This window comes from Schistocerca nitens, chromosome 4 (assembly GCF_023898315.1).
Source record: "Schistocerca nitens isolate TAMUIC-IGC-003100 chromosome 4, iqSchNite1.1, whole genome shotgun sequence".
In the NCBI taxonomy this organism is placed as follows: Eukaryota; Metazoa; Arthropoda; class Insecta; order Orthoptera; family Acrididae; genus Schistocerca; species Schistocerca nitens.
The window spans coordinates 440,404,038-440,689,227 of NC_064617.1; the positions used below are offsets into that span (position 1 = coordinate 440,404,038).

The 285,190-nt window shown below is 39.2% G+C and overlaps 2 protein-coding genes across 6 annotated transcripts; one reads left to right on the plus strand and one right to left on the minus strand.

The window, feature by feature from the left end:
• The first annotated feature begins 13,637 nt into the window (after positions 1-13,637).
• Positions 13,638-204,960, plus strand: LOC126251434 (uncharacterized). Of its 5 annotated transcripts, none has more exons than XM_049951858.1 (10): positions 13,638-14,241; positions 29,120-29,180; positions 30,013-30,284; positions 41,759-41,960; positions 87,565-87,727; positions 93,564-93,730; positions 105,965-106,081; positions 163,417-163,576; positions 190,673-190,912; positions 204,841-204,960. In XM_049951858.1, exons 1-10 carry the CDS (start codon positions 14,138-14,140, stop codon positions 204,879-204,881), a joined length of 1,527 nt encoding a protein of 508 aa, XP_049807815.1. In that variant the 5' UTR covers positions 13,638-14,137; the 3' UTR covers positions 204,882-204,960. The 5 variants fall into 5 exon arrangements, 3 of the variants coding, with proteins under 3 accessions (XP_049807815.1, XP_049807813.1, XP_049807814.1); XM_049951856.1 differs by lacking the exon at positions 204,841-204,960 and having other exon boundaries at positions 13,638-13,790; positions 14,084-14,241; positions 190,673-193,642; XR_007545734.1 differs by lacking the exon at positions 204,841-204,960 and having other exon boundaries at positions 105,965-106,124; positions 163,417-163,567; positions 190,673-190,806.
• Positions 204,961-270,684: 65,724 nt separating this feature from the next.
• On the minus strand, positions 270,685-272,030 carry LOC126253016 (uncharacterized). The gene is made up of 2 exons (XM_049954074.1): positions 271,928-272,030; positions 270,685-271,522 (listed from the first exon to the last, which is right to left on the minus strand). Exons 1-2 carry the CDS (start codon positions 271,951-271,953, stop codon positions 271,159-271,161), a joined length of 390 nt encoding a protein of 129 aa, XP_049810031.1. The 5' UTR covers positions 271,954-272,030; the 3' UTR covers positions 270,685-271,158.
• Between the last annotated feature and the right edge of the window lie 13,160 nt (positions 272,031-285,190).

Here is a 285,190-nt window from a genome sequence, read left to right on the forward strand (position 1 = left end):
AAATAAAGCTGTCTAAAATACATGTAGGATCTTTGTCATTTTTGAAACTTATTAGTTTTAGGCTGTCAAATTCTTAACAAAAGTAGAAGAAAGACTTCTGACTATATTACTTCTAAATAAAATATCCATTATAGCTTAGCCACAAAATATGCAAGCATCTTGGCATATTAATTTGCAAAGGGATGAAAAATCTGTATCAATGACCTGGGAAAGACAACATGGCAGGGGTGGAATTGCTCACATAAATCATGAAACTTCCATTATACTTCTATCAAGGACCACTAATTTCACAACAGCCAGTGTGAAAGGGTTCTTTGACATCTGGATAGTTATCATATGTAAAAAATTGTAATTTTGCTTACTCTGCCACCTCATACAAGCCATAAGCTGCAACGTCTTGTCTTTTAACTTCTTGCTTCTCTGAAGTTATTGTGTGACACAGGAAATTATGATCTAATGGCAAGTAGAGCAAAATCAGTTTGGTGCAGAATTCCTCCTTGCCTTCACTAACAGAAATAATACAGTGCCTTTACAGCTTATTTGACTGAGACTTCAACCTTAAAAATAATTTGCCATCTATTTCTACTATTGATGTTCCAGAAAAGATTGTGGCTTCAGATCTCAACATTTCTCTGGAAACTTAAGACATCAACACTAGCGGCAGAAGAACTGAGGTAATATCTCTGGAAGACATTTGACCCCATCCCAAGTCCTACTTTGTAAGAAGAAAAACAAATCAATGATTTAATTACACAGTCCCATCAACAATATCTCAAGTAAAAGCTTGATTAATAGAAGAAGTGAAAATAAAATCTACCAGGGCAATCAATAAGAAAAAAGTATAGGTGTGAAAGAAGTAACCTCAAAGAGAAGTTTAGCTTTGAGGACTCGAAAGAGTCTTAAGGCTCTGTTCCCTATGAGGACTGTTCTTCAGAAGTGAGCATTTCTAAAGATGAAGAAAGCTTACACAATCATCAAAATTTCAGTTTGGTACTGAGAAATTTTTAATGCCTGCTGGACAATGTGATGGAATTTGTCAACCAACATGATCCAGTAATCACAATACAGTTTCAGCATTATCCACACATACTTTAGAGCCTCCTAAACAATCACAATAATTAGAGCACCATAACATGTATTAATAAACCTGATGCTTAGTTATCACTAAGCAATGGTATCCTGAACAAAAAGTTCTCACTAAGCATCTATTAAGAATACATCTTTGCTCAGATTTCAGTAGGGAATCCAAACCTGATGGCCATATTGTGACATTTGCAAAAAGTGGCATTAATTACAGTGCTATAGCTGTAAGTTCTTTCATAGTTGAGGATATCGTTGAACTTACTGAAATTATAGATGAGAAACTCAGGATCATAAAGTCATTTGAATTTCGGAGCAGCAGATGCACTTATCTAGCTGATTTCTACATTCAGTACCTCAGTGAGACTCAGCTCAGTGACAGCACAAAGACAACATCAGTAATGGATTTGTGCAATTGTGAACTGAAACTGATATTGCAATTAAAAAGCACAATGTACAATTCCTGGGAAAATACAGGATACATTTATGTGGAATATGGATGCCCACACTCTCGTAATCCAATTGGGTACAAATTTGTTTGCTTTTTATTTTCTTTTGAACGACGCTTTAAGGGACATGAATCCCATTTTCATGGATGTTTCTTGTAAATTATGCAATTTACTCGAGATGATGTTTGTGTGTGAACCTCTGCAATGTTTAGTTGTTTTTGCTTTGTTTAAATTTCGAATTTTGACAAATTTGTCATTGACGTCCTACAAAGCGATCATTAATTACATTATTCCATGTGTATATCTCACAGTAAAGGTAACTTAACAATGGAACTATGCAACACCGCACAACGAAAACGTGAGGACTAAGTTTCACAATACACAAAAAAAGCCCTTAAAACTTGGAATCAGATCCCAGAAAGTGCCGTATAAAAGACATATGAAAATGAAATCGTAACTGGCAGCAGAAAAAGTTGTTTTCTGAACTACCTATTTTTCGAAAATCGCATGTTTTTGCCAGCATATTCTAACACATGAACTGAAACATAAAATTGATAATACATCCTCTGACGAATTACAATAGCCTAAAATCTGGCCATCTTCTGAAACTCTAAGATCTTCCAGTGCTTCCCAAAAGATGGTTTTATACACTTCACACATTTCTGATCGCTCGCTGACATAGTACAAGCACAATAAAAGGACAATATCGAGTTGAACTGTGAAGAAAATAGCAGACCTTATTCCCTCTAACTCTATTCGACCACAGAACTCAATCGCTGTTGATAAGTGCGCAGCGCGTTTATGTATACGTCATTTTGACGTCATTTCCGAATGGTTCTGGACCACAACGTTCCCCTTTCAATATGGCGTCCACTGAAATCATGTGGGCGGGTATGAATGTCACAGCACAGGTTATGGCATCAGGGCTGTGACAAGAGTTAAATACAAGGAAGACGAAACCGCGAAACCTAAATGTTGGATCCGAAAATAGATTTCGGTGGCCACAAACATATTTTAACAACCAGCTGGCATATAAATACCATGTTCAGACACGCCCCACCCCGAATATTTTACAATCTTACTGTATTCGTTCATATAGGCATTTCGAATAACTAATTTTTGGTTTACGGCCGCCACGTTTCAGTCAGGAGCTATTTCCTACATATAATCCACAATTTATACAATTCTTGTGCTCAGAAATCATGAAGTTTATTCGACTCACTTTTTTGGTTATATATATTAAGTTTACTTATTGAATTGTACATCGCACATACACACACAAACACACACTGCTACAGAAAATTGAACATACCAAGGTAAGTAGATCATACATAAGTTGCTGTTCTTGTAGTTCCAGAAGCAGCGCAACTGCACCTGCCGACCACTCTTTTCAGTTTTTTGAATAATAAAATGAAAACACAATGAAATTTAATGGTGAACAGCGACAATTGCTTCATGATAACTGCATCAGAATGCTTGTATTTGGAAATACTACCACTAGGTAGCAGTGGTGGAAGGAAAGTGGCGCAACAAAGTATAACCTAGTTGAACTTTTTGTGGCAGGACTGAAGTTGCGTCTCTGAAGTTGCGCCACTGAAAACTGGGAGTTCCAAAATGCACTTGCATTACAACTGCAATTGCCACCAGCTGTGGCGACGCTTTATTTGCATGTGTGAACCCAGCTTAACAGACAAGTAAGTTAGGATCTAACAGTATTGGAACATAAAACTGCATACATCTTGTGAGAATCTCCAGAAATAATTCCAACGAGCCATCTTTCATTGTAGTGGCATAGGCAACATCCACCACAATGCCCTTTAGAACAATCAAGGAATTAGTTGGGTCTGACTTGGGAATGATCATGTGCCTGTTGCAACGTGGCTGATAAAAACTGTTGTTATTCCTGTGCACAATGTATTCCAATAAGGTATAGAGACCAGTATTGGTAAACAAAAGGGTAACTAGTTATAGTGTGATAATTGTGGTACAAGTACTTAACTGTGGTAGTATAGCTCCATGTAGTCTTTCTTATCAGTAGATATTATTTTGGTGAAGGCAAGTAGTATTACTACTTATATTTTTATCAGCAAAGAAAACAATATTAATGATTGACAGTAGTAGTTTGTGTAAGAATGAATACAGCCTTTGCTGAAATTACAGGTAACACACTACAGTGCAGTAAATAAACCATCTTCCAGATCTAAAACTATGAATGGCTTGCAGTCCTTTAAGTGTCTCTCACAAAGAGATCACACAGAAAAAACTAGGCAAATGACAGCACACTTAATGGCATAAAAGTAGTCAAGGGCATATTCAGCGAAGGCCAGCGAAAGGCATCTGTCTTCCTACCCCTGCCAAGAAAAAGAAAATTATGAACTAGGCAAAATCTAAGGTAGAAGGTATGGCTGTAGAGTGTGGCAATGCTGAAAGCTAAATAATAAAAAATACCATAATAGTTACCTATTACAGAATGGTAATATAAGGTATGACTGTAGAGTGCGGCAATGCTGAAAGCTAAATATTAAAAAATACCACAATAGTTACCTATTACAGAATGGTAATATCAATAGGTTTGGTGATCAAAAAACTTAGTTTTGAGCTGAATAATGTAGGAAATTTTGCTTGCTTTCCTTCACTCCTGCTCTTTCCAGGAACCAAATATAAGTTTGTCTCCACTGATCTCCCCACCATCTATCCAGTGCAGAGCCTGAAGTATATATTGCAAATAGTTAAATAAGGCATTTTTCCAGAGAGACTGAAATATACTGTTGTTGAACACCTCTTTAATGAAGATGATAAAGAGTGATCTCAATAACTACCGACCAGTTTCACTGCTGACATCGTCTTCCAAAATTTTTGAGGTGGTGGTGTGCTCTAGAATAGTATCTCACCTTGGCAGCAATAATAGCTTCAGCAAATCACAGTCTGGATTTCAGAAGAGTTGCTCTTCTAAGAATGCCATTTACATGTTCACTCACCAAATTTTGCAAGCATTAAATAACAAAATCATGAAAAGTGATATTTTCTGTGCTCTAAGACATTTGACTGTATGAATCACAATATTGTCCTAGATAAACTGAAGTTTTGTGTGATTGATGGGACAGCCAACCAATGGATAATGTCGTATCCAGCAAAAGAATGCAGAAAGTTGTACTTAGTAATTCAACTCATGTAGGCCAGGGACATAATTCTGAATTTGGAGAAGGCACATATGGGATTCCCCTAGACTCAATCTCAGGTCCGCTATTGTTCCTTCTGTCTGATACACAACATAAAGAACTAGTTCTTTTTAGAGATGACACTAGATTTGTAATCAGTCCAACTAGTTTTCTGTGAATGTAATATTAAAAAGACACAACAAATATAGTTCTATACATCTAGGGGTACTAAACTAATGATTAGTGCAATGTATGGTGAAGAAATAATAAACAGGGTGGAAACTTCAAAATTCTTAGGGTTCCATATTTATGAGAATTTAAATTGGAAAAACAAATTTAGAACTCTGAAATCAATTTAGTTCTACCACATTTGCGCTTAGAACTGTTGCAAGTCTTTCGAATAGACAAATCATTAACTTGATGTATTTTGCATAATTTCATACAGTAATGTTCTGTGGTAACCCATCCTTAATAAAGAAAGTCTTCATTGCACAGAATGTACTGTGAAAATAATGTGACATGTTTGCCCACAATCAATTTGTAGAGATCTGTTTAAGAAGTTAGGCATTCTTACTATCGCTCCACAGTATGTTTGTTCCCATGAAGTTTGTTATAGATAATCTGCTACAGTTCAAAAGGAACAAGGATATACATAATTACAATACCAGAAGAAAAAATGATATTCATTACCTCATGTTAACGTTGTCTTTAGCACAATGCTACAACAAAAATTTCTGATCTCTTACCCAGCGATATAAGAAGTCTGACAGACAGAACAGTAAAATTAGAAAACAAACTGAGAAAATTTCTCCTTGGCAGTTCATTCTGTTCCATAGAAGAATTTCTGTTACAATAATGTGTAAAATGTGGTGGATAGAAATTATGAACTCACATCTGTATATCTTTTTTTTTTGTAAAAGAAGAAAAAAGAAAAAATTTAGCAATGTTCAAAATGTAACTATATGTACAAAATAATTTGCATTGTGAATGTAAAATGGCTTATTCCACGTCATTACAAACGATCATGCAAAATGACACATGGATCACTGAATTTCTCAAGTTCCTTCTTGAATGGACCAGAATGAAAAAAATGAATATAAAGTTCCTTCTTCCTTTCACTTCTCAGTGATTGACAGTGAACTGATATAGATCCAAAAGACTTTATTTATTTATTTATCCAGGTATCATCTTACAATGATACAGAATTTGTCATCATAACACAATGAAAATAAATAGCTCAAAATATACATACACAAAGAACACATTAGAATCCTCTTATTAGGATGGACAGGTAGTCGGTGGCTGTGATGAAGGAACAAACCCAGCATCTGCCTGAAATTATTCTGGAAAACCATAGAAACCTTAATCAGGCTGACCACACAGGGCAAACTCCATCCTCCCAGAGATGGGATCAGTGTTCTCAGAACTGCACTCCCTTATTCGGTTGGTCACTATTATACATTGTTGTTTGATCTAGGCATTTAGCTTTGATACCTTATAACATAAAATGCAGTTTTTCTTTTTGTCACTGCACAGACTGAGGATACCTACTGGTGACTCCTAAACCAAGAACATGCTGTTCTGTCCTTTCTCTGACTCCAGACTACTTGGAAAACTAATTCCAGGCATGTAAACAATCAATTATATATTCCATGCATGGCCTCATGTCCTCCTCTCAGTTCAACTGAAAAAAATGTCAGCATCTCCCTGCGATGAGTCAGATGCTGAACCCAGGAGAATGACAAAACACTGCTATCATGCACTGTGGATCTTGGCATATGACTATTGTAAAAGCATTTCAAAGTTATCATGTACTGTAAATTGATAGGCTGTTATAGTTATCCCTTTCATTTTTAACCACCACTCTGTCCCCTCTAAGAAATATTGAATTTGTGAAGAAATCAGTTGAAATTATTAATAATTCCACAATGAAAATAGAATAGTTTAGAAGAGATGACTTGGGATGAAATTTATAATGAACCAAAAGCTGACATGAAATTTAATCTATTCCATGACAAATTTATCATTATTTGAAAAAAACTTTCTGCATAAGGTAATCGGAAAGGACATTAAAGAGCCATGTAAAACTACTGTGGATCATTAGGGGTATCTGTTGACAACAACAAGTTAAGATACTGCAACTGCTGAACATATCAAAAACTGCTCAAAATTACTAAGAAAATATATTTTAAAAATAAAGGAACGTGTGTATTGTGACAGAAATCAGTTATTCCAATAATAGGATGAAAACTATTCGGAATGTAATAAAATGGGGGATGAAACACCCAAACCAATTTAGTTCACCCATATTTTCACTTCGAATCACTGTAATTGCTTATTTCAATTCAGTAATGTCACATGGAATAATGTTCTTGGGTAAACCACCTTTAAGAAAGAAAGTTTTCATTGCTAAAAAACGAGATGTAAGAGTAGTATGTGGTGTTCACCATGATAATCTTGCAGATATGTGTTTAAAGGGATCTTTACATACTCAATATTAACATGTCAAACCGGGAGAAAGAGTGTGGCACAATTACATTAGCATTAGCTGGCGAAAACAAACAGCCAAAAACAATGAAAAGAACGAAATTGGTTTGCCAGTGGTTAAAGAAAAGGGATAATTTTTTATATATGAGTCTGTTGATGGAAATCCAAACCACTGACCCAAAAGATTCCTTAAACTATAACAAATTACTTTTGATGGAATGGGAAAAATCGTAAACCAAGCTTGCTTGCAGTCCAGCACTTCGGTGTATAAATGTCTAAGCACTTTCTATCTTCTGCTTTTTCAGCTCCCTGTGGAACTTTGTTCACAGTGTATTAATTTTCTTTTTCATATCTGCTATTTTCACATCTGGATATTGCAAGCAATAAATGTCTAATAACTGCTGATACCCCAAAAGGTTTATGTTCCTATCCAATTAAACTGATAACCTTTGATTCCAAAGACACAGATTACTCCTGTAACATTCAATAACCTGCAATGTTAATTGTGTGCTCATTTCCCTACCTAAAGCCTAGTTTCCACGACGACACTAGGTTGGAGGCACCTGCGCTGCCGGCCACTGCACATGCGCGCCGCGCGTTTCATTAACTCGTCAGTGAAACTAAACAGTTTCGGTGTGTTCCATGAGTTTTGAAGTTATGTGAGTTCGTCGAGTGTAGTCAAACTGAAATATGAAGCGGGGAAGGAGAATAACGTTCGCTTTTGCATATCTATGCCTTCCATAGGTGTTTGTGAGATTTCAGTGATGCAGATTACAAAAATAAGCACCATATTGCTGCTCCTGAGACCGTCACATGCGATCAGAACATAGATAGTTTGATAATATCTGAGGTGTAGGACAAAATTTATTGAATTAGGAACACATATACAACTGAATTAAGAAGAATACACGTAAACGTAATTCTAGCTATAGAAATGCTCTTGTGTACAAAACTAAAATCCCATCGTTCGAGTTGACCGACTCTTTTTTTTTTTAAGGAATATTGTTGACAGGAGGGAAGGCTACACAAGTCAAGAAGCTACATTCCTTATTCATTATACATCTATTTAAAACGTCGCAGCAGTGCTCCCCATTCACATATGTTTGAATTTTAAAATATTGCCACTACAATTCTATCTTCAAGGGAGTAGTTTCCAAACCATTCTCTTCTTAATGTGGTCTGCTTCGAATAATTACTGCAGTTAATGTTAATAATTATCACGCTTAATAATTATTGGTGTTAATGAAAAAGCATCATCACCAATTAAAACCGCATCTTATAGCATGCCAAGTGTTCTCGATTATAATGCATGCAATGTGATATGTAATTCCAGTTATTTTGACAGTGTTTCATGCATTACAATATATTTATTCCTTACCGCATAATTAACTCTATTTAGAAGAAACGTTAACAGTTCTGGTGACGTTCTAAGATTATTAAAAGAACTTCTTAGGTCTTCCATTACAAATTATTTCAGCAAGGATGCTGAGCAACCGAGCTGACATCTTTTCTTCACCCAGTCGCGAATCAAAAAACGTTTCTTTTTTTCTTATGCAGCGATTCCACGCAACAAGCTTTAACTTCATCACAACTCGTGTGACGTGCAGCTGCCAAAACTTTCATTTCAGACACGACTCCGGAACCACAATAAGACGAAACTGAAGTGTATACTGGTTTTGCCATGTCCACAGTCAAATATGAAACCATTTACGTGCAACTCATTCTACACAACGAGTGGCGCAACCCAATGTCATCGTGTAAACTAGGCTTAACTTTCTATTTGAATTCGAGACTACAAGAAGTGTGAATGTAAACAGTAGTTCTGTGATACATGCTAGCTCCATGTGGCTGTTTTGCAAAAAATTGTAAACAAATGAACAGTAAATAATGTCAAAGCAGACAATATATTTGGGCCCATCAATACTGCTGTGTCAATAATTTTAATATTGATAATATGTCAATACTCACCCTCAGATGGTCAATATTCTGGCACCATCTCAATATATTGACAATAGTATTGAACATATGAGGGCCCCTTAAGGAGTTAGACATTTTGACAACTGCCTCACAGTATATTAGATCCCCATGAAGAGTATTGTAAATAATCCAGTGCACTTCAGAAAGGGCAATGATTTACATAATTATAATATCAGAAAAAAAGATGATGTTTACTGCCCAACATTAAGGTTGTTTTAACACAAAAACGGCGCACAATGCTACCACCAAAATTTTTGATCACTTATCCAGTGGCACAAAATCTCTTACTGTCAATAAAGTTATATCTTAAAACATATTGAAAAAACTACTCCTTGACAACTCCTTCTATACCATTGAAGAATTTCCACATTTTGAATGTGAAAAGGGTGGTGGGCAGAAAAAAAGAAATCACTACTGCATTTAAAAAAATTGTAAATTGTCAGCATATAGCGACAGTTACGTATCAGTGGGTAAAGAACATGAAACCAACTGATTAACTTAAACAGATGTATTTTAATAGTGGTGTATCATGATTCTGTCAGGTATTGTGGACTTTTACTGGGACATGAAGCAAGAGCCAGCCTGATGTCCAGACATCATTTCACAAGAGGTATTTAAAATGAAAGAGTACTTATTCAGGAAGCTGATGAAGTGAAAGAAGGTAGCCAGCTCCTCTGAATAATGGAGTTGGGCAATATTACATCTTTGGCTAGACTCCTGCAGTAGCTGACTAAACAAGAAAATCAGAACAAATATCGTAATTGCCACCCAATGGCAACACCAGGCTGCTCCAGTCTGTTGTTCCTCCTGGGGTAGGGCGTTAGTGCTTGAGAAGCGCTGGATACAGGCTCTCAAAAATACCCCTCTCCCCCCCCCCCCTTAAAAAGAGAGCCTCCCTCACCTGACTACAGCAGGCCAGATGAAGCATCCAGAGATCTTACAAGGACTTTGTCTCCAGTAGCTGCAAACAACCACCTGAGCTGTAGATCGTATGCAGACTACTTAGTGCCTTCACACTGCTGTGTCATATGGCTGGGGACAGTCTTCTATTGGTGACCATCTCCCTGGTGGGTCGCACATTCAAGTCTGAACTCGTGGCTGCCAGGTCTCTCTGATGCTGCTCTTCAGTTCCTGAAGGTCTTCATGATTGCTGATCACGCCCAGTGCAGGTATAGGCCTCTGAGTTCAGCAATGCTGGATACTACATTTTAAATACTGTATTTCCTGGTGTGGTATTCAGTGACCATGAGATAGACAGGCTGCCAAGAGCTACACCTGACACTCATTGGCAACAGCTTTGCTCATGTCAACCTCTATCATTGCTAATATGTGTCACCTTCCAGGCCAGCAGTTGCTGACATTGGTGCATGGTATGCCCACAGCCCCCAAAGTTATCAAGGGGCAATAGCTTCTCACCTGCTGCATTTCTGTTTCCTTATCAAAATGAATCAAGCACTATTTTAAACAGCAATGTTTCATTAATGGCTTGCTGTGTGGTCCCACTCACCCAACCTTTACAGCACACATCCAGGCGAGGAACTGGAACCTTATCATGATTTACAAAAGGCCAAATCCACCACCATGGTTTGGGTCAACTACCACCACCAAGTTTCCGATATCAGAATGTTTCCATCCGCTTGAGCATTTCATTGTGTTTTTTGTTTGTTTTTCGTTGGTAAATGTAAGAGTAAATGGTCTGGTTGCATGATTATGTGTAGAACTATTAATGAAATCTGTTTTTTTAAACAGTTCTTTATAATTAGTCAGGCTATTTGTAGTTATTATTCTTAGGGCCCTTTTCTGCAAATGTTACAAACCGATAATAGAATCCTACGAGCATATCACACTCAAGACACTCTTTTGCTGGGTTTTTTATGAGTTCATTCCATGTTAACTGACAATCAATAATCATCCCTAAAAACTTCATGTTTATTACATACTCTATAGGTTTATCATCCATACTTAATGAGACAGAGTTTTGTTTCCCTTTTTATACCAAAGTTTGTATTGTTTGTTTTCTTTATGTAAAATGTAAATTTATCACATGTAGCCCAATACTGAACATCCTCGAAGGTTTCGTTTGAATTCTCTAATTGAAATTCAGGTGTTCTATGAGTGATTATGATGTGCTTTCATTAGCAAAGGAAACTTGTCTTATTCTGTCTGGAATGTCATTGATATTTATTGTAAACGTAACTGGACCAAATACACTGCCATGAGAAACATCTATGTTTATGTTCTTGTCTGAGAATTGGTTTTCTAAAAATTTGTTATCAACAGACGTGTGAACTATCTCTATCTTTTGCACTCTGCTCTGCAAGTAAAACTGGAAACACATGTTTGCTATTCGTCTTACATCTAATGCTTCTAGCTTCTTCAGTGCTATTTTATGGTCAATGGTGTCAAAAGCCTTGGACAAGCCCAAGATCATGCTCGTAACAAGGTCATCCTTCTCAAGAGCTTCAAGTATTAATTTTGTGAATTCTGTAGGCCTAATGGTTGCTATTGTACTTCCCCACTTCAGATATTCTACTGTTTTTCATTAAAAAGGTTATGTGTATTCATGTAACTGATTAGCTTATATTTCATGACAGATTCAGTTACTTTTGAGAATGTAAGCATCAATAAAACTAGCCTCTATTTTTCAGTTCTCTCTATATTAATTTTATTTAATAAGTGCATGAGCTAAGCATGCTTTAGGTACTCTGGAAAAAACTGTGCAAAAGGACTCATTCATTATGGTATGTTTGTTAATGGAGCTTGTATGATGACCATGAATGCCTTCAGAATAGAGGCTGGAACCTTATCTATGCCTTCTGACTTCTTCTTTTTTAAATCCTGTATCATCTGTCTGACTTCAAGTTCTGTTGTGGGAAACAACTTGCTGTGTAAGTCACTGCAGGTGCTTCATGTGTTTTAGGAAGATTTTGTAACAAGGAGACGGCCCCCTCGGAAGCAGTCGTCACTCCTGTCTCTGCGGAAACGCAGACGACACAGGAAGTGCCGATGGAGACCGAGGGAGAAGAAGAAGACGAGCCGTTCGAATGCCTCCCCCTCCCCAACAAGAACTGTGTGAGGGAGGTGCTCACCAAGATCGCCGATTCCCTGCGAGACGGTAGCTACCCCCATCATGATCATTCTTACCATTTCACGGTAGATAACATCCCTCCCCTTCCTCACAAACCTTATGATTTCCACTGGGGGTACGAACCCTTAAACCAGAAGCTGCGCGGGAGGGAAATCGTCAGGCGTGGAGATCTGGAGCTCATAAACAAGCACCCGATCTTCACGGACGAGGACTGGAAATACATGACTGAGGAAGCAGTCAAGTATATCCGAACACAGACGCCGCCAGTGGACTACTCCCGCCTGAAGAAAATAGAATTCGGGCAGCCAGGAAGCAGTAAGAAGAAGAAGAACAAGAAGCCGCCGGAATCAGCCGGCAGATAAGCTGCTGCATCCACAGAAACCAGAGGACAGACCAACACGCGAAGAAAAACCATTCCAAACCGAGAGGACTTCAGGAGGAACAGCTCAAAACAGCTTAAACTCCGCTACCTCGGTCCAAGGCAGGCCCATCATTATAGTGAGTGAGTGAGTGAGTGAGGAAGATTTTGTTGTAACTTCCCCCCAACAACAGAGAAACTATCTTTTAAATATGTGTCAGTCCATGAGGAGTTTCTGTTGTTCTACCCTATCTTTGATTTGTATATTATTATACTGGGGTCTGCCTTTTCCAGTTTCATTTTTGTGATTAACCATACCACTTTGCTTTTATTTTCTGCTTTGATGATGATTATGAGGTCCCATACTCCGAGGATCATAGGGGATGATGAGGGAGACCCGCACTGCTGTACTAGTCAAGGTCCTAGTGGAGGTGGTTTGCTGTTGCCTTCCTCACCTATATATATTATTTTGTCACTGAATGATATTTTGCCGCTTCCTGTATAGTAACTTAAGAACTGCGGTTCTCTAAGAAACTGAGTGTCGGGGAGAACTTTCTGATACCCACAGTTTTCCATCCATTTTTCTTAGTGGCTGCTGTTGAAGTGGCTACTTTTGGAAATTATTCCCCGAAAACTAACTTACATTACGTACAAAATTCAGAGAACTTAACATCTACACTGTTTTCTGATACACATGCAACACATATTTTATTTTCCGATGCCCTAAAAAAAGTATGTATGTTATGTTCTGAGAAGATCGTTTTGTAGGTCCGCAGTTTTGTAGTTGCCTACAAATGCCCTTTATCCACACCGCGGATACGAAAGTTTATATGTCTTATTTTATTTTTTACAGTTTAATTCTGGAATAGACAACAGACAAAGACGAAAATATGTGAAAACTGTTTTAAAAGGTGGTATACAGAATATTTACGAAAGAAAGCAAATCTTCATGACCACTATCGATATATGGGAAATATCGACCTGTATTGTATTTGCGGAAACGGAAGCCATTTTGACTTTCGTTTTTTAAAACAAAAAAACCGAGCATTATGTGAAAGGAGAGAGGTGTGGTTTGTTGTTATCGACAGAGAAATGGTGTGTAGTGTAGTGGTGTCGCCCATTCATTCAGTGGCACTCCGTCCCAAAAATATGGACAGCAACAGTTAAAACGGGGAATATAATGGCAAAGGGGGGTATGTTTCAGAAAGAATCGCTACTCTGTTGTTGACAATGTATACCAGCTTTTGACACTTTTCTCCAGTAGTGAAACAAATGGCATGAGTGACAAGAGTGGAATGCCAGTTGTATGGCGATGCTCAATTGTGGATAGTAACGCTAATTTAAATACTTCACAATAAAGTTGTCCTTTGTTTACGAATGTGTCAGTTTGCTTATTGACAATTTCCGAATAGCTTCAGAGAGAGTTACTGAATGTTTTCGGGCTGTGATTACTGTATTAATAGGTTATGTTTTGTGGGCGTTGCAGGCGTGTAACTTGAGGAAGTGGGGGGGTCGGGTTGAGTGCTGTGGAGTGCAGAGGATGACCAGTTGGGCCGAGAGGATGCACCGGAGAGCCACCACCCTTGGGAGTGTGGTTACTTCTTGCGGCCATGGATCTGGTCCATATCCTCACAGGCTTGAAAAGTGAGTTTCATGTTGTTGAACACGAAAATAAAACAAACACTTTATAGATGATATATTGCCAACAGCTTTTATTTTACGGAAATAAGTAGTAAAATAAACTCCTTAAATAGCTCTTGTAAACAGCAGTTTGATGATAAGACCCATATCGTTGTAGTGGACTGACACATTTTCAGTTGTGCATCTTTTCCTTTTACCATTCTGTTGTGAAATTTGCATTTATTCTCGTAAATAGTTACACTACGTAGCCTTCGTCCAAAGACAGGCGACCTTATATCTTTTTTGCTGGTGTGTGTGTGTTTTTCCCCTGCTGGAAAGAAACAATTTTATAACATCATTAAGCACAGAGAATCTGGAAATATACAGCTTAGACGTTTTACGTGAAAAAAAAAAGAAAAACATAAAAACTGACCAGGACATATGATTATATACTGTTTGTGCAGATAAGCGAAAGAGAGCATATGGGGCTTTTGGGTGGCTGTTGTATCTTTAGAAGAGTGACACTTTATAGTGAGTCTTAGAGAAACACTCATATTTTGTGAATCAGTTGTTTACTTTGATGCAGATGCTATTATAAACATACGGAGAACAATGTTGCATAAAGGAGTTTTAATGAAATGTTCAGTGTTTTATAAATAATTGACATTATAAGCTTAATTTTAATGAAAGATTCAGAGAATACAGAACGCTACATTATCAGAGGTTGTCTTCTCCGTGTACAAAAGTGTTATGCATACCATATCAAATTTATCTACAAGTACTGTATAATTTAAACGAATGCAAGCATTTTTCCAGAGTATACAGACTGTGTAGTAAAGTAGGGCTAAGAGTTTCTATGCTTATTTGCAGATGTTTAGGCCTGTATCGGCTTTTAATTTATCTGTTTCAAACTTACAATGTCTGTTGTGCAGTACACATTATTTCATACTCTGTAGCTACTTGTATTACTTCTTATGCTGCTCACACAAATCTGTATTCTGTAACAGCTTGAAGTTTTTGCTGTCAGATACTGTTTTGTTTCGTACGAGTAGAGACTTTAAGGAGCAGAAAATTCTGTCAGTGAATGCAAACATTTATTTAGGCTACAAGAAAGCAATTAATTTTGTTGTAAATGCATCTCTTGTTTAATCTCTTATGGGTTGTGGGGTCGACAGAAGCGTCCGATCCCACGCGTCGGCTTTGACCCGTGACGTAAGGGAGTTGTCGTGTGTGACGTCATGATGGCGTGGAGTTTGGTTTGAGTGTGGCTGTCTCCAGTTCTGTTTTATCTTATTTTATTTACTTTTCTGATCTGTTCGTTCTATCTCGTGAGATTTTTTTTTAAATTTAAAAACACTTATTACTTATTTTAATTATCTGTTTCCTCCAATTTCTGTTTTAGTTTATTATATTTATTGTTCTGATCTGTTCATTCTATCCCGTGAGATTTTTTTTTTTTTTTTTTAAAAAGACAAAAAACACTAATCAGCTACTGAAGCATCTTTATCTTCTGTGGGTTGCAGGGGTTACGACCCCTGTGGAGGTGGGTGAGTATTCATGCATGGCTGTCTTCACTTACACGTTGTAGCTACGCAAGGCATCTAAATTTGTTTATATTTAGTTTGCCCCCACCCAAAACACCCCATTTCCCGTGCTTGTCCCATTAGTGTCATTAGGCTTCTTGTGGAAAGTGTGTGTGTTTGTTTTTGTTTCCGCCATATTTGTGACGTCATGAGTCAAAGCAGATGGGCGGAATCGGAAGCTTCCATATTTCCGGGTTGTGGAAGTTTGTTGTACAACAATGACTCACTGATATACAGACTGTGGCTTGTTATTTTTAATTTAGTTCTTTGTAATAAATGTGCTCATTTCTTGTGTTGTAGTTATGTATGTCACAGAATTTGGATGTGTGATCCTGATTGATAGTTTATAAAAACAAAAAGTGATTTCTATATAGGCCTACTTATTTTAAATTCAGTGCATTAGTGCTTGTAAAATGATTCTTCCATATAGTGTTCATTAAGAAAAATGATGATCATTCCACTTGGGACCTGTGAAAGGTACATTAGGTTATTTGTTTCAGTTGTAAATATTTGTCATGTATTATTGTTTTTCTGACATGTTCTACATCCTGGAGGACCTCCTCACTATGGATCATTTGGAATGAAAGTAAATCTAATATGATCTAATCAATGTACAGGTTGGGGCAAATAAAAGTGGCCGAGAGAACAGAGTTCCAGGGTACAAAGAAACACAGCAGAAGAAAGGAAATACAGTACTAACTGACTGTAGCAGATGTTGAAAGTGACCACTATTCATCTCTTGGCCTTTTTGGGTCCTGGTCAGCAAGTTTCTGAATGCAGATCTAAGCTGGAATTACTGTAGCCTCATCCGAAACGTTTTGCTCCAGTTCTTAAATACTGAGGGATGTTGTGATACACCTTATAGACTTAATGGGTCCCCACACAAACTAATCGCACACTGACAGATCAGGTGACCTGGTTGGTGACCTACCAGACTGACCTCTGGTAACAACTGTCAGGCGTGAAGATTGTGTAAGTGTGCTCTGAGGTTCGGCCAGGTGTGTGGGCAGTTGCTCCATCATGTTGGATATTAGTGGTGTTGTTACATATGTCCAATCGTATACACTCATCCAGGCCACTTTTACTTGCCCCACCCTGTCCATTAAGAATTTACAAGGAGATATTTGTTTCAGTGGTATCATCACATTAAGTCTCCCTGTACCCCAGACTATCCATCAGCATAACAGCTCTCTTTTGTAGTACAAGTATTCTGTTCAAGTGCACATCAGCAGCACAAGCCCACAGCTCTATCCCATAAATTATAAATTGAAAAATTATCCTATTGTATAATGTTTTCAGCATTTTATTACTTACCATTTTGGACAGCTGGCTAAGTACAATTAATACTTATTTTCCTGCATTCCAAGTTGTAATGGTTCTCCCATCAGATATTGCCATCCAATTGCAAACCATGGAATTTACAGACTCCAGTGTCTGTAGATGAAGGTTCGTAAATATTTGCTATGCAGCTTGTCAGCTTCTGATTGTTGTTATTGTGATTTTGTGATATTTGCCATTAGACCCTGGTTACTAAAATATTTAGTCACTTCTGATATCCCAAGAGTTGAAACTTTTGTTAGCTCTTTCTAATCATCACCATCAAACAGCAAAGAGGTATGTCAGCATAAGTAATTGTATGAGAATTAGAAGATTGTACAATATTTACATATATGATGAAAACAAATGGTCCCAGTAGTGAGTCCTGAATTACAATTTCAGTTGTAGACTAAATGTTGATTTTTTATTACTGTGCTTTGGGGATTAGAGAAGCATCCAATTCCACCTGTCTGCTTTGACCCATGACGTCACCAACATGGCGGAAACGACCATTCTCAACATCTCCAATATAATGCCTATGGCATCATTACATAAACAAGACAACAAACACGAAAATACATATAAAACCAACAAACACATCTCCTTCCAAAAGTATGATCAAACTAACGGGACCAGTGCGGGAAATTGGGTTTTTTTGGATGAGGACAAACTAAATATAAACACATACAGACACACCACGATCCCGAACCACACGAAATGATGCCATAAAAACACCACAAAATTCCACTAAACTCACAATATCGACTGGAATCGGCCGCTTCCCTTCACCTACAGAGCTCAACCGCAATTGTCGATATCACAAAAATTATAATCGCACCGCAGCTATTGATACCACAAAACCAACACCTAAAAAAACAAAAATCACTTCCCTTGACCTATAGAGGTCAACTACAGCTGACAATACCAAAACACACACAGCTATGAAGACACATTCGAATCAAACACTTCCTTTGACCTAAATAGATCAACGGCAGCTTACGATACCAGAACACACATAGCTATGATGGCGCATTGGAATCGGACACTTCCCATGACCTATATAGCTCAAATACAACTTACGATACCTAAAAAATTGAAATCAAGTACTTCCCCAAAGGGTCATTCCATGTCAGTTCAACCAGGGGCTCCAGCTCATAGTCTCAGATTTGACTGAAATTCAGTACACTAATTCTACCATGTGTGGAACACTCGTGTACAAAGTATTAGTTTCCTCTGCCAATTAGTTCCAGAATTATGTCTTGTGGAAGGTGGTGTGACCCGGAAATTGCAACCCGCATCTGGCAATCTATCTTCAGACCCAACTTCAGACCCAACTTCAGGTATTAATAACTTTGGAACTATTCCACAGTCCATTGAGAGAACACACTCCATGAATCAAAACACCAACAACATATTTCTGAGGGAAAATAAAAGATTCCAAAATGTGATTAAAAAAATGTAATACGTTAAAAGGTACATATTGTTGGTTCCCTCTATGCCAAATAAAATTCACTCAAAAAGGGTATAATTTTTTTGTGGTAAGCTTAATGTGGCCTAAACACGCACAGAACTCGTCATTCCCATATCAGTCACAAAACTGAGATACATGCACACGAAAATACAAAAATTTGAAAAATTACCTGAAAAACATGGGTTTTCGAAGTGTGGTAGCACAAAAGGGACAAGTGGTATCCAAGCCAAATTTCACACACTGCATAAGTACACCATAATGATATACATCTCAAAATTTCAGCATGTTATTGCAAGATATTTGTGTACTATGGAAGTTGACAGATGTATTTGGTGAAGTGGCCATTTTCCACAACACAATTTTTTAAAAGCATATCATAAACTGTTCTGCCTCTTCTTATCCTCTCCCACAACTGTTTAATCACCAGGCAACAACATATTGACAGATTAACACAACCTATCATTAATGTTTACTGCACCTTAACTGATAAAAATCAGTCGATTGTGCTTCGAACAGAAGTTCTCCCACACTTTAGCTACTGTACATTGAGTAGCAAATTGTACTGACTTCCTGACACTGTGGTAGGAACTGGAACTGTCATAAGAATATGTTCAAAAGGAATCCAACACCTGTCTGCCAAAGTGACCAATGAAATGATCTCACTGGTCCTGCTGGTGCCATGAAGTCCACAAATACATCACCTTCTGCTTCACAGCACTCTGCAACACATCCTAAGTACCATTTGTCATCATAAACAGCAATAACATAGCAACCTGGTTGTATGTTGCTGCTTTTGCTTCTGAATCCTGAGTCAGACACACTGTGAAGACACGTGTTGTGCATGAACCTCTATAGTTATAACTGGACAGTCTGCTCATCTGCATATTGTCAGAGTCCGCTGGAGAGAAGTGATGAAGGCTCCTTGTGCCTGCAACAGTTTTAACGTATTCTAGTCTGCTTTTTAGCAACTCTTCGACTGATTTCACCTCATCTTTCAAAACATAGAATGATTGTATGCCAGAGATATTTTTCCATTCCCAGGTAAATAATTGAAGAGGTGTTAGAATGTGATCTTCTGTAGGGTGCTGCAGACTAGCTCGTGATGCCATGCACTTAATGGTAGCACCAATACCATCACATACATTTTTACTGTGACTTGTTGCGAAAAAATTCCATTCTGCGTGAATCTGAAAATCACAGTAATGCATACATAAATTTTGAGATTTTTACAGTTTTTGTACTGACTAGTTGCCCCATCACTGAAGTATTTTGCAAAATGTATGTGAGGCAGCTTGTTTTTCACATATGCCATGACAGTGCGAATGTGGGCATGAACTGCAATGGTAGAATGAATTAAACAGTCACTAAAAACACACAAGTTCATGACACACATCACCTGATTCATCTTTATAGTAAATCGCAGATGGCTGGAGAGTTGCGTGACTGTTGTCCCAATGATATCCTTGTATGACATCTTGAACTATAAATGCATAATTTTCAGAAAAGTCTAGTATTACTATAATTTCATCTTGTTTCAAATTATCCTTACAAAAATGGAGATAAGCCGATTGTGCTGTTGCTGTGAAGCTGTGTGTGGTCAGTTTGTCCATTTTTTGACAACACATTTCAACGAAATCTTCCACTGTACTTTGCTTTGTTTCAAGACTTGTGTGATCCATGTGTGTCCATTGTTTATAAGAAACAAGTTCATCGTCATCCATAAGGAGTTCACCATACAGTTTGTTATTCATGTGTTCTGCAAGATTTGCCTTTTCACACCTGTGTATCATGCACTGGTAGGAACTGATGTGATACATTAGCATAATCATTGCACCTTTGTAATCCAGACCACCATTAGTGTGTCAGCTATTTTGTGTTTTCATTCCATTTGAGCTTCTTGTAGTTTTCTTCTACCATAGCTGGGCCTATCTCTTTTCCCAACTTTGTTTGTCTTCATGGGAGACAAACCAAGAGCAGTCACTGAAGTATTTAATTGCTCATTCGCTGTGGTTGTAGGTGGCTGACACTCTTCGTCACTGTCATGTAAATTATCAGAACATTCTTCATTTTTTAGCAGTGTAACACACCTGGAACATAACTTTTGTCCTGATTTCATGTTAAGTCCCATGCACTGATTCACTTTCAAAACTGATTTTATATCAATTTCTCTGAGGCTACACTTCACTGTCTTCGTATGAATCCAAAATGGATCAAAACAACTTCTTTGTCGGAGAGAATACTTATCCAGAAACACTTTCATATGATGATAACAAACACTAAAGTTTCCTGGAACTGTACTTCTTGTGCCCTAAGGGTGTATCCCAGGTCTCCATAGCAACAAATCTTGGTCCGATTCATCCAGATCATACGGTACAAAGCGAATGCCACATTTTGTTCCATATGTTGTTTTATGACATTCGGATGCTTGTGCTCTACCAATACTGCAACTTGTTTGAACAAAAGCACCACTAGTACACTCTTCTGCCTCCATACTGACTTTCCACAACAGTATTGACCAGTCTGAACTAGAATCTTAAAAACATGAGTAACCTGTAATTGTTGCTTGTTTCCTTTGTTGTTCCTGCCTAGCAATGAGTCATTCTGTCCCTGAAAACTACCATTGTTTAACTTTTGTTGCCTGATGGTTCCCAGCAATTGCTGCAGCTTCATCTGAAACAAGCTGTCTGCATCCTCATATTACTTGCTAAATCGTGTTAAAAGAAACGTAACCAAATACACCTCTGATAACTTTTATTGTACACAAATGCCTTGCAATAACAATTTGAAATTGTGCCACGTATTATATTATGGTCTACTTACGCAGTGTCTGAAATTTGGCTTCGATATCACTTGTCCCTTTTATGGTACCACACTTAGAAAAGCCATGTTTTTCAGGTAATTTTTCAAATTTTTGTATTTTCATGTGCATGTAACTCTGTTTGTGTGACTGATATGGGCAAGATGAGTTCTGTGTGTGTTTGGGTCACATTAAGCTTACCACAAAAAAAAAAGTTTCTACCCTTTTTGAGTGAATTATATTTGGCATAGAGGGCACCTACAATATGTACCTTTTAACATATTACATTTTTTTAATCACATTTTGGAATTTTTTATTTTCCCTCAGAAATATGTTGTTGGTATTTTGATTCATAGTGTGTTCTCTAAGTGGATGTTACTGGGCTGTAAAAATTTCACTGGACTGTGCGCAATAGTTTCAAAGTTATTAAGACCTGAAGTTGGGTCTGAAGATAGATTGCCAGATGCGGGTTGCAATTTCTGGGTCACGCCACTTTCTTTCACAAGCCATAATTCTGGAACTAAGTGGCAGGGGAACTTAAAATTTTGTGTACATGAGTGTTCCACACTAGGTAGCATTGGTGTGTTAAATCTCAGCCAAATCTGAGACTATCAGCTGGAACATTTTCTCAAATTGGTTGAATTGACATGGAATGACCCCTAAGATACATAAATCAACCACAAGTGCCAATACCAAAACACAACACATAACACGCGGACCTTAAATGCACTACCAGAGGACACCACCAACCGCAACAAGACGACATCTACAAACACAACACACTCATTAACTAAACTCTGCACCGTCATGATGTCAATTTAGCTATGTAGACAGGAGTTCAAGAAACATATGTCTGAACACCATGTGACTACAGGGAGAAAGAAGTTAAAAATCAGTATCTAGAGATTAACATAATATTTGCATAGTGTCAGCATGGAAAAAGGAAGAGTTGCAGCTTACGTAAAATTTGGACATGGAGTCAGAAATATCAAAACAAAAAATTTTTGTGTAGATTAGAACCTAGAAGCATGTGCTTGTGAGTTATTACTGCAGAATACTTTTCTTGTAATTGTAACAACCTACAGATCTCCTCTAGCAAACTTCCAACTATTCATAAGAACTTAATTTCATTCATCATAGATGATTCAGGAAAGCCTACAACTGTGTCATTCATGATTTAAATAATGAAAACTTCACCAGTTACTTATTTTTTGATGCTTGAAGCTTTTTGAAGTTAGACTACAATCAGATTGCAGCCTAACTTCAAAAAGTCAAGAGCGAGGCAGAAAATCACACATGTAAGCACCACCAAACATATTCCTGTAAACAAATCCACAGTGGATTTGAAAGTGAAAAGAAATTCTTGAAACATGTTGTGCTAAGCACAAAAAAATAAGTAACTGGTGCAGTTTTCATGATTCAAATCAAATTTATGAGAAATCTAAATTCATTATTGCGTTCTCTTACAGACGAGAAGAAACAGATAAAGTATTTAGTGGGTAGTTCATTATAGATTTCTTAAGAAACTGTAACAGGAGAAATAAACTGGAATCATGATTTGGGTGTTTCGATCTGATTTTAGTAGTTAATTTTCCAACTCATATTCTACAAGATAGGTAGTTTGATGTAGGCCAAAACTATTAATGTGTAATAAATTGTTAATGGACTATCCAACCACAAGGCACAATTAATAGAAATAAACTGTGTAGCAACTTACAGCATTGAGAAATGTTTATATGAAACAGTGTAACTTATTTATGATACCAGGCTGCATTATTTTGAGAGTAAGTTTAAAAAGGTAGTATGAGTTAAAGTAGGCTGTATATGGAGAGAGATGCTAATGTGAACCTTGGGTCATTGGAAGCATCTTATACCACATGTATGCTTTGATCTGTGCATATTGGCATTAATGGTGTGTGGCATCACTGTGATGTGGTGTTTTGAGTTGGTTTGTGTTTGCAGGTGTCATGTTGTTGTTGTTGTTGTTGTATTTGGTGGCGAGCTTTGGTGATGGATGTTGACTAGTGAAGTTGTTTGTGTAATGTGTGTGGTATTGGGTTCATTTGAGTTTTGGTAATCAATGTGATAATGTGGATATGAAAAGTGCCTGCCTTGTCTCCAGGGAGCTGTTATGATTTATTGGTTTCTGTGCTGTATGTCTATCAGTTTTGTTAGATTTGATTAGTTTGGTATAGAATGAAATTTAATGTATATATGAATATAATAAGAGGGAAACATTCCATGTGGGAAAAATATATCTAAAACCAAAGATGATGTAACTTACCAAACGAAAGCATTGGTATGTTGATAGACACATTAACAAACACAAACACACACACAAAATACAATCTTTCACAACCCACGGTTGCTTCATCAGGAAAGAGGGAAGGAGAGGGAAAGACGAAAGGACATGGGTTTTAAGGGAGAGGGTAAGGAGTCATTCCAATCCCAGGAGCAGAAAGACTTACCTTAGGGGGGGAAAAGGGACAGGTATACACACGCGCACACACCACATATCCATCTGCATATATACAGACACAAGCAGACACATATATTTTAATTTTTAAGGGCGGATATGACTGATAAGTTTACAAGCTATTCTTTACATATGGCTTTGGGCAAATACATGTTGTTGACTATTAAGATTTTTCAGCTTTTTGGGTTGATAGCGGAGTACGTTTGGTGTCATACTTGTGGGCAGTGTTTGAAGTTGACAAATGTCTCAGACCAAGGACCTGTACCTGTGGAGATGTCATCAAGATAACATGTGGCAATTGAGTCGTTGTGGTACTTGGTTCGAGACATCTTGGTTGGCCATGAGGGAGATTGTGTTGATTACTTATTATTTTTGTTACTGCCCCTCCTTAAGTTTCTGTGCACTTGAGACTGGAGTGAGTGTGTGAACTGTGTTAGACTGGTTTTCTTTTTATTGGGAGATGTTTTCAAAGTACATTAAATGTAGGGGGATGTTTGGTGGGCAAGGGGTTGTATTTGCAGTTGATGAGTCACAGATTGGTAAGAAGTAGTATGGGAGCAGTGGTTCACATGTTGGTTCATGGGAGGGTTGGGTATACTGTTTGTTTTTTCAAGGTTTTGCGCTGTGGTTGTAAGGGGGAACTTGGGGATCGTGTTGAGGAATACATTGAGGAGGGCTGTACTGTGATGTCAGATGCATTTTCATCTTGGTTTGTGGAAGGGGGTTCTGAGCACTTAGTGGTTAACCATAGCATTCAGTTTATGGATGATGACACAGGGGCTTGCACCAATACATTGGGGGGTGGGGGGCAGTTAAGTCTGTTGTAGGGAGGGGAAAGAGGCACTCTTCCAAACTGCAATCCAATTTAGATGAGTATTGCTGGTGGAAGAATTTTTGCATTTTTCTCCCTTTTTGATGGCAGTGGGGAGGATGTATAGGCCAAAGGTAGTGAGTTTAGGGGTTTGGGGGGTGGGGGGTGATGTGGGTGGGATGTGTGGGGTTAATAGGGCAGGGTGGGGTATATTTATTTTGTTTGGAGAAGACCAGTTTGGTTGGAGTTTTTTGTGAGGTTTGAATGATTTCGGTTTTTGATTATTCTTTTTTTCTTGGTTTTGTGTGTGGGAATGGTATTGGATAGATTGGGGTTTATGGACGGGAGGTTGTGGGGGCTGGGGTGTTTCGGTTTGTGTGTGTGTGTGTGTGTGAGAGAGAGAGAGAGAGAGAGAGAGAGAGAGAGAGATATTGGGGAGGAGCGTAACCTAGACGTTTTTGTTGGGAGGCTTCTGTTTGTTTTATTTTAATTTAAGTTTGATGCTTTGTATGTTTTGGATTTATGGTATTTTGGTCATATTTCAGTTGATCTAATGAATAGGGGCTTTATGGGTTTTTGAGTTGTTGTTGGGGTTTTGGTAATGTTGGTTGCTTGTGAGGGATATAGGTTATGTGAAGTTGGTGATACTGGTATTTTTTATCTGTGTTTGGGCAGTAGGCACTGAGGATTTGATTTGACCTGTATTGGTGAAGGGAATTTTGTAAAGTGCTGTGCATATGTTGTTTTTTTTTTATTTTTTTTTTTTATTTTTTATTTTTGAGGGGTTCATTTAAGCTGACCTATATGGGTCAAGTGAAATGTAAGATTCCTATGGGTTTCGTGTTTGTAGCATTATTTGTATGTTGAAAAATGATTTTATGGATAATATTTGTTTAGGGACGGTGCTGATTTTCATTCTGTCATATATTTAGCTTGTCCCCATCTTAAATCATAAAAAATATACTTACCAAGTAAAGTCACCCTCCACATAGAACTCTGTATGTTATCCTGCCAGCAACGCCATGCATACTGATCTCTTGTCCCAAATGCAGCAACATTGATCAATCCCTTACCTTCTCCATAAATGTAACATGTAACATGCTCGGCAGTTAAACCAAATAAGTGTGTGAATTTAATCATAATCACATGTTGCCTCCCCACTGCTGCATGTGGGGATCTGTTCATTAACTTCATTGTCATTTCACTTACTAGCAAAACAGGTAACATAAAATTAAATCTCCAGCCATAAACAAAACACTACACTGATAATACCAAACCTGATTATGGATCTGTTGCCCATAACTACCAATCCAGCAGAAAGACACCTCCTTCCGCAGCCAATGTAAGTGGAGAAGGTCATATTGTGGCACCATGGAGAGGGACAGGTGGCCTTCAGGCCCAACAATTAATGAGGCCTAGAACTGCCCATTCTCCATGTGGGAACTGGGTTTAGCACTGTCTGAGCCCTGTGGTACTTTACCCAGTCACCACAAAATCTGATACAGTGTGCTGCAGAAAGTGAAAACGGCATCAAAAGAAGTCATCTTACAATGTATTAATTTGATATGACAGATAGGCAAATTTCTCAACTGTGGAGGTAGACAATTTTGATCTCTCTTCTCAAGCTAGGAACAGACGAAACGTGTGCCAGTAGTTACCAGAGCATCGCCTTGATGCACTGGAGTGAATGGTTAACTGTTTTCTGGTCTGGATGTTAGAGATCAGGCAGGTCTGTAGCTGCTCTCAGTGTGGTTTGAGATGATGTCGATCCACTGTCGACAGCCTAACCCTGCTTGAGGTGGCTATCTAGCAGGCTATCCTATGTAAACAGCATTGTGTGGATGTATTCTTTGACATCAGTAAGGTGTATGACACTACTTGGAGACAGCATTTTTGGCCAGTTGCATCAGCAGGGCTTCTGTGGCCACCTACTCATCTTCATTTGATTGTTCTTGGATTTTTCAGCACCAACTTGGTATGTGTTGTTGAATAGTTTCAAGCAGGAGAATGACGTTCCCCAGGGAAATATTTTAAATGTTATCTTCTGTTGTCATGGTAATCAGCAGCATTACATCTATGGTAAGGAGTCCTGTACATTGATCCTTATTTGTGGATGGTTTTGCAGTTTTCTGTCCTTCCTCCATCATTGGCAGCAACTTACGAGTGAAGAATTTGGAAAGTGGGTAGCAAATACAGGTTTGCAGTTTCCTGCAGGTGTGTGTGTGTGTGTGTGTGTGTGTGTGTGTGTGTGTGTGTGTGTTTTGTCATTTCATTCTCATTATATTTTTAATTTCTCTGAGTTGCATATGAAGGACCCTGTTCTACATTTTAAAAACTCGTTAAGGTTTCTGGGCCTAATTTTTCAATCCAGGCTGCAGTGTTTACCACAGTGAAAGGGCCTGAATGTGAGAGCACAAAAAACACCGAATATCTGAAAAAAGTGCTGAATATAGCCTTTACCACAGGTCTTAGGGAGCAGACAGGGTGTGCTTGCTGCAGTTCTATTGAGCTTTCCTGAGGTCATGACTAGACTGTGGCTGTGTGGTATATGGATCAGCAAGGCCTTCTTATCCGAAGTTCATTGACACTATTCACCATGAGGGGATCATGTTAGCTGTGGCTGCTTACCAGACCAGCCCCATACCAAGTATGTGTGTGGAGGATGGGGATTCGCCACTCACCATCCAGTGGCAACTTCTCACGGTGCATCAAGCGTTTAAGATCCTTGCTGCTCTGAATTCACTGGCATTCCATACTGTAGCTCACCCAGCTATGGAATGGCTCTTCTCCAGTCATCCAGGAGCAACAAGTCAATTTGGAACCAACATGAAATGTGGGCTGGAGTCACTTGGTGTGGGGAAAGTAGATGCCCAAATTCAGAGTTTTAACTGATTACCACCTTTGTCACTGCAGTGGCCCAGAGCAATTTTAGATTTAGTGCCGTACAGGAGAGGCTGCACTCCTGCACATGTTTCTAATACAATATTTTCTGACATTTTAAATGAGCATCACAACTATGTAGTTGTCTTCATGGGTTGGTCTAAATTGACGGTTCTGTTTGTTGCTCTTCTGTTGTCCTTGATGACCATGTCCTCAAGATTTGGTGGCGTCAAGAGTTTAGTAACTTTGGCGCCACATTATACGCTGTCTTGAGGTTGCTGGAAGCAGATAAGATATGTGATGCCTGCTAAATCCCTTATCTATTCCAACACTCTGTGTGCCCTCCAGTCTCTATAACACTTGTACCAGCAGATATTGTAGTCCAGCATATCCTCCTTAAAATTTATTCCTGAAATTCAGCTTAACTGTATTAGGTGTAGAAGTATCACCTAAACCAGTGTATGAAACTTTGCACTGGACTGGAGCTCAACCTAGATTTCCCGCCTATTGCAAGCCTTGCCACTTAGGCTGTCTGAGCATGCTCCCTGGACCGAATCAAACTTGGGTGTGTCACACATCTATATATTTCTTCTCATAGATTTTTAATTCATTTACCCATACTCTCACATATAGTGATTCCAATGCAGATTTTAGAGACAAGATGAGAAGTCATAGTGAAGTATTGTATTTTTCATCCAGCCATTCTTGCTTTGCTATTTTGTTCTTTCTATCACTCTCATTTTTTGCAAGTCTGTATTTCCTGTTGTGTACTGCACGGACTGTGTTTTTAAGTATTCTCTATTTATTAGTTAAATTCAGTGTTTTGTGTGATATCCAATGTTTTCTATTGGGCTGTATCTTTGTTTTTGTTCCTCAGTTGCTTTTACTGTCTGTCCAAGATACCCAGTTGTCTTCTATTGTGTTCCTTTCCCCTTTTTGGTCAGTAGAAGGGGAAAGTATCACAATCTTTGTTTTTGTTCCTCAGTTGCTTTTACTGTCTGTCCAAGATACCCAGTTCTCTTCTATTGTGTTCCTTTCCCCTTTTTGGTCAGTAGAAGGGGAAAGTATCACAATAGAAGATGATTGCGTAGCTGTTAGAGATGATATAGTTAAATACAGCAGAGTAACAACTTGGCAAGAAGACCTGGTCATTAGTTGTACTGTAATTATTTTTTGTTTTAACATACTAAAAGTTAAAAGATGCTGGTAATAAAGGATACTGTAAACTTGCAAATATGAAATTACAAGTGACCCAGTGGAATAAGCAGAAAATTTGATAGGTAATGGACAAAAGGGTAAATAGATTCAGTTTTTTGCTGGTGTCCCATTCTAATAGCTACATTAATTTCTTTTTGTATTATGTGTGGATCTTTGATGACTACACCATAAGCACAAATTTATCATTATACCCATCCTAAATGATTTTTTAGAAGTTCAGTAAGGTAAAATGTGACACATTCTACCACTCAGTATACTTTCTTTATCTACTTTTATCCTCATTCTTTCTCTTTCACCATTTTACCATGAAAATTACTTGAAAATATGTTTTCACCTTGGTATTTTTCAGGGTCAAATTCGGAGTTCCTCTAGACGAAGTCTGCAAGAATGACATTCCTGGCCCCCTTCTCGTGAGTGGTTTGATTATTTCATATTTAAAGATAATTTTAAATTGACCTTGATAATTACTTTTATATTGGACTTGATAATTACTTTACTAACACACACACACACACACACACACACACACACACACACACACACACAGAGAGAGAGAGAGAGAGAGAGAGAGAGAGAGAGAGAGAGAGTCTGTAATGAGTTAAAAAAATGAGTAATTGAAAATAAGAAGAACTCAGTTGAACTAGCCTGTTTAGTTTGAATGTTGTTTGTTCACTGTTAAAAGTAAGCGAATTAAGACTCCTCTTTCCTCCAGTGCCTTTTTTGAGCGTATGAATGTTGTGATTCCACTTTGTGTATTAAATGAAAAGTACTTGCCTTGTATAAAGATATTGTCAGTGGCAGTAACTTACCAGATACTGGCTGGTGTGGCAGAGTGGTTCTAGACCCTTCAGTCTGGAATCGCGCGACTGCTACGGTCACAGGTTCGAATCCTGCCTCAGGCATGGATGTGTGTGATGTGCTTAGGTTTAAGTAGTTCTAAGTTCTAGGGGACTGATGACCTCATATGTTAAGTCCCATAGTGCTCAGAGCCATTTTACCAGATACTGCCCTAATAAAAGCAATACAACTTGTCTTGTGCTTCATAGCTGATATGAGAATCTTCGCTTGTGTAGAACTCTCCATTAAAAAGCAATTAAATTAAAGCATTTAATCTTGAAGAGCTGGACAGTCTGTTAATTAATGAAGCAGTTTGCTTGTAGTGTCATTGCATATTACTATATTAATTAGCTATTTTGCCACCTCACTTTTTATATGAAAATCACACAAGTATTATTGTTGCAGGTATTAATACTTAAATTGAACAAGGAAGCACCGTATAAGAAAGATGTTTTCCGAGCACCAGGCCACCAAGGCAATATGAAAAAACTGATACATTTTCTCCAAACTGGCCGGTTAGTCAACATGGACAACTTCTCAGTGTATACAATTGCGTCCGTTCTCAAAAAGTTCCTGCGAAAGCTACCTGGAGGAATATTTGGGCGTGAGGGTGAACAGCGTTTATTTACTGTCATTGACATGGGAAACAAGGAAGAGCAACGAGATGAGATACACAGGTAATTTTAACTAAGTTGATTTCTCTGCTGTCCTTCAGTTTGTTTTACTTTGCATTCCTTTTGGTTATGTTACACTGTAGGTGTGACATAATTTTACTACAATAGACATTGTTGCTTTATGCTTTAAGAGAAGAGGCTGGAGTCAGTGGGGAAATGAATGACTGAAGAAACAAAACAACAAGCTATGCCAGATGAAATCTTCCAAGGTCAATGTGTATGTTGTTCTTGTCACATTAATCAGAGGGAGAAGAAGGAGAGAGAGAGAGAGAGAGAGAGAGAGAGAGAGAGAGAGAGAGAGAGCGAAGCATGTCCGTCTTCTCTTTGGTGGAGCCTACCATTTTCTAATGGTTATGGCATGCCAATTTGTGTATTACATGTTATTAAAAACTGGCAGAAGTAAAGCTGTGAGGACGGGGTGTGAGTCGTGCTTGGGTAGCTCAGTTGGTAGAGCACTTGCCCGCAAAAGGCAAAGGTCCCGAGTTCGTGTCTCGGCCCGGCACACAGTTTTAATCTGCCAGGAAGTTTCATATCAGCGCACACTCCGCTGCAGAGTGAAAATCTCATTCTGTCTACATGTTATTGATTGAATTCTGTATTCAGAAAAGAGGGCAACAGTTTACTTAAGAAATAATCTGCCTTTTATTTCAGAAGACAGAGTTGGAGTAAAAAGTTAGACATTGTTACATTGTGTGGATTCATGCTCAAACTGTTAGGTGTGGCATTTTAATGTGTCTCTCAGTAGTTGGCTGACATTCATCAATAATCCTCCAGCCATGTTTATTGTAATAATTGTTGCAGACTTTTGGTTATTTGCGTACCTTTTATAGAAATGTGATAAAGACTGAGGTTTTAAAATACTTTATGGAGAAGTGCATATGTTTATATCATTTAACAATACTCATACCACCAGCACCACCACCCACTCCCCCCTCCCTACCACTACACCCTCCCCTCCCCTCCCCTCTGCCATTGTCCTCTCTCACTGCTGTCTGCTTAAATTTTGTTAATTAAAATTCTGTAGATATAATTCGTTAGCTGGAAGTAGAACATAAGTATTTAGTTTTTGTAGGTTTTTCATGATTAATGCAGCCCTCAAATTGTTCATGCCCTCTCCGTAACTTTCAATGTGCTTCTGTGTACTAACTGCATCTGATGTTACCAAGCGATGTGGCGCAGTGGTTAGCACACTGGACTCACATTCGGGAGGACAATGGTTCAAACCCACGTCCGGCCATCCAGATGGAGGCTTTTCGTGATTTCCCTAAATCTCTTCAGGCAAGTGTCAGGATGGTTCCTTTGAAAGGGCAAGGCTGATTTCCTTCCCCATCCTTCCCCAATCGGATGAGGCAGATGATCTCATTGCTTGGTCCCCTCTCCCAAACCAACCAGCCAGTCATCTGATGTTCTAAGTATTGTACAGAGTGGTGCACAAAATGTGTTACTAATTGTTTCTTTCACAATTTACGACACACATTAGACATCCCGCTGGGATCTCTACAGCAGTACCAGCAGAGCTTGGAAAAACTAATGAGTTGTGAAATGATGTGTAATTCACGATACTGTCACTAGGAGACTAGTAAGCAGCAATGGAAGACTGACGACTCAGCAACGATCGGCAGTTGTGTTACTTTTTCATGAAACGAAAAGCCTTGTTGTGACTCAGAGGCATTTTCGACAACAGTTTAACACACAATGGGTCCCTTACAAGAAGACCATCCACAGGTTGTACGATAAATTTGTACAGGAAGGAACAGTATTGGAAGCAAAGCAACCTTGGCTTAAGCCTGTTTGTTCGCCAGAGAATATTGAAGCGGTACGAGTTGCTGTACAGAGAAGTCCTGGGAAATCGTGTAGAAAGGCAGCAGTGCAACTAGGAATACCCAGACGCTCCGTTCAATGCATTCTTAAAAGTGACCTCCATATGTACCCATACAAGATGACCTGTGCACAGAAGCTCACTGAAGAACACAAGTAGCAGAGACTGCTGTTTGCTCAGTGGGCGGAGGTTAGGGAAGAAACTCTCAACAACGTTTGGTTTTCAGATGAAGCGCATTTTCATTTAGACAGTGTGGTTAACAAACAAAATGTACGCTTTTGGGCCACAAAAAACCCACAAGTGCTTCATGAACGTCAACATTATGCTCCGAGGATTACAGCATGGGCAGCAATTTCCAGTCACGGACTTATCAGACCCTTTTTTCTTTGAAGAAACGGTGAACAGTGAGCGTTATTTGAGCATGCTTTGCAAAAGCTTCATTCCACAGCTTCTTGCTACTGCCTTGCCCTTCAACATGCGGTGGTTCATGCAAGATGGGGCAAGGCCACATACTGCAAACACTGTATTGGAGTTTTTACACGAGCATTTCGACATACGGATCATTTCATTCAGGTTTCCAGGTCGCTTCAATGATGAACAAAATTGGCCCCCCAATAGTCCAGACCTCAATCCATGTGACTTTTTTTATTTGCGGGTACCTAAAGGAAAAAATTTTCCCGAAACATCCACATGATTTAACGGAGCTCAGAAGACTTATTCTTCAAGCTTGCAGTGAAATTACGGAAGACATGTGCCGTAGGGTAATCACTAACTTCAGTGTTTGTTTAAAGGAAGTTAGGAAATGAAATGGGGGACATATTGAGCATGTGCTGAGTTAGAACGAATCTCAATGGACAGCTCTTCATTGTAGTATATGTTCCTTTCAGATTGTATTGACAATAAAGTTTATATTCAAAAACAAAATGGTAACACATTTCGTGCGCCACCTTGTATTAGAACATTAGAATAGTTTCCATCTTTCTTTCTTGCCACATTTTGCTGCTGTATAACATAATATATTGCATCAGGAAGGCCCTCTGAATTTCGCCAGTTTGCATTTCATAATTTCACAGTTTTCATTTTTCAACCATTTTGCATTTAACTTAAAGTTATATAATTGTAACAATTCATGATATTCCTGTTCCAGATTTTGCTGTTTGTAGCCCCAATTTTGCCTGTGTTGGATCAAAATAAGTTGTGTTTTGTTCCTGTCATTACAGCACTGTATTCTGAGATTGTTTGTTATTATCGTCTCCCTTCCCCCTCCCCCCTTCCCCCCCCCCCCAATAATTTTTATCTCACTACTCCTCTCATATTAATCAGTATTTCATTAATCAGTAACTGTAACAGTAAAGACGAGGTTCTACGACTCTATCCCACTTCCTGCTTAAAGCACATTGCCATTTTGATGTTCCCCTTTTGTACATAATGCCGGAGGCGGCCTGCAAATACAGTGAAACACCACTTATACACTTTCCAAGGGACTTTAAAAAAATGGTTTAAAAGGCAGGAAATGTAAAATGTGTGTAATAATGTTTTTAGTGATGAAAGTTACATATATTATCCCCCTTTGCAATTTTGCACGTTATGTATGCTATATGTATATAATGGGCATCAAAATACTTGTCAGGGATGTGTTTATCACCTAATAAAGGTTTATTATCTAATGAAAACTTCTGGGTAACTGGAACTGGTAACTGTCTGGGAAGTAGAAACTTGTGACTTAATTTCATACATCATAATCAATGATTTTGGAAAGTCTGCTGCTGTTATTCAGTATTTAAATAATAAAATACTGCACCAATTACATATTTTTTTGTGCTTAGCATGATACGTTTCGAGCATTTTTTCTCATTGTCAGCTGAAAATATTAACGTAAGTATTTTGTATGGTGTTTGCATATGTGTTGTTCTGTGCCTCTTACACTGTAGTCATCTTTTTGAGGTTATCAGGTACTGTGTCTCCTCAGTTATGTGGAAAACCACACATATTCACTCTGTCACTCACATTGTTAGTTTGCGAAACAAAAAATACATATCTAAGTATTACTCTTGGCAATGAGAATAAATTCTCGATACATGTCTTGCTAAGAGCGAAAAAATACGTAACTGGTGCTGTGTTTAAACCAAAACCATTTGAGCAACGTAAAGTTAGTGAAGGTTTCAACTAGTGCTACTGGTGGCCAAACAAGAAATGGGCTGAATGTGGTTTAACAAAGGTGCACAGTAGAGGCAGTTTGGAAATGATTGTGACTGGTCATGATATCTTTATTCAAACAAACCCAGTTACTCCCATCAGCGACCATGCCAAGTAGAGCGTGGCAAAGTCAGGAAATACGGCATGAATTGTTCCAACTTTTACATATTTACTGGTTCAGATCCACTGAGTAAGCAACCTAGTGTCAAGAAATTTAACCACATAATGTTTGTAAACACTAATTGAGGACCAACACTATACCAGCGTCATTTTGCATCCATTACATCAGTTTTTTCTCCATGAAAAATTTTTCATAAACTGTAAATTGCAGGAAAACTATAAATATGTTAATGCAAAATCAGTTGCAAATTAACATTGTGGGCATAGACAATTTGATGGAAGCAATAAAAAATGTCATAAATAGCGGGAAAATGTCAATTCCGGGGACATAAAAACAGGGTTATACTGTGTTACATTTTGCTTGCCTCTGTGTTATTCCTCACGTGCCCCAGTATTTCACACATCTTATTTTTCTTTCTATTGCAAAATTTTCTATAGATCCTTACATATGCAAGATCATTCCTATGTTCTTTCAGTTCTCTGCTACTACACACAAAGGCAGAGTTAGTCTCAAGTATATGCGTGCAACTTTTTCCTTCTTTTTTCTCGATTCTTAAGACAGCAGTAATTTTGAATTAAGATAACTTTCAATATATGCATTTTTCAGAAAAGACAAAAGTATTCTTTACAAATACTAGCATGAGTGCTGCAGTATGGCAGGGTTGTCATTTGTACTCAGGTGATTCATGTGAAAATGTGTCCAATGTCATTATGACCATACAATGGGAATTAACATACTTTGACTACAGAATGGTAGTTGGAGCCAGACACATGGAAGACCATTTCAGAAATCAGGCATTACTTCTCACCACGGACAGTGCTGTGGCCAACTGCCTTCACTTAACGACAGAGAGCAGTAGCATTTGCTAACAGACAAGAAGCACTGCGTGACATAACAACAGAAATCAATGTGAGATATATGACGAATGAATCCATTAGGACAATGCGGTGATTTGGCAATAGTGCACTAAAGCAACAGGTGACTGACACTACTGCCTTTGCTAACTGCACAACATTGCCTGCAACACATCTCTAGGGCTTGTGACAGTGTCGTTTGGACCCTAGTAACTGGAAAACAGTGGCCTTGTTGGTTGAGTCATTTCAGTTGGTTGGAGCTGATGGTAGGGTTGGTGTGTTGTGCAAACTCCACAAAGCCAACAAGGCACTGTGCAAGCTAGTGGTGGCTCCATAATGGTGTGGGCTGTGCTTTGCATGGAATGGATTAGCTCCTCTGGTGCAGCTGAACCAACTGAGACCAGTTGCATTCATTGATGGACTTCATATTCCCAAACAACAATGGAATGTTTATGGATGACAATGAGTCATGTCACCAGGCCACAATTGTTCACGATTGGTTTCAAAAACATTTTGGACAATTTGAGTAAATGATTTGGTCACCCAAATTGCCCAACATGAATCCCATTGAATATTTATGGGACACAATCGAGAGATCAGTTCATGCACAAAATCATGCTCTGGCAACGCTTTCGCAATTACGGATGGCTATAGAAGCAATATGGCTCCATACTACTGCAGGGGCCTTCCAAAGAGTTACAGAGTCAATGCTAAATTGAAGTGTTGCACTATGCCGGGCAAAAGGAGGTCCAACACTATAATAAGAGGTATCCCATGTCTTTGTCATGTCAGTGTGTGCAGAGCTGTGTCCCTGCATATTCAGCCACACCACTCATGGCTGTGCTTTTGGGCCAGGTATAGCTGCTTTACTTCAGGAGGTTGTTCGCCAACAAAAGATATGCAGAACTGTTTACTGACAACACTCCTGCAGCTACCACACTGTCTGGGGGTGCAAGCTGCACCAATACATGGTGTGCAGGTCATGGTAAATAGTGCTGCAGTCGCAGGTAGCTAATTGCGTCTCCACACATACATGTCCACATGACACTGCACCTATATTCCCATGGGGTAGGTAGTTAGGTCACCTCTCAGCCCTTTGATAAGTTCCCCCTCTGGGCTCCAGACAGACTATCAGTGGCCTGGGGTCAATGCTTCGGACCACAACGCCAGTTGCTGCTACCCATCAGACAGCACTGTCTCATGCCTTCATCAGGATCATCAGATGCTGTACATCTTGTCAGTCGCTCCCGAAAACCAGACCTGTGTCTCAACGGCCTATGAGCTAACAGCCATGTGATATAGCGCCGTTGATCATAATCAGTACCCAAAGAGCTATCGCCACTTTCAGTGATAGTGGACTACGACACAGTGGGCACCCACTACATGTCATCAAGATGGATTTTCAGTTATTCTCAACTGTGGACTTTGTGCTCTAAATCTGTACTGAGTTTAGTCGATGGTTAATAAGCAGATACATGTATCATGTGTATGCAGTCACTACCATTCTTAATACTTGATTGAGGATATAGCAGCAGTAACAAGGATAATGGTTTAGTGTTACAGTGCTCTTCCCTCATCCTCCATATATCACAGTGGCAACAAGTCTGATTCTCATATGTATGACTCATTGATGGTGTGGATTCTCAGTACAAAGGCTGCTCACGATTTACCCACTCCAACGACTGCTCAAGGTTTGCTGGCTGCAGCACCAGCTCCTGGCCTCACTCATCACTGAGCCACTGTCCTCTTTGATGCCGAGCCTCATGCTACCATGTTGTATTGTGATTCATCCAGACAATGCAGCCATAGCCGGTCCTCTTTCCCAGGGTGACACTGCACGGACAGAACGTGGATGATGATGCTGTGTCTTCATGTGTCTTTCAGTGTTTCCTGATGTCTTCATTCATTTTTGCTGGAGCTGGACTTCATTATTCTTAGTGTTCATATGTTTATCAAACAAATACGTTTTCTCTTGTGTGTTCATTCATCTTGATAGAGCAGCATATTCGTGCTATTGTGTTGTGACAGGCTGTACCGAGATCTTCTGGATTCTGAGTCTGTGTTCACTTGTGTGGTTGGCTTTATTTTGGTTAACGGACATCTGAATTAGTGTTCCAATTTTCTTAGTAGTTGCAAGTTCTTGGCAATGTTCTCTTTTCAGCATAGTTCAGAAACTCCATTCATGTGTTGTTCCAATGTGTATTCTCTTCCTTGACATTGATGGTCTGCATAATTTTCAGTGGTTCCTTGGTGTATTTCTCAGATTTCTGTGTATGTTCAAGTTCCATTTCATTGCAAGATATTGTCATGCAAGACTGAATGTTTTCTGCTTACCATTCTGTTCAATCACCAGAGCCGTTGGTGCATCATACCCTTCCATTCTTGAGCCAGGCAAATCCGAATCTGCTGCAGAGTAATGCTTTGCTCACGCAGGTTCTACAATCCTTCCCACTGAGTTCCAGTGGGCGTTACCAGGACCAGCGTTCAGATGGTGCATCCAGGAGTTCAGTGTGTGTCAAGCTAGGCCACATTCCACCAAGTTTGTTTGCAATGTTGTCACATTGTGAGGCACTCCGTTTAGATTTCAGAGTTCTGTGACAGAAGTCCCTCTGGTATCAGCCTAACCCTTGCACACAACAGCATCAGATGCTTATTCTCATTTTGGTAACCGAGTGGTAGCTGGTCTCCTGTCCCCACCAGCCCTGTTGATGCCGACACCTTTTCTCCTGTCGGCCCTGCCGCACCCGGCCATCCAGTCACTGCCAGCCCTACCACGCATCTCCCTCCAGTCACTGCCGGCCCAGCCGCGGCATGGCCCTCCAGTCACTGCCGGCCCAGCCGCGGCATGGCCCTCCAGTCACTGCCGGCCCAGCCGCGGCATGGCCCTCCAGTCACTGCCGGCCCAGCCGCGGCATGGCCCTCCAGTCACTGCCGGCCCAGCCGCGGCATGGCCCTCCAGTCACTGCCGGCCCAGCCGCGGCATGGCCCTCCAGTCACTGCCGGCCCAGCCGCGGCATGGCCCTCCAGTCACTGCCGGCCCAGCCGCGGCTAACCCTCACAAAATCATTCCCAGCCCTCGCTGCCGCCTTCGCATCACCTCTCACCTCTTACATACTCATCGCCAGCCTTGTCATGGCCAGCCCTCTTGATGCCATTGCCACCATTACCACCTTTGCAGCTGTCCTGGTGTTGGCCGGCCATTTTCACTGGCACCATTGATCCCATTATGTGTTCTTCCAGGCCTTGGGTTGGGATTCCTTGGATACTCTGCCACCATCTCTACTTACACCTGACCTTCCTGTTGCTGCTTGCAGCGGCCAGTTGACATTCCCCTATGTGGACCCAGTGTGCTTCTTTTGTCTGGATAACTTCCCCCGGATTGTCCTGTTGTTTTGTTCCAGTCTGCTCTTGTGGCTGCTTGGTGTGTAGTGTAATGTGATGTGTTAGTGTTAATCCTGGTATTGAGAGAACTTATTTGAGGTTCACACATATAAAATATGAAGTGAAAGACTGTTTCTTTTGTTTAATGTACTTTAGGAAATGTATTACGAAAAGTTTTTTCTAACTGTGAGGACATGCTAGATATTCTGTGACCATAGTGCTTCTTCTTGGAGGGAAAATCTTTTCATAATCTTATGCAACGATTATGACTTATTCTAGTTTGGAGACTTAATAAGTAGGGATATGTATATTGTTTAGCAGCAATTTGTACTGATGGTGGCCACCGTTACAGCCTGCTTCATTTACAGTCAGTTTTTCAGTACATAGTTTCAGATTAATGTTATCTCAATTTAAAGAAGTGTAACATTTCATGAAAATATAATAGGAAAAGCATTTTTACCTTCCAGAAGTTACTGATTTGAGTGTGTATATTGAATATTGCCATAGGATTTTCAGACATTAATTTCTTGATGTTTCCTGACAAGTCTGCAAGCACGTCACTTTATCAGGAGGGTTTATGACCTGTTTTTATTTTGTGAAAATCTATGTTGCTGGTTGGGGCATCCGTGAGTCAGTTGAGTACTGTACTTGCACTACAACAGGCTCTAAAGAGTCTGTGTGTGAGAGTAAATACAGTATCCAGTTACAGGTGGCTAACCAGTGAGATCTTCACAGACCAGTGCAGTGACTTCTGGAAATTCTCTGAAATTTTATGAGCTGAGCTCTTGGCATTACTGCTTACTTACATAAATAAGAACTAAATAATGGAAGAACTAAGAGAGATTCTTCGATGAATTTTGCACAGCGTACAAACCATACTTACGGGTGTATAAAACTCTAGAATTTTCCAAATCTATTAAAAACTAAGGTAAAAATTGAGATAATTAACTAAAAAATTTGAATTTTTCTAAACATGAAGTTTAAAATGTAACAGCTCATTCAGTTTTTCTTAAATTAAATAAATTCCAGAGTTTCATACACCTGTAAATATGGTTTGTAAGTTGTGCAAAATTCATTGAAGAATCTCTCTTACTTATGAAGAAAAGTGTACCTATAACAACAAATGCAGCCAATAGTAAGTGAAAAAATGATGAAATTTCACATGTAAAAAATTTTATTTTGTTATGTGTTTGAGCTTCCACTGCTGTGAGTGGGAATCCTGAATCCTTCCTGGTCATGCTGAGTAAGTTTTATGAATTTATTTGTAAAAGTATAGACAGTGGAAATTAAAATGTCCTGTGGTGCCTCTCCTTCTCCAAGTCGGCCTATTTGATGTTCTACCCCCCTTGAGGGGGCAAGACTGTAGTATATGCAGGGGTGGCATCCTGCGTATTTGGCCACCATAGTCACGGATGTTCTTTGTAGGTCAGGTATGGCCCCTGCCTTACCTTAGGAGGTTGTTTGTCAACAAAAGATTCGGTGAGCTGTTTACCGCCAAGCTTGCTGTAGCCGCCACTGCATCTGGAGATGCAAGCCGCACTGACAGCCCCCTCTCACACCTGCACCGGGATTGTCAGTCGCAGGACATCCATAAGTCACTCCCAAAGATGGGACCTGCATCTTGACAGCCCAAGAGCTCATTGGCTTTATCTAGTAGGGAGAGGAATTTGTGACACTATGCAAGGATATGAAGAACAGGGCCAGCTATCACTATCTAGAAAAAATGGTGTCACCTAAACCCAACTACAAATAACAGCAAGTGTTCCATAGTATTTGTGATTTGTTATAAACATGTGTAACAAGCACACTAAGGAGATCTGCTCAGGACTTGCAGATGACAAGTGATGAACAATTTATGCCATGTAACATGTAAAATATGCCTCTGTCTTAAAAGGTTACTGAAACTTCGTGTTGAAAATCAGTTATTTGGAAATAAAAAAGCATGAAAACATCAATGAAATCTTTATTATACATTTAAAAAGGAATAAAAATGTATATTTTAAATAATAGTCTTATGTAATGTGTTTTAGCTTTGGTTCAGATAGACCTGATGTGAATGTTTGCTTATCAAAATATCTTGTGCCTACTTCAGGTTTGAAATACATATACAATTTTGTGCTTGATTGCTGACTATAGAGGTCCAGTTTCTCAATTTATCTCATCAAGAGGACAATTTCAAATTAAATTATCAGACAGAAGGATTTATACGGGTCATTTATAAAACTGAGTGCATGCTAGAAAGTGAAGTAATACTACCAAATTTTTTTTATGTGAGAACTCATAAGGCTTTTTTAAATAAAACAAACATTATTAACATTCTACATCTTTATTCTACATGTCGAGATACTTTATTTCTCAACGTTATCACTCTAGCGTCAAAACACATTTCTGTTAATGAGAGACCAATTGGTTGATACTGTCACTGTACAATGTTTGATTTTGTTGACAGAGTCACAGCTTCTCTTCTACTTGTGCTGCTTCATCACTATCAAACTAAAGTCTTCAAAGGTGTTCTTTAAGTTTTGGAAACAGGTAAAATCAGATGGGACTGTATGGAGGATGATCGATAATAGTGAACCCAAGGTGTCAGATTGTTACAGATGTCGCAGCACTTGTATGAGGTCTGGCATTGTCATGCTGAAGAAGAGGGTGATCCATATATGGACAAACTCTATGAATTCAAAGCTCAATTACAGCACACTGTTCCTCGTGTACCAACGTAATTATGTTATACACTGCCTTGTCACATGCTACAATGTGGACCTGTCTAGTGGCTGGCTGTAAGTATGTAGACATGAAGAATAAAGATGTAAGATGTTAATAATGTTTGATTTATTTAAAAAGCTTTAAGAGTTTTCTAATAAAAAATTTTGAGGCATTACTTTTTAGCATGCCCTCATATTTGTGTATAACTCATGTGACCACTAGCTTTGCTATCAGTAATATAGTTCTTTTGCCATCCATTGCTTGTGCTGTGTTAAAAAGTTCTGTTATTGAAAACTTTGTTTGTATGTAAATGTTCACACATGTCTATAAGAACTATATGTGCTCAGGTAGTAGAGATGGTAAGAAGTACTAAAAACGTGAACTACTTTGATTGTTACAGGCTTATTACATCACTTCCTGAACATACACAGCGACTGCTTGTTCTTCTTTTTGGAACATTTCGTGTCATTGCAACTAATGCAGAGCGTGCTCGCACTGGTATGACGTCAGAAGCACTTGGCGTTTCTGTTGCCCCTAGCTTCTTTCAAAGTTGTGTTAGTGATGGAAAAACAGCAAAAATGGAAGATGTTATGAGGTTCAAGGTGTGTAACTATTAACGTGTAACTTCCTTCAATTCTTTGTAGGGTTTGTTAAAAAAAAATCCAAGTCAGCCATCAGCAGCTTTATTGGTAGCACAGCACCTATATGACATGCTTAATTTTCAACAGTCATGTAACATTATTGCCATTGCATATTTAAATATGGCATGTTGTGTGGATATGTTGTTCGTTTATTCCCCTTACATAGGTCACATTCTGCCATGATTTACAGCCCATACAAAAGTTGGTAAAAGTGTATAATAAACGTTGTCAGTCATAGGGAAAAAGTAAGTTAAACAATAGCTGGAATAATTTTGTGGTTTCTGAAATAGAGCGGAATACAAAGTTTCAGATAGGAAACAAAATATGAAATAAACAGGAAAGAAACAGATCACCTCTCATGTAAAGAATAATTATAAAACCATTTCAAAAACAAAATGTATCCCTTATTGTTAACAAAGCCAAACCCGAGCCTTATAATAACTCAGTTCCAGCATAATTTTTGACTTCGCCGATGATAGCTCATGAATGAGACAGATTTGTGTCAGGAGTATTGAGTAACATGATGCTGATAGCTTCCAAAAGAAACAAAAAGACTGCTGATAGATTCAATATAGTACAGAGAAAATCAGTGGAAGGCATTTCTGGAGATTAAAGATTACGGTAGATAAAGGTTACATTACAGTGTGTACAAATATGTACTCAAAAAGTGGCTGGTGAATATTGGTTTTTGGACTTGAACAAATGTGTTCCTGTTTATAGTTTTCCCATGATTGACGTGTTCATATTTCTACAAAGCATGTAGTCTTGTATTATAGTGACAGCTCATGCAATTCTTAGTTTCCTGTTATTAGACAACTGTCTCCGTACATATATGCTAAATGATGACCATAGTGGTATTCTTCCCATGGTATTGTGCCCTCCTGTAATTGTTTCCAGCATACAAAGAAAGAAAAGGTAGGTTGTGCTCTTCCTTTTTATTTTGAAGTCCCTTCAATACAAATTGTTTTTACTAGATGAACTACTTTCAGACTTATTCATTGTTTTGTTGTTTGAGAAATACAGTTCTTTGTTTTCTATTCTGTCACAGTAGCAATTCCTTCTTAGTCTGTCCTTACAACTGTCAATGTGACTCGTATTCTCTGTTTTCTTTTTCCACTTTCACAATGCAAGGAACAGTTCCTACAGGGGAATATTGCAATTTATAATCCTAACATTATGTTTTGTTCAATAGCACAACTTTTATAGGTCATATATTAATTTAAGGACAGTAAATTTGAGATTACATTTAATAACAATTTTTAAGTGAACAGCATTGAGGAAATATAACAACAAAAACGATCAATTTTTGACAAAATAAATTAATTGGGGGTACCTCCCTTCCGAATCTGCCACCCTCATAGGAACTAACTCTCTCTCTCTCTCTCTCTCTCTCTCTCTCTCTCTCTTCCTACCACCAGGCTCCCTCCCTTTCTACTTCCCTGCCTATGAACTTATTCCTAACTCCCTGTCTATGTGCCTTCCTCCTACCTCCATCTCTATGCACTTTCTTCCTGTCTCTTTCAGGTAATGGCACTCTTCAACTTTTGAACAAGTTCTTCCTCTGTCTTTTACTCTTTCCATCCTTTCCTTTCCCCATTCCCCTCTCTTCCTCCTGATGTCTGATCGGTGAATTGTTTCCCTCGTTGGACACTGAAGTGACAGCACGCAGTGGGACTATTCAGTCAATTAACATGCGAGGAGAAAACAAAGAATCACAGATAATATCATGTCAAGCTACTCCAAATACAAAGTTTCCGTGCCACTAACTGCTTGCCTCACCAATCATCTCCCTTCCACTATCCCAGTTCTCTCTCTCTCTCTCTCTCTCTCTCTCTCTCTCTCTCTATCCTCTCACACACACACACACACACACACACACACACACACACACAGAGTTACTTTTATGTATGTGCCACCCACCAAACAGCTGTAGGCAGTTGGTTCCTTTTCCTCATGTATGTTTATTGTTTCTATACTGGAATTGCTGTTATTTCAAAACTGTTAAACAATTTTCTACCACTTGATTAATTGACATTGCAGTAGCTTAATTTCAAGAAAATAATAAGGTAAAGTAACATAATTAGATGTCTAAAATGAAGTTAGTATAAAAGATTATAAATAATTCCTTGCAGTACTGATGATGATTAACTGCTTCTGAAGTATTCACTAGATATTCTTCTTGAGAGGGGTTTAATGCTAAATGCAACTTGGAATATTAAAGTATCTTTCATATTTATTTTACAGTTATTAAGAATGTAATGTGTAAGAAGTGGCAAAAATATATTTTGTTACTTTTATATTGGCTATTAAAATTTTAACTTTAAGTTTTGAGAGTGGAGACTAGTAAATAAATATTATTTACATTGCAATGTATCTTACTGTTGGGATAAGTGAAGCGAGCTAGTAACAAAGTTTTGGCTTTTAGTCTTTAGCTATATATACTTTTGAATTAATCTTTTCCATTTGCTACATATTACTATTGGTTCTTGAAGAAACATGCACTGTGTTCCCTGCTGATTGCAGGAACATATCAAGTATTATTTCTTTATATTGCGACTCCGTGAATGGGAAAAGTAGAGAAATCTTTGATATTTCACCTTAGGGTGTAAAACAGCAAGTGATATGTATTGTGCATAAAACTTAATCTCATAAGCCGTGAGAGTGGACAAAGGTAGGCTTTAGATACTGTATACTGTATTTAAAATAGAAACTTGTTACACATTTAGTAAACCTCTTTTCTTTATTTCTGATGTATACTTGTGGCATTGTGTTGGTCCAGTGTGAGTGAGCAAAAGAAATATTTTTATTTAAACTACTCTTATTTTCTCCCCCCAAGTATCCCTCATGTTATTTAGCAATGTTCAGTTAATCTTTGACTTCAAAACTGTCCAATGTTTCTGCAGTTGGTTATGTATACAGTGCACTTCTCCCAAAATATTTCCATTTCTTCCTGTGAAGAAAGAAACTCTTGAGAAATTTTGCACAATACTGCTTGTGTTACACATATTTCACTGCTCCCTCTTTCATCCGTGGTGAAACTCATAAGTTCCAACTAGTTACCATATGAAAATTGTCAGTAGGTGCACTGTTAAATATAGAAAGGTTAGAGGTTCCAAAACTATGGTGACCAGCAGCTATTTTATAGTAAACAAGGAAAGAGTATTGAAAAATATATGCTAATCGCATAAAGACTGGACAGGAACTATCAGTGGAACACTATGGACAAAATTAAGATATTGAGGAAGTTAGGATAAAGCTCTTGAGTTTTAATAGCATATCCAGAAATTTTCATGGAAATAAACTTACGAAGACTAGGAATGAAACTAAGCATATTCAGTGGACTACAGTTACTATCCAAAGTTTGAAACATTTAAGAGCACCTAAAACACAGCCAAAAACAAATTCAGGGAAAATGAATAAGAAGACCTAAAGTGTAAATGAAACACAACAGTTGTAATGTGTGTTTAAAGGTAAGTGAAGGAGATAATTGTGAGCCCAGTGGTTTAATGCGGAGGATATCAACTAACTATTGCCACAAACTTTGTTGCAAATGGGTTTAGCTGGCGTACTGTGTGTCGCCAATTTAAACCAGACCACCTGTAATTATTTGTTATTTAGAATCTATAATTTCTGATAGGTGATTGAAATATCTTATGTTTGTAATGTTTGTGTAGTCTGGAAAATGCAATGTTTGTATAAATAGCAACATCCTGGTATATTCAGTGTTTGTCTAAATAGCTGCACTATCCATCCAGGAGATCAGTTTTGATCTGACCGTACATTGATGTTGGTAATAAATGTGTTTCCAGTACTAAGTGCTGAAATTCAGTGACAATCCTGCATGCGCACATGAGGGTGCCCCCCCCCCCCCCCCCACACACACACACACACACACACTGCAGAGAAAATACCAATACCAAAACACCATCATTATCAGGTGGACTGAGATATTTTTAAATCTAGGAATTTACATGTGATACACACGTGCCATCTAATCAGCAGACAGTGATAATGCTAAGACGTTTTCACGATGTTTTTCACTGGTGAAGAAATACCATTATTTACAGCACTGAAAGTTGTTATGTACATTTCTACAGGTATATGAAAGTGGAAATCACTGCGTATCTGCATTAATACACTTTCTATATGCTGCTGTAGCACACCACGTGTGTTTGGCACAGTCGTCGTACTCTTCAGTCTGAAGATGGTTATGCAGCTCTGCACATCAGTCTGTCATGTGCCAGCCTCCTCAACTCTGAATAACTACAGCAACCTACATCCATTTCAACCTGTGCACTTTATTCATACCTTGGTCCTGCCTCTACAATTTACCCCCCCCCCCCCTCCAAAACTTCCCTCCTATACCAAATTTGAAATTCCTGAATCCCTCAGGATGTGTACTATCACCCAATCCCTTCTTTTAGTCAAGGCTATAAATTTCTTTTCTCACCAGTTCGACTCATTACCTCCTCATTAGTTATCCAATCTAGTGAGCAAATCTTCAGCATTCTTCTGAAGTCCATTTCAAAACCTTCTCTCCGCTTGTTGACTGAACTGCTTATTGTCCACAGTTCGCTTCCACACAAGGCTACACTCCAGACTGGTGGGTTCTGAAAATACTTCCAAACAGTTAAATTTATATTAGACATTAACAAATTTTTCTTTTTCAGAACTGTTTTCCTTTCTATGTCCTCTCTGATTGAGCCAGCCTCGGGTATCTTGCTGCTCAAATACCAGAACTGATTTACTGCTTCATGTCTCTTTTCCTAATCTAATTCCCTCAGCATCACTTGATTTAATCCAACTGTATTCCACTACCCTTGTTGTACTTTCGTTGATGCTCATCTCATAATATCTTTTTCAAGATACTATCCATCCCATTCAACTTCTCTTTAAAGTCATTAGCTGTCTCTGATAGAATTACAATGTCATAGGCAAACCTCAAAGGTTTTATTTCTTCTCATTGAACTTTAATTCCTTCTTCAGATTTTTCTTTGCCCTGGTGAGGCAAACTGCTGAGCTACTTGAATGAGAAGTAGTGGCACTGGTCTCGTAAACTGACATACAGCCGGGAGAGTGGTGTGCTGAACACATACTCCTCCATATCTGCATCCAGTGACACCTGTGGCTGGGGAAGACACGGCAGCCGGTTGGTACCATTGAGCCTTCCTGTCCAGACAGTTTAGTTTATACTTTATTGCTACCGTGATGTACCACTTGAATAACATTGGAGATGGACTGCAACCACTGCTCACCCTTCACATCCTTCAACTTTTATAACTGCAGTCTGATATCTGTGCAAACTGTATGTAAATTTTCACTTCCTGAATTTTATCCCTGCTGTGTTCAGAATTTCAAAGACTCTATTCTAGTCAACATTGTTAAGAGCTTTATATTCCTTCCTCCTATCCCTTCTTTGCTCAGTACTGCTTTATCATCAGAGCTCTTGATATAAATACAGTTGCTTCCCTTTCCTCCAAATCTCTGTTTAATCTTTGTGTAGGTGTTTCTGCTAGTTATATCTACTTCTGCTGCCTATCCCAACCACATTCTTCCCTTTGCTTCAGAGATATGAACTTCATCAGTATGGGTATAAAATTCCCACAAGAGGAGGACACCTCTAAACCAGTTCTTGGAATTTCCCTTAAACACATTGTCACTCCTGGAGGACCAGTCACCAAGGGCAAGAGGGCAACATGAGTAGCGGACAAGGACACTGGCATATATAATGCTTCCTAGGCACATTAGCATCCGCTGAGAGGATGCTCTCTCCACCAGCTACCATTTGGAATTAGAATGGGTAGAGGCAGTATACCCTCAGCACAAATGTAAGAAAGAGTTGGTGCCTGGGATTGCTACGGACAGCTGGAGAGCCCATTGTAGGTCCACTGGCCAGTCACCACCTGCTCCAAGCTGGGCATCCACCAGACAATTGGGTACTGGCCCAGCTTGGTGCTGATCATTCTGTCTGGGTGTAAAGAACACTAACTTTACTAGAGGCCTTTGATATAATGTTGGCACCTGTTCAAACAAAAAAAGTAGTATACACCTACCTCTCAATGTTTTGGAGTGTGGTATAGCCAGATTATGAAGAAGGCTTCCCAGACACCTTTGGGAACTTGGAAGATCTGTGCAAACCAGCTATCATTGACCTGGAATTAGCTGGGCTTAATATTACTATTACAGCCTTGTAGGAAATCAAGCTAACAGATGAGGGTTCAACTCATGAGGATAATTACAACATTTTTATGAAATGAAAAAGATGTTGTCTGTCCTAAAAAAGACGGAATTGGCTTTGCCGTTTGCTACAATCTATTGCGCACCACTGAAAGCTCCACTGGGATCTCGGAAAGCTTTATGACTTTGCTTTTGTCAGTTAGCAGCAGACCAATGACACTGATAGCTTTATACACATCAAGACTGACTTCGACTGTGGACTTAAAGGATCAGTTTTACAAATATCTCAGTGAATTGGTGCAGGGAGTGCATGCTGGGAATAGTCTATTTATTCTAGATGACTCCAGTGCCCATATCGGACATGATTCTGTGTTTGATCAGACTGCCTAGGCATACATGAAGTGGGCAAGATGAATGAGATTGATTTACAGCTGCATGAATTTTATGCCAAGTGCCAACTGTACATCTCTAACATGCTTCAAGGCTGGATGCACCACTCCAAACACATGCATCAATTAGCTCTTATTTTAACTAAGAGGAAAGACCTCACCCATTTTTGCCATTTGTGCTCTTTCCACAGCATCAGTTTTGACACAGTTCATATGCTAGTAGTGACAAAAGTGTGCTTTGTCCCTCAAAAGATTGCCCTACTAAAACATCTAGCAGAACCAAGATCAGTCTTTACAACAACTGAAGAATCTGTGACCTGGCAAATATTTTGGGATAATCCAGAAGGAAGTTGATTCATGGAGCGTAAATGCACCCATTGCTGAAGACTGGCAGAAGATCAAGGCACTTCTTACTGTTATGGTCACCACTACATTTTTTTCCATGGAGGCCTAATCCTAGGATTTTTTCCTCAAGAATAATGCTATCTTGAAACCCCTCTGTGATTCTAAGCCTCAGGCAACCGTCAGCTTGTACTCAAATTACTGCAGTGCTTGCCATCGGAATCTAAGCAAAGCCATCAGAGCATCATCTGTAACTACGCTGGCATGTACTGGGATAAACTTTACACATGTTTAAGGGAATGTGCCAGTACTAGGAACATCAGTGGAGTGTATTTAGGTATTAAAAAGGTTATTGGGCCCCACCCCTAAGGAGACTGCCCCACTTGAGGAGACTGATACAACAGTCATCACAGATTGTAATCAACAATTGCAACAGTGATTGGAACATTACTGCAGCCTCTACTCATTGCTAGTCAACAATAGAGGAATTTTCTCCGTTGCTATCTCTCTACACTGGACACTGTGATTTCTAAGGAATAGCTTCAGGGAGCTGTTGAGTTAAATGGGAGAAATTTCCTGCTAAAGACATTATCCTCACAAACGTGCCAAATTGGCACCACCCCTCCCAGTGCTCTACAATCTTCTATTACTGCAGGTAAATACATGTGTGGTGATTGCAATTGCTACTGCCAAATTTCATTACTGAGTATTATCAGAAAAGTGTTTGCCTGTGTGATGCTGGACAGACTGGGGAAGTTTGCTGAGAATGTGTACCCTGAGTCTTAAGGTGGGTTTTGACTTATGTGATCTTTTATTCATCTGATCTTCACACTCAGACAGATTCAGGAAAAATGAACAGAAGACATCATTGTTCGTTGCTTTCATCCATCTAAATAAGGCATTTGAGACATATGGTATGGAGAGACTGTATACTTTACTAGTGAAGGTAGGGTAGCGTCTAAAAGTCCTGAAGGCGATAACTTTCCACAGTGATACAGAGGGCACTGTGATATTTGGAGGAAGCACATTATATACTTCTGTTGTGCAAAGAGGATTTCATCAAGGCTGTGTACTAGTCACTGTTTTGTGTGGGATATTCCTCTCATTACTTCTCAGAGTTGCTTCAGGAAAACAAACCTGGGCATCTATCTACTTACCAGGGCTGAAGTTTACATCTCACTACTCAGATCCAAGGCATATTGTGAGGACATACTTGTGAGAAACATTGTATTTGTTGACCATGCAGAATCCATAACACATACTCAAGACAATCTACAATGGCTTAATGGACAAATTTGCTGCTGTATGCAAGCTTTTTCTCTCTATCCATGAATGAAAAGAAGACTGTGGCCTTGGCACAAGTACATCTGGATAAGCCTGCGATAAGAATTAATGGCTCCTTGATGAATGTAGTCAATAAATTCTGCTACCTTAACCCACTAGTGTCAGAAGATCTCTCTCTGGACAACAAAATATAAACATGAGTACAGGTAAAGTAGTGAATACTTTTGGGAAGCTCCACACAAGAGTATGGGACAACAAACACCTTAAGGTAACTACAAAAATACTCGTCTGTCAAGTATCTGTTCTGAGCACCCTTTTCTATGGTGCTGAGACCTGTTCATCATGTTTAAACAGGAATGTAAGCTCAACACCTTTGATCTGCAGAGAGGCATAACAAGGAGGGACCATGTGACAAATGAGATGGCCCTGAACACTGTGGAGCTACTGAGTATCACCACCACTCTCAAAGAAGGTTACTGTGGTGTCTAGGACACTTGCCTCATATGGATCACTCCCATCTCACCTGTCACACACTGCTATGTGAGGTAGTATGTGTCAAGAGACTGCCTGGAAGATCTGCATTGTGCTGTAAGTGTTGCATCAGGGATGATAGGAACATATTTAATATTAACTGTGTCTGATGGGAGGAGCTCACTGAAGACTGTAGCAGATGGAAGAAACTTGTTAAGGATGACAACAAGTTCCACAAAGTCACTTGGCTCAGCAAATTAGCTGTGAGGCTCAGCAAATTAGCTGTGAAATGAGCATTTAGACAAGGGCCTGTGACAGACCCCTCCTCTGGGGTGGTATGCACTTGCCCCACCTGTGGGTGCCAAGTGGGCCTCTCAGATTGATCCCTTGAGTCACCAATAAAAGTGTATGCATGATTCTACCTGAATCTTAATTTAGGAAGTATAGGCCATTGATTGACAGCCTTTCATTTGTCCTCTACCATTGGAATGCAAAGATGTATCGCAAAACTTTCTAAATATTTGTGAGTATTCAAAGGTACATTAATGCTATGTGTACATACATAATAGTATATCTTTTGAGAGTAATTATTTTAATTTTAAAGCAGAATGCAACTATGATGAAAATTAGTAATATAGTTCTACAGATTTTGGTAGGTTTATGTTATTAATCATATCTTAAGATAATTACAAATATTAATTCTCTAAGAATTACAAATAGACTTGTGCTACATGTACACAAATGTTGACACTGTTTACTGATAGCATATTAGTCTGAGTAATTTTTGAAGTAGTTGACTGAATTAGATTAACTTTTTTGTCCAAATTGCTAGTTGTGTATGAATTAGACAAAAATTACTGAGTGATTCACCTGATAATGATGACATGACCAATGAAATGCATAGTCATGTTTAAAATAAGAATGAATACAGCAGTAAATCTATATTTATATTATTAAAAATGTAAATAGCAGATGGTATGGTGCAAATGAGGTAGACTTTGTAGCTAAAAGCCTCTGAACTCCCACTGCAATTAATTCCAGTGATGCAAGCCATAGAACTAATAACAAATAAGACACCTCTTTGCTGTTATGAAGAGTTTAATGTTTTGGAAAGGGTTTTCGCTATTTTATGATGTGTCAAAGATGGAATTATTTTGATTCATGATGATTACAGCCACAAAAGACTTCGCAGCCATGACAGTTAATTGACTGTTGAACAGATTAGCCTGACATGCAACAGACACCACACAACAGACACTCTAGTACTGATAGCTAAAAAATGCCCAGCAGTGTACTTCTAACTGTGCTTGCACACTTCTCTACACTTCCCCTATGTGCTGAGTAGTAGACTGTCAAAATTCGTATTGTTACCCTAGTTTACTCTAGTTCTTCTGAAATATATGTAATAGGATGTAGGTCTCTTTTTGATATTGCGTTCTTCAATCAGTTATTGCTTTGGCAGTGAAGGAAAATAGACAAGACATGATTAATTCATATTGATAAGCGTATGATGATCATTCCAGTGTGATTGTTGGTAGCTTATGAGGTAAGTTACATTAACTTGTGACTGCCTGTAGACGTGATGTTCCTGTGACAGAAATAAATGATGATCAGATGTATGTGTCAGGTTTTACACTCTGCAGCCAAATCAGTGTTAATGAACAAAATACACTACAGAGATAAGATTTCTTTTGTGGTGTGACATCAGAAAAATTGGTCGGTTAATATTTGTAGATACCCTTTTTTATTTGTGTTTTCTTTATACCATTTTGATTCTTATCGATGTTATCCATACTTCATAAGATCTTGATTCATCTATGGTATCTTCTGCTGCACTTGGCTTTGCTGATCTGTATTGGTTCACAGCGCTTTGTCACCCCATTGTTAAATACTTGACTACAGTTGTTTTTCATGTGCGTATTTCCTTATATAATTGCATTATTCATTTCTCCAAATATATTTTAATGTGTTCATTGTTGCAGAATATTATTTTAAATAAGTAAAGTAAAATCACATCTCATGCTTGAAGTTGTATTGTCAGACATTATGTGTTGACATTAAAAAATAAAGTAGTTCGTATAAGTGCAGTGTTTTGTTTTATTTTGCCCTTCATGCTTCAGTTAGGAACAGGAAGATTCTCTGTTGCAAGACCTAAAAAGGAACTTTTAAATTTAACCATAATTTCTTCTTATTCTTGGCTTGTCCTCAGCCCTGTCTTAACTTTTTTTGAGTCCTTGTTGTACACATAAAGGGCACTGATTTTACAATACAAAGCCCCTACAAGAATCAAAATATTTCTGAACCTCAGCCAACATTTGATCAAATCATGTTGTCACAGTTGTGAGACATCTTTACCTTGCAGTTTAATGGATATGAATTGTGGGGATTGTCCCTTGAGATGTATGTTAAGTTTTATGAAACATTTTATATGATATAGATGACTCCCACTTAAGTTGCAATCCGCTTTTGCCTGTATCAGGAATGTACCAAGAAAATGCTATGTTTTAACAAATTGTTTAAATGTCTTCAGTCCATATGCAAAACCACAAACCTTAGTCGACACTTGATATAGCTGTAGCAGTCAATAAGTTGTTCAGTGTGTGTGTGTGTGTGTGTGTGTGTGTGTGTGTAATCACATAAATGTACATTTAATCAGTCAGTCAGTTGCAGGTAATTTTTTTTTTATATTCGCCATTATTGTATGTTGTTTTCACTGTCAGATTTCATTGTGGCAAAAGAGTACAAAAGAGGATCACAGAAATATGGTTCAGTGACATAAAGCAATGGATGGGTGTGTTTATAATGATCCTATGTAACTAGTATAGAAATTATAACACAGTATCCTTCACAGCTACTGGATAAGCATGTATTGAAAATTCCCATTCTTATCTTCATGAATACAAAAACATTGTTAAACATGTTCTTTCTCACCTTTCCAAAATTTCAGCTTTTGTAATGAAAGTTATAAGTGGCATATTTTATTAGAATGGCAAACAATTTGCTCTAGGGAGGGTTCAGACAAAATGTGAATTTGGTGCTTTTTGTTCTCTCGTTCCATTTGCGTCCATGTGGAATTTTTCAATTGTAACAAACCCAAACTCCTAGAAAATTTGAGAACAAATAGTTGGCAAAGTGAAAAAAGTTGTATTCTTTGCTTCAAACTTTTGCTGTAGAATTAAGATATTTTCCAGTTATCTATCCTCATTTATGTCAGAGCCCCATGGAAAAATAATGCAATGGTGTGTACATGATGTACAGTAAGGTTAAGTGGTCTCTTTTTATTTTATGCATTGGAACACAGAAAAATATGTAATAGCTTAATGAAGTTACTTTACATTTTGTGTGTGTATGTGGAGGGCAGGGGGCATGTATAGTTGTAGTCTGTGTTGTTAAACGACTAGCCCAGCAAGTTTCCATTCTTCTTTGTCTGTCTGCTTCTATAACTCGGTGAGTGATCTTTACTCATTAAGTATTTACAGTCTGCCAGAACTTTCCTTACCATGTCATCATGGGATATTGTTTTAAGTTTGTAATGTGTACTAATAAACAGGACTTTCTGTTTGGTTTCTCTTTTACATTATTATCAGCATAATATTGGAGATATATGTAATAGAACAGTCTCCTTGAAGCCTCATCTTGCTGCAGTTTAGATACTTGTAAGCCCAAGAACCCAAACTGGGCTAAAAGCAGGTGATAAAAATCACTATCTTGTGAAGATGGTTGATTCGCCTACTCATTTTTTTCTAGACAAGATTTTTCAGTTTCTCTGTTACCCACATGTAATACATTGCATTCATTGGACTGTTTCTTTGTAAGGAATAAGTAGATTGCTTCTTTTCTGGTCCAGAATGTCCATAGTTCACAACTTTTGATGTATTGGCAGCACTTTTAATAAGTAAACAGATTTGTTTATAAATTATCCATATATAGCAGATGTTCTTGGAAGTTTCTTATACAGTACAACGGATGTTTAGATTTCAAAAGTGATAAATATATTGAGAGAGAGAAAGAGGGGGGGGGGGGGGTAGTATAGACAGTGCCAGTTCAACAATATAAGAACCATTTGTCAGAACAGTAATTTACTTTGCTTTGCTTGCTGTTAAGCTTGGCATGCTGTTTCATACCCCCTAATGTTGTGACTTAATTTCCTTCAGGTGCAATAATTACATTGTGTCTTGCCTTTTCGACCACTAAAATTTCAAATGACTGTATTTTTGCATTCATGTTGAAAAAATTTGAGAAGGGAATTGAAGTCCAGGGGGAAAAAACCAAAAATGTTGAGCTTTGCTGCTGCTGATGTAATTCTGTCAGAGAAAGTAAAACGAGTAATTATTAGGTAATTAAATCATGTGATGCTGATAGAATGAGATTAGGATATGAGACACTAAAAGTTGTTGAATTTTATTATTTGGGCAGTGGAGTAACTTAAGAATGGCATAAGTAGAAGGAGTATAAGATACAAATAAAAAGAAAAACATTTTTGAAAAAGAGTAATTTGTTAACATCAAATATAAATTTAAGTGCTAGTCATTTTTGAAGTATTTGTGTGGAGTGTAGCCTCGTTCGGGATTGAAACTGGAATGATCAGCAGTTCAGACAAAAAGAGAATAGAAACTTTTGAGCTGTGATGCCACAGAATAATGTTGAGAATTAAATGGCCAGGTTGAATACTAATCAGGAGGTACTAAACTGTATTATAGAGGGATATCAAGGTTAACTATAGTAAGCAAGTTCAGACAGATGAAGACGACGACGACAATTAAGTTCATAAAGAGAAACTCAGAGTGCATGTTCTCTGGAATCCAGCAACTTTTTCAGTAAGAATGATTTAACTTAAAGAGTAATGTTATAGACTAATTTCACTGTTTATTTCACTCTCTGTGTCAGGATTCTGAAGGTCAGTAAAAGAGTTAGATGCACTAGTAATCTGATAATATCACTGTCCAATATTGTGTACAACCCTTGATAAAGAGAATGCCTCACCATGAAGGAATATTAAATGCAGATCAAATTGAAGTGTTTCGTAGTAAATGCCACGCGATTGATTGTTTACACCTATGGGATACAGAACACTTATCCAATGGATTGTTATAATGTCTGTTCTGGGAAGTTAAACAAATGCTTCAATAATGCCATGGTATATCATGGTCCATATGATACCAGTTGTGTGAAGCTTTTCGCATATACTTTTGGTCCAGCCTTAGATTTTCAGCTAACAAGGTTTCAACAGTTAAGGAAGACTCCACACACATCTTTTGTGTTCATGCAGAATTCCATTAAAAATAAGCACTTCAGGCTTGTGTGTCAGGGTGGAAAAACTGGAAAACACATCTCCACACTCACACTATGCCTACAATGTGTACTAGTCATTATGTGCTGTTCAAGATTTTAGCACCACACTACCTGACTTTTGTGATCAAAAATTAAATTACATTGTGTCTCTGGACTTTCACATAAATATCATCAGCAGAATAAGAATAAAAGGATAAGGCTCATTATTGAACCTTATGTTCTTCATTTCGGAGCACTGAAGTCATGGCATATATGGTGATTCAGATGTGTTTTCATAGGTCAGAATATCTTTGATAGTGGACTCTGGCTGCATTGTAGTGTGGTATAGAAGTGATTTTCAAGTCTCATTTCTGTTAGACTATTCACTATTTCCATCCTGAAATAACTTTCTAAATCCAGCCAAATTGTATATTCAGATCAGCATTAAACGGGAAGCTGCTAATCCATATTCTGTTTGCTTGTTTCACCGTTTTGATGCAGTACTGCTGAGGCACAGCACTTGATCACTCATTTGTCAACGTCTCCAGTGAAAATAGACATATTATTGTCCCCACGTAGCTGCTCACTGCCTACATAGAAAAATTAAAAATATGTTCTTGTATAGAGTGGGGGGGGGGGGGGGGCGGGGCGGCACACGCGCATGCACACTTGTGTGTGGAGGAGGGCGTATGCATGCGAGAGAGAGAGAGAGAGAGAGAGAGAGAGAGAGAGAGAGAGAGAGAGAAAGGGGGGGATTAAGGATCAGGTCCCACCAGTGCACTCCTCCGCTCTCACCACCTCAACAGGCCACACCCAGGTGTGATGGGCCTATGATTGGCAGCAGGAGGGAGGGAAGGAATTGCAGAAGACCATGCCCTGCAAAAGACAGTCAGTCATGAGGACTGCCTGAAGATAGAAACCAGTCATTTTGCTGAAATATCACATAGTTTGCACAGTGCCACCCTGCTGAATACAGGAGAACATTTCAAAATGCTTTACTGACCGTACCATCAAAGCAAGATGCTTGATTACTCCTCATAACTGCACCTCCTTCAGCACCTCTATTCTACTTCCCAAGCTTTACAAATGTCCTTCAACATAAATTACAAGACTAGCAGTCCTGTAAGAAAGGATACTGTGCAGGTATGGGTAGCTGCAGCATAGGGCTTGTGTTCAGAATGAATTTTTACTATGCACTGGAGTGTGCACTGATTTGAAACTTCCTGGCATGGCCATGCAAGGTGCACAGAAGACACCCTGTGAAGTTTGGAAAGTAAGAGAGAGAGGTATTGGTGGAAGCAGAACTGTGAGGATGGGTTATGAGGCATGCCTGGATAGCTCAGTCAGTAGAGCATTTGTCTGTGAAAAGCCAAGGTTCCAATTTTGAGTCCTACTCCAACACACAGCTGTAATCTGCTAGGAAGTTCATTCTCACTATAACAAAATTTTTCACGAACTGTTTGATGTTATACAATACACTTATAAAAAAGTATTAATTTTTAAGAAGTCTGTTTTAACTGTGTTAAGTTTATCAAATTGTTCTTCAATAGAAGTCTGCGCATACTGTGCACAAACTGCAACTGCATAACATTATTCCATTATATTGTCCGATATAAGTTCCAGGCACTTAAGACATGCTATGTCCATATTAATAAAGTTTACTCAAGAGATGTGAATGAAGATAGATTATTGTTGATGATTACTGCTGGACAAGTTAACAGCCGGCCAGTGTGGCCGAGCGGTTCTAGGCGCTTCAGTCTGGAACCGCGTGACCGCTATGGTCGCAGGTTCGAATCCTGCCTCGGGCATGGATGTGTGTGATGTCCTTAGGTTAGTTAGGTTTAAGTAGTTCTAAGTTCTAGGGGACTGATGACCTCAGATGTTAAGTCCCTTAGTGCTCAGAGCCATTTGAACCAAGTTAACAAACAATTTCTGTTACCATACCTATTTCCTTATGCATTCATAATTGCTGCACACTTCAGCATAATCACTCCACACTGGTGGAGTATGAAATTGAATTGAAATGGTTTATGGCCCAAAAAATTTTCTCTGATAAAAACTGTCGCAGATAGGCACAGCAGAAAAACTGTCACAGATAGAGCTTTTGGCCATTAAGGCCTTCATCAACAATAGGCGCACACACACAGACACACACACACACACACACACACACACAACTGCAGTCTTACATCCCAAAAGTCCCACCGTCAGCCACAAAGGAGCATTCCCCTCATAACTCTGTACCACCCAGGACTACTACTTCTTGGTTGGCTCTACAGTCCTTGAAGAACCTTGACCTCCTATGTCACCTGCCTCCATTTTTCTCTGTCCATCGCCTTCCTTCTCCAGTTTCTTATTCCCATTGCCTTTAGATCTTCTTCCATATCGTCCAGCCACCTTTTCCTGGGTCTACCTCTTCTCCTTCTCCCGTCAGGTTTTCCCATGAAAACTTTCTTGAGACTCCAAGTTTCTGGCATTCTCTGTGCATGTCCTGCCCATCTTATTCTTCCCTGCTTAATTTTAACGACAGTATCCATCTGTCCAAAAAGTGTTTGTGGTTCTACATTTGTCCTTGCTCTCCAGCCGTCTTCCTCTCTCACTGCCCCAAAAATCCTTCTCAGTATCTTTCTTTCTCATCTCAGTAATCGGTTCTCCTCCTTTAATGTCAATACCCAGCCTTCTGATCCATATATTACTATAGGTCTTAATACGGTCACGTATATTTTGATTTTTGTATTCCTGCTAACATTCCTGGAATAAAATACATTCTGCAAGGCAAAATAGCAACGATTTCCACTTGCTATTCTTTCTTGAATTTCTGCTGCTACTTTATTGTCCTCTGTTAGTACAGAACCTAAATATTTAAATATTTTCACTCTTTCACATTCTTTCCTATTCTTTACTATTATTCTTTTGTCCGTTTATATTGGGCTCCCCCATCACCATATACTTTGTTTTGTCTATGTTTACTTCTATACCTACTTCTCTTGCTGCTTCCTCTACTGCATCATAGTTCCCCTTCAGTGCCCTTACATTCCTTGCCATTAATGCTATGTCATCTGCATATGCTACCACTTGAACTTGCTGATTAAGTGTTGTTCCTCCTGGTTTTATCGTCATTTGCCACATCACCTTTTCTAAAACTAATTTAAATAGCATTGTAGAGGTCACGTCTCCCTGTCGTAGCCCCCTCCGTACTTGGAATTCACCACATAGCTCTTGCTCTATTCTTACTTTACACACTGTTGCTTTCATTGTCAGTTCTGTTAACTTGACCAGTTTTAGTGGGATTCTAAATTCTTTCATGATCTGTATAATTTTCTTCCTGTGTAGGCTGTTGTACGCTTGCCTAAAATCAATGTACAACTGATGTAGTTGCTTGTCATACTCGTAAAACTTCTCTAGCACTTGTCTTGATAAAAATATCTGATCCATCGTGGATCTGTTCCTCCTAAATCGAGCCTTATAGTCCCCCAATATCCCTTCTATCATCCCTTGAAGTCTGGAGGTTAAAATTTTACTAAATATCTTACGTGTTACATCCAAGAGAGTGATTCCATGATACTTGCTACATTCTGACTTGTTGCGATTTTTTATGTAATGGGCAGATCATTCCCATGTTCCAATCCTTAGGCATTACCTACTTTATCCATATTTCCTTTATCAATTCATGGACTGCCTCCTCCATTTTCTTTCCCCCATATTTTAATAATTCTGCTTTTAAGCCCTCTTCTCCTGCAGCATTATTATTTTTTTAGTCTCTTGATAACATTATTCACTTCCTCTAGCTCTGGTACTACTTCCTCTCCCCAATCCTCTACATCTAAGTCTGATTCTAATCCTGAGTCCTGTTTCCTTTCATTCTCAGTCGCGGTTCCTTCTTCTTTATCCCCTTCTTTCCCATCAATCAGTTTGGTAAAATACTTTTGCCACCTTTCTAGGACTTAACATTTATCTCCAATTATATTTCAATCCTTATCCTTATGGAAAACTGCTCATGGTTGGAAACCTTTCTACAGATCTCTTGTTCTTTCATAGAACCTTCTGATCTCTTTATTGTCAAGAGAGAAATGAAGCGAGACGGAGAATGTTGCAAAGGAACACGAGGTTAGCAGCAGAAGAAAAGAGGAAAAGAGTGGATAAGCTTTGTAGGGTAAAGAAAAGGCAGCATGAAAGGAGAAAGATAGAGCAGCTGGATAAAATGAGAGATCACCCGGGACTGGAGCAACTGAATTACATCCTCTGCCAGGGTCTCAACTACCTCTTGTTATGCCCTGAAATGAGCAATCTCCTGCTCATTATCCTTCCCACCCCTCCCACAGTGATATTCTGCCAACCACCAAACCTACACATCATACTCGTCCATCCGTACACAAACCCTGGTCCCAACCCTTTACCTCATGGCCATTACCCCTGTAACAGACCTAGATGGAAGACGTATCCCATACATCATATCACCACCACCTACTCCATTCCGGTCACAAACACCACTTGTCCCATTGAAAGTGGGGCTACCTGTGAAACCAGTCATGTGATCTACTAGGTAAGGTGCAATCACTGTGCTGCATTCTATGTGGAAATGACACCCAATAAGCTGTCTGTCCCCATGAATGGCCACCGACAAACTGTGGCCAAGAAACAAGTGGACCACCCTGTTGCTGAGTATGATGCCAAATATGACATCCTTCATTTCAATGACTGCTTCACAGCCTGTGCCATATGGATCCTTCCCACCAACACCAGCTTTTCTGAATTGCGCAGGTGGGAACTTGCCATTTAATACATCTTACATTCCTGTAACCCTCTTGGCCTCAACCTTCATTAGTCTCTGTTCTCACCCATCCAGTCCCTTCCTCGTTCCCACTCCAGCACTACGCAGCTGTTATTCCACCACGATACCCCGGCTTTTCGCTTCTCTACCCCTCTCCCCACCTCTTCCCTGCCCTCTGTATAACCTGCAGCACCTCACTGTCCATCACCCCTATCCTACAATCCCTCTTCCTCGGCAGCCGCCCCCTCGCCTCCTCCTTACCCCCACCCAGTCGCCATTCCCATCATCCACTTTGCTGCTGCTCGCAGTGTGGCTACAGTTCCTTGAGACTGTGTGTGTGTGTGTGTGTGTGTGTGTGTGTGTGTGTGTGTGTGTGTGTGTCGCAGTGTGGCTACAGTTCCTTGAGACTGTGTGTGTGTGTGTGTGTGTGTGTGTGTGTGTGTGTGTGTGTGTGTGTGTGTGTGTGTTTACTGGCCGAAAGCTTTATTTGTGACGGTCTCTTTGTTGTGCCTATTTGCGACTCAGCATCTCCGCTATATAGTGAGCAGTGACTTTCCTTTTCATAATATTTTTGCAAAAAATATTATCTGTATTTGAACCAATGACTTCTCAGTATTCCATCCATGAAAACACATCAGAAAAGTATGTATGTGAGTCTTTAAGTGTCAAGAAATCTGTCATGTTTCTCTGAACAAATGTCACAGTTACCTGTCTTCTGAATTGTACTGCGAAGTTTTCATGAATCAGGTACCACTTGAATATCTCCAGCTTATACCCTTTCAACCTCTGACACATTTCATAAGTAGGTTGCGTTTGTTACTTAGTCACTGATTGTGCAGCAAAAGTAAAGTTGGTTTAAGTAGAATGAAAAGTCTTTCACTTACTAAGTAGAATCCAAACCTGGATTAGTGATCATCTTATTCTTGTTTCACATACAAAATTTACATTCCATCAACTAACTCGTACAGTATTTTATGCAAGAGTTTGGGTATTACTTTTTTTGTGTTCATTATGCTCCAAATAACAGAGCAGACCTGTTCACTTAAATACCAAGAGGGTGCAGAAGTTGGAGATTCCTTTTATTTACTGTGCTACTGTAATTTGATCTGGAAGAATCTGTCGGCATAAAAATTTTGTTATTATTCTTTTCAATACATGTCAATGTATACAATCAGTGAACCAGGTTCTTTATCACTGTAGGCCACATAGTTTTTTTTTAATGCCGTGGATTTATTCTCCTTTGAAATAGTGGATGATTGGATCAAGTTTATTGTTTCTTGTTTACTGTTTGTTGTATTCACTATATTAAAACTTCTTTTCTAGTGATAGTGCAAAACAAGCTGCAGGTATAGTAGTTCATTTGTATCCTCGAAGAAGAAACTAAGAAACTACGTGAACCTAACAGACTGAGGTTATATGAAATTCTGTTAAAGGCAGTTCTACAAGTCCTGGGTACTACTTTGCTTCAAAAACAATATTTTATATGAAATGACATGCAGGCAGTTTTGCAGTACTAGAATAAAGATTTATTTTAAAAAATCAAAGATTCAAGTTTTTCTTTGTGTGGTGAATGAGAACCAAAATTTCTTTAAAAGTTTGATTTGTTGAGATTTCTGTACTTTTGATGTGGCTGTATATTTTTCCCTGGAAAACAACTTCATACCATGGCACTAACAGTCTGTGGATGGTTTTTAGGTGGTTACCTTACAAACAATGTACAGTTGACAAGATCCTAAGATATTGTAGGCAAATCTGCGTTTCTCTTCTCTTAGGCTTAACCAAAATATTATCCGTTGACTAATGAGACACTCTTCTTGCGCGTCTCATCGTCTCTCTCTTTCCTATGTTTGTGAAATCTTTAGACTGAAACAGGATATTTATTTCAGATAAGTTGATACCTCTAGAACCCATGGCAAGAAGGAAGAGAGGGACGCATAGCAAGCGATTACAGTGTGTCATCTGATAATGAAGATCGTACAATGAAACGCATTGTGATTAATGGAAACATCAGCAGGACTTACTGATTACAGAGTTACATTTTCTATATGAAACACTCATTTTTTCCCCCTTTGCTTCAATTGCTCATGACTAAAACAAAATACCGGCCGGTGTGGCCGTGCGGTTCTAGGCGCTTCAGTCTGGAAGCGCGTGACCGCTACAGTCGCAGGTTCGAATCCTGCCTCGGGCATGGATGTGTGTGATGTCATTAGGTTAGTTACGTTTAAGTAGTTCTAAGTTCTAGGGGACTGATGACCACAGATGTTAAGTCCCATAGTGCTCAGAGCCATTTGAACCATTTGACTAAAACAAAATACCTTTACCATTATGCCGACACACGCACTGAGAAATTTAAGCGAACAAACTTCTACAAAAATGTTCTATTTCAGATTTTTCTTTATTCTGAAGATCAAGAAAAAGAATCAGCGGACTGAAATTGGGCATTTTTGTATAATTAATGGTGCCGCACACTCCCTAATAATGAACATGTCTACTATTCAGGAAGACGGAGTCCAGATTTTGATTTTTCGTCGTTTCCTTAAATCGTTCAAGGCAAATGCCGGGGTGGTCCCCTGGAAAGGACACATCCGATTTCCTCCCATCCTTCCCTGATCAGACTTGTATTCCTAACCTAATGGTCCTGACACCAGCGGTTCTTTAAACTCTAGCCTCCATTCCTTTTCCTTAATACGTCACATTTCCCCTACCGAGCGAGGTGGTTAGCACATGGGATTCGTATTCGGGAGGGTGACGGTTCAAATTGGCGTCCGGCCATCCTGATTTAGGTTTTCCGTGATTTCGCTAAATCACTTCAGGCAAATACCGGGACAATTCGTTGGAAAGGTCACGGCCGACTTCCTTCCCTAATCCGCTGTTTGATCCCCTCCTCCAGCTCAACCAACTATTTTCCCCAACATAGGGGTGACACTCGTCTGGTGTGAGACGGTCCCTGGGGGGTCCACCAGGGGCCGAACCCTGGGTTTGGTGTGGGGCGGTGGAGGAGTGAAATGGACTGCGGTAGTCATCGTGGGGTTGTGGACTACTGTGGCTGTGGCGGGGACGGACCCTCTCCATCATTTCTACGTCCCCGCTTGACATACAATACAATACAATACAAGAGATAATTTAGAAGAAAACATGATTGATAACTCCTGAAATATTAGAGTTGGGAAATGGGAAAACAGTGTTTCAAAGCGATTTAAGAATAACCATTACTGTAGTTTATTCAAAGTAAAATCAACAATAGTGGCAAAAATTGGGGGAGAGGGCTAAATTAAATTTCTTGGAAGTAAAAGGACAAGATAAAAATCTTCAGTGGTCAGATGCAAACTTATATTATGTGTGTGGGTGATAGCAAGTAGACATGAAGAATATAATTCTTAGCTGTGATCCATATACAAAAATGGGCTGATGACTGTTGTCAAACTTACGAACTAGCTACAATTATTTGTCTGAATCTGTGCATCGGCAAGTGTACATATGACCCCTCTGCCCGAAATACACACTTCTACCACTAATATCTTGAACATCATACAATGTAAACTTTCACGGCCGGTATTGACTTCACTTAAAACTTCCGGGCTGATAGGCCGTGGTCGAAGTATAAAACTGTCTCCTAACGTTTCGTCTCCGACTGCGGGAGACATCATCGGAGGTAAAGCGGCGAACTGCGAAGAGGACTCGAGGAGGCGTTGATTATATAGGCAGTACAGAGGGCGCCACTGTCGATCACGTGGCGTCGGCTATGAGATTGTCTCTGGTAATGCCAACATTCTCGATAGAAAGTAATCGATCGTCACGCTTGCGGTGCAACGCTGACATCCAAATTTTATCCAGTTTAACACCTTCGTCTTTCCTGTTAAAATTATTACGATGTTTATCAATCTCGATAGCCTCTCTATACAAGCGTGCATAATAATGCGAGGTTTTTGATATGACGCTCGTCTCGCTGAATTTTATTTCATGATCACCTTCCTGGTAAACATGTTCCACTACGGCCGATTTATCCGTGTGACCTAGGCGGCAATTCCTCTTATGTTCGACAAGACGGGTGTTCACACTTCTCTTTGTGGTACCGATGTAAACCTGTCCACAGCTACAAGGAATTTTATATACCCCCGGTGTAGCCAAAGGGTGCCGTGCATCTTTTGCCGACCTTAAGAATTCTTTTATTTTCCTAGTAGGTCTGAAAATAGTTTCCACCCCATACTTGCCTAAAACTTTCCCAATGCGATCTGTGACCTTGCTAATGAACGGAAGAAAAACTTTGCCCATGGACGACTGTTGTTCGTCGTTACTCCTGATTCTCTGCCTAGAGCGAAGTGCTCGATCTATATCCTTGCTAGAAAAGCCATTCTTCACAAAAGCTGACCGTAGATGTTCAATCTCATCTTTTAAATAAACAGGTTCACAAAGTTTGTGCGCCCTGTCTACCAAAGTTTTCTAGGGTGGTGGTTTGAATCTTTGTGTAGATAACGATCAGTATGTGTGGGCTTTCTATACACCTTATGGCCCAACGTTCCATCCGGTCGTTTAATCACAGACACATCCAGGAAGTTTAATTGCCCATTCCTTTCTGTCTCCATAGTGAACTGGATTTTCGGATTAATGCTGTTTAAATGTGTCAGGAAGGCATCCAAATCCTCTGCTCTGTGTGTCCATACTACGAACGTGTCATCGACGTAGCGATACCATCTGGCTGGTCCCTTACTGGCCGTCTGCAACGCCCGTTGTTCAAAAGTCTCCATAAATAAGTTAGCCACAGCAGGACTGAGAGGACTGCCCATAGCCACCCCGTCAATCTGTTCATAAAAGTCACTATTGTATTGAAAGTAGGTTGTGGTGAGGCAGTGTCGGAATAATGCCACAATATCGGTGGGAAAAATATCCGCTATGCATAAGATAGCTTCATTTACCGGAATCATGGTAAATAACGACACAACGTCAAAACTGACGAGGATATCATCCGGGCCCACGCTCGTTTCCTTTAACTTGTCAATGAAGTGAACTGAATTTTTAATATGACTGTCCGTCCTACCAACATAAGGCTGCAGCATTGAGGCAAGGTGTCTAGCTAACTCGTGTGTTGGTCCGCCTATAGCACTGACAATTGGCCTCAACGGAATCCCAGGTTTATTATGCACGCTTGTATAGAGAGGCTATCGAGATTGATAAACATCGTAACAATTTTAACAGGAAAGATGAAGGTGTTAAACTGGATAAAATTTGGATGTCAGCGTTGCACCGCAAGCGTGACGATCGATTACTTTCTATTGAGAATGTTGGCATTACCAGAGACAATCTCATAGCCGACGCCACGTGATCGACAGTGGCGCCCTCTGTACTGCCTATATAATCAACGCCTCCTCGAGTCCTCTTCGCAGTTCGCCGCTTTACCTCCGATGATGTCTCCCGCAGTCGGAGACGAAACGTTAGGAGACAGTTTTATACTTCGACCACGGCCTATCAGCCCGGAAGTTTTAAGTGAAATATCTTGAACAATTTTTAAATTATCTCACTTACTGCTCTGAGATAGTATTTTTGGTTTTGTAGAGTCCAGGAGCATTTTTCCTCCATATTGGGCTCTTTCAGAACTTCCAGCACACACTATTGACAGATCCCTCCCTCTGTAGAGACTTTGTGTTCATTCTGTCCGACAGATAATGAGTTACTGCTTTCAGTTGTTATGTGAACAGCTTTACTCTACTTTTCTAAAATGTCATGTTAATGTTCCTGTGTGCTCTGTTATTTCAGCGTACAGTTATTTCTGGTTTTTATTTCTGTTGTTGCTGTAATCTCCAGACAGAAGCAACAGATTCTTTCACAACTTGAATTTTTCTGTTTTTATAAATAAATTTCGAAAGGGATTCACTTGTTGCCCAACTGATGTGTTTTAAAGCACAGCTTCTGGGGATTGGGAGGTGTGCTGGCCTTGGATTGAATCCGCCCAGCAGATTAAAGTCAAGGACCAGTGTGCCAGCCAGCCTGAATGTGATTTTTAGACAGTCTCCCACATCCCACTAAGTGAACACTGGGCTGTTTCCAAGTCCCACTTCAGTTCCACAATTCACAATCATTTGGAAAATTTTTGCATACTTGCACATGATAACACTATTTGCAGGCAGTTGGGGGTTCATATACTCTACCCTTGGGGGTAATGGGGTGGCGACAGGAAGAGCATCAGGCCACCCCTTAAATCATCATGCTAAATCTGTTACTAACTATTGCGAGACAAAGGCACAAAAAAAAAGAAGAAAAGTGTTCACTTGTGCATTGCAGTTTAATCACTCAATTTATCAGTTCCTCTGCAACACCAATTATTTCCCTTTTTGGTGTATATTTCATTTCTCTGTACTGTCCACATGACTGACACTGTACAAATCGTTGTGAAGTTCATGGCAGTGGGTATTTGCCATTGTAATATATTTTGTTGTTACAAACTGTCCCATTCTACAAAGGATGGAAAAAGACTGCTTAAATGTGTCTGTGCGCATTATAGTTAGTCTCATTTTGTCCATTCTCTCCCTGTGGGAACAATACATAAGGGTTAAGTTTCTAGATACTGCACTGATTCTTGAATTTTTTGTTATAAGTTTTCATGGTGTAATTGTCATCTATCTTAAAGTGTATGCCATTTAAGGTTTTTAAATTAAACCATTGACTATTTTTGTTGCCCTTCATAGTACATGTTAAACATCTCATATTTCATTTGGTATGGGTACCATACATTTTGACAGTATTCTAGAATGAGTCACATGAGTGCAGACTGTATTTTTTTTGTTATTATTATTATTATTATTATTATTATTATTATTACATTGGAGCTCTTCATCTGGTGCTTCATGTAGACTCTTCATGCCATCAGGAAATGTCAGTGAGTGCACTCGCTCACAATGTGGCCCATTGTCTGAATAACACCACAGGTCCCTGTACTGTCAGTCCAAAAGCCCCACTTGTGCATGTTGTATTTGTACAGTCCTTATCCAATCCAGTATATGTAAGCTGTAGCCACATGCCCCTAGAATGATGAAAGCCTGGTTGTCAGTAAGTTTGTGGTTCCAAATTTTCTTGGTTTGCCACCCATGTTACCATTAAATGAACAGGTGGAACCTAATGGGAAGCCTTTGGACTCCTTCATTATCTGGTCTTGAGGATTTGATGTATTTCCTAGGCAGTGAGAGAACATCATGGAGAGGGATTGATTCAGTTTTGCAAGCTTGCTTGTAAAGCTTGTTGAGACCCACCTTTTGGCAAAGGTGAGCTAGACAGATCTTCAATAGTACTGGCTGCCACCATGTAGGTGTAATGTGACTGTGCCACTAATGGTTCTCATAGGTGCATTCAAGTGAATGTCAACTTTCTCTTAGCATAAGTGTAGAGTATACCAGTGCAACGGATGGTCCACAGAGAACTGATTTATTTGCTCCCCCTGTACTACCTGCCAACTTCCTCACCAGGTTCATTCATTATGGCACCAAAGCTAGTATCTATCTTGGATGACAGAAACTGTAATCGAGGGCAGCAGAGCAAAAGCAAAAATGTTGAACTCTGTTTCAATTGTGATTCACTGAAATTTTAGTCATTGGCTAGTGCTTTTCTGCATTTTGTTAACTGTGCAGGTTTTCATTCCTGAATATTTAAAGCAAGTTGACAATATTTTCACCACTCAAATATCTCTTCAAGATCTGACTGGGCATTTGGGCAGATTGTTTCAGATAGTACTTCATTATAGGTAACTCCACACCTATAAAAAAAGCTAAGTTTACTATTAACACAGGTCATTAACATACTTCATCAACAGCAAGGGTCCCGACACACTTCCCTTGGGCATGCATGAAATTACTCCTACAAATGTTGATCATTCTTCGTCCCACATAACGTGCTGCATCTTGTGTACCAAGAAATCTCTAGCCTCGTCACGTATCTTGTTTGATACAGCATAAGATTGTACTATCATTAATACATGTTGGTGTGGCACAGAGTCGAGTATTTTTCAGAAATTGAGAAATACTGCATTGACCCAAATGCTTTGAATCATGACTTTCAGGATGTCACAAGAGGAAAACAAGCTAGATTTGATCAGCATTTTCAAACTATACACTGGTTGACATATTCTAGGATTCAACATCAAATGGAGGTGAACAATATTGACTAGAAAAGTTTCATGGATCACTTTTGCTAAGTTAATCTAGATTTGTGTTATGTGCTTCTTCCAACCACCGGGTACTTTTAGACTGAAGATCTACAATCTACTATGAGTAAAGCAGGGGCTGCAAATTCCACATAGAATTTGATAATTCTGGGGCTTTGTTCCATTTTAGTGATTTCAGTTTGTTTCTCAACACCACTGGCAGTAACACCATCATTACTCGCCTTAACAGTTGTGGAAGAGTTCAGCTGGGCCCATACTTCTGGATTTAGTTTTGTGAAGGAACACTTACAGAGTTAAGTATTTTTGTGTTTGCTCTTTTGATTTTGGTTCCCATGTCATTCATGAGTGTCAGGATGCTAACTATAGCCAGCCGGAGTGGCTGAGCAGTTCTAGGCGCTGTAGTCTGGAGCCACGCGACCGCTACGGTCACAGGTTCGAATCCTGCCTCGGGCATGGCTGTGTGCGATGTCCTTAGGTTAGTTAGGTTTAAGTAGTTCTAGGTTCTAGGGGACTGATGACCTCAGAAGTTAAGTCCCATACTGCTCAGAGCCATTTGAACCCCCCCTCCCCCCCTTTTTTTAACTAAGTCTTCACTGACAAGCTTAACATACGACTAAAATTTAAGTTTTTGTGAGAGGTCTTTTGATAAAATTCTGCAATGGTAATCTTTGAAAATTTCACACATTGCCCTTTTGATGCCCTTTTGATGCCCTTTTGACATTCAAAGGTGTTTCTATCAGCATCTCCCCATCTATAGTCACCAAGCGAGGTGGCGCAGTGGTCAGCACACTGGACTCGCATTCGGGAGGATGACGGTTCAATCCCGCGTCCAGCCATCCTGATTTAGGTTTTCCGTGATTTCCCTAAATCACTCCAGGCAAATGCCGGTATGGTTCCTTTGAAAGGGCACAGCTGACTTCCTTCCCCATCCTCCCTAATCCGATGAGACCGATGACCTCGCTGTTTGGTCTCTTCCCTCAAACAATCCAATCCAATCCCATCTATAGTCCTATGTTTTGTTTTACAACTATTTTGATGTAGTCCCTGTCTCCTTAGCAGTTTCTTTACAGAGTGTGCAGACCATTGAGGATCCTTCTCACCATGAACTGTTCTTCTAAGGAGATGTGATTTCCTTCACCATCCTTGTCCATTTCAAACTTTCACTGTGTTTCTGATTCCATGTTGTTAACATGACATTAAGTCTTAATTTTTCTATCTTTAAAAAGATGTCCTTCAATAAATTTTCTTTCTTTCTTCAGACGGACAGAAGAGAAAATAGTGAATCATATCCTAAGCAAGGAACCCAATATTACCAATTGTATTAATTTCGTGCAAGTTTTGTCAAGGCTTGACTACTAGAAGATTGGCTGGGGCCCCAGTGTCGTGGCACCTCTTTCAGCCCTCCAAGTTCAAATGGATCAGTTTTGTTACTTGAACAATAACATTTGATGTTCTGTGGCTATATTCTTTTTTTATGCAAATCTAATCAGATCACATCATTGATGAAATTCATTATGGCCAGTGAGACTTATATAAAAAGAAAAGCATATCCTGTGCAGAAAATGATGGAAAAGAATATCTGTTACTCACACTTCCATGTTTAATTCATTATGAATTGGATCTGCAGCTTCTCTAAGACCTTATGTGGAAAGCTTTGTCAGGAAGGTTTTGCAGTAGGTAAATACAATATACTGTAACCAGAAACAGATTGCTTATGCAACTAGAGCTTGTCCAGTGCTGTTTACTCAAAAAAGTAAAGAAAACTCAGTGTGAGGAAGTTAATTTTGAGGAAGCATGTATGGCTTTCACTACTTTGCTCTCCAATATTTACGAGGCAGTTTCTGAATTTGATTATGAGAGCAAGTGCTGCCTCAAGCTGTCTGTGCACAGTGCAGTAGCATAATATCACATTCATTGTGGAATCATTTACTGCTGATAGTGATGACTATTATAATAACTTTTCTATAATTAAATTGTGCTAAATGGAAAGAAAAAGTGTTTGGCAAAGTTTCAAGACAGTGAAGTAAGGGTTTTCGGAGATATTAAGATTGGTGTGTGTGTGTGTGTGTGTTCAAATTCTTCTTTATTTACATTTGAGAAGAGTAATTTCAGAAAAAAAACTAGTGGTATGCAAATTATAGCAAGATCTGTGTAGGTTAACTACAGTCTTGTTTGGCGTTATGATTTTGAGATTAAATTCTTGACATTAAAACATTACAACGTGTTGTGCCTTTTGACTATTGTAACATAAATAATTTAGCCACAATCCATATAGGGAAGATTCTCTAAGAGTACACAGGCATGTGCCTTGCATCTTTAAAAATTTCGTTTAGGTTTCTCTTGGAAGACAGGTGCCCTCAGAGGCTCAGTATTCGTTTGCAGAGTTTGGGCTTGGTGATCCTGGGGTTCCTGAGCTGGGGAGTGGTAAGTGCCACCAATCCCCTGATGCCATAAGGTCTGGGCATACTTCAGCAACCACTGTACAGTGCAGCAGTGGAACTTTGTGTCTCACAGGGAATGGAGTTCTTGGCTTGACTGCCCAGATTGACAGGACGGAATAAACCTCTATAAGAAAGACCTCAAGGTTTGCTTCACACTGATGAGATGCATGACTGTTGAGGTGGAAGAGTCGTTAGCAGGAAACCTCTGGGGAACCTGCCACACCTCAGTTGTGTAAGGCTTACCTAGACACATGGGGCTCTGTCCAGATGGACTTTTATTTCCCTAGATGCTTGTGGGACCAAGATGGATCCTTTGAAGTTTTCTCTTCCACCTCCCAGCGGAATGGGTTGGCCAGTGGTAGGTACCAACACAATGCCATTTGGTATCTGCATGCAGCATGTGCTGGAGTCACTTGGTGTGAAGCAAGTACAACCCCATCTGCTACCCGGGTTACTGCAGAGGCCCCAGTGTAATTTTAGATTTGGTGGCAGTACAAGAGAGATTGCACTCCTCCTCCTGTTTATAATGTGATGTTTTCTGACATTTCATTTGAGCATCACAACTATGTAGTTGTCTTTATGGATGGGCCTAAGCAGGGGGCTCTGTTGGTTGTTCTGTCCTTTTGCTGAATCGTATCCTCAAAGTCCTACTGCCTCAAGAATTTACTATCTTTGACGCAGAATTATATGTGATCATGCGGGTACTGGAGCAGATGCGTCATTCTTCCAGTGCTAAATTTCTTGTCTGTTCTGATTCTCCTGAGTGTCCTTTACTCTCTCCGACATTTGCACCCAGCAGATAAAGTAATCTAGAATGGGGAAGGAGCTGTCTTTCTGCTGGGTAACAGGGTACATGAGTATTGCGGGAAATGAAAGGACAGATGCAGCAGCCAAGGAGGCATGTCGTGATCCTCAGTTCTTTCACTGTGCCATCCCCCAGAATGTTATCACCTCTCTGTTGAGGTAAAAGTCATGTGTCAATGAGAAGACAAGTGGCTCGAAGTGACCGACAGTAAGGTCCATGAAGTAAAGCCCACAACTTGGCCGTGGCGCACCTCCTTCCAGCCACTCCGAATGAACGAGGCCCATCTTACTCATCTTCGCATAGAACACAGCCCTATGATGCATAGCCTGCTAGAGGACCCTCCAATATGTGGTACTTGTGGCATACAAATCACTATGTTCCACATTTTATTGAACTGTGTTTTATTTTCTGACCAGCAGGCCATGGTGGATTTGCTGCTGGATGTGCCCTCTATTTTATGTAACATCCAAACGAATGTGGTTTAAGTTTTAAAGTTTTGTGAATTGTTGCACATATTTCCCAAGATTTTAAGGAGATGGGTTTAATGTGTTAAAACTGGATCACCCATGTCTTTTGTAAGTGATCAGCCAGTCATTTACCTGTGCATTTCTTTTAGCTCCTGTGTCGTTTTATTTGTGTTTTAATCTACTGTATTTCACATTTTAATATTTCTTCGTTGTTGTAGCGTGTAAGTTAACATTTTGCTATTTTATCCACATTCATTTTTTTTTTAATGTGTGTAAGGGTGCTGATAATCTCGCCATTGAGTGTCCATAAGCTCCAAAAAACGCGCGTGTGCACACACACACACACACACACACACACACACACACACACACACACACACACACACACTTGGAGGATAGTGCTTTTTACTGGGCTTCACTCTAGAAAAGGTTCCCTATTAGTAGAAAACTAATCTGATAGTGCAATATTGCAAATGGAAAGGCAATGCCAGTTTTAATTAACAGGAGTAGTATGATTACCAGAGGCAGCTACAGACACTAGCTATTCAGTGCAATGTGTTACCTATGCCTTTTTACCATAGCAAAATCTGCCTATGTGCATCACCAATGAAGGACTCAGGCTTATCAGTTGATACTGTCTCTATATACTAAATTGTCGGGACCAATGACCGTCGCAGTCTGGTCCCTTTAATCCCCCAAACCAACCAACCAACTAAATTGTCTGCTTCATATATGACAGAACTTCAAATTCAGGATTATTTGTATAGAACTCCAAAGTTAGTACAATTAATAGGTCATGTTTGCTATCTGACAACGTCTCCACATCTCTCTACACTCTGGAGTTAATGTAATAGAACTTTGCTAAATTTTCAGAGTGATTCGCCTGAGGCTTAGGGTCTAGGAACTGTGTTGTAACAGTCAAGTGAGTCAGTATGAAGTTCTTAATGACTGTCTTCCACAATGTCATCCATGTTAAATACTGTGACAAGTGAAGATTTTGGGTGTGATGAACTGATTTACTCTATTATTACTGGATCTATGTCTACATCCACATGATTACCCTGCTATTCACAATAAAGTGCCTGGCAGAGGGTTCAGTGAACAACCTTAAAGCTGTCTCTCTACCATTCCACTCTCAAATGACGTGCGAGAAAAATGAGCACTTAAATTTTTCTGTGCGAGCACTGATTTCTCTTGTTTTATTCATGATGTTCATTTCTCCCTATGTAAGTGGATGCCAACAGAATCTTTTCACAATCAGAGGAGAAAACTGGTGACTGAAATTTTGTGAGAAGATCCTGTCACAGCAAAAAGTGCCTTTGTTTTAACGATTGCCACTCCAATTCATGTATCATGTCTGTGGCACCATCTCTCCTATTTCGTGATAATACAAAACGAGCTGCCCTTTTTTGGACGTTTTCAATGCCATCCATCAATCCCACCTGATGTGGATCTCACACCGCACAGCGATACTCCAGAATAGGGCTGACAAACATGGTGTAAACAGTCTCTTTAGTAGGCTTGTTGCACCTTCTAAGTGTTCTGCCATTGAATCACAGTCTTTGGTTTGCTCTACCCACAACATTATGTATGTGATCGTTCCAATTTATGTTATTTGTAATCGTAATCCCTAAGTATTTAGTTGAATTTACAGCCTTCAGATTTGTGTGACTTATCACATAATCAAAATTTAGCGAATTTCTTTTATTACTCATGTGAATAACTTCACACATATCTTTATTCAGGGTGAATTGCCACTTTTCACACCATGCAGGTATCTTATCTAAATAATTTTGCAATTCATTTTGGTCATCTGATGACTTTACAAGATGGTAAATAACAACTTCATTTTCAAACAATGTGAGAGAGCTACTCCGATTGTCTCCCATGTCGTTAATATAGATCAGGAACAATAGAGAGCCTATAACACTTCCTTGGGGAATGCCGGATATTACTTCTGTTTTACTCTATTACTTTCTGTCTATTCTTGTGAACTTGACCCTTCTGACAGGGAATCACAAATCCAGTCGCGCAACTGAGGCAATATTCCATAGGCACGCGGTTTGGTTAGAAGGTGCTTGTGAGTAACAGTGTCGAAAGCTTTCTGGAAATCTAAAAATATGAAATCCCTTTGACATCCCCTGTCAATGACACACATTACATCATGAGGGTAAAGTACTAGGTGTTTCACAAGAACGATGTTTTCTGAATCCATGCTGACTATGTGTCAATAAATCGTTTTATTCAAGGTAATTCATAATCTTTGAACACGGTATTTGTTCCTAAACCCTACTGCAAATCGACGTTAGTGATATGGGCCTGTTATCCAGCAGATTACTCCTATTTCCCGTTTCGGGTATTGGTGTGACTTGAGCAATTTTCCAGTGTTTAGGTACAGATCTTTCTATGAGCGGGCGGTTGCATATAATTGCTAAATATGGAGCTATTGTATCAGCATTCTCTGAAAGGAGTCTGACTGGTATACAATCTGGGCCAGAGGCCTTGCCTTTATTAAGTGATTTAAGCTGCTTTGCTACATTGAGAGTATTTACTGCTATGTTGCTCTTCTTGGCAGTTGTTCTTGATTGGAATTTAGGAATATTTACTTCATCTTCTTTGGTGAAGGAGTTTTGGAAAATCGTGTTTAATAACTCTGCTTTAGTGGCTTTGTCATTTGTGACTTAACCATTGTAATCACACAGTGAAGGTATTGATTGCATCTTGCCACTGTTGTGCTTTATATAAGACAAGAATGTCCTTGAGTTTTCTGACAGATTTCGAGACAGAGTTTTGTTGTGGACATTATTAAATTTGAAGTATGCGCTATATTTCTGATTTCTGCAAAACTTTGCCAATCTTGAGGATTTTGCATTCTTTTAAATTTGGCATGCTTTTTTCGTTGCTTCTGCAACAGTGATCTGACTCATTTTGGATACCATGAGGGGTCAGTACCATCACTTATTAATTTATAAATCAATTACCGTAGATACTCTCCCTTTGAAATCATTCCACAACTTTTCTATGCTTATATGATCAGATTGGAAGGAGTGGAGACTGTCTCTTAAAAAGATGTTAAGAGCTTTTTTTTTTAAATAGACATACTTCGAGTACTGGGTTTTTGATGGTTGTGGGTGCTACGCTATTTAGCCTAGATGATACACTGTACTTTAGGGCAGACAGCTTTGATGACTGAACTTTACCAATGGATACTTACCAGGTAACTCTTCCCTTTTACCTAAACAATGATGTTTGCAAACACTGAAAGGCAGCAGTTAACCTTTAGATTCCAAGGTCATTTCTTTGTCACTTTCTGTCCCAGCTGCAGTCTGACAGACTGCTACATTTAAATAGCCATAAAATTGCATTCAGCTATTTCACTGTAACAATTCAGTCTTTTATGTAAAACATTACATTAACACCACACAAAAAATATATTCAAATACATTTTATGTTAATTTTTTATGAAAAAAATGCATTTAAACAAAAAATGCACAAAATGAACATTATATGATAATGTTAATGCTTTGAAAACTCAAATATGCTGGACCCTAAATTTTACTTTTAGCTTTATTTTTATTGTTTATTATATATGTAATAATAAAAACATAAAAAGTTGCCATAAAACATTCAAAAGTATCAAAATTACACTAGTATTTTTCAGGATTTTAGTTTCCTTCTCAGACATTTTCTTCACACTAACTGTAAACTTTTGTAGAGAAATAAAGTTAGATTGGCTTCTTGAAACTATGACAAATATAAGATGTTTTCCTCTCCTTTTTTTTGTCACAGATGGAGCATGTTATGCATTTTTCTAATTGTTCTACGACAACTTCTGGTCTTGGTTCTGCCTCATTCAAAATATGATGAATGGATCACAAAGTTCATAGGGTATGTGATAGTTGTTGATTCGCTTTTTATCTGTGGTGTCACCAACATGTTTGCAAGCTTCTTTGAAAAATTAAAGTATTGTTTTTTTAGGAACTGTGAAGGACAAATGCTTTCATCCCACTTATGTCCAACATGTGGAAAACTAATGACATTGGTCACTGTTGCGAGAGGTTTTGACTAAATGTATTTCCAGCAGAATCTTTAGCTAAAGATAGAGATTCTTCTACATGTCTGTCATCATCACTTTGATCACTGGTTTCATTCAAGGAATTCTCAGGTGCCAAAACAAATTCATTTTCACTTTCACACTGTTCCTATTATGAATTATGTCAACTTTCAATTTCATTGTCACCATGTAATCCAACGTCACTTCCTAAACTTTCCTCAAACCATTTCAAAACAGTATCCTCAAAGTCAGGGTCTGTAACAAAAACAGCAGATGAAGACATGGCTACTGAATCTAGAATGCAAAGTCCCAGGTGTGGTTCGCAGTCTACGAGCATCAATAAAGCAGTAATAATATAGGTAAACATCACATTCAAGTGGCTGCTGGCAAGGGAAACCACGGCAGCTTCAAGAAAGTACAACTGGACAATGCTGTAATCTCCTATCCTACCACTATGTATTAGCAACAGAATAACAGTAAATGTTAGCGGTCTGAGAGACCGTACCTGAGACATTAAGGAGTAATGTGTCTGTCTTACTCTCACTCAATTTGAAAGTGTAGAGGACTTGGTCATCGTAATTGTGAAAAAATTTCTTTAAGAGTATAATACCAGTCTATAAAATTAGTGTTACAGTTATTTAGTAGAAAGTATTACTTGTCTTCCTAGTGTGAACCTGTGTTACAGAGCTGCTGCAATGTGAAGGTTGCAGTTTTCCGGCAGACACCTGAGTGGGAATCAATGGTAATGCCATAGCTGGACAGTAACCTAGCTGTGAACATCACTACAGTGGAGACTGAGCAAGAAACATTTCTTTCAGTACCAGTATCTCCAAATTCAATTTATACAACATTACTCCTGTTTTTATCCCATTCCCACATTGCATCCCTGCGTAAGAAATCTGCTAACTGTTGATTTTAGGTCTAATATTCTTCATTCAGCTGCCTGCAGCTTGCAGAAATTTCAAATTAAATAATTCTTCTTGAGATTGTGAACACAATATTCATTAGATATATACTGTGAATTTATTGTTAAAGTTCATCTCCAAAGTGAGCCACATACAGGGGTTGAACAAAAATACGGAAACATCGCAAATGCTTGCTTCAACACAAATGTAGATGTTGTTGTTGTTGTGGTCTTCAGTCCTGAGACTGGTTTGATGCAGCTCTCCATGCTACTCTATCCTGTGCAAGCTTCTTCTTCTCCTAGTACCTACTGCAACCTACATCCTTCTGAATCTGCTTAGTGTATTCATCTCTTGGTCTCCCTCTACGATTTTTACCCTCCACGCTGCCCTCCAATGCTAAATTTGTGATCCCTTGATGCCTCAAAACATGTCCTACCAACCGATCCCTTCTTCTAGTCAAGTTGTGCCACAAACTTCTCTCCAATCCTATTCAATACCTCCTCATTAGTTACGTGATCTACCCACCTTATCTTCAGCATTCTTCTGTAGCACCACATTTCGAAAGCTTCTATTCTCTTCTTGTCCAAACTGGTTATCGTCCATGTTTCACTTCCACACATGGCTACACTCCATACAAATACTTTCAGAAACGACTTCCTGACACTTAAATCTATACTCGATGTTAACAAATTTCTCTTCTTCAGAAACGATTTCCTTGCCATTGCCAGTCTACATTTTATATCCTCTCTACTTCGACCATCATCAGTTATTTTACTCCCTAAGTAGCAAAACTCCTTTACTACTTTAAGTGTCTCATTTCCTAATCTAATCCCCTCAGCATCACCCGATTTAATTTGACTACATTCCATTATCCTTGTTTTGCTTTTGTTGATGTTCATCTTATATCCTCCTTTGAAGACACTGTCCATTCCGTTCAGCTGCTCTTACAGGTCCTTTGATCCCTCTGACAGAATTACAATGTCATCGGCGAACCTCAAAGTTTTTACTTCTTCTCCATGAATTTTAATACCTACTCCGAATTTTTCTTTTGTTTCCTTTACTGCTTGCTCAATATACAGATTGAATAACATCGGGGAGAGGCTACAACCCTGTCTCACTCCTTTCCCAACCACTGCTTCCCTTTCATGCCCCTCGACTCTTTTAACTGCCATCTGGTTTCTGTACAAATTGTAAATAGCCTTTCACTCCTTGTATTTTACCCCTGCCACCTTCAGAATTTGAAAGAGAGTATTCCAGTTAACGTTGTCAAAAGCTTTCTCTAAGTCTACAAATGCTAGAAACGTAGATTTGCCTTTTCTTAATCTTTCTTCTAAGATAAGTCGTAAGGTTATTATTGCCTCACGTGTTCCAACATTTCTACGGAATCCAAACTGATCTTCCCCGAGGTCCGCTTATACCAGTTTTTCCATTCGTCTGTAATGAATTCGCGTTAGTATTTTGCAGCTGTGACTTATTAAACTGATAGTTCGGTAATTTTCACATCTGTCAACACCTGCTTTCTTTGGGATTGGAATTATTATATTCTTCTTGAAGTCTGTGGGTATTTTGCCTGTCTCATACATCTTGCTCACCAGATGGTACAGTTTTGTCATGACTGGCTCTCCCAAGGCCATCAGTAGTTCTAATGGAATGTTGTCTACTCCCGGGGCCTTGTTTCGACTCAGGTCTTTCAGTGCTCTGTCAAACTCTTCACGCAGTATCTTATCTGCCATTTCATCTTCATCTACATCCTCTTCCATTTCCATAATATTGTCCTCAAGTACATCGCCCTTGTATAAACCCTCTATATACTCCTTCCACCTTTCTGCCTTCCCTTCTTTGCTTAGAACTGGGTTGCCATCTGAGCTCTTGATATTCATACAAGTGGTTCTCTTCTCTCCAAAGGTCTCTCTAATTTTCCTGTAGGCAGTATCTATCTTACCCCTAGTGAGACAAGCCTCTACATCCTTACATTTGTCCTCTAGCCATCCCTGCTTAGCCATTTTGCACTTCCTGTCGATCTCATTTTTGAGACGTTGGTATTCCTTTTTGCCTGCTTCATTTACTGCATTTTTATATTTTCTCCTTTCATCAATTAAATTCAATATTTCTTCGGTTACCCAAGGATTTCTATTAGCCCTCGTCTTTTTACCTACTTGATCCTCTGCTGCCTTCACTACTTCATCCCTCAGAGCTACCCATTCTTCTTCTACTGTATTTCTTTCCCCCATTCCTGTCAATTGTTCTCTTATGCTCTCCCTGAAACTCTCTACAACCTCTGGTTCTTTCAGTTTATCCAGGTCCCATCTCCTTAAATTCCCACCTTTTTGCAGTTTCTACAGTTTCAATCTGCAGTTCATAACCAATAGATTGTGGTCAGAATCCACATCTGCCCCTGGAAATGTCTTACAATTTAAAACCTGGTTCCTAAATCTCTGTCTTACCATTATATAATCTATCTGATACCTTTTAGTATCTCCAGGATTCTTCCAGGTATACAACCTTCTTTTATGATTCTTGAACCAAGTGTTAGCTATGATTAAGTTAGCTCTGTGCAAAATTCTACAAGGCGACTTCCTCTTTCATTTCTTCCCCCCAGTCCATATTCACCTACTATGTTTCCTTCTCTCCCTTTTCCTACTGACGAATTCCAGTCACCCATGACTATTAAATTTTCGTCTCCCTTCGTAGATACTAGTGGAAAAACATCATCCACTAAGTCAAATTGCAGACAAAAGTTTTTGTTGAGTGATCATGACAGATGCTCATAGGTGACAATTGTGATGAAAAATAAGAGGATGACAGCTGCAGAACTGAAAGCTGCAATTGCTAGCCCGCTCAGCACCAAAATGGAACTGCATAATGAGTTAGAATTCCAAACCATTCGTCAGTGATGCAATTGCTTGTAACAGAAAAACTTAGTGCTGAAGCCATAAAACCTGGACTGTAAAACAATTGAAGAAAGTCATGTGGTCAGATGAGTCCTTTTTCAGATTGTTTCCAAGTTCTGGTCACTTTAGGTCCCAAGAGTGAAAACTGGTGGGGCTTCAGTCATGATTTGGCCAGCCATATTGTGGTATTCTATGGATCCTCTGGTTATTCTGCAAAGTTACATTACTAACAATGATTATGTGGCGATTTTGGTTGATTAGCTTCATCCCATGGTACTATGTAGCTGACATTGCCCAGGATTAGTTTTGTGATCAAGAGGATGAATTGTTGCTATTCCTCTCGCTACAGCAGTCACCAGATTTCAAAATTATTTAGTGTGTCCGGTCTACTTCAGAGATCTATGTTAGACAGTATTATTATCTGAAAGACCAAAGCATCCATTCGATTTGCTACCCATTACTTACTTAGCGTCCAAAAATTAAGCAGGACAAAAAAAATGAGAACATACTTCTAGAGAAGGGTGTCAAAGTGTGTAGGGGGCCAAGTTAAAGCTAAATAACAAAAAAAATGCTGCTTGGAACTGTCCAAAAGATGAAATTACGGAAGTTCTGGCACAGATAAATCTTATTTAAGGAAAAACTCATCCACAGCAACAGAACAGTTAATTGGAATTATGGTTACTCCTAGTTACCAAATATTTCTATCAGCAATTTGACATTTTCTGTGTGAGGTAATCACCTTTATTGCATTCAATGCCATTCTTGGTATAGAGCTTTCAAGAGATGTTGATGAGCCATGGTAGGTGCTGAAGGGCCATAGTTTGTCCCTCCCATGCATTTCTGAGGTGCTGTACAGGATTCAAATATGGAAAACTTACTGGCAATTCATATACATAGAGTTATCAAGAGTTTCTCAAGAGCAGACGGTGAATTTTTTACTAGTTGTGCCTCAGGAACATACCATTTGGAGTCTGAGATTAAACATCTGAAGTACATGTTCCATAGAACAGTTACTGGGCTTACGGTGCTCTCCAAGAAACACTTAGATGCCCAACAGTCATGAAATAATCTGCATATTGCACTCCACTGTATGAGGCATCATGTAGTAAAATGGGTAGAGACTTGAGCAAACAAGGCTTGAGTAAGAACAGTCGTGGCCTCAGGATCATTGGACTTTTATAACATTACTTGTCAGAGTGCAAGCAGCTCCTCCATTCAGCCCAGCCTTTATAGGTCTTGAATGTTGTGGAGGGCATCAAAAATGTATTAAAAATGAAGATTTGGAAAATTAGTGGTTGCAAAGCACATCCCCACTAATAATGTATTATTATGTTTGATGAAAGGAAAAATCTTTAATGTATCAACTTACTGGGTCTTTTTATCACCAAAAGAGTCATAGATGTTAGAACATGCAAGAGTAACTTTAATTAGGACAGCATCTGTAACTTTAATGATGCCATAGAAGGTGATATTTAAAGATGAGGCAACAGAGAAATTTGACCAGTTGTTTACATTCCAGTTGGAGTGGTGGTATCACTGGCACCCTTCCATTGCAGACGTTGACACAATGTCTGCCAGTATGACATCAGGTTAACAAACTTGAAGTGTATTTGCAGTTGCGAATATGGACAACCATCAGCTATATAATGGAAGGACGACAATGAAAATTTATGCCAGACCAGGACTCAAACCCAGATTTCCGCTTATCGCAAGTAGACACCTTACCATTTGGCTATCTAAGCATGACTCATGCCAGCCCCAAACTTCCATATGTCATCAACCGTGTGTGTCTACAACCTATACTTGTACATCCATTACATATATTCTCATACAGAGGAGACATTTTACTTCAGAGTCGCTTGCTTGGTGTTGGCGATGTTGCGGTGCCTATGTTATTCCGAATTATGATGCAATTTTCATTCAGATCTGCATGCATGTTCGAAGGAACATTGCATTGTAATTCAGAATAACAAAGTTTCTGCAATATTGTATCACATCAGGTTAACAGTGTCAAAGGTATTATTTATAATGAAAAGGCCATCATGGCAGCAGTTGCTCCCATATCTACATCACTACTCTGCAGTTCACAGTTAATTGCTTGGCAGAGGGTTCACAGAACCACTTTCAGACTGTTTCTTGACCATTCCAATCTCAAATAGGACATCGGAAAATTGAACACCTGAATCTTTCCATGCGAGCATAGATTTCCGGTGTTTTATTACAATGGTCATTGCTCCTTATTTAGGTGGACGTCAAGAAAATATTTTTGTATTCAGAGGAAAAAATTGGTGATTCAGATTTTGTGAAAAGATCTCACTGCAATGAAAAATGCCTATGTTATTGAAAGCAAGGGAAAAAGAATTTGGGGTCAGGTGAAAGACATGGTGTTAGAGAAGAAATCAGGATTTTCATGTGACTAATATTTGAGTATGATTCTGGAATTCGTATCTCAGCTGTTAGTCAATTGTCAATTTTGAATCCTGTCGTACAACTCATGCTGAACTAGCAGTTAATCTGCATTTTTATATAAGTATCTTTTTGGCTTTCCTATAGTCTTTGTTTTGTCAGCTGGTTAATAGGTACTCCTTTTCTATCTCAAATATTTTAAATATTAGTTTATTAGTTTCAGTTTCAACATTATTTCTTTGTTTCTATAGGAAACAGTTGATAACATATTCTGAATTGCAGGCACAATCATGCACCGATAAAGAAATTTAGAAAAATCTGTTTCTAAATGTGAAGGACAGTGGTTTTACAAAAACATAAAAGTTCAGTTAGGTTTGGTGGTCCAGGTGAACAAATCTCGTGTGAAGAAAGATAAATGTGTAATTGTAGAACGATGTATTCTGAGCATTTGATTTCTGTAACAATTCTGTGTTGGCTGTGTGCATAATCATTTAATCTCTGTTATTGGTAACCCACTACAACATTTGTTTGTGTGATGTAAGCTGTATAAAGCATATAACAATTTGTTATCCTGTCTGCATGTGCTAATAATAATGTTAATCACTAATGCGACTGACGTTGTCAAGTTTACTTCCAGTTTAATGCACACTTTACTCTGTTATGAGACAAAGGAATGGACACACTGTAGTTTTTTGTAAATTCACATTTCTATTCATTACAGTTCTTGTCTTGCGAACTTTGCATACAAGTAAAACATAAGTAGCCCAATCTTTAGTAGTCTACAAATAATCTAATTGTCAAACATCTCTCTAAGAACACTTGGTATTAAATATTTTAGCCTTTCCTGTATATCTGATCTTTTTCACAAAAACACTGTGTTATATATTTTCACAAATCCCTTGTGTAGAGCATGCAGATCAAATTACTGTTTGTATATAAGTAGTTCTATTGAAATGACAGTATTTTTATTACATGGTCATTTGTCTTTTGTAATTTTCTTTTTCTCGTCAAAACTGCAAATTTCAGGCTGAAGTTTCCGTAAGTATCATTCTAGCCTACTGGCAATTCTTGTTTAATTTTTGTTGCTGAAGGTAGTTGGCTTTACTACTGAGACTACAGTAAGCTGTTTTCCTCCTTATTTTATACCCTGGACCTTTTTTTGTAATTTGTAGACAGGGTTGCTTTTTAAAAAATAATCTGTTACATAAAAATACTGACTTATGGCTGACTTGAAATTGAAAGTGGTCTCATTAAAGAAAAAAAAATTGTTTATGTGAAGGATGTGTTATTGTTAATTTGTGTAGCAACCTAAATATAGAGCTTAGCATATAGATCTTTATTGCTGACGTTTTACAGACTAATGTTTGACATTTCCAACTAAACTACTTTATTTCAGTAAAGGCTTTTTCTTGGGAAGAAAAGCATGATGATACTATAAGCTAATGTCTTAATAAGTAATTGCATTATTTCTGTTTAGAAATGTATGAGAATGGTGTTTTTTTTTTTCCTTTAGATCGTCAACAGGAAGCATGATTACCGAACCTTCTTAGCATTGTTTTTCATTTTCTTTATTTTTGTACTGCTGAATTGATGACAGTGTACACAGTGCCTCCTTAATTATTAATATATTAGTATATAACATTTCATTTCATGAAACTAATAGTGGCAGCAGATGTATCAAATACATGTAACCACACTTTATTTCCTTTTAATAATAAGTTTTGTGTCATCCTCACTTTGTGCATCAGCTAATGAAGATGTTAAATGAAATGTGTTTTGTTTCCATTAGTCGGTATCTTGCTTATTAAGTTTCTACTGATGGGACTGGTATTTTGAAATAAAACAAGGACTAAAACTATGGAGTCTCTGCAAATAAATTGTCATTACAAGAAACCAGAGATAAGGCAATAATTTTGGCGCATCTGTGCATTTATTTTCCAAACATATCTCTCATTTCATTTTGTGTTATTGGATGCGTATAATGGGATGATATAAACTGGCACATTTAATGCTTGAGAAATAGTGTTACTAGATATTTGTCTTGTGGTGTTGCAGTTTTTCTTATGTCTTTGCTTGCTATGAAAAACCCAGTGAGTATTCTCAATTTTTCAGCTTTCGTCTTGCTCAATAATGGTTGAGCATGTCACTGATGAACCCAGACATTATGATCACCACCCAGCATGAGACTGAGTGATGCTTGATGGCATTATAGGCTTGTGAGGAATGTATGTAAGCAGAGATGAATGGGGATTAACTGTAGCTAAAAGGGGAAATGCACTGACATATGTGACTTCGATAAATGGCAGTGTGTTAAGGCCCAGCGCCTAACAATTCTGTCTTGGTTGTTTGTGTGATAATATTATGAGCTTCTGTGGAAAATGATTGTGTGGTGAAACCACAAGTAGGTGACAAGGTGTTGAACAGTCATCCCTCATCATAGAATGCGAAGGTCAGGGGCTTGCTTGCTCTGCAAAGCAGGATAGGCTGTGATGTGTAGTAGATCTAATGACTGAGTACAACAATGGTGCAGACGCAAGTGTTTTGGAGCACACATTGTTGAACATGTGATTCCTAACTAGACAGCCCACTATGTTTCATTGTTGACTCAACAAGTTTTCATTTCTATTACAGTGAACACTGAATTATTGAGATTAGACCACAGATCAATGGAAGTGTGTCACCTGGTCAGATGACTCATGTTTCTTGTTATGCCCGATCGATGGTTATATCTGGATACACCGTCATCCATATGAATGGTTTCTCAAAATGTGCACCACGTCAAGGACACAACTCATTAGAGAGCCACATTATGCTATGGAGGACATTAAACTAAGCTTCCGTTGAACTTGTGATAATAATCAAAGGCACTGTGATGACCAGTGGACCAAATGAACATTATTGTGGACCACCTGTGTCCCTTCTTGTTTGATTTCTTTTAACAGTAATGATATCGTCTAGCTGCATAACTTTCCATGTCAACAGACAGTCTTCATTTACATTTAGGCTACAGTATTCTGCAGTACACAATTAAGTGCTTGGCAGAGGGTTCACTGAACCACTTTGACTATTTCTCAACTTGTCCACTCTCGAATAACACATGGGAAAAATAAATGTTCTAATTTCTCTTATTTATTATGATGGTCATTTCACCGTATATAGGTGGAAGTGAGCAAAATATGTTCACCAGAATCACCTGCAGTTTGAGGAGAATGATAGTGAACTCATTTTAATATCTTAGTCACCAAGCAGTCAAACACATCTGGTATGTTACCAGGCACCAGCTCCGCTGACTTTTAGTCTGTGGGAAATGCCTGATTTGTGCTTAGACATATATTGCTATATGCTTCTGGAAACATATCAAGCACTTGTTGAATCCATAGCGCTCAAAATCTGCCCCCTGTTGCATTCTAAAAATGGACCAACACACTATTAAGCAGATGATCATAATGTTTTGTCCCATCAAAATACTGACATTTGCTTCTGTTGATTCCAAAATATATGTGATTGGTGGTTCCTTGTGCATAACCAATCATTTGTGATGTACTTATATTGTGGAATACATGCACAACAGGTGTCAAATACACTTGTACATGTCTTTCAGTAGATGCACACAACTTGATTAGGCTCATATACAATGACTTTCATGTATTATTTACAAGAACGCTGAAAACTCCTGTTTTCCATGGCCAGTGTATTGATTAATTCTGGAATTATGATAATATCCTTGTGTGTCCCACAGTGACTTCTACTTCGTACAGCAGCTTTAGAAAACAGCAATGTGTGTCCTTTGCCACTAAACAGTTATAAGGATAATTCCAAAAGAGACTGAACAACAGCCTGCAAACCATGTTCTTAAAGAATTGTAGCAGAAAATGCATCCTTTTTTTTTTTACTGCATGAAGCCCTATTTACTAAAACACATTTATTTTCTGTGTTTGTTTTTGTTGCCAGTGTACCCATGGGAAAATGTTGGTGTCAGTAACAACTATAATAAACATTTGCATGTGTAGTGTAGCAGTGTGTGAGAAAGTAGTGCTCAAGAAATTGTATGTCTATTGGAATTTCATGTCTTAAGTATAATACTGGACAGGTATTTAGTAGGAGATCAAATAATAATTTCTAAAATAAAATCTGATGTATAATAATATGCGCATTGTATGGGACATGTGAGCTATTGATATTCTATGCCCATGTCCAACAAATAAGAGACATAACTCAAAGGTTTATTAACATACAAAATTGCTGAGTAGCCTTCTAATGTACTAACTTACATAACAGACGTTGTTTCACAATATTTATAATATTTATCTCTCCTTAATATGGGACATTTGTAGTGTTTTTTTTTTTTTTTTAACAGTTTCCTCAAGTGTATTCTCATTTTGTTGCCATATGTCAAGAATTGTCTTACACGTTTGAGCATAATACTGTTTTCATTTTTTCTGTTTTATATTAATAATAGAATATTGATTGATCTCCACAGAAGTAAGAGGATAATAAAAGAAGTTCCTCTCTTGTTTTGTTTTTACATTTTTGTACATTTTGCAAAAACGTGTGTCTCATCTCTCTAGTAAAACTGTTTCAATGTGATCGTCATGCATTTTGTGTGGATTTTTCCTTTGGAAACTGCTATATGTTTCCTTGAATCTAGTTAGTTCTATCTTTTATTCACATTACTGTCAGAAATAAATGATTAAAATAAAATTAAAAGACACTGTAATTATTAATCTTCAATTCACCTCTAGGTTGCAACAAGAATAATGAAATTTTTAATCGACAATTTTGGAGTTAGCAATTTGTTTGGACGTGAAAACTATGAATTTTATGCACGTATCACAGGAAGGATTTTGAAGGTTGAAGATGACTGGATATTTAGTTTCCGTTACCCTCCAGATACACTAGCATCACGTAAGTATTAGAACACATACTATCTCAGTGGTTACTTTGAATTTCTTTGTAACTGTTAATGAGTAGTATACATAAAAGGACAGTCTGTTAAAAGTGTATTATATGTCTTACAATTTACTCTGCCCGTCACAGTAAGTTGAAACGTAATATATTTTCCACTTGTGATTTATATACCGCAAAGTGGAGTGACTTTAAACATTTTAAATTCAATTTTGTTAATTAAATAGGAACTTTTCAAGATATTGACATGAAACTTTTTGGGAAGTTGGAAGAGGTGTTGCTGAATATGATGAAGCACGGTACACATTTTTATCCACCATGCTTAGTTTATTTATTTATTTATTTATTTTTAATTTTTCACTGTTCAATTTTACCCCAAGGGTCGAGGTCACTTTGAACATGAAAACATTTGCCTATTCTGTGAGCGTCATGCCAATTACTATTAAATGTCACCCCTATCATATGAAACTGATGATATTTTGTATATAAATATAGTTTTGAAAGTAACTTATTTGAAAAATTTGAGTATTTTTTATGAGTTTTCTTGAATCACCTGAAACTGTTCGTATGATTACGGCTTAATTTTGCCAATAATGGGAATGGATGCTGAGCTACTTATGAAATAAGGAAATTATTTAAAAATAGATCTTTTCAAAACAGTCTGTATGACTTTAACAAAAGTAATGAAAAAAAAGTTATCACATTTTAAAGAAATACATCTGTAAACACTCTTCAAGAAAGGAAGTTGCCAGGAAAGAGTGTCCACTCTAGCAGATGTCATACACATCGAATTCAAACTCAAAAGGAAGCCTTCCCCTTCTACCTACTTTAGAATCAGGCATAATCCTACAAATGTCATCTTAGGCCACACAAGGAAAAGAAAACTTCATCTGATTCCACCTTGGAATGCCATTTCCTCAAAGGTGTAATTTCATCATCAGTGATAACATGTCCAACATAATATTTTACACTTTTCTTTGAAGGAAACTTTTCACTAAAACGTATTTTCCATCGAGCTGATGTGTCAAAGAATAGGGAAGGCACTGCTCAAAGCCACCCTTTTAAAGACAGTCCTTCACATTTTATATTTTTAGGTCACCAAAGAATAAATATAACATTTTATGCTTTCTGTAAATGTTCATTCAAGTGTTAACATTGCCCATAAAAACTCGTTTCAAATTCTAAACTCAAAAATGCTTCTAATAATAGGCAAATGTTTTTGCGATTGTGAATGAACTTACATTTCCAGAAAATTATTTTATTTTCTGGTGTTGGTATACAGCATTATTTCATATCAATTGTCATATCATCTGAAAGTATTGATTATTGGTGATATTTAACAACTCTGACCTTAGTTCCATATTTACACAGTAGAGTGCAGCATTTACATCAAAAAGATGCTAGATTTCTGATCAGAGTTACCTTGCCATTCAGTCACCCCGCTTTACAATAACTTAATGGCTGATTGCTATCTTCAGATGGTAATTAGAATAACCTAGTCTTGATAAATCTCAGAGTTACATATCATATTGTACTACAATTGTCATTCAGTACAGTGGAAATGTTTGTAATCAATATGTTTGGGAACAGTTGTGCAACATCTGATCCAGAACATCATTATGAAATATTATCAGTTGACCATTGAAATTAATTGCCAGATGTGATTAAAGTTACAGCATGAAGTATGTAGTATCCCATAACAAACTGGCCATTGTTATGTGGACTACTACTTGACGCCTTTATTCTAGATGTCTTTCTTTACAGTATACGGGAACTTAATGAATAGTAAGTTGTTTATATCATATTTAACTAGTAGTTTGCAGATTGCCATATAAGGTACCTGGAGTAATTCATTCAAGTGATTAGCTTTACCTCGTAAGAAACAAATCACCTCTAATGTGCCAGGTTTGTTTTATTGAAGTCACCACCACCACCACCACCACCACCACCACCACCACCACCACCTGCCTTTATAAGTTTAGGCTGTTGTCTGTTTTGAACTCACAATCACAATCATTCCCATGTTTTACAAGGTCTTCTAATCTCTCTCTCTTCCCATTTGGCTTGTAATTGAGGATCTTTTGGGAAATTCAGGGACTAGCAATTCCACGAAGTGGTGTCTCCAATTTTCAAGAAACTTCTGTATTTTTTCATTCTTGTTGAAAAGATTGAATTCTGTTCAAATATCTTCATTTCTAAACATTTCTCTTATTGTGCAGCCCTCTGTCTACCTTTCTTATTTAAGTATGACCTTCATTTTATGTTAATAGAACAAAACTAATGTTTTGCTGGTGATGCCAAGTATTGTAAACAACACTGCCAGAAGTTTCATCAGAAGAGCTGGTTAATGAAATTTTATTCTGGATTTGGTGAACAGCTCTCTACAGATGGACTCCCACTAAGTGTGAATGAATCATCATATTTTCATCTTAGGTGTTCATCACGAACCATAAAGCAAGACAAACTGAGAATGTGTAATTAAGTTGTCATACTGTTTGGGCGTGTATATTGCTAATGATTTAGAAATCGTAACTCTGCATCAAGTAGAGTTCACCAAAGAATAAATATAACATTTTATGCTTTCTGTAAATGTTCATTCAAGTGTTAACATTGCAGTACATCAGAGCATGGACCCTTAAGAGAAACTGAAAGCATAGGAAAATCAGCCTGCCCCAAGGCTGTGTAACTGCTGCCTACAACACACAGTTAGGCCCAAGATGTGCATGTCTCACTTGATGACAATTTAAATCCCCATACAACCATCCACATTTAGTTTTTCTGTAATTTCCTGAAATCACTTACGGCAGATGCCGGGATGGCCCCTTTGAAAGGGGCAAGGCTGATTTCCTTCACCACCCAATCCTTATTCAATTATGTGCTCCATCTCTAATGACGTGGTTGTTGACAGGATGTTAAACTGTAATCTTTCCTTTTTTTTCTCTTTATCAGATGGTGTGGTGCATTGTGGGATACTGTACACAAATAAATTGATGTATATGGTCAGACACTAAGTTTGTGTACTGTTTGGCAGTGAGAGATGATGGTACACACTTCAGGGCTTTATTGGATTTGCTGTAAGCATTTCTCATGTGACAATAGTGCCACAGCTTGTCTTTATGTTGACATGGGGGATTAATTACTTCATGTAACTTTCAGTGTATATTGCCAACATGTACATGATGTACCAGTCCTAGCAAACTCATTCCAAGTTTTGAAAACATGGAAGTGACTTTCCTGTACCCATACTAATCTGTATGTCCTGCAATGTGTGATTGACGTAGGAGAGTGTGTTGAGCAGTAGCTTCTGTACCTTATAGCAAGGAGAGTGTTTTGGTTGTGTAGGGTTGCTCACCAGATGTTGTCTAACATTGAAATGACAAGAGTCTGCTGCTGGATGCCTTACATTTTCCCACTATGGGAGTTTATACGATGAGCCTGTGATTGTTGCAGTTTCCTGTTTCTGGTGCCCTCACCAGATGTGAATGATGTTGCACATATTGATACGTCCTTGTCTTCCGTTTTTACGTTCTGCAAGGTTACTTAAAATAAACTCTGATAAAATGTTTTGTAAAATCTTACCCTGTCTTACATTTGATACTTTTTAATACAGGACTACTATAAATTACTCATCTGTTTTCCAAGTTATGTATATTCCAAAGTATTGCATGTACAAGTATGATTGATGCGTGAATAGAACCGTAAACTCACCAAGTTTGCATTGTAACCACCAGCTGGTGTTACAAGTGCAGTACCTTGACAAATTGGTGACCAAGCAGAAAAAGAGTTTTTAAGTGTTGGAATATGTGAGATGTTTAATGGTCGCAATAGAAGGAGTTATTGGAAAAAAAAAAACTGGCAACAGAGCATTGTGGATTGGTATCACCTATTTAAGGAGACTGGTTGTCTCTGTAAACAGAATATTACTGGTCAGTCAAGTATGCCAGATGCAACTGTGGAGAGAGTGAGAGAGAGTTTCATACACAGTTCTTACTGTGATATGTTCCAGTTGGAGCATCGGTGTTCAGTCGTAGTGGTGAAGATGATGCGGCTCTGTTCCTCGCCCTCCCCCTCCCCCTCACTCACCCTTTCTTCCTCGTCCTCCCCCTCCCTCACCCTTTCTTCCTCGTCCTCCCCCTCCCCCTCGCTCTCCCTTTCTTCCTCGTCCTCCCCCTCCCCCTCGCTCTCCCTTTCTTCCTCGTCCTCCCCCTCCCCCTCGCTCTCCCTTTCTTCCTCCTCCTCGTCCTCGTCCTCCTCCTCCTCCTCCTCCTCCTCCTCCTCCTCCTCCTCGTCCTCGTCCTCGTCCTCTCCCCCTCCCCTCCCCCTCCCCCACCCCCACCCCCACCCCCACCCAATCACAGGCCACCTAACCTAATGCCTGTGACTTTTTCCTTTGGCAGTACATGCAGGACTGTGTGCACATAACCCCCTTGCCAAGAGCATTGGAACAGCTCAGATAATGGATCAGTGCTGCAGTGATGACCATTCATGGGAAGTGGACATATAAGTTTCAAAGCAGACTTGACTACCACTTGAATACATGTGTGGCCAGAGGGACACTCAGAACATTTGTAGAGTGGAATATGCAAACTTGGTGATTTTACAGTTCTGTTCGCACATCAGTCATATTTGTTTATGTAATACAGTGGGGAAAACAGAGCTTTGAAATTGAATGAATACTTTAATTTGGTGATTCGTGTGCATGTTCCTTTGTCAACATTTACTTACTTTCTCTAGTCATCCCTGTCCCATTCTTATGATTGTCTTTTCTTTTCTTTTTTTTCAGCCACACAATCAAATACTTTGAATAGTATCAATTTCTTGCCTTCCATTAACATTTTCTTTAATTTAATAAAACATTTACACTGTCAATAATTGGCACTGTCTAGTAGACTACTTCTTGCCTTTGTAAGTGGGATGATGGTATAGGGCTATGAGATGCTGCTCAAGTGAATTACATGTACATTTCCTTGTTAATGCTCTTACGTGTTCCAAGTTCTTTACCAGACTGAAGTGAACTGATATATCGTACCCATTTATGCAGTGATTAATTTTCAGTCTTTATTCTTTCTCCACAATTAGAAAAGCAATTGATCACCTTTTTTGTGCATCTTATAACCAGAAAAAGCAGTTCAATTTCATTTGTGTCAGTTTTTATTTGATTTTTGTTTAAGAACATTTTGTATTAATTTTGCATTATTCTTTGTTCATTTCTTTTTAAGGTCGTGTATAGTTTCTGCCTGTTTGATGACAATGAAATATGTTGAATATTATGTTCAATACAGCTTTATTAAAACCTACATAAAATTCAGTGTTCTTCTCAAAAATCTTTCAGATTGTAAGAAGTTCTGATTGAAATTCAGCAAAGGAAAAAAAGTATGTCTTACTTCATAGTGTGATGGCATTTAATTGTAATAATTTGAGGTAGTTACACACATTGGTCAGGGTGAATAGTGTATACTCTCCCACATTCCATTTCACTGCATTTATTGATGTCTTAATATAATGTAATTTACATTCCCACAAAACAGTTTTGTTTTACAGATCAACCTGTTTCAATTAAGTTCAAAATTTACAAGAAAAAAATCAAATTGCCATCAATGATTTCAGAAACTCCGACTCTGCTGCATTTACATTAAATGTGATGTATGTTATTCATTATTTCTTTGTATATTGTAGGATGCATGATCTGACTAAAAATAACACCGTAGGAAGTTTCCCTTGAGTAAAATGGAAAACCGCTACACATTATAGTTGTATTTAAATGCTTATACAGTATTAGGAACAATTTGCCGAAAATATTTTCATATGAAATATATACATTTACATCACATTTCAGCTATATCGCATCAAGAAGAAAGCCAATCTACTCCTGCCTTGATACATGTGCCAGAGGGGTTTGACTCCACAGCACCATCCACCTCCCTTGGCATTATTCCAGAAAATAATCTTCTCGAGAGCTATACAAGACTCTCTATAAGCCTTGAAGAAAATGGTCTCTTTAAGGTGAGACTATTAACTCTAGTCTTTTCAGATGAAATACACTTAGTCTCATACGGGATATAGTCTATAGTAGAGTTGTGTATCCATCAGCTTAAGGTGCAGCTGCAAATGTAATGTGTAAGGTAAACTGAACTTTTAGAGTCATTCCCGCGTACAGTACACATGTGACAGCTACACAGCTGAAGACAGAAAAATACAAAAGTAAACAAATATATATTTGACTTGACTACTGTACAGGATCTCTTCTACAAACTCTTCCAATGCGCCCATATGGTGTTGATGAATGGATTCATTTACAGTTGTATAAATTCTTTTCAAGTGCAGGCAGAAAGAAAATGTCTTTGAACATCAACACAATGTTGGATGTACTGTACCCTGTAAAAACATGTTATACTCTTCAATAGAAGTCCAATTATTGAAAGCAAACAAATATTTTATAAAAATAATACTTTGTCATATTTGGAGGAGCACTTTTTATCAGTTTCTTGTGTTTGTGTTCCTTTTTTGTTCTTATTTTTGGATATTATCTATGTTCTGCACCCTTCCCCCCACCCAAACCCCTCATGTATACACAACTTCAATTTGTTGTATTATGTGCAACTTAAGTAAACTCAAAGTGAAAATGTTTAGAAGACTACCAAAGGATGCTAGATAACCATGACTGAACAGATCAGCTCAAAACTACAGATTTTAATGTCTAGACTCTAAGCAGAGTGCCTTGCACTCACAACACAAGTTAAATTGTAATAATCACATTGTAGGTGACACAACCCTATATTGATAAAATTATTTACTAACATAATACATAGTCATATTTCATATGTTTTGTTTTCATGTGTATTGCTGAAAAAGAAGACTGTTTGCTGGCAACAGGCTTTTTCTTGTATGTGCTGTTATTTAGTTCACATTTGCTTATGGTTTTTTGATATATCTTATATTTTCCCGTATACAAAATATGAAATGAGTGAGAGTGACCAAAAACAGTGTGTGGTAGCAGATGCAGGCACAAATGAAAAGTGCCAGAAGTGCTACCTTTCAGAACCAGGTTGTCACCTACACTGCATAAATGAGAGAACAGTTGGAGGTAGTCAGACAATTCAGGAATTGTGAAGGAAGTACCTGAAAATCCAGGGAGATACAACAAGAACATGAGGAGCCAGAAAGCAAAAATGAAGTGCCAACAAACAGCATGTTGTTCATAGCTGATTTAATTTCATTGTAGATTTCACTCACATTTTGTCTCTTTTAGACAGGAATGTAGGCTACTTTCCTACTTGTATTCTGAATAACCTTCTTTCCTCCAACCCCTCCATCTGTTTCCCTCTTCTCCCCCCCCCCCCCCCCCCCCTTCTCCTTGGGGAATCCCAAGTATTCAAATCTGGTTTTGGTTTTATCATTTATTCGTCATCTGCTGCCATCTTGCAAGTAACATCACTTTTTCTGTTCTTATTTTAATGTGAAGATTTTTTTTCTTTCTTCATTTTTTGCTACAGTAGTTATTTCTTTTAACATGAGATGTTGGATATCTTGCAAATTCTGAAGAGCAATGTGAAAGAAAGTTGCTGTAATAATCTGAAAATTGTGAAAGATGAAACATAACACAGAAATTTAAAAAAAGGAGGGACAATTAAGTGAAAAAATCCCAAGTGCACTCACATCTGTAATCACACATGCGTATGTGTGTGTGTGTGTGTGTGTGTGTGTGTGTGTGTGTGTGTGTGTGTGTGTGAGTGAGTGAGTGAGTGAGTGAGAGAGAGAGAGAGAGAGAGCACATCATCAAAACAGACCACCTCCTCCTCCTCCTCCTCCTCCTCCTCCTTCTTCTTGTTGCTCCTCCTCCTCCTCCTCCTCCTCCTCCTCCTCCTCTCCAGTAGTAGGTGTAGTGGCCTTTTACAATCTCAGTCCATATCCTTACTGCTCTTTCACATCTCTTCTGCTTCCAGGTTGGTATTTGAGGATTGTTTGGAGGATCTGGCTAATCTTCATCATAGTACACTGCCTTTCCAACATGATCTGTAATTCAGTACGAATTTGATCATTGGTTTACTTTGAAAGCCTTGAAGATGTCATCAGATCTTTTCCTGTCCCATAGTTTACAGCCAGCTCTTCTTCTCATGAACTGCATCTCGGCACTCATTTGTCTTTGTTTGTCACCTCTACAAAGTGTACAGCAACTGTATTTACAGAGTGAGTGGTTGACTGGTTTACTTGAAACAGCAGTTAGTAACTGTAGTAACTGTTAAGTAATCCCCGTCAATGGTAATGCATTTCTGGGAATTGCTGTTAAAGTTCTGGGAACTCCTGATTTAGTAGTCTTTAGGGATAGCCCTCAATTGAGTCATTACTATATTTGGATATCTGATAAGTCTGAAAATCTCTTGTCCTTCAGGGCTGATTTCAGTTTGGGGAACAAGAAAAAATCCAGGAGAGACAAGTCTGTGGAATAGGATGTGTGAGTGAGTGACTCAGCTGGCTGTTGGCCAGGAACTGCTGCACTGGAAAGGCAGTGCATGGCCAGACAGTCGTGGAGTGGGATCCAGTCACCTTATTTGGTGTACTGGGAGTGCACCCGCTTGATCTGTTGCAACAGACATTTCAGTATTTCCATGTGCGTAATGACATGGGTGACACACACTCGAACATGACAGGTATTGTCTTGATGCGTGATCTCTCACTGTAATCCTGGACATTGCCACTCCATACTTTAACATTGTTTTCAGGTTTGTGTCTTGAGTGCCAGGTATTGTGTCGGTTAATAGGAAAGTTGCATCTCAATACGGCATGTTGATGAGGTCTCTACAGACGTCAAGCCAGGTTCAAAGTGTGGGTCACAAGTTGGGAGCAAAATTTGCGTTACCCTAATCCTAGGCAATTGTGAGGTAATGCACTTCTGGGAGCAGCTGTACAAATCCTGGAAACTCCCACTTCCTCTGCCGTCATTTGCACTAAGACACAACGATTCTGAGACAAAACTTTCTCCACCTTATTTATGTTCACCAGGGTGCTTGCAGTTGCAGGCAGGCCAGTCAGAGAACATCTTCCATTGTGACCCACACGTTTTTTGAGGCATTTAAACCTCTTGTAAACACACTTAGAGATGACAGCATGTCCTTTATAAATTGTTGTCAGCATTTTCTGAGTCCCTTTCACTGGTTTTCCAAGTCAAACAGAGGATGATGGTTCAAGTCCGCATCCAGCCAGCCAAATTTATATTTTCTTTGATTTCCTAAATTGCTCCAGGCAAATGCTGGGATGGTTCCTTTGAAGGGGCACGGCCGATTTCCTTCCCCATCCTTGGCAGAATCAGAGCTTGTTCTCAGTCTCTAATGACCTCGACATTGACAGGATGTTAAACCCAATGTTCCTGCCTTCCAAGTCAAATAGAACATCATCTTCATTCAGTGATCCATTTTGGGTTTCAAACTGCACACCCTACACCTTCAATCTACAATGTGCTGTTTACACGCAAGAAGCACACTTGCATATATGAAAAAAATAATAAGTGGTGAGTGGCAACATTCTTGTGTTGGTGTGTTTCCACATCATTTAGTTTTATTTTGATTTATACCCAGGTACATCAATGTAGAGTTTGGAACTTTATATCTTGGGAATGACCAATGGAAATAAGTTATCCAGGCTGCTGAAATCCTACTCCTGTCTTGGGACACCACTATCCAACCCCAATACTATTCACAGTGTTCCTCCTCGTCAACCACCCATAGCACCCAGACCCTGCTGAGTTGATCTTTTCAACCTACCACATTCTCCAAAAACCCCTACCCGCAATCCACAAAATCCAGAACTGAAACAGTCTCTTGCTTCCTACAGTGAAAACACTTCTTTGCCACCAATACCTCCAACCAAAGCCAATCCAGTCCTTCCAACAAAACCTACCTGTCCCCATTTGTACCACCATCCAACTATGACTCTCTCACACTCCCGTCCAACCATCCCCAGGCCACTTTCCAGGAATTCCGAACTTCCAACCTGGCCTCACCGTCCTTCCGAAGCTCCATCCCTAAGAACAACCTTTCACAGGATGTATACGACCTTGGACAACTGGGAGATCCGGAAAAAACCCGGGAATTTTTTCATCCGGGAGGAAACCGGGAAAAACCCGGGAATTTTTTAGAATTCCAGGGATTTTTCATTTTTTTAGTTTTCCGTTAAATTTTTGTAACTTTGACTGGTAAGAACCAATACTCTAGCATAGAATATTACTGTATCTCGCTACTGCAGAATACTACTGCAGAAATAAAAAACGAACGAGAGAAAAAAACGAAAATAAAACTGAAGTTGCAAAGGAAATTAGATTCGTTTGAGCGGTTGCGAGCAAGCTTATGTGCATGTGCAGTTGAGTCGCGTATGAGTAGTACCTTCTCCCATTTCTGGATACAGAAGTGTGGCAGTTAGCTGTATAAGCAATAGCAGCAGGCAGCCAGATGCAATCCGGAAAAATTTTACTGGTGCGCCTAAGCTGACAGATTCATGCATGCGCAACAGGCTCGGAACTGGGGGGCAGGGACAAACCAAATTCATATTATTGAGGGAAAAGACCTTCTTTCACAAAGCGCCTAACAACCAGCGCATGTTGGTCTATCGATTACTCACATGGTTTTGAACACATTCCTATTGGTTTTTGAACAAATTCTAAGTTGATTTCTGAAAGAATCGTAAGTTGATTTTTGGATGCGTGCATAGTATAAGTGATGTCTCTGCCAGGGGAATCTCTGACGCATCTAGAAGTAAACTTTCCTACAGACAAAAGGAGATGGGTCTATACAAGCTGAGCGGAATAAAGCCGAATGGGTGAATGACAATCGCTGTTTATGTGGTTGACTAGGTTTGCAAATGATCAGCGTTGTTATAACTATTAGCGAATTCCATAGATTCAGACTACCAGAGTGGAAATAAACGACTAACGGGAATAACAGGCAACAAAGATTGCGTATTGTCTCCTCCGTGTATCCAAGAAAATGAAATTTTGAAAGAAAATTTTTGGCCAGACCACTACACTTCTAAGGGCCAGTAATACAGTCCCCGGCTAGCAGCCGCTAAAGTTCTGTTCTGGGAGTAGCGCGGAAAACGCGTTGTACGAACACGTAACAACGCCTAACTGGAGAATAAATGCGGGGTAACTAAACTGGTGATTGTGGCAGGGTTAGTGAAGTTAACCAAAGAATAAGTTTTGACACTGACAGGAATAGTTACAGAATTGGTGAGGACAAGATTGTTTGTTAGAACGTGGAAGGAGAAGAAACGAGGACTCACACAAATCACGGAAGGATATGACGATTCCACATTTATATAAAAATTTCGTACTACTACTTTTTGATCTCATGCTTCAGAAGGTAGAGAGTATGAATGAAATGTGAAGCTATTTCCTAACATAAAATGTTTTGCTTGTAGTAGGCCTAATAGGCATTTGATATTGGTACTACGTGAATTATATTCCGTAGTGTTATAAAAATGACCATTTGTGCCAAAACAGTCTCGTTTATTTGGTGTGTGTAACAATTGCTGCAATATTAGGCAGGCGTATTTCATTTTATCTAGCACACAGACAAAATACACATAATCAGATCGAGAAACCACACCAGTCTTGGGTACTATTTGTACCAACAGCTTTTCTAGTATTAGACAATGACATTTCACTTTTTCATGTAGCAAAACGTTGACGAACTTTGATGAGGTAATAGATTCTTTCGCAGAAAGGAAAGCACGTCATGTAAAGCTGTAGCAAGATTAGAGAGGAAAAAAGCTAGGAGTTAAGGATTGAAGAAATGTATTCTACTGTCTTGCTTGCCTCTTGTCTTTACTCGTTTTATGTACCCTATATTTAATGTTATGTCACAGAAAACAGTAAGTTATTAGCTAATAGGCAGTAAAGACAGCAGATTTTCTGAAGAGTTCTTGTTCTGCCGGTTACAAATAATCCTATCCAGTATTAATTGTGAGGTTTTTTTAAAGAGGGGTAGGATGTCAAACTGGCCGATTGGGAGCAGGAGAGGTACTGCAGGACATTTTAATTTCCACTGGCATGAATATAGTTTCATGGCACCCATTACAAAATATTACATGTTTGAATTCCACAGAGCGAAATACAGAGACGTGAGATGGAAGAAAGCTGTGTGAAGAGGCGTGGCATTGCATTTTGGCACACTTAAGACCAAATAACACGTCTTACACATGACCCGTGTTTACGTTAAGTGATTTTGCTGTTTCCTCTTCGTTTATTGCTCTCACATCAAATGAAAACAAATCAGATTTCTGTGGCCGGGAGCTATCAAGTGAATTAAAATACATTCACATAATTACGGAAGGCTAAAATATGTAATTAGTTTCAGATTTTATTTTGTTTCCACCTGTCTGACAGTCGAGCATTAATCGCCTTGCAGAACAATGAAGTTGTTTTTGTCGGTTTGTTAAAGAAATCTTTTCTGCTGAGGCAGTCAATTTATTTGAATGAAGTGTTTCATTCCACACTATTGGCTAGTTTCAACTATTCTCTGCATTTCAAGTTCACATTTTTATCTTCTAGCATGTATAGGATTATGCCTTAATAAAGAACCAAACATGAGATAAAACAGTACTGGTACTCCAAGAAAATTTGCATCTGAATCTGAACATACGAATGTGCACTTTAAGCCGAATGATGCATTTTATTATGGTTCACAAAATTCCCATGCTCTTGGAGTATCCTCTAATGTCTTGTTTCTTTTATGACATAATGTAAGATCTTTGAATGTTCTACACGTACGAACGTACGGGCTTCCTGCGTCACCATAGATGCGCAAGTACGGCGACGCCTGTTATCTGGCGCTCACTGGCAACTGCTGAAACGAATCTATTTCTAACAGGTCACGAGAAAATATTCCGAATGGTTGTTTGGAAAGCGTTACTGTCAAAGTAAATTTCTTTTTATGCAAGATGCACTCTGTGCGATGAATGTCCGATGAATTTTTTAAATCACAGAGTGTTTGACTCTCATTCAAAAATAAAATCTTTGACGACGACCATTTAGAATATTTTTGAGCCCAGAAGATCAGACATTTATGTCGTTGTTAAAAATTTTACTGGCACAAATGTATCTTAAAGTGTAATACGCGCAAAAAAGATCAACATTATGTGTGAAAGCTTAGCTTCTCTTGCAGCTTATTAATCTTAGAGACCAATATTATACGTAAAAGCTTTTCTTTTCTTGTAGCAACACTATGTATATTAATTTAAACCATTACCTGTTCCTATTTGTGTGTTCGCGCTACTTAACAGTGATGTTGCTATTGACTGACTACATCACGTGTCCTATGCTCTGAATATCCGCTATCATCGGCTGGCAGGATCGTTTGACATGAACTACGACTGGCTTACAAAAGCGCATCACAATCTCGATTTCAATTCTTCGGAAAGTAACATGTGGTGTTTGGTGGAATTAGAATTTATACTTTCGTAATACGAAAATATGCAGTGTACGTGTTGCTGCACATCAGAAATCTTTCCAAAACGTGTTTTTTCCCCTGAGTTTCGTTTTCTAAAGTGCCCGGAAATTCTATGCCGGTGTATAAAACCACAACCATTTAAAGGATTGATAAGTTTTACAGTTCCGAGGAAAAGTATGCTGTTACTTAACACGGAAAAAGCATATTTTCATCTGGGAGAAAGTGTATTTTTAACCGGGAAATCTGGGAATTTTTTTTCCTGTTTCAGCAGAAGAAAGAATAGCCCTATACAAACTAAAACCGGTTCCTGACCTAATCATCCTCCCTGCAGACAAAGGTTCCACCACTGTTGTGGTGAACCAGAGTGACTACCTGGCAGAGAGTCTCCGCCAGCTGTTCAACATTACCTCCAGTCCCTGCTGAAATCCTTCGGCCGTTCCCAGAACCCCTCCCCTGAACCCATCTCCCTACTCATCCCAAAAGAGCCGCACACCCACCTTCTACATGCTGCCCAAAATCCACAAACCAAACAAACCTGGTTGCCCCATTGTGGCTGGTTACAGTGCCCCCACTGACAGAATCCCAGTCCTTCTTGACCAATTTCAGCAACCAATTGTCCAAAACTGAGCCTCCTACATGAAAGGTACCGACCACTTCCTGCACTGGATCCCCATGGTGCCCACGCCCTTATCTCTCGGGTCCCTACACATCGTTGTTGATGCAACCTTCTCGTACACCAACATCCCTCATGCCCATGGCCTTGCCGCAATTGAACACTATCTCTCACAGTACCCTGCAAATTCCAAACCCACCACTTCATTCCTGATACACCTAAACAACTACACCCTAGCCCATAACTACTTCATCTCTGAAGGGAAAGCACAAAAACAAATGCGTGGCTCAGCCGGCGGCACTCGCAAAGCGCTCTCATTTTCCAACTTCTTCATGGGTCATCTAGAGGAAACATTCCAAAGCTTCCCAAAAATCCAAACCCTGGTCTTGGTCACGTTTATTAATGACATGTTTATAATCTGGACCAAAGGCCAACACATTATCCTCATTCCTCCACAATCTCAACACCTTCTCTCCTATCCACTTCACCTGGTCCTCCACCACACATCGTGTCATGTTCCTAGATGTTGTTTTCCTCCTCTCAGATGTCTCCATCTGCACCTCGGTCCACATCAAACCCACCAATCACCAACACTACCTGCACTTTGACAGTTGCCACCCCTTCTACAGCAAAAAATCCATCCCCTGCAGCCTAGCCACCCAAGGCAGATGCATCTTCATTGATGAGAACTCCCTCATCCAGTATGCTGAAGGAATCACAAAGGCCTTCACAGACAGGCAATATCCTCCAGACCTAATACACAAACAGATCTCCTGTGCCATATCCCCACACACACCTGATCCACACATCCATCCCAAGAACCAACCGCAAAGAAGCCCCCCCCCCCCCCCCCCCTTGTCACTCAATACCACCCGGGACTGGAACAACTGACTCTCATCCTTCGTTACGGCTTTGATTGTCTATCATCATGCCATGAAATAATGAGGGACATCCTATCCGAGAAAGTTACCTTCCCACCGAAAGTGGTGTTCCGTCGCCCACCCAACCTCTACAGCATCCTAGTCCATCGCCATGGACTCCCACCCCCATTCCCCTGTCGAAGGAATCACACCCAGCACAGGCTTGTTGTACCCCATCAGAGGCTGGGCCAGCTTTGAAAGCAGGCATATTATACACCAGCCTTGCTGCAGCCACTGCACAGCGTTTTACATTGGGGGTTATTAGTCTAATAACATACATAATCAAAATCATTTGATTCAGGTACAGGAGACACGTCAAAAGTTTGGAAAAATTTACAGTGAACATAAAAGCTGATATCAGGGTGTATATGACCCGGGACAACCGGGAGATTCGGGAAAAACCCAGGAATTTTTTCATCCACGAGAAAACGGGGAAAAACCCGGTAATTTTTAAGAATTCTGGTATTTTTTTAAATTTTAGTTTTCAGTTAATTTTTTGTAATTTTGACTGTTAAGAAATATCTCTCTAACAAATGATATTACTGCATCCCGCTACAGCAGAATAATACTGCAGCAATAAAACATGAACGAGAGGAAAAAACTAAAATAAAACTTAAGTTTCAAAGGAAAAGCTCAATGTACACAACAAAACACATTGCCCATAGAAGCATCAGCCAGTACCAAAATGCGTCAAAGGCTTTAGGAAGACTACGCAATGCTACATAACAACAAATTGCCTCCGATGAGAATGACATCATAACTGTTTACATTGGATTCGTGTGAGCAGTTGTGAGCAGGCCCATGCGCATGCACAGTTGAGTCGTGCATGTACCTTCCACTTCTGTCTACAAAAGTGTGGCTGTTAGCTGTATAAGCAAGAAGCAAGATGTTACCCGGAAAAATTTTACTGGCGCGTCCAAGCTGCTATATTCACTGGGAGCAAACCAGGGTATCTGCCCCAGGCAGCATTTTCAGTCAAGCATTAATCACCTTGCAGAACAAAAGTTATTTTTGTCGGTTAGCTAAAGAAATATGGCTTTATTAATCTTTTTGGCTGTGGCAGTCAATTTGTTTGAAACAAAGTGTTTAATTCCACACTATTGGCTGGTTTCAACTGTTCTCTGCATTTCAAAAGAACATGTTTTCATTTATAGCATGTATGATATATGCCATAATGAAAAACCAAAAATGAGATAGCACAGTACTGGTACCAGGAAAAATCCGGGAATTTTTTTTCCTTGTCCACGTATACGCCCTGAATGTTTACATACAGCATAGTAATAATAATACAATTTTGTTTTTTATACACAAAAGGCAGAGATAATAATAACAATAATAATAAAAATAGTGTCTAAAAATCTAACTCTAAATTACCCTAGCTCAAATTATCATGTCGTCCTCTAAAAATTCTTCTATTGAATAGTAGCATTTCTCCCCCAGAATCTAATGTAGCCCTATTTTTAGGAACTCTGGCTTAATATTAAATACATTTTTGCCCATTAATTTGTTATAATATTGTCATCCCCATATACTGTGGAGCCCATTCATATAATTTCAATTTGTGTGTGAGAAGCATAAAATTATTTTTATTTCTTGTGTTGTATGTGTGGTTCAAATAATTTTTGCCTGCTTTGTAGGAAGATGATAATTTCATATGATAATCAATCAACTAGAATGAATGGCCATCACCAAACTTTTGCTATAAACAAGGTGGACCACACAGTGGCAAAACATGCAGCAGAGCACAACATGTTCAGGGTTATTACAAATGATTGAAGCGATTTCACAGCTCTACAGTAACTATTATTTGAGATATTTTCACAATGCTTTGCACACACATACAAAAACTCAAAAAGTTTTTTTAGGCGCTGTCTGTCTCCAGTTGTGGCATGAGCCAATTTTCCAGCATGTCCAGATACACGTGTTCTGTAACGTTTTTTTTGCAGAAGAAAAAGGGGCCGTAAACTTTAAACCGTGAGATTGCACAAAACATGTTAACTTTTGGTGAATTGCGAATTTGTTGCACGAATGCGTGAGGATTCTCTACCGCCCAGATTCGCACATTGTGTCTGTTCACTTCACCATTAAGAAAAAATGTTGCTTCATCACTGAAAAAAAGTTTCGCACTGAACGCATCCTCTTCCATGAGCTGTTGCTACCGCACCGAAAATTCAAAGCGTTTGACTTTGTCATCGGGTGTCAGGGCTTGTAGCAATTGTAAACGGTAAGGCTTCTGCTTTAGCCTTTTCTGTAAGATTTTCCAAACTGTCGGCTGTGGTACGTTTAGCTCCCTGCTTGCTTTATTCGTCGACTTCCGCGGGCTACGCGTGAAACTTTCCCGCACGCGTTCAACCATTTCTTCGCTCACTGCAGGCCGACCCGTTGATTTCCCCTTACAGAGGCATCCAGAAGCTTTAAACTGCGCATACCATCGCCAAATGGAGTTAGCAGTTGGTGGATCTTTGTTGAACTTCATCCTGAAGTGTCGTTGCACTGTTATGACTGACTGATGTGAGTGCATTTCAAGCACGACATATACTTTCTCGGCTCCTTTCGCCATTTTGTCTCACTGCGCTCTCGAGCGCTCTTGCGGCAGAAACTTGAAGTGCGGCTTCAGCCGAACAAAACTTTATGAGTTTTTCTACATATCTGTAGTGTGTCGTGACCATATGTCAATGAATGGAGCTACAGTGAATTTATGAAATCGCTTCAATCATTTGTAATAGCCCTGTACTATCTGGATCCCCATCACCACCAGCTTTTCTGAGCTGTGCAGATGGGCGCTATCCTTACAGCACATCCTTCACTCCCATCACCTCCCTGGCTAAATCTAAGGTAACTCGCTGCCCCCCCACCCCCCCCCCCCCCACCCAATTGTGTGTGTGTGTGTGTGTGTGTGTGTGTGTGTGTGTGCGCGTGTGTGTGTGTGTGTGTGTGTGTATATATATATATATAATCTCCCCTGTCCCAGTACCTCCGGCCAGTAATTTGTGTCAGCTAGTTGTGTGCTGCTATCTCACACTATAGTCTGTGAAACTGCGTGCCCAGCCCTCTGCCACCTGCGCCCCTATACCTGCACCCCTACGTAACCCACCGAAAGCTAGCAAGGCTCTGTACCTTTTGTTTCTGTTCCTGTTGACAATGCAGCACTTCTGACTTCCAGTGAATCATCTCCTTTATTCCTAAATAATCCGTAATTCTCAACCAGAGATTTTTGTACATTATTATAACAGAAATAAGCACATATTTACTTTCTTCATTCCAGGGTTCAAGCCGTTCATCTTCAAGTAGTGCTACTACAAGCAGACATATGACACTAGAAGAACTTCGAGCAGTGAATCGCTACGCAGAGAGCACTAAAAGCCTTTCCTACCTCCCTCAGGTGAGGTCAGAAGATGGAAGCCACGGAGGGGGCGGCAGCACAGGTCAGACTAACTCTGAATATCTTGGCACAGCATGGCACCGGGCACGTTGTTTCACCTGCCCTGACCTATTCTCGCATGGTGCCTTGCCCAGTCACAGATACCACCAGTTTGCTGTCCTGAGTGGCTCCTCTACTTTCTGTGTGCTTTCGTACTAAATACACTGTAAAAATGCGAATTGTAAATTACCAAACAGAAGTGCATTAATGATATTTTAAAGACATGAAATAGAATTGCCACAGTCATTTCTTTAAGTGACCAAAGACGAAAAAATTAAAATTCAGTAAAATAAGTTTTAGCGTGTGGCTCTTGTTGTAAATTTAAACACTGACAAAAAAACCTTTTGTATCGTAGTGATAAAGAGTACATTGAAGATTATTTATTTTTTGTCAGTCTGTGCTCCTTACTTAGCTGATACAAACTAAAAACTACCTAAACATTTTTTAAATATCTAAGTGATATTAAATGTCATAATTTCAGATTTAAAGTTATTTTTCTGAGAGGCCAGTAGTCCCATTAGAAAGGAGTGTTGCCTTTCAGATATTAATTTCTTCTTATCATTATTGTAATTAATACCTTAGAATTCTGTGAGATGGTAACAGCAAGTCAGTGTCCTCTGCCTCTTGGCCGTTGCAAAATATTTGGCAGTTAAAATTATTAAGGTCGATGTAATGCGTATTTTAGAACTTCGCTGACATACTGTGGGGAAAATGTCATTTTTAAGCTATTTTTAAGAGTTACATGCAGGAGACATTCATAAGGCTCTAAGAATAAGTAACGTTTATATAGAAATTACATATATTGAAGACCAGTTCAGACAAATTTACTAAAAGTGTTCAGACAGTCTGTCTTGATCCACATTGCAAGCTTCATAATCTCATCTCTCCGTCCCCCACCCCCCACCCCCCACCCCTCACCCCTCTTAAACGAGCATACTGCTAATGTAGATTGTGTAGAATAGTTATCAGGATGACATGTTACTCTCTACCACTGACATAAGTCATAGCATTGAAATGGTGTGCAAGTGCCATTCATTTCTGTGGAATCGGCACACTAAGATGTGTTATGAGAAGACATGATAAAAATAGCAGAAATGAGATATTGTGTTCATAAGTACGTGTGACCACACAGTGGATGAAGTTGCTTGATTTGTTGGTATTTAACATGGACTGCCCAGCTGGTCTACAAGAAATGATGGACTTACCAGAGCCATGTAATATGTGTAGAGGGTGCACAGAATAATGTGTCCAATAGATGTGCAGCCTGCGGGGTAAGTGTGAAGAGAGCGACAGTGGTGGGGGCTGCAGCCAGGCACTCAGCGGGCTGTAGGGGAAATGCCGAGCACTGGAGGGGAAGTGGCATTCTAAACTGTAGTGTGCACACATATTGTTTGTAAGTATTACGTGGAGCATCCTTATGCCCAAACTTGCTTGATGACCATCCAAAAAGATCTACCGTCATGTCTGCTGTGGTTAGTATCTAAAAATAGTTGTACTGAAAATGCAACAAAAGCATTGATTTATTTTCGCCTGAGTTGGTAACCATTTGTAACTTTCAGAGAATCGCCATGAATGGTGAATCTGGAGTGAAAAGTACATTTCTGTTGTTGCCTTCTTAAAATTTGCTTCTTTTGCCAAAACATGGCAGAGTTTACACATCATCACATCACTAACATGTTGTGCAGTCGCAGTTGTGAGAGAATTGTGGAACAGTGATTTATTAAGTGAGGAACTGAGGACAAGTAAGGTCAGTAGCTTATAAAAATCACATCTTTGGTATAAAAAGAAATATGTGATGTCCTCACTCATGTTGTTCCAAAACCATTGAATTTCTCGTTTGACCAGCTGTCGATAGCCCATAAAAAAATTACGTTATTTCATCAAAAAAGTCTGTAGTTAGTGGAATAACATGGCAGATAATGAAGTTTCACATAATAACCATATGACAAAATACTCTGCTCTTTGCATGCCATCATTTGCCAAAATCTCATTTTGACATCTCAAGCCATTTGAGATTTGAGGAATGTTAGGAGATACGAGGAATGTTATGGATATTTCATTCTGCCTTAATCGTGATCGCAGATGACTGAGGTACACAAGATTAGTTTTTGAGATTGGTGACAGATAGAGAAGACAGACAGAGGTCTCCACCCATATCTAAAGAAAAATTCATTATGTTAGCTAAAGTTCATATGCAGTAACATGTAATGTAATATGCATCAAATGAGAAACATAGCAAATGCTATTTTCATTTCAGACTTTTCTAATTTTGCACAGTGTCTTACTATGAGGTTTGCCCAGAAAGTAATGCACCACATTGTTTTTCTCAGCCAAAAATATTGCTACAAATGTGAGACGTTTGTATGTGTTATTTGAAGTCTCCTAAATGAGCATGCCAGATAGCGTAGCTGCAGGACCATGCTGTATGTTACAAGCAATGTGCTGTCATTGAATTTCTCACTGCAGAGAAATAAACTATGGGGAATATTCACAAACACTTGTGCAAAGTCTGTGGAGCATCTGCTGTTGACAGAAGCACAGTTTGTCGCTGGGGGCAGAGGGGATGTCATCAGAAGGCAGTTCAGCAGAGCTTCACGATTTGCAGCCGTCTGGGAGATCACCCACAGCTGCACACCTGACATGTTTGAGTGAGCTGATGTTGTCATTCACGAGGACAGATGCATTATGACTCAGCGGTTGGTGCTGCATCTGTCAGTCAGCAGAGGAAGTGTGGATGCAATTACCTGCACTCTTGGATATTAAAGAGTGTGCAAGATGGGTCCTGCCTTGTCTAAAGGTGGATCACAAGTCGCACAGAAAAAATGTTTGTTTTGATTTGTTGCAACATTTTGAAGCTGAGGGGGAGGCCTCCTTGTTCCAGATTGTGACAAGTAATGAAACCTGGGTTCACCATCTTGAGCCCAAAACAAAACAGTAATGGTGCCATTCCCACTCACCACAGAAGAAAAAATCCAAAACAACTGCTTCCGATCGTGATCACCGTTTTCTGGGACTGTGAAGTTGTGATTCTCATTGATGTGATGCCAAGAGGTGGAACTATTAATTCAGAAGTATACATCAACACATTAACAGAACTCAATACGCGCTTCTGACGACTTCGACGCCACGGCAACTCAGGAGATATTTGGCTGCAACATGATAACACTCAGCCCCACAAAAGACTGAGGACTGCTGAACGCATCGCAAAACAGGGTTGGACAGGGTCACGTCATTCACCATACAGCCCTGACCTAGCCCCCTCGGACTTCCACATGTTTGGGCTATCAAAGGATGCCATTTTCTGAAGATATTTTGAGGACAATGAGTTGATTCACTCAGTGAACCACTGACTCCACCAGGACAATGATTGGTACCAACAGGACATAACACATCCTTGTTTCACACTGGAGGAAGGCCGTAGAACAGGATTGAGATTACGTGAAAAAATAGGATGTGTAGATAAAACATCATTCTTTCATGTGTGTAATTCTCGTTGTGTTCAATAAAGAGTAGTTGAAGAAAGAAAGTTATGTATTATTTTCTGGGCAATCATCGTAAAATACAAATATCAAAATAGCTATGACCATTAATGAAATGATGGGCATTTCATCATGAAGCTGCCATAGATATTGATAAATAACAAAAAAATTTTACCAAATAGTTTCTGTAAAATCATTTAAGAAAGATTGCAAGGCATGCACCTCAACTCTCTCACCCCAGTTGGCCGAAAGTGGGCAAAGAACGTTGGCCTTCCCTTCTGAACATACAGCTGAACTCACCCAGTGTCTTGTACAAAAGTTAGTCACTGTGCACTGACCACTGTATCCTGCACAGACTTTAAGAATAGTGGTTGTAAAAAGATCGTAATCAACATTTGCTAGAGATGAGTGTCATCCATTATCAACAAAAGGAATTGTTGCTGTTAATGAATGTATGTCCATCTCTAACAGTTTCTGGGTGAACATTTCACAGGAAACTACATGAAACGGACATTTGGAGTCGTGCCTCACAAAAGGCGATTGTCCACATTGGCACATAAAGCTACGTGCCTCCAATGGCCAGAAACTGAACAGTAACTTACTGGAAGTGTGTAGTATAGTCTGGCAAGTCATGCTTTTGGCTCTTTTCAAATGGTGCCAGGTGTTGAGTGCAACAATGGTTCCCTGAGGTTTTTAACTTGCAGTGTGTGGAAGATGTGGTTCAGACCAGAGCTGATGCTGTGATAGCATGTGTTCAAGCCATAACTTAGTCCCACTCAAACAGGTTGCTGTAAACCTATACCAGGATGTTTATTTGTGCATTCTCAGTGACCAGGTATAGTCCTTTCTTCTACCCCTATTTCATGATTGTGCCTTAGACACTTAGTGTATGACAACAGGTGTCTTCACAGGTCTTCAGGCATATTTTCCTAATTTAATGAACAGTCACGCACCAGATTGTAGCTCAATTGGCCCACTAAATCATCTGATCTTAATCCCACAGGAAATGTCTTTGACTATTTGGAACAGTGATTGAAACAGCAGATAGATTCCCCATAACATGATAACTGTGTGGGAAATTATCATCGATGAGTGGCCTCAACTTGATGTCTCCTGCGAGCTACTAAAACAGCTCTGTCGAGTAAGGCTGGGTTCTTTCATTTCGTTAAACAAGTCGTGTGGACAGTCAAGTCTTATGCTAATTGGAGGAACATACATCTAATTCTTCACATTCTTGTTTCAGTATTTCAGTTGTTGGTAAATAGTTCTTCTTTTTACTTAGGAACTAAAATTTCAGTTTGTATAACTTTCTCACTGTTCATAGGCAGTGTTGATGTTGTTGACAGTTGAAATGGAAAAAATTATGTGGTAACTTGATATAGTCAAGAAATTCTGGGGGAAACTAAAATGTCTGTTGTGTATTTGTTTTCAGTGACATTATGACTTTGCTGTATTACAACAGGATCCACAGAGATTGTTCAGCATATTGCATAACAGTCAAATCTGAAAGTGTATCCATGTTACACTTATAGGATACCACAAGTAACTGTGCTGGGGAGTTTTGGAAAGAACTGTTGAGCATGTTTTGTATATCCATGTTCTATTAGAAATGGTGATAAAATTGTCATTAGCAATTGGCAGAAAAGCAGACTGTTTTGTCACAATAAATGGCTAGTATGCACTCGTGAGGAACTTGGCCAGTGTTATAACCTGTGCAATAATATCTTTAATTGTTCACAACTCTGTGGAAAGAGCAGAGTAATGTTACACACTTATTGTGGTTTATCATTACTTTAGCTAGAAGTGCCGTAAAACATAGAACAGTACGGAATTGAAAGGCAGTTACATAAATCAAATGCATGTAATAAAAGGATAATTGCAAAATTTTCCAACCTGTCCCTCATCACTTCTGTTTGTTCAACATGCGTCACTGCAATACATTCCTTCTAAGTATACATGTTTGTATTTTATTTCTAAGCAGAGTATTAATAATTGTGCACCATCATTTTTGTTGATGTATGGAAGCAATTTTCCTCTGTGATGAGTGTTGATTTTTCTTAACTGTATTTGGTTACAATGTGTTGCCACTTAGAGTGCTATGTTTCTGGTGGGAGCTTCTCTCCCCCTCCCCTCCCCCCACCTAACACAAAAAAACTATTCCCAGTTGTTGTATTTTTGTTGTTAAGAAAGCATGGTGATCTCTTACTTTTGTTGAAGAGAATCTTGAACACTGTGTTCATCTAGCTTTGGTACCAATTATTTGTAGTAATTTCAGGCACCTAAAGAATTAACTAAATCAAAAAGTGTTCAATGTTTGGGCTAAAAATCATAAAAACTTGTGCTGTAACTACCACACATCCAATGAAAAATAATACCTCGTGGTTCAAACTTTAGCTTACTGAGACTTTTGAACACAAGTAATATCAGTTCTCATTAACAGTCCACAACATTTGATGTTTCCTCCAAATTATTCCAGAAAATATCACAATAGTGTAAAATCGTGACTAAAAATGTTTACATTTTCATTGTTAACTCTGATATTGCTTGAAATGCATGCTCACATTATATTAAATTGAGCAGAAGAGTGCACTTACAATGTACATTGGAATGTGTGTTTCCGTTCAGTCGCTCCTTTGTTAGAAGTGTTTGTTGTGCTTCATATTTTCCCTCTTAATTATTTTTAAGTGTTAACTAATGCTGTCTCTCCTATCTTGATAATTTGTGGAAACATAATTAAATCTGCTTCAGCATTTACACTACTGGCCATTAAAATTCAAGAAGAAATGCAGATTATAAATGGGTATTCATTGGACAAATATATTATACTAGAACTGACATGTGATTACATTTTCACGCAATTTGGGTGCATAGATACTGAGAAATCAGTACCTAGAACAACCACCTCTGGTCGTAATAACGGCCTTGATACGCCTGGGCATTGAGTCAGAGCTTGGATGGCGTGTACAGGTACAGCTGCCCATGCAGCTTCAACACGATACCACAGTTCATCAAGAGTATTGTGATGAGCCAGTTGCTCGGCCACCATTGATCAGACATTTTCAATTGGTGACAGATCTGCAGAATGTGCTGGCCAGGGCAGCAGTCGAACATTTTCTGTATCCAGAAAGGCTCGTACAGGACCTGCAACATGCAGTCGTGCATTATCCTGCTGAAATGTAGGGTTTCGCAGGGATCGAATGAAGGGTAGAGCTACGGGTCGTAACACATATGAAATGTAATGCCCACTGTTCAAATTGCCATCAATCTGAACAAGAGGTGACCGAGATGTGTAACCAATGGCACCCCATACCATCACGCTGGGGGATACGCCAGTATGGCGATGACGAATACACGCTTCCAATGTGCTTTCACCGCGATGTCGCCAAACACAGATGCGACCATCATGATGCTGTAAACAGAACCTGGATTCATCCAAAAAAATGACGTTTTGCCATTCGTGCAACCAGGTTCGTCGTTGAGTACACCATCGCAGGCGCTCCTGTCTGTGATGCAGCGTCAAGGGTAACCGCAGCCATGGTCTCTGAGCTGATAGCCCATGCTGCTGGAAACATCGTCAAATTGTTCGTGCAGATGGTTGTTGTCTTGCAAACGTCCCCATCTGTTGACTCAGGGATCGAGACGTGGCTGCACGATCCGTTACAGCCATGCGGGTGAGATGCCTGTCATCTCGACTGCTAGTGGTACGAGGCCATTGGGATCCAGCACGGCGTTCCGTATTACCCTCCTGAACCTACCGATTCCATATTCTGCTAACAGTCATTGGATCTTGACCAACGCTAGCAGCAGTGTCGCAATACGATAAACCACAATCGCGATAGGCTACAATCTGACTTTTATCAAAGTCGGAAACGTAATGGTACGCATTTCTTCTCCTTACACGAGGCATCGCAACAGCGTTTTAGCAGGCAACGCCGGTCAACTGCTGTTTGTGTATGAGAAATCGGTTGGAAACTTTCCTCATGTCAGCACATTGTAGGCGTTGCCACCGGCGCCAAGCTTGTGTGAATGCTCTGAAAAGCTAATCATTTGCATATCACAGCATCTTCTTCCTGTCAGTTAAAGTTCGTGTCTGTTGCACGTCATCTTTGTGGTGTAGCAATTTTAATGTCCAGTAGTGTATTTATTTTGCTGTACTGTGCTAACAGTAAAGCAGTAATTCGTGTAAATGTTTGAAGACAATACTGCTTTACTAGACATAATTTTTTGGGGAATGTTAGTCTTTCCTTTCCTCTGATGGGTATTCACCATTAATGTGGAGTTGATGGGTACAGACCATTAATGTGGAGTTCTCGGTACTTACGATGATGCATCCAGTTAACAACATTTTGTTTAACTGGTCTGATATACCAATAAGAAAGATTATTTTAAAGTCACTTACAATTCAGTGCTCATTGAATTTGCATATGACTTCTGATGTCACAGATGCACACACATTAAATGTAGGTTTGTCTGAAAGCCAATAATGAAGAGAGCTCAGTGAGTATCAATCAATCCCATTTGATTTCTATCAGTTAAACTACTCCCACCAATCATATCACCAAGGATATTCTTGAAATGTGCATGTTATATGTGTTTTACTGTAGGGTGAGGGTGAGAGGGTGAAACAAGGAAAAGCTTGTAATTAGTACAGTTTTCTGACTATTGAAGTATGCCAATGCTAAATAGGGAAGTGGTTGTATCCCTTCATTTATTGTTTCCATCCTGAAATTATAGTAATTATTAAATCATTTTATCACATTTCCACCTTATGGTGGAGATTAGTACCAGTAGTTCTGAGAAGCTTGAGTTATATTGCACAAGCTGTGTTCCAATAAATTTACTTGGTTACCATCACATCCATAAAATAGCTCATCCAATAATTTATGGAAGGACTTAACAGTTTATTTTGAAATCAACGTAGGTACGCCAGAAGACATAGCCAGATGTAAAAATGGGCGTAAATCTTAGAAATCTCGGATTACTGAGGTGCCAGACTATTGAGGGCCAAATTAGTGAGAGTTTAGGGTATTTCCCTAAATCTTCCTTGACTTACTCTCCCTTACTGCTTTTGTCGTAAGAATTTCAGGTACATGTTAACTGATTCTTCTGTCACTTCCTGTTGGTACTACATAATTATAAATAAAAAACAGTATTGTGTATGTTCTGCATGATTAATACGTTAACCAATTTTTGGCTTAAAAGAACATAAACTGACTTTAACTGACTATCATTGTAAAATAAGTTACAGATGGAACATTGGAAAAGATGTTACTCATCTCTGAGCCAAGAACACACAGTAAATATCATCTTTGACAGTGTGTTAATTCAGTTAAAAAGATAAAAATTCAAACAGCAAATAAATATAAATGGAGAAAAACATTAACACTAAACTCGAGAAACAGAGTCTACATAATAATTTTCTGAGAATGTACTGAGTGAAGGCCCATAGCTATGAGCTACAATTGCATGTTCACAACTCTGCAAACAAAGGCCAAAAACACAACCTGCTGGAAGCCCTGAAAATCAACAAGCATATGGTCCATAGTCCTGATATGATCTTAAATGACCAAACATAGCTTAATACTTTCCCTCTTCTAAACTTCACATAATGTTCTCAGTATTCCATTACTTCACACACTATTGATTACTTCATACTTCTCCATTTTCCTGTATTTACATATTTTATTGTGATTAGCTAAGTACTCTATATATTCCGTTGTTACAGTTGTCAACATTTTTCGTGGTTTGCTCCCTTTATATGCACTTGCCTTACAACCTTTTACCTTCGTAATTGAATTACCACTCCTTTGTCAAAGATGACATGTACTTTTTCTCAGTGGCTTAGTCTAGATAAGTAATTTTTTTTTTTCAGTATTGGTTACAAATAAGGTATCTTTTTTTATTACAGTAATCAGTTAAAAGTCTGACGATGGACTTGTTAGCTCAGAACTGGTTAACTAAATAAATTATTCTGTAGAAGGTACAAAATACTGTGCTTTTCATTTGTAATTTCAAGAACGATCTTTTTGTTTAATTTTTGTGGATTCAATTTTTTCTTTTGTAGTTGCTGATGTGTTCCTAATTCTGTCTACTCTGCTGCATCCCTTCAACAATCTTAGAAATCTCATTTTTGTTGCCTGAATTTTACTTTGCTGTTCATTCATCATTCACTCCCTACAATAATGTATAGTCGTTTTCTGTTCCATCTGTTGCAGCATATGTGCGAATATGTTCAGCTACATCTGATTTGCCTGCTCTCCCTCCCTCCCCCCCCCCCCTCCTCCTCCTCCCAGAAATGCATCATTATAATTCTCCTGTATTACACACAGTGACTGGCGTAACATAATGAAGTTTGTTCAGCTTTCATACCATTTCTTTTTGCCTCAACAGATCATTTTTCAAAACAGGTTTTTTGCTCCTTGCCTTGTTCTTTTATTGCTTTTTCAGGTATACTGTGATAACTCTTTTATTTGTTATTGATTGGGTCATTCACAATTTTTTAAGTGGCTGCCATTATTAATTGCTTTGGCTCACCTGAGAAACCTTACTCATGAGCAGAAATTAATAACAGTAGAACTAAAGTTTGTATCCCACCCAACAAGCCTACATATCGTATATATGTATAATTATTGAACTTTGAAAGCAGCATGCACCAATTTGGCACAGAGTGGCATTTTAAATTAATTGAAGTGCTTTCTGTTTTCTCTGAATATCCATATGAACATTATTCCTTCAGTCAAATAATTAGAAACAGAAAGTAACTTGAGGGAATTTTTTCTCAGATCTCTTGCCAGCAGAATTACAACATTATCATTATACAGTTATAAGGGTTAGTAGAGCTGCCACATGCTATGCTGCAAATGCTTTCTCTCCAATCCATATATGTTTTGGACAAAGATTTGCAAAATTTCTTTTGTTTAATTTTAAAGTGTTGTTACCTTTAATTTTATATGTTGTTCTTTATGACAATTTGGCATTGCTATCTCAGATGCTGAATTATTCAGTGTGTGTGACAAAATAAATGTGTAACTGCTGGCAAGATATGTCCTGAACCATGTGTACCAGGAAAACATCACAGTTCATATCTCCTTATCAGGACACTAGCTCCTTTTGGCATTATTACCTTTTTACAGCTCATGTTAAACAATAATAATAAATAATAAAACTGAGATGTTAGGACAAAGTTCCATACATAGTAAATTCTTTTTTAGTGGCATATAACCCCATAATTTTTCAGTTGTTAAGGCTTTCATGTGTTGTGTGAGCTCCTCTGTATCCAGATCACCAATGCTTTCTTGTCCATTTCATTTAATGGGTGTTTCAAACCTTTAGTTTCAAAATTATGAGGAGGACAGTGGATTCTAAACTGAGAATTTTAAGATAAGAAACCAATGGTCAGAAATGAAAATTTCAGGTGGTATGAGAGCTCAAATGAGCACTTTATGTGAGGCACTCGATTGGAAACTGCTAAGTTTGGGGGGGGGGGGGGGGGGGGATGCAAGTCACGTCTAATTTGAAAAAGAGCACTAGTTCATGACTAGTTGTTGGAGGAGGAATATCAACTGTTACAGGATCCTGCAAGCATGAGATTTTTTGCATAGCGCTGCAGTGGAATTTAGTGCTCGGGAAGATGAATAAAGGTGCAGAGAAAATGAAGGGATCTTGCTAATTGGAAGAAATTTATCATTATGGATATAAATTTATAAAAATGGATTTCTTCAGACCATAGGGAGCTGACCAAGGTTCTTAAGAAAGAATTGTTCCTCCGTAGAATTTCAAGTGTAGTATAGATCGTGTCGGGCAGGTTTCATCAATAAACACTTGCCAACTTGCTTGTGAAATGTATGCTTTGAAGAAAACAGTGTTGGTAGCATGTAAAGCAAAGCAATATTACACCTCAGTCTAAATCACATGCAAACAATGGAGCCAAGTGAATGTCATGACTCACGATCTTTTTAAGTACAGAAATAAAAGTTTTCTTGAATAATCAAACCTTGTTGCAGATAAAATTCTCAGTGAGGTAAGATGATTTTTTGTCTTTTTGTTGCTGTTCATTCATATGAACAAAACCTCTCATGTGAGGTGCAAATTACAGAAATGAGAGGTTTAAGCAGTGAAGACAGTAATACTTAAGGAATCTCTGTTCCTTAAACAAAAATAACGCTTTCCTTCTGAGGTCATTCAGCAGGAAATTGATGCCTAATATGATGCATTGGCATTTTTGTTTAGTTGGTTGGTGTGGCCAAGCATACAGGAAATAAGGATGATGATTGATCATTCGTGTTAAGTGGGCTGCGTCTTATTCTTCTATTTCTTCTTCTTCCAACATGTTGTGCTAGTCAGGTGGCCTGTATTTCTGTCTTGTTTCTCTTAGACAGAAGTATGTAAAAATCTTGCACTGTCGTATTTACATTCTGAAGTCAATAGTACATCAATTGTCCAGCTGCCCAGTTGTGGCCGTTATGTTTGGGTGGGAAACAGGTGCCATTCTGGCTGCAGAACTCCTTGTATGTCAGCCAGTGGACAGTTGAGTTAACTAGGTGGCAGTGGTCACAGTGTGATATGAGTTCTCAGGTGCTTTTCCTTCATTGCTACTGTGTCTATAGTCATGCATACCACGTTGATCTAACAGACATTGACAACAGTGGATGTCAACATTGTGTGAAATTTTGGTGCAGACAGAGTGTGGATATTTAAGAATCATTAGGTGAGAAGGGGATAGGGTCCAGTATTCCTCCAATTTATGATAAATGTGGGATATCTGGTTTTCAAGTGTATCTTCTCCTTTGTGAATTCAACTTCACTTAACAAAGGTTTATTCAGCACTTGCACATACACAAGCACAGAGCGAACTGTCTCCAGCCAGAACACATACTATATATATACAGCTACACAACATTCCAGTACAATGATTCTTGACATTTGTGGATACTTCTAGAATATACTCGAACTGGATATAGAAATTAAAATTGTACAGTCCAGGTGCGTTTTGAACTCACAGCCCTCCATGCAACAGTTTAGTATCATATCCACTACATTATGGTGCTACTCAGCTTCTTCTGCGACATTGCTCCCTTCTTAAGGGAACAACGTCTTGGTGTTACATCCTCCTAGTCCATGAATGAGTCATCGGTCCTGCATACTCCGACTCCTGATGACTGATTCTTGCCCTGGCAGAGATCTTCTTAGAACTTCTTTTGCTGCTACATTCTTTGTCACCTTTCTACTTGTTGCTTGTCGCTGGAGCTTCAAATGTACCCTGGGTTGCAGGATCCTGATAGGGCTTCATTCAAGGGATGTGGACTGTATCTCTGATCTTTTCGTCGTCTTGTGTCAGGGTCGAAATCTTCAACTTCATAAGTAACATCAGACAACTGTCTTACAACCTTATAAGGTCCAAAGAAATGTCTGAGGAGCACCTCAGAGAGACCAACCTTCCAAACAGGATTGAAGATCCAAATGGTGTCACCAGGCTGGTAGACAATAGGGCGGTGGCTCGCATCATACCTTCAGTGATCATTTTCTTGAGCCCGCAGTGTGCAGAGTCGAGCTAACTGCCAAGCTTCCTCAGCTCTGGTTAACACCTTGTCGATGTAGTCATCGTCCACGTCATCAGGATGTAAGAGAAACACAGTGTCCATCGTCGTAGTCGCCTTACACCCATGCACTAGGAAAAACGGTGTAAATCCTGTGGTGTCTTGTCTGGTAGTGTTGTAGGCAAACATCCTTCCGCCACGCACCGTCAGGTGGCTTGCGGAGTATGGATGTAGATGTAGAAAGGTAGAACCTCATCCCAGTTGCTCTGCTCAACATTGACGAACATTGATAGCATGTCGGCCAAGGTCTTATTAAGTTGTTCAGCAATAGTTTGTGGGTGGTAGGCAGTCGTTATGTGATGAGTAATGTTGCAACGACGGTTTATCTCTGTCACAAGATTCGATTGAAAAACGTTCCCTCGATCCGTAATTAACGACCTTGGGGCACTGTGTTTTAATACAATGTCTTCCACGATGAATTTGACTACCTTGGATGCTTCAGCTGTTCTCACAGCTTTTGTAATGGCGTAGCGTGTCAGATAATCAGTGCAAACAGTAATCCATCTATTGCCACTAGCAGACAGAAATCGTCCGAGGTGGTCAATCCCAACACACTGGAAAGGCGTTTCGGCTGGTGTAGTTGGTATGAGTGACTGTCTTGCTGCACTCCAGGATCTCTCTCCTGAGCAGGAGGAGGATGCCAAGACATCTCAAATTATGCTTGCCTTAAATCGGTCAGAGGATGTGAAAGGACAATTTAAGGTAGTTAATGGATTACTTTGCAAGAAAAACTCTGATTTGATTGGAAAGAGATGGCTACCAGTGATTCCTAAGCACATGCGCTTTGATGTTCCACTGACACACATGAGGCCGGACATTTAGGATTTATTAAGACATACGAAAGAATCTGCAAGAAATTTTTCTGTCCAGGTTTATTTAGGAGCGTCTGTCAGTATGTGTCACACTGTCGAGAGTGACAGAGGAGAAAGGCAGTTCCTCAGAAACCACCTGGCACCTCTACTATATGTCTTAATAAATCCTAAATATCCGGCCTCAGGTGTTTCATTGAATTTCTGTAGAACATGTAAGAGCATGTGTTTAGAAATCACTGGTAGCCACCTCTTTCCAAACAGATCAAAGTTTTTCTATGTAAAGTAATCCATTAACTACCTTAAATTGTCCTTTCACATCCTCTGACCGATTTAAGGAAAGCATAATTTGAGATATCTTGGCATCCTCCTCCTGCTCTGCAGAAAGCTCCAGGAGTGCAGCAAGACAGTCTCTATCTTCTTCAAAGCCTTGATGGTCTTGCACAGGGTTTCTTCAGAGACAGTCGGTATCTTGGTGTTTTCTTCCACTTTTGTTCTCTATGGTAATGTCATACTCTTGAAGACGTAGTGCCCACCTGGCGAGTTGTCCTGTTGGATCCTTGAGACCTGTCAACCAACAAAGTGAATAATGGTCTGTAACAATTGTGAATGACCTTCCATAGAGAGACTGTCGAAATTTGCACATGGCTCAGATCACAGCAAGACGTTCTCTTTCTGTAGCGTCCGCAGCTCGTGATCGTGCGGTAGCGTTCTCGCTTCCCGCGCCCGGGTTTGATTCCCGGTGGGGTCAGGGATTTTCTCTGCCTCGTGATGACTGGGTGTTGTGTGATGTCCTTAGGTTAGTTAGGTTTAAGTAGTTCTAAGTTCTAGGGGACTGATGACCATAGATGTTAAGTCCCATAGTGCTCAGAGCCATTTTTCTGTAGTTGAGTAGTTTCTCTCGGCTTTTGTAAGTGTCCTAGAAGCATAGGCTATAACCTTCTCTTTTCCGTCCAAAATTTGCACCAGAACTGCACCGATCCCATACCCACTGGCATCTGTGTGTAATTCTGTAGGTGCTCTCTCATCATGCTGACCAAGTACAGGGTCAGTCGTCGGAGCTTTTCGCAGCACATCGAAAGAATCTTATTGAGCACCACCCCAGATAAATTTAGCATCAGCTTTTCACAACTCTTGGAGTGGCCTGGCTTTGATACAAAAGGCTTTGATAAAATGACAGTAATAAGAACATAATCCGAGGAAGCTTCTCACATCTCTAATGCTTTTAGGAATAGGAAATTCCATTACAGATCTCACCTTTTCTGGGTCTGGCCGCACACCTTCGTTTGACACAAGGTGTCCAAGTATTTTGATTTCTTTTGCTCCAGAGAGACACTTTCTTGGATTAAGTTTCAGTCCGCCTTGTTGGAGACTCTTAAGAATGGCCCTCAGTCTTTTTATATGTTCATCAAATGTCCCTGAGAACATTGTAATATCATCTAAATAACAAAGACACTTCATCCACTTCAGATGCCTTAGAAGATTATCCATTATCCATTCAAAAGTTGCTGGTGTATTACACAAACCAAACGGCATTACCTTAATCTCATACAGGCCCTCAGGGGTGATGAACGCAGTTTTCTCGCAATCAGCCTCATCTACTGCAATTTGCTGGTATCCCGAGTACATGTCCGTGGTTGAGAAAAACTTAGCCCCCTTCAGACAATCTACTGTATCGTCAGTACATTGAAGAGGGTAAATGTCCTTTTTAGTTATCTTATTAAGCTTCCGTGTAGTCAACACAAAAGTGCCGACTGCCGTCCTTCTTCCTGACAAGGGCCACTGGTGACGACCATGGCCTCCGTGAAGGCTGAATGATGTCATTCTTCATCATTTTCTCTACTTTGTCACGAATTATTCGACGTTCCATTGCTGACACATAGTATGCTCTCTGGCTTATTGGTTGATGTTATCCAGTACAAATCTGGTGCTTCACCATCGATTTGTCTAATTTGCTCTTCACATGTGTGTTGAAGGATTCAGAGAACTCTTGAAGAATGGAAAGTAGGTTCTTCCGTTGTTCCTTAGTGAGATCTGGTGATAGTAGAGCTAGAAGATCTTGTCTCGTAGTGGTAGCGCTAATTTCGTCCACAGACTTGGCATGGGAGGTTTCTATGATGCTGTAATGGTCCGCCTAAGTCGTTGATATCTTGCTAATTGCTGTAAACGCACTATTTCACTCCCATTTACGGAGCTTGTTAGCACTTGATGTTAGGTTGGCGCCATTACAATGTATTGTATTGTAGTAATCGCTGCTGCTTGCTGGATCGCTGCTGTGTCTCGTTGCTGATGCTGGCTCTAAATCTGGTTGTGTAGGGTAAACACATGAGGTCCCGTGTTTTTCATGTGCTTTTGATGATAAAGAACGAGCGAAACCAACACATATGTAAATATCAAATATTTATTACTTTAGTGGCCATATTAATTCCACTGTCCACCAAAGACCATAACACAACACAAAGTAGTACTTCCTTTACATGTTCTTTGCATTGTTTTGCCAAACAATAACACAGAAACACACTTCACCAAAGTGACATTCCGACTGCCCCCGACTGCCTCCGACTGGTCTTTCGACCCTTCTCGCTGCTTGTATTTATAACATTGTCAAAGAACTACTAAAAAGAGATATAGTTTATGAGTCACATGTACATCTGTTATCATAATTTGTGCAGAAAAGTTATTAATTTGCATCGAGTGACATAATTTAACATGTTATTAAAATGACAGACAGATTTGTTGACTTGACAGAATAATTCTTTGTTACAAAAAGGCCGTTTTTTAGAAGTTTGTCAACTGACTTCTCTAATTTGCATAAATAAGTAAGTAACATGAATTATTAAGAATTACATTGGTTTTCGTCTAAAATAGGATTGATTACGTGAATACTGAGTGAAAACGCTCCTAGTGAACAAATAGGTTTCACTGGGTGATTTTTATTTAAGGAGATCCAAAATACTTAAGTTGGCCACTATTTTTCGTACTTCATATTAATTATTTAAGATAAACTTAGTGTTTTTCATGATGACATTTGCTGTATCAGTGATCAAGTGATATAAACTTTTGTGTGGGTCAGTTATCCAGTATAATTTAATGGGTTGACTGTTTATGGAGACATGTTGTGCAATCATTGTTAACATACACAATAACTTTTCTATAATCATAAATACTCGTTAAACTGGTTGAATTTGGAAGGGATCGCATACTTCATTAAAGTAAAGCCTTTAATATGTTCCGTTACAATACCCCCCTCGGGTAATATCATTTACAAAATGTTAATGATATTAGCCGACTAGGAAAAATGTGTCAAATGGTTAAAATTTTGGAAAAGTACTACAGTGACCGCTACACAGTTTCAAAATGACTTTTTCCTGGAAATATTTTAGTTGTGTTGTTTCAAATGCACTTTGTGTTATGGCTCTCAGTATGACAGCATAATGAAAATATTTAGTAATATATGAAAGTAAACTTCCCCCATGAACCATGGACCTTGCCGTTGGTGGGGAGGCTTGCGTGCTTCAGCGATACAGATGGCCGTACCGTAGGTGCAACCACAACGGAGGGGTATCTGTTGAGAGGCCAGACAAACATGTGGTTCCTGAAGAGGGGCAGCAGCCTTTTCAGTAGTTGCAGGGGCAACAGTCTGGATGATTGACTGATTTGGCCTTGTAACATTAACCAAAACGGTCTTGCTGTGCTGGTACTGCGAACGGCTGAAAGCAAGGGGAAACTACAGCCGTAATTTTTCCCGAGGACATGCAGCTTTACATGCAGCTTTACTGTATGATTAAATGATGATGGCGTCCTCTTGGGTAAAATATTCCGGAGGTAAAATAGTCCCCCATTCGGATCTCCGGGCGGGGACTACTCAAGAGGACGTCGTTATCAGGAGGAAGAAAACTGGCATTCTACGGATCGGAGCGTGGAATGTCAGATCCCTTAATCGGGCAGGTAGGTTAGAAAATTTAAAAAGGGAAATGGATAGGTTAAAGTTAGATATAGTGGGAATTAGTGAAGTTCGGTGGCAGGAGGAACAAGACTTTTGGTCAGGTGATTACAGGGTTATAAATACAAAATCAAATAGGGGTAATGCAGGAGTAGGTTTAATAATGAATAAAAAAATAGGAGTGCGGGTTAGCTACTACTAACAGCATAGTGAACGCATTATTGTGGCCAAGATAGACACAAAGCCCATGCCTACTACAGTAGTACAAGTTTATATGCCAACTAGCTCTGCAGATGATGAAGAAATTGATGAAATGTATGACGAGATAAAAGAAATTATTCAGGTAGTGAAGGGAGACGAAAATTTAATAGTCATGGGTGACTGGAATTCGTCAGTAGGAAAAGGGAGAGAAGGAAACATAGTAGGTGAATATGGATTGGGGGGAAGAAATGAAAGAGGAAGCCGCCTTGTAGAATTTTGCACAGAGCATAACTTAATCATAGCTAACACTTGGTTCAAGAATCATAAAAGAAGGTTGTATACCTGGAAGAATCCTGGAGATACTAATAGGTATCAGATAGATTATATAATGGTAAGACAGAGATTTAGGAACCAGGTTTTAAATTGTAAGACACTTCCAGGGGCAGATGTGGATTCTGACCACAATCTATTGGTTATGAACTGCAGATTGAATCTGAAGAAACTGCAAAAAGGTGGGAATTTAAGGAGATGGGACCTGGATAAACTGAAAGAACCAGAGATTGTAGAGAGTTTCAGGGAGAACATAAGGGAACAATTGACAGGAATGGGGGAAAGAAATACAGTAGAAGAAGAATGGGTAGCTCTGAGGGATGAAGTAGTGAAGGCAGCAGAGGATCAAGTAGGTAAAAAGATGAGGGCTAGTAGAAATCCTTGGGTAACAGAAGAAATATTGAATTTAATTGATGAAAGGAGAAAATATAAAAATGCAGTAAATGAAGCAGGCAAAAGGGAATACAAACGTCTCAAAAATGAGATCGACAGAAAGTGCAAAATGGCTAAGCAGGGATGGCTAGAGGACAAATGTAAGGATGTAGAGGCTTGTCTCACTAGGGGTAAGATATATACTGCCTCCAGGAAAATTAAAGAGACCTTTGGAGAAAAGAGAACCACTTGTATGAATATCAAGAGCTCAGATGGCAACCCAGTTCTAAGCAAAGAAGGGAAGGCAGAAAGGTGGAAGGAGTATATAGAGGGTTTATACAAGGGCGATGTACTTGAGGACAGTATTATGGAAATGGAAGAGGATGTAGATGAAGATGAAATGGGAGATAAGATACTGCGTGAAGAGTTTGACAGAGCACTGAAAGACCTGAGTCGAAACAAGGCCCCGGGAGTAGACAACATTCCATTAGAACAACTGATGGCCTTGGGAGAGCCAGTCATGACAAAACTGTACCATCTGGTGAGCAAGATGTATGAGACAGGCGAAATACCCACAGACTTCAAGAAGAATATAATAATTCCAATACCAAAGAAAGCAGGTGTTGACAGATGTGAAAATTACCGAACTATCAGTTTAATAAGTCACAGCTGCAAAATACTAACGCGAATTCTTTACAGACGAATGGAAAAACTGGTAGAAGCGGACCTCAGGGAAGATCAGTTTGGATTCCGTAGAAATGTTGGAACGCGTGAGGCAATACTAACCTTACGACTTATCTTAGAGACCGAGCGAGGTGGCGCAGTGGTTAGCACACTGGACTTGCATTCGGGAGGACGACGGTTCAATCCCGTCTCCAGCCATCCCGATTTAGGTTTTCCGTGATTTCCCTAAATCGTTTCAGGCAAATGCCGGGATGGTTCCTTTGAAAGGGCACGGCCGATTTCCTTCCCCATCCTTCCCTAACCCGAGCTTGCGCTCCGTCTCTAATGACCTCGTTGTCGACGGGACGTTAAACAACACTAACCTAACCTAACTTATCTTAGAAGAAAGATTAAGAAAAGGCAAACCTACGTTTCTAGCATTTGTAGACTTAGAGAAAGCTTTTGACAACGTTAACTGGAATACTCTCTTTCAAATTCTGAAGGTGGCAGGGGTAAAATACAGGGAGCGAAAGGCTATTTACAATTTGTACAGAAACCAGTTGGCAGTTATAAGAGTCGAGGGGCATGAAAGGGAAGCAGTGGTTGGGAAAGGAGTGAGACAGGGTTGTAGCCTCTCCCCGATGTTATTCAATCTGTATATTGAGCAAGCAGTAAAGGAAACAAAAGAAAAATTCGGAGTAGGTATTAAAATTCATGGAGAAGAAGTAAAAACTTTGAGGTTCGCCGATGACATTGTAATTCTGTCAGAGACAGCAAAGGACTTGGAAGAGCAGTTGAACGGAATGGACAGTGTCTTGAAAGGAGGATATAAGATGAACATCAACAAAAGCAAAACGAGGATAATGGAATGTAGTCAAATTAAATCGGGTGATGCTGAGGGGATTAGATTAGGAAATGAGACACTGAAAGTAGTAAAGGAGTTTTGCTATTTAGGGAGTAAAATAACTGATGACGGTCGAAGTAGAGAGGATATAAAATGTAGACTGGCAATGGCAAGGAAAGCGTTTCTGAAGAAGAGAAATTTGTTAACATCGAGTATAGATTTAAGTGTCAGGAAGTCGTTTCTGAAAGTATTTGTATGGAGTGTAGCCATGTATGGAAGTGAAACATGGACGATAACCAGTTTGGACAAGAAGAGAATAGAAGCTTTCGAAATGTGGTGCTACAGAAGAATGCTGAAGATAAGGTGGGTAGATCACGTAAGTAATGAGGAGGTATTGAATAGGATTGGGGAGAAGAGAAGTTTGTGGCACAACTTGACTAGAAGAAGGGATCGGTTGGTAGGACATGTTTTGAGGCATCAAGGGATCACAAATTTAGCATTGGAGGGCAGCGTGGAGGGTAAAAATCGTAGAGGGAGACCAAGAGATGAATACACTAAGCAGATTCAGAAGGATGTAGGTTGCAGTAGGTACTGGGAGATGAAGAAGCTTGCTCAGGATAGAGTAGCATGGAGAGCTGCATCAAACCAGTCTCAGGACTGAAGACCATAACAACAACAACACATGAAAGTAAAAAAATTGTTAATCTTTGCTCCCAGTGAGCCACATGGAAAATGATCAGAAACAGACACAAATATATCACATGCGATTTTAAGATATATAAAAAATATATGTAAATTATTTCAAAGTCAGTTCTCATTGAGTCACAGATTAATCAAGATAATAGAAGGAACATAAATATATTACATAGATGGACAGGTCAGATGTCCATAGCAAACTTTTGCAACTGTCTGCTCGTTTTGAGCCACATAAAGGAAATGAAAACAAAGAACATAATTATAAGTATGGACATGATATATAAACACAAACACTAGAGAAGTCACATGTATGAATATAATATGCATTTAAAAAAAAGAAAATATTTAAAAAACTTGTCTCCCATTGAGACACATAGTCAAGATAGTACAAGAACATATTAATACCAAAATTGCACACTTAATTTGGTCACAACATAACACAAACATCAAACTTGGTGAACATCTGATTAGCTGTAGAAAATTGTACACAAATCTTATGCCTAAAAAAAAAGAATAGTAACAAAATGATGGGTCTTGCACAACAATTTTTACATTGTCTTTTATATTTGGTGCAAGTATGTCCCATATTCAACAATACAAAAAGAAAGTAATAAATGTTGGTCACCTTCTTGCCCATTGCAAGTAAAGAAGATATCACAATATTTAATATTCAATAGTGACAATAAAAATATAAAAACATTGTCTCAGATATCTGGAACTTTTCCAGGGTCTGTAGTGGTAGTTGCTATTTGACACACCCAGTAAAAATCTTTGCTGGTAAAACGCTTTACGGAAAATGGGTAAGTTGTTCTATTCAAACAGGGAAATGTGCTTGATCATGTTTATATGATTTCAATTCAGTGATGTTTCTTAATCCAAATAACCTTCTTGATCTGGGAAAGATAAGTCTATACGCATTAGGATGTGGGCTTTCTTTTATTTCAAATGGACCAATGTCATTGTTTACTTTAACATATGGACAACCTAGCTCAACATCTTTGTCTATTTTAGTATTTTCAAACAGTAGATCATTTTCAATTTCTTTAGTTCCTAAGTCTAATGTCTCTTTCCTACATTTAGCCACATCCCTCTCTGTTTGCAAAGCATTGACATTTAAATATAAACCTTTGTTTTTATCTGTTCCTCTTAACACTGTGTTGCCACTCAACAAATTATTGTTTTCACCCCATTTTTTATAAAGTCCACTACGGATTCTTATCCACCATATAGGATACAAGGTTGCACTTACCTTTGCTAATTCTTTCCAAAAGGCATCTTTGTTTATACAGTTTCCATAGTTGTTCCACAAAACTTCTAAAAACTTTTCCCCTTTTTCTTGAAAACACACATTTACATTCCATCCCTTTATATTTTCTTTAATATTATTATTATTAGTACCATTCTCATAGCTTAATGTTTCATAGATCCCAATAGGCAATAGCTTGTCCTCAGATACACATTCCCTAGTCTGCATTTCACTTAAATTAACCTCATTATTACCCATGTTTGTCACATCACTTACCTTTACATCACTTTTCAATTCTACAAATACTTTTATTTCTTCCTCCACACTCTCATCAATAACATCACTTGATTTAGGATCATTATTTAAATGTCCCTCTATTACTTCTTCCTCCTCCTCAACAACAACCCCATCTGCAGTTTCCCCCCTATGTATCTGAATCTCAGCAATTGAGTCTTTGGCTCCATTAAACACATCGTCATCCCCCTTCTTATCAAATAAACCCCCCAAAATAGATTCTACTTGTGGTGTGTCTGACTTGTTATTCACACCAGTATCCTTTTCAGCCCAACTATGGAACTCTGCAATACCTTCAACTTCTGCACTTTCACTAACTACCTGTGCTTGAACACAGTTTTTATTAACTGTATCACTTTTACTCATAGTATCCCAAAACCTTTTATTAAATTCTAATTTATTCATTCTAACAACTTCAGTATTTTCATGGTATTTACTCTTTACATTGTATCCTCTCCTTTTCCAGTTTCGGTTATGTGTTGTCCTGTCATAATATTGTCTAGCCCCAAAACTACGGACATCTAGTGGGACTGTCCACCGTTTCCCGGCTGGTTTCCTCGGTCTGTCCGTTTGTAGTTGTCGTTTTGTTCACTAGTTTCAACAAACCCCCTTCTCTCTTGTTCTCTTCCCCAATACCTATTTCTATCATTCCTGTTATCTCTCCTCCATCCTCCCTCCTGTGTATTGTTTCTGAAATCATTTTCATATCTCCTATCTCCCCTATTTGGAGCATTATTTCCAGAATTTTCAAAGTCTCTCCTCCCATAATAATCTCTATTTACATTCCTGTTCCACCCCCCATACTGGTTGTTGCCAGAGCCAAAACTTTGGTTACTTTCTCTTTCCAAGGCCCTATCTAATCTATCTACAAATTTCAGGAACTCTTCCATTGAATCATCTGGTCCATGGACCAATTCCCACTGCAGTCTCTCTGGTAATCTTCTTTTTAAAACATCAATTTGTGTCATAATATCAAAAGAGTTATTCAAGTGAGCAAGTTTTTTCAATTGATCTCTGCAAAATTTTTGCATTCCCCCTACTTTCCCTCTATACACTGGTCCATTTAGAAATTCTGACTTTAATCTGGCTTGTATGGACTGTGACCAAAATTTACAAATAAATTTGGCTTCAAACTCTTCAAACGTATTCCAAGAATCATTATTCTCATTTGCCCAGGATAGGGGCTCCCCTTCTAGAAACCGTTTTACTAACTTAATTTTTATGTTGTCTGACATTCCTACAACAAACATATCCTTACATTGGTGAATAAAGTCAATAGGGTGCAGATTTTCACCAGGAAAGCATTTCACTTGGATGTGCCCATACATTGTATTTTGATTGTAAAACATTTGTTTTGACATTAATGCATCTTCCAATTGTGTATATTTAGTGTGTATATTTTCTACTTTTGTATCTACATTAGTGGTGTACAGGTTGTATTCTTGTTTAAGGTTTTCTGATGTTTTGTCTATTCTCTGATCTAATCTTTCAACTTCAGTATCTACTCTGTTGTAGATGACAGCAATGCTGTCTGTGTTAGCTTGTATGTTTTCATTTAAACTTTCAACTTTAACTTGAAATTCTTTTCTGAAGTGTATCAACTGTTCTCTAGTGTCCTTACTGAGGGTAGTTTTAATTTCCTCACACTTCTCATTGAGATGAGTACTTAATAGTTTAAAATCCGAACTTAACTTATCCAGTCTATCTGTGTTTTCTTCACTTGATTGTTTAAGTTGCAAGCTTATTTGAGTTGCAAACCCTGCTAGCCACTCTGTTAAGTTTAATTGTTCACCATCCCCTGGTTCAATTTTTACATTTCCTACGATCTCATCACTCTCAGGTAGAGACATGTTCACTATTAATTATTTTAAATGACAGCAACAAAATACCTTGCTTTATGCTATGATGTCGTGATCGGTGTTCTTGTTGGCTTTCTTCACTTCTATTCAGTTTTATCGAAGCAGAAGTCTTGATTGATGAATTCCATTGACATAATCCAGACGTTAATCTTGATGATAGTTTTTCGTAGTCGCACAAACACAATTTATTTATTTATTTTTGACATATTTTCACTGTTGACACACTGCACAAATAAACTTTTTTTTTTTTTGGAATGCTAAGCACTTACGAAATTTATCGCTGCACTATTATCATCGATGCACTTAAAGATCCCGGACGAGCCCCCACTTTTGTAATGGTCCGCCTAAGTCGTTGATATCTTGCTAATTGCTGTAAACGCACTATTTCACTCCCATTTACGGAGCTTGTTAGCACTTGATGTTAGGTTGGCGCCATTACAATGTATTGTATTGTAGTAATCGCTGCTGCTTGCTGGATCGCTGCTGTGTCTCGTTGCTGATGCTGGCTCTAAATCTGGTTGTGTAGGGTAAACACATGAGGTCCCGTGTTTTTCATGTGCTTTTGATGATAAAGAACGAGCGAAACCAACACATATGTAAATATCAAATATTTATTACTTTAGTGGCCATATTAATTCCACTGTCCACCAAAGACCATAACACAACACAAAGTAGTACTTCCTTTACATGTTCTTTGCATTGTTTTGCCAAACAATAACACAGAAACACACTTCACCAAAGTGACATTCCGACTGCCCCCGACTGCCTCCGACTGGTCTTTCGACCCTTCTCGCTGCTTGTATTTATAACATTGTCAAAGAACTACTAAAAAGAGATATAGTTTATGAGTCACATGTACATCTGTTATCATAATTTGTGCAGAAAAGTTATTAATTTGCATCGAGTGACATAATTTAACATGTTATTAAAATGACAGACAGATTTGTTGACTTGACAGAATAATTCTTTGTTACAAAAAGGCCGTTTTTTAGAAGTTTGTCAACTGACTTCTCTAATTTGCATAAATAAGTAAGTAACATGAATTATTAAGAATTACATTGGTTTTCGTCTAAAATAGGATTGATTACGTGAATACTGAGTGAAAACGCTCCTAGTGAACAAATAGGTTTCACTGGGTGATTTTTATTTAAGGAGATCCAAAATACTTAAGTTGGCCACTATTTTTCGTACTTCATATTAATTATTTAAGATAAACTTAGTGTTTTTCATGATGACATTTGCTGTATCAGTGATCAAGTGATATAAACTTTTGTGTGGGTCAGTTATCCAGTATAATTTAATGGGTTGACTGTTTATGGAGACATGTTGTGCAATCATTGTTAACATACACAATAACTTTTCTATAATCATAAATACTCGTTAAACTGGTTGAATTTGGAAGGGATCGCATACTTCATTAAAGTAAAGCCTTTAATATGTTCCGTTACAATGCTCAGCTGTTCTTCAATTAACAGCTCAGTGTTTGCTACGCACATGCATCTTGGAAGGCTCTGCGGTTCTTGGTGACAGATAACTACCCACAATTCACAAAATCCATTCTTAAACGAGATGACAGATGCTGGGATGACCAAGTTATTCTCCAGTGGTATGCTTGTCTTACATTCCACTACAAAATACATGGGTTGATGCATGGCATGACATGTGACAATTACCTTTCTAGCGCTGACTGCAGGAATGATCACTTCATCGAGCACACATAGTCTCCACACACTTGGATGCTCATCTTCCTCTTCACAATATCTCATCTCGTCTAGCATAATTTTTGAGCGACCACAATCGATAATTGCCTGAGAAGCTTTCAAAAAGTCCCACCCGAGAATGACTACGTCATGACTCTTGTAAGATGATGAATTCTAAGGGCTGTGTATGGCCACTTATACCCAAATGAATGGTACATCTTCCTGCAGGTTTTACATATTTCCCATTAGCAACCTTCAGTAGAAATGTTTTGTTGTCGACAAATATGGTTTTCTGCAACTGGCTACAGTACTTCTCCGAAATGACTGAATATGTTGCTCCAGAGTCCACAAGAACTTGGGCCGGTTGGCCATCCAGGAGGATATCGACATAGTTTCCTATCATTTTTGTAGTGTTCGATGCTGGAGGATTTTGCTCTTCTGCAGCGTCACCTCCAAGGAAGGTCACACCCTTTAGTTTTCCAGGTTGCGGGAGCTAGTTGATCGGCTGGAGCTTCTAAACGGCAATGAACACCTTGATCGACGTGTTGGGGAGTGTCCTTTCCAGCAGCTAGCTTGCGGCGATGGTGACCTACGTTGTCCTGCACCCACATATTGTTCATCATCATCGTCCCAGAGTTGGCATCGGCTAAGATCAGTCTGCTGTCTTCTGGCATAGGCATCATCAAATATCCGCCACCTTTCTCGACAATAGCGCACCACATGTCCCAGTCATCCACAGTGGAAACATACTGGTTGGTTACCCTAGATCCTCCAGACGTCAGTCTTGCTTGGTGCGCAAACAGGTTCCTCATGCAGCATTGTAGGAACGTAGCTCTGCCTGGGTCTCGACTTTTTCACCGTTTTAAAGGGAAATGAAGGGTGAGAGATTGGGTTCAATGTCTGTTCCACTTCCTCCCTTATGACCTCTTGAAGCATCTCGGTTTTCTGCTCGCCATGCAATCCAAGTGCCTTCTGAACTTCCTCTCTCACTATCTCACGAAGAACACTTGTGAAATCAGTTGCTTCCTCCATCACAGACATCGATATGACCCTTGGAAGCTGTTCAACCTTCTTGCGTATAATTCTTTTTTGATGCATTGTCTCGATATACTGGCACCATTTTATGAAGTCGTCTGCTCTCGAAACCTCCTACAAGAGTAAGACTTGATATATGTCCTCAGCAACACACTTCATGAGATGTGCAACCTTGTCTTCCTTCTTCATTCTAGGATCCACTATATTACACAGCTTTAAGACGTCTTGTATGTAGGATGCTGTAGTTTCTCCTGGACACTGTGTCCTACACTTTAATTTATCTTCAGCCTTGCACCTCTGTCGTTGTGTGTCATCGAAATACTTGCACAGTTCTGGCTGGAATACTTCCCAGCTTGTGAACTTCTCCTCATTGTTCTCATACTGTTGCTTGGCAAGCCCTCCAAGTAGAAAAATACATTAGCTAAACTCAAGGTGTCATCCCATTTATTAAATTTGGCTATACGCTCATATACCTTCAGCCACTTGTTTGGATCTTGGCCATCGTCATCAAAGAACCCGGAAGGGTGTCTCATGTGGTGGCACACAGTTGCTGTCATGGTAATGTCCTCTTCTTCTTCTGTCTCCGATAGATTGTCGTCTGTTGAATATGGCTTGAATTCGGGTTTCTCGCCAAGTAAACGGCGGCTCTGTCGTGGCCTGATGGGAGCCACTGTGTCGTCGATAATGTGCGCTATCACAAGTTCCAGTACCGGGTGCCTCACCAGAGTAATGTCACGTAGAAGAAGGTGTAATTAGATGAATGACAAACACTAACTTCACTTGACAAAGGTTTATTCAGCACTTGCACATATAAGAGCGCCGGGCGAACTGCCTCCGACCAGAACACATACAGTATATGTACAGCTGCAGAACATTCCAGTAAAATCATTCTTGACATTTGTGGATACTTCTAGAATATACTCAAACCTAATATAGAAATTAAAATTGCACAGTCCAGGTGAGTTGTGAACTCACGACCCTCCATGCAACAGTTTAGTATCATAACCACTACACCATGGTGCTACTCAGCTTCTTCTGTGATAATATTGTTATGAGTGTTGCTGTGCAGTGTGGGATCCCCATCAGATAGGATTGACAAAGGACCCCAAAAAAGATCAAAGAGGAGCAGCTCATTTTGTATTATCGTGAAATAGAAGAGAGATTGTCACAGATATGGTATGCGAATTAGGGTGGTAATCATTAAAACAGGCACAGAAATAGCATGAAGGTTGTTAAATGAACCCCCTGCCAACCACTTAATTGTGAATTGCAGAGTAATCATGTAGATGAAGCTAGTCCTTAAAAATATTCAGCATTTGTGTCAGTATGAGTGAGATCAATTGGAGGGGTCAGTTAAATGCCTTTAAACACTTGAAATAGTCACTTGGTGATGGAATCACCATCAGATGTGAGAGTCTCATATGTGTACATGCAGTGGAGTGTGAGGTCACTGACTATGTGACTGCCTTTGTAAGATAGTGTGGCTGTGGTAGCAAATGGCACTTCAAAAATGTTCAGCTGCTGTATGTTCCATGATGCAACAAACAGTGTATGCTTTGTCTTGTCAAGCTATTGGAAGAACAGCTGCTATGGTGAGTTTTAGTTAAAACATAATTGTTCACAGGTAAAGCTTGTTGTATTTGGTCCAGAGACTTCGTCTGATTGTGTAACATGGCTTTCAGGCCTGGAAGATGAGTAATTTCTTTGACTGTTATATACATTACAATGTGTTTGAGCTTGGTGGCTTAGGGTAGCCATTAGTGATGGATTACATGTGGGCCTCAACCGATGGTTAACACATCAAATGTGCACCACTACCCTGTTGATACTCATCAAAATATATTTCACCACTATATCTTCCTTGTTGTGAAACAGGAACCTGGTAGCATCAGCAAATCCATTGACTTGAATTCTCATTCACAATCCCTGGATGCAATTTCATGTGAGAGTAATAAAAAGTGATAAATTCCGAAGATCTTTATGGAGATGAAGATGTAATTATGTTCTGTCCTGTCATATGCCTTGCTGGAAGTATAAAGAAGTAGTACAGAATCGTTACTTGCGTGTCTGAAAGAACAGACATTGTTAATGATCCACAGCTGTAAGAAATACTTCGAAATGTATTCACTGACTGCGAATTCCTTGGCATTAGTTGTATTAGGTTTAGATCGGTCCAGTGAGTGTGTATGGATAGCTGAAGTGGTTTTAAGTAACAGCCCACAATAATCGGAAAATCCAAGTTCAAGTTCCCGTCTGGCGCACATTTTCATATGTCTCTGATGGGTTGTATATCTATACCTGATGCAGCTGATGCCAAGAAATTCCCAATCGGCAGATATGTTTCAAAGTAAGTAATCACATGTCAAGCAACCAAGACATGTTGACAAGATCTCTGTAATTGCATAATATGTCCATTATAGAGCACACATGAATGGTACTGGTTTGTAGAGTGTCCAGTAATATTAAGGGCACATGTCCAAAGTTTAATGATAGTGGATCATGAAGATAGATGAAAAGGTTTGTGTATTTATTTATCCTTTTTGTCCTGTCCAATGAGCCATTTAATGCTGCACTGGAAAATGTTGACTTTTCTTTCATTTGGGCACTTCAAAGACTTAATTTGAGCATTTAAAAGTGGAGTGCCAGAGACCACACAGCCCTCCTGCCAGTTTTGTTTAATGTTCATATATCTCTGCTTCAAAGATGAATTAATGTAAATTCCTGGTATGTGATGTTACTAATGTCTCAGGATTTTCAGTGGAGAATTTTAGGTTAGAGGCACCTGCAATTTTTTTTAGCATTTTTTTTTCCATGTTTGTCTTTTCTGTTTAGTATTTTTCTTTCTTATCAGTTTTCGTTCAATTGCTTGTTTTTATTTCGTTAAATATGCTTGAAATAAAAAAGACTGAGAAAGTATCAGAACACACTGTCATTGGTACAAATATGATATTGAGGACCATTTATGTAACTGTGTTACACATTGTATAGTTCACATGGGTGGAATGGATGGTGGAGGCATTCTCAGGATTTTACAAGAGTCAGAAATTTCATATTTAGAATGATGTTGATGGGGCAAAAAAAAAAAGAAGAAAAAAAGAAAAAAGAAAAAGAAAGATTGGAGCAAAGTTATGATAACCCAAGAAACTGTTTTTATGGTAAACCAATAAAAATTTGTTGCTATTTTAGTGAGACTGAGAGAGATTTGCTCCAGTGTTACTACAGTTGGGCAATGCAGGCAACAGTGGTGTGAGCTGTTCTGGTCACATTTAAATTATTTGAACTCTATAGAAGAGGTTTTTTTTTCTTTTTCCCATAACTTTGAGTCTAATTACTTGAAGTTAGTGAGGTAGAAAGTTGTATGCTACTCTATCTAATGACATACTTTAGAGTAAGTGGAATAATTTTCTGTAAATATGTGAAAAATAATGGAATGTAGTCGAATTAAGTCGGGTGATGCTGAGGGAATTAGATTAGGAAATGAGACACTTAAAGAAGTAAAGGAGTTTTGCTATTTGAGGAGCAAAATAACTGATGATGGTCGAAGTAGAGAAGATATAAAATGTAGACTGGCAATAGCAAGGAAAGCGTTTCTTAAGAAGAGAAATTTGTTAACATTGAGTATAGATTTAAGTGTCAGGAAGTCGCTTCTGAAAGTATTCGTATGGAGTGTAGCCATGTATGGAAGTGAAACATGGACGATAAATAGTTTGGACAGGAAGAGAATAGAAGCTTTCGAAATGTGGTGCTACAGAAGAATGCTGAAGATTAGATGGGTAGATCACATAACTAATGAGGAGGTATTGAATAGAATTGGGGAGAAGAGGAGCTTGTGGCACAACTTGACGAGAAGAAGGGACCAGTTGGTAGGACATGTTCTGAGGCATCAAGGGATCACCAATTTAGTATTGGAGGGCAGCATGGAGGGTAGAAATCGTAGAGGGAGAGCAAGAGATGAATACACTAAGCAGATTCAGAAGGATGTAGGTTGCAGTAGGTACTGGGAGACGATGAAACTTCGACAGGATAGGGTAGCATGGAGAGCTGCATCAAACCAGTCTCAGGACTGAAGACCACAACAACAAAAACATGTGAAAAAGCTGGAGAAAATTTGAAAAAGTTCCACATTTAGTGGCAATTTTTACATAGCACACAACTGTGTTTCTTTTGGCATTATAGTCACAAGTAAAATGTAAAATTGCAGTCATTTAATTGGTTATTGTGTTTTTATTACTTGATTTGAGTTTCGGCGTTTTGTTGCTGTAACACTTTTGTAAAATTTGCCAGAATTGTCTATTGCAGTAACATATAATTTTGGTCAGAACTACAGGCATGCTGCACGAAGACAATTTGAGCTCAATTAAGTCTTAGTGTTTCTACACCATCACAAGACTGTATGTGATGTTTTGTGCAAAGCATTTCCTCTAAGGTAAATAGAAATGAAGAAAAGTTGTTTTACATAAACCTTTTAAAACTACCAATCTATACTACCTGGTGACCTTTCATTCGATAGTGCTATGGTTAAGGCATATTCTTAGAAACTAACATGGTATAACTTCACTGGACAAGCAAAGTAAAGAGATTCCTTGTACCGGTAATAGTACATTGAACATCAGAGTAAATTCTTCTTGTAAAATATCCTGAGAGCACTTGCAGAATTTAGATGGAACTTTTCTGTGCCTGGTCATTTACTCCTTGTGATATACCTAAGAGAAAATTAGATATCTGGTCTTCATCATAGAGAACACAATTAAGATCACTGAATAGACAATCAGTGTATGTATATGGTCAGTTAACACAACATTATCTTCTCTATACATCTTGCATTGTGTAGGACAAGCATTGGGTCCAGAGAGAGCAGGGCCTTAAAGGAGAAGCAAACCATTAATTTGAAGTGCAGGACATTGGCCTGATAGGAGAAGCACTGGCATCATGTCCTACTTGTACATTGCAGTGGTACCTGCCTAAAAACCATTTGTTATTTCTGATTCATATCCTATTACTTCAGTTACCAAGTGAGTGATGATTTCTTGGAATAGTATTATTCTAGCATCCACTAACTTTTGAAGTAGTGATTTTGTAGGTTGTTTTGTGAAGTGTTATTTCTCTTTATCCTGTGACAGAATCCAATTAGATCATAAGTTTCAGCTTGGGATGTGTCGATTAAGTCATTTGCCAGGTGGCGTGGATTATCTATTAAGGAATGGAAAGTCAGTGAGCCCTCATTATGTGGTTTAGATTCAAATTCTTGGACCTGTTTTGCAATTCACATGAATTCTTAGCAATTACAGTCTCTATCTTTTATGTCTACCTCTAGGTGATATTTCAGGTATTGTGAGAAATACTGACATTCAAGGTTTCCATTGATTGGGTTCTAGCGAGTAGAGTCTTCACTGCACTGAACATGCGTGGGTTCTTCATCTCTGATCGTAATTTATCAGGTTGAGTTGTATGATGACTTATGTAATAGAAAGTGTCTGTGAGAGGCAAAAAATGATTTGTTTGGATTGTGCAGACTTTCACAGCTAAAATAGCAGAATCTGGATCAACTCCAAGTGAATGCCATGCTACGAGACAAGGGTAATGCTACCATTGTTTGGGACAAGCAGGATTACATGCAGTGCGTACTGCCTGATTGTGTATCAGTGGATCAGTGTTGACTCCACAAAAAGTGTCAAGAGAGAGGACTAGTAGCCTTCTGAAGAAAAGTTCCCTATCACAGGAGACTCTCAATAGTCTTATTGTGCTGTTCCCCCTAGGTTATATGCTTCTCAAGCTTCTTGAAGGTCCAAAAGGAAGGGGTTCCTCTTTGTCCAGGTGTGAGTGGCTTTGGTGCTCTGACACATCATGTAGCAAAACAGCTTGCTACTCTGTTGGGCTCTATAGTAGGTTGGTCTGAGCATTACCTTAAGAGCTCTGTATATTTCTTACATTGATTAGAGGGAATGTGTTTGAATGACTCTGATATTTTAATAAGTTTTGATGTGGTCTCTCTCTTCACTCGTGTTCCTCTGATTCATTATGGTTGACTGAGGTTTGTGACAGGTGTTGACATCCATTTATTCTTTATTCAATGACTGTTACTACGAGTAGACATATCGGAGTTGCAGTGGGAAGACAATTTGTTTATGAATGATTTCGAGGAACATGCCTTGGAGCCTGCAGCTTTGATACTTTCATGTTTTTTAGGTATGTAAATGATACTTTTGTTGTGTGACCTCATGGCAGTGAGAATTTGAACTATTTCTTAGAACCCCTAAATTCAGTCCACCCAAATATTTGATTCATGATGGAAGTAGAAAAGGATGGCTGTCCTCCCTTCCTTGATGTGTTGGTCAGGAGGAACGTGGATAGTATGTTGGGACATACCATTTATTGGAATGTGTCTGCTGGCTGATAGTCTTCACAATCTGGTTCAACATAAAAGGGTACTTCGTACCTTGGTTCACAGGGCCCATGTCATCTCAGAGCCTGAGAGTTTGTCATCGGGCTTAGCCCATCTCAAAGTCACCTTTTCTTAGAATTATTGTTGTGGAATATGACAACATGGGGATTCTGACATGTGCTCCCAATTACGGGGATAATGTTATTAAGGAAGCTATTGAAATTAAATTAGCAAGTAATCTTATAAATGCAGATGGTGGTTTTTGTTTAAATTCTGCATGGAATCCTGCCCTCTAATCTCTCACTTGTCAAAAGACAGAGGGACAGAGTTTATTTTACCTCACCTATTTATTATTAATTTCACTATCGATAATTTTTGACATTGATCACCTTTGGTTTGTGATAGCACTAGTGTTTACTGTGTGTGTGCGTGCGTGTGTGTGCACGCACACGTGTGTGTGTGTGTGTGTGTGTGTGTGTGTGTGTGTGTGTGTGTGTGTGTGGAGTTTCCCTGCAAACTGAGGTTTCAAATTGGCTTGCACAGCACTTCCTTGCTGCAGTTTTGACTTGAAATGGTGGGGTGTGCTCCTGCCATAATATCGATGGTTGTCGACAGTGTCACCCAGCTGCATTCCCGTAAGTTATTTGAACTCATTAACAATGTATTTGAAAAGAAGATCTAAAAATTTCTTATTATTTGTTATTCATTTTTGTTGATTTCAGGAAAGCTTATGATTCAGTGAAATTTGGAGGAGAAATGTATGAAAGTTTTAAGGTCAAAGCTGAAGTCAGACAGGGAGATGGGGTCTCTCTCTCTCTCTCTCTCTCTCTCTCTCTCTCTCTCTCTCTCTCTAGCTCTTTCTCCCCCCCCCCCCTCTCCTCCTGCTACCGCTGCTCTTTAATTGTGTTCTAGAATAAGTCATAATAGTGTAGAGAATGTTGTTAGGAGGAAGCAGATTCAATGTGGGAGTTAGAACAGGTTACAAAAGGGACAACTTACAAATTTACTGTCGAGGTTTTGCAGACAACCAAGCTATGTTTTACAGTGTCAGTGGAAATGCTACCAGACAAATGAAGTTGCTGAAAAGCATTTCCTTCGAGAAAATCAAATATATAGCAAATGTTAAGGCAACACCCACGATGATGAAAACAGCATATAACCTCACCAAGGACCTATATAATAAGAAATCAGTATCCCTAATTGTTAAACTTAGACAGTAATCTACAGTTATTCACCTAAAGGTGCTTTACGCAGCACAATGTTTAACTGTTAATCAAGAAAGTGATGATGGAAGCTTTGAAAATTTACAGAAAGAAAAATACCAAGGAAAAATTTGGACCAGTTAAAGAGCTTACACAATCCAGTTGATGTTATAATAATGAACTTTATACACAGATTGAAAAATCAAACCTCATTAGGAAAAAAAGAATAGCTTTCTATGATCTCATCCAAAGGATGAATCCTAACAGATTGACAAAAAGACTGTTCACTTATTTTGGTAAATTACAAATGGATAACACATGGTGCAAAGAATTTGGAAGGGACATGGATGAAATCTGAATTGCTCCAAGATATATTGAGGAAAAAAAATTCAACATTCCAAAGGTTTCTATGAAAAACCCAAGAAGAAGAATGAAGCTACTTAGACAGAAGAAATAAGAGAGAAACATTGTAAAATGGAGAGAGAAATTTTGAAGAAAAGAAAGCAGAAATAACTGAAATAACCACAGTCCTTAGTCACTTATGTGTACAAGGAATTACTATATGTGATCATCGGTTCAGAAAACTACTTCCAGCGAATGAAGATGATTTGGCAGTGCTACCAATGAGACATGTTTGAATGCACAGGATCACATTATGTTTTTGTAACTTGGCACTGAGATTTCTGGCAGTTGTTGGAAGTGACTAATTGTGGTTCTAAGTTCAGAAAAACTTACTCGTTTGTGTTTTTATCACTTCAAAAGAAGAAAAGCTGTGTAAATAGCTCAAATTCCTTTTGTCATGTCTGTGGGTAGTTAACTCTAAAATTGCAAAAATGGAAACTTAATCTTCTTGTAAAGAAGTGTTATGAACTTAATTTTGGGTATAATGTTGGCAAGTAGCACAAGAATTGGGTAGCGCACATATATTGTCAACCACGTACTACCCTCCTGACCAGCTCACCAATAGGGGTGGTGGTTATGGTGGAGACATCCAGTTTTTGGCTGTACCCTTTTTTTCTCCAATTCAACCCAACTTCAAATTGCTCAAAATAACCCGCTATTAAATAATCAATTTTCAGTTTTTTTGTTGCTGTTATTTTCAACAATAAATGTAGACTTTGGACAAAAATCGAAAAAAAAAAAATCTAATGAAAGTGAAGGACTAGGAGATCCCAATTTCTTTGGGGTTGTGACTGTGGCAGAAATCTATCTTAGTGCCACCAGTAAAGATGGCAATGATTAAAGAGATAGGCAAAGAAATGGCAGGAGTGAAAGATAACAAGTCATCGTCTCTTTTGGATGGTATCAATTTTTCAACCTGAAGCGCACACACATTTTCAGATTCAATTATCATCCCGAGTTTATGGCACATCAGTAAAATTATTGGTGTATCAATCAAATTTACTTACTCTTCCAAGGGACATTGTGAATGTTTTCACATTATATGATGTCGCCAGTTTGTTGCGCCTCTTCCCATTTTTAATCTTTTGAAGCAAATGGAGAAATGTATTTTATTACTATCACAATTCATAAAATGCTTTGTAACTAGGGATGGTGCCACTCTGCAATAAAATCGATGTCTGGCGATGACATTGAGAAACTACCATGTAGACCAGCTGGGAGGGGGTCTTGCACACTGCACACAAATGTGTACCATCTAATCGGCCTCACCAGGTGGCAGTGGGTGCATTATTCTCTCAGAAATGCAACACCTATTGTTATGTCATGTATTTGTTGCCAGCTTCTGTTGGCATTGGGCCGGCCGATGTGGCCGAGCGGTTCTAGGCGCTACAGTCTGGACGCGCGCGACCGCTACGGTCGCAAGTTCGAATCCCGCCTCGGGCATGGATGTGTGTAATGTCCTTAGGTTTAAGTAGTTCTAAGTTCTAGGGGACTGATGACCTCAGAAGTTAAGTCGCATAGTGCTCAGAGCCATTTTGAACTGCTAAGGAGATATCCTGTGTGTTGAGGCCTCTGTGAATCAAAGGAGCCACTCTTTTCATCTCGGAGGGATCTTTACAGTTTTGTTCTTGATTTAAATTTGTCGAAAGAATGGACTTCTCAATTAAAGAATGGAATTTTCTTCTTCATAGTGTGAGAGTGAATGTTTATTTTGACTGCCATGCTGTTTTTCATGAATATTTCCTCAAAGAAGGTGACATAATTGTTTATAATGATATCAGGTATATTGTGGAGACTCTTCACCATGATTTCAGTATAAATGAGTGGCATTTGTTCACAGATTCTAGCAAAGTTAATCTAAATATAGTACATCTCCCTACTTATCCAGTATGAGAAGTAGAAAGGTCATATACGTGGAGCCCTCAAGGTAGCTGCAGTTCTTCTCAGCACATAACTCAAGTACAAGAAACACTGCTGTTTTCTGTGCAAATGTAACAGCAGAGACAAAAAACACCACTATTATGAAAAATGAACTCCTGCTTGGGCAGAAGCATGTGGTGAACACTCCTCTTGTTGACAGCAAAAATGTTTTATCTGCCTCTGCTGCGCATGAAATTGAGACTTGTCAAAAACTTTATGGTACCACCACCTTACAGGTTGTAATATCTCACTTAATTCGAGATTCTTGAACAATAATTAGGACTTTTTGCTGGATAACCTGGGTGCCATTACGAATGAATGCAGAGAAAGGTTCCATGAGGTATTTCTCAAATTGAAAAGTATATCAAGGCAAATGGAGTACCACAGTGTTGATGGTGCTTACAAAGTAATTTTCCTGAAGCAAAATGTTACAGGGAATCACAAAGGAAGTATGTTTAGTTATGTTTCTCTACTTTTCTTAGGCCTTACTTTTTTCATAACATTACTGTTATCTGAAGGAAGACTACAGTGTTTGCTATCCTGAAGCCTGGTAAGCAGTCTACAGACCCTAGAAACTTCAGATCAGTTTCATTTCTGAATCACCTGTATAAAACTTTTGAAAGAATGCTTCTGAAACAAATATTACCAGTCATAGAACCTCTCTTAATTGCAGAGTAGGCTGGTTTCAGGTCACACAGACACTTAAACTGACACAGCACGTACAAGATGGGTTTTAACAAGGTGATATTACTGGAGTGGATTATGTTGATCTATCTTCAGCATATGACACTGTACATTATCAGATAATTTTAAGGAAGGTCTGCTATCTTGCCAAGGAATTCTAGCTTACACAAATTGCCACCATTCTGATAAAGTGGTGTTTCTTTGTCAAATTCCGAGGCCGGGGTAGTAGACGGAGAATACAGAAGAAAGGTCTTCCACAAGGCAGTGTTCAACATATATATCAGTGACCAACCACTCCCTCTTACTGTATGTGGATCACTTGCTCCTGGCATCTCAGAATAAAAACTTCAATACTGTACAGCAGAACCTCACTGAAGCTTTGAAAAGGCTTTCAGACTGTTATGATGAAAATCATCTCAGTCCAAATCCAGTGAAAACTGAAGTCTGTGCCTTTAATTTAAAGAACAAATAAATGTCATAGAAGATATGTGTGAAGTGGAAACAAATTGAGATAGATCACAGCTATCCTCCAGTTTACTTCAATGTTACCTTAGCCTGCTCTCTAACTTTCAAGATACATTGCATAAACATAAAGCAAAGCTTCTGGATAGGAGGCCCATCCACAACAGTAAGAACAACTGTCCTAGCACTCTGCTGCTGAGCATGCTAGTCATGCATGCTACAAATTTTCTCATCCAAAAAAACGTCAATATTGCCCTGAATGAAACCTACAGGCCAATCACAGGTTGCCTGAAGCCAATACCTACACAGAAATTGTATTCAATTGCAGGAATAATCCTGTGCGATACCAGAAGTAAATTGGCTGCTAGTATGGAGAGGCAAAAGGTTTTAACATCTCAGCCTGTCTTCTTCATGAACAACAGCCACTGCCACTTTGTTGAAGTTTAGAAAGAGTTTCATACAGTCTTCTGCTCCACTTCAATCAAGTCCCAGGAAGCTGGGGTTCAAGTATGGAAACAGAGGAATGCTGACCACACATAACATATCAGAATTGAAAAATAGTTGCCATTTGGTCATTTAGAGGGATGGTCTTTGTGGAAATGACTGAACACAGGCATTACAAGAAGTGGGTTATCATACAAGATGAAGCTTGACTGTGCAGATGTGGGGAGGAACATACTTCTAGTCCTCTCATTGAGTACCACTTTTATCTCCATTTTTGTACAGCGTTATGACTGGCACTGGTTAAAAGCAATGCCATCGATGTAGCCAAATACTGCTCACAACTTGTGTAAGTAATTTATATAGTGCAAAAATGTGATAATATGTCCATTTATGTTCTGTGCAGTACGGCATATCCTTCTGTTCTAATTTCTTCGTTTGTAAAAACTATTGTTCGATCAGTTTGTCGATATATATTTCATGTTCTTTATGTAGAATATCTGTTTTGTTTGATTCTGCTGACATCAATAAACAATAATGATGTTACTTGTTTCTTTGGTTTCTGTGTGTACTACAGATGTTTTTGCTGTTAGCATTTCTAAGTCTTATTCCAAGAGTGTCGTTTTTCCAGATACATATAATACATAGGCTGCCGTATAAAAATTTACAAAAACCATGATTACATGAAAACAGAGACTGATACAGAAATCCTGAAATTAGATTTGCATTCAGGGGTAAATCATCTTTCCGAAACAGTGTGTATTGTCCTTCTGACTGAAAAAATATTTTATTGTGCTAGCCAGTTTATTTAGAATTTTTGGGTACTAATGACCAAAGAGCAGTTAGCTGGCTCGGTCTGCTTTTTGGGACACTTGAAGTGCATTAAGGAAGTCTCCTCATATAAAGAATATGTGTTCCAAGGTGAAATGTTCACTTATGTGCACTATAAGGGCTTGTGGTAAAAACTAGGGTCCAACCCAGGGGGTATGTACTGAATACCACTGTAAAAAAATCTATGATAATTTATGTGGCTACATTTGGTGGAGTAAAATAGAAAAGGAAGTGGCTGCTAAGGAGCTTGGTAGAGTACTGAGATTGGCCTACTTAGCCATAACAGATGGAATTAGCAGCACACACTGCTGGGATGGAAACCATTACACATTTCGGTTACAATGGCGGCAACAGCAGGTCATACAGGTTAAAACGAACAATTTAAATTGGAAAGAACACACACAAAATTTTGTGGTTAACCAAAGACGGCATTTTATTGAAAGAATACTTAGAACTTGCAACAGAACTACTAAAGAGACTGCTTAAATTTGTCTTACCCCTTTTGGAGTACTGCTGCACAATGTTGAATCCTTTCCAGATAAGGTTAAGAGAGTACACCGAGAAAGTTCAGAGAAGGGCAGCATGTTTTTTATTATTGAGAAATAGTGTAGAGAGCGTCACAGACGTGATACTGGAGTTGGGGTGGACATCTTTAAAACAAAGGCATTTCTCGTTGTGGCAAGATCTTCTCATGAAATTTCAGTCACCAACTTTCTCCTCCGAATGCGAAAATATTTTGTTGGTGCTGACCTATGTAGGAAGAAATGATCATCGTAATAAAATAAGGGAAATCAGAGCTCCCTGGGAATAATATAGTTGCTTATTTTTTCCATGTGCTGTTTGATAGTGGAATAATAGAAAATCATGTGAATGTGGTTCAAAGAACTGTCTGTCAGGCACTTAATTGCAATTTGTGGAGTATCCATGTAGATGTAGAGGTAGAACCTTTAGAATATTCAGAATCCCACACCAATATAGTGAATGTGTTGAAAATAGGAATGGTTGGGGAAATGCTGGATGACTATACAATAACTTCCATCTGCTTCAATAAACCATTCAGGGTAACAATTTGATGTAGAGAACAGTGGAAGTACATACCATATTATTCAGATTTTCTGACAGGTCAAAAACAGATGAAGGTGTTAGGGCCAGGATATATGAGTGAGTCCAGAGGAGACGTCCTTGGGTGTTGCAAGGATCATGGCATCTACAGTCATTCAGACAGCCAAGTAGTTCTGAAATCTCTATCGACCCCTGTAATGAAATCAGAATCATTTCAGAATGCCATAATGCCTGTGTGATGCTAGGGGAAAGCAACAGGGTAAACCTGCAGTGGGCCCTGGTCTCTCAGGAGTTAGTGGCAGTGAACAAGCTGCTAGGTTGGCCAGTACAAGTACGATGGCGATGGTAAACTCGAAACTGTGTAGCTGGCCAGGACATGTGCAGTGGTGATGGTAAAACCAAAACTGTGTAACTGGATTAGGAATCAGCAGACAGAAAAAACAAAAACATGGCAAGCAAATCATGCTGAAGCCATGTTTCAAGAGAAATTCTGGAATCCTGGTTTTGAACAGGAGACAGATTAAATTCATGGTAGGACTAATGACTGGCCATGGGGACTTAAAGAAACACGCACAATGGGTAAGTGCAGAGCATGTGGTGAGGAGGATGAAACCACACCACATTTAATCTTCCAGTGGGAAGTACTGGAGGTCAAAAGAGACAGAATATTCAGATCAAACAATGCAAAACACAGGATGGAACGTAAACAATATGTGGTTTCAGTTGCCTGAGACTACAACCGCACGTGTGCGTGTGTGTGTGTGTGTGTGTGTGTGTGTGTGTGTGTGTGTGTGTGCGCGCGCGCGCGCACGCACGCGCGCACATGTGTGCGCATGTTCGTTTGCAAGCTTTAAGTGTGAAAATCTTTTTGTTGTACCTATCTGCGACTCAGAATATTCATATCATTAATTCCTGAAGAACTTGTGTCTGATAAAGAACTAGTAAACTGTCTCCTACTACTCTTTAGGTGTATTGGCTGACTTTATAGAATCACAGTTTTGGGGTGGATGTTACTGGGATAGGACCACCATTGTTCTGGCTCACTGCACAAATCAGTCAGTCAATCAAGCCACCTCATATGAATGAGACTCCACAGCACAGGCGGAACTGAACTGCAAACCATTAGGGTATCTGAGCACACGTCTCATTGACATTGATGTCTCCACCTTATTTTCTGAAAAATATGACTAGCTTAATGTTTAAGGTGACCACTTGTGAAATGTAGGAAATCGTGATCTGAATCTAGGTTCAGTGAAAATTTTCATCAGTCATTACATATTCATTACTCTGTAGTCAATATTTCTGAGTGTTGCTTCACAGACATCATTTCACATTATAGCAACTGTAATGATTCCATCACAAGACCGTCTGATTATTGACATTTCAGTGAAATTAGTTCAGTTGGTGTCAGGTAATTTCGAACTGAGAATTCTGCACTGTAAATGGATTATCCGGTGCAGTATTGTACTACAGTGCACAATGGTGCAGTTTTTTATTGTTAATAAGAAATGCCCTATTTGAATAGTGCTTGTTGCCCTGTGTTCATTTCAACTGCATCATCACAGTTGTTGGAAAGGATAGCTTTTGTTTACTGTAAGATGTGGTACCATTATCGTGGTGTTCATCTCACACTGATATTTATTTTCAAATGGTCATCTTGTTATAAATGTCACTGAGAAAGTGTATTATAACTGTAAAACTAACACACTCCACACTATAGTGAGAGGTTGCATTCATGAATTGTGCAATTTACAAATAACTAAACACCTGGGTATATCATCAACACACATCCTCATCGAAATTGTTGAGGCTTTTGTGGCCACTTGTGGACATGTTGTCTGTTGGTTTATGTCTTAGGATCTACGGACAACGTACATTTACTCCCCCCCATGCATCTTTGAGAACATCAACCTCCATTTCTGATAACAGACTGGAGGTTATATGTACTATGCAAACATCTGTGGGAACATTTCTCTGGTCATTATCACTGTAGCTCCTACGTTGTTACTCACAATGGTCATTAATTGCAGCACGGGAATCCAGGATCCATTTATCTTGAGGCTTCCTTCCTTCTTGTTGAAACTGTTGTCATTTTTATGAATTTCAATGAGTTCTGTGAAAAAAACGGTTGTGCTAGCTCTTCCACACACTGAGAACTGCATGTCAGCGAATTATATTACATTATCATCTCGAACAGTGCATGCTCCACCATGGCAAATTTCTCAACCTGTAATACTGTTTACATTCTATGATCCTGTTACTGATGGGTCATTCAGTCATTCCAACATAGACTTCCCCACGTGTACACAGTGTGCAGTATACTCCCAACATTGTGAGTAGATCTTTTTGTCCTTTGTCTACCTAAGACACTTTTCAATCTTCTTGGTCAGTCTGTACACAGTCTCTACGCCATGTTTATGCAATACATAGCCGATTCTGTTCATCACCATGGGGATGTATGGCAGAAAAGCCATATTTGTTCAATGTGTCACTTTGTTGCATGTTAAATTTAGTGACTTTTCTTAATAAATGAAGGAGTTCCTGAAATATAAGCTCCTCTTCACCAATGCTCAGGCACATTGTATCTGCGACAGGACTGAATAAGCTTTTCTTCGTGAGTGAATTCCTGTAGCCTGCAGTGATTTGGCAAGAACTGATGAGCACCTTTTGGACAGTATCTCTCATTGGCAGCATGCCTTGAGATGACCTAGACAAGATCATCAGCACCACTTACAGGAGCATGCAGAACAAACTGATCACTTCACCAGCTGTCAGAAGGAAAAGTGTGAAAGATATGGAAAACAGATCAACAATTTGATTCCAACATGTCACACACACAGTTCTCAGAGGAATTGTCTGTCCTTCAAAAAGGAAAGAATTTCGCAGTCATCCCCAGATTAGATTAGATTTACTTTCATTCCAATTGATCCATAGTGAAGAGGTCCTCCAGGATGTAGAACATGTCAGAAAAACAATAATACATGACAAATATTCACAACTGAAACAAATAAGCTAATGTACCTTCCACAGATCCAAATGGAATGATCGTCTTTTTTTTTTTTTAATCAACACTATATGAAAGAATCATTTTACAAACACTAATGCACTGAATTTCATTTTTTTTTATTTATAAGGTAATAAACATGTAATAGAACTACTACAATACTTACTTACAAGGACTTACTGCACTGAAATGGTACAGAAGGTAAATTGTGCTTACACACACACACACACACACACACACACACACACACTCTCTCTCTCTCTCTCTCTCTCTCTCTCTCTCTCTCTCTCTCTCTCTCTCACTTGTTTACAATGAACACATTATTGCACTGAAATGGTGAAGGAGAGGAGTGACTGGGCCAAATATCTCATGAAATAAGCATCAAACGAAAAAACTACAAAGAACGAAACTCGCCCAGCTTGAAGGGGGGAACCACATGGCACTATGGTTGGCCCACTAGATGGCGCTGCCATAGACCAAACCGCATTTTTTTTTTTAAATAGGAACCCCCATTTTTATTCATCTAGAACATAAAGAAATATGAATGTTTTAGTTGGACCACTTTTTTCGCTTTGTGATAGATGGCACTATAATAGTCACAAACGTATAAGTACGTGGTATCACGTAACACGCCAGTGCGGACGGTATTTGCTTCGCGATGCATTACCCATGTTAAAATGGACCATTTACCAATTGCATAAAAGGTCAATATCATGTTGATGTATGGCTATTGTGATCAAAATGCCCACTGTGCATGTGCTATGTATGGTGCTCAGTATCCTAGACGACGACATCCAAGTGTCCGGACCGTTCGCCCGATAGTTGCGTTATTTAAGGAAACAGGAAGTGTTCAGCCACATGTGAAACGTCAACCACAACCTGCAACAAATGACGATACCCAAGTAGGTGTTTTAACTAGTGTCGCGGCTAATCTGCACATCAGTAGCAGACAAATTGCGCGATAATCAGGAATCTCAAAAACGTCGGTGTTGAGGATGCTACATCAACATCTATTGCACCCGTACCATATTTCTATGCACCAGTCATTGCATGACGACGACTTTGAACATCGTGTACAGTTCTGCCACTGGGGACAAGAGAAATTACGGGACGATGACAGATTTTTTGCATGCGTTCTGTTTAGTGATGAAGCATCATTCATGAACAGCGGTAACATAAACTGGCATAATATGCACTATTGGGCAACAGAAAGTCCATGATGGCTGTGACAAGTGGAACATCAGTGACCTTGGTGGGTTAATGTATGGTGCGGCATTATGGGCGTAAGGATAATTGGCCCCTATTTTATCGATGGCAGTGTAAATGGTGCAATGTATGCTGATTTCCTACGTAATGTTCTACCGATGTTACTACAAGGCGTTTCACTGCATGACAGAATGGCGATGTACTTCCAACATGATGGATGTCCGGCACATAGCTCGCATGCGGTTTAAGTGGTATTGAATAGCATATTTCATGGCAGGTGGATTGATCATCAAAGCACCGTACCATGGGCCGCACATTCACCGGATCTGACATCCCCAGATTTCTTTCTGTGGGGAAAGTTGAAGGATATTTGCTGTCATGATCCACCGACAACACAACATGCATCAGCGCATTGTCAATACATGTGCGAACATTACGGAAGGCAAACTACTCACTGTGGAGAGGAATGTTGTTACACGTATTGCCAAATGCACTGAGGTTGACGGACATCATTTTGAGCATTTATTGCATTAATGTGATATTTACAGGTAATCACGCTGTAACAGCATGCATTCTTAGAAATGATAAGTTCACAAAGGTACATGTATCACATTGGAACAACCAAAATAAAATGTTCAATCGTACCTACATTCTGTATTTTAATGTAAAAAACCTACCTGTTACCAGCTGTTCGTATAAAATTGTGAGCCATATGTTTGGGACTATTACAGTGCCATCTATCTCAAAGCGAAAATAGTGGTCCAACTAAAACATGCATATTTATTTATGTACTATATGAATATGTAATAAAAAATGGGGTTCCTATTTTAAAAAACGCAGTTGATACCCATTTGACCTATGGCAGCGCCATCTAGCAGGCCAACCATAGCGCCATCTGGTTTCCCCCTTCAAGCTAGACAAGTTTCGTTCTTTGTAGTTTTTTCATTTGATGCTTATTTCGTGAGATATTTGGCTCGGTCATGATCAGTGGACCACAATATATATACGCACACACACAAAAATCAGTTGGTTCTACTGAGAAATTCATCAGTGGAGTAGGAGGAGTTGGCCACCAATAAATCCTTTAGGCTCCTCTTAAACTTAGGCTTCTCTTAAACTGAACGTTTTACGGCTGCTGGCAAGTTATTGAAAACGTGCGTTCCTGAATAATGCACACCTTTTTGTACAAAAGTGACTGACTTTAAATCTTTGTGAAGATTATTCTTGTTTCTAGTATTGATTCCATGAATTGAGCTGTTGGTTGAAAAAGTGATATATTTTTAATGACAAATTTCATTAAGGAATAAATATGTTGGGAAGCAGTAGTTAGTATCCCCAGTTCCCTAAACAGGCTTCTGCAGGATGTTCTTGAGTTCACACCACATATAACTCTTACTGCATGTTTTGTGCCTGGAAAACTTTGCCTTGGCTTGATGAATTGCCCCAAAAAATAATCCCATACGACATTATGGAATGAAAGTAAGCATAGTATGCCAGCTTTTTCATTTTTATATCCCCTATGTCTGACACAATTCACACTGCAAATAGAGATTTGTTATGACACTTCAGCTGTAATCCCAAGAATTTAACAATGTCCACTTCTTCTGTCTGCTTGTCATCGTGGTTGAGGCATATACTCGTGGGACACCCCTTACAAGTTCTGAACTGCATATAGTGTGTTATTTCAAAGTGTAGTGACAAAGAATTGTCTAGGAACCAATGATTAATGTCCACAAATATTTTATCAGCCAATCTTTCTAAGACTACACTTGATTTACTATTTATTGCAATGTTTGTATCATGGACAAACAAAACGAACTTGGCATCTGGTACTGTTACTGATGAAAGGTCATTGATATACACAAGAAGTAGTAAGGGCCCTAAAATGGAACCCTCTGGGACCCCACATGTAGTTAGTTCCCAGTTGGATGATGCCTGATAGCTTAATATATGTCTCTTTTCTAATAACACCTCTTGTTTCCTGCCAGTATTATAAGCCTTAACCATTTTGCAGCATTTCTTGTTACACCAAAATATTCTAATTTACTTAAAAGGATATTGTGATTTACACAGTCAGATGCCTTTGATAGATCACAAAATATACCAGTTGCTTGCAATTTTTTGTCTAATGAATTAAGCTAATTTTCACTGTAAGTGTAGATAGCCTTCTCAATGTCAGAATCCTCTAGAAACCCGAACTGCGACTTTGACAGTATGTTATTTAAGATAAGATGGTTATAAAGCCGATTGTACGTTACTTTTTCTAAAAATTTTGAGAATGCTGGCAAAAGTGAAATTGGACGGTAATTTTATGCTATTTCTTTATCTGCCTTCTTAAACAGTGGCTTAACTTCAGCACATTTCAACCTTTCAGGAAATATTCCACTGATAAACAACTGGTTACACAGATAGCTTAACATGTTACTTAACTCAGAATTACATTCTTTAATTAACTTTGTTGATATTTCATCATACTCACTAGATGTTTTTGATTTTAAAGATTTTATGATGTACATTATTTCTGCTGGGGTAGTTAGGGTCAAATTCATATTATGGAAGTTACGTGAAATATCTGGTCTGAGGTATTCCATGGTAGCCTCTACAGAACCTGACAACTCCATCTTTTCAGTAACAGTTATAAAATGTATGTTAAAAAGTTCTGCAACACTACACACATCTGTCACCAATGTATCATTTACTCTTAATGCTATTTGTCCCTCTTCATGTCTGGTTCTACAGGTCTCCTCCTTCACTATATCCCATATTGTCTTTATTTTGTTATCTGACATGACTATCTTTTCCTTGTAATATATTTGCTTTGATGTTCATATTACAGTCTTTAATATTTTGCAGTATTTCTTGTAATGTGCTATAACATCAACATCAGAACTGTTTTGGATTGATAGATACAGTTTTCTTTTTGTTTTACTAGATACCCCTATCCCTTGGCTTCTTTGTAGACTTTGCTCTAACCTTGGTTAGTTTTGGAGGAAAACATTGTTTTAATAAGGTAAGCACTTTATTATCAAAAGTGTTACATTTTTCATTCATGCCATGAGCACTGTAAACATCAGTCCAGTGAATGTCTCTGAGGAGTGTCCTAAAATAATCAATTTTTGGCTTATTGATTACCCTCTTGAGCTCAGATTTAACAGATTTTATATCCTTTTCAGTATTAACATTTAACAGAAGGAACTGCTTGTCATGGTCTGAGAGGCATTTGACTGTTGGTTTTGTAATATAATTTAGTTCATTGGACTTTTCTGTGAAGATATTATCAATGGCTGTTTGTGAGCAATTGGCTGCCCTAGTGGGGAACTTTACAGTGGGGATTAAGTTGAATGATAGTGTTACTAACTCAAATACATTATTATTGGGAGAGTCTTTCAGGAAATCTACATTGAAATCATCAGCAATCACTATTTCTTTGTTTTTGTTTGTTAAATGGGCCAGTACAGCTTCAAGGTGGTTTATGAACAGATTAAAGTTACCTGCAGGTGCTCGATATACACTTAATATTATGAAGGATTTTTTGTGAAATTCTACTTCTGTTGCCCATGCTTCCATATGCTGTTCTAGGCAAAATTTATGAATGTCTATGTTCTTACATTTATGACAGTTCCTGATAAATGTTGCAACTCCTCCTTTCTCCATTTCTGCTCTACAAAAGTGAAATGCTAACCTAAACCCTGTAACACTCAAAAGTTCTGTACCATTGGTCACATGATATTCAGAGAGGCAGATTATGTCATCTGGGCTTGAGGACTCTAATTCATCTATGCAGATAATTAATTCATTAATTTTATTTCTCAGTCCTCGAATATTTTGATGCAGTGAAGATAGCTGACATTTCACATTGACTGAGTTAAAATTGGGTAGAGTTGAAATATCTGCTGATTGTTGAAAATTCTTAACCAATAGCTGTTTATGCTAATTAATAAGCTAGAATTATGTTTTTTGGTCTCTTTCTCAAACTGAAGGTTTGTCTCAGTTCTAAACTCTCTTAAAATTTGATTTCTTTCTGTTCTCCCTACCCTAAAAAAGGGTCTTTTCTAAACCCTATAACCACTGGTATTTTGTCACTCATGACAGTGCATCCCCACTTTAACTTTCCTGCTATTTTCCCAGCCAGTTTATCCTCCCCAGTTTACTTTATCTGTGGAGGTTACTGTTAACACTGGAGTGGCCATCCACAGACCGTTGTGAAAAAACTGAGGAAATATGAAGTGAAATCACCAGGATACGGTGTCAGGCAAAACCATGAGCTTGCAACATGAAACGAGAAGAATTACAAGCTGTCAGTAGTCTTAATGCTGACAAGAGCACATTGCTTCTGCTTGTGATAGGAGAAATGCAGCTGTTGTAATGAAGACCACAGCTTGTGAGTAGAAGATATGTGACCTACTAAATCCAGTGACATTTTGAAAGCTAAGCACGGTTCTGATGCAACAGGCCACATAGAATGCAGACAGGTTAACCAAGTCATCTTCTTTCTCAGTGAACGTATAAAGGGATCTGTGCAGAACACAATCCCTTCCACCTGAGCTGTATGTGTTTCCAGAGACCACAAAGGCGGTGTACCATTAAGACTGATCATAAGTGCCCTGGCTCACTGATGGATAAACCGGCCTCTCTGATTTAGCTGCCTTTGCAAAAGACTGACACTATAAAAAATTCAAAACATATCGTCAATAAGTTGAATAAAGTAAAATTTGGACCAGATTGCATCCTGATCCGCTTTGATGTTGGTTCCAAGTTTACCAAAGTGCCACTCAGCGAGTCTCTGGAGCATATCAGTTCCATTTTCCAACAGCACATTACCATGCTGTTTCTTGTATTTCTTACTACAAGCTACTTTACATGGAATGCTGATTTCTATGAACAGCTGGCAGGAATTGCCAATTTCTTTATGGAGCAGTTTCAAAGAAACATGCAGGATCTTGCACCTTGTAAACCTAAGGTGTGTATGACAGGTACGTCAGTACACGATTGTAATGCACGGCAGTGCTGAGGGACAGCTCAGTGGCTCCCTAACATAACTGAACAGTCTCAATGCCAACATTATATTTACTGTGGAAGTAGAAAAGGATAATCGGCTACCATTTCTCAATGTGCTGGTTATGAGGAATGGTGAGAACCTGGACCTCGGCATGTGCTTAAAACCAACCCACACAGACCAATATCAGCATAAACTTTCAAATCATCAATTGAGCCAGAAAATAAGTGTGGTTGATACACTCATAACATGTGAAAAAGTAATTTGTGAGTTGTAGAACCTCAGACACGAGATGAAAATGTGGAGTGTTTTGTGAGCAACAATCGATACCATTGTCACAAAAACTAACATTAGAAGAAGAAATCGGGCGTAGACTTCTTGCCAAATATCTACAGGGTTACTGATAGAATTAATTGTATATTGCATGAATATGGTGTAAAAACTATATACAAACTTACCAAGATCAGAGTGTGTGTCAGATCAGCAGAGGACAAAAAGCACTCACCTGAAATGTCAAGAGTGTACCGTATACCATATGCGGAAAAGTCTATGTTGGAATTACCATATGATCCAGCAATACTAGGATCATTGAACATAAACAGTATTGCAGGTTGTGACACTTGAATAAATCAGCTTTGGTAAAGCGTGCATGTGCAATACCAACCACGCAATAAAATTCAGTGATATGAAGGTTCTTGGATTGGAGAAGAGCTACACCCCCTCCTTTTTTTTGGGGGGGGGGGGGGGGCAGCCATTAAAATTCATAAACATGACAATAGTTTTAACAGAAAAGAAGAAAGCCGCAAGATAAAACTGACTGTGAAATTCTGAGCTGCAGTGAACACCTGTTGCGACTAACAAATTGGGAGGTATAGTGATAATGACCATGGAAATGCCCACCCACATCCTACACACCCTCTCACTCTGCCTCCTGCAAAGTTTTGGATGGAGGGTACATATAACCTCTGCCCATGGGCTTGTCTCTGGACAGCAACTAACAATAGGAGGTAAATTTTTGAGAATGCCAGCAGCATGTGTTGCTGAAACATCTGAAAAATTATTTAACAAATGTCTGCCGAGTATACTGAGATGAAATTCAACAGGCAATATGTTGATATCCTCCATTGGGAAGTTGTTAGCATCCTAGCAGCTCTTGTTTAACAACCAACAACAGAAATATGTGACAGTGCGGAAAAATGCCATTTGTGCACTGAGATTCATGATAATCATTGAGAACTGTTACTATAATGTTAATACGTTTTTAATACAAAATGGATGTTATCATGTCAGTTAAAACAAGAAATTTTCATTTCCGATCTTTAGTTTAGATGTACTCATTCTAGGATTCTGTACCATCTGTATAATGGTGTCCTCATGGGTTTGGGACATCTGGCCTTTACATTAAAGTTCATTTTACTCTTCATGTCAATAACGAGGACTATGTCGCAGTGATAAAGCAGTTAACTTTAATTTGTGAGAACCTGGATTGAGTTCCCCTTCCAGCAGTTGTTTCCCTACATTGGTTAAAGTGAATGAATTATCTATTCACTTTCTTCCATATTCTTTATAAGGATGTATTGTCTATCTCTCTGATGTACTGTGCAAGTTAATATTTTTAGTCAGTGATTATCTCCAGACTCTCATTTTCTGCTTTAATTTCTCATCTCCTCCCCCACCTTTTTTTTACTGTTTCTTCAACAGTTTTTGTGGTGAATTTTTACGTATTGTCCCATTTTTTAGCTTCCAAGGCTGTCTTCATTAAGTGAATATATTAACTATTAATAATCTAATGCTATGCCATATCTTCTAAATACTTTCATATCATATATATTCTGATCTGTAGTACTGGTGATAGTAACATAACCTATGAGGAATATGTAATCGGTGAGAGCCTCTGTATATCTATGGTATCTTTTTCTGAAAAAAAGTATCACTTCATTTCATTCTGTTCAAAGTTACAAAATCTCTCAGTTTCTATTCTCATTGTTAGTATATGCTCATATTGTTCTGCTAACCCTTGCATTGAAGCTCCAAAAAAATTGGTTGATGACCATTATGTTCACTTAGTATTCTTATCTTTTTATTCATAACTGTTATTTTTGCAGCAACTGTGGTATATATTTCAGAATAGAATTCCATTGCCAGTTGCACTATTAGGAAATTTATTTGTATGATAAATGTAATTTTCCTAATTGTGCTACTGACAGCTGAATTTTATATGGGGAACTTAGTATTCTACATCTCCATCTGCATACATACTCCATAAGCCACCATATGATGCATGGCAGAGGGTATCTCATACCACTACTGGTAATTCTGTTTCCTGTTCCATTCACAAATTGAACAAGAGAAAAATGAGTGTCTGTACGCCTCAGTATGAGCCATGATTTTTTTTGTCTTCTCTTTGTGAGCCTTAATCCAAGACCTATGTTGGTGGCTAGAGAATCATTCATATGCCAGTTCTCTAAACTTTCTCAGTAGTGTTTCACTTAAAGAACATCACCTTTCTTCTAGGGATTCACAATGGAGTTTAAGGAGTGTTTTCATAATACTCACGTAGTGATAAAACATACTGGTAACAAATCTAGAAGTACGCATCTGAATTGTTTTGATGTTCCCCATATGCGACAAGAACTGTAGAAACCCTAACTGTGCTAAGTACCCTCTACCATGCATTCACAGTGATTTGCAGAGTATGTATGTACATGTAGATTTTTAAGATAAGTCCTAACACAGTGTTGTCTCACGTGTTTTTATATTTCACTGGAAATCAAACTGATCTTCCAGATGTCATTTTCTACCAGTCTTTTCATACTCCTGTAAATAACACATGTTATTATTTTGGATTCATGACTTACTAATCTGCTAGTTTGACAATATTCACACTTGTCCACATCTCTTCTGTTTGGTATTAGATCTGTTACATTTTTGTTGGAGCCTGATGGTATTTTACCTGTGTGATTTTATCTTGCATGCCTGATGGAGTAGTTGTCACAGTGGATTGTTCCAGAGATCCTAATAATTCTAAAGGAATTCCATACATTCATAAGTGACTAGTTTTGACAAAGACCATTCAGTGCTCCACCCATTTTCTCTTGCAGTGTTATATCTTCCACGTAATCTACTCTACTTCCTCTTCCCTTTCCATATTATTATGTTGAAGCTCTTTTCCTGTATATAACACTTCTGTATATTTTTCTACATTTTAGCCTTCCTGTCTTTGATTAGTACTGTCGTGCCATGTGAGCTCTTGATATTCATACAGCTGTTTCTCTTTTCTTCAAAGGTTTCTTTAACTTTTCTGTAGTCGGCATCTATCTTTCCCAAAGTCATGCATGCTTTTACAGCTTGGCAGTTCTCTTCCAGCCACTTCTGCTTTTCAGTTTTTCACTTCTGTCAGTCTCATTTCTTAGACATCGGTCTTCTCTTTTGTCTTCTTCGTTTACTGCATCTTTATACTTTTTCCTCTCGTCAGTAAAATTCAGTATCTTATATATTATCCAAGGATTTCTTTTGCACCTTGTCTTTTTGCCTTGTTGCTAGAGATGTTAGCTGAAATCAGGTATGGTGGAAGTCTTAACCTTTGGGTAGAATTTATCGCCCCTATGCCAGCACTGACTGCTGCGAAGCTATCTGCTTTGGTCCATAGAGTTAGACAGCACGCCACACACATAAGTGCTCTGTCCCCACAACCACATGGTGCACAGCATGGCTTCATCCACAAGGCATGGGCAGATGGCGAGTACATTATGCTCTGGGACGACACGGCGTGCACAGCATTACAGCCTGCGGAACTGGTAGTCACCGTCACCACAGCGTGTCGAGGGGGTTCCACAGCTACAAGGCAAGGGGATACTGACCACAACTATCGCTCTTGTTGCCTTTGTTCTTCGTTATTTCACCTTGCAAAGCATCCCATTGCTCTTCCATTGTATTTGTTTCCTATACTTCAATCAATAGTTGCATAATGCTCCCTTTAAACTTTTGTCGTGGCACCTGTTTCTTTCAACTTGTCCATGCCCCATCTCCTTAATTTCGTATCTCATTGTGGCTTCTTCAGTTTTAGTTTGCAGTTAATAAACAGAGCATCTGATCTGCAGTTCTCATATCCCCCTGGAAACATTTCACAGTTGAAAATCTGGTTTCAAAGTCTCTGTCTTCCTATTATACATATAAACAGTCTGAAATGTTCCATTGTCTCTAGGTCTCTTCTACATATACAGCTTCATTCATGATTCTCAAACCAAGTATTAACAGTGATTAATCTGTGCTCCAGGTAAAATTCTGCTTTGAGCCCCCCCCCCCCCCCCCCAGTTCCAAGTTCTCCAACTATTTTTCCTTCTCTTCCTTTTCCTGCTGTCAAATGCCATTCCCACAACACAGTTAAGTTTTTGTTTCTCTTAATGTACTGAATAATTTGTTTTATCTTACCACACATTCTTATAATCTCTTCCCCATATAGTGAGGTATTGGACATACAATTGCACCAAAAAGTATCGGCACAGTTTCATTTTAGTTGTTGTAGGTTAAACAAAACGTATATTTCATAAAAGAACCCAGACACGTGCCACCTTACATTACATAGGTTACAAGTATGTTCAAATCACCTGTCCGTAAAGTAAAATACAGTGTTATGAAAATAAACATCGCTCTTCTGCATCCAAAAAAGTATTGGCACACACATATGAATCGGACAGTGTGTTCGTTTTCGTCATTGATGTTCATCTTCTAATAGCTAGTGTGCACCCCTTTAGCGTCTATAACAGCATGTAAATGCCTATGAATGCTTTGTATTAAATTCTGGGTGATAATTTTCGACCATTCCTCCAGGAGCAGTTTCTCCAAGACGTTTTTATCGGATGGATGCCATAGACTGACTTGAGTGTCAAGATGAGCCCACAGGTTCTCAATAGGGTTCAAACAAGGGCTCTGAGGTGCTGTTAGAACCCTTCTGGGGACATTGTACAGTAGCCATTCCTGTGTTTTCATGGCGGTATGTTTTGGGTTGTTGTCTTGCTGGAAATGAAACACCCCAGTAAAGCCCAATGTCTGTGCACTAGCATGTCAATTACCTCGCAACACGTCGACGTATTTCAGATGATCCATTGTACCATGGATTACAGCTTGATCTCCAATGCCGGACACCACCATAAACCCCAGATCATGATACTGCCCCCATCATGTTTGACCGGGATGCATGTGTTTGATGTCGAAGTGCGTACTCAGCTTGCCCCAAACTTTCTTTCTCGCATCAAATCCGAACGCACTGAACTTGGATTCGTCGCTAAATATCACAGTGTTCCAAAACTCCATCAGCTTGCTGATGTAGTCCTTGGCAAACTACAGGCATTTCTGCCAGTTAATTTCCGATATGTATGGCTTTTTCATGGGAGAACGTCCATGCATGTCAGCCTCATTCAACACATTTCGTATAGTTTGAACACTAACCATCTTGTCGGACATTGTCTGAACAACCTCAGCAATAGTTGCTGCACTTGTAGCAGGTTCCTTCCGAGCAAGTGTGATGATACGGCGACGCTCTTTGGTTGTAAGCACTTTTGGACATCCAGGACGACACTTACTCACTGTTGTTCCAGTCTCTTTATATTTATGAATGATGGCTCGTACCGTTGTGTAGCTAACAGACATCTCTGCTGGGATTTGTCAATAGCTTCTCCCTTGTGAATGGAGCAATACCATTCTCTCCTTCTTCTTCAGCCCCATGCTGACCACTATCGCGCAATACAGCAACATACTAATGACAGGGCCGTCAACAACACGCATTGTTTATTGCATCAGCAGATGGCGTTCCGGTACCTGAAAACCCATCAATATACCGAGAAGCCACACTCTGTGCCAATACTTTTTGTGTGCAGAGGAGATACATGTTTGCCCTTAACACTGCATTTTTTTGTTAATGGTAGGCACTGTGGACAGAATTGTAATGTCTGGTATGTGAGGTAGCACGTACATGTGCCAATACTATTGGTGCGATTGTATATACAGAACTATTAGACATGTATACTGCTATTACTGTCGTGAGTCTTATCTTTGAGTCTATCTTGGCTATGATGGTGCATTCACTATCCAGTTCACAGCAGTCCTATATTTTCTTATTCATATATTGTATATAAAATTAAAAGTTCTTGAGAATTCCACATTTATACAACTCAGACCTACCTTGTGAGAAGTGAAAGAAACCACACCCAGAATGAGCCTACGACTATCTATAAACTGTTCATTAATAAATTTATCGTGGAGGTGTTGCATGGAGCTATTGCTAAGATCTTGAAACGAATGTATAGAAAATTATGTAGAATACTTCTCTAATGCTGTGAAGGTAAATTATTTTAACGCATTCCATTCTTAAAGCTTTCGGTGTCACACTCATAAGGAGAATAGAGATGTCACAGCTGATTGAAGTTTCAGTATAGATGGGATATGGAGAAATGAATAATTCCTGAAAGCTCAAGTTTTAATAATGAAATGACCGATCTTGTGCCTCCAAATAATGCTTGCCTTAAATACAAGGCTACTATAAATGATTCATTCATTTTCAAAGTCCTTTATTTTCCGAAGTATTAACTATACAAATATAATTGATACATGAACAGAACTGTAAATTCGCCAAATTTTCATTGTGCCCATCAGCTTCCATTATGAGCACAGTGAATCGACAAAATAGTGACAGAGCAAGAAAAGAGTTTTTCTGTGTTGGAATATACAAGATGTTTATCTGTTACAACAGTGCAGCATGTATTCCGAAGGAATTATGGAAAGGAACCATCATATAAATAGAGCATTGTGCGGTGATATTGACAATTTAGGGGCACTGGTTGCCTCTGTAAACAGAAAAGTACCAGTCGACTAAGTATGCCAGAGGCAGCTGTGGAGAGGGTGAGGGTGATACAGCTTTTATCCCTTGACCCTCCCAGGTTGCCGGACCTAATGCCTTGTCACTTTTTCCTTTGGAGGTACGTTAAAGACTGTGTTTACTACCCTCACTGCCAAGAACAGTGAAACAGCTGAGAGAAAGCATCACTGCTGCTGTGATGACCATTCACAGGATGTTCTACGTAAATTATGAGACAAATTTGACTATCACTTGGCTGTGTGTCGTGTGACCAGAGGGGCACTCTTAGTACATTTGTAGATTGCAAAATGCAAACTTTATGGATTTACAGTCCTTTGCATTCAACATTCATATTTCTACTTGTAATACTTTGAAAAATATAGAGCTTTGAAAGTGAATGAATCATTTATAGTAGCACATAATTTGATGGAAATTTTCATAGTGCTCTGTTGATGACATTCTCCATACAGTTGATGCTTACCGAAACTTTGTTAATTATGTTAGTTGCACTCATTAAATCAGAAGTTAAATGTGCGTAGATCATGCATAGAATGCACTGGCATACTGGATCACATTTAAAATGAAAATCAATTAAATTTTGTGGTATAGAAAAATGAATTCTTGTAGATTGAAACAGCATTTCTGAATTTGTGAGAAAAGTTTTGTACCTTACCAACAATTTTAATAATGTATGAACTTCCAAATAAATAAAATCACAGCCAGAACTGTAAATGGAAGTATTGGGTGGTTCATTGTGAGTTAATGTCTGCCGACTTACACGTAGGTGCACGAACGCCAGACAGCGAGGATGAGGACACGTTCGGAATGGTTCCTGTCTCCATCTGGGGGCCGGCTGGTGCAATGCTCGCTGGACAGCAGTGACATTGGTACCACACATTTCGTCTTACGTGGCTCCAATAATCGCTCTCCTTCAGGTAGTAGAGGTATACAAGTAGTTAATAACAATCAACTTTGTAGATATATACTGAAATGAATTGTGAAAGCCCTTTCCTACTCTGAAAATTTGAACTTCTGCAGCACTTAGATTCCTTGATTCATAACATTACTGACTAAATTATCAAATGGTGGAAAGTTCAGGATGGTCTGATGACAATATTATGAAAAGGATAGATGACTACTCACCATATAGAGAAGATGTTGATTCCAAATAGTCACAGTGAAAGGACTGGTGCTGTTTCTTGCTTCTACCATCAGGCATAGTTGCAGTCCATTTTCCAGCCCCAGTGGCCAGTGACAGTGGCCACGTGTGTGAGTTGTTCTTGTGTGAATATGTATCTATTTTCTACTTCAGAAGGAGGCCTTTTGGCTGAAAGCTTACTTGTTTAACAGTCATTTTGTTGCACCTGTCTGAATCTCAACTTTTCATAGGATTGTCATTCAACTAAATTATCAGGGTCTTCCTGAGATTTCTCCATCATTTTTAAAAGTGTTCATCGTCTTTTATTCCAAGCATAATTTTCCTTTTCTCATTGTTTCTATATGCCAAGAATTTCCCCAACTCCTTCCTGCACCCATTTGCCAACAGTGATTAGGTTCAGTGTTCCCTAGTGCAAGTACGAGACTCCATTGAGAATTTCAGATTTCCCTATTTTGTTCAGGGGCATACCCAAAAATTCATGCTACAACTAATGATTATGGGCTATAATGTTGCATTATTCCTGTGCAATAGCTTTTTTATTCCAGTTAAAAATAAAAGTTTTCTTGCAAAACTAGCTCAGGCAGAATTTAAGGTACAAAAGCTTTTCCTCACTTGCTAGGAAAGCAGATCTGTCTGAAACCCATGTAAGTGATGTTCTCTTATAAAATGAAAACTGTTTCACAGCGTGATTTATTTAAACATGAGGGGTCATTCTATCTGTTTAAATTGGTTTTCAAACTTTCATTTTAAAAACTGAGCCAGGGAGTTTTAGCTCTCAGAAAAAACTAAAATCAAAGTGTGGCACCAGGTCTGTGTTGGCAGCATAGTTAAAACAGTGATTGGTATATTGAGGTCTATGAGTGGTTAGAATCAGACATGTAGTGTTCAAAAACATTTTGCAAACAATTTATGCCTTCATTGACCTACAGCAATTTCAATCCTCTTTGAATAATTTTTATCATGTTGTGCTTCCACAGCTGCCACTTTGTCACTCGAGGATGTGACAGTATGAACTTACTGGAAACATTTCAGTGTGATCTCTGGTCACATCAGAAGGCTCTTGGAACATTGCTAGTGTAACGTGCACATTTTATACAAATGCATGGTGTCTCTTCTCTCGGACATGGCCAAAAGAACAGACACCATGTAGAATCTGCAGCTGTGATACATATTATGTAAATTGAAGATGGAGAGGAGGAGAAAGACAAAGAAAGGGAAGAAACTATTGATGTCAGCTGCATCAGTGGTAATGGGTGAAAAAGTATGCTGGACCAGGATTCAGGCTCGGGATCTCCTGCTTACTAGGCAGTTTTGTTAATCACTGATCAACTATGTCATCCAGACTGTGTTTATCACAACAGTGCAGACTTTCTCGGCACGCCTCCTGACTGATGCTCTTTCCCACCCAGCACCACTTATCCGCATTTCCCGTCCATGTCCTCCATGTCTGCTACATTGAGATTCCCGCAGAAGATTGAACATAGTTGTGCACCCACACTGAAGGTGCCAGATTCACTGCCTATTGAGATGAATACATGCACCAGCAGGAAAATCATGGCTGACTGCTTAACACATGCTACAAAACACGTGCCACAAATATAATTAGTATGATGATGCTACTACCTGTTATTTCATGTGATTCACATCCATTTGCTTCTGTACATCTCTCCTTATGATTTCCAATCTTAATACATACTGGTTAGTGAGAACATTACAACAACCCTTGACTGTGGCCATGAAGCTGTATGTGTCATGTGAAGCACATGTACATCGCAGCACACTGTTCATCACACATTCAGTTGGGCCAAATGTAATACACTATCTTATATGTGTGCCCCCCCCCCTTTGATCCATCAGTCAGTTGCAATAATGGTGGCTAAAGAAACATCACAGTTGAATCACAAAATAATATAATTATTTTATGAGTGAAAACACACACAACACTGTTGTAATACAACAGCCAATGTAGCAGCCAAAAATCAGTTCGTAACTGATTTTTGGCTGCTACATCATCAGGCACAACAGCTGAAAACAAGTACGTAAAATAAAATAATAAATATTGCAGAATATTACATCAGTTCCACGGGTGTTTTCATTCATAATGTATAAAATATTCTACCAAGAACCCACAGGACAGTCAATCAGCTGGTTGTGTCAGAAAAATTCTTGGTCTAGGTACTGTGCTGTGAAAAATAATTCAGCAACAGAGACAAAAAATGCTTATAATAGGAGATACACTAGAAGCTATGGAATATATAATTGGATATAGGCCATGTATGGACTTGTATTGCTTTCTGCCTCTGTCCATATAGCCAATACATGTAGAATTGACGTAATGTCAAAGATGTTTTGTGTGTCAAATATTTATCAACACACTATTAGGCTGCATTCACACTGCACACTGGGACAGGCCAGGATGGGATGTACTGGACTGGCCCACTCTAGCCAACGTAAATTGTCATCCAGGGTGTTCATACTGCATGGCAAGTGAAATCCACTTTAATTTTCACAGTGTAAAACCTCTTGGCAGTAAATAATATGTTACGTCATTTTATGAACTTATTTTTCCGTAATAGCTTTAGTTTCCTTCTGACAAAAGAAAACAGTTACTTTTCATTTCAATCTCCCCCCCCCCCCCTCCGCCGTATCATTCCTCAGTTGTTTATGAAGAAAGTATACAGTTAAGAAATCTGGTTTTTGTATATTGGATAGAGTGGCATCTTAGCTTAGTAATAAACCATTTACTTTTTATTAATTTGTATCATTCATTGTGAAATGATGCTATTTGTCAAGCATGTGCACGTGATCAACAAATCTTGTATTGAAAAAGTCTGATAATGTGTAGCTTACTGCTTAGTACATTTTTGACATATGTTACTGTGAGTGAAATACAGCTAAAAGTACAAAATAGTTTTTCAAATGACAGTGCCACATATTTCTGACTTACTTTACAAGCAAATGCTTATCATACTTGCAAGCCTATGGAGTTCTTCCACTTCAGCACCATGTCACACATTACAGGATGGAAAAAAGAGTTACTAGTGATCAGTGCAGGACTAGTATTGGACCTTTGTATGGTTTTACCCGCCCATGTTCAGGAAACCTCGAATATATATGTATGTATGTCATAAAAAGTAGGGTTATACTCTGTCCCACAAATAGTAGAATGTACTTTCGTATTTGGAACTACAAGAGAAGAGTAAACTAAGATGAAACAGTGCTGCAGATGGAATACAATAAAAGTTCGCATTATTCCACTTAGGTGCTTTCTAGTTGTAGATCTAAAATGGCAATGACAAAAAATAGAATTACATTTATAATTTTATCAACATCCAAGTTGACTTACACGCAATATGTTTCTTTTTGAATGTTTCACTTTCATATTTTTGTGTGAGTGTAATACCACAATTTGTAAATAATTATGTGCCTTAGCTCAACCTATGTCTGTTTTCAAACAACTTCAGATAGCTCTTAGGAATAATATTTATTTTAGGAAATTCATGTAATGAAACCAAGGACGAGAGGAACAGCATTTTCGTGGACTTTCCTCTGAATTGCTTGATCTCACCATGTCAAATTTTTAAATTTTCGTCTTTGTCTCTAAGAGTTTTCTATCTCAATTTTTCTGTTGCAGTAGGAATAAGGGAGGCAGAAAGTTTTAGCGTTTAACATGGAGGTCACTACAGATGGCTAACAGAAAGAATATGGGCAAGTTCAGTCTACCCTCAGACACTGCAGGATTAGTCTGTGTTATTGTGTAGAACATTGATGTATTTTATTGGTACTATTTTGATAGTGCGATAACTCACCAAGTTTTGAAGCACAGAAGAAATAGAAGACTATAGACTTGTTTCATAAATAGTGAAGGACATTTAGGAGAGTTTTTTCCTCTCTCTCTCTCTCTCTCTCTCTCTCTCTCTCTCTCTCTACTTGGAGAACTAAAAATCTTCCATACAAATTTTGATTAGCATTAGAGAATGAATCATAATACATTTCAGTGCGTGCTGCAGGATACAAATTTTCAAATAATATAACAGCAAAAAAGAAAAAGTATAATGATAAGGTGCAATAATGTAGTGCACCATATTTGTTTTGTAGTAGAACTTTCTACAAGACTCACTGCGGTTTCTCAGATGTTTGCTACTGCAGAGGAAGGGAGTTTGGAGTGTATTGGGCTCCAGAGACTCGTCAAGAAGTAATTAGTGTTGCCATCATCTTCAGTAATGTCTTTTTGTGCCTTCATCAAAGGTATTTTGTCATTTTTGAGTTGTAAAAAATCTTCAATATTTTTCGCATTAGGTTTCCCCTCCCCCCTCCCTGCTCCACCCATCCTATAAAATATCCTTGTCCATTCTTAGGGTACTCCTACTACCAACCTGTTGCATGATAGGTCAATCCTTGTGACAATGCTGTATTCAAGACTTGTTCCATCACTTCTCACTGGACTCGCATTCGGGAGGACAACGGTTCAATCCCGCGTCCGGCCATCCTGATTTAGGTTTTCCGTGATTTCCCTAAATCGCTCCAGGCAAATGCCAGGATGGTTCCTTTCAAAGGGCACGGCCGACTTCCTTCCCCGTCCTTCCCTAATCCGATGAGACCAATGACCTCGCTGTCAGGTCTCCTTCCCCAAACCAACCAACCAACCAACCATCACTTCTATCACTGGTACATGCTACAGCATATCACCCACTTGCAAAGCTCTCCACTCAATGCATTGCTATCAACAAATGTACTTCCACACATATGCTACAAAGACAGCCCCCTTTGTCACACACTATCTTTTTGGAACAGTATAGGAGCAAACTATCCCTCAAATGTATCTTCCAGTCCTAAAATCCCCTTGGTGTCAATCTACACTAATCATTGCCATCTGCTTATAATATACCTACAATTACTTATTTCTACTACTCTCCCCCTCCCCTCTCTCTCTCTCTCTCTCTCTCTCTCTCTCTCTCTCTCTCTCTCTCTCTCTCTGTCCCCCCCTCTCCCCCCCCCCTCTCTCTCTCTCTCTCTCTCTCTCTCTCTCTCTCTCTCTCTCTCTCTCTCTCTCTCCCCCCCCTCCCTCTCTCCCTCTCCCCCCCCCCTCTCTCTCTCTCTCTCCCTTGCCTCTGGACAAGGAATTATTTGCACTTTATTAGCTCAGTATTAGACTGTGTATAATTGCTTGTCCAGTTGTTCCATTTATATCCAGGCAATTGTTTTGTGATTTTTGTCTCATAATTATACACAGAAGGCTTTAAATAACTGCCATTTCCTCTTAAAGACACTACTACCTGTGCATCTAAATACTTCTGAGTACATATTTTGTACCCACATGTTAGAAGCCAGTGTTTGTTCAGGTGCCACTTTTTAGTAATAATAAGTTATCAATATTATGAAAAGGAAAGTTGCTACTCACCATATAGAGAAGATGCTGAGTCATAGATAGGCAAAACAAGAAGACTGTCACAATATAAGCTTTCAGCCAACAAGGCCTTTGCCAAAAATAGACAACATAAACACGCACGCACGCACCCACACACACACACACACACACACACACACACACACACACACACACACGACTGCAGCCTGTGGTGTGTGTGTGTGTGTGTGTGTGTGTGTGTGTGTGTCATTTATTTTCGACAAAGTCCTTATTGGCCGAAAGCTTACATTGAGACAGTCTTTTTGTTGTACCTATCTGCGACTTGGCATTCTGCTATATGGTGAGTAGCAACTTTCCTTTTCGTAACATTGTTACATTCCATCCTAGATTCTTCAGTTGTTATCAGGTGTGTGTACAGTCACGTGTACAGTCATCTATTGCCTGGAGGGGAAGTTTTTGATTTATTGGGAAATGGTGATGGAACTGAGAGCAGTGATCAGATTGAATGTTAAAACTGATGGAATGACTGCATAAATATACCGGCTTAAGAAAATGATTGGTTTTTATAATCATTCAGTATATTCAGGACTGTATGAAACTGAATTGCGACCAAAAATGAAGACGAGGTTGCCTGAATATAATTCCCTCTTTCATATGTACTCTGTTATATGAAAAACATATAAAACCCAAAGGCTACAAAATGAATCCCTTGTTTGGAAGTTAAAAAAGTATACAAGGATATCTAGCTAGCACCATTTGGAACTTTTTCTGTAGAAATCTAAATTCTTCATTACATTCAGATTGAATAGTTGGGTAAGACCACGGAATTACGAGTACATCTCCAGAACTGTAGTCTATGACAATTAAATTTACAGTTTATGAACCAGATTCTCAATGTAAATAAATTTTTTTACAGGAGATATCTACAGAAGAAATAGTGTCAATGCCCACTCTTCTTTCTTTGCCTCTCTTTTTTTTATTATTAATATTTTTTTAAGTGTCTAAACCGACACAGAAAAGAACAACCGTATTAAAAATAATAAGCTTGTCTGAATCACACAGCTCTTATATTTGTTCATCCTTTTAAATTTTCCTGCCCTCCATTAAAGAGAGAAAGATGAGAAGACAATCCTTACTGATTAACGGGACCTGAATGGCTTCAGAATGGCAATGTTTTTGCACAATCAGCATCCACAAGCAAGTATCTGCAGGAAGCACATTTTAAACACACTAATGTCTGTACCCTGCAGGGAAAGAGCCTCTAAACCTCAACCAAACACTGATCTTATGGGAACAGTCCTGAAAGTGGGGCATCTTTCTAACAGTTGAAATTCAAGCAGTTACTATAAAAAGCAGCGTCCCCTATTTTGTTAAATGGGCCTTCCTTGACTGGGATTTAACATGTACTGACTCAATGAGCAGTCTCTAGGCTATTGACTGATGCTATTCTTGCCACCGTTTGGTCGTTGATATTCATGACTTTTTCATTGACTTTCATCATGCTGCCCTTTCAGTTGCTGTCCTCTGGGTCCCAAGTCATGTGCGTATCCCGGGTAATGAACTGGCTGACCATTTGGCTAGAGGAGCACTTATTCACACCCCATTTGTTTTGCCAACTCCAGGTGTGGATTTGCGGGTGCACACGAGATCTCTGTTCACTCAGAAATGGAACGGCATCTGCTGTGCTATGGACCCATTTTATAAACTCGGCACAATCAAGGAGACTACTGCAACATGGTGCTGTTCCTTCTGCTTGTCCAGAAAGGAACCTGAAATCCTGTGTCGTCTCTTGTTGCTTATGCCAGGTTAACCCATGGTTTTCTGTTCTGTAATGAGCAACCCCCACATTGCTGTTGTGGAACCTTTTAGGCTCTATCTTATTTCTTGGTGGAATGCCCCCTCCCTTTCACCCTTTATGCTAAGGATGGGCTTCAGGACTCATTGCCTCTAATATTGATGGACAATTCATGATGGTTGAACTGGTTCTCAGTTTTCTCCATGAAAGTGGTTTTTATTCACAGTTATAAGGTTTTTCTACTTCCAGACCAGGACCAGTGTGGTTGGTGACTGGGCGTCTTCTGTTGTATATTAGGTATGGGGAATCCCCAACTCTCCCCTTGATCAGGCTACACTTTCATTCCTCTTTTACTCTGTATTACTCACTTTTAGATTCGGTTTACCTCCTTTCTATCATGCCCAATTTTCTTTTCTGAGTTTCGCACTTTTTGAATAACATGCGCTCTTGACTGTAACGGGTCAAGGGTGGGACAGCTATGGGTAGATATTTCCTGTCACATGCAGAGCCCCTGGGACGCCCACCTGCTGACTTACCTATCTCCTTAATTTTGCTTTTACTATTGATAGTGCAAAAAATGTGCATTACATTTTTGGCTTCTCACTTTTACTGTTACGAATCTCCTGACTAGATCAGAAAATGTTCTTGGTGGACGTCTCTAATTCCGTATGCCCCAATCTTGGATCAAGGGACTGATGACGTTGTTTGATCACTTAATACTCCCCACCACCCCAATCAACTGCAGAAGGATGCATTGAATTTATTGTCTCATATGTTTATTACTCGAAGGAGTTTGTAAAAGAGAGACTCCCATCATGGATCTCCTTTCAGAGCAGCGCTCCCCCCACCCCACCCCACCCCTACACTAATTCATTTAGGCTGCAGTTGGACTCTTATGTCTGCTTACCTCAGGAACCAAGTTGTGGAGAACATATTATCAGAGGCAGTATTTATTTTCAGTGTGTGTGTTCATATACATTTCAGCTTTGCAGCTAAGTCGTCTCAGCCAATGCTCTGTACTTGCAAAAATCACTCTGTAGCAACTGGTTGATGATGACTTGCACTCCAGTGTGTCCTTCTGCTGCTGAATATATCTGTCAGATATAGTGGTCTCTTGATACTTTATAGGAAATTGGATGATATTTATCCAAGTGGCAGTTATGTGTAATCAAAAGCGATCTCCTTGATTGGGTGGATCACACTACAAATATTATCCATGTTGCTGCTGAAACATCCACAAGTATACAAAAGCCATAGTCAGTTGAGAGGTAGCCTATCCCTGGGTTTAGTGATGAGTGACATTCTGAAATTAGAGTCAGATGTTAAGGACTGCAATATTATCACAAACAGATCACTCACAAAAAAACCTTGCAGTGTTTTTGGAGATGAGACAAATACAACTAAGGCAAATGAAAATAGAAAATCCCATGTTAACAAGAAGAGGCATTGCAAATGTGTCCGAAGTTTATTAGTTGCTACAGTGGCTTAAAAATTTCTTGAGAAAAAAACCGGAAAGTTTTTGGCAGACATTACAGGGTTCAAAACTTCTGTGCTGGGACTGAGATATCGGCAAATGACAACTGGAGACATTGTCGAGACAAAGGCAGTGTATTGCTTTTCAATTACACCCACAAAAAACATGATTCAGCTTTCAACTGCCTTCAGAAATTTATGATGTGCGGCTTCCACCTCAACAATACTGGGAAATACAAGTCCTTTCTTCACATAAAAGGAGTATTTTGTGTTGTGTGAAATTTGGAAACTGCCCCTGTCAAGGACTAAATCCAGGGCAACATATCGTGGCACCTAGGCTATAGAGAGTGAGAAATTATCCTGTTTTTTTTAAAAAGTTAGGGGTTAGACATGGAGAACAAACTGAAGACATGTCTGTCTGTTCCACATGTCCTTTGTCCTATCCCAACTTCATTACTGATGCATGACTAATGGTTGAGAGAGAACTACATATCTCAAGATTTTGGACACTGTTTATCATAGAAACAATATCCTGGCTACACATTCTTTCAGAACCAGACCTGTACTTAGTCTGTGCTGATGCCGTTGAACTACTATTTGTCACCCCATGTTCTGCCAATCATCAAGTGTGCTACTTATTCAACAATGTGTTTTCCCCGACCATTTCTCACCCAAACATGGTGTGAATCTGCATAAACCATTTGCAAGCAATAAGGCCAGTCGGGATTTCCACTAAGTAAACTTACTGCCACTTCACTTGGAATGAGTCACTCCTATCAATTATGTATTGATTTATTCTTTACTCTTGCTGATAATATGGTCCAAAATTGTTTTATATTTCTAATGATCATGGAAAAATACAGAATAAATCTTTATTTTATCAAAATTTAACTGAGCACTGCAACTAAGGCATAGTGTGCATTGTAAAATCCTATGTGGAATACAAATAATAAGTGTTTAAAGGTAATAACACAACTCTCCGTGTATTTGCATCATCAACATTAAGTGATTGGTAAACACATAAACAAGACTGAAAAGGTTTCTGTGCTTTTGGACTCTGTCCTTTATTACAATGCATGCAAAATTGCCTGCACCTCGTGGAGCTCAGTCCTCATTTTATAGTTATGAAATTAGTGATACTGGGTTGCTGGGACTGGGGACTGGTGAGCACCATGAGTCCTCTGATACCAGAAACTCTGGGCATGCTTCAGCAGCAACCATGTGTCACAATGATGTAACACCTCAAGGTGTGCAACATTCTGATAGGGTAGATGGCTGTTGAAGTTAACACCATTAGCACTGTGCCCATATGCCCTACAGGTGCACTCATCCTGGTGTTCCTGATGGCACCTGTATCTCGTACAGGTGATTATCTACGGGACACCTGAAGGCCATTTAGCATGTCACTAAAGCCATTGGTAATGAGGAGGTAATTTTTTGTTCTCGTGCCAAGGAGCTGCACTTATTGGTTTCCCCAGTCTAGTGGCAGTTGAGAGAAGTAAAAGGAGATGGCAACTGAGAGAAGGAAAAGGAGAGAGTTTTTTTATAGCTCATTTGTATGTGTTTAGAAAGGTACAAATGCACATAGGAAGTTGACAGAGGCAAAGATTTTGATATTTTACGTAGAGATCAAGGATCAGAAGTAGACGGTACAGACAGATAAGATTTGTACTTTCCAAATGAAAGTATTAGTGATGAATCACTCACCCAAATGTTTCAATTACCTGTAAAGCAAATAGTTCATCCTTGCATTTCATATTGTAAACAATGTTCACATCTTTATTTCCAGTTTTGACTTCCAAGTAGCAATCTAATCATTCTGTCTCTGTTCAGACAATGGTACAGACCATCACTCCCCATCTGTAGTACCGGTTCATGTGTGTATGACCAAGGAAAGTGAGTGAAATTAGTCAAAACTAAATGATCATCTAGAACTGCCAGTGTTACAGGAAAATGTTTTCAGATTTCTCTCTCTCTCTCTCTCTCTCTCTCTCTCTCTCTCTCTCTCTCTCTCTCTCTTTTGATTGCATGATTCAACCCATCAAAAGTGAAATCACTATGCTTTCTCATCCTCCGTAATCTCCAGACCTGGCTTCTCTGGACTTCTTTTTAATTTCCACTCTCTCTCTCTCTCTCTCTCTCTCTCTCTCTCTCTCTCTACTAGGTTTTTACCTTTCCCATCTGCTCCAATTCCCTTAGTGCCCTATAAATTATTTCACAGTTGTATCCAACACATTATCAAGTTAAGAAAATAGTATTCTTCTGTATACTAGGGTACTGGAATCCAGGGAATTGAGGAATCTGACACTGCAGCCAAAGAAGATTGTCAAGGACACATTATAAAATTTAGGTGTCCCCTGCAACCTATTTCTGCACTTTTGGCCAACTTCTTAAACTATTGAAAGACAGAGTGACTGCAGTTGTTGGAAAATAAGATGCAGTCTGTTCTCTTCTTGACAACCAAGATGGGAGGAATTTCCTCTGACCTATGGCTTTATACTCCAGTGCCCAACAGTTCGTGGAGCTAGTGGATTAGATATTTCAGTACACCACATTAACATTTCTGTATACCAACAAAAAGGTAGCACCAAGTTTAAGTTGGGATTTGCGTTCCATTTTAACTAATGATGAGGGGGCTATGATAGCTGTTTCAATTTTTTTTAAACTGTGGAGACTGCAGCCTGAGCTATTACATTGGAGGGTTTGGTGTGTCAGAGTGTGGCTGGAACATCCATTTTCAGTTTGGTGAGCAGCCAGTCGTATGTAATCATCATCATGTTTTAAGACCTCCTCGTATGAACTTGGTCTTTTCCTTTATGCCAGTTGTTCCTAAACAACGGTCATTTATATTTTGTGTGTGTGTGTGTGTGTGTGTGTGTGTGTGTGTGTGTGTTTGTGTTTGTCTTCACAGAAAATTAAATCATGTTTGTTCTAGATTAATATTCCAACATTTTACATTTTTTATTATTTTAATCACATTTCACTCATCTGACTTCAGTAAGGTGTGTCTCCATGCTAATCATAATTATTATTAACAGTATACATGAGATAACTGTTCAAGAAGGTGGAAAGTAGAAGAGAAAGCTACCACCAAAGACAAGAAAGATATGTCAGGTAAAAAATTAGCACTATAACAGTATCCTACAAAACACTGTGGAACAGTTTAAAAACACAGTTGTTTAGAGAGGAAACAGAAGAAGTCAAATCTCAGGAAAGAATTCTAACGTATCAATTCAAAGAACTGTTCTGTGCGGCCCTTCTGAGATCATTTGCAACTAGGGAGCTCAGTCAGCCAAATGGTAGTTATCAGCCAGTCACATGATTTTTTGAAGTCATTCGATGTATCAGGTCATTGCTTCTCTGTTTTGAGTAAAACCTTCACACACACACACATCGCGTAGAACGATGTCTAGAAACAAATGGCGGTGTTCTATTATAAATAACAGTGATTATACCATAGCAACATATTAATAATGCAGCAAGCTATAAATGTTACAAGGAGTGGTATATTTATTTCATTTTTTTAAATTTAATTTTTTTCATACTTATTAATAAAGGTGCACACAATTATGCAAAACAGTCAACACAGATGATATAGTATTATCTTTACAAGCAGCTGACGTAGAAACTGATAAACTGCTTTTTTTCCCTTCTAACATAAAGAAATTATTTTAATGACCGAGTGGTAACATTTATCTATTAATTGTGTGTTCACATGGAGAAAACGTTACAGGAAATGTTTCATTTATTTTGTCATAAACAATTTCAGTGGACCATCAAGCAAGTATACTTTTGAAATATACAAACCAAAAATAAATAACCTCCTTGTAGTGTGTTGTTCATAACATAAAAATTAAATTTTATACTGTGCATAAATATTTATGATAAAACGCTTAATGTTATATAGATACTAAAATGTGTTGTATTTGCAATGTTCTGGGAAGATTAAAACTGAATGTTGGACGGGGACTTGAACCTGGGGCACGCATTTTCTTTTAAAGGCAAAGGTGCCAGGTTCATGTCCCAGTTCAGCCAGGAAGTTTGGAAACGGCACAAATGCCACTGCAGAGTAAAAAATCGTTCTTTGTCGTGGTATTTATTCATAGCTGTTTAAAGATATGAGGCATATTCAGAAAGTAATCATACGATATGAGGCATATTCAGAAAGTAATCATACTAGACTTTTACGATATTTTATTTATTTATTTATTTATTTATTTTTTGAAAAAATACATTGTATTGTTAATACACTTGTTGACTATTTTTCCACATAATTGCCATCCTGTTCAGTACATGTTGTGATCCACAGCACAAACTTCTCTGTGCCCTCCTTTAACTCTCCTGCCAGCTTCTTCCCCCTCTTCAGGACCTCTTTTTGCACCTGCTAATCAGTTGGAAATTTAATTCCACTCATACGTGCCTACCTGGAGGTGAAAAGGTGATAAGTTGAAGGCACCATGTCAGGAATATGGGGATGGTTTAAACCATCCCAATCAAATGAATCCAAGTGTGACTTGTTGGCTAAGGCTGTGTGGGGATGGAAATTGTCATTCAACAAGCACACTCCTCTTTTTTTAATGGTCCTTTTGAGTTCTTCTTGAGGGTCTTGCAATATCATTGTGCATTGATGGTCTCCCCCTAAGGCTGAAATTTAACCAAAATGATGCCTCTTCAGTCCACAAAACACTAAGGCCATGATTCAGGCATGTAATGTGGCACCCGTCTTTCATTTCCAGCCACAGTAGAGCTCAGACAATCCTCACTTTCCAATTCAAGTCCCTTGGGAAACTCACGGGCCCTATTGACCCGGTTTTTGTTGTGCTGCTCTATCAGCTGTTTTGGAACCTGTCTTGCACACAGTTTCTGGTAGCTCAGTGTTTTTGTGAGTATCTCGTAGAAGAGAGTTTTTGGAGAGTTGTGGAAACATTGCAGAAATTTCATCCACTGACAATTGGTGGTCTTCACAAACAATTTCCTCAGTTTTTTACACCAACTCATCAGTCAGAATGGTATACACACAGTTGTTCTGTTCATAACACATTCGCCATAAACCTTTTTGATTTACAAACAAATTTCTGTAGGTATTATTCCTTCTGCAAGTAGAAAGTGGATCATAGCAGATGGCTCATACTTGCCGAAATTTCGTACCAACACCTTCCAGCTACTGTGAGTTTATGTACTGCTGTGTTCCTGTGAAACTCACTCTGGTCAGGGGATCCCCCACTAACAGTCAGTGTTGCCAACCCTCAACAAACAAACAAAAATCACAGCCCATTATTTTTAAAGTACTCTTCCTTTCTGAACATGCCTCGAATTTTGCTCACAGTGGACCTCTACATTTTGCTGGAAATTGTTTGTTACCATCAGAGTATGTACTGCTGAACATCTAATTTTTGAATCATTGTTTACTAACGTAACTGTTATGGGTGCCTTACCTGAAAATTTCAGGACGCAATGTTTCATTTTATCACCAGCTTTACATAAGAGAGGAATCCAGCTACAACCCACTCTGTAGGCTTAAATGAGGGTGTTAAAAATACGAGTTTGGGTGTGTCATCCTCTGTTCCTCAATTGTTAATATTTAAGACAATGAATTTTTTATTTATTTTATTGAAGGATAAAGTTCCTGTTCTCTTCTCTGCTATGTTCCAAATTGCTTAATCTAGGTAGTGATTTCAGATTCAATGCACATCATTTTCAATTTCATAATTACTTTATCTAGACTCATACATTCTACACTAGCCAGATATTAGAATTTTCTTTTGCTTTCTATGATAGAATATTTTTATCCTTTTAATTATCTCAGGTTTATTTCAGACTCTTTGGATTGGCCTCTATTCATCCTTTTAGTTTATACCCTTCAAGAAACCGACCACAAAATCATTTTCCTGAAGTTGAAAGTCCTGAATAGCTTGCTCCTTAGTTTTTATAATTACCTTTCACTAGACTTTAATTTGCCTCTGAGAGATATGAAGGGTGTTAAATGTTAGACTGACTTTACCCATCTCTGATATAGAAAAATATGGTTTATCAGGGTGCTAAAAGCCATTATGATTCAGTGGGGGAGGGGGGGGGATCTATGGAAACAGTTCTTAAGCCCCCACAAGTTCTTTAGGTAGAAGGGCTTACTCATGAAGCTACGTAAAGATCTCCAAGTATGTAAGGTTTGTGTTTCGAATATGAAGTACGGTAATAAAACATCTAAATGTTTTATATAAGAATTACAGTTAACCATATGTACACTAGTATTAATCATTACTCATGTAATAGATGAGGTGCTGAATAGTGGATGTGTACAGTGATGAGATGGAAAATTACTCAGGTCATATTCCCCATAAGGCCGTTAACTAACTCTTTTTGTGCCATGGAAAAACAATTATCCTCCCTATCCCTCTCTAAATGTACTGTACTCCTGCCATCCTCCCTCCCAAATCTACCCAGTATCCATCTGCATACCTACACTGCTCTTGTTCCCAACCATCATCACTGAAGCAGTAGGTAGCTGGTTGGGGAGATGTAAGATGGTGGGCAAATTAAATCGTATTTCCATAAACAGGAATTTATTATCTCTTAAACAAAACAATCTGCTAACAGCAAATGACAGCAGTTACGGTGGAAGAGTCGGTGACCTTTAACAAAAAAAATTGACTCAAAAATAATTAAGTACAGTTTTCAAAAATTTAAAAGACATCCCTGGCTGTGAAAAATTAAGCTTAGTTCTAGTTGTTCAGATTATTAGGAAAGTTAAAAAATTAACTCCAAACATTACTAGATATTATAGCAAAAGACTATCTAACAGCTTGGCTGCCAAATTAAGATATAAATGTCTTTAAGCAAATAAAATAAAGTTAAATGCTCAGTTAGAGGAACTAGCACTTAATAGCTGTCTACAACCAGCAATACATAAACTGAATACACCAGCGTAAGCCCAGGAAAATAAGCAGCATGATAATAGCACAAGAGAGGAGCACACTCAAATACAGTACAACAGTAAACAACTTATAGTAAGGTGCATACATGAAAGTAGTTGGCCAGCGGTCTTGCCAAGACATAAGATTCCTCTGTCCAATGGTGTATAAAGGATTAAACAGAACCCCGAAGTGCCTCTTGTTCAATTTAAAAAGGGAGAGAGAGAGAACTGTGAACTTAGTTCCACTCGAAGGCACGCAGGACAATACAGCAAGACCCAGTTCTGGGCTTTCTCGTGGATTCAGTGCATTAATAATTGTGGAATGGCTGTTAATTCCCCTGCAACATACAAACTGCATTAATCCTAGGATCACTAAAACAAGGAAACAAAGTGTGGAGCAAGGTTGACAAGCACAAGAAATACAAATGTCAAGAAAATTTTAGTGCAATTACTTGAGCATTTAGTTCCCTAAACAGTATTAAAATGCAGAACTTGGGCAGACACTATCAAGCTACACCACTCAGCAATATGACAATAGAACTGCCAAATTTTCCAATAGTAAGTTAAATGATAAGCTCACATTTACCACAAGTCACAAAACATGCTGAAAACAGCTAGAGATAGCCCAGTATGGATACAAATAAGTGCCTAATGCCTCACAGTATATCAGACTATCCACCAGAAAATTGCTAGCAAATAGCGAGATAACCAGGGTGTCTGGGGCAGCAACACTTGTTTATGAAATAAAAAATTTCTGTCCATAACCGGAAACAGTTGCTCACCATAAAATCCAGTCCTGACATGAGATGGATTCCCAAGCCAAATTTTGTTCCTCCAGATGTTTGACTGGCTGACAGTTTGAATGCCAACTAGTGTCTTGATGCCAGCAACACACATTGCAAGCCAGGCTGCTGACTTCTACATCTACGTCTACATCCACATCCATACTTCACAAGACACCTGATGGTGTGTAGTGGAGGGTACTTAACTGCTTCCAGTTGCTGACCTGATATATTGTAGCTAAAGGATAAAGGATATTTCTTTCTGTGTATTCACAGCACATTACATTTGTCTACATTGAGATTCAATTGCCATTACCTGCACCATGCGTCAATTCGTTGCAGATCGTCGTACATTTCAGTACAATTTTCCATTGTTACAACCTCTTGATATACTACAGCATCATGTGCAAAAAGCCTCAGTTAACTTCCGATGTTATCCACAAGGTCATTTATATATATTGTGAATAGCAACGGTCCGACACTCCCCTGCAGCACACCTGAAATCACACTTACTTCGGAAGACTTCTCTCCATTGAGAATGACATGCTGCATTCTGTTATCTAGGAACTTTTCAATCCAATCACACAATTGGTCTGATAGTGCATATGCTCTTACTTTGTTCATTAAATGACTGTGGGGAACTGTATTAAATGCCTTGCGGAAGTCAAGAAACATGGCATGTAACACGATGTTCAGCACAAAGAGATGTCAGTACATGCATAGGAGCAGTAGGCCCCTAACTATTCACAATTCTGCTGACAAGACCCTAGTATACCATGCATGTCCATACATTGTTGCTTAGTACCACCCTGCTGCCTGGCAGGAACGCATCCTTTGGTTACCTAGCAACTGATCAGAGACATTTGCTATGAAAAGCTACTATCAATCTAAGTGACCAGCTCCAATATCTAACACACATGGCTCAGTCCTCTCCCCCTTGAGTTGCATGCAGGACTGATGACCTCCCTCATCACCTTGGTGACCATCAGTGATCTTTAGTTGGCTAACATGAGTCCTGGTAAGTTTAGTGTTGGATAGGTCTTGGATGGGGAGGCTCACTGGGGAAGCCATCTTAACTATCTTGTATGGTTCCACAAAATTTGGCAACATTTTAGAAGTGACCTTTCTGTCTTGCTTTACTTTGTGCCCAGATGTGTTTTAGGAATGTTAGGTCTTCCAGCCACAGTGAGGTTCATGGCAGCTTCCTGTTGTTGTGGTCTTCAGTTCTGAGGCTGGTAGATGCAGCTCTCAATGCTACCCTATCCTGTGCAAGCTTCTTCATCTCCCAGTACCTACTGCAACCTACATCCTTCTGAATCTGCTTAGTGTATTCATCTCTTGGTCTCCCTCTACGATTTTTACCCTCCACACTGCCCTCCAATGCTAAATTTGTGATCCCTTGATGCCTCAGAACATGTCCTCCCAATCGGTCCCTTCTTCTCGTCAAGTTGTGCCACAAACTCCACTTCTCCCCAATTCTATTCAATACCTCCTCATTAGTTATGTGATCTACCCATCTAATCTTCAGCATTCTTCTGTAGCACCACATTTCAAAAGCTTCTATTCTCCTCCTGTCCGAACTATTTATCGTCCATGTTTCACTTCCATACATGGCTACATTCCATACAAATACTTTCAGAAACGACTTCCTGACACTTAAATCTATACTCGATGTTAACAAATTTCTCTTCTTCAGAAACGATTTCCTAGCCATTGCCAGTCTACATTTTATATCCTCTCTACTTCGACCATCATCAGTTATTTTACTCCCTAAATAGCAAAACTCCTTTACTACTTTAAGTGTATCATTTCCTAATCTAATTCCCTCAGCATCACCCGATTTAATTTGACTACATTCCATTATCCTCGTTTTGCTTTTGTTGATGTTCATCTTACATCCTCCTTTCAAGACACTGTCCATTCCGTTCAACTGCTCTTCCAAGTCCTTTGCTGTCTCTGACAGAATTACAATGTCATCGGCGAACCTTAAAGTTTTTATTTCTTCTCCATGGATTTTAATACCTACTCCAAATTTTTCTTTTGTTTACTTTACTGCTTGCTCAGTATACAGATTGAATAACATCGGGGAGAGGCTACAACCCTGTCTCACTCCCTTCCCAACCACTGCTTCCCTTTCATGCCCCCCGTCTCTTATAACTGCTATCTGGTTACTGTACAAATTGTAAATAGCCTTTCGCTCCCTGTATTTTACCCCTGCCACCTTTAGAATTTGAAAGAGAGTATTCCAGTCAACATTGTCAAAAGTTTTCTCTAAGTCTACAAATGCTAGAAACTTAGGTTTGCCTTTCCTTAATCTTTCTTCTAAGATAAGTCGTAAGGTCAGTATTGCCTCACGTGTTCCAATATTTCTACGGAATCCAAACTGATCTTCCCCGAGGTCGGCTTCTACCAGTTTTTCCATTCGTCTGTAAAGAATTCACGTTAGTATTTTGCAGCTGTGACTTATTAAACTGATAGTTCGGTAATTTTCACATCTGTGAACACTTGCTTTCTTTGGGATTGGAATTATTATATTCTTCTTGAAGTCTGATGGTATTTCGCCTGTCTCATACATCTTGCTCACCAGATGGTAGAGTTTTGTCAGGACTGGCTCGCCCAAGGCCATCAGTAGTTCTAATGGAATGCTGTCTATTCCCGGGGCCTTGTTTCGACTCAGGTCTTTCAGTGCTCTGTCAAACTCTTCACGCAGTATCGTATCTCCCATTTCATCTTCATCTACATTCTCTTCCATTTCCTTAATATTGTCCTCAAGTACATCGCCCTTGTATAGACCTTCTATATACTTCTTCCACCTTTCTGCTTTCCCTTCTTTGCTTAGAACTGGGTTTCCATCTGAGCTCTTTATATCCATACAAGTGGTTCTCTTTTCTCCAAAGGTCTCTTTAATTTTCCTGTAGGCAGTATCTATCTTACCCCTAGTGAGATAAGCCTCTACATCCTTACATTTGTCCTCTAGCCACCCCTGCTTAGCCATTTTGCACTTCGTGTCTGTCTCATTTTTGAGGCGTTTGTATTCCTTTTTGCCTGCTTCATTTACTGCATTTTTATATTTTCTCTTTTCAGCAATTAAATTCAATATTTCTTCTGTTACCCAAAGATTTCTACTAGCCCTTGTCGTTTTACCTACTTGATCCTCTGCTGCCTTCCATACTTCATCCCTCAGAGCTACCCATTCTTCTTCTACTGTATTTCTTTCCCCCATTTCTGTCAATTGTTCCCTTATGCTCTCCCTGAAATTCTGTACAACCTCTGGTTTAGTCAGTTTATCCAGGCCCCATCTCCTTAAATTCCCACCTTTTTGCAGTTTCTTCAGTTCTAATCTACAGTTCATAGCCAATAGATTGTGGTCAGAGTCCACATCTGCCCCTGGAAATGTCTTACAATTTAAAACCTGGTTCCTAAATCTCTGTCTTACCATTATATAATCTAACTGATACCTTTTAGTATCTCCAGGATTCTTCCATGTATACAACCATCTTTTATGATTCTTGAACCAAGTGTTAGCTATGATTAAGTTATGCTCTGTGCAAAATTCTAACAAACGGCTTCCTCTTTCATTTCTTACCCCCGATCCATATTCACCTACTATGTTTCCTTCTCTCCCTTTTCCTACATTCGAATTCCAGTCACCCATGACTATTAAATTTTCGTCTCCCTTCACTATCTGAATAATTTTTTTTATCTCATCATACACTTCATCAATTTCTTCATCATCTGCAGAGCTAGTTGGCATATAAACTTGTACTACTGTAGTAAGCGTCGGCTTCGTGTCTATCTTGGCCACAATAATGCGTTCACTATGCTGTTTGTAGTAGCTTAACCGCACACTTATTTTTTTATTCATTATTAAACCGGCTCCTGCATTACCTCTATTTGATTTTGTATTTATAGCCCTGTATTCGCCTGACCAGAAGTCTTGTTCCTGCTGCCACCGAACTTCACTAATTCCCACTATATCTAACTTTAACCTATCCATTTCCCTTTTTAAATTTTCTAACCTACCTGCCCGATTAAGGGATCTGACATTCCACGCTCCGATCCGTAGAACGCCAGTTTTCTTTCTCCTGATAATGACGTCCTCTTGAGTAGTCCCCGCCCGGAGATCCGATTTGGGGACTATTTTACCTCCGGAATATTTTACCCAAGAGGACACCATCATCATTTAACCATACAGTAAAGCTGCATGCCTTCCTAGTTATGCCTAATGAACTTGGGATCATTTTCCTCATACAGGAGGTCATTAATGGACCACAAATTCAACTGTGGCAAATTAACAGGGAAGGCAAATGATAACTTGCAGGAGTGGCCTTAGGAGGTTCCTTTATGGCAGTGTTGAAAGTGAAATTAAGGCACCCAGTGGACTCATCCCACATTGTCTGAGGCTTCACAACTGAGGTGGTGTATCCTGTCTGTCTTTGCTAAATCTCCAAACAGCCCAAGAATCTCTTGGAAGACTAGTGCCTCACAAGCAGGTTCCTTGGTGCTTTGTGAAAAGATCTCTACCTCAAGCTTGGGCTGAAACCTTTGACTAAGGGCAAAAGCCACACAGTTATCCACCCTTTTTATATGCCACACATCAAAAGAGAAGGTGGAGATCCTCACAGCACACCTAACTTTTTTCGTCATCTTCTGCAGTTTAGCTAATATCCATGTCAGTGCCCAGCAGCACATCTCTGAATGAAATAGCTTATGCTCGAGAGAAGACGTGAACGGTTTCAAGCCAAATAACGCGGCTATCACCTCAAATTCATATGCAGAATAGTTATTCTCTGTGACTCATAACAACCTTGAGGCATATCTGCTAGGCTTCTTCTCTTCTCCATTTTCTTGGAGAAACACTGCTGCAACACCTGAATTAGACATTTCTGCTTGCAGGACAAGTAGCCAAGGCTGCTTTTGAGGCATGGCATTGAAGGATGCCTGCTGAGTTTCACTCCATTGAAAACATTCTCCCTTCCACCGCAACCAGTTAAGGGGGTGACCGGCTGGGAAAAAATTTGAAATGAATTTGAAAAAAAGAGAAAAATAAGGAAATCATACCGATGAAACTAGCTACCTCCGGCTCTTTCTTAGGTCTAGGGAACAGGTGAATGCCTTGGTCTAACCATCGTCCACTCTCATATCTTCACTGGACACTATATGACCCAGAAACAAAATCTCCTTTTGAGCCACATTGACTTATGGTTTTACCTTCAGCCCCACTTCATTTAGACAGCAGAGGACTTGCGCTATAGGGTCCAGGTGCTCTTTATGGGTTTTGCTATAAACCACCACATCATCCATGTAGTTATAAACACACAGTAAACCATGTGAAGAAATTATGTGGATTGGGCAATGGTACTGATTCCATAACAACATTCTGATTGAGGTGCCAAGAAAATCAGCAATGTGTAAGGGGATACTGAAGGCCATATTATTGCATCAGCCAAAAGTTGGTCAGCAATTTTCCTCACTTCCCTTGTCTTGGATGGTGATAAGTGATAGGGAGATTGTCAGACTGGAACCTGTTCCATGAGCAAAATCTTGTACTGTGTAGTATCAGTCACCCCCAATCTATTGATCAGTACCTCCAGTTATACTCCTAAGACTTCCAACAGATCCCACCCCTACTCTGCACTGAAATGAGAAATGTTGACCGTTCAACATGACATTTGTGACTTCTACAAACAAGGCAGCTTACACATGTGAAAAATTTGTTGTATCACCTTGGATCCATTAGTGATAGATTTCTCTCTAAGTCCATTGTTGTTCACACTCGTTCATGGTTCACAGTTGCACACCCAAATGGTAGAATAACCCATGAAAGAGCCCTGATCTTGCACCAGCATTTTAATAACCCATGTAGGCTCCTATACCAGCCTGCACCCATATGGTGTAAACTGTGCCCACCTTTCTCCTGTGGTACCAGCCAATCACATACTAACTGTCCTGTATGGCTACAATATGCCCTCATGTAGTCTGAGTTAGGATTAGTCTGGCTATATTGAGTGGTCAGTTTTTCCACACTTGGGTTAGAAGTGGACCACGTTTCTCGTCATTGAAATAGATTTTTCAGTACTCAACAATAACCTATCTAACTTGCAGCAGGTTCGAGGCTTGCTAGGAAACAGAATCCACAAACAGTCTGTCAGGCACATATCTTCTAATATGTTATGTATTGCTTCTGACTCTGAAACACCAAGGCACAAAGTTGTCATAGCAATTCAAATATCCTCAGTATAGTGCACGAAGAATTCCTTACATCCCTGAACCCGGTAAAATATCAACTCGCAAGATCATTGTGGAATTGGCTAGACACATTTCCTTCTAGCATTCTCCTTCAGAACCCACTTAATAGTTCACTTTCATCAGGGGCTTTCTTTTGAAACTACTCTACTTAATTTATTGTGTGTCAGGAGGTAGGCTAAATAACATGAAATATCACCAACTGGTGACACAAGGCAGCTGCTTGACCCTGCAAACACAGTGTTAGTTATTGCAAATTTTTCACTTGTTCATTAGTATCAATTGATAGGCCACAGACCAAAGCGGATTCAGTAACATCTTAAGGGGACATTGTATGTTCTATGCCACCAATGTTAAATTATCGAATTTTGTAACCCATTATCTTGGAAGCTTTCTAAGACACCAACTTACAACTTTCCATAATTATTGAATGCACCTTTCTAGATACACTGAACTAGAATTATTACTAAAATTGTATTGTGGTGCATGTTATCTATCTTTCTTTCTCCCCCCCCCCTTTTTTTTTTTCAAACATTCAATTACAATTGTTTGACAGAATTTTGTAAATAAATGAACATAAAAACAAAACAACTCAGGATATTTTAATTATCTGTATTGAATCTCACACTTGGTATGCTGTGAAAATTTCATGTATCTACCGTCAGTACTTTTTTAGAAAATGCGTCATTTATTACAAAAAAATGTAGTTTAGAGATATTGAGGTTTAAAACTTTTTTATTACAAATTATTATACAGACTTACATTTCTGCAGCTTTTATGCACTGGAATTGCCCTGGCCCACAGTCTGTGTCTTCTTCGGTGTCACAACAGCCCAGTGATTTCCGCCTCCTTTTCTTTCTTGCTTCTTTTATCTTTTGCTGAGCAGCTAACTCTGCTTCACGTACACGAAGCTCATCCTGTTCCCGCAGTCCTTTAGCTGTGTTCTGTCCAAATCTTACCCCTAACTTATCCAGAACCTTAAGTCTTTCATAGTTCCTGCAATTAAAAGTTATTACAGCATCAGACACTGCTAACTTTACCATCATAAGGCCAACAAATACATTTTTAGGCACACGGCACCACACAACATTATTGAAGGGCTTATTCACATTCTGGGTCTTCCCATGTAAACACTTCTTTAGCAGCTCAGGATTTGCCAAATCTCTGTAAGTAGGTTTGATTGCCTCCATTACTGCCAAAGGAAGAGAACGTTTATGTGTAAATTCATGCAGGGTGCCAGAAAATTCAGCTTGCCTGTATTTACACCAAGTGTTTGGTGGAGGTGGACACAAAGCATGACATGGCTTTTCATCAGTTGATATTCGATGAAAGAAAGTGCTCCACACAACTATTTTCATCTTCTCTAAATTATCACAATTATCTGTAATGGCTATCCTATCATATTCATGTAATTCACCCATTACTTTGTCTGTTAGTCTTCCAGCACATTTTATTGTCTTGCCAGCAGACAGTTTTGTGTTCCCCAGCTTGGTTTTTAGGTTATGCAGATGTGTTCCCATCCTTTTCTTGACATGTCCTACACACTCAAGTTTTTGTATAGGAACATCATATGGCTTAATGAATGAAAGCCTTGCTGTCTCCATCACCTAAGTAATTCACATATCTGACACCTCTCTCCTGCTGCAAATGCTGGAAAATGTTAACTGCTCCTTTTGCCTCCATTCCTCAACTTGTGCCATCATAATTTTTTATACACTGCTGCTTATGAAGTAATCTGTTCTTCTGGTTCACTGTACAACCTTGGCAGTACTTACTGAGAACTTCAAAATCCAAAACTTTTCCAGTGTCAATACTTATTCCACGTGTAAAACCGTTTTTAGAACTAAACCCAAGCTTTTGCCAGGATCCACCCACAGCAATGCAGGTGTCTGTGTCACCCTCATTTTGTTCAACATCCTCTGATGTAGCAGCAACGATTGACTCTTCAGCCACAGCATTTACAGAGTCCCCAATTGCTGTTACATATTACACGTACCTATGAGGTGGTTTTGGCAAATTCAACACAGTGCAGAGAACATTACCAGCCCTTGCACCTTCACCAATGCATCCAAGGCCATAAAACAGTCTCACATAAGTATCATACAATTCATTACCTGGACACTTTGAAGAAGTATGAAATGCTTTTCCATTTTTGCACTTCTGACGTTTAGTAATTAATTTAGACACACCTATTCTAGCTCCAATATTACCAACTTTAACTTCACCACCACAAAGACAGCAAGAGAGAGTTTCAGAAAGAACTTGTGCAAGGATTTGCAGATCAATAATGACATTGTTCATAATCTCATTACTTTTACCACTGTCACACGTTTCTAAAGTTACTTTCCTTTTCGATGCACTAGGGAGCGTGGTCACTTCAGAAGCATTATTGTGGTTTCCTTCACTGCTAGCACACATGTTTTCAAGTACTTCAGAAGAAAATGCAGGTCTCACATACCTGTTGCCAGCAAATTTGCATTTCTTGAAGTTACTTTTACACTTAAGTCATTTTATTTATGTATAAAAAGCAATAGAAGTTATCTTACTACAGAAATAGCCAATAATCTCACTACTTTCAATGAAAACTAGTATCAGAAACAAAGGACTGATTTGTTTATTCATAATGCCAACTTCTGAGACGTAGCAGTAGGCACAGAAAAAAGTAATTCACAGCCTTCTAGACACTGTAGTTCCCAAGACATGACTGCCCAACTGTGGCAGTATATGCATAGCCACAAAATTTGACAGTCACACGTCAACATTCAAAATATTATTTGAAGGTCTCACAATTGTCTGATTTTATACCAAAATGTTCAGGAAAGTACAAAGTACATTATGGAGTAGAAAACAGAAAATGTCAATTTTCAATGAATTTCATGAACAGTGTCCCCTTAAATAACCCCCAACCTTCTGTCTGACCCTGCCCTAAGGGCTTGGATGTTTGCTGCTGATTGACCTATCCAGGAACAGAACCCTCTTCCTGTCGTGCATTTTCCTGTTAATTCAACAAGACATTTTCAAGCTGTAAATGGATAACCTTATCCCACAATTCCCCATTTGGTGATTTCTGTGTAAGGCCTGAATTCACTAAACCAAGATCTTTGACTTGATTCTCTAAGCGTTCAAGCTTGGGTGCATGGTTGACAAAGGCTCATGTGATCCCTCAACATCCTGGTTACCAGTGGCGATCTTTAGCTGGCTAGTATGAGCACTGGTAAGTTTAGTGTTGGACGGGGAATACCTGACCATGGATAGGAACACTACAATGTAGTAACTCAATGTCAGCTTGCACACCCACCACACATCTGCTGCAAATAAAGCAAGCATTACTTACCTTACCCACGATGTCTGTTGTAATGGTGAGGCTGCAGCCCAGCACCTTTCACAAGTGTTTCCTCAGCTCATCCTCACTGCCCAGGGTCTCCATACCCCGTATGGCTAATTTGCAGTCCTTTGTTGCTCTATAGGGTCTTCTGTTAGGCTGCGAGGAACCCAGCAGCTACACACTTTTTAGTACCCCAACTGGTGGATAGGTGTGTTAGCACTACCAACAGAGACATCCAGTTTTGCAGTGAGGTGGTTGACTGTGATACACTGATAACTTCAAATGAGAGTGTCTGCACATTCCAGTATTTCAGGAGTTACAGTTGTATGTGGCCGGCCTGCACATGGGAGATACAGCTGTGTGCGGCTGGCTAGCATACAGGAGAGCGACAGATGTCTCACCCAACCACTCACCGTGCCTTTGTTCGCCACCAGATCTCTGTAGATGTTCTGCAACCATCTATGAATAATTGATGTTTCGATTTTCCACCAGAAGAAACTCAATGACAGCTCTCTGCATGGAATGTACCTTCGTTACTGATGCCATTTTGAAGGCTATGTATAGTGCTGCCATCTATCGGAATTTCACGAAACTACAGGAGTTGAAGTGGGAATGTTGCATGATGTCCCACAACAAATTCTGTATTTTTTTTTCAACAAAATAAATGTGCTGCATTACTTACAGGACGCCCCTCATAGCTTCTCATGAAATTGTTGGCAGATGCACTCGACTTAGTGAAGTGTCTGAGGTAACGAGATATTATCTCATGACCCTTTTCACATCTATTCATCCTATTCTTTTTTCTTGTTTTCTTCTTTCCTCCCCCTACTTCTCCTCTTCTTCACGTTTCCACTTTCCACTGCTGCTGCTAACATACTTTTAATATTACAGTAAGAACCACATCAGCAGTCTTATGTCCTGTGAATCTAGGTATATTTGTATCCTTACTAATGCGTTAATTTTTGTTTTCTGATTGTTGAAGGTGGGTTGGGATTGAGCGCAAGTGCGGAGTCTCTTAAACGACCTAATGTCCGTCGTTCATCAAGCCGTGGTGAGAAGTCACGCCATCATCTACATCGTAGTTCAAGTCGGCGTAAGAATAAAGAAAATGGTGCTAAACAGCAACAGCAGCATTTGCAGCAAGGATCACCCCAGCAGTCACAACAACCACAGCATCTTCATCAACAGCAGCAGCTGTCTTTGTCTCCATCTTCACAACAGCGTAAGACTGAAGAGGGCTCACGCCCCATTAGCATGGCTGAAATGCACACAGTACATGTCACATTAACGTACAAACCTCGTATTTAAGACTACATTTTGCTCAGAGAGTATAAGTGATTTATACTTGTGAGTTCAGGAAAAGTATCTTTTTGTGCAGCTTTGAGATTTGGGAACTGTTGATTACTCTTTGTTGATACATTGCAGATTTTACAGCTGCATGTGGAAATGAGTAGTGTGAAGTGGATTTAGTAGTGGAACATTTACTTAGAAATAATTTATATTCCGATAGATGTTACAGTAGGTTATGAAAGTAAAGTATTAGATGTGACAGATGTGAGACTTAGGTAGCTCACTGATTTTCAGCAAAGCTCAAAACCTGTATACAATCTGCTCTCCCCCCCCCCCCTCCCCTCCCTTCCCCTCTTCCTCTCCCCCCTCTCCCTGTGTGTGTGTGTGTGTGTGTGTGTGTGTGTGTGTGTGTGTGTGTGTGGTGCCAAATTGTCTGCAAAGGAAGAGGTGGAGAACAAGAATTAGAACAACAATGTTTAAGGACCAACTAATCTAAGTCATCTAACAGTAGTTGTGTGCAGATAATCATCTCCATTAATTAATTCTTGGAAAGGAAAGCATGGTATGCCTGATATACACTGTAACATGCATGTTTTTATTTTCTTATGTTATACATGTGTGTAAGCAATTGTTTGATTGTTGCATTTTTCCCACAAATTTCCTCTTATTAAAATTTGGGCAGCTGTGTGACTCACAACCCCACAGTATTTTTGCTCATTAACAGTGTGTATCATGTATCTTATGACTGAAGCTATGTCCTCTGCCTGATTGAACATTTCTTGCCTTTTTAGATCTGTATACATTAATTTTCCTCTTTATTTCATTGTACTCTTTCATTATTTATAAATACCTGAATGTGCCTTGTTGGAAATGCAAATATGTTCTCAGTTTTGGTAAAAAGAAGTATTTTATACATTGAATGTCTTTTTATGCAGTATTATGTTATAGTAATGTGCCAAAGACTGTACATGTGCAACCTAACAACCCCGTGCTTATGTGGCAGCTGTACTTTTTCATTATATATGTTAATTCTGTTTATAGCACAATGCTTTAACTTATATGTTGAGATGCACATTATTCTTCATCCTATTTGCTTATAATAACTCATTCTAAACTTCCAGTACAAGATGATCACTCTCATGAGTTATTATTGATTTACATCATATTATTCAGATGGTTTGAACCATTACTGCCCATAAAATTGCAAAATATGAGTTTATATAAACATGGTACTATTGATTGTGAACATTACAAAATGTACACTATAAACAAAAAAAGATGTTTGTCATCTTGTAATGTTGGTCCAGATATTTTACTCACATAGTGTTCATAGATAGAAAGAAGTCATTAATTAGAGCAATTATAAAGACATGATTAATAACTTTTGAAATAAAACACACTAGATTTGAGAGATTTGTTGCAGCTACCAAGTAAATGATACTATCTTCTTGAAAATGTTGTTATCCTGGAAACAAATTCAGGAACAATCTGTGATGAGAGTGGGAAAAGTGGTGAAACAGGCAGCATATTCTAGGAGGAGAGAAGTTGTGTCTGCATTGTAAGTTACATGACAGTTATAAGATGATATGAGTTACTGTATAGAGCATCCTTCTGCATATAGATAAAAGTTTCTAAGTATGGTCTTGTGATAAATTAAAAACGAATGTCAATAAGACAGCATTTTTATTTAGTGAAATTTTTATTTAGTCTTTGGTTACATGGAATTTAGAATAGAATATGTTATTTTAGCAGCTGATAGCTTTTTCATAGCCCTTCCTCAAGGCTGATTAATTTTGAATATTAAGATAGTAACCTAATGATATTATTACTGTTCAGATCTTGAAATGCATTCAAAATCTTGATATAGACATGCATTATTTTATTCTTGTTATAATGTGTAAAATATGTTAAAAGGGGTGTCATTCAAAGGCAAAGTAGTAAAATGATACAAAAAGAGGCCTATCAGTGATATAGAATATGGTAGTGGTACTGTTTGTAATGATGTATTGCTAGTATCTGTGCCAAAAATGAGAGAAAGAGAGCAATGCTGTCGTGCAATAAGAAAATCAAAACATAAGCAGGTATGAAATTCAGGATATATAAAGCCTTAAATTCTGACAAATATCAAGGTGAAGTATTTTTGGTGGTGTTTTTCGTTTTATCAAGTTTTTATTGAAGTTTGAGTGGAAGATAATAATTGATGCTACTTTCAAAAGGAGAGTATAAAACTTGAATATGGCTACAAGGATTTGTATAAAAAGTCTAAAGTGAAATAACAATTATTGAATGTAGTTGTCATTGATGGAGTAGTAAAGAAGCAATAAGTAGCAGTGATTCTCTCTCTCTCTCTCTCTCTCTCTCTCTCTCTCTCTCTCTCTCTCAGAAAGAAATATTGCATTGCTTGAAGGACTAACTTGAATACGTGTATCATCTTTAAAATTTAGTTGACACTTGCATTTTTTTCTGTTCTTCATTTACAGTTACTGAAACAAATAGCTCTCTTTGTAGCACAGTTGACTGAGTAATTGTCTGTAGTACACCATTTCTACAACAACTGCTTCTTTTATCAAGGGAACCGAGAAAATGCAAAACACAGTGTAATGTGCAAAATAACCGAGAATTAATTTTCAGTCAATGCATGCAGTTTTTTCCAGCCATTGAAAGAATGTAACAAAGTATACAATTAGAAATAACAGATGTTACAGATTTAATAAATGGAATAAAACATCATAAAGTAGAAAAGTAGTTTTCTAAACATTATTTATGGGCCACAGAAGTCATTCATTACCTATAAATGTTTGTATACAAGAAATAGGTATGTGAAAAAAGTATGAAAAGTTGGCTGCATTCAGTGCTTGATACATGTTAAAAAACAAGGGGAATTTATCTCCTTTTAGTATTCTATGTTCCTGCCATATCCTACTACATATGCCAATAAGAAAGGGGGGAGGGACATGTTTTAGTAGTTTCCAAGTAACTATCCAGGTTTAAATTTGTTTGTAGGTCTACAAAAAAACTTAAATCTTTCATTTAATCTCAAATGAAATTGCATTTCTAAAGGTCATTGCAGTGATGGACAAGGAACTACTTGTTACTCACTTTCTTACTCGATGTTTGAAATGCATTGTTCAGAATAAGTTGTGTGTTTTGTGGTGTGCTATAGTAATATTAGCTGTATGAGATGCTGGCTAGGTATTTGTTTGACATCCTCTGATATAGCTGATTCAAAACTAGAGATCTAAGAAAGGAAAAAAAGGATTCAAAACAGTAAATTTCTTTTTAACTTGGTATCATCTTGAAAACCCTATAGCCAAAGATTAATTGCATCAACACAGGAAGAAAGGTGTTGCATTTTTAATTATGATCAGTTTCTCAATAATCCATAAATTACACATATTACAAATATTTGCATGCATAAGGGAGAGCAAAAGAGAGATTCTTGTGATACACTTGAACAGCAGGTTTATTTCTTGAAATGTTTTTAAAATAGTAGGAAACTGTAAACATATTATTAAAGTATACAAGAGATGGAATTATTACTGGGTGTAAAGCCAAAGAAAGAAAAAGGATATGTTTTGTTAGTAGAATGGTGAGTTGTGAAGTGTAATGCTTATTACATTTAATTCATCTAGTGTCAAAAATTTGTAATAGAGTCATATAAAAGTCTTAATGGCACAACAGTTGGTATTTTTAGTTGCTGAACTTTTTAAATTTGCATTACTAATATGTCGGTGACTTTGCTGACATTATTGACCCTATTAAAGGAAATATTAAATGAAAAACAACAAATTGAAATAATACCAGCCATTTTTACCAATAAATCTGCCATCTTCATTTGCAGACCTCCATTTCTGAACTGTGGAATTTCACAAAAATACTGCAGTTTCAGAATGTGGATTCATTTAGAAGTGAATAAAAGTGCTAATGATGTATATATTCTAGATGAGGCAAAAGAATTTAATCTGTGTGATGTAAATGTGGTTTTTCTTATCCTAGTATCAGTTATAGACTTAGAACAGTGTATTTTGGGGAAATGCAAACATTATGGTGTGTTCCAAAATAAATTCCATTCGTGTCCATTAGTATTTAGTACAACTGTGGAAATCTACAATACTACTACCAGTGTGCACTTTTAGATTGTTTTTAAAAAGCAAGTTATTAAAAGCTGCCTCTGTGTTATATGTACATGCTTTGATAATGCAGAAAGATTTGATGCTTTGAGGTACAGTGGTGCATTTAATCAGTAACTTAATGCAGTTTGTTACTGCAGTGTGGTGACTGCTACATTTATGGAAAAAAATTGTATGCCAATAATGTTTTTATTCAGATTTAATGCTTCTGTGAGTCATACTTGACACATTATTTTTCAACATAGGCATCAAAATTCTCATTTAATACTTACATTTTCAATGTAAATGTATTTTTCTATATGCATAACATAACTTGGGTGCTGCTGCAGGGTAAAAGTTGGAATGTAAGCACACAATTGTCAGCTTGTGTGTGTGGGGGGGGGGGGGGGGGGGGGGATGAATCCACATTGCATTCATAGCACCTACTACAGTGCTGTGGCATACCGTCAGGTTGGTAGCTAAGGTTGGCAATGGGCTGATGCATTCCATACCAACTCAGTAGTCAGACTTCCATTGATTCGCCCCCCTCCACACACACACACACACACACACACACACACACACACACACAAGGGCCAAGTTACATTGTGCATGTACAAGTATTTGCAACTGCAAAACTATCAGTTTTCTTATCTTTTCTGTTTCTTGTTCCTTTTTCATCTTTATCAATTAACTGTGATAACACAGTTTAACATTTTGAAATCATTCTCATTTAGTAAACTAAAGGTAAATGGAATTTTGAGATCAGACTGCTAGATTATATTAGTATATTTTAAAGTATTATACTGTTATCTTGATTTTTGGGCTATTATTTACAAGTGTTGCTGCTGGTTACAAATATGATGGATGATTGTTTATAAATATTTAGAATGATTATTGCATTAGTAAACTTACAGTACATAATACTTGTGTGTCTTTAATAAATGGTTCAGCATGGTTCATCAGTTCAAACAAATTTAAATTATTTTTGTTCAAAGTACAATTTAATATTCTGCATGAGAAGTAATCTCATAGGGAATTTTGCTTTGGTGTTCAATGTGAACATACTTGTGAACAGTGCAGCATTTCTTATGTAAAAGCTCCTCTGATATGACATTTTTATATTGTTCTTTTTATTTGTGCAAGTAGTATGTACTACTAAAGGTTTGACAGTTTGGTGGAACCTATGTTGTAAGATAAGGATGACTTCTGTACTTAAATTGATGATAGAATATTATTTAAAACTGTATTATTTGTTACTGAAATGTTTCAGTGGGTCATGTACAAAGTATTTTTTACATTCCAGACTTCTAGTGTATATATGTAAAACCTGTATGAATGTGCATTCTTCAGTGGAAATGTTGCAGATGTCAGTGTCTCAACCAGTGCTTCAGCAAATCATATTTCTATATATATTTCTGAAATTTTGTCTGCATATGTGTGTTCATAATTTTTATTCATTTACAGGAATTTCATTGTGAGATGATTTTTATGCAACAGGGTAAAAAAACTGTTTGAGAGTTGTCTTATTGTGCACTGAATATTTTAAGAAAGTTTTTTAAACAGTTTGCTGTTAGAATTACAAAGTAAATTTTTGCCATCTTCTCTTTCCAGTAGCTAAGTATTCATTTTCACTGTCATGCAACATCTTCTGAACACCAATATATCATATGCTGACAGAGTATTCTTAAAAAACTTTCATTATGAAGATTCAGAATAGAGTATAATACTTCATTCACCGCAGCCAATGAACATGAATGTTCATAATCCAAAAGCTCTGCTGGAATTTCTGCATTGTCAATATGTGTGGTAGTTTTATGCAGTTTTTACTGTGCACTCGCTGTCATTTTATTGCTGGAATAAGATGCAATGCTTAACTAGTGCTTTTAGTCATGACTGTAACTATGTTATAAGCTGAATATTCTTAAAATATATTCTGTTTTAAAAGAGGACTATTCAAATTTGTGCTTGTAAGAAGAAGAAAAAATTCATTGACAGCATTTGAATAATGCGAGCTTTTGTTGCAGAGAGATAGACATAATTATGCATTAAGAGTTTTTTTATCCATATCTGTTAATGTTTGTTTGCTCAGAGTTATTGCTCTGTCACATTTGTGAATATCAATATCTTAATGGACATGCCACAGAAAGAATATTTATGTATTTAAAAACTGAAAATGTAGAAAAACTATTCTCATTTTATTTGTATAATGGAAGTTGGAACTGCTTATTGTCCTCCTCCATCTTATTGTTGTTTCTTATTCTGTCTTTTCTTCCTTCAGCATTAAATTACTGTCTTATTTATTATGCCCCTCCATTAATTTTGCTTAGGTTGGTTCGTCATATTGTAACGGCAGAAAACTCTTAGAGGAGCCATCATGTTGAGTTGACAGAACTTCAGTTCTCTCAGTGGTAGCCATGAATAAAGTTCATGCATTATGTATGCATTTTAGCTCCAATTAACGTTAGTGTAAAGAGTGTAGCATTTCATGGTGCCACAAGAGTTATTTTCTATAAGCAGGGAATTGCAGAGAAAGTTACATAAATATTCACCTGTTACATTAACAGATCCTAAATTTCTTAGAGCTCTGTAAGCTGGAATTTAATATTCATTTACTACATTTTGGATGGAATTTATTCTCTTTATTCACAATATGTCACAGAGGCTTATTATATCATTTTAACCCTTGTGTTGTAAGTACTGTATGGAAATCTTGCAAATCATAACCAATTAAAAACTTAATAACATTTGATATGAAATACACCAGAAAAAAGGGGACATAAAACTGCACAATTTTCAGTGAATTAGGCAATTGACTCACTTTCAAAAGGACAGGAGTTCAGATACCTGTTTTGACTTCCATATTTAGGTTCTGTGTAGTCTACCTAAATGATTTATGGCAAATACTGGAATGGTTTTTTGGGAAAGGAGCAGCCAATTGGTATCACTGTTCTTGTCCTACCTGAGCTTGTACTCCATGTGTAATAGCCGCATGCGATGTGTCTTTAAACCGTAATCTTTCTTCTTCCAGTTATTTTTTTCCCTCTTGCTGTTCAGATAAATCAACTACAAAGTGAAAACAAATACTAAAGAAACAATTTTAAAATAATGCAGTGTTTATGCAGAATTGAACTAAGTTTATGTGATGTACAGCTGTAAGTACATGTTGTAAAAATTAAACTTCCACTCACATTACCATGATACATTATTGTGTTTATCTGAGTAAAAGTGTTGCGGTTACTTTAGACACTACATCAGCATTCCTGTTTCCTGCTCTTCCCTTGATTTATTGTAGACACTACTATCTAAATTTCCAAGCTACTACCTTATTTTTTTCTTGTTCATAATTTTGGAACAGATTACTGATGCTATGACTTTCCCTGTCTGAAACACCTCAGTTTTATTTGTAATGTAATTTCCTTTTCCATTCTATTGTGCATAATCTGTCATCACTACCTGGTAAATTTTTAACGATATTGAAAAAAGAAGCACAGTGATATAACACTTGTTTAAGTTGGTATTGGAACTTTTCACAAAAGTATCTAATGTATCAACTAAAATTGAAAGGCAAGGTGATCGGAAATGGTTATTCTGGTGTAAACACAGTGAAGTGGACTTCTCATGCCAGGCTCCACCATTAGAAGCAGTAAAAAGATAGACCTATGCTACTAAGATTAAACGTAATTCCTCTTGACTGTATTTTATATGACAGAGATACCAGGTCACTTACCACTGCTGCAACTGGAACTGTATGCTAACTTCTAGCATATCAGAATTGGATATGGAAAGTTATTTCAATTGTGTGCACATACTCGTGTTTATGTGAACAGCTTTTGTGGAATCAAGTAAACAGTCGAAAGACTGGATACGATAACAGACCCTTGCATGAGGGCCTCATTTGACAGTGTTTACACTGCTATATCCAATTCTGGTCACCTTCTCTTTCAATTTTAGCTCATTTCTCAGGTATTTTGAGAAATAATTCAGTGCCATCATTATCGACTGTCATATCACTGTGCTGCCTTTTCAAGAACTTCCAAATGCAGTTTAAAAGTGGGTCATTCCATTTAACAAAAAGAAATTGCTTCAGTATTTCAGTTGATACAAGAGTTGGCCAGATTAAATGTGCAACAAAATTACATGCCTCCCTGTTGAAAATCTCATTTTGATACCTGAGTATCAAAAGGGTGAAAGTTTAAAGTGAACACCCTGCATATTTTTAGGGAAAATGTGATTTTCTTGTATCCAGCATGATATAAATTGCATTCACCTAATATATGAAAAAGAGTAAAAATTAATAACAGTTTTGCCTGAAGGCTATACTAATTTGTCAAATTTGTCATTAGATACCGAAATACGTTTCTTTCTAAAGCTGTAGAAGTGTCAGGACAGAATCCAGTTTGTGAACAGTGCTTTAGAAAGAACCCACCTGAAAAATAATTTCATCATTGACACCATTTGGTATAGCTGTCCTTCATACTATTATCTTTACCACTCCCAGATACCACCTTTGTTGTTCATATATGTAATGTGCTTATCAGCACTTGAACTTTATTATAGTTGTACTTTAATAAAAGTTTCGTGATGTATTGATTCTGTGTTCATATGCAGAGTTCTCCTATTGCTATAAAATCTTTAAGTGTTCACATGCCAAAACTTTATCATTAGAGACGCAAAAAAAAAATCAAAGTATTGATTTTACAACAAAAAAAATATTATTTGGTGTGTCTATAAATGTTTACTGTTATTGTATGTTCAAGATTTTATTGTAAAATATTTGTAAAAGAATATTGTATTTCATTGATTCTGTACAGTATATGGTGTAATACTTTATTTAATGTATTTATGAAGTACATCGTGTTAGTATATTACCATATGTTTCACTTCTATTGTATTGAATATTTATCTTCAAACAAGCACCAAAGAATTTTTAATGTAATATTGAATTACAAATTATGACAGTATTAATTTTAAATTTGTTTGCATGTTTAATTTAGATATGACTTCTTTCCTGTAGTGTTAGTGCCTTGTTACCTTTTACAAATTTGATACGTCCATTTTACATCCACAGAGACACACAACACTACATTTACAAATAGTTCATGTTTCATAATATAAAACTTTATTATGTTGGATACAGTTTCACAATTGTGACCTACAATTTATATTTTAATATGTTGTAGTGAAGGGGCTACATTTGGAGGAAGAAACATCACTTTTATCAAACCATCTTTGGATTTAAGTTCATCTTTATCTGGCTGTCTGGCATAGACCATAGATAATGGTCTGTGATGTGTGGGGTAGTTATCCAACACCAACAAAGCTTTCTGAGACAAATTTTGCTTCTTGAGGAACTTTTTGACCAATGGCACGAACTCCTTCTGAAACCACTCACTGAAAAATTCCTTTGTCATCCAAGCTTTGTTTTGGTGTTTATGTCTGACTGCTATATATTTTGCATTTTTGAACGCCCAGGGATTTTTGATTCTCCTATGACAAGCAGCACAGGTTTGTGTTTTCCACTAGCATTAGAGCATGGCACAAATATGAGCCTACCTTTAGACATTTTTCTGTCAGAAGCACATGCCTCTGCTTTGTGGGCGAATGTTTTGTAGGACAAAAATCTCCAGAACCACCATTCTTCGCCCATGTTATAAATCTGATCAGGGCAAAGATTTAACTCTTCTAAAGTTTTCTCTAATTTTTGTTTGTAAGGCTCAATAGCTTCGAAGTCACAAGATAGTTTTACTCATGTTGTGGTTAGCAAGCAGATACTAAATCTTTTTTAAAACTTACCAAACCATCTGGTATGTGCGCAGAAATTGTCTTTTTTCATAATTTCTTTATAGAAAAATATCGATTTTTCTTTGATAAGACCTTCTGAAATTGGAGTGTGTTTACTATGTTCCTGAAGAAACTGTGTGCAAAGTGTCTTCAGTTAATGGGTTCTCACCCGTTTTTATCATTTTCCTGTCACAGCTTTGGCTGTTCAAATTGTGCATAAACCCGTCAATTTTATCATGATCTTTTTAATGTCATACATGGTAGCATACCCAATGCCATAAAATGAAGCTAAATTGTTAATTTCTCTCCTTTGTTCAATTTTTTAATAATTTCAGATTTTTCAACCAAAGTCAGTGTCTTGTGTTTACGTTTCTCACTACCTGCTTGAGACACATTGTAAGAAAGATACAAAACACTCACAAACACTACTACAGTCAAGTTAAAGGAGGTCCTAATTCAAATGCGCAATGTACGCAATAATCAACAATTGGTGGCTGACTACATATTGTGTCCTAAACTTTTCACTTGAAATGACCCCACCCATCCACTTCACGTGATCTCGGCTCATTGTGTCGCACTACTGGGTATGTCAGACTGGCAAAGTATATTATAGAGACTTTACTCTATGTATCTCTTTTGTAGGCACAGTGTGGTCTCAGCAAATTCCACAACATAAAACGCTATAGAGACTATTTATATCCCAATTATTGGGTAGAATCATATGATGGTTTACCTGTAAAAAACTTGTAGTCTTTGCACCATTAAAAGTGCTGTGAACTGTCACATTAAGGCTTTTACAGTGGTGCTGAGACGAGAAATGCTTGTCACAGGCCAATACAAGGTAGAACAAGACAGCCAAGTGGTAAGGCACTGGACTCACATTCGGGAAGACATTACCACAAAGCCTTCACTAGCCTTCCAGATTTTTAAATATTTTAAGACAATTACCAGGATGATGCCTTAAAGAGTACAAAACCAATTTCGGTCTCTGGTCCCAAAGGTCATGGAATCTAATCCTGGTCGGACCTTGAAATTTTTCAGTCTGCCATTACCCTAGTCTTCACATCCTTTGAGATAGAGACATGCCAGGTATGATACATGGTCCAGATTCCGCGTTAAACTGTAGGTCATCTTTTCTTCATGATTTACAGGGGGAGGATAGGGGCACAAAAGTCGCCAAAGTGGCGTCCAGTAGGAAGACTTGCACCAGCTAGCTGAACATCAGACTTGAGAGACTTACAGCCAGTCACGCCATGGGACTACTTTTATATTGTCAGTAGTATCTTAAACTATAGCCTTCCTCATTTTTATGACATAATCAACAAACCACCCCAAGCACATGATGAAATCCAGCAGAACAATTTTACACCGAGGTTACAGCTGCCTCAGGCTTTCAGTTTCCTTATTAAATGTGTGTAAAGGGTTCAGAAGGATCTTAATTGCTGTTGTACAGTACTGTTCATTGTGGAGTCAACGGCATCGAGATATGTAAAAACATAGCATTGTGCTTTTCACAGATAACGGTCACTATAGTTAGCAGCATATTTCTCATAAAGCATTCAGCTATAGGGAAATTATTAACGATTATATTGACACAAATATCATGGAAAGAAATGAACTTCATTGTAGTGGTGACATGATGTGGGTATCAGGTGGGTCAATGTACAGAGCTACACATCATTGTCAGTGTTGCAGAGTCAGTTGTAGTTTTGATGCACAGAGTCATGAATGTATCCTGCAAGGGCATGGCAGCAGCAGCAGCAGTATAAAAGATAACTCATTTGCACAGACCTGCGAGTTATTTTTATGTCGTGACCTCAAAGTTGTCGGTAAGAAGGTTACAGAAATAATAAATTTGGACAGTGAGAAATCCCCTGTGCTACTGGCAGGCACTGTGATGTCACCAAAGAACAACGCATTCACTTGCAGTGTTTGAGGAACTTGATTATGTAAAGTTTCTGACAAACATCATTTGTCCTCTCAGCATTTTTAAAAATGAAATGCTTATGCCCTGCACATCAGTAGTAGATCAAATCACATATGTATTTTGTCATTTGGCCATCTTTTAATTGGAACCATTGACTTAAAACTTGAGGAAGTTTGAATACGTATCTACAGAAAGATGTTAATTTTAAGTGTTGCACGCTATGACTTACAGGAAACAAAGTGAATTCACCTTGTCAATAATGCTTACATGCAGTGTGCTAAGTATGACAAAGTCTGACCTTATCAAACATGTAATGCCGTAAAATAATTGTGGGTGACGTTTTAATTGTAAAAACAGTAACGAGCTGCACTTACATCTTTATTTTGATCTTGATCGTTTTCAGTTATTTTATGTGACCTTTATCAAAAAGCAATACTGTTGTGGAAATTCCAGCTGGGAATGCTCGGAGGAAGAAAGAGAACATCAGTTAATGCAATTAACACTCACTTTATGACAGAGTATGAACATGAAAAGAAAGGCTTGTACATGATATAATTACTCACAACGAACTAAGCGAGTCAAAGATTTCCCCCCTGTAGAAGACTAAACGTACTGCCAATCTTGTTTTCTAATACAGGGTGCACCAAAAAGAATCATCCAATTTGGAATGTCTATATTTCTGAAACTAATGTACATAGACAATGAATTTTGTTTCTTGATGAACGGGAAACTCAAAAAGTTCCCCCCCCCCCCCCCCCATAAATATTCAATATGCCCCCTTGCAGTGCATGGCATATGTCAATGTAGTATTCAAATTGTTCTGACACTGCAGCAAGCATGTCTCGAGTTACAGCTTCCACAGCTGCTGTTATTCGATGTCTCAGTTCATTCATTGTTTCTGGTAACAGAGTCTTTTTTTAAACCCTCACAAGAAATAATCACATACAGTCAGGTAATTGGAGGCCAGTAATGTAAGGCTCAATCATTTGGTCCAGTGCAACAGATCCATCATTCAGTAATACTTTGATTTAAAAATTCCAGATGCTAGTGTGGCAGTGTTCCATCCTGTTGGTAAATGAAGTCGTTGGAATCAGTCTCCAACTGTGGGAAAAGAAACTTGTCAAGCTTATTGAGATATGTGCTTCCTGTAAAAGTGTTGTCAGCAAAGAAAAATGGACCATACACCTTTTCCCATGAAACTGCGCAAAACACATTAAATTTTAGAGTGACCCTCTCATGTTGTATAACTTCAAGTGGTTGTTCCATACCCCATATTCTCACATTATGATTGTTCACCTTTCCATTTAAATGGAGTGTTGCCTCCTCACTAAACACTCAGTGTGGAAGAAAATTGTCATCTTCCACTTGTCAAGAATGAAATTACAGAACATTGTTGTTTGTCACCTTCACGAAGAGCTTGCGGTACCTGAATTTTGTATGGTTCTGTGTGCAAACATCGATGCAACACACGCCAAGTGGACATTGGGGCATGTTAAGCTGTAGAGCTGCACGATGAACAGATTTCTGCAGATTCCTTATGAAACTATGGTGGATGCGTTTGACACCTGTGTCAGACACTCAGGGACAGCCCGGCGATTTGCCTTTAGACAATCAATCTGCTTCTTGGAATTGTTCATGCCATTGTCTACTGCTCTGGGCTGTAGGGGGATCCACACCATACCTAGTACAAAACTAACTCTGAACAGTTATACTGACCTGTGCTGCGCAAAATGTAGAACATAAAACGCTTTCTGTTGTCCTGACTTTTTACTAAAACTCCCTGCTACCATTGGGTAACAGCGGCCAGCAGCAAGTCGTACTCTTAGCTCACTTATTTGTTTCATAGTTTAATTCTTAATTTCTTTGTGTGTTTTTGGGTACTTGCGTAAGTCAATTCATAAATTTCGGGAGTATTATAGTATTTGAGAGATGTAGCATTATGTTTCAGTACCTGTATAGTTTAAATTCGCATAGTCGTCAGTCATCTGTTTGTTTTGAACGGCTTGTGAGATAAAAGAGAGGAAAAAAAATTTGTTACAGATGGATTGGTACTACGCCTGTTGTGTACGGATTCAGGGTGAATCGGCCACCATCCATAAACAGCTGGAAGCTGTGTTGGGCATGGTCGACAGGCTCCAGGCTGTTGCCCTGGGCCGCAGTGACAATGGGACACCTGAGGCGAGTGCTTTGGCGCCTCTGGAACCTGTAGCATCGCTTGGGATCTCTGATGCCACTGTGCCTTCGGATTCGGGCGTCCCTGCTGGTGATTGGCGAACTGTGGCGGGGTTGCGCATCCCTGGGCAGAAGGCGAAAGTTGGTGCTGGCTGCAAGGCTGTACCCTTATGCCTCCATAACAGGTTTGAAGTACTGACCACTGCTGAAAGTACTTCTGTGCCTGCAAGAGCGGCCTCGCCTGTTGCGGCAGTGGCTGGTTTCCTGAGAGGTCCGGACAAGTGCAGATGGTGGGATTGCTTGTCATTGGGAGCTCCAATGTTAGGCGGCTGATGGAGCCCCATAGGGATATGGCAGCTAAGGATGGGAAGAAAGCCAATGTGCACTCTGTGTGCATACTGGAGGGGAGTCATCCAAGATGAGGAAAGGGTCCTTCCGGATGCCGTGAAAGGTACAGGATGCAGTTAACTGCAGGTAGTGGCAAATGTTGACACTAATGACATGTGTCGCTATGGATCGAAAGAGATTCTCTCTGGTTTCCAATGGCTATCTGAGTTGGTGAAGTCTGCCAGTCTTGCTAGCGAGATACAGGCAGAGCTTGCCATCTGCAGCAACATCGACAGGACCGATTGTGGACCTTTGGTACAGAGCCGAGTGGAGGGTCTGAATCAGAGGCTCACACAGTTCTGCGACCATGTAGGCTGCAGATTCCTTGACTTGCACCATAGGATGGTGGGGTTTCGGGTTCCGCTAAATAGGTCAGGTGTCCGATACACACAGGAGGCCGCTACACGGGTAGCAGGGGCTGTGTGACGTGGACTGGGCAGTTTTTTATGTTAGACAGTCTCGGGAAAGATCAAAAAGGGCTACCAGTCTCAAAGGCTACAGGGCAAAGAAACAATGAGAATCGACCCAGCAACAGTCGGTATTATAGTTGTAAATTGTCGTAGCTGTGTTGGGAAAGTACCAGAGCTTCAAGCACTGATGGAAAGCACTGAAGCTGAAATCTTTATAGGAACAGAAAGCTGGCTAAAGCCGGTGATTAAATTCTGCTGAAATTTTTACAGAGGCACAAACCATGTTCAGAAAGGATAGATTAAATAATGTAGGTGGTGGTGTGCTTGTGTCTGTTGGTTGTAGTTTATCTTGTAGTGAAGCTGAAATAGATAGTTCATGCGAGTTACTATGGGTAGAGGTTATACTCAACAGCTGTACAAAATAATAATTGGCTTCTTTACCGACCCCCCCCCCCCCCCACCCAGGTGATATAATAGCTGAACGGTTCAAAGAAAACTCGAATCTCATTACACATAAGTACCTCACTCATACAGTTACAATTGGTGGAGACTGCAATCTACCTCGATTTGTTGGCGAAAATACGTGTTCAAAGCCAATGGTAGACAGAAAACATCTTCTGAAATTGTACTAAATGCTTTCTCTGAGAATTACTTTGAACAATTAGTTCATGAGCCCACACAAATTGTAAGTGGTTGCAAAAACACACTTGAACTCTTAACCACAAATAATCCTGATCTAATAGAGATCATCAGGACGGATACAGGGATTAGTGAACACGAGGTCATTGTAGGGAGGTTCAAAACCATATCAACCAAAACTACTAAAAATAAATGCAAAATATATCTATTTAAAACAGCAGATAAAAATTCGCTTGATGCCTTCCTAAGAGAGAGTCTCCATTCCTTCTAAGCTAATTATGTAAATATAGACCAGATATGGCTCAAATTCAAAGATACAACATCGACAGCAATAGATAGATTCATACCGCATAAGTTAATAAGAGACAGGACTGATCCACCATGGTACACAAAACAGGTCAGAACACTGTTGCAGAAGCAACAAAAAAAAAAGCACGCCAAATTCAGAAGAACACAAAAGCTCGAAATTTAGTGTGGACGTCAATGTGAGTTGCTTTTAATAGTTTCCACAATGAAACATTGTCTCAAAATATGGTAGAAAACCCAAAGAGATTCTGGTCGTATGTAAAGTACACCAGTGGCAAAAAACAGTCAATAGTGTCACTGTGCGATAGCGATGGAAATGTTATCGATGATGGTGCCACTAAAGCGGAGTTACTAAATACAGTTTTCTGTAATTCCTTCACGAAAGAAGATGAAGTAAATATTCCAGAATGTAAAACCAGAACAGCTGTTAGCATGAGTGACATAAAAGTAGATATCTTAGGTGTTGCGAAACAATTCAAATCACTTAAGGCAAGTCTTCCAGTCCAGATGGTATACCAATCAGGTTCCTTTCAGAGTATGCAGGCACAATAGCGCCTTTCTTAGCAATCGTGTACAACCACTCACTTCACAAAAGGTCTGTTCCTAAAGGCTGGAAAGTAACACAGGTCACACCACTATTCAAGAAAGGAAATAGGAGTAACAGCATAAATTACAGGCCCATATTACTGACCTCAATTTGCAGTAGGATTTTGGAGCATATACTGTCCTCTGAACATTATGAGTCACCTTGAAGAAAATTACTTATTGATTAGATTAGATTAGATTAGATTTACTTTCATTCCAATTGATCCGTAGTGAGGAGGTCCTCCAGGATGTGGAACATGTCAGAAAAACAACAATACATGACAAATATTTACAATTAAAGCAAATAGGCTAATGTACCATTCCACAGGTCCCAAGTGGAATGATCGTCATTTTTTAATGAACACTAAGAGTAATTTTACAAATACTAATGCACTGAATTTAAAATAAAAAAGTTTTTTATTTATTTATAAGGTAATACAACTACTGTAATACTTATTTACAATGAACACATTACTGCACTGAAATGGTGCAGAAGTTAGATTATACTAACACACACACACACACACAAATTTTCAATGAACACATTACTGCACTGAAATTGTGCAGAAGTTATGTTGTACTTATATACAAATCAGTTGGTTTTACTAAGAAATTCATCAATGGAGTAGAAGGAGTTGGCCACCAATAAATCCTTTAGGCTTCTCTTAAACTGAATTTCATTGGTTGTTAAGATTTTTATGGCTGCTGGCAAGTTATTGAAAATGTGTGTTCCTGAATAATGCACACCTTTTTGTACAAGACTAAGTGACTTTAAATCCTTGTGAAGATTATTCTTATTTCTAGTATTGATTCCATGAATAGAGCTGTTGGTTTGAAAAAGTGATAATTTTTAATGACAAATTTCATTAAGGAATAAATATATTGGGAAGCAGTAGTTAGTATCCCTAGTTCCCTAAACAGGCTTCTGCAGGATGTTCTTGAGTTCACACCACATATAACTCTCACTGCACGTTTTTGTGCCCGGAAAACTTTAGCTTGGCTTGATGAATTACCCCAAAAAATAATCCCATATGACATTATGGAATGAAAGTAAGCATAGTATGCCAGCTTTTTCATTTTTATATCCCCTATGTCTGACAAAATTCGCATTGCAAACAGAGATTTGTTAAGACGCTTCAGCAGTTCTGTGGTGTGCTCCTCCCATTTGAATTTATTATCAAGCTGTAATCCCAAGAATTTAACACTGTCCACTTCTTCTATCTTCTTGTCATCGTATGTTAGACATACACTCTTGGGACACCCCTTACAAGTTCTGAACTGCATGTAGTGTGTTTTTTCAAAGTTTAGTGACAAAGAATTGGCTAGGAACCAGTGATTAATGTCCACAAATATTTTATTGGCTGATCTTTCTAAGACTACATTTGACTTGCTATTTATTGCAATGTTTGTGTCATCGGCAAACAAAACAAACTTGGCATCTGGTAATGTTACTGATGAAAGGTCATTGATATACACAAGAAATAGTAAGGGCCCCAAAATGGAACCTTGTGGGACCCCACATGTAATTAGTTCCCAGTTGGATGAGGCCTGATAGCTTGATACATGTCTCTTTCCTAATAACACCCTTTGTTTCCTGCCAGAGATATAAGATTTGAACCATTTTGCAGCATTTCCTGTTATACTATAATATTCTAGTTTACTTAAAAGGATATTGTGATTTACACAGTCAAATGCCTTTGACAGATCACAAAATATACCAGTTGCCTGCAGTTTTTTGTCTAATGAATTAAGCACATTTTCACTGTAAGTGTAGATAGCCTTCTCAATATCAGAATCTTTTAGAAATCCAAACTGTGACTTTGACAGTATGTTATTTGAGATAAGATGGTTATAAAGACGACTGTACATTACTTTTTCGAAAATTTTTGAGAATGCTGGCAACAGTGAAATTGGACGGAAATTTGATGCTATTTCTTTATCTCCCTTCTTAAACAGTGGCTTAACTTCAGCATATTTCAGCCATTCAGGAAATATTCCACTAATAAACGACTGGTTACACAGATAGCTTAATATGTTACTTAGCTCAGAATCACATTCTTTAATTAACTTTGTTGATATTTCATCATACCCACTAGATGTTTTTGATTTTAAAGATTTTATGATGGACATTATTTCTGTTGGGGTAGTGAGGGTCAAATTCATATTAAGGAAGTTACTTGAAATGTCTGGTCTAAGGTAATCCATAGCAGCATCTACCGAACCTGACAACCCCATCTTGTCAGTAACAGTTATAAAATGTTTGTTAAAAAGTTCTGCAACACTATACACATCTGTCACCAATGTATCATTTACTCTTAATGCTATTTGTTCCTCTTCATGCCTGGTTCTACCGGTCTCCTCCTTCACTATATCCCATATTGTCTTTATTTTGTTATCTGATATGACTATCTTTTCCTTGTAATATATTTGCTTTGACATCCCTATTACAGTCTTTAATATTTTGCAGTATTTCTTATAATGTGCTATAGCATCAACATTGGAAATGTTTCGGAGTGACAGATACAGTTTTCTTTTTGTTTTACAAGATACCCCTATTCCTCGAGTAATCCATGGCTTCTTTGTAGACTTTGCTCTAACCTTGGTAAGTTTTGGGGGAAAGCAGTGTTCGAATAAGGTAAGCACTTTATTAGCAAAAATGTTATATTTTTCATTCATGCCATGAACGCTGTAAACATCAGTCCAGTGAATGTCTCTGAGGAGTGTCCTAAAATAATCAATTTTTGGCTTACTGATTACCCTTTTGAGCTCAGATTTAACAGATTTTATATCCTGTTCAGTATTAACATTTAACAGAAGGAACTGCATGTCATGGTCTGAGAGGCCATTGACTATTGGTTTTGTAATATAATTTTGTTCATTGGACTTTTCTATAAAGATATTATCAATGGCTGTTTGTGAGCAAGTGGCTATCCTAGTGGGGAACTTTACTGTGGGAATTAAGTTGAATGATAGTGTTACTAACTCAAACAAGTTCTTATTGGGAGAGTCTTTAAGGAAATCTACATTGAAATCACCAGCAACCACTATTTCTTTGTTTTTGGTTGTTAAATGGGCCAGTACAGCTTCAAGGTGGTTGACAAACAGATTAAAGTTACCTGCAGGTGCTCGATATACACTTAATATTATGAAGGATTTTTTGTGAAATTCTAATTCTGTTGCACATGCTTCCATATGCTGTTCTAGGCAAAATTTATGAATGTCTATGTTCTTAAATTTATGACAGTTCCTGATGAATGTGGCAACTCCTCCTTTCTCCATTTCTGATCTACAAAAGTGAGATGCTAACCTAAACCCTGTAACACTTAAAAGTTCTATACCAGTGGTCACATGATGTTCAGAGAGGCAGATTATGTCAGCTGGGTTTGAACACTCTAATTCATCTATGCAGATAGTTAATTCATTAATTTTATTTCTCAGTCCTCGAATATTTTGATGCAATAAAGATAGCTGACATTTCTCATTGACTGAGTTAAGATTGGGTGGAGTTAAAATATCTGCTGACAGTTGAAAATTCTTAACCAATGGCTGTTTATGCTGATGTAATAAGCTGGAATTATGTTTTTTGATTTCTTTCTCAAACTGAAGATTTGTCTCAGTTCTAACCTCTCTTAAAATTTGCTTTCTTTCTGTCCTCCCTACCCTAAAAAAAGGGTCTTTTCTGAATCCTATAACCACTGGTATTTTACCACTCATGATAGTGCCTCCCCCCTTTAACTTTCCTGCTATTTCCCCAGCCAATTTACCCTTCCCCTTCCTGTTGAGGTGAAGGCCATGCCTAGTATAATCCCACCTACTGAGAGAATCAACAGGAACCACACCAATGTGTGACCCCGCACCCGACATGAGCAGCCGTTCCAGCTCCAAATTAACTCTCTTGACAGAAGAGTTCAAATGAGGTCGGTCATGGCGCCCAAGAACAGATACAAACTCAACACTAGTATGCTTCGATGCTGACGCAATCTTCGCCAGGTCACACTCTATACTGTACCCAGGATCTCTGTCAATACTGTTACCTGCCCCACCCACTATAACCACGGTGTCTTCCTTAGTGAAATCTTTGCAAAGTGATCCTAAATCCTCTGTCACCTGCTCCAGACCAGCACTAGGTTTAAAAAAATTGGTGACCTGGTATTCTGATCCTAGTTCATCCTGCAAAAGTTGGCCAACACCTCTTCCATGGCAACTACCTAACAACAACACTTTCTTTCTCTTTACTGATTTCCCTACATTCTTACTTTTCAATTTGCTGCTGAAAGTTTGTTGTGCCCTGTCTACACCTGCAACTGCTTGAGGCTCACCAGCTTCTAACTGAAGCAACAGGTCAAATCTATTTTCCACATTCACCATAAAGCTGTCAGACAAAGTTCTAGGCCTGTTCCTCCTGTTGCCTGTTGCCACTTCCCACCTCTCTTTACCCTTCTCCCTCCTTAACCTGTCAAGATCTCCCCTGGCCTTGTCTAACTCAGCCTGAAGGGCGGCAATTTTCCCCTCCTGTTCTAGTATCTTCCTATCTCTACTACAAATCCTACAAAACCACTGATGAGTCTCATTTACTTCCCCTATTCCCACGCCACTACAGTCACCCACATGGAAAAAACTACAGCACCCATCACACCAAAGCCCCGACCTAACAATTCTACGGCAAGTCAAGCACTTTTCACTCATGATAAACGTAATAGTTTATTAAGAATAAGTCAGTTAAATTACAGATAAACACGAAAATATGGTTACACAAATTTGGCCTATACGCAACTGTTTACGCAACTGTGTGTAAACAAAAACAAAAGTGCAAAGTTTCTGAAACAAGAACTTAAACTTTACGCTACTTTCCGGAAATGCTAGTTAAATAATGAAGAGGTACGCTAAGTTAAATTGCTGGAGAGAGCAAGGAACAACTAAACGAAATTCTATAGATTTGCTTCAGCAGAACGTAAACAGAAAATACGACTGTACGGTCTTTTCGTGTTTTCTGCTATATTACGTAAAGAAAAATGAAACCTTTAATGGTAGACTTAAACGGCACACTAATACACTTATTTACCACGTATTCAGTACTAATCTATATGTTTTATAATCTAAAATGACTTATCTTTACGAGAACACCAAAACCAACACGGATTCAGAAAATATCATTCTTGTGCAACACAGCTAGCTCTTTATACCCATGAAGTAATGAGTGCTGTCGACAAGGGATCTCAGATCGATTCTGTATTCCTAGATTTCCGGAAGGCTTTTGAACAATTCCTCACAAGTGACTATTAATCAATTGCATGCATATGGAGTACTATCTCAGTTGTGTGACTTGATTCATGATTTCCTCTCAGAGAGGTCACAGTTTGTAGTGATAGACAGTAAATCATATAGTAGAACTGAACTGATATCTGGTGTGCCGCAAGGTAGTGTCATAGGCTCTGTGCTGTTCCTGATTTACGTAAATGATCTAGATGATAATCTGAGCAATCCCCTTAGACTGTTTGCAGATGGCGCTGTAATTTTCCATCTAGTAAATTCATCAGACGATCAATTCCAATTACAAAATGATCTAGAGAGAATTTATGTATGGTGTGAAAAGTAGGAATTGGCACTAAATGAAGAAAAGTGCAAGGTCATCCACATGGGTACTAAAAGAAATCCAATAAATGTTTGGTATATGATAAATCGCACAAATCTGAGGGCTGTCAATTTGGCTAAATACCTAGGAATTACAATTACGAGCAACTTAAATTGGAAAAGGCAAAACAAAGACTACACTTTGTTGGCAGAATGCTTAGAAGATGCGAAAAACCCACTAAAGAGACAGCCTACATTACACTTGTCCATCCTCTGCTGGAATATTGCTGCACAGTGTGGGATCCTTACCAGGTAGGATTGATGGAGGACATCAAAAAAGTGCAAAGAAGGGCAGCTCATGTCATGTTATTGTGTAACAGGAGTGAGAGTGTCACTCATATGATACACGAGTTGGGGTGGCAGACACTGAAACAAAGGCGTTTCCTTTGCGGCGAGAACTATTTACGAAATTTCAATCACCAACTTTCTCTTCTGAATGTGAGAATATTTTGTTGACACCCACCTACGTAGGGGGAAATGATCATCACAATAAAATAAGAGAAATCAGAGCTCGAGCAGAAAGATTTAGGTGTTCCTTTTTCCCACGCACCATTTGAGAGTGGAATGGTAAAGAAATAGTATGAAAATCATTCGATAAACCCTCTGCCAGACACTTAAGTGTGAATTGCAGAGTAACTATGTAGATGTAGAACTGAAGTGGACACACACTGCTGCGTCATAGTGGGAACCATGTAAAACTTGAGAGAGTGCTCTTTCCAACAGTATGTTGTTCACACACTTATCTCAAATAACATAATAGTTATGATTTTTTAAAATCAGATGATTCTTTTTGATACACCCTGTACTTTCACCATCGATGGTGAGTTTCTCACAGAACCCAAACCCCCTCCCCCCAGTGTATGGAGCACTGATGGAATGAGGCTGCAGCTGCTCGCATCATCTCCGCACAGTTGTGTGTGACTAATCATGCCATTGATGACTGCAATGCAGAACATTTTTCAGCAAGAAGGAAAGAGTAGTGTGCACATGTCCCACTCCCCTTGTTAGTGCAAATGATAATGGCTAAGGTAGTGGGGGCATGTGGTTGTCGGCAATGACAATAGCAGGATTTCTGGTTGATGATAAGATTATCAAGTTGTAGTGGATTTCTCACTTGTGGAGGTGACAGGAGAGGAGATGCAGTATTATCTGTCTCTATCTTGCTGTTGGCAGCAGTTTTCTAGGAGCCGTGATCATTACAAAACAGTCAGTTTATAGCTGACATGTTTTTCCTGCAGGTTCAGTGTCATCTGGCAGTTTGTAGTGGCAAGTGAACCGTTTGTAAATAGCGCCATTATCCCATTATCAGTATTGTCATTCCATATGAAGTTGTTTACCAGTTTCACACGCTCATGCTCCAGAGTGATGTGATTGTCATCATCAGTCCGAGCAATCCATGTGTCAGCTGTGCTGTTTGCATCTCGTAAAGCCCAAGAGAGTTTGAGGCAATGCACTGAGACTAAGGTGTTGTCTCCCCATCTCCTACTCAATGTGGACCAGAACTGCTGTGCTGGTTTGATCAAATGATCCAGTAACATGACATACTCATAGCCTGCTAAAGCCTTGCACACGAAAACTCTTGGTGAGACATGGGCCTGGGATGGTGGAATTCTTAGTTTGCTTATATGTTGTTTCACACGCGACTAGAGCTGGTTGCTCCATAGTCATCAGTGGTCGTACCTCGGAGACAAATTGTGCCGGTAGATTGAATGGCTCGTCAAATAAAATCTCTGCTAAAGAGGCACAGCGGTCTTCTTTGAACACGGATTATATGCCTAAAGGAGCACATGATAAGGCCTCTGTCTCCTGGTCCCCTGACACGTAAGTCCTGCTTCTGGTGTTTGATGCTACAGGAACTTTTCCTTCATGTTTGAAAGTAGCAAAAGTAAAGCCATTTTACAAGAAAGGAAACAAAGATGATGTTTCCAACTACAGACCCCTGGCACTTCTTTCTGTTTTCTCAAAAATATTAGAAAGACTTTTCAATAAGAGGCTAACAGACTTCTTAGAGATAAATAGCATTCTGTCAGAATCTCAACATGGATTTAGAGCAAACCACTCAACCGAATCTGCAGTTCACTCCTTTCTATTAGAGGCACTGACAGCTTCAGACAACAAAAATCTTACCATGGGCATATTTTTAGATTTGTCTAAGGCATTTGACACCATAAATTGTGACAAATTGCTACACAAGCTAGAAAATCTTGGCATTAGGGGAACAGCTAACATCTGGCTCAGCTCTTATCTTAGAAACAGGGAACAGTATGTGGAAATAGATCAAGAAAGGGACAATGTCATTAGGAAATATAATTCCAAGCTACTGACTGTTAAATAGGGAGCGCCACAAGGATCAGTAATGGGTCCTGTTCTGTTTCTACTCTATGTAAATGACCTAAACATAAGCAATGACAGCAGTAAAATATTTCAATTTGCTGATGATACGAGTGTTCTAATTACAGGAAACTCAGAAGAAACTCTTGTAAAAACATAAAAGAAACCACTGACAGGCTAACATGTTACTTTGATGACAATGACTTAATAATAAACACTGAAAAAACTGTAGCTATGGATATACACACAGCACAAACAAAAAATCTGATATCACCCAATCTAGAGCTATACGGACAGACAATTGCCAAAACAACCTGTACGAAATTTCTTGGACTTCATCTACAAGACAACTTGAAATGGAAAGCACATATTGAGCAAATGAACAAAAAATTAAGTACTTCTTGTTTTGTGCTGCGTACATTAAAAAATTGTACCAGCTACAACACCCTTCAGTGTGTATATTATGCAGTTGTACACTCTCACCTCCGGTATGGGATTATGTTCTGGGGAAATTATGGAGATGCCATCAAAACATTCAAAACTCAAAAAAAAAAAAAAAAAAATTATGAGAATAATGGAAGGGGTAGATAATCGCAAATCATGTAGACCATTGTTTCAAAAAAGGATGATCCTGCCACTTCCTTGCATATATATACTTGAAAATATAATGTATTTAAAGCAAAACTTACATACAAAAAGACCACTCATCACTCAAAATCACACAATACACAGCTATGATACGAGACAAAAATCGGATGTACATATTTAAAGCGCCAACACAAAGTTATTTCAAAACAGCCTTATCCATCCTAGTATCAAACTATACAATGCCTTACCAGATACCATTAAACACATACAAAACATTGGTCACTTCAAATCTAAACTGAAGTCGTACTTGGTTGATCACTGCTTTTACACAGTAAATTAATACCTACAAAACTAAATTTTTGTGTGTTTACCCAATGTAGTCTCATTCAGAAGAACATTTGTATTTTATCTCTCTGTATATAGTGTAACAACATTTATTTAAGTATTCATCATTCATTGATATATTAATGTGTGTTATTATGTACAGAGGTATATTATATGTAAAACTGTTAATATTAACAAAAAAATCCAAATATCTCTTGCACATTGTGCAGCTGTAGATGAAATGGATCAATAAATCAATCAATCAATCATTCAACAAAACCATTGTTCTGTGGGTGGAAGGCTGTGGTGCAGTAGTACAGGATGCCATGAAGATTATGTAGTTTGGAGATTAGTATAGACTTAAATTGTGGCCTTGGTAGGAAGTGATGGGTGCTGGGCAGCCAAAGAAGCAAATCTACAACTGTACAAACAACCCCACTGCCATTTCTACTATTATGTCTGAAAAGAGTGGTGCCTAAGCCCAGCGTGTGATGCCATCGATCACAGAAGGCATATAACTCTGGCAGGGGGCCGACCAAGTCGAGGTGGACATGTAACCAACCCTTTGGTATTTCAGATTACCCGTGTTTTGGATGTGTTTGTTGACAACGTACGCAGGGCTGCCCCACCGTGCAAGCTTTGGTCTACAGTTTGCTGCCTCGCTTCACATCTGTCCAGACAGATAGGTAGGTCTGTAAGAAGTTTAATAGTGTGGTATACTCCCAGGTGTGACAGTCTGTGCAAGCTGTCAAAAATAGGCTTCCTCATAATGAGTGGGAGTAGTGGGAAGAGGCAGTTTTACTACGTGTCGCACCAGACTTGTATGGAGGAATCAGGGATAATGCATCACCCAAGCTTCAGACCAGTCATAGTATCTCATAGGAGATTGCAGATTTTCATATCATATTATTGGGCCTTGGTGAGTTTGTCATCATTGATGTCAACTGATGGTGCATTTATTTGAGATAGGTAATCAGCCATAACATTGTCTGCACCCTTTAGGTGCTGAAATTTGTGGTAAATTGTGCAATGTAATCTAGGTGGTTGGAAAGGCGTCAAGAACATTCTTTTGCTGGATTACTTATGGGATCTGCCATCTGTGTAAATATTGCATGATCCACTTCTTATGTCATCGTTGTAGTGCTGTACTACATCATGTACAGCAAGCAGTTCTCGATCATAAGCTGACCACTCAGTTAGCTTCTGTGAGAGGTAGCATAATGGTTGTTGCTTGCCTGCAACTATCTGCTGAAGCACAGCTGTGATTATAGTGTCAGAGGCAGAGGTAACTGACAGGGGAGCTAGTCTCATGACTGGCTGGGCTAATGTAGCGTGTAATGAGCTGAGCTTAATTTGGTGAAGTGCTTGCTGCATTTGATGGGTCCAAGTGAGAGCCTGCTTGCTCCATGTGTTTTTGGAAGCCAGTGCGTCTGTCAGTGGTGCCTGTATGGCTACCACTTGTGGCAAGTGACATCTATAGAAATTAATCATGCCAAGAAATCGCCATAACTTATGGTAATTCCAGGGCCATGGAAGCTGAAGCATAAGTTCTGTGCATTGGGTTCTGGGTCGAACCCCATTTTGACTAACAGTGTGTCCCAGAAATGTTACTTCGGGATGTCAACATTGGCACTTGTAGTCATCTATAACTTCCCAGAAATGTTCAGTGGTCTCAAAAATGAGTGTAAGATGTATTTCTTGTGTTCTTTCAGAGATAGGGAAAACTATAATATTGTCCAGGTATGCATAACAGAATGGAAATTTGAAGGGAATGTTATCAATGAAGCATTACCATGTTTGGGCTGCATTTTTCAAACCTTAAAGCATGAACAAAGATTAAAGTCCCCAGTAGCCATGAGAATTTGCAGGGAAACTGTCGTACATTCTAGAACACTAAAAAGGAAGTACTTGCTGGGATGTGAGAAAAGTCTTGGAAGTTCAGTATGGGTAAGTATCAGGTACTGTGAGGGCATTGAAGGCTCTATAACCCTCACATAATCTGTACATTCCATGTTTATAGGGATCTAAGAGTTTGGGCAAAGTCCACAGATTATCTGGCGCAGTTTTAGGTGTTCACAGTCTGTCTGGTGTCAGTTTTCTTGGTTTATGGCAGACTTGGTGTACCATTAATTTTACACATAGTGTTGTGCCTAATGACTCTATGTTAAATGTCATATGTGCTGTCTGGGGTAGATGTGGGAGATGCATACACACTGTTAAAAAAGTTCACTGTACTGACCTTTATTTGTGATTACTTGTGCAGTGAGTTATGTCCTGACTGTATGTGTGTGCCACCTGCTGGTATCATCATTGCAGGTGCTGCCCCATTTACACTATGTATGCTGTTACTGTTTTAAGTACCACAAATAAGATTGGGCAGCATCCAGTTCATTTCCTAATGAAAGTAGTTTCGTGGACAATTCAAGATTGTCATTTTGTAGCCTGAGCTTCACCTTTTTCATTTCTTCATAACCTGTTTGCACCTTTTCTGTTTCTATTGCCTGATGGTCATTAATCAGTTACAGAGGGGTGTTGCGTAGAGATTAAAGGAGGTGCTATCAGAAGAGTGTCATACAGAACACGTCTCTTCTCAAACATCTGAGACCAGAAAATACCATGGAAATATCTTGTGCAGACCGAGATCCACATTGTACATGACAGATCCAAAAAGTCTGAGATGAGTATCATATGTAATTCACATAATAATGGAAAGAATTAATTTTTGGCAATATAATGTAATTGAGTAGATAAAAAAATCTATTCACCAAGTGACAGCAGGAGAACACACAACGCAAAAAAGTTTAACTTGTGCAAGCTTTCAGAGGCAGTGGCTCCTTCTTCTGGGAGAAGAGTTGAAGAGGAATGAAGAGAGGTGAAGGGAAAGGACTGGAGAGGTTTAGAAAAAAGAGTGCATTTCAGAAAAGTTACCCTGAATCATGGGTCATGGGAGACTTACGGGATCGGAAGGGAAGGAAAGCTTGATTGTTGGGGACTGCACCATATGAGGTTTGAAAACATGAGTGCTTAAAGATGGAATGCAGGGTAATATGCAAGACAAAGATTACTGCTAAAACATCATGCATGAGCTAATAAGGGTGAAGTGCCAGGTGCATTGCCTGTAATAGAGGTGGGGAAAATAGACAGGTCAGAAAATGAAAGATGTAGCAAACTAAAGTGGAGTGAAGAAAGGAGTAGTTACTGTGAAGAAAGCTGAGGCAGAAGGAATTAATGTAAATTAAGGCCAAGTGGATGGTGAGAACCCAGGACATGTTGTAGTGCTAGCACCTTGATTTACATTAATACCTTCAGTCTCAGCATTTCTTCACAGTAACTACTCCTTTCTTCACTCTGTTTTAGTTTTCTACATCTTTCATTAATCTGACCTGTGTATTTTTTGTTGTTCCTCTTCCCACCCCTGTTACATACAACGCACTTAGCTTTTCATTCTTATTAACTCATGCACAATGTTTTAGCAGTAATCTCTGTCATGCATATTACCCTGTCTTCCACCTTTAAGCTCTCAGGTGTCACAATCATCTTCTAAAGGTGACACTAAACAACAATCAAATTCAACACCTAGCTCCTGTAATTATAGCAGTCTCTGTTCACTATTCTCACTCAACATCCCAAACAGTTTGTTTGTCCAAAGGTAGTTTGGAAATTGTAATTACAAGTGTTTGCAGTGAAAATAAGCTTGATTGTTATCTCCCCAGCTATCACTGGAAAAGAAGAAGCAGCTGTCACTAAATCCTTGAATCCCTTCAAGGAATTATGATTTTGAATGTAGAAGGCACCATGACAGTTGTTGACTATGCGAACATTACTATGGACTACCTACATCCCTTCATGCCTGACTTCTTCCTGCAAAGAAAATTTAATTGTTCTTGACAATAGAAGAAAAACATAGATTGCTACTTATGCTAAAGATGACATGATAAGTTGCAGACAGCTGACTGTCTGCAACTTAATGTGTCATCTTTACAGTAAGTAGCAATCTATCTTTCCCTTATATTGTTGATATTCCGCTCTGGAGTTTCCATTGTTTAATCGTTCTTGGTTAAATCAACATGCACAATGGCTAGTAAATTCCAAGCTACTAAACGGTGCACTACGCAAGCACTGTGATTTGTTAGCACCTGTCACTGGCATTGTTAGAGGCAGCGTGGGATAATTTATCACTATCCCATTCACAAAATTCGAGAATATGCATGAAAACTATTGGAAATCTTAAAACCCAGCTTCACTTAAACATATCAGCTGCAGAAAATACTTTCTTTGAACCTGTACCTGTGGAAGTCCAGGTACAAAATATGCATGAAAAAGCGATCAATGAAAACAGGAAAATATTGTCATTGATTCTTTCTTGCATAGTTTTTTGTGGCACACTATTATATGCCTCTTAGAGAAAAACAAGCAGATTTATTGAATTGAAGACTCACTTCTGGAGTTAAGGAGTTACCTGGAAAAGTGTCACTGCAATACTGCTGACACATTCCCAAAAATAATAAATTTGTGTATGAATGTTATCAGGGAGAATATCCACACTGACATTAGAAAAGCAATGTTTTACAAACTCTTGGCTGATGAGACAGCAGATGTCAGATGGAATAGTTATCAATAGGCATGCTGTTCTTCGACAAAAACAGAGTGAAAATCCGGGAAGAATTTTTAGGTTTTGTAAAAGTAAAGTAACAAGATGCCTCATAAATCACCAAAGAAATTGACAATTTCGTGATCGGTAATGATCTTACAGCAGGAGTTTGTGTAGGATCTGGTTTCAATGGCTGTTCAACAATGACAGGCAAAGAGCATGAACACTTCCTAAAAAATTGTACATCAAGTTGCGCTCTATTTTGTGGGCTCTATTTTCAATAGACTTCCAACCAAAAATGATAAATTTAAGTGATTGACCTCAGGTTGTAAAGTGTAGCTTGAAAAGATTTACTGCAGCACACTACTATTATTCTGCACAGGAGTTCTCTGCAGCAGCTTAGCACACTTTGCTGCACTGAAACACTCATGCACTGACGACCCATGTCGTTATGATCAACTGCTTAATAGCATTTTGCTGTATGTTTGGAATGCAATAAGGCACATACTTTGCATGTCATGGATTTGAAAAGTCTGTAGAAGGTTTCTGGGGCTGTGTGACACCAGCTGTTTATACACAGGTTAAGCAATTACATTAAATAAATAAATAAAATTAAGAGCCAATGGTTTGTGGGTGTGGAGCTGCCATTTGATAGCATCCCAGATGTGTTCCATTGGGTTCAGATCATCTAAATTTGGTGACAAAGACATCAGCGTTACTTTACTATCATGCTCATCAAAACACTAGCACGATTCTGGTTATGTGTGACAATAATTTTGCTCGAAGACATCATCACTGTCCAGGAAGAAGTCAGGCATGAAGGGATGTAGGTAGTCCATAGTAATGTTCACATAGTCAACAGCTGTCATGGTGCCTTCTACATTGATGGGAAAAATTGCAATATCCAAAAATAACTGATGTAGAACAATGAAATTTCAAGAATATATTTGTCTAGGTTACGAGGGGCATTTGAAAAGTCCATGCAAAAATAAAAATTACTTATGTGTTTGGGGTAAACCTTTTTTTTATTTTTGGACATAATCTCCTTTTAGACTTATAGACTTTATCCAACATTGTTCTAATTTGTTGATCCCTTCCAAATAATAGGAATCATCCAAGTCTGCAAAACAGCTATTAGTTGCTGCAATCACCTCCTCATTTGAATAAAATCTTTGTCCCGCCAGCCATTTCTTCAAATTGGGGAGCAAATAGTAGTCTGAGGGAGTCAAGTCTGGAGAATAGGGGGGATATGAAATGAGTTTGAATCCTATTTCCATTAGTTTTGCGACCACAACTGCTGAGGTGTGTTGATGCATTGTTGTGATGGAAAAGGACTTTTTTGTGGTCCAATCGCCGGCATTTTTCTTACAGCTCAGTTTTCAAACGGTCCAATAATGATGAATAATATTCACCTGTAATAGTTTTACCCTTTTCCAGATAGTCAATGAGGCTTATCCCTTGCGAATCCCAAAAGACAGTCGCCATAACCTTTCCGGCCGAAGGAATGGTCTTCACCTTTTTTGGTGCACATTCTCCCTTGGTAACCCATTGTTTAGATTGTTGTTTGGTCTCAGGAATATAGTAATGTATCCACGTTTCATCCACACTGATGAAACAGAGCAATCGCGGAACCCATCTTGCAGATAGCTTTCTCATGTCCAAATGTTTATGCAAAATATCATCTACCTGTTCATTCGTGATGCCCACAGCACTGGCCATCTCACAAACCTTAACTCTTCTGTCATCCATCACCATATCATGGATTTTATCAATGATTTCTTGAGTCGTAACCTCCACAGGGCGTCTAGAACGTTCAACATCACTTGTACCCATATGGCCACTCCAAAAATTTTGAAACCACTTATAAACTGTTCTAATCGAAGGTGCAGAGTCACTATAATGTTTATCAAGCTTCTCTTTAGTCTCCTGAGGCGTTTTGCCTTTCATAAAGTAATGTTTAATCACACACAAAATTCTTTTTTCATCCATTTTTTGACAATCACTCGACTTCCTTGATTCACACTAACGCCATACACAAAGAAATAGACCAATATGGCTGAAACTTGTTGTGCGTTCTTTCCAAAGATGCTACTAACTAAACATGACCTCGATATGTGCCAGTGGTGCCATCTCTTGGTCTTTGCACAGACTTTTCAAATGCCCCTCGTATATATTTAAGTGATTATTGTTGCAAGATCACAGACTAATGTAGGTGCAAGATAAGCCATTGCAATGTGAAATGCTGTCACATTAATAATTGATGTAACCACTAGAATGTTTAATGCAAGCATGCAACTGTGCGTGCATTGTTTTGTATAGGTGCCAGGTGTCAGTTTGTGCGATGTAGTTCCATGCCTGGTTCACTTGATTGGTCAGTACATCGATGGTTGATACAGCTTGTGGATTATGCTGGAGTTACTGTCTGATGATGTCCCATAGCTGCTCAACAGGAGACAGGTCTGGTGACTGAGCAGGCCAAGGCAACATGTTGACTCACTGTAGAGCATGTTGGGTTATAAAGCGGTATATGGGCAAGTGTTACCATGCTGGAAAACACCCTCTGGAATGCTGTACATGAACGGCAGCACAACAGGTCAAATCACCAGACTTATCTACAAATTGGCAATCAGGGTGTGTGGAATAATCATGAGAGTGCTCCTGTTGTCATATCAAATCACACCTCAGACCACAACTCCAGGTATAGATCCAGTGTGTCTAGCTCTCAGACAGGTTGGATGCAGGCCCACAACTGGCCTTCTTCAGACCAACAGACGACCTTCCTTAGCACTGAGGCAGAACCAGCTTTCATCAGAAGACACAACAGATCTCCACCCCTGCCCTCCAATGAGCTCTCACTTGACACCACTGAAGTCACAAATGGCAATAGTTTGGCCTCAGTGCAATGCACACTACAGGGCATCTGGCTCAGAACTGTCTTTGAAGTAACCATTTGGTAATAGTTCGCTGTGTCACTGTGGTGCCAACTGCTGCCCAGATTGCTGCTGTAAATGCAATATGGTGTGCCAGATCCATACACCGAATACGATAGTCTTCCATCTTGATAGTGGCACATGGCCATCTGGAGTCAGGCCTTCTTGTGGCCCTATAGTCTTGTGACCTCTGCTGCCAGCAATCATCTATGGTTGGTACATTCCTATCAAGTTTTTCTGCAGTATTGCAGATGGAACATCCAGTCCTCATTGTCCTCTTACATGACCTCATTCAAACTCAGTGAGGTGTTGATAATGGTGTCTTTGCCTCTTGAAAGGCATTCTGACATCAACTCACTATGTCTAGTCTCAAAGGTAACTAGCACTCACAACTGTTACAGTGTGTATTCAAAGAAACCTGATTTGCTACTAGTGCCATTCTTACGCAACATGTATGAAATTTGATGTAGAAACATGCGTACCAACTCTCACTGAAGTCATACAACTCCTTGATGTTGCAATATGTTTTTCTCCGTCAGTATATTGTCACCACAGGTCCCATGGAAGTACAGATGCTGACTGCCCCCCATAGCATAAAACTGCCCTCACAGATGTGCCAAATGTCAGAAGTATATTTCAGAATAGTCAGAGATGTAGGCTTGCAAAGGAGTATTTGAAATAAAAAGGGCGTTTTAAAATCATTGTGAGGTGTATTCTCCTATTACAGTATACAAATGGGTGCACTTACGTGGAAAGTTTAATGACTAGGCAGTCCAGGTGGTCATAATAGGATGTCATTGAGTTGCAGAACAAATTCCAAGAACAGTTAAGAGAGAGAGAGAGGAGAGATTGTATGTCATCATTAGCTGGAAGCCAGAGAGGATGTCCATATGTGGCCAATTGGTCTGAATGTGTCTTGCTGCCAATGAATAACTCCTCTCTTGCACTCATCATTGGTCATTCAAACACAGCACGTGGGGACGTGTTGGTCAGTGTATTTCATGACAACAAACAGCTTTGAAATTACAATGAAATCCAGACCATTAGCTGCTTACAAGCATTGATAAATATCAACAGGGACAGTTGAAAATGTATGCCCCGACTGGGACTCAAACCTGTGATCTCCTGCTTACATGGCAGACGCTCTATCTGACTGAGCCATTGAGGACACAGAGGATAGTGTGACTGCAGGGACTCATCTCTGGCATGCTCCCAGTGAGACCCACACTTCCAACTTAACTGTCCACACACTACATTTTTAGGGCCCCTGCCCACTATACTCATTACTTGCAGCAGTCAGTCTATCAATTTCCGTAAGTGTTTGAGCAATGTGAGTGCATCCGCACTGAGGAAGATCACTGGCCGGTAAGCCTTATCTATATGAAGATGTTATCTGTTCTTTCAGACATGTCCGAAAGAACAGATACCATCTTCTTATATTCATATACAAACAGCTTTTGCTGAGGTACTGATTCTACTTGGCATCCAGACTCCACTAGTTTGTATCTGAATATCAAAAATGAAAATTTAAGTGGAAGAAAATGTAAAATCAACAATAAAAATTGTGCTACCCCCCTGACATCCTTCCCCTTCCTTTAGAAGTGGCAGGATAAATGTGTTGGGGTCTTAATAGTTAAAGGGTACCATGGCCACAGTCAGCTGTAATTGCCATATTAACTTACAAAAAAATTTACAAAAGTGGTAGGTTCTGTTGTTACAAGTGTCTGCCTTGAACACCACAGAGGTCTTATGGTGGAGCAGCTGCATGGTGAAGGTGTAAACGGCCATGAAGCTCAGGGTGGGGCAAAGTTAGATGGTGGTGGTATCATTCCCCACAACAGCTGGGTACCACAAGCAGCAGGTACAATTCTTTATCTGTGACACTTGTACAACTAATATTGGCCTAAAGCCTTGGGGAATAGTACGCATGGTATTCTGAATCTCTCTTACAAATTTAAAATTTGTGAAATTTTACATCTAAAACGTACTTATGATAGATTTTGTCCATTCAGTAATGGTAAAGGCTAAATATTGATTATAGTTCAGGGAGAAAACATAGTTGTTTGTAATAATTTAAATGGGGGGGGGGGGGGGAGATTTTTAATTCCAACAAATGGTGCATTCACATTCAGAAAAAGGAAAAATTCCTCATTTTCAGTCTACATGACGATCCTACTAATATGTCCACATATTGAACATTTGTAACAATGTGCACTTGAATTGTGAAGATTTTTTCATAACTGAGATTTAAAGAAAATGATAAAACACTTGGCAAATCTTTCTCTAAAATGAATCACTTCAGTAGCTCAACTCCTATTTCCACTACCAACCATCTTCGAGTTCCTTGAAAACCCACTAAAGTAAACCCATGTACATGGAGTTCAACACTGTTGATGTAGGAGGAAGCAACTTCCATGTGTCATTATGAGACAGTTCTTTAAGAAAAAATTCTTAGACTCCTAACACCATCATAATTATATGTAGGTACATATATGTAACAGCAACACATTGAAATAGCTGTTGAAAGTACATGGTAAATCATTAATGTACATCACATAAACCACGGACCTTGACATTGGTGTGGAGGCTTGTGTGCCTCAGCGATACAGATAGCTGTACCGTAGGTGCAACTACAACGGAGGGGTATTTGTTGAGAGGCCAAACAAATATGTGGTTCCGGGAGAGAGGCAGCAGCCTTTTCAGTCATTGCAGGGGCAACAGTCTGGATGAATGACTGATGTGGCCTTGTAACACTAACCAAAACAGCCTTGCTGTGCTGGTACTGCAAATGGCTGAAAGCAAGGGGAAACTACGGCAGTAATTTTTCCCAAGGACATGCAGCTTTACTGTATGGTTAAATGATGATAGCGTCCTCTTGGGTAAAATATTCCAGAGGTAAAATAGTCCCCCATTCGGATCTCCGGGCGGGGACTACTCAGGAGGACGTCGTTATCAAGAGAAAGAAAACTGGTGTTCTACAGATTGGAGCATGGAATGCCAGATCCCTTAATCGGGCAGGTAGGTTATAAAATTTAAAAAGGGAAATGGATAGGTTAAATTAGATATATTGGGAATTAGTGACGTTCGGTGGCAGGAGGAACAAGACTTCTGGTCAGGTGAATACAGGGTTATAAATACAAAATCAAATAGGGGTAAAGCAGGAGTAGGTCTAATAATGAATAAAAAAATAGGAGTGCAGGTAAGCTACTGCAAACAGCATAGTGAACACATTATTGTGGCCAAGATAGACACAAAGCTCACGCCTACCACAGTAGTACACGTTTATATGCCAACTAGCTCTACAGATGATGAACAAATTGATGAAATGTATGATGAGATAAAAGAAATTATTCAAGTAGTGAAGGGAGACGAAAATTTAATAGTCATGGGTGACTGGAATTTGATGATAGGAAAAGGAAGAGGAGGAAACGTAGTAGTTAACTATAGAATGCGGGTAAGAAATGAAAGAGGAAGCCGTCTTGTAGAATTTTGCACAGAGCAATACTTAATAATAGCTAACATTTGGTTCAAGAGTCATGAAAGAAGGTTGTATACATGGAAGAGGCCTGTAGGTACTGGAAGGTTTCAGATAGATTATATAATGGTAAGACAGAGATTTAGGAACCAGGTTTTACATTGTATGACATTTCCAGGGGCAGATGTAGACTCTGACCACAATCTATTGGTTATGAACTGTAGATTAAAAGTGAAGAAATTCCAAAAAGGTAGGAATTTAAGTAGATGGGACCTGGATAAACTGACAGAACCAGAGAGCATTAGGAAACAATTGACAGGAATGGGGGAAAGAAATACAGTAGAAGAAGTTCGGGTAGCTTTGAGGGGTGAAGTAATGAAGGTAGCAGAGGATCAAGTAGGTAAAAAGATGAGGGCTAGTAGAAATCCTTGGGTAACAGAAGAAATATTGAATTTGATTGATGAAAGGAGAAAATATAAAAATGCAGTAAATGAAGCAGGCAAACAGGAATACAAATGTCTCAAAAATGAGATCGACAGGAAGTGCAAAATGGCTAAGCAGGGATGGCTAGAGGACAAATGTAAGGATGTAGAGGCATATCTCACTACGGGTAAGATAGATACTGCCTACAGAAAAATTAAAGAGACCTTTGGAGAAAAGAGAACCACTTGTATGAATATCAAGAGCTTTGATGGAAACCCAGTTCTAAGCAAAGAATGGAAAGCAGAAAGTTGGAAGGAGTATATAGATGGTCTATACAAGGGCGATGTACTTGAGGACAATATTACGGAAATGGAAGAGAATGTAGATGAAGATGAAATGGGAGATACGATACTGTGTGAAGAGTTTGACAGAGCACTGAAAGACCTAAGTCGAAGCAAAGCCCCGGGAGTAGACAACATTCCATTAGAACTACTGACAGCCTTGGGAGAGCCAGCCCTGACAAAACTCTACCATTTGGTGAGCAAGATGTATGAGTCAGGTGAAATACCCTCAGACTTCAGGAAGAATATAATGATTCCAATCCCAAAGAAAGAAGGTATTGACAGATGTGAAACTTACCAAACTATCAGTTTAATAAGTCACAACTGCAAAATACTACCCCGAATTCTTTACAGACGAATGGAAAAACTGGTAGAAGCCAGCCTTGGGGAAGATCAATTTGGATTCCATAGAAATACTGGAACACGTGAACCAATACTGACTCTATGACTTATCTTAGAAGATAGATTAACGAAAGGCAAACCTACGTTTCTAGCATTTGTAGACTTAGAGAAAGGTTTTAACAATGTTGACTGGAATACTCTCTTTCAAATTCTGAAGGTAGCAGGGGTAAAATACAGGGAGCAAAAGGATATTTACAATTTGTACAGAAACCAGATGGCAGTTATAAGAGTCTAGGGACATGAAAGGGAAGCATTGGTTGGGAAGGGAGTGAGACAGTGTTGTAGCCTATCCCTGATGTTATCTAATATGTATATTGAGCAAGCAGTAAAGGAAACAAAAGAAAAATTTGGAGTAGAAATTAAAATCCATAGAGAAGAAATAAAAACTTTTGAGGTTTGCCAATGACATTGTAATTCTGTCGGAGACAGCAAAGGACCTGGAAGAGCAGTTGAACGGAATGGACATTGTCTTGAAAGGAGGATATAAGATGAATATCAATAAAAGAAAAATGAGGATAATGGAATATTGTCCAATTAAATCATGTGATGCTGAGGGAATTAGAATAGGAAAGGAGACACTTAAAGTAGTAAATGAGTTTTGCTATTTGGGGAGCAAAATAACTGATGATGGTCAAATTAGATAAGATATAAAATGTAGACTGGCAATGGCAAGGAATGCGTTTCTGAAGAAGAGAAATTTGTTAACATTGAGTATTGATTTAAGTGTTAGGAAGTTTTTTCTCAAAGTTAGATGGGTACATCACATAACTAATGCGGAGGTATTGAATAGAATTGGGGAGAAGAGGAGCTTGTGGCACAACTTGATGAGAAGAAGGGACCAGTTGATAGGACATGTGAGACATCAAGGAATCTCCAATTTAGTATTGAAGGGCAGAGTGGAGGGTAAAAATTGTAGAGGAAGACCAAGAGATAAATACAGTAAGCAGATTCAGAAGGATGTCTGTTGCAGTAGGTACTGGGAGATGAAGAACCTTGCACAGGATAAAGTAGCATGCATAGCTGCATCAAACCAGCCTCTGGACTGAAGACCACAACATCTGAAGAAAATCAATATCCTGGCAACACATCAATCAAAAGAGAAGAGTACATTCCACTAAGGAGTTAAGATTTGAACACAGAAAGTGTTGTCAAAAGAGAAAACATAATACCAAAAGAAACTATACATACACTGTATGAAACTTCCTATGTGTAACTCAGTCTCACGGTAAAAAACATGCAAAATGGCAATGACCGATTCAGCTACATAAATTAATAAATTCCACAATACTTGTGTACACAGGGAAAAGGGGCAGGGAAACATGGGGTACCCAAGTATAAGGTTTATTCCTTCTGTCAACTAGTTTAACACACACTCTCACACACACACACATATTTAAAATTGTAGTATTTCTGCATGGCTACACTAAACTAATATACGCAGAATCCTAATAGTTATGTGCAATGAAATATATTATACAATCTAACAAGATTGGATGCCTGAAACAATCATAATACTGGGTGGTTATAATTAAACTCATGGTGTTCTGAGTGCTACAATGTGGGCTATGTACATCACAATACACTGAAACATCATAGGTATGTTCACCAATCAGTGCAATTGTGGAATATATTGCACTGATAAATGAAAATACCTATGATGTTTCAGCAGCCTGCAATGTATACAGCCTGCACTGGAGAACTAAGTACACTGTCAGTTTAATTATAATGACCCAGTACATAATCAAGAAAGGGACTTATTGGTTTGCAAAAGTACGGTAGTACAGAATCATTCTGAAATTGACTGTATTACCCACCTGTAATTGCCTTTAAAACTATGCAAGAGGTCTGCATGAGTAAGGGGCAAATGTTAGAAAAGTAATTTAAAATTTCATTTTGATGCAACTTTATTCATTACTACCTGAAGGGTGAAGTTTGATTGGGGTCATATGAGGGGAGGTGCAAAAGCATTTTGTATACCCTCATTTATGTACAAGAAATTCTGCAACTGCTCCTAGCAGGGATGTGCCAGGCAATAATGAGACAGAGCTGATTCCTGGCATCAAAGAGTGCATTGTTGATAGCAGTTGGTATGTGATATAGGGGTGCATGGAGTTTCATGGTGTTTAAATCTTTTATGACAACACTTGGCAATGTGTGCTAATGACAGAGAGGAAAGTGGCTTCCTCATATATCACACAATGTGATGGCTTCTGTGACATAAGAAATAAATGAGGAAAGGGACAGAGGCTTTGCTGCTCTCAGGAGCTCGGCACATGTGCTGGGTGTGTGACTACCTCACCAACTGTGCTACCTGCATAATCTCAGGCACACATAGTATGGTAGCTAATCATTTTTGTGCAAATGTGTTGGCTGCAACATATGCTAGTGAGCCACACTTGCTGTGAAAACTTTGTTTGTATAGTTTCACAGACATTATCCTGCCATCACAACTCAGTAATTTAGTAGTGTGACTTAATGATTTTGGTACTGTACTGGTGCATAAAGGGAAGAAATAAGAATGTAACTCGGCACTTGAGGATCCAGGATGGATTCCAGGGTAGTGGTAAGGGAATGACCTGTGTGTTTTCTTGTTTTTTAGCAAAGGCTCAGGAGGACATAGCTGCTTGTTCATGTCACAACAGTTTTTCTGTAAATGAAAAATATAGTGCATTGAGTGGCTTACATACTTCACATAAACTGAAATCAGGAGTTCACAGAGGGCAGATGGATATGCAGGATGGGATTATGAAGTTGCGGGTTGTGACAATTGGTGAAATAAATTCTCCTTCACAAAGACAACAGTATGGAATGCTTTAGAATAGTAAAAGTTTTTAGTTTCAACAGTGAATTTTTGTACAATAAGAGCAGTGTGCATGAGTACCAAGCTTTATCTTAACATTTATCCATTCACCTCACAGAGTAGCAAGACAAATGACAGTTCAACATTTTATTTTTAATGCATTTCAGCATATCATAGAAGGTGACAGCCATCCTCATGTGGCCTTGTGTGTCATGTATTATGACACATGTGAGGAGGGCCATGCATTATCAGATACAAATAGAATGGTGACTAAAGACCATGATGGAGATTGTGGTATGCAGATAGCATGTTCAATGACATTGACATACAGACTGAATCAGCCAGTGAGTAGGAGAAAAAAGTTAATTTGTAGGTAGCATAGACTTTACAAAACTTGGGTTGATATTTCAGCACTAACATCCATGATTTTCCACCACAAAAAGTTTGAGAAAACAAAGCTCATTCTCTTGATTGTTTGCATTAATGGGACAGTGGGAGCATGAGTAGTTTTACACTTTTTAACTCCTAAGAAGGTATTGGGTTTAGCTTGTGGTGGATCAACAGAAATCACAGCTTGTGACAGAGTCAAATGACCACAGTGTGGATTTAATGTTAAAATGTACAATCACCGTTTGCTCTGTTAATTGTAACTTAGCATTCACAAGTGATATGAGCCAAAAAATATGGTATGGGCCCTCTTAGGATAGGGGAGTTCCTTGGCTTTTTCCTCTCTGATTGCACGTTTTCTCAGTTAGACCCATTACCTTGTTGATAGGGTGGTAAGATGGCATCTTTATTATCCATGGCTACCACTATGGAATTATTCTCTGGAACCTCTTCAATAGTTTGAAGCCTCCCGGTTAGTCCTTCAACTTTGCCAGAAGCAGTATCCACTGGCAACATTTCTAATTCAGAAGGGGATTTTGTCAAAACTAGTTTCATCACTGCATCACATTCAGTGATCCAGTTGTAAGATGATCCTTGTTTCAACAATTTGGTTAAAGGCTATCTGATGGCAGCATAATCCTGCACGAACCCCCAGTAATAGGTAGCAAGGTCTAGGAACGATTGAGGGCCTTTTACATTTTTCGGCACAGAAAGGTTATCAACAGCTTCAGTGAGGTACAGAACCATTATAATGACAACGTAACTGGTAGTAGGACCCAGGTATTACACCTGAGACATTGAGAAAGAATACTTTTCCAGTTTTAAGCTCAAGTTAGCACTTTGTAGATAGAGCAGCCCACTTATCAACTGTTCTGCTTACTCCTTGATTCTCTGCAAAAAGACAATGTAAGATGATATCATCAATCCATGCAGTAGTAAATCTGCAGATTGCTGAAAAGCAACAGGTGCATTTCATAAACCAAAAGGCATTTTGGAGAATTCATATAGCCCAGAAGGCAAGACAAATACCATCTTAGAGTCATCAAGAGGAGTTATTGGTATTTCAGGTTGCCACAAGTTCTGGAAATCAGGGAATTTCAAACATGTCTGGGAAATCAGGGAAATTAAAAAAAACCTGGGAAAATCATGTTTTGGTCTCAGGAGATGAAACGGTTTGTTAAATGGGATGTCATGCATCATCGTAGCTGTGCACAGCTGAGTATGTGCACCACTTCCTACACCCTCATTCTTACTGCTTCTCCCCTTCCCACCACACCCCTCTTCTTGCAAAAAGTGCTGGCACCACTTCTTGCCACTAGCCTAGCAGCTGCCAATGAGAGGCAGGGAGGCATGAGGAATGGTTTGTTTGGATTTGATGCTCAGAGGCAGTGGTCATGTGTGGTGCCTGGGTGTTTTGTGTATTGGTTTGTGTTTGGGAGGGGGGGGGGGGGGAAGAGAGCTATGGCTGAAAATTTAGTTGTGAGAGTGTGACTGTCTTTTCGATATGCCTCTCTGTGACTCATCGAGCATCTTTATGGTGAGTTGCCACCTATCCTCATTAGTATTGATTTTCAGAGTATTTGGGCAAGTTATCTCTTGCATGGATTGATCACTGCAGTCTCATTTCATCAATATGGTCTGTGTGACACGTGAATAACATGAGTGGCCTTCCACGACCGGCCAAATCCACAGGCCATTTCTGCGGGTATCGCTAACGGATTGGGCCCATCGATCTGAATCCCATTGCTTCCCACTGATGTGCACGCCCTGCCTATCAGATTTAGTCTCACAGATCTGACCGCAGGCCGGGTCTGTTTTTGTGGTTTATCCAAAGACCCAGGACTGCAATGCTCCTCAAGAGGTCAGAGGTCATGGGCAGTGGATTTCAGGAATTGCAGCTGTCTCACCACAAGTACGTTGTATAGTGCGGTGTTTTATAGACATTTTGTGTGTTCTAGTACATTTTGGCACTTCAAAAATAATTTATACATATATTAGAAAGTATGGGTGATAGAAAGAAGAAAATTGTGGTAGTTGCTGACATTTTGTATATTATGTACTCATATATTTCTCAAAAGAAAAATCACACAATATCTGTAAAATACTACACATAACACTGTGGGTAATAACCAACAATAACTACCATAATAGAACTAACATTTTATTTTAGGTCCCCTATAGTGTTGGTTTACACAACTCTTCTCTGCCTTATAAGCTTCTTTCAAAAGGCTTACTTTTTTCTGAGGTTATTTCTGAAGTTATTTTAAATGTGTCTTGCAGCACCAAGGAAATGCATATTTTTTGTCACCAAATGTGTTTTCTTTTATTGAAATAAAATAACAACAGTGGTCTTAATGAAATACATATACCATTTGGCTTGCTTTCTCCATCTCTAGGCAGTTCATTACAAAAGATGTTGATGTTAGTACTTAAGATTTTTGCTCACACAGGGGAAAAATATGGAAGTCATTATATTTTTTTGTCAATTTATGTCTTTAGTTACCCTTGAGATCTCATAATTTGTCAAGGAAAAATGCTAAAACTTGTGTGGAAATCAAGGAAATATCAGGGTATTTCACTTGGGGAAACTTGTGGCAATCCTGTGCCTGGTGATAACCAGACTTCATATCCAGGGTGGTGAAATATTTATAGTTTCCCAATTGTTTGAGCTTTTCATCAATGTGAGAGAGTGGATGTGTGCCTTACATGGTTACATGATTTACTGCTTGCTTATCTATGTGGAAGTAGCAACCTTTCTCTCTGTTGACAATTTTTCTTATGTTCTATGACAATAGGTGATGCCCTAGGGCTAGAGGAAGGTTTAATTATTCCCACATTTAGTTCTTGTTGAATACTCTCTTCTACAAATGATTTGGAGTTTGGTAGGGCTTTTGAGATTTTAGCCATGTATTCCTAGGAGGAATTTCATGCCGCATTAAATCTGTAACTGGTAAATACTGTCTTTCTCAAACAGCCAAGCTAATTATTCTAACACCAGATACAGCAGGTTCCTGTCTGGTTCTGACAAATGCATTAACTTTTCTATCAACTGGTTCCTAAGGGGTGGCATGATTGTGTGTACCTCTCAAGTCAGCAATGTTTTCTGATTTTTCATGGATTACTTTCCACATCCTTTCAAAGTTTCTGTAAACTTCATTTCTCCAGATTGAAACTGTTTAATATCAGCTACTGCTATTGCTTGTACTCTGTCCAGAGCTGTTCTATATGGATTTGTCATGTCTTGTGTGCTGAAATTATCCAGGCACACTGATACACACATTTCTCCATTTATGCTTTTTTCTGCTTAACAAAAGCCCCTTTTTGAATGAAACTGGAAGTGGTGTAGAACACTACATCTGATGAACAGATCAATCAGGAAGATAGTTCCTGTAGATTTTGGTATTTTAGTTGTCATGTGGAGAATTCTGCCCATTCCACCATGAACAATTTCAAAGGTGCGTGCTTTCAACTTTAAGATACACAATTTAGACTAAACTCAAGGAACACGTCTTTGTAAAGTCATCACCATCAAATCAATTGCTGTGTCACACAATTTCTCAGTTTGTGATCAAAAGTCAGTGACTCCCTGAAAGTGGTGTGGAAAATCATTGCCAACAATGACATCAAAATCCTGCCCTGTTTTCCTAAACACCTGCTGATGCTTTCTGTCTTTAAAGATACAAAATTTTATCAAAACTAAAAAGTGTCTCCTCAAATCTCATTCATACAGTGATGTGGTTCAGGTTTAATTTCTTCAGTGAGGTAAACCATTGAAGAATAAAGGTGAAACATTAAAATTCATGTATAAATTGCATTATGATTACTGAATGTAATTGGTTTGGATTAAGTTTGTTCTTGAAGTTCACTGCAGTTTCTTCATCCTGTAGGCTCTGTTGCCAAGAAGTGTTTCTCATTCCTGTTGGCTGAGCATCTTTATTGCTGGTTGTTAACATGAATAAAGAAAGTCACAGGTGTCCTGAACATATTTATTCCATCTTTCATCAGTCTCAAATTTATAATCACAACTGTATATAAAATTAAGCCAACTAACATATATCACTTCCTATCAATTGTATCCCCCCCCCCCCCCCCCCATGAACCATGGACCTTGCCATTGGTGGGGAGGCTTGCGTGCCTCAGTGATACAGATAGCTGTACCGCAGAAACAACCACAACGGAGGGCTATCTGTTGAGAGGCAGACAAACGTGTGGTTCCGGAAGAGGGGCAGCAACATTTTCAGTAGTTGTAGGGGCAACAGTCTGGATGATTGACTGATCTGGCCTTGTAGCACTAACCAAAACGGTCTTGCTGTGCTGGTACTGCAAACGGCTGAAAGCAAGGGGAAACTACAGCCATAATTTTTCCCGAGGGCATGCAGCTTTACTGTATGGTTAAATGATAATAGCGTCCTCTTGGGTAAAATATTCCAGAGGTAAAATAGTCCTCTTGGGTAAAATATTGTTGTTGTTGTTGTTGTTGTTGTTGTTGTGGTCTTCAGTCCTGAGACTGGTTTGATGCAGCTCTCCAAGCTACTCTATCCTGTGCATGCTTCTTCATTTCCCAGTACCTACTGCAACCTAAATCCTTCTGAATCTGCTTAGTGTATTCATCTCTTGGTCTCCTTCTACGATTTTTACCCTCCACGCTGCCCTCCAATACTAAATTTGTGATCCCTTGATGCCTCAGAACATTTCCTACCAACCAATCCCTTCTTCTAGTCAAGTTGTGCCACAAACTCCTCTTCTCCCCAATCCTATTCAGTACCTCCTCATTAGTTATGTGATCTACCCATCTAATCTTCAGCATTCTTCTGTAGCACCACATTTCAAAAGCTTCTATTCTCTTCTTGTGCAAACTAGTTATTGTCCATGTTTCACTTCCATACATGACTACACACCATACATATACTTTCAGAAACGACTTCCTGACATTTAAATCTATACCCGATGTTAACAAATTTCTCTTCTTCAGAAATGCTTTCCTTGCCATTGCCAGTCTACATTTTATATCCTCTCTACTTTGACCATCAACAGTTATTTTGCTCCCCAAATAGCAAAACTCCTTTACTGCTTGAAGTGTCTCATTTCCTAATCTAATTCCCTCAGCATCATGCGACTTAATTCGACTACATTCCATTATCCTCGTTTTGATTTTGTTGATGTTCATCTTGTATCCTCCTTTCAAGACGCTGTCCATTCCATTCAACTGCTCTTCCAAGTCCTTTGCTGTCTCTGACAGAATTACAATGTCATCGGCGAACCTTAAAGTTTTTATTTCTTCTCCATGGATTTTAATACCTACTCCGAATTTTTCTTTTGTTTCCTTTACTGCTTGCTCAATATACAGATTGAATAACATCGGGGAGAGGCTACAACGCTGTCTCACTCCCTTCCCAACCACTGCTTCCCTTTCATGTCCCTCAACTCTTATAACTGCCATCTGGTTTCTGTACAAATTGTAAATATCCTTTTGCTCCCTGTATTTTACCCCTGCTACCTTCAGAATTTGAAAGAGAGTATTCCAGTCAACATTGTTAAAACCTTTCTCTAAGTCTACAAATGCTAGAAACGTAGGTTTGCCTTTCGTTAATCTATCTTCTAAGGTAAGTCATAGAGTCAGTATTGGTTCACGTGTTCCAGTATTTCTATGGAATCGAAACTGATCTTCCCCAAGGTCAGCTTCTACCAGTTTTTCCATTCGTCTGTAAAGAATTCGCGTTAGTATTTTGCAGCCTTGACTTACTAAACTGATAGTTCGGTAAGTTTCACATCTGTCAACGCCTGATTTCTTTGGGATTGGAATTATTATATTCTTCTTGAAGTCTGACGGTATTTCACCTGTCTCATACATTTTGCTCACCAGGTGGTAGAGTTTTGTCAGGACTGGCTCTCCTAAGGCTGTCAGAAGTTCTAATGGAATGTTGTCTACTCCCGGGGCCTTGTTCGGACTCAGGTCTTTCAGTGCTCTGTCAAAGTCTTCACGCAGTATCATACTCCCATATCTCGGAGGTAAAATAGTCCTCCCATTCAGATCTCCAGGTGGGGACTACTCAGGAGGATGTTGTTATCAGGAGAAAGAAAACTGGCATTCAACGGATTAGAGCATGGAATATCAGATCCCTCAATCAGGCAGGTAGGTTAGAAAATTTAGAAAGGGAAATGGATAGGTTAAAGTTAGATATAGTGGGAATTAGTGAAGTTTGGTGGCAGGAGGAACAAGACTTTTGGTCAGGTGAATACAGGGTTATAAATGCAAAATCAAATAGGGGTAATGCTGGAGTAGGTTTAATAATGAATAAAAAAATAGGAGTGTGGGTAAGCTACTACAAACAGCATAGTGAACACATTATTGTGGCCAAGATAGATATAAAGCCCACGCCTACCACGGTAGTACAAGTTTATATGCCAACTAGCTCTGCAGATGATGAAGAAATTGATGAAATGTTGTTGTTGTTGTGGTCTTCAGTCCTGAGACTGGTTTTATGCAGCTCTCCATGCTACAGTAAAGCTGCATGCTCTTGTGAAAAATTACGGCTGTAGTTTCCCCTTGCTTTCAGCCGTTCGCAGTACCAGCACAGCAAGGCCATTTTGGTTAGTCTTACAAGGCCAGTTCAGTCAATCATCCAGACTGTTGCCCATGCAACTACTGAAAAGGATGTATGATAAAATAAAAGAATTTATTCAGGTAGTGAAGGGTTATGAAAATTTAATAGTCATGGGTGACTGGAATTCATCAGTAGGAAAAGGGAGAGAAGGAAACATAGTAGGTGAATATGGATTGGGGGGAAGAAATGAAAGAGGAAGCCGCCTTGTAGAATTTTACACAGAGCATAACTTAATCATAGCTGCTAACACTTGGTTCAAGAATCATGAAAGAAGGTTGTATACATGGAAGAAGCCTGGAAATACTAGAAGGTATCAGATAGATTATATAATGGTAAGACAGAGACTTAGGAACCAGGTTGTAAATTGTAAGACATTTCCAGGGGCAGATGTGGACTCTGACCACAATCTATTGGTTTTGAACTGTAAATTAAAACTGAAGAAACTGCAAAAAGGTGGGAATTTAAAGAGATGGGACCTGGATAAACTGAAAGAACCAGAGGTTGTACAGAGTTTCAGGGAGATCATAAGGGGACAATTGACATGAATGGGGGAAAGAAATACAGTAGAAGAAGAATGGGTAGCTCTGAGGGATGAAGTAATGAAGGCATCAGAGGATCAAGTAGGTAAAAAGACGAGGGCTAGTAGAAATCCTAGGGTAACAGAAGTATATTGAATTTAATTGATGAAAGGAGGAAATATAAAAATGCGGTAAATGAAGCAGGCAAACAGGAATACAAATGTCTCAAAAATGAGATAGACAGGAAGTGCAAAATAGCTAAGCAGAGATGGCTAGAGGTCAAATGTAAGGATGTAGAGGGGTATCTCACTAGGGGTAAGATAGATACTGCCTACAGGAAAATTAAAGAGACCTTTGGAAAAAAGAGAACCACTTGTATGAATATCAAGAGCTTTGATGGAAACCCAGTTCTAAGCAAAGAATGGAAAGCATTAAGTTGGAAGGAGTATATAGAGGGTCTATACAAGGGCGATGTACTTGAGGACAATATTATGGAAATGGAACGAGATGTAGATGAAGATGAAATGGGAGATACGAAACTGCGTGAAGAGTTTGACAGAGCACGGAAAGACCGAAGTTGAAATAAGGCCCCGGGAGTAGACAACATTCCATTAGAACTACTGACAGCCTTGGGAGAGCCAGTCCTGACAAAACTCTACCATCTGGTGAGGACGATGTATGAGACAGGCGAAATTCCCTCAGATTTCAAGAAGAGTATAATCATTCCAATACCAAAGAAAGCAGGTGTTGACAGATGTGAAAATTACCGAACTATCAGTTTAATAAGTAACAGCTGCAAAATACTAACGTGAATTCTTTACAGATGAATGGAAAAACTGGTAGAAGCTGACCTCGGGGAACATCAGTTTGGATTCCGTCGAAATATAGGAACACATGAGGCAATACTGACCTTACGACTTATCTTAGAAGAAAGATTAAGGAAAGGCAAACCTATGTTTCTAGCATTTGTAGACTTGGAGAAAGCTTTTGACAATGTTGATTGGAATACTCTCTTTCAAATTCTGAAGGTGGCAGGGGTAAAATAAAGGGAGCGAATGGCAATTTACAATTTGTACAGAAACCAGATGGCAGTTGTAAGAGGCGAGGGGCACAAAAGGGAAGCAGTGGTTGGGAAGGGAGTGAGACAGGGTTGTAGCCTATCCCCGATGTTATTCAATGTGTATATTGAGCATGCATTAAAGGAAACAAAAGAAAAATTTGGAGTAGGTATTAAAATCCGTGGAGAAGAAATAAAAACTTTAAGGTTCGCCGATGACATTGTAATTCTGTCAGAGACAGCAAAGGACTTGGAAGAGCAGTTGAACGGAATGGACAGTGTCTTGAAAGGAGGATATAAGATGAAAATCAACAAAATCAAAACGAGGATAATGGAATCAAGTCGAATTAAGTCAGGTGATGCTGAGGGAATTAGATTAGGAAATGAGATTCTTAAAGTAGTAAATGAGTTTTGCTATTTGGGGAGCAAAATAACTGATGATGGTCGAAGTAGAGAGGATATAAAATGTAGACTGGCAATAGCAAGGAAATCGTTTCTGAAGAAGAGAAATTTGTTAACATCGAGTATAGATTTAAATGTCAGGAAGTAGTTTCTGAAAGTATTTGTATGGAGTGTAGCCATGTATGGAAGTGAAACATGGACGATAAATAGTTTGGACAAGAAGAGAATAGAAGCTTTTGAAATGTGGTGCTACAGAAGAATGCTGAATATTAGATGGATAGATCAAATAACTAATGAAGAGGTATTGAATAGAATTGGGGAAAAGAGGAGTTTGTGGCACAACTTGACAAGAAGAAGGGACCGGTTGGTAGGACATGTTCTGAGGCATCAAGGGATCTCAAATTTAGCATTGGAGGGCAGTGTGGAGGGTAAAAATCGTATAGGGAGACCAAGAGATGAATACACTAAGGAGATTCAGAAGGATGTAGGTTGCATTAAGTACTGGGAGATGAAGAAGCTTGCACAGGATAGAGTAGCATGGAGAGCTGCATCAAACCAGTCTCAGGACTGAAGACCACAACAACAACAACAACAACCAATTGTATGCTGCAACTTCCTGGCCAAAGCAGAAAAAAAGATCAAAAGTGTGCTAAAGATACAAAACTAGCAGTACAAAGATAATATTTTCAAGGATTTATTTTTTGCATTCACAGAAGCTTATAGGTGATTAATAAATGTTACAAGTTTTTTCAAGTTATCTTTAAAAAAATTACAGAAATAATAATAATGATAAAAATTTTAAATTTCTTTCCAAAATGTAGAAAAATTTACTTACCATAAATTTGTGATATTTTTTGTTCTTACTCATTTATAATTGAATATAAATAAGATAATACTTTATTATTTGTTTGCTCAAGGATAAGTAGGAAATATTCTTATTGTCTTGGATAAATATTTGTGGCATCGCATGATCTGGTTTTTTAAGTGTATCTGGTATTCTGAGGGACTGTGTGGATCAAGTACTCCCTCTGTTTCAATGTATTGAATATTCATATCAACTAGTGCCATATGTAGCAAAAATGAACCACTCGTCAGTTACATTACAATCTCTCTACTGAAATTATATTTTCTTGCAGCAATCTCATGGCATGTTCCCAGTGTTTTAATAGTTTCTGTCTGCTATCCATTGATGCAACAGCTAGGTGGTTTCAACACCTGCTTATCTTTGTGATGTAAGAGTAGTAATCTCACTTGTGCACCCATGTCAATTGAAATCTTAACTAGTCTGCCTTGAATGTTGCCTCACATAATAATGTTTCCCACCTCAGTCAACCCTTGAAAGCTAATGGGATGCAGAGGTTTTATCGGTTGCTTGGATCAGCAATTCTGCTGACCCCTCTTCTGTTTATCATAGCAAAATTCTCTGCAACCTGTATTTAGACAATTCCATAAACGGTTACAGTTTGCATGATCTCTCTACTGTGAGAACAGCTATTTGCTATATGTCCTGGGTGCTTACAGTGCCTAGACTCTGCCTCAGCCACGAATATGCAACAAGGATGTTTCCCATTAGAAGAAGAAGAGACAAAACAATTAGCCTCCATCTTAACAATACCAGGTGCACAGCTTCATGGAAGAAGATGATGCAATTTTAATTTCTCTGACCATTTGTGTATTTCTTCCCTTAATAAACATTTCCATAGCCCATACCTCTGCTTCTTCAAGTAGCATGTCGTTCTTCTACTGGTCTGACACTGCACAGATCAAGGTGGCACAGTGACTAGCACACTGGACTTGCATTCAGGAGGACAGTGGTTCAGATCCCCACTTGGCCATCCAGATTTAGATTTTCCATGATTAGCCCAAATCACTCCATGAAAATGCAGGAAAAAGTTCCTTTGAAAAGGGCATGGCTGGTCTCCTTCTCCAACCTTTCAAAATCTAGCCTGTGCTCTGTCTCTAATGATGGCCCTGTCAATGAAATCTTAAACTCTAATCTTTCTTTGGTCTGAACACAAGGGACAGCAACAGCATGCAACAGTTCAATGCTGTAGGTATAACTCTCAAAATCTTCCCTGATCCACTGCTGAGGAATGGACAGCTTCTCGCAATAAAAACTCACACGCTTCTTGTAAGATTATCGGTCAGAGAACTGCTTGGAAAATACATAAAAAGTGCTGCCACTTCACAGCTATTCACTGAATCTATGTGGGATCTTACTTTTGATGTACGCCAAGAACACATTTGGCCAATACGACACATGTTTTGCAAAAATGCAGCAATTCTTTTACATGACTTCTCCAAAAACAGGTGCACAAAATTAACAGCATAATTTTTTTATCACAGTGGGCTGCAATGCAGGAGAAATACTTTCAATGTGCCTAACTTAAACATCAAGGGTTGCCTGAGTGCTTAAGTATACTTTTCAGTCAGATGGTGGTGCTTTTACTGCATAAACTGCCATTCTCTTAAAAGAAATGCCACATGTTAATTGGCTACTGCCTGCATCAGTTGTATGTCCCATTTGTGAGCATATACCGTAGTAAGCATTTTTTTCCAAAAATAGTAATAACAAGACGTGCAAAGCAAAAAGTTGAGTATAGGCATGCAACATCATTGCAAGTTCTCCTGGGAATCAACACCTAAGAGAAAATAAAAATAAAGTTTCCTTCTCTGGCAACTGCCTCCAACATTCCAGCTGGCAGCTTGGTTTCTGCAAAGCAATGCTTAGTGTCACTTACACCTGTGTTGTGTGGTATTGGCAATGATGCAGCAAGATTCAAATGACCCTGGATGACAAACGTGGACCTCCATGGATGCAGACATACAGCAATTAGCTGAATAGCATTTAGCAATGAGGCAAAGCTGGCTAGCGGGCAGACACCATAGCAGGCAGCCAATGGCCAGCATGACCAGCGAGGAATTTTTCCGGCCCAGTGAGCATGGAGTGACTGCATGGCTGGCTTGGCTGCTGATGATGTTGACAGTTGACAGTGGTATTGCTTGACTGGCTGCCTCTTACAGCCTAAGTTAGATTTGACATCTCATTCATAGCAACGCTTGCAATGAAATTGTATCCTCCCTTATGGACCCAAGTATGCCTCCATAGCTCAGTAGCCAGTGTGTTTGGCTGTTATGTGGAGAACCAGGTTCAAATTCCAGTACTGCCAGTGGTTTTTCCTTGGTGAGAGGATTGAAATAGGGTGCACCCGACCTCATGATACCAATTGAGGAACTATTTGAATGAGAAGTATAGACTCCAAGGTCAAAAAGATGGTAAGACTGAGAGAGAGGTGTGCTGACCTCATGCCTGTCTGTACCACATCCAATTATGCAATCAGCATGGGATGATATGGTAGTCAGTCAGTCAGATCCAATTGGCCCATCAGAGCCAGAACATGGAACTTCGCATTTTTTTAAAGACCAAAAGGTGGGGACTCCCACATCTGTCACCAGATTGTGCTGAGTGTCAGTGTATTTCAAAATAGTCAGGGATGTAGGTGTCCAAAGAGAGTGTCTGTTATAAAAAGGGAGTTTTAAAATCCACCATATAGTGGAGATGCTGAGTCGTAGATAGTTGCAACAAAAGGACTGTTGGAACGTGTGATTTTGGCCAACAAGGCTGCATTCCAATGGGCATAACAACCAACAAGCTGTCTGTCCATATGAATGGCTACTGACAAACTGTGGCCAAGAAACATTTGGATTATCCTGTTGCTGAGCACACTGCCCAACATGACGTTCTTCATTTCTGTGGCCGCTTCACAGCCTGTGGCATCTGGCGGCTTCCCACCAGCACCAGCTTTTCTGAATTGCACAGGTGCTAGCTCTCACTGTAATATATCCTATGTTCCCGTAATTCTCCTGACCTCAGTCTTTGTTCATTGTCCTTACTCATCTAGCTGCTCCCCTGTTCCCATTTCAGCACTACACAGCATTCTGTTCCACCAACACACCCAGTCATTTCACTTCTCTCCTTTTCCATTATGCTCCCTCTCTCCCCCACCCTCCATCTAACCTCCTGGCTGCACCTAGCTACCCTACTGTCCACCTTGTCCCTGTGTGTTCCCACAGCAGCACTTTACTGTCCCGCACCCCTACCCTGCTATCCCTGCCAGTCCCTGCCCCAGCCTCCTTCTTACCACCACCTGGTTGCCTCTCCCATCATGCACTGCTACTTGCAGTCTGGCTCCAGATACTATGGTCTTGAGTGAGTGTGTGCATGCGTGCATGCATATGTGTGTGTGTGTGTGTGTGTGTGTGTGTGTGTGTGTGTGTGTGTGTGTGTGTGTGTGTGTGTACACAATTGGGTGCATGCAGCAGAGTACAAAGATGGGCCACTAGCCAGTCTAGGTGGTCATAGAAGGATGTCATTATTTTGCAATGAAAGGAAGTCCAAAACTAATTAAAAGAGACAGGAGAGGTTGTGTGACATGCTTAGCTTGGAGACAGAGACAGGGAGGACAACCATACATAGCCCAATGTTCTGACCATATCATGCACCCAAAATGACTCATCTCCCAGCTCCTCATTGGTCATTCAAACAAGGCATATGAGGACATGTTGGTGAGTGTATTTTATGAGAGCCAGCAGCTTCTGTTGAGGTGATGATTCTATCTGGTATGTAGGACACATTAGTTGTTACTTGAATACTGAAGATGACAATTTAGGTAGAAGAAAATTTAAAATTAGCAATAAAAATTTTGCAATCCCCCCCCTCCCCCCTCCCTGACTGGCCTATGGCCTGTGGCATGGCACATGTTTTGAGCAGCCTGGGTGACAGCATGTATCTGGGCATTATCATTGACCCAAGTGCAACAAAAAATGTGATCTGAGCAGATGACATTTGTATTGCTGCACAGTCTAATCTTGATGATCCCATACCCACTACAATCCTAATTAATGATATTGAGACAACATATAGGGATTATTTGCTGCAGAGCTCTACTTTCAACAATTTGTGCTTAACAGTATGGTTAACACTTGTACCTGCACCTGCATTGCATTCTGTCATCAGATTGCTGCCTGTTATGCATTACAGAACGGCCAAACCTCTGATGAGATGTGAAGATTCAATAGCTAGGTGCCTACTCATGGTTTTACTGACCTTCAACCACTTGCATAGTTGCTCACGACTGTCACACACAAACAACCCACCAGCTTTTCCTTCTCTGAAATTCTCGTTCATAGACGCCTGGCTGTACTATGCGCTGCTTGTCAAAGTCACTTATGTCAGTAGATTTCCCATTTATATCCTGTATCATGGATAGAATGATTCCCCATCTGTTTCTGCTCCACTTATAAACTTTCCCCATCACATCAAATACATGCAATGTTAGGAGGTGGCATACAATGTCACAGTGAGCAGCAGTCATAATGTTTTGGCTGAACAGTGGATGTACATACTATCACAAATCTCCAGATTTTATGTAAGCAAATATACTGTATGTATGGATCATTCAGTTGATGAAAGAAGAATATGCCTCTTTGTTTGTTTCCCACCCTAGAGTTGCTGCTATTTTTTCAGATCTGATGTAGAGTAATTGATGTTAAACTGTATTTATCTGCATTCAATAGTTGATTGAAGTTACAAGATGCACCTACAGAATTTCAAGGCAATAGTTTATGTAAACAAATTTCTTAGTTGCTATTGACTGGCTCCTATTATAAAATTTTCAGCATTAATAATACCTTTTACAACTGACTGCTTAAGTCATGAATTTATCCTAAAGAAAGATCCTTCATTCACATAACTGAATATTGGAATTTTGCTGTGAGATTTAGTATCCCCATTTAAAATGTTTTGCTGTAAAGTCTGGGAACTATCAATATCTTGAAGTATTCATACTTATCTTTGATAAAAAGATTGGGTTAGAGATTATCTATCACCTTCAACCTTTACATTTCTGTTTTTAAAGTTGTCTGTGCTAGAGAGAAATAGTTGAATTTCACAAGTATTAAATAGAATAATACAAACACTTAACTGAGCAATGTTTTTATGTTCATTGCAGATTACATTTTTTTGGAAACTATTATAAAACCTACATCCACATACATGCTCCACAGACCAATATATGATGGAAGGTGGAGGGTAACTTGTACTATTAGTCATTCCATTTCCTGTTACACTGAAAATGGAATGAGGGAAAAACAACTATCTATATACCTCCAATGATACCTAATTTCTCTTACCTTGTCTTTCTGCTTCTTATGTGAAATGTATGTTGGTGGCAATAGAATTATTCTGCAGTCAGTCGCAAATACCAGTTCTGTAAACTTTCTTAATAGTGTTTTGCAAAAAGAGTGTTGTCTTCCATCTAGAGATCCTCATCTGACTTCATAAATCACCTCCACAGAACTTACATGTTGAACCTGCTAGTAACAAATCTACCAGAATGCCTATGAATTGCTTTGATTTCTTTCTTTAATACAACTTGGTGGGAATTGCAAACACTTGAATAGTACTCAAGAATGGGTCACTGTGTGTGGTCTCCCTTACAGATAAGCTACACTTTCCCAAAATTCTCCCAAAAAACCAAAGTTGACCATTCACTGTCCCTACTATTGACCTTACATGTTTGTTCCATTTCATTTCGCTTTGCAACATTATACCTAGATATTTAATCAATATCACTAACACTGTATTTGAAAATTACAAGATTGTTTTTCCTACTAATCTGCATTAGCTTTTTCTACATTTAGAGCAAGCTACCATTTAAAACATTAAATATTAATTCTGATTAAGTCATCCTGTATCATTCTACAGTCACATAAAGATGACACTTCCGTATACAATACAGCACCATCAGCAAACGGCCACAGATTCCCACACAAGCTCTCCATCATATCATTTCTGTATACAAATGTGCCCATTCGTGGTAGAATTGCTTGGCTGAAACTCAAGAAGCAGTTCATAACACTCAAATTTATAAAATTATTTAAAGTGAATTCTTCCAACTAATCCAAGTTATCAATGCAGGTCACATTACAGGGTATGATTTCCTAGGACAGCTTTTTAATAATTTAATTTTTTCAAACTTGATTAACTCAGAACTTCATTTTTAAATTCATGCTTTTCTATCCCTGTCATCATGTATTTATACTGACAAATATGTAACACTCTAATCACTTTTTTTATTATCCTGTTAAGTCCATAATTTTACCTTGTTTTTGTGATGGGGTGTTTTCTTGAATGCTGCTTCATGTTTGGTCTATAATTCTGACAACATTCAGCAAGTACCACGAGCATGTCAAATTCCCCTTCACTGAACATATAACATAAACACAATAAAGACTGCCACAGAAACCTTTGATAATGTACTACAAAAATACCTCGAGCAGACAAATCACTGTCTCATCACTCTTTTTATAGTAGGAATTTCAAATTTGTGTTTAAATAATATTGCTAACATCTTGTGAAAAGGAAAGTTGCTAGATAGAGTGCTGGGGAGGGGGAGGGGTTGGGGAAGTAGCGGAAAAGGAGAGAAGTAAAAAGATTGGGTGTAATGGTGGAATGACAGCTGTGTAGTGCTGGAATGGGAACAGGGAAGGGGCTGGATGGGTGACGACAGTCACTAACGAAGGTCGAGGCCATGAGGGTTATGGGAACATAGGCTGTATTGCAGGGAAAGTTCCCACATGTGCAATTCAGAAAAGCTGGTGTTGGTGGGAGGGATCCACATGGCACAGGCTGTGAAGCAGTCATTGAAATGAAGGATGTCATGTCTGACAGCATATTCAGCAACAGGGGGTCCACTTGTTTCTTGGCCATAGTTTCAGTGGCCATTCATGCAGGCAGACAGCTTGTTGGTTGTCATGCCCACATACAATGCAGCACAGTGGTTGCAGCTTAGTTTGTAGACCACCGGCTTTTGATGGGATAGATGATGTTAGTGACCAGACTGGTATAGGTGGTGGTGGGAGGATGTATGGTACAGGTCTTGCACCTAGGTCTGTTACAGGGGTATGAGCCATGAGGTCAGGGATTGGGAGCATGGGTTGTGTAAGGATGGATGAGTATATTGTGTAGGTTCGGTGTATGGCAGAATACTACTGTGGGCATGACATTTCTTATTTCAGGGCATGATGAGTGGTAGTCAACACACTGGTGGAGAATGTAATTCAGTAGCTCCAGTCATGGGTGGTACTAAGTTACAAGGGAAATGCTCCTCTGTGGCCAGACATTGGTACTGACTTAAAGCTGTCAGATTTCAGTTAGTCCACAATAGTACACACATCAAAGAAAGTCTTACATCACCCCGCTTCCCAGAACTCCTGAAGAAGGACACTGACTGTGGATATTGTATCACAGACACATTCCCTTTGACTATTCAGAGATGTCACTAAACCTGCCCAAAGATGTAAATAACCATGCATGAGCAGCACCTGTTAGACGGAGGGTGTCTGAAGCTGATCAGTTCCAGTCATTCCACCAGGAAGGAGGTACACAGCTCATGTTGTCTGTAGTTCAACCATGCCTAGACAGTTAATACCATTGTTCAATCATGTCCACATTCTTACTTTGTGCCAGGAAGAGCCCTCAGCAGGGGAAGTGTCCAGGTGTCTCAGAGTGAACCAAAGCGATGTTGTTCGGACATGGAGGCGACACAGAGAGACAGAAACTGACGATGACATACCTCACTCAGGCTGCCCAAGGCTACTTCTGCAGTGGATGACAGCTACCTATGAAGTATGACTTGAAGGAACCTTGACAGCAATGCCACCATGTTGAATAATGCTTTTTGGGCAGCCACAGGATGTTGTGTTACGACTCAATCTGTGTGCAATAGGCTGCATGATGCGCAACTTTACTACCGACATCCATGGCGAGGTCCATCTTTGCAACCATGACACCATGCAGTGCGGTACAGATGAGCCCAACAACATGCCAAATGGACCGCTCACATTCTCTTCATAGATGAGTGTCACATATGCCTTCAACCACACAATCATCACAGATGTGTTTGGAGGCAACCTGGTTAGGCTGAATGCCTTAGAAGCACTGTCCAGCGAGTGCAGCAAGGTGGAGGTTCCCTGCTGTTTCGGGGTGGCCTTAGGTGGGGCCAACGTACACCACTGGTGGTCATGGAAGGCGCCGTAACGCCTGTACGATACATGAATCGCATCCTCCAGCTGATAGTGCAACCAAATCAGCAGCATACTGGCGAGGCATTTGTCTTCATGGACGACAATTCGCATCCCCATTGTGCACATCTTGTGAATGACTTCCTTCAGGATAATGACATAGCTCAACTAGAGTGGCCAGCATGTTCTCCAGACATGAACCCGGTTGCACATGCCTGGGATAGATTGAAAAGGGCTGTTTATGGATGATGTGACCCACCAACCATTGTGAGGGATCTATGCCGAATTGCCGTTGAGGAGTGGGACAGTCTGGACAAACACTGCTTTGATGAACTTGAAGATAGTATATCGGGATGAATACGGGTGTTCATCAATGCAAGAGGACATGCTACTGCATATTAGAGATACTGGTGTGTACAGCAATCTGAACCATAACCTCTGAAGATCTCATTGTATTGTGGTACAACATGCAATGTGTGGTTTTCATAAGCAATAAAAAGGGCAGAAAAGATGTTTATGTTGATCCCAGTTCCAATTTTCTGGTCAGGTTCTGGAACTCTTGGAATCAAGGTGATGCAAAACGTTTTTTGATGACTGTATAAACATGAACCATAGACCTTGCCATTGGTGGGGAGGCTTGTGTGTCTCAGTGATACAGATAGCCGTAACATAGGTGCAACCACAATGGAGGGGTATCTGTTGAGAGACCAGACAAACATGTGGATCCTGAAGAGGGGCAGCAGCCTTTTCAGTAGTTCCAGGGGCAACAGTCTGGATTATTGACTGATCTGGCCTTGTAACACTAACCAAAACAGCCTTGCTGTGCTGGTACTGTGAATGGTTGAAAGTAAGGGAAAACAACTGCCGTCATATTACCAAGGACATGTAGCTTTACTGTACAGTTAAATGATGATGGAGTCCTTTTGGGTAAAATATTCCAGAGGTAAAATAGTCCCCCATTCGGAACTCCGGGCGGGGACTACTCAGGAGGACGTCGTTATCAAGAAAAAGAAAACTGGTGTTCTACAGATCGGAGCATGGAATGTCAGATCCCTTAATTGGGCAGGTAGGTTAGAAAATTTAAAAATGGAAATGGATAGGTTGAAGTTAGATATAGTGGGAATTAGTGAAGTTTGGTGGCAGGAGGAACAAGACTTCTGGTCAGGTGAATACAGGGTTATAAATACAAAATCAAATAGGGGTAATGCAGGAGTAGGTTTCATAATGAATAAAAAATAGGCGGGTGGGTAAGCTACTACAAATGAAAGAGGAAGCCGGCTGGTAGAATTTTGCACAGAGCATAACTTAATCATAGCTAACACTTGGTTCAAGACTCATGAAAGAAGAGTGTATACATGGGAGAGGCCTGGAGATACTGGAAGGTTTCAGATAGATTATATAATGGTAAGACAGAGATTTAGGAACCAGGTTTTAAATTATAAGACATTTCCAGGGGCAGATGTGGACTCTGACCACAATCTGTTGGTTATGAACTGTAGATTCAAACTGAAGAAACTGCGAAAAGTTGGGAATTTAAGGAGATGGAACCTGGATAAACTGACAGAACTGGAGGTTGTAGAGAGCTTCAGGGAGAGCATTAGGGAATTATTGACAAGAATGGGGGAAAGAAATACAGTAGAAGAATAGTGGGTAGCTTTGAGGGATGAAATGGTGAAGACAGCAGAGGATCAAGTAGGTAAAAAGATGAGGGCTAGTAGAAATCCTTGGGTAACAGAAGATATATTGAAATTAATTGATGAAAGGAGAAAATATAAAAATCCAGTATTGTGATGTACTTGAGGAAAATATTATGGAAATAGAAGAGGATGTAGATGAAGATGAAATAGGAGATAAGATGCTGTGTGAGGAGTCTGACAGAGCACTGAAAGACCTAAGTCGAAACAAGGCACCGGGAGTGGACAACATTCCATTAGAACTACTGATAGGCTTGGGAGAGCCAGCCCCAGACTTCAAGAAGAATATAATAATTCCAATCCCAAAGAAAGCAGGTATTGACAGATGTGAAAATTACTGAACTATCAGTTTAATAAGTCACGGCTACAAAATACTAACCCAAATTCTTTACAGATGAATGGAAAAACTGGTAGGAGCTGACCTTGGGGAAGGTCAGTTGGGATTCCATAGAAATGTTGGAACATGTGAGGCAATACCGACCCTACGAGTTATTGTAGAAGATAGGTTAAGGAAAGGCAATCCTACATTTCTAGCATTTGTAGACTCAGAGAAAGCTTTTGACAATGTTGACTGGAATACTCTCTTTCAAACTCTAAAGGTGGCAGGGGTAAATACAGGGAGCAAAAGGCTATTTACCATTTGTACAGAAACCAGCTGGAAGTTATAACAGTTGAGGGGCATGAAAGGGAAGCATTGGTTGGAAAGGGAGTGAGACAGGGTTGTAGCCTATCCCTGATGTTATCCAATCTGTATATTGAGCAAGCAGTAAAGGAAACAAAAGAAGAATTCAGAGTAGGAATTAAAATCTATAGAGAAGAAGTAAAAACATTGTAATTCTGTCAGAGACAGCAAAACACCTGGAAGAGCAGTTGAATGGAATGGACATTGTCTTGAAAGTAGGATATAAGATGAATATCAATAAAATCGATTTAAGTGTTAGGAAGTTTTTTCTCAAAGTATTTGTATGGAATGTAGCCATGTATGGAAGTGAAACATGGACAATAAAGAGTGTGGACAAGAAGAGAATAGAAGCTTCTGAAATGTGGTGCTACAGAAGAATGCTGAAGATTAGATGGGTAGATCACATAACTAATGACAAGGTATTGGATAGAATTGGGGAGAAGAGAAATTTGTGGGAAAACTTGATTAGAAGAAGGGATCAGTTGGTAGGACATGTTGTGAGTCATCAAGGAATCTCCAATTTAGTATTGGAGGGCAGAGTGGAGGGTAAAAATTGTAGTGGGAGACCAAGAGATAAATACAATAAGCAGATTCAGAAGGATGTAGGTTGCAGTAGGTACTGGGAGATGAAGAAGTTTGCACAGTATAGAGTTGTGTGGAGCACTGCATGAAACCAGTCTCTGGACCGAAGACCTCAACAGCAACAACATAAACAAAAAATGATAACTTTTGTCTCTGTATGCCCAGCTTTTCAGAAATGTTTGCGGGACTTTGCCGTTGATACAGGATGTCAAATCGAACACCTTTCAGCTATCTAGTTTCCAAACTTATTTTATTTGGCTACCAATTTTGGCGATTTATTACACCATCTTCAGTCCCTGACTGATGTGTAGGAAGATTCCACCTCAGTTCTGGTCAGAATGGGGGCCAGCAGATGATGGGTGAAGTGAAAACTATAGCATGCAGAAATCTACACATATCTGTATTTGAATGCTGTCCCCTGTTTTGACCAGAACCAAGGTGGAATCTCCCTACACATTGATCAGGGGTCTGAAGCTGGCATAGTAAATCGCCAAAACTGGTAGCCAAATAAAATAATTTTGGAAAGTAGATGGCTGAAAGATGTTTGATTTGACATCTGATAACTTGTGTGTAGCATTTTCTCATATTAACTGCAAACTGGAATGGATGCACAAGTTTAGCATTAAAACTGAATTCAGATTCAGGAGCATATAGGCACTGTTGATTCTGATATGACCAGTAGTACTAATTGAATCTTAATTCATAATAGCACATAAATTTGAAGTATGTTAAGTACATATTTCTAAGTTTACAAAAACATCTGACGAGTGTTCAATTTTGTAACATCATTCTGTAGCTATGACAACTCATCCCCCCACCCCAGCCCATATCAAACTGACTTTGTTGTTGTGGTCTTCAGTCATGAGACTGGTTTGATGCAACTCTCCATGCTACTCTATCCTGTGCAAACTTCTTCATCTCCCAGTACTTACTGCAACCTACATCCTTCTGAATCTGCTTAGTGTATTCATCTCTTGGTCTCCCTCTACGATTTTTACCCTCCACGCTGCCCTCCAATGCTAAATTTGTGATTCCTTGATGCCTCAAAACATATCCTACCAACCGATCCCTTCTTCTAGTCAAGTTGTGCCACAAACTTCTCTTCTCCCCAATCCTATTCAATACCTCCTCATTAGCTACGTGATCTACCCACCTTATCTTCAGCATTCTTCTGTAGCACCACATTTCGAAAGCTTCTATTCTCTTCTTGTCCAAATTAGTTATCGTCCATGTTTCACTTCCATACATGGCTACACTCCATACAAATACTTTCAGAAACTACTTCCTGACACTTAAATCTATACTCGATGTTAACAAATTTTTCTTCTTCAGAAACGATTTCCTTGCCATTGCCAGTCTACATTTTATATCCTCTCTACTTCGACCATCATCAGTTATTTTACTCCCTAAATAGCAAAACTCCTTTACTACTTTAAGTGTCTCATTTCCTAATCTAATTCCCTCAGCATCACCCGATTTAATTCAACTACATTCCATTATCCTCGTTTTGCTTTTGTTGATTTTCATCTTATACCCTTCTATCAAGACACTGTCCATTCCGTTCAACAGCTCTTCCAAGTCCTTTGCTGTCTCTGACAGAATTACAATGTCATCGGTGAACCTCAAAGTTTTTACTTCTTCTCCATGAATTTTAATACCTACTCCGAATTTTTCTTTTGTTTCCTTTACTGCTTGCTCAATATACAGATTGAATAACATCGGGGAGAGGCTACAACCCTGTCTCACTCCTTTCCCAACCACTGCTTCCCTTTCATGCCCCTCGACTCTTATAACTGCCATCTGGTTTCTGTACAAATTGTAAATAGCCTTTCGCTCCCTGTATTTTACCCTTGCCACCTTCAGAATTTGAAAGAGAGTATTCCAGTTAACATTGTCAAAAGCTTTCTCTAAGTCTACAAATGCTAGAAACGTAGGTTTGCCTTTTCTTAATCTTTCTTCTAAGATAAGTCATAAGGTTAGTATTGCCTCACGTGTTCCAACATTTCTACGGAATCCAAACTGATCTTCCCTGCTTCTACCAGTTTTTCTATTCGTCTGTAAAGAATTCGCGTTAGTATTTTGCAGCTGTAACTTATTAAACTGATAGTTTGGTAATTTTCACATCTGTCAACACCTGCTTTCTTTGGGATTGGAATTATTATATTCTTCTTGAAGTCTGACGGTATTTCGCCTGTCTCATACATTTTTATCACCAGATGGTAGAGTTTTGTCAGGACTGGCTCTCCCAATGCCATCAGTAGTTCTAATGGAATGTTGTCTACTCCCGGGGCCTTGTTTCGACTCAGGTCTTTCAGTGCTCTGTCAAACTCTTCACGCAGTATCTTATCTCCCATTTCATCTTCATCTACATCCTCTTCCATTTCCATAATATTGTCCTCAAGTACATTGCCCTTGTATAAACCCTCTATATACTCCTTCCACCTTTCTGCTTTCCCTTCTTTGCTTAGAACTGGGTTTCCATCAAAGCTCTTGATATTCATGCAAGTGGTTCTCCTTTCTCCAAAGGTCTCTCTATCTTTTCCTGTAAGCAGTATCTATCTTACCCCTAGTGAGACAAGCCTCTACATCCTTACATTTGTCCTCTAGCCATCCCTGCTTAGACATTTTGCACTTCCTGTCGATCTCATTTTTGAGACGTTTGTACTCCTTTTTGCCTGCTTCATTTACTGCATTTTTATATTTTCTCCTTTCATCAATTAAATTCAATATTTCTTCTGTTACCCAAGGATTTCTATTAGCCCTCGTCTTTTTACCCACTTGATCCTCTGCTGCCTTCACTACTTCATCCCTCAGAGCTACCCATTCTTCTTCTACCGTATTTCTTCCCCCCATTCCTGTCAATTGTTCCCTTATGCTCTCCCTGAAACCCTCTACAACCTCTGGTTTAGTCAGTTTATCCAGGTCCCATATCCTTAAATTCCCACCTTTTTGCAGTTTCTTCAGTTTCAATCTGCAGTTCATAACCAATAGATTGTGGTCAGAATCCACATCTGCCCCTGGAAATGTCTTACAATTTAAAACCTGGTTCCTAAATCTCTGTCTTACCATTATATAATCTATCTGATATCTTCTAGTATCTCCAGGTTTCTTCCATGTATACAACCTTCTTTTATGATTCTTGAACCAAGTGTTAGTTATGATTAAGTTATGCTCTGTGCAAAATTCTACAAGGCGGCTTCCTCTTTCATTTCTTCCCCCCAATCCATATTCACCTACTATGTTTCCTTCTCTCCCTTTTCCTACTGACGAATTCCAGTCACCCTTCACTACCTGAATAATTTTTTTTATCTCGTCATACATTTCATCAATTTCTTCATCATCTGCAGAGCTAGTTGGCATATAAACTTGTACTACTGCAGTGGGCGTGGGCTTCGTGTCTATCTTGGCCACAATAATGCGTTCACTATGCTGTTTGTAGTAGCTAACCCCGACTCCTATTTTTTTATTCATTATTAAACCTACTCTTGCATTACCCCTATTTGATTTTGTATTTATAACCCAGTATTCACCTGACCAAAAGTCTTGTTCCTCCTGCCACTGAACTTCACTAATTCCCACTATATCTAACTTTATCCTATCCATTTCCCTTTTTAAATTTTCTAACCTACCTGCCCAATTAAGGGATCTGACATTCCACGCTCCGATCCGTAGAACGCCAGTTTTCTTTCTCCTAATAACGACGTCCTCCTGAGTAGTCCCCGCCCGGAGATCCGAATGGGGGACTATTTTACCTCCGGAATATTTTACCCAAGAGGACGCCATCATCATTTAATCATACAGTAAAGCTGCATGTCCTCGGGAAAAAATACGTATGTAGTTTCCCCTTGCTTTCAGCCGTTCGCAGTACCAGCATAGCAAGGCCATTTTGGTTAATGTTACAAGGCCAGATTAGTCAACAATCCTGACTGTTGCCCCTGCAACTACTGAAAAGGCTGCTGCCCCTCTTCAGGAACAACATGTTTGTCTGGCCTCTCAACAGATACCCCTCCGTTGTGGTTGCACCTATGTTACGGCCATCTGTATCGCTGAGGCACACAAACCTCCCCACCAACGGCAAGGTCCATGGTTCATGGGGGGAAAACTGACTTTAATCACTTGAAAAATGTTATTCTACCTACTTTTCTGCTGCCGTGATCTCACTCCAGATTATCTGACACCAAGACATTCTTTGGAAATGAATAATTAGAAAATGGTGAGTATTGTGGCATTTGCATTGCAGTGTCTCAAGTAGAAAATAGAATCAATATGTAATAGAACAGGTTTTGTGTTAGTGCTAAATTTGTGAATAAATTTATGGTTATTTGTGATTTTGAACAGTTAAGTGATTTATACATGGCTAGTACATGGTCCAGGCACATTAATGTGACCACCACCTATGTTTGACATGATGGCAGCACTAGCAGTGTTGGGCAACATGGAAAACAGTGCACTCATTGTTATAATGTAGAAACAGAGTAATTTATCTGACATCCAAAAGGGTATCATCACTGGCTTTTGAGTGAATTATCTTGGATGGCAAAATGGTACTACCTAAAACTGATGCCAGGCAATCGTGGTACACACCATGGGCCATAGATGACAGTGGTGAATGATGGCTGCAAGATGTGTACAGCCAAACGGAGATGCAACTGTTGAGCAACTGACTGCCCAGATGAACCAAGGGGTACTAAATGTGTCTCCTCAATGACCATTCAGCAAACATTGCTGCATGTGGGCCTCCACATCAGGTGCCTGGGTCATGTGTCCATACTGACTGTTGTGTCTAGTCCATACAGTCTAGACACAATGAGGTAGCTAGGTGCACGCTAAACTAACGCAGACGGGCTTGAAGTTCTGGAACATGAGACTTATTAATGCACTAAAGAAAAGTACGTAGTTTTATAATACTTAACTTTATTCTCTTGTTGGAATACATCTCTCTTGAATATTAGTAAGCTATAAGCACTGATACAAATGGCGCCTTGCTAGGTAGTAGCTATGGACTAAGCTGAAGGCTATTCTATCTGTCTCTCGGCAAATGAGAGGAAGACTTGGTAGGTCTAGTCGCAAGCAATGTCGTCCGTACAACTGGGGCGAGGTCTAGCCCGTGTCTTGTGACCTGCCATGTGGTGGCGCTAGGTTTGCGATTACACAGTGGCAACACGCGGGTCCGACATGTACTACAGGACCGCGGCCGATTTAAGTTACCACCTAGTAAGTGTGGTGTCTAGCGGTGACACCACATTCCTCCCCCGCAAATCGGCGAACGGTCATGAGATAAGGCTTCCGCCCGCCGTGGGGAGGACCGCATGTTGACGTATGCGATGAGGTGGGGAGCCTAACAACAGGCGAGGCTGTGCCACCCGCACCCGGCCATTCGGTCCGAGGGGAGCTAGGAAACGCCTGAAAACCTAGTCCAGGGTGCACGTCAACATGAGGGGTATGCGCACGTAATGAGACAGGAGGGGCCGAAGGGTCGACCTCCATGTGGTCGGAGCACCCGACGGGCGAAGACGACATCTGGTCCGGAGCGGGCAAGAGGTCCATGGCGGAGGACGGCCGGTCACGGGAAGCGAGCGGCGGCGCGCGACCCAGGGAGGCGCGTGGCGGCTGCAGCGAAGCGTCCACTGCGGGCGGCGCCGGCGGCGGCGCGACGCCATGAGGCAAAATGGAAGGCAGCGTCGGTAACACCTGGGGATGAGGCGAGCCAGTAGACGGGTCCCCAAGGCGCTGACCTGACGGCACCATCGCTGAAAGCAGACGGGGAGCGGCAGAACCCAGGCGACGACAGAGGCGCAGCTGAGTGAGATGCCGACGCACCTCACCAGAGGCCCCCAATACCAAATACATCGCGCGGCCGAGGCAGCGAAGAATGCGCCCTGCGAGCCAACGCTGTGAACCGCGATAGGTGCGATAATAGACAACGTCGCCAGGAGCAAAAAGCGGAGTCTGCCGCTGCACAGGAACCTGATGCGGCGGATGCAGCAAAGACATCAGGGTGCGATGAGATCGACCATGGAGCAATTCAGCCGGCGAGCGACCATCGCGGGGCTGAGAGCGATACGATGACAAAAAGAGTAACAAAGCGTCCTCCCGAGAATGCGATTGTTTCAATTTCAACATCTGTGACTTGAAAGTCCGGACCAATCGTTCAGCGGCACCGTTTGACTGAGGCGAAAACGGCGCGGACGTCAGATGTTGAATACCATTGGCCTTGCAGAATGACTGAAATTCTGCGGACATGAATTGTGGGCCATTGTCGGAAACAATAGCCTGCGGAAGACCCTCAATGCAAAAGATAGCAGACAAGGCTTGGATTGTGGCAGAAGACGTCGTGGAAGACATCCGGACAACAAAAGGAAAATTACTGAAAGTATCGACCACAACCAACCATCGAGCATTCCAGAATGGACCAGCAAAATCGATGTGCAAGCGTTGCCAAGGGGAAGTGGCTTTCGGCCATGCGAAGAATTTCCGCGGCGGTGCGGATTGTTGTTCGGCACACGCCACGCAAGAGGAGCACATATTCGTAATCGCAGCATCGATTCTGAACCACGTACAGTGCTGACGAGCAAGTTGTTTCGTACGCACTATACCCCAATGTCCTTGGTGGAGAAGCTTTAAGACAGAGGACTGTAACGAACGTGGGACCACGACTCTGGACTGATCATTATCAGAACGCAACAACAAAACACCACGTCGTACAAAAAGTCTCTCCTTGTGAGCAAAAAAACGGCGAACCAAAGGATCTTCGATCCGTGACTTTGACAAGGGCCATTGCGTAGCAACAAAACGCAAAACAGTAGCAAGGACAGGGTCAGCAGCTGTGGCTGTAGCGACACGACGAAAATCAATCGGAAACGATTCGACCACGTCATCGGTTTCCGAATCAATGAACATGCAAGCAAGTTCGGAAGAATCGAATGCTTTATCCTCAGCAACAGGCAAACGGGACAACGCATCAGCGTTTCCGTGCTTAGCAGTGGACCGATACAAGATATCGTAGCGGTACTGCGAGAGAAAAAGTGACCAGCGAATGAATTTCTGCGCTGTACGCGGAGGTACAGGCTTGTTCGGAGGAAAAAGCGATGTCAAAGGTTTGTGGTCGGTGATGATGGTAAAGTGACGACCATACAAGAAGTCATGGAACTTGGTAACACCAAACACGAGAGCTAAAGCTTCTTTCTCTATCTGTGAATAATTTCTTTGCGCAGATGAGAGCAATTTGGACGCAAAGGCAATAGGGCGATCATGCGAGCCATCTTTGTGCGCAAGCACAGCACCGATCCCGAATTCCGAAGCATCTACCATCAACAAAAGGGGTTTTCGGGGATCGAATGGCGTAAGGCAAGTATTTGAAAGTAACGCCGATTTCAACTGGCGAAAGGCGCGTTCGCATTCCGTCGTCCAGACGAACGGAACACCTTTACGGCGTAAGCGATGAAGCGGAGCTGAAATGGAAGAAGCATTGCGCACAAACCTGTTTGGAATTAATGCTAAAAGAAAGCAGGTGTGGATGCACACCCGAATGGCAGTCTTTTGAAGCGATACAAGCCAAGATGCGTGTTGACCACCAAGATGCGCTGGGATTCTTCGTCCACAGGTATCTGCAAGTACGCATCTGCTAGGTCCAATTTGGAAAAATATTTTCCCGGCCACAGTTTGTCAAAAAGATCTTCCGGGCGGGGCAAAGGAAAAGTAGCAGTCACAAGTTGTGGATTCACTGTTGCCTTGAAGTCCACACAAAGTCTCAGTTTTCCGGAAGGTTTTGGCAATATTACTAAGGGTGAGGCCCAGAGAGAAGCCTGCACACGTTCAATTACACCTTGAGAGTCTAAATCGTGTAATGTTCTTGCGACCTCATCACGCAACGCGTGGGGAACATTGCGCGCTCTGAAAAATTTCGGTTGCGCGTTGTCTTTCAATTCCAAATGTGCTTCATAGTTCTTAGCACAACCAAGGCCCGGTGCAAAAATGTCTGCAAATTCTTCACAAAGACTAGAAACACTGGCGGAAGGCACAGTCGGATTCACTGATAGGACCTGATTTACTATAGACAAATTAAACAATTGAAACAAATCTAAACCAAACAAGTTCACTGCACCAGAAGAACGAAGAACGTAAAATGACACAAGTTTCGTTTGTCCCTTGTATGTGGCAAGAAGGCTGCACTGTCCTAACACAGGGATCTGTTGTCCTGAGTAACTAGTTAACTTAACATTTGCGGCACGCAATGGCGGTTTGCCCAGTTGTTTGTACGTGTCGTGATTGAGCAATGAAACTGCAGCTCCGGTATCGAGCTGGAATGGTATCACTTTGCCTTCAAAGTCTAAGTCCACAAAAAGTTTATTGTCCTGCTGACGACAAGAGCGACTGTCACGTACAATTTGAACTGATACAGGGACAGAAGCACTTGCGACTTTACGTGATTTTCGGCGACGTCGACGCACATTTGTGGTGGGACGAACACAGTCACTGTTAGCTAAAGTGTCACGGGACGGGTGGGAATGAACTACATGAATGTCCATGGGTGAAGGTCCACGAGCCTGATTGTCCTGGGTTTGATTCCGGCGCGAAGCAAAAGGCCTGGAATTATTGTGATTGTCTGATCTAAGCTTTTTCTGGCAAACACTTTGAACATGTCCTTTCTTTTGGCAGTAAAAGCAAATAGCTTGGCGTGACGGGCAATTTTCACGCGAATGTCTAGTTGCACACCTCGGGCATGATTTCACTGCAGTTGCTTGCTTACGCGGCGCACGTGTTTGCGAGCTAGGCTGCCGCTGCTGTGCGGACGGGCGCGAGGGCCGTGTAGCGTCCCGGGCAGCGCGGCCGGCGGGCCGGTTAATGTGACACACGGCTGGCGAAGTTTCAAATGAGTCCTGAGCAAAGTCAAGTGTGTCTTGCCTATCCAATATGTCTATCACTTGTTGAAGGGAGGGATTAACTAGTTTCAAAATCTGTTCCCTTATGCGAACATCAGAAACGTTCTGTGCTATTGCATCACGCACCATAGTGTCTGAATAAGGAAGTCCACAGTCACATTCAAATGCACACTCCCTAGTAAGTCCTTGCAAAGTTGCTACCCACTCCCTATTAGTCTGACCGGCCGTATGTTTTGTACGAAAGAACGTATACCGTTTTGCAACTACATTTACTGTTTCTTTGAAATAGGCATCTAAAGCAGACAAAATTTCTTCGTAGGACAGAGTTGCCACGTCGCGTCGGGGAAACAATTTCACTATCACACGGTAGGTAGACACACCGACACAAGAAAGCAAAAACGGCTGCCGCTCTTTACCTTGAATTCTGTATGCTGCTAGGTGAAAGTTGAACTGGCGAGACCACTCTTGCCAGGTCTCGTCGGCCGCCACGTATGGCCGAAAGGGAGGTGCAACAGCGTTTTGTGGCAGCGGTAGCGAAGAAGCGGCGGCCGCCGCATCGTTTTGCAGCGCACGTTGACCCTGGACGAGCTGTCCAAGGGCTTCCAATAACGCCTGCGTCTGCTGATTCTGCAAGCGAAAAAATTCGGACAGTACATCTGGAGATTGTGGCGAAGCCATGACACAAGCAAATCAGAGCAAAGTACAATCAAGTAAAGCAACGTGGGCGCGGCACCACTCCTCGGCGCCAAATAATGTTGTGTCTAGTCCATACAGTCTAGACACAATGAGGTAGCTAGGTGCACGCTAAACTAACGCAGACGGGCTTGAAGTTCTGGAACATGAGACTTATTAATGCACTAAAGAAAAGTACGTAGTTTTATAATACTTAACTTTATTCTCTTGTTGGAATACATCTCTCTTGAATATTAGTAAGCTATAAGCACTGATACAAATGGCGCCTTGCTAGGTAGTAGCTATGGACTAAGCTGAAGGCTATTCTATCTGTCTCTCGGCAAATGAGAGGAAGACTTGGTAGGTCTAGTCGCAAGCAATGTCGTCCGTACAACTGGGGCGAGGTCTAGCCCGTGTCTTGTGACCTGCCATGTGGTGGCGCTAGGTTTGCGATTACACAGTGGCGACACGCGGGTCCGACATGTACTACAGGACCGCGGCCGATTTAAGTTACCACCTAGTAAGTGTGGTGTCTAGCGGTGACACCACACTGACTGCATTTGCATGCCAGTATCGCAAAAGGATGTCCACTGAGTGGCAACAGGTGGCCTTTTCAGATGAATCATGTTTTATGCTCCACTGGGCAGATGGCTATTGGTATGTATGGTGTGAAGTTTATGAAAGCAAATGACCTGCAACAGTCGTCAGAAGGGTCAGGTTGGAGGAGGGAGCATTATGGTCTGTGGCATGTTTCCATGGCATTCCCTGGGTGATCTCATCATTCTGAAATGCACAGTGTATCAACAAAGGTATGCATCTATTCTTGGAGACCATGTCGTAATGCACTTTTTTTCGTCATGATGGCATCTACCAGCAGGACAATACAACATGTCACACAGCTTGCATTATATGTGTATGATTTGAAGAGCATCAGGATGGCTATCAAACTCTCTTAGATTTAAACCCAATCAAGAATCGGTGAGACCACTGAAAGGTTGCTTCACTGAGTCACAGCGCCAGAGATTGCGCCAAAGATTATTACTCTGCCGCCTCCACTGGGCGCAGTAGTAGTTCAGAGGATGTCAAGGGCAGTCGTTGTTCTTTTGGGCGAGAGAGTAGACGATCTGAGTGTTGTACTGTTTGGTTGGTGTAATGTATAGATGGAAGAAGATGCAATTGTCAGAATATATTTGAGACAGGAGATGGGCTTTTGATTTATGATGCTGGTGTAATGGAATATTTTCGTCAATATGTAATGAGGTAAAAAGGTATTATAGTTTTCATTAATAACAATCCCTCTTGCTCACAGGTACAGTCAACAAAGCATCTTGCTCGTGTTCTTTTATTAGACTTGTAATTCTGGTTTCTACGTGCAATTATAGTATTTCTGGTTTTTCAATTAGTTCATTGTAAATGGTGATTAAAATATTTTGTCGTATTGAGAAAGAACCGAGCCAGATACATGTACGTTGAGTCACACTACCACACACAGGACAGTTACACTTGTGCTTTGTTGTTTCGTAGCTTTTATAGTTGCAGGGGACTTAATTAATCAATTGTGTTAGTGGAAATTCCTTGTCATTCTTTATTTTTATTTTATGCAGTCATTTTGCGTGCTAATACTAGTCAGGGCCAACCGGTTACGAGACTTCGTAACCGGTCACACAACTAGTAAAATTATTGCATTTATTCATTAATATTAGTCTTTTCTTTTTAATTAAGCCCCCATGCACGTGGCGACCGCTGCTTCGGATCGTCCCATGGAATTCTTTTGATAGTAAAAATAATAGGCAATAGTATTGTAGTAATTTGCTGTTTAGTAATTGTAGTCTATATTGCACATGTAATTGAACATTTGTAGTTGTCTTGTCATTCTTCTAATGGTATTTTTGTAGAATTTAATTTTTTATGTGTCGTATACGGTCTCATTCAGTGCGTGCTCTGCCACGGCCGATTTCTCCATCTGCCCCAACCTACAATGTCGCTTATGCTCTTTGATCCTGGTGTTAATGGGTCGTCCAGTCATTCCGACATAAACTTTACGTGGCAGAGCACGCACTGACTGAGAACGACCACGTAATAAAATTCGCCGACACGGAAGTTCTGGCTGTAGAGAAGCACTATCACACGCGTTTGTTCAGAGAAGCTGTGGAAATACAAAAACACGCGAACAGTTTGAACAAGAAAGAGGAAAGCCTTAAGGTAAATGGATCCTGGCTTCCCGTACTGCAACGAACGACCGTCGCAGGTAGCAAAAGGAGAACCGCACCGGAAATGACCGCGGAGAAGCCCTCGGACGTTGGCGCACCATGTACTTAATCGTGTTTGTCGGGAAGCATTTCGTGTGGATGGTATTGTTGGTGATAAAGTGTTATATTGTGTGTAATTTTCGTATAGTGACGAGTTTTGTATGTTTTGTAAATGATTACGCGATCTATGAAAAAGGCAAGAATGATGGATAGTCAGAATTATGAAATTGGTAAAATGGCGAACTCGCCAACAGAGGAGAACAGTATGGTGAATAATGAAGTAGAAAACAATTTATTAAGCCGGGAAAATAGTCCAGAACCAGTTCAAATTTTTTCACAATCGGAACATTTTCAGAATACGGGATTAACGATGGAAGATTCTGGAATAGTATCGAACACAGATTGATTTACGGCTATGAAGATGGAAGTTAATTTTACGGGAAATGTTAGGGGCGAAAAGAATTTCGAACCATTTAATATGGAGCAGTTGATGAGTGCAATATTGAATTTGGGACCACAAATAGGAACAATTAAAACTGATACGGGAACAATGAAAACACAGTTAGGATCTGAATTTAAAACAGAGATGGGAACAATGGCAACACGGTTAGACTCACGAATAGGGACATTTTTGAAAGCATGAATGTTGAATTAAAGAAAGAAATTAGAGAAGAGGTACAACCGATTTTGAATGCTCACAATAATAGATTTACTTGTATAGAAAATAGACAAAAGGAACAGGATAGAGAACAGGAAGAAAGAGATCGCGTGATACTACAAAAATTTTCAGAGTTAAATTTACAACGTGCACACGATAAGGAAGCAATATTTAAAAGAATCCAGGAATCCGTACCAAATGACAGAAAAAATAACCTTACACAACAATATGAACAGTTAACTACTAAATGTGTCAAACCCGAGTCGCGACACTTACAGAAGACGTAAATAAACAGGAAGAACAAATAGGTGACTTAACGGAAAAGGTTGAGGAGATTTCAGACAAACTGACAAATCTTAATTTAAATGGGAACAGAGATTCAGATGATACAGCTCCATTGCCATTTGCAGAAACGGAAGAGTACCAGAATATAAATATGTTGAAAATCAGAGAAAATTTAATGAACGCGTTAAAAGGGAATTTGAGGCTTTACGAAAGCAAGTTAAACAAATAAAAAACGAAATCGTAGGAAAAGACAGTAGAAGAAATTTAGGATCACCGATAACGGGGGGTTTTGAAGAAAATAATTTATTTCATTTACGAGATGCAACAAGAGAGCGCCAGGGCGCGAACTTGACAATAATCGACATTCAGACTGGGACAGACGCGGTAGGTCTTTATCGCCATGAGGCGAAAACTTTGACTGTAAACACTTTTTTACTGTTCGGAAATTTAAGATCTTTCGCAATTGTAATAATGTCATACATCCATGTTCATGGTTAGATCAATTTAATGTACGCTCTTCCGCCAAATTGGCCATTAAGTCACAAACTGTAATTTATGTGTGGATATTTAGAAAACGAACTGGCAACGAGCATGCGCGCACTTATTAGAGATTGTAATAATTTAAATGATTTTTATCATGCATTTCTATCGGCATATTGGTCCGAAAACATGCAAGACAGAGTGAAACATAGTCTTATTCTGCAGCGTTATTTTAAATAGTGTGTTCCGCACGCCGGCAGAATAATTTGAAGACATGATTCGAAAGAATCAATTCCTTTCCAACCCTTATAGCCCGGCTGAATTAATTCGATACGACACATTACTTTAGCCGGAAGATGTAAAGACGACATCGAAACTTTTAAGACTTAGCTACAAGAACTTGAGTATAACGACGATGTAACTTATTGTAATTTTTTCAGTAACGGTAATCACAATAGATTTTCAGAGAAAAGGGATAATGATCGGAACGGACGTTATAACGGTAATTTTGGAAATAACAGACAGGACAATAGATACCAGCCTTATGACAATAACAGACGTTCTAACAGAAATTACACAGACAATTATAATAACGGAAACTCCTACCGGAATGATCAATCACACGGAAACAGTAATCGGTATCATCAAGACAGAAATTATACATACAATAATAGATATTCTTACGACAGAAATAACCTGGGTAGTAGACCTAACAATAATTTCAGAAGTGAGAGTCGAAATTATACAAGAAGTAGTCATGCAGAAAGCCATGAAAATAGAAATTTTAATAACAGACACAACCAAGAATTTACATGTCACAGACAGGAACGACCTAATTGGCATCCTCCACATGACCAAAATTCAGAAAGACAACTGCAAATCGTGGAAATTGATCTGCGAAGTGACGCGAATAATCAAAGACATGACACAAACAATCGACAATGACTTTGTAGCTTCGGCTTCTGGCAGTAATACAGACGGGTCAGAAAGTAATGACACTACGGCTTTACACTACGTACGCTTGGAAGACATGAGAGATATTTTGCTAGGCGAAAACGAAAATAATGTAGACGCATTTTTACATCCTGTTATTGAAGTATGTGTGAGTAAGAATAAGTTCACTGCGGTTTTAGATTGTGGGAGCCCATTGAATGTTATTACTGAATCAGTTTTTCGTATATGTGTAAGAACTATTGCTTGTCCTGTGTTACCTGTTTCTAAAATAACAATTCGAGGAGCTATTTCTGGAAAAAGTGTGGCAGTCAAACAACAGACCAACTTAAATTTCATTTGTCAAGGATATGAATTTTCTGCTAATTTTATTATTGTTCCATTACTCAGTAAACAAATTGCATTAGGTATGGAGTATCTTAACACATATAAAGCAATTTTAAACTTTAAGGAAGGAAGCGTGAACTTGACTGTTGCCGGAATGCCGAGATGTTTGAAATTTTTCGAGTGTGTAACGAAATCTGAATCAGACACAAATTGTTTAAGGTTTCTTACTTATGATATTTTCGCTGAGTATTATGACTACAATGTGTTCATTCATGACAACGACAATAGATACAGAGACGCGATGAATGATATGATTAATAGTTAAGAATTAATTAATGAAAAGGTTAACAAAGCTGAAGTGGCAGATGACGTTGCAAGAGAAGTATTACACCAAATTTTGACTTCACGTACTACAGTATTTAGTCATCACACAGGAACTATACAAGGCTTACAGTATTTATTTAAAGTAAAAGAACACACACCATTTAGGGGGAAAACGTACGCTATTCCTTTGGCTTATAGAGACAAGGTTAAGAATGAACTTCAATCCATGTTAGATCAAGGCATTATTGAGCCAGCAGTCAGTCCTTATACCAACCCATTACACGTCGTTCTTAAAAAGGATGGGTCAATTCGTTTGGTTCTGAATTCCAGACACATAAATAATATCATCATTCCTGAAACTGACCGTCCACAAAATTTAGATGAACTTCTTCAACATTTCCATGGAATTAAAGTTTCATCCGCAATTGATCTCCATCAGGTTTTTGTCAAATTGAACTGATTGTAGAAAATACACTGCTTTTTTAGCCTTTGGTAACTGTTATCAATTTCGGAAATTACCATTTGGACTTACTGTATCTTCAGCAGCATTCATTCGTGGTCTAAATGAAATTTTACCTGTTTATCTTGATAACAGTATTACTTCATATGTTGACGATATTCTTATTGCTAAACGTTCTTGGAGTGAGCATAACAGAATTTTGGATTCATTATTATGTATTTTTGCTAGAGTTGGCATTACAGTGAACTTGGAAAAATCTGAATTTGGTCGCTCTCAGGTGAAATTTCTTGGTCCTATTATTTCAACAGAAGGTATTCTTCCTGATCCAGGGAAACTAGACGCTATTCGTAATTATGCTGTTCCTACTACTAAATCTGATGTTCTTAGTTTCCTTGGTGTCTAATTTTCTTAGACGCTTTGTTAGATTGGACAATTTGGCCACACCTCGTTTATTTGAACTTTCTGGAAAGAATTCTAATTGGTTTTGGGATTAGGAAGCTCAGAATTTGAGCAACTTCGTGATGCTTTAGTTGCTGCTCCACTTCTTTCACACCCGGATTTATCTAAAGATTATTGTTTGGCGACGGACTCACCATACAAAGGCCTTGGTGCACACTTATTTCGAGAGATAGAAGAAAACGGCGTTGTAGTACAGAAAACTATTGCATTTGGAAGTCGTGTTCTCTCTAAATCAGAAAAGATTTATTCGATCACAGAACTTGAAGCTTTGGCTGTTGTTTGGGCTTTCACAAAATTTTGCATCTTTTTGTACTAAGGTTTACACTGATCATCGAGCTCTCGAATTTCTTATGTCAACAAAATTAACACATGGAATATTATCACGATGGGCACTGTATCTACAGGAATTTGATTTCAGTATTGTTTACATCCAGGGTTCTTCTAATATTATTGTTGATGCTTTACCACGTGCACCTATGTGTTTGAAACAAAGTGCTCAGGAAGACTGCAAAGAAAGCAAGGTGTTGCGTTTGAAAATTTCATTTCGTCTTCGCTCCAGGACATCACTAAAGAGCAAAACAAGGATCCAATCTGGAAAGACATTAAGGAGAAGTGGAGGAGAAAGGAAAGCGTAGTGGTTAGACAGTATTATTTAGTTCGTAATGATATTCTTTTCAAACGAAAATCGGTTGACAACTCTGTTTGGTTATGAAACTTCCTGGCAGATTAAAACTGTGTGCCCGACCGAGACTCGAACTCGGGACCTTTGCCTTTCGCGGGCAAGTGCTCTACCATCTGAGCTACCGAAGCACGACTCACGCCCGGTACTCACAGCTTTACTTCTGCCAGTACCGCGTCTCCTACCTTCCAAACAGGAGAGCTTCTGTAAAGTTTGGAAGGTAGGAGACGCGGTACTGGCAGAAGTAAAGCTGTGAGTACCGGGCGTGAGTCGTGCTTCGGTAGCTCAGATGGTAGAGCACTTGCCCGCGAAAGGCAAAGGTCCCGAGTTCGAGTCTCGGTCGGGCACACAGTTTTAATCTGCCAGGAAGTTTCATATCACCGCACACTCCGCTGCAGAGTGAAAATCTCATTCTGGAAACATCCCTCAGGCTGTGGCTAAGCCATGTCTCCACAATATCCTTTCTTTCAGGAGTGCTAGTTCTGCAAGGTTCGCAGGAGAGCTTCTGTTAAGTTTGGAAGGTAGGAGACACGGTACTGGCAGAAGTAAAGCTGTGAGTACCGGGCGTGAGTCGTGCTTCGGTAGCTCGGATGGTAGAGCACTTGCCTGCGAAAGGCAAAGGTCCCGAGTTCGAGTCTCGGTCGGGCACACAGTTTTAATCTGCCAGGAAGTTTCATATCAGCGCACACTCCGCTGCAGAGTGAAAATCTCATTCTGTTTGGTTAGTTTGCATTCCTGATGAGTGAGTGGGTTAAGAAATTGATTTGGTACACACATTTCAGCTATGCACTCTTTGGTGCCAGAAAATGCTTTCGTAAATTACGAGAAAATTGCTACCGTAAAATGGGGTGACTTTGTGACAATTTTTGCATGTTTTCACTCGTACACTGATCAATTTTTAACATAAACTGAAACGGATGGCATCATAAGATAACTACAACCTTCCTTTACAAGATTATGTCTTCAAAAAATTTGTATCTTTTTTATGAACGACTATATAAAGGGAAAACTCTGTCACAAAATCACCCCACCCTGTGGGGTGACTTTGTGACAACATTGTTTTTGGGTTACAAAGTATGGGAAAAAAATAATGTCACAATTTTGACCAATCAAAAAGTATATTTAATCAATGTACATGTGTTTGATGCTTTGGTAGAGCTACATCATTTTTACAAGTGATGAAAAAGGAGCTCCCTAATCTAGATTTTTCACCTCAAAGAACTCTCGCTTTCCTACCGGTCTTGGGGGGTCGATAGTGTACAAAACTTCTTCTTTGGAGTACAGAATAGCATCTTCTTTAGTAGGCCACTTCCAGAACATCTTGGTCCTCTCCATAACGCTGACCCTTCAAAGTTCACCACTACAAAATCATCCACTTTGAAAACGTTTTTTTCAGGAGCCATGCTGTCGATTCCCAAGACGTCTTTACCATTTGGAATCACTTTTGTGGGAGACATTTCAGGTTCTGAATCCTCCAAACAGCTGAAAGATTCATCCAGCACGTCGGGGTCACTGGGATCTTCATCCGTCCAGTTCCTCTCTCTGCTGTTGTCTTCATCTGAAGAGCTTTCTTCAGACATCTCACCTGCCAGTACAGCCTTTTCCTTGGATCCGCTGGGTCTGGAGGAAGTGCTGGCTTTTGTGTTCTTCCCTTTCGGCTGTTCCGCCCTACTGGCTTCGATTTCGGCACTGGAGATACTTCTGCCTGCTGGAACAGTGAGCCTTCTCCTTCTCTTGGGGGCCCGGCATCCTGTAACCTCTTCTCTCTTCTTCTGCAGTTCTTCTATGAAGATCTCACCAACCACTCCTGATAAGGACTGTAGGCTCTCTTCCAAGACGGCCTTCGGGAATCTTTGGAGGACTTCCATTTTGTTAAGCGGAAAAATCCCAGTCTTCCTAAATCCTGACTGGAGATTTTTTATGATGTTCTCCTGCAGCTTGTCCATCATTTTCTGTAACAGACCAGGCAGTTCATCTTTTGGAACTGATGTGCACCAGCTACCAGATGTCGATTGCTTCCAATCTGACAAAATTTCACGCCAAATCAGTTTTAGAACTCTGAATATGGCAACATCTAGCGGTTGCAGTAGATGTGTTGCATTTGGTGGGAGTGCAATAAATTTTATCCCATACTTTTCGCAGAGTCGAATAACCTCTAGGTTAATATGCGAACTCAAATTATCGCCAATAAGAACTTTTTGGCCATCTTGTTGCTTCAGTATGGGGAGCATAAGATTGATGAACCAGTCCTCAAACACTTGGTGATCAAACCATGCAGATTTAGTACGATTGTAGCGGGCTCCTTCAGGTCCATTTTCGGTCCAGGTCGACCACATGTTCTCGGCCTTGTAATTTACGTATAGTGGAGCCAACTGTCCTGCGGCGTTCCCACAGACCATAATCGAAGTACACGCTTTGGAACAATTTTGTATCCGCTCTGGATATTTTGCTCCTCTTCTGACCAACACTTTTTTGCTTCCCGGATCGTCCTGGACGTTCGTTTCGTCGTAATTCCAAATTTTTTCTGGCGGAATACCCTCTAACTCCTTCTCTAAATGCTCAAAATATGAGTCAATCACTTCAGTATCAGTCGCAGCTCTTGCATATGTGATATTTTTTGGCGACATGTTCGGAGAGAACATACTTATGCCGCTTCATAAATGACATGGCCCACTCTCTCCCAGGAAAGTTTCCATTTCCAAACACGGGAACTTTACTTCCGGTTCGATCTAGATATGATTTGATGACACAGCGCAAATCAAGTAATGTCATTGGGAAACCATAAGATGCCATTGCAATGGAATGAGCAACGAATGTATCCTCTTCTTCTTTTGTAAAAATAGGTTGACCCCCATGCTGTCTTTTAGGTTTGACTGTCTCTGAGTTTGAGGTGGTCGAACGTTTTATCTCTTTGGTTTTGTTCCACAATGTGTTTCGATGAATATTGAACCTAAAAGCAGAGAAAAAGAACGTATAAAACATATTTACCAGTATGGTATAATTCAGAAAAAAATACCATACCTTTTAAAAGATGTTTAATAGAAAAAATGCCAAAAATATCAGAATTTTACGAAGGTAGGTTTAAAATTTGCATAAATGCTTCCTTCACAAATGCCAGAAATTGCAAATTGGTGTAAAAACCCGTTTTATGACAGTAAAGTTTGTAACAAAATAAAGGAATGTAGGTAACTTCCTGGTGTACATAGCTGTATTTTGCTCCCTATTCAAGCAGAAGAATTTGCTTAAAAACGCCAAACAGATGGTCATCTAAACGTCTATTTTAGCCTTACAGTATCCAATAAAACGTTTACTTCCTGTGTGACAGTGTATGAAAAATTAAAGAACTGCCACTAACCTTTCAGATGCTGCTCGCAGGGTCATTTTCTTTGTTAAAACCAATTTAACGGCTTTATCTAACGTCTCTGGAGAGTAATTTCTATAGGCTCTTGGGGTCAACAGAAACCTCCGATCTCACGCGTCGGCTTTGACCCGTGACGTAAGGGTGTTGTCGTCTGTGACGTCATTACGGCGTGGGGTTTGGTTTGTGAGTGTGGCGTGTTTGTAGATGTTGCCTCGTTGACGTTACCTTAGTAGGAGTTTTAGGGCCTGTAATATATAGTTTACCTTTTTACTGTACTTTTTGTTTTAACGTCGTCTATGAGGCTTTTATCAGTTTGCCATTAGATTGTTCAATCTTTATGGTCTATATGTTTTGTCGCTACTCGTTATGTCTAATGAATCAATATTGTTTTTTTTCTTTTTTTTTTATTTGTTTCTTTTTTTTATCTTTTGATTGACCTACACATTGATCTGTAGCGTAGCCCTGAATACGAGGTTAGGTTGGGAGTTTTTTTTGGCGGGGGGGTCAGGGGGGGGCGCAGCCCCCCCCTGCCTGGCCTTGAGTACCACTTGTTTATTATTAACTTTGTTTGCTATCAATGTTAGCAGATTGTTCTTGTGAAACCTTTGTGTGTGTTGTTTTTCTATGTGTTCTCGTCTTTGTGATACGTATGCAACGTTTCTATATCCGCCATATTGGAATTGTCGTTTCCGCTATATTTGTGACGTCATGGGTCAAAGCCGTCGGGTTAGATCGGACACTTCCATATTTCCGGCTCTTGCACCCAACTTCCTTTTATAAGACCTCATCTTCTTTTCAGTGCATGAAAGACAAAAAAACGTGATAAAATATAACCTAAAACCATGGTGGGGTGACTTTGTGACAAGTTGGGGTGTCACAAAGCCGCCACACAAAGTGCGTGCATTTCAGTTTTTGTCTCATATGTTCAACAAACATGGCTTGATTTAATCGATATTCTACAATAATTTGCCCAACATATTAACAAACAAATGTACGTACCTGTTTTAGTTGCGTCCTTAACATTAACGTTTTCACAATATAAAGTTTCCCTCGTTTTACGAAAACGTAAATAACAGCGTTTCTAAGCAACGGCGTCGGAAGGAACTATGCGTCTGCAGAAGCTTCACCCTGCTGCCGCTACGTGGCGTGGCATGTCTGACAAACGAAATGCGTGGTTCAGCTCTTTCCTGAGACGAGCGGTCGCGGCGCGAGATTTAAAATACGAAAACTCGATCCCTTGTCACAAAGTCACCCCACCAGTCACAAAGTCGCCACATTTTACGGTACTTCAGTAATGTGGAAAAACGTATTTGATTTGTTCTTGCTAAATGAATATTATGTCATAAGGCTAAGCCGCCAACTATTTCTCACAGAGCACCGTTGTTTCCTATCATTACAGCGAGATTAATTTGTTTGGTCCAGTGGTTCGTTCTACTAATGGTTTTGCGTACCTTATGGTAGTAGTGGAATTGACATCAAAATATGTGTGTTTTACACCTTTACGCAAAGAAACAGCTCTTCAATATCTAATGCCTTCATCAAACATTTTATTAAAGAAGTGGGTCATGTTGATAAAGTTATATCAGATAATGGATCACAGTTTCACTCTAAAATTTATCTTCGTACTCTACGGCGTCGTAAGATTAAACCAATTTTCGTTTCACTTTTTCACCCTCAATCCAACCCATCAGTGAAATGGATGAAGGAAATTAATAAATTGTGTCGTCTTTATAGTCATCATAATCACAGAACGTAGGATCAGTATCTTCATATTTTTCAAAACATTCTGAATTAACTCCCTAATGATTCAACTTCTTTACCGCCTGTATTGATATTAAAAAATAAAGCACCGACAAGTCGTATTTCTGAAATCGTTCCTTTTCCACCTACACGGAAACTGCGGCATTGTGATGTTGTCAACCAGGCTCTACAAAATATTCCATCTGCGGCTGCTAGAAGAGAGAAATCATATAAACGTACTGGTCGTTTAAAAACTTTGTCAGTTGGTCAAAAGGTGTTAATTAAATCTCATCGTTTGTCTCTCAAAGGAAAAGGCTTGTGTCGCAAATTTTTTCTGCTTTATAACGGTCCATATAGAGTTCGCAAAATTATTCATAATAACACTGTTGAAATAGAAACTCTTAAATCACGGCGCTCTAAGGGAATACATCATATATCGAACGTTAAAATTTTTGTGGAATGATATACTTTTGAGAAAATTAACAGTTACACGTAAATATGCACAGAACACAGGGATACCGCGCCGTATTCTAGCAGCAGCACATACACAAAGCTACAATCAGTCCGCGCGCGCCGACAAGGGAACCTTGACCAGAAACAATTACTTCCAACATCACACCTACCTACAGCTGATCAAGTGCTCAGTGCAAATGCACTGACAGCTGTAAACAAATACACAGTATAATTTCTCCGGTTAAATTCAGTATAAAGCTATAGTTACTTGGTAACTTAAGTTATTAATGTTCAGTTTTTCCAGGATACAGTTGTATAAAATCTTTAAGAACTACAGGTAAATTCTCTGTGTGTCCTACATTAAGAAGACTTGCTATCGAGAAAATTTCGGAAGAATGTAATTTCGAGGAAGAAAGTAATAAACTAAAAAGGTAACTATTAATTGAGTTTATTTTTCAAGTAACATATTTCTACTTAGGTATGTACTTAATACGTAATTTGCTGCTCGCAATTATGTGATTTATAGGCTACTTTGTATTAAATTTTATGCTATATGAATTTACTTGTGAAGCGACATGCTTGCGTACATTTGCTGATTTTGACAATGTTTTATTAATGAACAGGGTTGTTACTTGTGTATATTATGCATCGCTTGGCTGCTATGCTTATTCACTGATGTCATATTTTTCATTATGTGCCTGCTGTGCCTATTTATTTAAATTATATTTGTCACCTGATTAGTTGTGCTGATATGGCTATGTATGTAAGTTATACTTTGTGATTTATCTGCTTGCACCTTCATGTTTACTTATTAAGATTACATATGAACATTTATTTATGTGGTGTCACAGCCAGACACCACACGTCCTAGGTGGTAGCTTAAATCGGCCGCGGTCCTGTAGTACATGTCGGACCCGCGTGTCGCCACTGTGTGATCGCAAACCTAGCGCCACCACAAGGCAGGTCTCGAGAGACTGACTCGAACTCATCCCAGTTGTACGGACGACAGAGCTAGCGACTAGACGTACGAAGCCTTTCTCTCTCATTAGCCGAGAGACAGAATAGCCTTCAGCTAAGTTAATGGCTACGAACTAGCAAGGCACCATTAGCCTTACAGTGATTGTAATTAAAGTCTCCTTTGTGCGATGTACCACAATGAGTTATTCAAGATAAGTATTATACCAGCTACGTACTTTTCTTCATAGCATTAATTACGTATCCTGTTCCAGTACTTCACGCCCGTCTGCGTTAGTCTAGCGTGCCTTAAGCCACCTCTAACTACAAGGTGTTGGCTCAGCTGCCGACACATCAATTTACTTATGCTGATATGATGCTAATGACTTATTTATTATGTAAGATATATACTTGCTGCTTTGCATATGGATTGCATATTTACACATTTCTGTTTTGTTGTCATGACTACTCTTTAATTTAGTATATAGAAATGCTTATATACTGTGTACGAACATAGAGTTTAGGTTACACTATGGTTTAATTATAGATTGTTCGCTTGGCAGAGCCTCGTTGTAGGGATTGTGCTGCATCCACTTGTTGACATTCTGTTCTCTACTGGTATATTTACTCACTATTGCATGTTTTGCTTACGCTCAGTGCTTTACATTTTAAAGTAAGAAAATGAACTGCTATAATTCTGCGAACTACATGGGTACAAGAAACTTCATTGAAGTCACATGCATTGGAGGTTTTATGGAAGCTGTATAAATTCATTATTATAGAAAGGAAGCTGACGACATGAAATGCAGTTGTTGACATGAGATATTAAGACCAGAAGTCAGGTCTGAGATACAATTTTGCAGTTCTGTATTGGCAAGATGGAGCTGAGCCACCATGGTGAAGTCAGGTTTGTTGATGATCACTGACCCTCTAGACATATAGTCTGTGATCAGGATGTCAGTGTCATTCATGTGGCAGAAGTTGGTGATGAATTGAGGAATAAAGTCTAAGTGTCTGAACCTCCACATCGAGCAGTTGGAGGTGACGGTGATTAGTAAACAAGGTTCGTTGTCATCCTTCTATGTTTTCCTGAAAGAACTTGATGGCTTAATAAGCTGCCAGTCATATGCTAATCATTTCTTTTCAAAATCTGGAAGTTTTTAACGTGTTGCTTGAGAACATCTCCAATGGTGGTGTCACTTGCATTGGATGTAATAAGAAGGTGGCCCTGAGGATCCAGTAGCGCAAAACTGACAGCTGATGGGAAACACATTTTGATATCATTAAATGTGCAGCATATGTGATGTCCATGGGACCCCCTTTTTCCTATATTTGTCTATGTCTGCAGTAGAAATTTATCATCCCCAAGAATCTATGGAGTTCTTGGTGACAGTGAACTGATAAGAGCAGTACAGTCATCAGTTGGCATTTAACCATTAGCACTGAGGAAGTGTCCAAGTAAAGTCACAGTAGGTTTGTGTATTGGCACTTCTCTTCATTAACAATTACTCCCATCTGGTCTAAAGCCTCAAAACCTCATTAGAGGAGTAGCAAAGTCTCGAAAACTCATTAGAGGTGGAGTCTGTGTTCGTCTGGGGAAGCTGAAAATACTGGTATGTTATCCAAATAGGCATAACACCGGTCAATATCATGAAGTATGCCATCGGTGAATCTGCCAGGTCTTTTTTTAAACCGTATGACAACCATATAAATTCAAAGAGCCTGAATGATATAGTTCTGGGCAGTCTTAGGGAGATCCTCAGGGTGCAATGGTATCTGTAGCTATGCCATCTGGCAGTCTATTATGATAAAGATGGTGGCACCCACCAGAAGATGTAAAGTCTTGGATGTTTGGAACTGGGAAAGAGTCTGAAATGAATTGTATGTCAAGGCACCTGTAATCCCCACACAGCCAGAAAGCTTGGGCATGAGGCAGACTGGAGATGCCCAAAGACTGTCAAATGGGTGGACTATTAGAGCAGCTAACATTTCGTTCACCATCTTTTCAGCAGCCCTAATGGAATCAGGAGACAAGTGGCACACTTTCTGCTGTGCTCGGTGTCCAGGAGTGGTTATGATGTGGTTGAGTGTTTGGTTATTATTTGCAAAGTGGCACAGGCTCAAAGGAGATAGAAAGTCACACGCAGCTGGTGCAGGGGCAACCGCTGTACAGAACACTGTACTTACCTCTGTCCAGGTGAGCTAGTGCCACTGTAGCACCGTGTATGGAGTTATAGCTTATAATGATGTCATGTGCAGCAGCAAGTGGGGTTTCCACTGTGTCTACAAGGTTAAGCAGGGTGTCAGTCAAATGGTATCAGCCAGGATATCCACACATAATTGTTTCAAGTGTTGCTATTGGAATAGCAAATCCACAGATTCTTCTGGCTTACAGAGATGTGAAAAAGTGACTCCAATGCAAGCTACATAGGCGGAAAAATAGCAGGTGGTGTTTCAGCACCTGTAGTGGATGGAATTCCCTGGATAATTAATCCAGTGGGAATGTTCATGACCATGTATCAAATGAGGTCAGGAACCAACTTCTGGTGAGCCATTAAGTCAGCCCCAATGACTTGTTCAGTGACTGCAGTGCCAAGGAAATCACAGTGGAGTTGTAGATTGGGCACCAAGTCGATAGTGGCAACATTAGCACTGTGAACCTTGATCACAGAATAATTAGAAGCTCATAAGGCAGCTGGTAGTGCACTAGAAGATGGAGAAGTATATGAGGGGGTACACTCATATCAGAATCTGTGTCCATGAGGTAAAATCTTCCTGTTGTAGCTGTCACTGTGAAATGTAGATGTTGGTGTGAGTCGGAGGAATGTTGGATGTGGATGGAAACCGCCAGGATGCACCGTATTGAAACTCGGCCATGATCTTCAAGTGTTTTTTATTCCCAGCTACAGTGCCACGTTCCTCTCTGTCTACATCACAGGGTCCCGCAATGCCGAGGACGCCACTTCACTGTCTGCAAAACAGCTTGGCATGGAAGGGCTACCTCAACGACCCATGCAATGTACTGCAGCGTGCCAGCCGTGTACAGCCACAGAGTTTTGACGATGTCAGGATGTGCTGGCAGCTGCCTCAGCGGCCTTCATTCCTGTTGCCTCAGCGCTGGTCACTGGGAGCTGCAGGGCGGCCCGCTGTATGCTTCTTCGTTGTCATGATTAAGATCGTGGCAACAACAAGCACATGCCAGCCGGAGTGGCCGAGCAGTTCTAGGTGCTACAGTCTGGAACCGAGCGACTGCTACGGTCGCAGGTTCAAATCCTGCCTCAGGCATGGATGTGTGTGATGTCCTTAGGTTAGTTAGGTTTAAGTAGTTCTAAGTTCTAGGGGACTGATGACCTCAGAAGTTAAGTCCCATAGCGCTCAGAGCCATTTGAACCCATTTTTTGAACAACAAGCACCTGCGATTTGACAGCCAAATCTGCAGCCCTCACCTCGAGATGCCTCCGGTGTGTGTTGGGAACCAACAAGACTGCATGCAATAGCGAGCCATTGAGTGGCCCGCCACTGGCTGGCCACGGACCCCACGTCACGTTAGCCTCAGAGGGTCAAACCAGCAACCCGCCATGGACTGGAACGCTGTTACCCAATCTGCTGCTGTGTGTAGCCATGCCTGGCTGTAACTTGTGCGCTCAGAAATATTGCACTGAAACTAGCTTTTTCCTATCTTAAACGGTGGTGTTGCTACACTGTTGTGAAATCCTTAAGATGTGTGTGAGGCGAGTGGATGTGTCATATTCAAGACAGTGCCATGAAATGTGGAGGTTGGGTAGCTGGATATGTTGCAAGAGCCTGGTGTGCCCTCATTGGCCTAGTATATCAGTTTGGGTAATGAAATGATGACTTGCAGATCTGAGCTGGCACATGCATGGAATATGCATGAAACGAGTAATGGCACATGCTGGATGGGGTGCTTGTTGCACTGTCAATTGGTCCACACTGTGCTTTGCTGCCGAGCGTGGTAGTCTGCTGGCTGGATTCAGACTGAATGAGTGTTGGAGATAGTTGCCTGTGGTCAGCTGTGGTTAATGAAGGTGCTGGTATGGGTAGCCAGTTGAGATCTGGTGGTGTGTGCAGTGCTGCACTACGTGTCCATTGGCTGTGGAGTGTGGCATCTTTGAAGAATGATGGCTTGTTTATTCTGTTGTTGTGTATCCTGATACAGTGAAGTTTGTCAGTGAGAATGATATGTTCAGTCGTGGGGCAAACTTCTCGTATCTGGAATGATGACAAGATGTGTGGTGGGAGCATAAGTAGCCAAAGAGACCATAACATAGCATCAGACAGTACAGTATAGTTTGCAATTACTCGGAGCCTGCTCCATAATTGCAGTGGCGTCTTTAAACCTAGTTCTTTATAACAGATTATCTGTATCAGCTGCTGTCCTGTTTAAAGAGACAGGCACTCTAATGTGGTGTGTTTCACTTTGATGTACTTGTCACAACCTGGAGGGTGGAGAACAATATCATTGATTAAAGTGCTGTTGCCATTTTGGTATGCAATCAGCATCACAAATTTCACCTGATCATTAAGGATGTTATTATGCTCCATTATTAACTCCACTGCAGAGAACCATGCATTAACATGGAGGTTGAACTCCAATAGTTATATCATAGGATCCTCATTTTAAAGTTGCAGTAATACAGTACTAAAGTCTGGTAGTTCAAGCCTGTATCAGGATGTGATCCCTGCAGAGACATAGTAATAGCTACAGGGAGGCAAACTATAGAGGTTTGTCCTTCATTGGAAGGCAGGTCCTGCCACACTATAGGTGTGCCTTGTGAAAAGGCATGTTGTATCCATTTTTGATGATTGCAGTGGACCCCATTTGACACAACAGTGTGTGACGTATGGTGACTGGCACAGGGGAGACATTTGGTCAACCCCATGTTTGGTGGAACTTATGCAGGGTCAGTAGGCATTGGCCTATACTTTGCTTGCTGTGGGAAGCAATACAGTTGGACATTGCATTCTGGCCAGAGTGAATGGATCTTGACACAGTGTGTAAGGCACAGATGTTCCGAGATTCGCGACTATGAGGCAGTCATTGTGAAATGAATTTGACAGGGGAAACTTGCCAAGAAGTGATTGTTCAAACTCATTGTGTTTAATGTGAGCTCATTCTTAATGTAGTCCAATAATGGATACTGACATGAATGTTGTTGAGATTTACATTGCACAATGTCTGTCATGATAGGCACTTGAAAGTCAATAAAGTTTGCACACTCATAGAAGAAAAAATTGTCCAGTGAATTTGAAACATTTTGTGAATATTTTCTTGCATCCATACTGCTGTTGCACAAAAGGCAGACCAAATTAGACATTGCAGAAAACAGAAACAAAGAAAATGCACAGAAGTTGCACTGTCACAAAAATTCGTCAGAGGAGTAAACTCAAGGTACTAATGTTGGCACCAAGTATCAGTAACGGTGTCAAATCACACTTACACTCTAGAATACATGTGATTTATTCTGTCACTTGATATATGCATCTACACACATCAAGGTCAGAGACCAGACTAAAAATTCAGTTATGCTGCTTCATTGTGCCTTCACTCTAGAGGGGTTAGTATTGCTATTGTGCAAAGTCCCTAAAATTTAACTGATGAAAGGAGAAAATGTAAAACTGAAGCAGGACATCTTTGTAAATCACTTGGTTGAAAGTTTGTCCTGAAGGAACAAATTCTTAATGCATGATACCTGTTCTGTCAAAAAACCAAATCAGTGTTGTTTTGATCTTTGATTTGGTCATTTGGACTTTTTTTTTGGTTGAAGAGATGTCTCTCTGTGCCACTTCTTACTTTACTGCTTTGCCTCAGGATCAGGATTCATAACCAGTCATCACATGACTGAACCATTCATGGCCATTGGCAGTCCTCTTAAGAGCACACATGTTTCTTTGATTGTCCTTCTGCTCAGTTCTGAGTTTTTTCAGCAGCACTTTGTTGGCACAAACCTTTCACATGTGCAAAACTTCAGTCAAAATTTGATTTATGGTAAAAGCGTATTTTAATAGGTCACCCATCATCCTTATTCTTAGTCTGGCTGATCTCACAAAAGCATGCAAATACTTGATGTTTTCCTTAGCTTTTTAAGTCGAAGTCTCCCTGAGTGAGGGAGGTTCATCTTCAAAATGTTCTCAGCCTTCCAAAAATGATTTGTGCCAGTGAAAAACTTGTGCTCTTGATAAGGAATGTTTGCCATGGGCCTGTTTCAATTTTTCAGAGCTCATACTTGTGGATTCCTCAAGTTTAACAGTAAACTTGATGGCATAATATTTCTCTAAATTCTGCTGTTCCATTTTCATACATACTGCAAAAACACTAACTTCATTGATGGCACTTTGAAAATTGATGTGATGGTCATGTGGAGGTAAAACTTGGACTGAGAAGCATTTGGAAGGGATGAACACACTGGTCTACACAAGTAGAACCACACAGCATTGCAGAAAGGCAAATATGCATTATACCATTTGTAGATTTAGAGAAAGTTTTTGACAATGTTGATTGGACTACACTCTTTGAAATTTTGAAGGTAGTGTGAATAATATACAGGGAGTGAAAAGTTATATACAGCTTGTACAGAATCATACTGCAATTATAAGTGTTAAATGACATAAAAGTGGAGCAATAGTTGAGAAGGGAGTGAGACATGATTGCAGCTTATCCATGATGTTATTCAGTCTGTACATTGAGCAGACAGTAAAGAAAACTACAGGAATTAAAGTTTAAGGAGAAGAAATAAAAACTCTTCAGTTTGCCAATGACACTGTAATTCTGTCACATATGACAAAGGACTTGCAATTGAACAGACTGTACAGTGTCTTGAAAAGAGATTATAAGATAAATACAAACAAAAGTAAAACAAGAGTAATGGAATATCATAAAATCATGAGATCTATAGGAAATTAGATAAAGAAATGAGATACTAAAATTAGTAGAAGAGTTTTTCTATTTGGAAAAGAAAGTAACTTATGATTACTAAAGTAGGGACTACATAAAATGCAGACAGGCAATAGCAAGACAATCATTTATGAAAAAGCCCTGTATCAAAGTGAAATATGGACAATAAGCAGTTCAGAAAACAAGAGAATAGAAGCTTTTGAAATGTAGTGCTGAAATGTAATGCTGAGATTAGATGGGCGTAGTGAAAAAGTAGTGGGTTACTAGTGAGTTGAACTGGGGAAAGAAATTGAAGGTACATCTTCACTAAATAGAGGAACTGGTTAAAAGGACACACCCTGAGGCATCAAGGAATAGTTAATATGGTAATGGAAGGAAATATGGGAGAAGGGGCAAGGGTGAAAATTATACATGGAGATCCATGTATGAATACAGTGAGCATGTTCAAATGGATGTAGACTGAAATTGTTTTCCAGAGATAAAGAGGCTTGCACAGGATAAACTAGCACAGAGATATGCAAGAAACAAGTCTTTGGACTGAATACCACAACAACATTAGAGTACATATTAATTCACTTTGAGTAACCAGCCTCGAATCCAGCTCAGTGCATTAGCTGAACCTTTTAATCATAAACCAACCATCTGTAAATTGTGATCTCTCAAATCACAGTGGTTTATTAATGCATGGATGACACTTTTGTTGTGTGGCCACATGGAACATGCGGGGACTTGCCTACTCATCGCTAATAGGGTGCCTACGAGATGCAGCACCCTTGGAATGCTATACAACAATTTAAACAAATAATGTTAGTAGTTTTATTTCTATAAAGCAATTGACAATACTTAACTTTGGAGACTTACATGTAGTAGTTGCAAACGAGGGGCGACATGTAATATAATTAATAGTCCTTGATATGTGAACTGTTCATGCAAGGTGACATCCATCACTGATAACTGATGTCCGTGATCCGGTGCTAATCTGTGCAGCTGAGGCTAGCAGGAGTGGCGTTGATATTCACTTCTTCTAGGTGTCACTCTTGGCATGCTGCGGTCCAGTTCCGTGCACCACTGGCTGCCGTTTCCTCACCACCTTCTCTGCTCTTGTGCTCTACATCTTGTTTGTTCTGTTGCTTGTGGTTATGCCAGAATAAAACATTTAAGATCTACCCAATTTAATATTAAATGCATGGTGAAACTCAAAAATGCCAGCTATGTTTCCTCAGTGTGTTAGTTAAAAGAAGAATAAACATATCCTTGAGTCAGAGTGCAGTAGAAAACACATACTCACTAACCTGTATCTCATGCCTTGAGCCATCACCCTCTGTTACAAAGGAACATTGTTCTAATGACATGGTACATATATCTGTATGCTGCCATACAAGGAGAGCCTTGTCAAAGAATTATAAAACACATGAATAGTGTACCCAAGGAATGAGTCCTCAGATTAACAGACTGAGCGGGTATTGCAAACAAAATCAAAATCATAAGAAGGGGCTGAGACTAATGCCGGCCCAATTTCCTGAAAGGTTGGTAGATTCCTATGGAGACATGACATACAATGTATTTTACCCCCATCAACAAAGATGAAAATCCTTTTTTTAATATTGTTAAAGACAATCAAGACCTCCAAAACCTTTATGTGTACTGCATTCCATATGATATGTCTTACATGGGGCAGACTGTTGGAACTGTGAATGAGAAGTGCAAGAAACATTAGCTGCACTCCTGACTATAACAAAAAATCAGACATCTGTGACTGAACACTGCCTCAAATATAATTATGACATGAAACATAATGGGACCAGTATTGTGATACGAATACCGACTGTATAAGACAGAATAATTAAAGTGTCTATGAAAATAAAGATATCAGAAAATCTAATAAACTGGAATGGAGGTTTCAATTTAAACAAAGCTTACAGTCCGGCACTCAATTTATTAAGATCTCACTCGCAAATGAAAATCAAAAGACGTAGTGGGGAGTTGAACTTAGCTATAAGTGGTGGTGCAACATCAACAGTAGTTTCCAGTCCAGATGGGGTCCAGGCAACAAGTATACACAATGATACAGCTTGTAGTTTCTGAAGATGACTGGGTCAATCATGAAAATATTGTCTTAGAATGGAATCAACAACTTGGCTGAACATGTGTGAGCACACAATTAACCCTTTTAATATTAACTGACCTATAAATTCAGCTATCAATCTGCATTTTATTAAAGTGAAATGTTTGTCTGTATGAATGACATTATTTTTAGCACCTAAATCTTGGTAAAGACATAAAATTTGCCACCCAGAATGGGGCTTGACTCAGTTTTGTAAAGGAGAAACTTACTAGAGACATACACTGCCTTTAAAGTCTTGCATGTGTAACTATAGATGCCAATGTCAGTTTCTGTCAAGCAGCAAAATCACACGGATTGCATACATAGGATGTGATAACAATTTGTACTTTTTTTTAATTTCGTATTTTTCCACTCGATCGTTTGTGGCAATGTAATTATTTTGTAATCCTGCTATCAGCATTGTCCTTTATTGTCAGTAGTTTATGCTTTTAGTGCCTGGAATTAATATCACTATGAGTTCCAGGGGGGCAAATTAGGACAGAGAAACAAATCTAGCAACAGAAGTATGTGAGTCTGTTAAATATGAGACATATTGATGACAGTTATAGACAGGCATGTGGTAGAGCAGGTACACCATGTGAAAATGGAGACACAAAAATTGCCCTAAGTTGTCCCAGGCATGACTGTCGGGATCACAGCTATTTTTTGTTAAAGCTACATAATCAAGTGGTACATTAATTCAAGTACACTAATTGCACATTGCTGAAGTCTACAATAACATTTGATGGATGTGAAATTGTTGCACTGCCATTCAGTAGTTACGACAACATATTCCCTCCAATTCAAACTGATTTTAGTCCCTTCCATGCAGTTATATTACCTGCTAGATCTGCTGCACTGTTATAACATGAGATATGGTATAGTAGGGAGGAAATGCAACTTACTTCATTTAGCACCAATAATTGGCCTTCACTTCTGTTGAGCTTGCATGACACATCACCAGAATGAGTTTTTAATTGAATCAGCACAAAAAACAATCACTGAGACACCAATCATTCATATCTGAGAACTCTATTTAATAAACTTGCACTATTTCCCATTTAAAAATTAGAAATTAAGTTTGACTTCTTCA

Excerpts from the sequence above, each read along its gene's own strand:
- LOC126251434 (XM_049951856.1), top strand. The coding sequence starts at position 14,138 with ATGACCAGTTGGGCCGAGAGGATGCACCGGAGAGCCACCACCCTTGGG. Across the intron at positions 30,285-41,758 it reads CAACGAGATGAGATACACAG|GCTTATTACATCACTTCCTG; the intron begins GTAATTTTAACT and ends TGATTGTTACAG. Across the intron at positions 41,961-87,564 it reads AAGATGTTATGAGGTTCAAG|GTTGCAACAAGAATAATGAA; the intron begins GTGTGTAACTAT and ends ATTCACCTCTAG.
- LOC126253016 (XM_049954074.1), bottom strand. The coding sequence starts at position 271,953 with ATGACCCTGCGAGCAGCATCTGAAAG. Across the intron at positions 271,523-271,927 it reads CTGCGAGCAGCATCTGAAAG|GTTCAATATTCATCGAAACA; the intron begins GTTAGTGGCAGT and ends CTCTGCTTTTAG.